This window comes from Sus scrofa, chromosome 15 (assembly GCF_000003025.6).
Source record: "Sus scrofa isolate TJ Tabasco breed Duroc chromosome 15, Sscrofa11.1, whole genome shotgun sequence".
Classification (NCBI taxonomy): Eukaryota; Metazoa; Chordata; class Mammalia; order Artiodactyla; family Suidae; genus Sus; species Sus scrofa.
Window position 1 is genome coordinate 117,224,245 of NC_010457.5, and position 288,358 is coordinate 117,512,602.

Here is a 288,358-nt window from a genome sequence, read left to right on the forward strand (position 1 = left end):
ATTTTTTTTTTTTTTTTTTTTACCAGGGATGAACCTACATTGACACATCATAATCACCCAGAGTCTATACTTTACCTTAGGGTTCACTTGTGGTTTTATACATTCTACACATTTGAACAAAAGTATAATGACATATATTCATCATTATCATACAGAGTATTTTCACTGCCCTAAAAATCCTCTGTTCTTTGTCTACCCATCTCTTGTCCTCCCTCACCCCTCTGGCAATCACTGATCTTTTTACTGTCTCCATAATTTTGCCTTTCCAGAATGTCATATAGTTGGAATCATACAGTATACAGCCTTTTTGATTGGCTTCTTTCACTTGTGCATTTAAGCTTCTTCTACGTCTTTTCTTAGCTTGCTAACTCATTTCTTTTTAGTGCTGAATAATATTCCATTGTTGGATGTACTATTTATCCATTTACCTGCAGAACAACATCCTGGTTGCTTACAAGTATTAGCAATTATAAATGAAGCTTCTATAAACACCTGTGTGAAGATTTTTGTGCGGACATAAGTTTTCAACTCTTCTGAATAAATACTGAGGAGCACAACTGATAGTGTCGTAAAATTATGCTTATTTGTGTCTATTAATTTGGTAAAGAAAAAAACTGGCAGTTTTCCATGCATAAATCTTCCTTCTATAAATAAGGGCAAATTTTCTTCTATTACATTCATTTTTACAGCTAGGTGATGATTTCTGAGCCACTTGACCAAGTTTTGTTTTTCTTTTAATTCTAAATATTTCAGATCTGCAGAAACTGATGAAAATTAGTCTAAAACATATTAAATAATGGGATCTTTTTTTTAAGAGAACTATTAACGTCATTGAGTAAAAACTATCCAGGTCAAATTCTTTTGGAGAACAAATTATTTACATTAAAGATACATTTAGAAATTGAAATAATTACCCCATTTAGCTTTTATCTTATGATGACCAAGGAAAAGAAAAAAAGAGGAAGAGGAGAAGGAGAAAGGGATGAAAAGAAGAAAGGAAAAGAATATCAAACATTTTTGAGGAAATCATCCTTTTCATCAAGGACAGATGGCATTGGTAAAGGGCAATGAGATCTTCCACCACGCTAATGACAGCGGTGATAATGGTGGTGATGAGGATAAAAGATAAAAATCTCACCTGTGATCAGAAAGCTAACATGTGAACCCAATTCATTTTGTCTTTTGTCTTTTTGTTGTTGTTGTTGTTGTTGTTGTTCTATTCTTGGCGCTCCCGGCATATGGAGGTTCCAGGCTAGGGTTGAATCGAGCTGTAGCCACGCTACGCAGAGCACAGAAGGGGATCCAAGCGCGTCTGCAACTACACACAGCTCACGCAACGCAGATCTTAACACTGACAAGGCAGGACCGAACCCGAACTCATGGTTCTAGTCGGATTCGTTAACCACTGCGCCACGACGGGAAATCCCAATTCATTTTGAGTTAAAAACTCAGACCATCTATTATGAGACTTAAACACAGTTATAAAAAAAACACCCAATCTAAAGGTCTTAATGGTTTTAGTTTCCTTGTTCTAGTCATTGTTTTTTATTTTCCAGCGTGTTCATGGTCATTCTTAGGATCAGGAGAGGACTTAGCATATTTATATCCTGGATGCAACCACTTCCAAATTGTTATATTTCTATTTTCTCTTTTGAAAATTTTAGTGCATGTTCTGTACTTTGAAGAGGTTAAAATACATTACATTGATTCAGGGAGAAAGTATCCTCTACATAGACTTTCCTTTCCAAGAAGCTGAAGCAAACTGTTTGTTCTTGAACAATGCCATTTGACCTCTCTGTTATACTAAAAATTTGTACATATAATAGACTGCAAGCTCTTCTTTCTGCAAAAGGAGCTTGGTTCGAAGTTCGATCTTGTTTCAAAGAAGGATTTGGTTTAGAACTGTTTAGAGAAGCTGGAGTCTGGATGGAGAGCTGTGGGTGTGGACTTGCTTGTGGGATAGGGTTGCCAGGCAGATCTTGGCTATGGAAGCAGGTATTTTAAGACCTGTTCTCTTTCCAGTTTTCCTGCTGCAGATGTATTTGATTATTGTTAAGTCACTTCAAGAATGTAAGCAAAAGCTGAGTGAACCCCTTACTTAGCTCTTAGACAGCCTGTGCAGTTTCTATAAGATCTCAGAAAACTCTCCTGAAGTCCTCATATTTAAACTACTTATCATTCCATCACCAAAGAATTACTTGTCATTAATAAAACCTGCCCTATAACTTCAACCCAAGTGATCCACCAATTTATTAAAACATCCCTTGGAAGGGAATTCTGTTTCCTTCTTTATCCATACAGTCTAGTGTTTATAGCCTTTTTCTAAGTAACAAGTTTTTATTTATCAACCTCAAGCCTTCTGCCTAGTCCCTATCAAAGGAAATGAACAATGATGTAATGAGCACAAGACCAGCTAATCATTAGCTAGTGGGAAATATGTAATAAAGTAATATATTCATTCAAAATTAGGATGCATTAGATTAATGGTTTTTGATAGAATTAGTGTTTAATTATATGCTATTTTAACCATATAATTTTAAAAAAGTTTAACTAGTTAATTTAATATTTTTTTTTTTTTTTTTTTTTTTTTTTGTCTTTTTGTATTTCTTTGGGCTCCCGGCATATGGAGTACCAGGCTAGGGTCAAATGGAGCTGTAGCACGCTACGCAGAGCACAGCAACGCGGATGAGCCGGTCTGTAACCTACCACAGTCACGCAACGCCGGATCATTAACCACTGAGCAAGGCAGGACGAACCCGAACCTCATGGTCCTAGTCAGATCGTTAACCACTGCGCCACGACGGGAACACCTGATTTATTTCTTATAGTCCTCTCAATAAATGATTGACTCTATAAGCAGTTTTGAGAATGTAAAGAAGCATTAGGATAGCTGAGCTCCATCCACTTTTATAAAACAGGGCTGTCCTGTGCAAACCAGGATGCATGTTCTCCCTGCTTCTAAAGCCTGTTCTTAAGCTAAAGAGAGTTTTTCTTCAGCTAAGCAGGAAACTTCCTGCCATGTATATTTAGATTTCATATTTGCAAGCAAATGAAACAATCAATTCCCCATTCCTGCAAACAGGGAAACCCTGACTACTCAAATTTTCAACATCAATAACTTCTCCAATGTACAACGTACATGCAACTAATATAAATTATACTACATCACTCCTCTACCACAACTGAGAAGTAGAGAACTTCTGTTCCACTCTCTTGGCCACTCTTTTCCACTATCTGAAAATGTCACTTACACATTTGTTTTTCCCACTTGTTTTCTGTCTCCCCAACCTCTGCCCATCCACTATGTGAGCTCCATAGATGCAAATATGTTTTCTTGTTTATTGCTGTATCTCCATTGCTCAGAACATAGTAAGTGTTCAACAACTATTTCTCCACTCAAAGCAACAATTACATAGTCAGGAAAAGTCTTAAAAATTAAGCTTGGCAGAGATTTATAAATATTTCATTTCACAATAAATTTCACTATTCCAGTACTCATTATATCTTTATTTCTTTGGGGTTGATTCTTGAAGCCTTCAAATGTCTGTGTAGTCAAAACATTTTGAACCTAAGTAAAAATTTGAGGAGGCTACACAGAATGACAGAATTGAAGTAACAAGGGCTTTTCTTCATATTTATAATTACAGTGTTATCATTATTTATTTAAAACCTACTTTTCAAACGCTGGAGGCAGAAATCCTACCCACGCAGGTTGGAAGGATTCTGAATCATCTTTAACGTATAACCCAGAGTACTCCAAATTTTCCTCCATGTAGAGAACAATGTTTATCAAAGGATGTTTTTTTTAAAACTTTTTTTTTGTTTGTTTGGCTTTTTAGGGCCCTCAAGCTACAGCTTCCAGCCTACACCACAGCCACAACAAGGACAGATCTGAGCTGTGATCCTTAGCCCACTGAGGTCACGTCCTCATGGCTACTAGTGGCTTCATTTCCACTGCACCACACGGGAACTCCAGTTTTTTTTAAACTTCTAACTTGAATGTTGCATATTTATTATTATTATTATTTTTTGTCTTTTTGCCATTTCTTGGGCCGCTCCCATGGCATATGGAGGTTCCCAGGCTAGGGGTCGAATCGGAGCTGTAGCCGCTGGCCTACGCCAGAGCCACAGCAACGCGGGATCTGAGCCGAGTCTGCAACCTACACCACAGCTCACAGCAACGCCGGATCGTTAACCCACTGAGAAAGGGCAGGGATCGAACCCACAAACTCATGGTTCCTAGTCGGATTCGTTAACCACTGCGCCACGACGGGAACTCCGCATACTTATTATTAAAGCTTAGTAGTAACCACATCAATTTTTTAGAACTTATATTGATGAAAGATGTTTTGTGGCTGGATATTTTATCAATGATGTTTGGAGTTGCTGGAACTAGGTGAAAATTAAAAAAAAAATGTCTTTTACCTGGTTCTATCATTATTTTTAAATTCTCTTGTACCCCAATTTCATCTTCGCTGAGGTGAATGACCCATCGTACTGCCACCCACAAAATCTCACAAGAAAGGAGTAGTAAATAGAGGAAAACAAAGAGACGAGGAGGAGTAAAATACACCCACATGACCTGGCCCATAGGCACCCTCTCCACTTTTATGGGAGATATTTGACAACTGTTTCAGTTTACCTCCAGCTCTGACTTTCTACACATGCTAAAGTAAGTCACTTTTTTTTTTAATTTAACGAAGAGGGATTCATTGGGATGTTGACGTAACTGAGCTCCGGGACCTCTCATCTCATTCAAAGTCCTTTTAGTCCCGTTTGCTCCCAGTGGCTTAACACAGGGCTACCCTACCTGCTGTTGAACGCAGTTTCCGTACCCGGTTTGTCAGACAGGCAGGGAGCCAAATGCTGAGATGCCAAATGTTTGCGGCTGAGACGGGCCTTATTCAGGAAGCAGATGAGTGAGAGGATGGGTGAACACATTTCAAATCCGCTTCTCCAAAGTTGAGGGGTCTGGGGATATTTATGGGATAAAGCGCCCTTTAGTGCTGCCACAACTAAGCGACGTGCTTCCTAGTGAGACGCTAGTCCAGAAAAGGTGGGGAGAACAGTGCTCTAAGGGCGGAGCACCTGCTCCTCTGACGTCAAAAGGTCACTAATTGGTCACTGGCGCATGCCCAGTGGGAGGGGCGGCGGACCTAACCGGTCTTAACCAGATGGAGTCAAATTAGACACAGCTGACTCCAAGCTCCTTAAAATCAACTGTTTGTGGGGGAGCTTGGAAGTCTTTCGTAGCAACCGTAGAAGCCAGCTTGAACAGGAGGCAGGTTCCAGGGGTAATGGGTTTAATTGATTACCCTCGGTTTCCCTCTGGCTCTTATTTTAGCTGTTTCTGATCTATAGGCCAGTTTATCTTGCTTTTAAATCCAGCCATGGTTTTGTTTTCTCTTTTGCATTTTATCTACCGTTATTCTATTTTTGCAGTAAAGGTGGGTCCAGCAGAGCTTGGACTTCCTGCCGACTCTGCTGTATTCCATTGGCTTGTACATACCCACACGCATTTGCAAGGTTATTTAAAACTCTGAAAAGTTGCGGAATGAAACGCCCTAAAATCGTCATGGCGCTTATCTCTGGCGGAATGAGGAAGCCTACCTTGGGAGCCGTGTCAAAAATCACTTTAATCTCTGTAATATTTTAAATTTTAAGGGAGACTATATATTAATTCAGTAATTTAAAATTTGCTTAAACATTAATGAAGTAAAACAATGAGAATGAGGAATGAGGAGAAGTATTTTATAAATATCTACTTCTTTATTCTTTTTAGTTTTAAACTTAGAAGCATGATTCTACTTCTATTAAATCTCCTTCCACCTATTTATGCGCTGCTACTTACTTTTTTTTTTTTAGCTTTTTAGGGCATATGGAGATTCCCAGGCTAGGGGTCAAGTTGGAGCTACAGCGGCCAGCCTGCACCACAGCCACAGCAACGCCATATCTGAGCCACGTCTGTGACCTGTACCATAGCTCATGGCAATGCCAAATCCTTAATCCACTGAGCAAGGCCAGGGATGGGACCCGCAAACTCATGGTTCCAAGTTGGATTCGTTTCCACTGTGCCCCAGTGGGAACTCCATATGTGCTGCTACTTTAATGCAGCTTTAAAAATATATATTACGTTGTTGTACTTCTTGCTTTTATTAAAAAAATACTTAATTTTTAAAAATTGAAAAATTATTCACAAGGAACAACTTGCTGAAATATTTTAATTAATTGGTTACTCAAGTGCTAAAGTCTACAGAGATAAAGGTATACACCTGTGTTGCCATTTTTCTAAAAGTAATGTTTACTATGAAAACTCATTTCTTTCTTAGCAGAGGTAAACTATCATATATAAGATGGGTAATCAACAAGGTCCTACTGTATACCATACAGAACTATATTCAGTATCTTGTGGTAAACCATAATGAAAAGAATATGATAAAGAATACATATATAAAACTGAGTCACTTAGCTGTAGAGCAGAAATTAGCACAACATTATAAATCAACTATGTCAGTAATTTTTTTGAAAAGGTGATAATAACACCTAAAAAAAGAAAACTAATTTCTCTGTATAGTTCTTACTCAATGATACATAATACCTTAATGCCTTAACTGTATTGTTAGGTAGGATTTAAATGATTCACATATGATGCTGAGACAAAGCTTCTTCTTTAAGAACAGCTCAACATGATTCATATTCTGTGCTGTATTTTAAGAAAACAAAGAATAGAGCAACGATTACAAAAGCAGATGGGACAAATACTTTAGAAGCTGTCTCTGTACCTATAAGTGTTGTAGAACCACCTGGCTAAAAAGCAAGAGAATATTCATCATGATAGTCTTTTTTTTTTTTTTTCTTTTCTTTCTTTTTTTTTTTTTTTTAGGGCCACGCCCAGGGCATATGGAAGTTCCCAGCGAGGGGTCGAATCAGAGCTGTAGCTGAGGCCTACACCACGAGCTAGGCCAGGGATTGAATGGGTGTCCTCATGGATACTAGTCAGGTTTGTTAACCACTGAGCCACAACGGGGACTCCTATCAGGATAGTCTTATATAGGAGAGGTTGTAAGGAAGAACCTTTTTTTGAAAAATGACCCCAAATAAGCTTATCTATGTCTTCCCCTTGTAGATGGCAGTTGGGTGCATTTCCATTTTTTAAAAAAATAGCTCCATTAGTTTTAAAATATAAGTTTAAAAGGAAAACAATGTTAGGGCCTAACTTGATTTTCACATCATTTGAAACCAATATTTTATGTCTCAAAAGGCTTTTCTTTCCAATTCTAATTTTAGTGGCATGATTATAATACATGTTTTCAAGGGGCATTAATACCTGGGATTGATATTATAGCAATGCAAATTGTAATCCTGTCTACAGAACCAAAGACTAGTATAAATTTAAAGACTCTGAGGGAGTTCCTGTCATGGCTCAGTGGTTAACAAATCTGACTAGGAACCATGAGGTTGCTGGTTTGATCCCTGGCCTTGCTCAGTGTGTTAAGGATCTGGCGTTGCTGTGAGCTGTGGTGTATCTCAGATGCGGCTCAGATGCCACGTTGTTGTGGCTGTGGTGTAGGCTGGCAGCTACAGCTCCGATTAGACCCCTAGCCTGGGAACTTCCATATGCCACAGGTGTGACCCTAGAAAAGACAAAAACAAAACAAAGTAAATAAAAAAATAAAAAGCCTCTGAGGAGTTATATATTGTTTTTGAAATTTTTCAAGAACATATCAATTATCCATAGAAGATGAAACCATGGATCTCAACCTTGGCTGCACACTAGAAACACTTGTCGACTTTTTAAGATTCCCAGCAGCTACACAATACCCTGAGCGATTGTATCAAATTTTCTAGGGAAAGGTGAAACTCTGAAATCAGTGTAATTTCCCCAGGTAATTTCTATGTGCAGTTAAAATTGAGAACACTGAGATTCAGTGTACCATAGTGGAAAAGGTATACCTAAAATCATTTTCTTCTCCTTATAAAGTATTATGAGTCGGACTTTAGTTAAGAGGAAAGTTGAAACAGGATTTTCAGGAATTATGTTAATTCCTTCATTTGTCCATTCATCCACTCATTTATTCAACAGGCACTTATTGTGTTCTGATATGTGCCAAATTGAGCTTAGTTTATAATCTTAAATTGGAATAATTATCTTTTTAAAGACAAGACTATTCTTCATCCTTTTTTGGGAGAATTTAACCTGAAGGGTTAAATTGAAGGAACAGTTTTGTAAAAATTGAAGTTCAGGCTAAGATGGAAATAATTTTGTCAACTAGAGACTTCTGTTGTGATGCTTTTCTCTTTGAAAAGATACTTAAAGGGGACTGGGCTTAATTAAAACCAGTTAAGAGGGTTCCTGGAATCAACAAAATGCAGAACGTTCATCATAAAACTGTTAAGTGAAAATAGTCATCGCGTTATCCGTAGAAAACTTTGCTTTTAGGATTTTTCTTTTAGAAGGCACAATACAAGAAAAAGAGTTTTTACATTTACATTCATTACTGATCTTGATAGCTGAAACCAAGCCATGGCACCAAGAAGATGTCAGTGAGAGCTGGCATTTATGTAGAACTTAACCACAGAGCCTTTTTCAGCACCTTTAACATCCATTCAATCCCCATAACAATTCTGTGCAGTAAGCACTAGCATTATTTTAAACAAGAAAACTGAGTTACAGAAAGGATAAGTAAAATGTCCAAGATCACCCAGATAGGGCAACTGGAAGTGAACTTCCAAACTGAGAGTTGAACCAAGGCAGCTGGTTCAAAGGCTAATCTCTAACCTCAAAGTATGCCGAGGATCAGTAGCAGTGGGCATCCCTGTGAACTCGTTAGAAATGCAGAGTCCTGGGCTCCATGCCAGACCTACTCATCGCCACCTGCATTTTAATAGGATGCCTGAGTGATTCATATGTGCACTTATGTTTAAGAAGCAATTTTCTAATTCTTTGTTTTATAGTGCCTCTCAGATCTGATGGGGTCAATTTTGTGAGCTGCTTATAAAAGTATGGACATAATTAACGTACATGTTGTTGGTAAACATTGGCCATAATGAGGAGCCCAGTCACAGAAGTAAGGTATATTAGATTATTCTCTAACACAATGGTTCTCCAAACTCCTCGAAGATAAGAATCACCTGGATGCTTGTTAATAATAAGAATTACTCCCTGGAGTTCCTGTCGTGGTGCAGTGGTTAATGAATCTGACTAGGAACCATGAGGTTGCAGGTTCGGTCCCTGCCCTTGCTCAGTGGGTTAACCATCTGGCGTTGCCGTGAGCTGTGGTGTAGGTTGCAGATGCGGCTCGGATCCTGCGTTGCTGTGGCTCTGGCGTAGGCCAGCGGCTACAGTTCCGATTCGACCCCTAGCCTGGGAACCTCCATATGCCGTGGGAGAGGCCCAAGAAATAGCAGAAAGACAAAAAAAAAAATAAATAAATAAAAAGAAAAGTAAAGAATTACTCCCTAATCACTGACCTACTAAATCATAATTTTGAGGAGAATGGCTTGGAAAACTGTATTTTTTTTTTTTTAAACAAAGGGCCTTTAGGTAATTTTCATTATGAGGGAAGTTTAGAAATACTGCTCTGAGTTAAGCTTTTCAATCAATAAGTGATGAAGACACAAAATTACTACATCTGAAAACCTGCATCTTGAATGAAAGTGCTATATTATCATGTCTAAAGAAATATAGGTCAGAAGGGAGTTGGTTAGCCAAAGAAGCATTGAAAAGAGCTTCTCAGAGATCAAGCTTTGATGACAGAATTCAGGACTCACTCAGCTCTGATAAGGAAAGTTTCCAGAATCAAGGACATGTCTTTTGAAGGTGTATCCTGCTATGGAGATTGGATGCTTCCGGCTGGAGAAGTCTGATGACATTATGCACTGGAATCATGTAATTAACTCAACTTGCCCGGAGTCTCTGCTCAGCAAGCAACTTTCCAATTAAAGCTTGACTTCCTGGAAAGAGAATATATTGGCTGGGGGTTAGAAAATTTCAGTTCAAGTTCTCATTGTAAATCAATAAACTGGTACTCAGGTTTTACCCATCAGTGTTCTGGACTTTAACGTGAGTCCAACATTGGGAGATATGCCCTTTTATGCCGTTAAGGTATGATTCTGAGCCTGCAGAGCTGAGGTGTGATGACAGGGAATGCCTGTCATTCCTTGTAGGAAAAATCTGCCTGGATAGACCTGCCATAGCCTTTTCCTTTGAAGCTTTTTCTCATTTGCCTTTCTGATTATGATGCCTTTCCTCTGTAGCTCAAGGCATTTATCTGCTCGAGTGTGAGCTGGCAAGACAGTAACTCTGGAGGACAGGGTAATCAGTTTGAATAGATTTGCAAAGTTTCCTTGACTTTCCTCCTTTCATCCCATTTAGTTGATTAACAGTCTAGCCTGGAAAAGTAGGAAGTGAATTCAAAATCACAAGAGTTTTCTTGTAAAGAAAAAAACAACTTCTGTCTTAAGTTTTTCTGTTTATTTGTAGAATGGTGATCAGATGTAGATAAAACTTGCTGGCTTTCTATCCTGGGGAATTAGTATAGAAGAGATGGAAGAGAGAGAGTATGTAAGTGGAGAAAAGAGTGAACATACTGCTAATTTTCTACTCTGAGTTCTGTCTGTGTTAAATATTTATTTATTTATTTATTTATTGTCTTTTTGCTATTTTTTGGGCCGCTTCCCGCGGCATATGGAGATTCCCAGGCTAGGGGTCAAATCGGAGCTGTAGCCACCAGCCTACGCCAGAGCCACAGCAATGCTGGATCCGAGCCGCGTCTGCAACCTACACCACAGCTCACAGCAATGCCAGATCGTTAACCCACTAGCAAGGGCAGGGACTGAACCCGCAACCTCATGGTTCCTAGTCGGATTCGTTAACCACTGCGCCACGACGGGAACTCCTGTGTTAAATATTTATTAAATGATCTTAAAGTGGAAGGTAAGACACTGTATATCACTTTGGAACATGCCACTTCAAAGTAAACTAGACTGCATGGGATGGCACCATAAAGGTGACCTTGGGTCTCAGTGTAGCCACTTTGAGTTGCGTGTGGCTTGTCTCTGACTTGAGAGCAGTGTTCCTAACACGGTATCCACCCTGGCAGGACCAGGTGACCTCTGAGCTAAGGGTGAACTGTGGTACCTGTGGGAGAAATGGAAGATGTCACAGGGTGAGGACGAGTCAGCCAGGAAGTACTACCATACTCTGATCAAACCAAGAAGACCAGGTCACAGGTCGGGTCAGCCTAGGCTTCCATCATTAATCCTAGCAAGGAAAACAGTGCCCAGGGAACAGGGACATTGCCCACCCCAGAGACTATCAGAGGCAGAAGGCATGACCCCTGGCAAACCTGACCCTTTCCTACACTCATTTGGAGACATAAGGTCCCTTTTCTGACATAAGGAGTAATTTCGCTCCAACTGCCACCTATTTCTCTGCATTCTTTCCCGTTACACTCTTAAAAAAGTTAACTATATATGTCATCTCCACTTCCTCTGCTATTTTTTTTTAATTGAACTTATTCCTGAGGCTTTTTCGCTATTATTACACAGAAATGTCTCTTGTCAAGGTCACTCATGAATATGTCAAATCCAACGGTCAGTTTTCAGTTCTTATTTTAATCTACCCAGAATCTGCTCAGACAAGGTCAGCCACGCCCTCCTTTTTAGAAACATTTTTTCTTCTTAGCTTGCATGTTACACTTTATTTTAGGATGTACTTTCTCTACATCAAAAATACTGCAATGCCCCAGGATGCTCTCTTTAGATGGTTTCTCTGCTTTAGACGCACTTATCTCCTTGAATAACCCCATTCAGACTTGTGGTTTGAATTTCCATCTCTATGCCAATGACTTTCACATGTATTTTTTCTAGTATGGACCTTTTCATCCAGATATATAGCTCTATCAATTCACTCAACATTTCCTCTGGATGTCTAATAAGCATCTTAAACTTAATGTGCCTTAAACCCAGCTCTTGCTTTTCCTTCTCAACCTTCCTTTGCCTGTCCAGTTTCCTCATTCTACAATAAATGACAACTCCATTTATCCAGTTTCTCAGGCCAAAGCCCTTGGACTCATTCTTGGCTCTTTTTCTTTCTTAGGCATTTCTCACTAATCTGGAAGCAAGTCCTGTCAGCTATGCCTTCAAAATAGATCCAGAATCTAACCATGTCAGACCATCTCTGTGGCTGCTACCTTTATTCTGCTGTGCTAATTTCCTAGGTTACTCTGACTTCTACTTTGCCTCCCCACAGTCTGTCCTCTACAGCTGCCAGAGTGGTCCTTCAGGCTTGCTAGATCCTGTGATTAAAAAAATGTCGTCAGGACTTGGTTTATTATGCCATTTGTCAGTGCCTCTTGTCTCTGCTTGACTTTATTAAATAGAGGAACTCTTTCTATGTTAAGAACAAGATGTCAGTTGGGACTCCTGGACTCTCTTCCATTCAGTTTAGCAATCCTAAGAAAAGGAAGTATCTGTCTCAAACATTCAAATATTAATTCAAGAATGATTTACTAATTTTACTGGAGTCATGCATCAATTCTAATGAAAGTGGTCATGAGAAATAAGGTATTCTGGCCATCCTGGGTCATGTACCCACACTAACTGCTGGAATGGAGTGGGGCCATAGTCATTGACAGCCTCACAGAGACAGCCTTGAAAAGGAACTAAAGCAGCAAAGGGAAAGAATTTAGATCAGACAAGAAAATATAGCTAGCTACTAGAATTTAATATATTGTGTTTTTTGCTTGAAGAGAGTTATTTAATCCCTTTGATCCTATTTTTCTATCTAGGGGCAATAATGCTTCACAAGGTTGCTATTAGATTCAAATGATTAAATATATATATTATATATATAATTGCTTTGTAAAAAATAAAATTATGTACAGTATTTTATAAATGTTCAATTATTATTAAATTGATATTAGTCCATCAGTGGCTGATAAGGTATGGATAGATACAGAGGATAACCTTTGGTGACTTATTACAATGGCATAGGTGTGGACAAAACTTAACCAAAGGATCAACACCTTAGAGGAAGAAAAGTTGTCTTGAAGACCAGGGTTAATAGAATTGTTAATTGTATGCTGAAGTGAGTAAAGATTAGAGGTACACATATTTTGAGGATTATTTGAGGGAAAAACATTATCAAACAAGGTTGCAATCAAGATGCTGGTCAGGGCTGGGATTCTTATCTGCATGCTCACCCCGGGAAGTGTTTCCAAACTCAGGTGATTGTTGGCAGCACTCAGTTTCTGGAAGGGTGTCACGATGAGGGGCTCAGTTTCTTGCTAGCTGTCAGCTGAAGGCCACCTTAGTTCCTTACGTCTTTTTCGCCAGAGGCAGCCTGAATTCCTTGCCAAGTGGGCTTCCCTAACATGACTTATCTGTTCAAAGCCATGAGAGAGAGAGAGAGAGAGAGAGAGAGAGGCTTGCAAGACGAATATTATAAACTTATGTAAGGTAAACTCCTTTGCCTTATTCTATTGTTAGAAACAGTTCCTGCCCACACTCAAGTTAAGGACATTGATCACTTAAGAACATGCAAATAGGAGGTGAGGATAATTAGGGGCCATCTGAGAGTGTCTGCTATATATGACAGCTTAGTTTCTCTCCTTATATTTGCAAAATAGTAAGTGAAAAAAAATTGCTAACTTTCTGTATTCAGTAGATGATATAGTTTATACTTATAAGTCATGTCACAGCTTCCCTACTCAGGGAGGTTCTTGAAATGTTAGACAGGACACACTTGTGAAGAAAGGTAATAAAGTCTCTCCTTAAATAAATATAAAATATTTAATAAGATAGTCCATACTTTTTCTTCTTTTTTTTTTTTTTTTTTGCTTTTTCGGGCTGCCCTTGAAGCATATGGAGGTCTCCAGGCTAGGGGGCGAATTGGAGCTTTAGCCACCAGCCTTTGCCACAGCCACAGCAATGCCAGATCCCAGCTGTGTCTGTGACCTACACCACAGTTCACAGCAACGCAGGATCCTTAACCCACTGAGGGAGGCCAGGCATTGAACCTGCGTCCTCATGGAGCTAGTCAGATTCGCTTCCACTGAGCCATGACAGGGACTCCAGGTAATCCATACTTTAATTTCATTATTAAGAAAGAGTTTGGGGAAGACCTCCACAACGGGAGAATACTTTTGAAGTTCTATTTGAGATGGGCATCAGAAAAGGTCTTAAAGTAGTTAGTATAAAAAGAACATTCCCTCACTTAGTTAATGTGTGTTACTGCATTTTATGAAAGAATCTGACAAAAAGTTGCAGGAATTTTCTGGAGTTTTATCTGAGGTTTTCCTTTGGTAAGACTTCCCATTTATTTCCTTCTTAAACTATAATGTGGACATCTTGCTTATAGTATTTTAGTCCAATAATATTTAGTTAATAAATAATAATAAGTATCTTCATGTAGTGACTGAATGTTTTAGATAAAGGAAAGATCTTCTCCGATAGTGCTGAATATTTCTTTTGTGCTGCTTATTGCAACTTTTGTCTTTGAGAAAGATTTTGGTTTGCAACTCTAAAGAGTTGCCAAGAGTGGTAGTTTCAGTGAGGGGCTTTCCGTTTTTCACTAGAGGTTTCTCAATGAAATCCAGGCAACAAGAATTGCAAATTCCTTTGAGGTGTTGAAAGACACATTTTGGACATAACTTATTTAGGGCATAGACCATTTCATAGCGCTGGCTTCATTATACTGGGAGTTTTGCTTCATTTGAATGGAATAATACAACATAAAAATGGAAATAGATATAAAATGAGAAAAGAAATCAAAGAAGTTAAATAACAAAATTACTGTACTAAAAACAACAATATCCCAGGAAGTATAAAGTCTTTTGAGTTAAAACAAGAATAACTAGTTAGTAAATCTTTGTAGGTCTACTTGACATGGTTGGGTTTCTTTGTGAGGAATTTCAGAGGGAATAGGATGGAAGACTAGAGTTCTTCCTGAGGTTTTCTTGGGGAAAAGCATAGTTAGGGTCAGAGTCTTCTTGTTCTTGCCAGAGGTCTCTACTGCAGTGGTCATGAAAGCAGTTAATTGGGTGCAAACAGAGACAGTGGTTTCCTTGTCTTGTTGACATAGCCATAAATACAGCTCATGCCTAAATTATTAGGGAACTTAAGTATCTAAGTCAAAAGGTTTTTTTTTTTTTTTTTTTTTTTTTTTTTTTCCTAGGGGGAATTCTATGTCATAAAATAGTCTCTGGAGTCAAATTTACTTTTTTGTTTATTATTATTAAGATAATTATTTTTTCCAAACTTCAGTGTCCTTGTCAATAAAAAGGGCCTTATAAATTGAAAGTATGTTGTGAGAATTAAATAAAAATCAAATAGATGTGGCAAACTTGACCTAGTCTTTCACACATAAGGAATTCTCAGTAAGTCATAGCTGCTGTTATTTTAGCTATAACTGTGCCTTTACCTTCGTTTTTCCACTTGTACAATGGGAGTGACTAAGCATAACTCTATATTGGTGAAGGTATTTTCTTTTAAATAGCATTTTTATTTTCGTATTTTTGAACAAATGCCATATCAGGCAATACTATTAATAACATAATGGTATGTTCAAAATGCTTGGCATTTTGATGAAATGTGCTTTATGTAGAAATAACATTTAAATGTAAAATGTTTGGTCATCTGCACGTTTTTCCCCCAGCAGTTATCATTAAATTGTAATAGCTTGTCTTCTAGAGCTAAAACAAATGTAATTGCAAAAAATTCAAAGCAAAAATTATGAAAATATTTCAAAATTGAAATAGACTTCTTTTGTCCCTCAAAGATTTGTTGAGCAACATGTTGGTACCGTGCCGGGTATGACAGATTCAGTGATGGAAGAATAACAGGTTCTCTACTCTTAGGAACTCAGAGCGTAATGGGAAGTGAAAGACAGTATGAGATGATTATAATGCAACAGGGAAACGCATCTGCAGAGGCCTGCACAGAATGTTTTTGTAATGAGGATAGAACAATGAACTCTGCCTGAGGCTCTCTGGGAAGATTTCTTTAAAGAAAATACACAAGGGAAGGGTGAAAAAGAAGGGGAGTTTCTAGATAAAAGCTAAACTGGAATAGGGAAGAGCTCTTTCAAGAGGACAGAGTAGTGTGAGCAAAGTGACATGGAGAGTGAGAAAAGATCTGTCAAAGTGGAAAATAGCAAGAAATTCATTGAAGTTGAGCAAAGACTACATGAGGAAGAGAGGCAGATGCGTTGGGGGCTGGATTATTAAATGCTCTGTGGATCAGTTAAGGAGTTTGCACTTTGTTCTACATATTACGGAAAATTAGTCTGGGTTTATAGGCAAGTGGGTGATAAGACTACCTCTGTAACAAATGATGCCAAAGGAGGTGTTCCCATCGTGGCTCAGCAGAAACGAATCTGATTGTTATCCATGAGGACGCAGGATTCCTGGCCTCTTAAGCTCAGTGGGTTAAGGATCCACTGCTAAGATGAAGCTGTGGTGCAGGTTGCAGACGCAACTGGGATCTGGTATTGAACAGCTCTGATTCAACCCCTAGCTGGAGAACCTCCCTATGCTTCAGATGCAGCCCTAAAAAGACAAAAACAAACAAACAAAAATCCAAAGGAAATAGTATCATTCCCTTTTAGCTTGATGTTATCATACTTAAAAACTTATGTTGCGAAGCTTACCTTAATGAAGCAAGCAGCCTCCCAGGGACCCGAGGGGGTAGGAGGTTCCAATCACCCCCACCTCACCCAGGAGGCCATTTGCAGTTGTCTAGGGAATTATCATCTCTGAGAAGAAAAATGGGATCCTTCAGGCGGAAAGCATATTTGGAGAAGGTAGTTATACATATAATTTTTCCATTTTTTCTTCTGATTTTGTGCCAAAAGCTTAATATTTTGAAAATCAGGTTTTACAGGTGAAGTGAATATTGCCATAATCTTCAGAGGTAATCCAGGTAACTCATATTTAAAAGCAGATTCTGTACAGTTTATCCAGACTAGAGGCAGTCTTCTGAGAACTGGAAATTCTCTATAAACATTTCTCTACTATGGAGAAACCCAATGGGATGTGGGTTCAAATAGTTTTTTAATGTATATTCCTTACTTATATGTAAACATGCACCATGACACTCTTATACAGTACATCTTTACAGACAAAAAGACAAAGAAGAAGTAAGTGTGCCGGAATGTACAAAAGCAAAGCATTAGAGTTCTGATTTCAAAGAAGGTATCAGAATCCTCCTCTTCTAGTGGATTCATTGTAATATCTGTATTATGGAATCAGCATTGGCTTTCCTTTTTCTTTTCCATAAATAAATCATCTAATGGGAAACTTCACTGCATTTCAGAGATTTAAATACAATAACAATGCTTGGTTTCCATATCAACCATGCTAGCTTCTCTTTTGTTTCTCATTATTTACTTATTTATCCATTTAACCAACAAATGTTTATTGACTGCCCCAAATATTTATTGTGTGTGCAGGTACTGATGGGAAAACCAGGAAGATCAAAGTAGATGTTCTGTCCTCACAGAGCTTCATGTCTAAAGAGGGCAAGGAACACTAAATAGACACTCAAGTAAAAGGGCAGTCACTGTCATCTAGGGGCCAGCTTGGACTTCCCTGCCTATTGAGAGGTAGATAAGATTGGCTAGAATGCCCCCGATCCACATCCTGGAGGATCAGAAGCTTTGCTCAGCACATACCTGGACCTCTCTGTCTCGTAGTCTCCTCTCCCGCCAGGCTTCTGCTCCATCATGAGGTAGTCATGGTTCTGCATCTCTTTCAAAGAAAACATTAATACAGCCCTTCCTCAGTTTTCCCCAGACACTCATTCACTTAAAGCTTTTGTAATGCCACTAACTTTAATCAAGATTTAGGAGGTAGGAGGAGTTCCTGTCGTGCCTCAGTGATTAACGAATCTGACTAATATCCATGAGTACGATCCCTGGCCTCGCCCAGTGGGTTAAGGATCAGGTATTGCTGTGAACTGTGGTGTAGGTTGTAGATGTGGCTTGGATCCCACATTGCTGTGGCTGTGGCATAGGCCAGCAGCTACAGCTCTGATTAGACCCCTAGCCTGGGAACCTCCATGTGCTGTGAGTGCAGCCCTAGAAAGCCAAAAAAAAAGACTTAGGGGTAGGAGGGCAGTCCCCAGCATGGCTGCACAGAAACTGAATGTGAAAAATGCACTTGGATATTCATGGTTTTATTTATTTTTTAATTTTTTTTATAGTTAAAAAATTCATAATACCAACATTGAAGAAAGTAAATAGGCGAGATTAATCTGAAATACTATCATTTCAATATGTAATCAATATAAAAATAATGAGATAGTTTACATTTTTTCATACCGTCTTTAAAATCCAGTGTGGGGGAGATATTCATGGTTTTAAAAGTCCTCTCAACCACCCAGATTGCTCACCGGACTTCCATCTCTTCAATACTCAGCCTTCTACCATCTCGCTGGTTCCTCCTTCACTGTGCTTTCCTTCCTACAATTGCTCAGAAGCAAGCCAGCAACCAATTACTACAATAACAAACAAAATGAACAATAAAATATCCTTTTATTATTTCATGGAGACTGACCTTTTTTTTTTGGTTGTTTGGACTCCAGAAGACACCCATCCTCTCAGAGCTTCTATACCAAAAAGCTTATTATATTCAACAAGGATGTTTTCTATCCTAAAAGAAATTCTGTTGTCATCTGTTAAGATATATATACTGTTAGTCTGAATATATTAAAAATTAGGATGCATGCCCTAACAGAAAAATAGGAAAGATAATATAGTTTAGGACAGGAGGATTGGATTTCAGTTGAGAAAGTAGGGAAGGAGAGCTTCTTTGAGGAAGAATCACATTTTGAAGAATGTTAGCTAGGCATAAATTGTGGGGGAAGAGCATTTCAAGCAGGGGGACATATGAAAATATGTGCAGAGGTTTGGAGATAGGAAGGAGTTTGGTGCTCTGGAAGAATCAAAAAGTGGCCAGCATGGCTACATCTTAAAAAGGAAAAGGAGACACAAAGGGATCGGAGTTCCCGTGGTGGCTCGGCGGAAATGAACCTGACCAGTATCCATGAGGATGCAGGTTCGATCCTTGGCCTCACTCAGTGGGTTAAGGATCTGGTGTTGCAGGGAGCTGTGGTGTAGGTTGAAGACATGGCTTGGGTCTGGCGTTGCTGTGGCTGTGGCTCAGGACAGCAGCTGCAGCTCAAACTTGACCCCTAGCCTGGGAACCTCCATGTACCCATGTGCGGGGAGCCGAGAAGATGCGGGGACTCAAAAAAAGGACCTTGCCTGACGGCAGAAAAACCTGAAGGCAGGTTCCTAACCAAGGAAGGGAGCTCACCTGAACGGTACAAGCCAAAAGCGGGCTTCTGGTCAGGATGAAAGCCTGCCTGTATGGTACAAGCCGAGGGCAGGCCTCAGGTTACACAGCTCTCATTCTGATGTTGATTGGGAAGAATTGGGGCTTTCCTGGGAAAACAATTTCCATGTTTGCACCAGAGAACATGGATTGTTTCTCAGGTGACCTAGTCTTTCCTGTTGTTTTATTTGTTATTCAGTTTTTCCTCAGTCTTTCTTGATTATTTACTTATTATTCTTATTTTCCATTCTTAATTTCCTGTGGTGATTTGTGATTTAACAAAATTACAACAATAATATAATAAGAATTTCATCCTGAAGGACTTTCCCCTATTTAAATCCAAATTAATTAAAACATAGTGTTCATCTACTAACTAGTTACACAGTAAACTTTAGAGTTAGGATTTTAATGAGGTTCACAGAAGTTAAACATATATTATTTATGACCAAAAGACACCTAGCTATGAGTTATAGAAGCTTTTAAGTGATAGCTAGTTAAGTTGGTTTATATTTTCTTACACTGTCTCCTTGCCATAACGCTTTAAAGATAAGCACCGGTCTAAAAACAAGATTTGTGAATGCCAATTCTTGTGTCTGTGACCTCTTCAACTTGTGAAGACTGGCTGGCCATGGGATGATTTGTACTGAGTCTCCTCCTTCCCACATGATGTATTGTACCTAATTGCCCTTAAATTGTACTCACTAAATTTAGTTAAGATAAAGATCTTAGAACGTGATGTTTAGCTGCTGTACCATGTAAAAGTTAACCAATGTACTTTTAACACTACGATGTAATCTGTAGTTAGAAACTGTCTATATAATCAACCACTTATGCCAATAAAATTTGAGCAGTCCAGCGCCCTGAAAGAAGGGACAAAGAGGCTGTCTCTGTTGCAAAAGCCAACTCGCATCCCTCTCCTTCAGGAAAAGTGTACATTCTCTGGCCACCGGAGCTGGCCTCCGGCACCCATGGGTGTGACAATGAAAAAAAAAAAAAAAAAAGAAGAAGAAAAGAAAGGGATGAAGGTGGAGACATAAGCAGGGGCCAGATCCCGTGGGACCACATGATTCCAATTTTAGGTTCCTGGCTCTTCTGTAACAAATGAAATGACTTCATGAATTATTTTTTTACTAAATTTTGATTTTATTGACGTTTAAAATGGAAACAGTTCTGTCAAAGCTGGCAAACTTACACACAAACGCACACACACATATTATATAAACCACCTTCCCTGAGGGCCATATAATTGGCATTATTACAAAGTCCATTTTATAGCCATATATATGATTCTAGGTCAGCTGGGTAATTAGATGAAAATTATCTTCATATTCATTTCCCCTCCACAGGAATGTTGCTTGCAGAGAGTCCTAGAATATGAGGCTTCTGCAAGAGCTTAAAAAAATGTTGTCTGCCAGCAGCACATGAATTCTCTCTGGTCTTTCAGGATTTGCATCTGCCCAGCTGACATGCCCATTTCCCCCCAAGAACAAGCAGCTTCTAGCTCTGCCCTGCGCCTTACTATGGCAAGGCACTGCAGTAGAACATCCAAGTTCTGTTTACCACCAGGGTAAACTGCCCTTCTGCAGCGTTCTGGGAGAAGGCATTCTGGGGCATCAGTATGTCCTCGTGTATTTACAGGTACTGAAAATGACACACACACACATTCTAGACATTGTGCCCACTCCTTACTGCTGATGTTAATTTGGCTTTTGGCACTTTACACATCACAATAGATTCATGTATTCATGATTATGTTCATTCCGTTATTTCTGAAAATAAATTATTTTCTTTGCTCTCCATATTCTTCCTACCCGTGACAACCTTCCTTTTCTTCTCCACTCTTACTTTTCATCTACTAATAACCATGCCTTTTAAGCTGCCTTTTTATTGAAAGTAATAAATTAAGACATTCAGGTAGTTTCACCTTTGCATAATAATCAACAACATATGCACTAGCATGCTCACAGTGTTGAGTAGACAGGAATTCATTTCAGTAGCAACAGGCTAGCCTTACAGAACTGTAACTTTACAATACAATAACTTTAAAATTAAGATACTTTAAGTAAGTTGTATCTTCTGTGGCTCTTCCTCAAAATGAAGCCATTGGCCATTTGCTGAGATTGAGTTTGCTGGAGGCACTAAGACTCTAGCCCGTCATCCTGTGAGTCAATGCTTATGGTGGAACTTTGGCTACTGGTATCGGCAGTTTCATAGCACTTTTGGTCTTTGGCAAAGTTGATGAAAACCTGATTTTTCAAGGGAAATAAAGCCATTAGTACTTGGTAAACCAAAGGAAAAAATAAGGTGAATTCCCACACACATACACACACACGTGCACACAATGCGAGAGCAAATAAGAAGACAACTAGATTTCACAGGGGCATGCCCAAACATACACACGCACTCTCACTAGCAGTCCTTCCTTCAGATATTGAAATTTAACTGGGGTCTGAAAATAATATCTATATCTACAACTATAACTACATTTACAATAAAAATATAAATCTAAAGTGATAATTGAATATATTCAGCCAAATATTTGCATATATATGATCTGCAACAATATCTTCCAAGTATAAACAAGCAGCCCAACCCAAGCCCTTATCAAATGTTCGTATGATGCTGCTGTTTGAGAAATTTCACTAGTTTTAAGAGTTAATGCGCGAAAATAAAATTTGTATAGAAAGCTCACATTAACATTACGTTCAGTCAACTGATTATTTAACAGGCAGTCCTTTATGACTTTGTTTAAAATCATTAATTCTATTAGTCATAGATTCATCCAGAAAGTATAGTCTATTTTGTGCCAGACCTGATGCTCGCTATTGGTTACAAGTCAAGGGATAAATCTTTTGTGTTGGCAAAGCTATAATTTTCTTAACTCCCCATAAAAAATTGTCTATAACATGCAGCATTATTCAGAGGCCTCTATAGCCTCACTTTCAGATCCATTCCAGTGACAAGTACAATCAAATGTTCTATATATCAGATTAGTTGAACTGTATAAAACTAAAACAGTGCAAAGATGACGAAGGATGCCCTATGAAGCCTCGAGTTATTGAATATAAATATAATTAAGACAGATGAATGAAACAAACGAATGCTGCATTTACCATTCTGGTTGCCTGAATCTAATAGAGCTAAGGCTTTGGCACCATATTCTCACTAGATATTCTCACCCTCCCCTAATCCAGGGAGCCAATCAATAGAAATGTTATTTAAGAAACCTACCAAGGAGAAAATAAGGAAAGTATTAACAGCTATTTGTTTTGTAGGTGAAAATAATTATTGCTTTACATGTTCATGTAACTGATGGGTACAGATGTCTTATAGAAGGAAAAAAACTTCTTTTCTCCATAAAAAATAGTTAATGCTTTTCACATTTTTTTTGAACATCTCAAAATGCACTTAAGAATAAATTAAGCTAAGTTTTTCAGGTACAAAATTGGATATTGCTTCAATTAAAAACAAATTGAATGCCATTAAAAAGCAATAATCAGGAGTTCCCGTTGTGGCTCAGTGGTTAATGAATCCGACTAGGAACCATGAGGTTGCGGGTTCGATCCCTGGGCTTGCTCAGTGGGTTAAGGATCCAGTGTTGCCATGAGCTGTGGTGTAGGTCGCAGACATGGCTCGGATCCTGTGTTGCTGTGGCTCTGGTGTAGGCCAGCGGCTACAGCTCCGATTCAACCCCTAGCCTGGGAACCTCCATATGCCGTGGGAGCGGCCCAAGCAATGGTAAAAAGACAGAAAAAAAAAAAAAAAAAGCAATAATCAGAAGGTATAACAATTCATGTGATGTTGTACATATGGATCATGGTATCCAACTTACCTCCTCCAGAGTAGTCTGACTCACTAAGAAATTTGTGATATTTAAAGCAGTCTTATTGGTTTCCAGCAAATCAAAAATGTTTGCTACTCCTCCTGCTGTGACCGGTACATGATACTCTAGCATGCTGAGGTGCTGATCCTGTGGGAACCAAAGGGAAAAATGTATTTATCAATGTTTGGTAATACAGGCTTGACTAGACATAACTTAACCAAGAGCTCAGAATATACTGAAATTCATTCCACTGAAAACGATACTACAGTGTAAATAAAGGGTATGTTTTGAAACTAACAGCATTCGAAGATGAGGTAAAAAGTTTCACGAATGTCACAGAGAAAACAAATTAAAAAGCTAATGAAAATTCCAAAACATTCTACATTCATGCACACTTATAAAGTCATTATAGCGTTGACTATAAAAAAATATTGTGGAATGGAATTGCAGATGTCAGAGGATGCTTAGCTGATATAAGCTTTTTCAGAGATCATTTTTAGAAATTCCATTGTTTTAAATGTTAGAATTGTTATAAAAGACTAAGGATTGGCTATTCAATTTATATTGGCCAAAGTTGCCAGATTTCAAAAGCATTGTCTAGGAGGCATTTCATTTAAATAATGCCACACTCTTTCTTAACTCAATCTAAAATTCTTTAAAAAATTCTTTTCAGGAGTTCCCGTCGTGGCGCAGTGGTTAACGAATCCGACTAGGAACCATGAGGTTGCGGGTTCGACCCCTGCCCTTGGTCTGTGGGTTAAGGATCCGGTGTTGCCGTGAGCTGTGGTATAGGTTGCAGATGTGGCTCGGATCCCGCGCTGTGGCTCTGGCGTAGGCCGGAGGCTACAATTCCGATTTGACCCCTAGCCTGGGAACCTCCATATGCCGCGGGAGTGGCCCTAGAAATGGCAAAAAGACAAAAAGACAAAAAAAAAAAAAAAAAAAATCTTTTCAATTTACTTAGTTCACAGTATTACCATAAACTTAGAAATCTATTCTTATTTCCTTGGAGTATCTTTAACACCTTGCTTTTCTGAAGCAGTTTCTCTTCATCACACCATACCTGCTTTCCTTTTACACTATCATTTGGTATAATCATCTTGTATAAGTTACCTGCACATCAAAGATGCTATAATGACAACTTTTTCAAGTGCACTTAAATATGTACTATGTGAGATTTATATGCATATATCTGTGTGTGTTCATCCTGTTGATATACATATCTGCAAGATGAAATTAATTGAGCAATGTTTCAGCTAGCAAGGGATTTAAGAACACAATTTCCAAGCAACTCTGCTCAAAACTTTGTGTGCTTATCTTTCAAATGAGGAAAGCAGAGGAGATAATCTCTTCTAGCTGTGACATTTTGGAACAACTCTGTAATTTTTTTATTCTAGGAAGAAATACCCTCGGTCATACGTATCTGTCATCCCTCAGTTCCGAAACATATATGACTAATAAACTAGTTAAGTATACAAATTGAAAACTAATACAATATGGTCATAAAGTCTTTGTGACGAAGAAATAAAGGTATGTAAAAGGACTGTGTTACTCTTAAGTACCTACAAAAATATATAGCTACTTTGAAGATTTTATTTTCATACTAACTATGCTTCAGAGTATCTTAAGCATCTTGAACTAATAAATATATTAAGACAAATAATAAAGCTATGGTCACCTTGAAATAAATAAACATCCACTAAGATATTAGATTATGACTGTCAAAACCAGTCAAGATAAAAAGGCAGGGCAGTCTCTTACTTTTAAGTATGTTTTTGGAAAGTGCAGCTGCATGAACCTTGTGAGGGCCTCCATGCTCACTTTGGTATTCTTCAAGTGAACTTTGACAGTAAATCCTCGTCCAAACCTAGAAAGAAGTGCAAAATATGACATGAGTTATGTTTTGCTGAAAGAGCTCCCTGGAATTCTAGATAATGAAACAAGACCCAAGCCGACCATTATAGTCCCTTTTCCTGTAGAAAGACTATCATTTTGCCATAAAAGTTCGGGACATGTTGCAAAGTGGAAACAGTACACTGCCATGACTTTTTCTTTATTTCTACCACTATACAAAATCAGATCTTTTGGACAAAAGCTGCTTTAGAAAAGAAAATATAAAATCTTGGCTTTCTTTGGAATCCATGAATTAGTAACTGATATCAATTTCTGGGGCTTAAATACTTTCTAATTTAAAACAAAGAAGATCTTGAGAGGCAAGTTATTGGAGATTTGGTGTCAACTGTAAAGATTCAAGTCACTGAGGTTTTTAAAAATAAACAATACATCAACAGGCTATTTATTAAAAAAAATTCAATCCTCAGTATGATAAATTAACTTTAAGATGAGTCAATGCTTGAGTCAAGCATGAGTCAAATGCTTCTCTATTCCAGTTTTACTACACATTGCAAGATAGGCTGCTGAGATAATCTTTGAAGGCGAGTATGGTACTGTGGGATTGACTATGCTACCCATGTATGAAAGAACGCATTTGTTCTTCACCTGCTCTTAATATGCTGCAATGATCCAATACATTGGAACCTTCCATTCACCATAATGGCCAACCTGGTACAGAGAGCTTCACATTCTTCCATGCTGAAAAGACAGAATCACATCAGCATTCTGAGCACAGAAAACTGGGTTTTAAGTTCACAAGCATAGGCTTAACTTTTTCATTATGGCACCTAAGAAATACTGTTTGAACTCCCTAAAATGTCTTTTCCCCCCTGGCCAGGAACAACAAAACAAGCCACAGCAAAGCGGATCGAGCCGCTCTGCACCTACACACAGCTCACAGCACGCCGATCGTTAACCACTGAGCAAGGCAGGACGAACCCGCAACCTCATGTTCTAGTCGATTCGTTAACCACTGCGCACGACGGAATCCAAAAAAATCTTTTAATGTAAATTAAATGTCTTCACATAGAGTTTACGACTGTTTCTTCTCAAATTTGAGGCCGTCTCTCTTATCTGGAAAGCCCATTTTATCAATCACAGTATTTCTTGTAAGTGCTTTGAAACTTTGACTCAAGAACTACATTTTGGCACATTTTGTTTCCAAAATAATATTAGGCTTATTAGGCTTTTTTCATTATGCCTTATACTCCATATTCGGTTGGCTTTTTTTTTTTTTTTTGTATTGTAACTAGTTAACCTGTAATTGATTACATAATTCTAATTTCTTGGACTATGATAACTGAAGGCAATCTTAGGTATCACCATGTCCACTTAATATGAAAGTTAATGGAAATTAAATAATTGGCTTCAGGACATACAGCGTGCTAGGGTAAGGCTAGAATATAGGATGTAAACAAGTCTCTTGATTCTAAACATATCTAGTCCTTTTAATACTATATGATAATTATACTGAAAGGATGAACCTTTCAAGGTCAACTTATTAAAAAGGCATAGATAAAATGCATTAGTAGTAGAATTCCTGCTGTGCTCCAACAGGATCAGCGGCGTCTCTGCAATGGGTTAAAGGATCCTTTGTTGCCATAATTGCAGCTTGGATCTGGTCCATGGCCCGCCTGGGGGAGGCCAAACAAAGAAAAAAAAGAAAGAAGATGCTTTGGTAGCTTTTTTACTTAATTGTTTGGAAGGGCCTACTTCATGGAGGAACTATTTCTTAAAGGACTAGTAGGATTAGAAATTGTAGGGTTTGTGAAAAGACCAACTCCAGGAGAAAGCACAGCTGAAGAAAGGGCAGGGTGATGCAAGGGGGCAGTGAGTGTCTGTAGAACTGGGAGTCGCTCAGACTGACTGATAAGAGAGGGTTTCGTAGTGAAAAATACGGGAAATTCAGATGAGGCCACATAATAAAAGGCCTTGCATCCTAAGCTGAGGGATGCTGAACTATATGTGATAGGTAATAGGGAGTCGTAGTTGAGTTAGGAGGGCCATAAGTAACCAGAAATTTGTTTTTTAAAAGATTGCTTAGGCCCTGTTCCACCAGAGGAGCAGGAGTCTCACCACGGTACCTTTCTGACTTGCTCCCATGACTATGAGAACAAAATAGTTCAATTGCGGACATTCATAATCGATGTACATTGCACAGGATTACCTTTCCCCGTCTATCATCCTAACATTGTGTCATCTGATTACAGTTCCCACACTCTATTTACCTGTGAGAAGTGAGTATGACTGAGCATTTATTTTGCACTTCTTCTGAAATGATCTTCCAGAGGTGCCGTTTTGACTTAGGATCCATCCCAGAGCTTGGCTCATCCTTAATAGAAGTTACAAGAAGAATTTATCAAATTAATTAAATTTTGATGGGGTTCTTTACATGAATCATTGCACCTCCCTTACTTAGAACAGAAATCACTTTTTGAGTTCCTGTGACTAACTTGTATTATACTTAATAGGCTTCTTTCTGCTGCTGTCAAAAAGCTCAAAATTAACCATTTAATATTGTCAATCTGTTTTAAAAAGTGTCTCACTGAAGTTGACACCCTGTTCCTTTATACTTTTTTCTTACATTTCTTTGGAAAAAATTCTGCTTCAATTACTGACAAAGCAAGAGTTTCTACATTTACTACTACGTTGTCACATGTGTATTTGAAGCTACATCAACAAGATTGCTATCTTGCTCCTGATGGCAAAATTGTGGCTGCGAGTGAATAACGTGTTATGTGAAGCACAGAGAATGCAAGCTGATGTTTTTGTTATTATGATTGAGGTGTATTTTTAGTTTTATGTTATTAATTGAAATTTAATACTCCTTGCAGAAATAAAAAAATTTGCAGAAATTGCCAAATAGAAAGATACAAATTATTAAACCAAATTTTATTATCTTACTTGATAATAATTAGAAATTTATAGAAAGATGCAAAGATAATACAGAGATGTCCTGTTTGCCTTTTGCCCAATTACCCCCAGTGATTACAACGTATGTAATTACATGTAGTACAGTATTAAAACCAAGAGTTTGAGATTGGGCCAATGGGTTATATAGTTGTCATTTTATCACACGTGGATTTGTATAAGATTCAGACAGCTGTATTATTACAAAGATCTCCCTTGTTCTGTGTTTTTTCAGTCACACCCAGTACCTTTCCCCAATGGTCCCTAATCCCTGGAAAGCACATATTTTTTTTTCCATTCCTGTAAAATTTTGTTTTGAGAGTGTTATAGTAATTGAACCATATACTATATGACCTTTGGAAATTGGCTTTTTTTTTTTTACTCAGCATAATGTCCTTGAGATCGATCTAAATTGTTGTATGTATCAATAGTTCATTCTTTTTTACTGCTTACTAGTATTATTTTTAAAACAATTTATTATGGTATAGTTGATTTACAATGTTGTATTAGCTTCAAGTTTATAGCAAAGTAAATCAGCTATACATATACATACAGCTATTCTTTTTTCCCATAAAAGTTATTACTATAACTACTTTTTTTACATCTGCAGCATATGGAAGTTCCCAGGCTAGGGGCTGAATCAGAGCTGCAGCTGAGGCCTACACCACAGCCACAGCAACACTGGATAAAGCTGCATCTGCAACCTACATTCAGTTTGCAGCATCACCAGATCCTTAATCCACTGAGCAAGGCCAGGGATTAAACCTGCATCCTCATGGAGCAAACATCAGATCCTTAACCTGCTAAGCCACAGTGGGAACTCCTAAATTATATTTTAAGGTATATGATGTTTTAAAAAATTGTTCAAGGAAAGTTTTGTATGGATATATGCCCAATAGTGGGATTGCTGGGTCATATGGTATAACGGAAAAAAAATAAAAATCATTATATATAAAAAAATTGTTCAGACATAAAATTAGAAATGTATCAATGGAAAACTTAAACAAGCAATGACAGATCCTGAGAGATAATTTAAGAAGAATTATGGGGTCAAGATTACGTAAAAATTAAAAATGTATATTTGAAATGGGAAATATGCACATAGGCTGCCAGAGTTCTGTTTTTATAGCAAGGGATTAAATTTAAAGAAAGAAATGAGTGTTAATTTGGGGAAACAATAAAGGTTATCCTGTCATTGTTCCTGTTTTGAAGACAATGGCGTGTATAGTAAATGCATATAAAAGAAAATACAATATCTTTCTCTTATAGCCTGATTTCACTTCATCTCATTAATACCCAATATTTGCATAGAGCTTTTAACATTTTAGAGTGCTTTACATTTATTATCTCACAGGGGTGCCTAAGAATTGTTTTCTTCAATTTAAGGGACACTTAAACAATAGAATTCCATTATGAGCATCGATTGGCAGAATATAGTGTATTATCAGCTTCCGGTATTATAGAAAGATGGGTTGTGCATTACTCTGTCTGGGCAATTCAAATGATTTGGTCCTCTGTGTTACTTAATCCCTGGAATAATGTGGTGATTTATATCTGGTGATTTTATTGCATATAGTTAAGCCTCTTTTGGACATTGTAAGTCCTTGAATGAAGAGGATCTTCCAAAATAAGGGCAAGCTTATTGCTCTGAAATAAACACTTCTCATAATGTTTGGCCTGGAGAGCAGAATGCTATGTCACGTCTAGTGTAATTTATATTTCCAGGTGATCAATTTAATTTTTTCAGCTCTTAATCAAAATGTAAATGTGGCATGTATTTCTTGCCTCCAAAAAATTCAGATAAAATAGAATGACATATTGTCAATTGCATCCCAGGCTAGGTAACTCCTATTTTTAAGCAACAAGGAAATAACCTTTTAGCACAACACACTGTCCTAACAATGCATATTTACTTTTTGGTAAAAGTTGGAGAATGTGTTAGTTTATCTGATCAACTACTAATAGAACTGATATCTTCAATCACTGCGAATCTAATTTCATAATTTTACTCACTCATTGGAATATCCTGAACTTGTTTCAGCTACTTCTTATTCCCATGTTTCCTCTGAAAGCAACTGAGCCACAGCCTCAGACTAAAACATTTTTAAGGGCATACTGTTGTGGCAACAACTTATTGCTGATATACATTCCCTTAATGAGACAGTGCGTGTAAAGCGCTTTGCAAAATAACCACCACATAGTGAGACCTCAATAAATGCTTATTGCATTAATGATAATGAAATGTTACACGTACAATTAGATGTGTGGTTCTAATTATGTAGCAGCCTTGTTCACAATGATTCTCTTACCAGCAACAGAATGGAAGGTTTCCCTATCAAGGCCAGTGCAGTGGACAATTTTCTTTTTGTGCCGTAACTGCACATAGAGGTAGCTCTGTCCTTGTAGGGCATCAGGTGAAGTCTCCCAAGGAGCTTATAAACAGTCTGTGGGTGGAAAATAAGTCTTAGGTTGATTTTCCTTTGCCAAAACTCTTAAAGCATTAAGTGGAAAAAAAAAAAAAAACCTACTTATGAAGAAATACATAAGCCCCAAAATTTAAATTTTAAATTCAACATAAATTTTAGTTTCATTTTCAAAGGCCACTTAACAATTAATAGTTCATTTAAAGAAATAAAAGCAATTCTGTGGTGGCTTGTTCTATGGGATTTTTTTTTCCCCAAGTACATGTGTGTGTATTTACAATTGTTCTTTCTGTTGCATTAACACAGGATTTCCTTGTAAAGCTTCAAAGAGCTTAAATAGAATTCATCCCTTCACAAGGCAGCTTTCTTATTGATTGTCGTCACCGTTTCATCTTTCTTACTATGGGTTGAGTTGTCAGAAAGGCTTTAGGTCTATTTAAAACTGACCCAGTATCAAAACTTTGGTGTATTAACTTAGGAATCTTGGGTTTTTGAGGCTATTTTTGAGGCTATTTTTGTAATTAAATAGCCTTGGAAAATAGTGGAATCCTAGGAGGACTTCAACAAGTCCCTGAGGGTTGCAAAAATAGAGAAAACTGGCCTGAGGGTTAGCCATTCCATTAAAAAGACAAATAATTGTAGTGAGGAACAAAAACCACATTAAAACATCAAATTGGAAGCTATTCTATTTTACTTAGGCAGTTTGTAGGTAATTCTACGTTTCAATACCTATCTGAACACTAAATTATGTACAGGCATCAACAACCAAGGCTAAACCCAGATCCTAAGGCAAATGCCATTCTTTATTTGATAGTTTTTAAAAGGTAACTGAATAAACATGGGTCAAGATGTCTCTAAAGCTGAGTTTATGGGTTTGCATATAACATACACAATCAAACTAATACTGTGTCCATTATCACTGTCAGGAGAAAAATGTCATAGTTTTCCAAATGTCAACTTGGTCTTGAGGGTGAGTGGGTGGGAAGGAGAAACAATAATGGTTTTTAAATGAACTTGTTTTTCACATTTGTACTTACTTCCTTAATATCTTTCTCTGGAATTCCATGTACCCTAGCATAGAAATACAGATGTTCTTCCACAGTTACCAGGTCGTCCAAGGCGTCTTCCTGAGGACAGTAGCCAATTAATGAGCTGTGAGAGTCAATGTGAGCCAGAGATCTGAATTGAGAGAATCAAAAACACAAATTAGTTTCAGAAGATGTTTCCCTCCTAGTCCTCAAATGTTGGGAGAGTAGCTCTATTTTGGTCATGGTGACTGGTGATTCTGGTAAAAAGTTAAAACAATCCCACCATCCTAGTCACTTAACAGTTTAAAAATTTTCACTCACTTGAACAGCTTTCTTTCCCTTAAGGATTTAATAATATAACCACAACATAACAATAGTTCATTTTAATTATTTTCTCACTTAATTAGGTTTGTTTGGTAATTTGAAGCATTTGTTTTTCATACCCAGCCTTATTTTTGATCAGAATTTTCCACTTGAAGGAATTATGTCTCCAGTAAGCATCTTGAAGATGGTGGTCTTTCCTGCTCCATTTACCCCAAGAAGGCCAAAGCACTGGTTTGAAGGAGGAAAAAAAAAAAAAAAAAAAGATGTAAATTTTTTGCTTCCATGAAAACAGCAATAATTTGAATTTGAATACAAATGCCAGTCTAGGAATTTGCTTCTGACAACTAATGTCTTTATGCTCTCTTTCAAAAAGGCCTGGAAACTAAGAGTTGAAAATAGCATGCTGGGGGATTAAGATGGTGGATTAGAAGGACTGGAGCTCACCTTCTCTTATAAAAGCAATGAAATCACAACCAACTGCTGAATAGCCTTCAACAAATAGACTGGAGCTATCAAAAAAAAAAAGATTTGATACTCCAGAAGACAAAGTGGAGGCCACATCGAGATGGTAGGGGGTGATTATGTGATTTAAGAGACTTTAAGTGACCCCACACCCAGGTGGGTGGTCATATAAAATAAACCCAAGGAGGAACACACTGGGATACATATTAATCAAACTAACCAAAATTAAAGACAAAGAAAAAATATTGAAAGCAGCTAGGGAAAAGAAACAAATAAAATACAAGAGAACCCTGATCAAGTTATCGGCTGATTTTTCAGCATAAATTCTGCAGGCCAGAAGGGAGTGGCCAGATATATTTAAAGCAATGAGAGGATAAAACCTCCAACCAAGATTATTCTACCCAGCAAGACTCTCATTCAGATTTGAAGAAAAAATTGAAAGATTTACAGACAAGGAAAAACTAAGAGAATTCAGGACTGTTGGAGACCACTGAACCGCTGAACTCTGAAGAAAGCAAACTTAGAGCAAAAGCATGATAAGCCAAGGAATGCTTGTGATGGCAAAAGCCAGATAAGCATGTCTGCCGACACAGAACTCTAAATTGCAAAGTCTCCTGTCAAAATAAGGGGCTTATACATTAACTATGTTATTCTTTAGGCAGCTGCACTATATCCTAGATGTATACACCTGTGACTTTTATTGCTAGTAGTCTCCCTAAATCTCACTAAGAGATAGCTTCAACACTCCCTATGCCTACTCTTGCTCACTAATCTAAATATGTCACTTTCCCTAATAAAAGTCTTATGGGCTAAAGCCTAGGGGCCTTTGTTCAGAGAAACAGAGTGCCTCCTGGTCCCCCACTTTTAAAATGCAAAAGAGTCTCTTGTGTTTTATATGCCACGCCATCCCTTTTCTAGGATCTTCCATTGATCTGCAGTGCAAGATAAAGCACAGGACACTAAGTCAGCTTTACAACAAATAATAAAGGAACTTCTCTAGGTGGAAAAGAAAAGGCCACATCTAGAAACAAAAACCTTACAAATGACAAAGCTCACCAGTAAAGGCATACATATAGCAAAGGAAGGAAATCATCAACACACAAATACGCTAACAAAATCAGAAATTGTGAGAAGAGGAGGATATGAATGCAGGATACTGGAGATGAATTTGCAATTAAGAGACCAAAAACTTAAAACGATCTTGTATATATATAGACTTGATATCAAAACTTCATGGGTATTGCAAGTCCTAGCCACAACAAACTGACAAACAAAAGAAATAAAAGGTATCCAAACTGGAAGAGAAGAGGTAAAACTGTCACTTTATGCAGGTGACATGATACTATATATAGAAAACTCCATAAAGGACTCCATACAAAAACTACTTGAATTGATCAACGAATTCAGCAAAGTAGCAGGACACAAGATTAACATCCAGAAATTGGTGGCATTTCTGTATACTAACATTGAAGTATTAGAAAAGGAATACAGGAGTTCCTGCCTTGGCACATTGGAACAACTCCAACTAGGAGCCATAAGGTTGCAGGTTCGATCCTTGGCCTTACTCAGTGGGTTAAGGATCCAGCATTGCCGTGAGCTGTGGTGTAGGTCCAGATGTGGCTTGGATCCTGCATTGCTGTGGCTGTGGTGTAGGCCAGCGGTATAGATCAGATTGGATCCCTAGCCTGGGAACCTCCATATGCTGTGAATTCGGCCCTAAAAAGCAAAAAAAAAAAAAAAAAAAAAAAAAAAAAAAAAAGAGAGAGAGAGAGAGAGAAAAGAAAAGAAAAGAAAAGAAAAAGAAAATACAAAAATCCAATGCCATTTAAAATTGTATCGCCCCAAAATTAAATACCTGGAATAAACCTGATCAAGGAGGTGAAAGATTTATATGCTGAGAACTATAAAACATTAATCAAGGAAATTAAAGAGTATTCAAAGAAATGGAAAGATATTCCATGCTCCTGGGTTGGAAGAATTAATATAAAAATGGTCATTCTACCCAAAGCAATCTACAGATTCAATGCAATCCCTATCAACTTACCCAGGACATTTTATACAGATCTAGAACAAACAATCCAAAAATTTATATGGGGCCATAAAAGGCCCAGAATTGCCAAAGCAATCCTGAGGAACAAAAACCATGCAGCAGGCATAACTCTCCCAGACTGTACTATTACAAAGCCACAGTAATCAAGACAGTGTGGTACTGGTACCAAAACAGACATACAGACAAATGGAACAGAATAGAGAACCCAGAAATAAACCCAGACACCTATGATCAATTAATCCTCAACAAAGGAGGCAAGAATATAAAATGGGAAAAAGACGGTCTCTTCAGCAAGTGGTGCTATGAAAACTGCCACATGTAAATCAATGAAACTGGAACACATCCTCACACCATGCACAAAAAATAAACTCAAATGGCTTAAAGACTTAAACATAAGACAAGACACCATCAAATGCCTAGAAGAGAACATAGACAAAACATTCTCTGATATCAACCTTACAAATGTTTTCTCAGGTCATTCTCCCAAGGCAACAGAAATAAAAGCAAAGATAAACTAATTGGACCTAACCAAATTGACAAGCTTTTTCACAGCAAAGGAAACCATTAAAAAAAAAAAAAAAAGACAACTTATAGAATGGGAGAAAACAGTTTCAAATGATGCAACTGACAAAGACTTAATCGCTAAAATATACAAACAACTTATACAACTCAACAGCAAAAAACCCAACAACCAATGGAAAAATGGGCAAAACACCTGAATAGACATTTCTCCAGAGAAGATATACAGATGGCCAACAAGCACATGAAAAAGTGCTTAATATCACTGATTACTAGAGAAATGCAAATGCAAATCAAAATCACTATGAGATACCACCTCACACCAGTCAGAATGGCCATCATTAATAAGTTCACAAATAACAAATGCTGCAGGGGGTGTGGAGAAAAGGAAACCCTTCTACACTGTTGGTGGGGATGTAAATTGGTACAACCACTGTTGTATGGAGGTACCTCAGAATACTAAACATAGAACTACCATATGACCCAGCAATCCAACTCTTGGGCATATATCTGGACAAAACTTTCCCTGAAATAGACACATGCACCTGTATGTTCATTGCAGCACTATTCACAACAGCCAAGACATGGAAAACACCTAAATGTCGATCAATAGATGAATGGATTAAGAAGTGGTATATATACAGAACAGAATACTACTCAGGCATAAAAAAGAACAAAGTAATGCCATTTTCCGCAATGTGGATGGAGCTAGAGACTGTAATACTAAGTGAAGTAAGTCAGAAAGAGAAAGACAAATACCATATGATTTCACTTATATCTGGAATCTAATATATGGCACAAATGAGCCTTTCCACAGAAAATAAACTAATGGACTTGGAGAACAGACTTTTGGTTGCCAAGGGGAGGGGGAGGGAGTAGGATGGACTGGGAATTTGGGGTTAATAGGTGCAAACTATTGCCTTTGGAATGGATAAGCAATGAGATCCTGCAGTATGGCACTGAGAACTATATCTAGTCACTTGTGATGGAGCATACTGGAGGATAATGTGAAAAAAAGAATGTATATATGTATGTGGGACTGGGTCACTTTGCTGTGCAGTAGAAAATTGACAGACCACTCTAAATCAGCTACAATGGAAAAAAAATAAAAATCATAAAAAAAAACACTTCATGCATGGTAACTGCAAACCAAAAATCTACACTAGATACATACACAAATAAGAAAAAGAAATCCAAACACAAAAAACTAAAGAGAAGAGAAGAACAAGAGAAGAAGAGAAGAAAAATGATGAACAAAAACAAATCCACAACAATAAAATGGCAATAAGAACATACGTATCAATAATTAACTCAAATGTAAATGGACTAAATGGCCCAACCAATAGACATACAATTGCCAAATGGATATAAAAACAAGACCCATATATGTGCTGTCTTATAGAGATGCACTTCAGTTCTAGGACATACAAATTGAGAGTGAGAGGATGAAAGAAAATATTCTATGCAAACAGAAATCAAAAGAAAGCTGGAGTAGCAATACTCATGTCAGACAAAATAGACTTTAAAATAAAGAATATTATAATAAACAAAGAAGGACATTACATAATAATCAAAGGATCAATCCAAGAAGATAGAACAATTGTAAATATATATGCACCCAGCAAAGGATCACCTCAATATATAGAGCAACTGCTAACAATATTAAAAGGAGAAATTGTCAATAACACAATAATAGCATGGGATTTAATACCCCACTTTCAACAATGGATAGATCCTCTAGACAGAAATTCAACAAGGAAACAAAGGCCTTAAATGATGCATAGACCAGATGGACTTAATATCTATTTATAGAATATTTCATCCAAAAGCATCCAAATACATATTCTTCTCAAGTGCACATGGAACATTCTCTAGGATAGATCACATTCTGGGCCACAATCAAGCTTCGGTAAATTAAATAAAACTGAAATCATATCAAACATCTTTTCTGACCACAACACTATACAACTGAAAGTCAACAACAAGAAAAAAAAAACTGTAAAAATAGAAACATAGACTAAACATCATTCTACTAAACAACCAATGGATAACTGAAGAAATCAAAGAGGAAATTAAGAAACACCTAGAAGCAAATGATAACAAAGACACAACAATCCAAAACCTATGGGATGCAGCAAAAGCAGTTTTAAGAGGGAAGTTTATAGCAATACAAGACTACCTCAGGAAACAAGAAAAATCCAAATAAACAACCTAACTACACCTAAAACAACTAGAGAAAGAAGAACAGACAAGACCTAAAATTAGCAAAAGGAAAGAAATCATAAAGATCAGAGCAGAAATAAATGAAATAGAAATGAAGAAAACCATAGAAAAGATCAAAGAACCTAACAGCTGGTTCTATGAAAAGATCAACAAAATTGATAAATCCTTAACCAGACTCAATCAGGAAAAAAGGAGAGGACTCAATTCAATAAAATTAGAAATGAAAAAGGAGAATTTACGATGGACATCGCAGAAATACACAGGATCAAAAGAGACTACTACAAGCAACTATATGCCAATAAAACAGACAACCTAGAAGAAATGGGAAAATTCTTATAAAAGTACAATCTTTCAAGACTAAACCAAGATGAAATTGGAATGATGAATGGACCGATCACAAGTACTGAAATGGAAACTGTGACAAAAAAAACTTCCTGGAGTTCCCATCGTGGCTCAGTGGAAACAAATGTGACTAGCATGAGGATGCAGGTTCGATCCTTGGCCTCACTCAGTGGGTTAAGGATCTGGTGTTGCTGTGAGCTGTGGTGTAAGTCACAGATGTGGCTTGGGTCTGGCATTGCTGTGACTATGGCATAGGCCAGCAGCTACAGCTCCAATTAGGATCCTATCCTAGGAACCTCCTATGCTGTGGGTGCAGTCCTAAAAAGACAACAAAACAAAACCTTCCAACAAACAAAAGCTCAGGACCAGATAGCTTCATGGGCGAATTCTATCAAACACTTAGAGAAGAGCTAACACCTACCCTCTGAAACTCTTCAAAAAATTGTAGAGCAAGGAACACTCCTAAACTCATTCTATGAGGCCATCATCACCCTGATACCAAAATCAGACAAAGATACCACAAAAAAAAAAAAAAAGGAAATTACAGGCCAATATCACTGATGAACATAGATGCAAAAATCCTCAACAAAATACTAGCAAACTGAATCCAGCAATACATTAAAAGGATTATACATCATGATCAAGTGGGATTGATCCCAGGGATGCAAGGGTCCTTCAATATCCACAAATCAATCAGTCAGTAATACACCACATTAACAAACTGAAGAATAAAAACCATATGATCCTCTCAATAGACATGGAAAAAGCCTTTGACAAAATCCAACACCCATTTCTGATAAAAACCTTCAGAAAGTGGGCATAGAGGGAACCTACATCAACATAATAAAGGCATACATGACAAACCCACAGTGAACATCATTCTCCATGGTGAAAAGCTGAAAGAATTCCTCTGAGATCAGGAACAAGACAAGGATGTCCACTCTTGCCACTACTATTCAATATAGTTTTGAAAGTCCTAGCCACAGCACTCAGAGAAGTAAAAGAATAAAAGTAATCCAAATTTGAAAGGAAGAAGCAAAACTATCACTATTTTCAGATGACATGATACTATACCTAGACAATCCTAAAGACTCAACCAGAAAACTGTTAGAGCTCATCCATGAATTTGGCAAAGTGCAGGATACAAAATTAATACACAGAAATTGACAGCATTTCTATACACTAACAATGAAAGAGCAGAAAGAGAAATTAGGGAAGCAATCCCATTTACCATCGCATCCAAAAGAATAAAATACCTAGGAGTAAACCTACCTAAAGAGACAAAAGACCTGTACTCTGAAAACTATAAGACACTGATGAAAGAAATCAAAGATGACACAAGTAGATGGAAAGACATACCATGATCTTGGACTGGAAGAGTTAGTATTATCAAAATGATATACTATCCAAGGCAATCTACAGATTCAATACAATCCCTATCAAATTACCAAGGACATTTTTCACAGAACTTGAACAAAATATTTTAAAGTTTGTTTGGAAGCACAAAAGACCAGAAGAGCCAAAACATCCTAAAAAAGAAAAACGGAGCTGGAGGAATCAGGCTCCCTGACTTCAGACTATACTACAAAGCAACAGTCATCAAAGCTGCATGGTACTGGCACAAAGACAGAAATATAGATCAGTGGAACAGGATATAAACCTATGCACCTACAGCCCACTAATCTGTGATGAAGGAGGCAGAATATACAATGGAGCAAAGACAGCCCCTTCAACAAGTGGTGCTGGGAAAACTGGATGGCCACATGGAAAAGAATGAAATTAGAATGCTTCCTAACACCATACACAAAAATGAACTCAAAATGGATTAAAGACCTAAATATAAGACCAGACACTATAAAACTCTTAAAGGAAAACATAGCCAAACACTCTCTGACAAAAACAACACAACATCTTCTCAGATCACCTCTTAGAGTAATGACAGTAAAAACAAAAATAAACAAATGGGACCTAATTAAACTTAAAAGTTTTTGCACAGCAAAGGAACCCTAAACAAAATGAAAAGACAACCCACAGAATGGGAGAAAATATTTGCAAATGAATCAACTGACAAAGGATTAATCTCCAAAATTTATAAACACCTTCTGCAGCTCCATACCAAAAAGACAAACAAGCCTATCAAAAAATGGGCAGAAGATCTAAACAGACAATTCTCCAAAGAAGACATATGGATGGCCAAAAACCACATGAAAGGATGTTCAACATCACTTATTATTAGAGAGATGCAAATCAAAACCATTCTGAGTTACCACCTTACACCAGCCAGAATGGTCATCATCAAAAAGTCTACAAACAATAAGTGCTGGAGAGGGTGTGGAGAAAAAGGAACCCAGTACAGTGTTGGTGGGATTGTAAATTGGTGACACCACCATGGAAAACAGGATGGAGATTCCTCAGAAAACTAAAAACAGAACTACCATTTGATCTATTAACCCCACTCCTGGGCATCTATCCAGAGAAAACCATGACTGCAAAGACACATGTACTCCAGTGTTCACTGCAGCACTATTTGCAATAGCCAAGACATGGAAACAACCTAAATGTCCATCGACAGAGGAGTGGATCCAGAAGATGTGGTACATATACACATGGAATATTACTCAGCCATTAAAAGGAATGAAATACCAGTATTTTTAGCAACATGGATGGACCTAGAAATTATCATGCTAAGTGAAGTCAGTCAGACAATGAGATACCAACATCAAATGCTTTCACTGACATGTGGAATCTGAAAAAGGACAGAATGAGCTTTACAGAAGAGATACTGACTCACAGACTTTAAAAAACTATGGTTCTTAAAGGAGACAGTTCAGCGGGTGGGGGGATGTGCTGGCTTGTGGGATAGAAATCCTATAAAATCGGATTGTGATGATCATTGTACAACTATAAATGTAATAAATTCTTTGAGTAATAAAAAATTAAAAAAAATAAAAATAAAAGGATTGTACCCCATGATCAAGTGGGATTTATCCCAGGGATGCAAGGATTCTTCAATATCCACAAATAAAATAGTGTGATACATCACATTAAGAAACTGAAGAATAAAAACCATGTGATCCTCTCAAGAGATGCAGAAAAAGATTTTGACGAAATCCAACACCCACTGCTGATAAAAACCCTTCAGAAAGTGGGCATAGATGGAACCTACCTCAACATAATAAAGGGCATATATGACAAACTCACAGCTAACATCATTCTCCATGGTGAAAAGCTGAAAGAATTCCCACTAAGATCAGGAACAAGACAAGGATGTCCACTCTTGCCACTACTTTTCAACATAGTTTTAGAAGTCTTAGCCATGGCAAGCAGAGAAGAAAAAGAAATAAAATTAATCCAAATTGGAAAGGAAGATGTAAAACTAACACTGTTTGCAGGTGACATGATGCTATACCTTGAAAATCCTAAAGATGCTATCACAAAACTGTTAGAGCTCATTAATGAATTTGGTAAAGTTGTATGACATAAGATTAATACCCAGAAACCTACTGCATCTCTATGTTACTAACAATGAAAGATCAGAAAGAGAAATTAGAGAAACAATCCCATTTGCCATTGCATCAAAAAGAATAAAATACTAGGGAGTTTCCTTTTGTGGCTAGCAGTAACAAACCTGACTAGTATCCATGAAGATAGCAGTTGAATCTCTGGCTCACTCAGTGGGTTAAGGATCCGGTTTTGCTGTGAGCTGTGGTGTAGGTCACAGTCATGGCTTGGATCCCATGTTGCTATGGTTGTGGTGTAAGCTGGCAGCTACAGCTCCAATTTGACCCCCTAGCCTGGGAATTCCATGTGCCATAGGTGCAGCCCTAAAAATACAAAAAAAAAAAAAAAAAAAAAAAGTGGGGGGGAGAATAAAATACCTAGCCTAGGAATAAATTCTACCTGAAGAAGACCTATACTCTGAAAACTATAAGACACTGATGAAATGAAATCAAAGAAGACACATACAGATGGAAGATATACCATACTCTTGGATTGGAACAATCAGTATTGTCAAAATGACTATACTAACAAGACAATCTCCAGAATCAATGCAATCCTTATCAAGTCACAATGGCATTTTTCACAGAACTATAACAAAATATTTTAAAGTCTGTTTGGAAGCATAAAAGACCCAGAAGAGCCAAAGCAATCCTGAGAAAGATAAATGGAGCTGGAGAATCAGGTTCCCTGACCCCCAGCTATACTACAAAGCTGCAGTCATCAAAACAGTCATCATGGTGCTGGCACAAAAATAGAAATATAGATCAGTGGAACAGGATAGAAAGCCCAGAATTAAACCCATGCACCTATGGCTAACTAATCTATGACAAAGGAGTCAAGAAAATACAGTGGCGAAAAGATAGTCTCTTCAACAAGTGGTGCTGGGAAAACTGGACCACTGCATATAAAAGAATGAAATTAGAATACTCTCTAACACCATACATAAAAATAAACTCAAAGTGGATTAAAGATCTAAATATAAGACCAGATACTATAATATTTTTAGAGGAAAACATAGGCCAAACACTCTCTGACATAAACCACAGTGATATCTTCTCAGACCCACCTCCTAGAGTAATGCCAATAAAAAGAGAAATAAATAAATGGAACCTAATTAAACTTAAAAGTTTTTCACATCAAAGGAAACCCTAAATGAAACAAAATGACATCCCACAGAATGGGAGAAAATATTTGCAAATGAAGTGACAGACAAGGGATTAATTTCCAAAATAGATAAACATCACCTGCAGCTCAACACCAAAAAAACAAAAAACTCCATCAAAAAGTGGGCAGAAGATCTAAACAGACAGTTCTCCAAAGAAGACATACAGGTGGCCAAAAAACACATGAGAAGATGTTCAACATCACTAATTATTAGAGGAATGCAAATCAAAACTACTATGCAGTACCACCTTACATCGACCAAAATGGCCACCATTAAAAAGTCTACAAACGATAAATTTTGGAGAGGGTGTGGAGGAAAGGGACCGTCTTACACTATTGGTGGGAGAATATAAACTGACACAACCACTATGGAAAACAGTTTGGAGATTCCCCAAAAAACTAAAACTAGAATTACCATAGTCTCCAGCATTCCCACTCCTGGGCATCTAGCCAGAGAAAACCATGACTTGAAGAGATACCTGTATGCCAATGTTCACTGCAGCACTATATACAATGGCCAAGACATGGAAGCAACCTAAATGTCCATTGACAGAGGAGTGGCTATAGAAGATGTGGTACATGTACACAATGGAATAGTACTCAGCCATAAAAAGGAATGAAATAATGGCATTTGCAGCAACATGGATGGACCTAGAAATTATGCTAAGTGAAGACAGTCAGACAGTGAAACATAAACATCATATGCTATCACTTGTATGTGTAGTCTAAAAAAAGGATGCAATGAACTTACTTGCAGAACAGAAACTGACTCAGACTTTGAAAAATTTATGGTTAGCCAAGGAGACATGTTGCGGGGGGATGGGCTGGGGGTTTCAGATGGAAATGTGAAATTAGGTTGTGATGATGGCTATACAACTATAAATATAATAAAGTTCATTGATCTTTTAAAAATTTTATAAAGAAAAGAAAAAAAGAAAAGAGCACCCTGCACAGACTTGTTGACTGCAAGTTCACCCAGGGAGGACAGTAACTTGGGAAGGGGCTCAGGACTTGGTGGATGGTGAGTCCTCCCTGCCAACAGGGAAGACTTCTAGGGTAACACATGAACGGATGTAAATTATACATATAGAGGCCATCAAAATATTCAGTGGTTCACTTTCATATTTCTAAGCAAGAATTAAGAAAAGATAAAGATTTTTATTTGTCATTTACCAGGTCATTATAAAGCATACTTAGAAACAAAACATAGTTCCTTACCTCCCCAGCAGGTATTCCAATGCTGATGTTGTTTACAGCTATAATCTTTTTGTGGATAAGTTGGTAGGTCTTTGTGAGACGGTGGAGTTGTACCAGATCAAATTCACTTGCACCATTCTCAACTCTTAATCTCTCAGCCTGCACATCCTCATCTTCATCTATTTTCTCAATTACAGGTGAGGAATTAAATTTTCTGAAGAAGAGTCTAAAAAATGGACCCAATGATTTTCTATCAATGATTCTGAAATGGTACCACTCAGTTTTGACCTATTTTAATGAGTTCTCACTTCACTAAAAGTGTGCTATCACATACTAGGTTTTTAAAAAAATTTTTTTATGCATTATGGTACCCAAATAACTTAAAAATTAGTATGAATGCTCCTTACAATATTCACTGATATAATTGAGAAGCAGTTTTTGCTTTCCATGCCTTAATAACTTATGGATCCACTATTTCAATTCAGAATCTTAATTTCTTAACAAGGAAATTAGTTTAGGTCTGAGAGTTAACTTCCTAACAGAAAACAGAATCAATGCTTATATAAGCCCATGGTCAATGATTGCCTTTAAAAAAAAATCCTATTTTTTCTTTTGTCATCAATAATATGAATATTATTCTATTGTCTTTTTACTGTGAATGTCTTACCTACAATCTGGCCAGTATATTACAGTTATCAGCCCTGAAAACTCACTGAATCTCAAACCTACTTCAGCATCTTGCCTAACAAATACCAAAGCAAACCAATTCAGATTTTCCTCCCAATGTCCCAGTTTTCTTTATAATGATATCCCCAGAGATTCCAATTACAATGCTTTCTTTGACTCTTCCCCACTCCAAAATCCACTCATGCAGTCAGTCTCCTGGCACTGGAAATTCCTTTTAACAGCTAGTCATCGATCATTTTCTGTCTGTTTCTATTACCATCACAGGCTTTCATTTTTTTTTCCTCACCTAGATTTATCCAGAAACCTCAAACTGCTCCAGTGTCTCTGACTCTTCCCTTCCAATCTCCACGATCTCCACAAAAATCACAGCTCTTAACATACCATTTGATTCTGTTGGTTTCTGTTTTAAAAACTACTTACTATTTGTTCATTGAATAAAATCCAAGTTATCACTCCTAACCAAGCAATCGGTAGACTCCAAATTTTCCAGTCTCACATTTTAGCTCCTACGCTTTCATTACATTTAAGCTATGCTCTAATCAAAGTGTATTACTCATTTCTCAAATATGCCCCAAGACTTTTCTATCTTTGCTCTTGTCTTCATTCATTATCATTAACTTGTCTTATTTTTCAATAGATGAAACATTCATTTCATGTATTCAAAGTAGAATGGTGGAGTTCCTTGGTGGTTTAGCCAGTTAAGGATCTGGCTTGTCATTGCTGTGACTGGATTTGCTGTGGTGCCATGAGTTTAATTTCTGGCCTGGGAACTTCTGCACAGCCAAAAAAAAGGTTCTGAAGAATATTTAGTGAAAAGTAGTTTCCTTCAACCACATATAGTTCTCTTTAGCAGAAGCACTCATAATTAGAAACAGTCTATGCATATGTATGCATAAATAATACATATTTCTTTTTTAAAACTCAAATGGTAATATACTTCATATATAGTTCTGAATCTTGAATTTCTCAATAAATATTAGAAGTAATCTCAAATGTTACATAGTGAAATGCATCATTCTTTCTAATGCCTGAATAGTGTTTCACTTATAAATTATGCATATAATTTATTTAACCAGTCCCTAAAGGGAGGACATTTAGATTGTTTTCATTCTTTTGTTATTAGAGATGGTTATTATGATAACTTTATACATACATAATTCTGCATATATGTGAGCATATCTGTTGGAAAAATTCCGAGAAATAGAATTAATAGGTCAATGGTATGTGTATTTCTTTCTATTTATGATTTTGTCCTGACTTTGCTTGACCCTTTTTTCCCAAATTCATTGCTAATATGCATACTCAATTCTCTTTCCCCGCTTCTACTTTCTATCCTTCCAAGCTCAGCTCAAAGATTACATCTTTTGTTTATATACATATTTTTTCTCCATCACTATATCTTGGTCTCTTTAAGACTAACAATAGTGTTCATTTAATTTTACGCTCTCACTTTACAACAATACTTGCAAACCCATAGTAAGGTTTGATAAGTACTTACTGAATGAAATAAATGGTGAATTATGCTACAATTTTTAAAAGTTTTTTGAGCAAAACATCTCCATATTCCTAATGGAAATGCTTAGATTGTTGACCCCTCTCTGAATACTTTGAATTGAGTTTTGTCAAGGATATCAAACACTGTTTTCATTGTATTTACCTGTATTTCTTTATTAGCCACTCGTTGATTAAAAGTCGCAAGAAAAAGAACATAGTTCCTTGAGAAACCAAAGCCACAAACATTGCACCTAGTTTATCCATTTCAAAGGTTTCACTAGGATATTCCACTCCATATGCTTTTAAGAAGTCTAGGACTGACTGCTGTTGAGAAAGTTCAATCAAACCGTAGCCAAAACAGAATTGTGGGAATATCAGGAAAATGCGCTTGAGGGTTTCAGAAATAAGTTCTAAAGTCTGAAATAAGAGGAATAAAAATAAAGCTCAGTGTTAGTCTTCCAATAATTGACAAAAATTTGAAACTAGGTGAGGGTAAATATTGAAACCTGAGAAGCTTATCTAGATTGGCAATTATTTTACATACATGCTGAATTTACATATAAACATTCACTATAACCAAACTGTGGAGATTTATTACTAAAATACCAGCAGAAGAGGATTATATATATTCTTTGAGATAGTTGAACATGTGCCAAACCCTGGGGGAAGACTCACTTCTGGACCTTCCATAGCTCCTAGGAATGTAGTAATAGCCAGGTGCTGGCATGGGATATCTATGGGTAGGTGCCTGAGTAAAGGAGGTATTTAGTATAGTAAAGTTTCAGAACCTAAAATAATTCCTACTTGAAAAGGGAATAAAATGATAAAATGGCATGAAAGGAGAGACAGTCTATCTCAATGAAGAGCAAACGGCTCATTTTCATGTTATTCACACTTGGGACCAACCACTGCCACCTTACGAGTTTTCTTCTTCTGGAGTGTGCTTGTCCACACCCAACTTCATTTCCTTTCTATTCTTTTCCATTCAATTGTCTGGCACTGTTAGAGCTTCCCTTCTCAGTAACCATAATTGTCAACTCTAAATTCAAAGTGATGCTTACAATGAAGTAGACGCCAAAGCATGACTGAAAGGGAATGAATTAGGTTTTTTCTCTGTGGATGTTCAATGAATCTTAACCCCTAGTCATATAACTAAGTCATTGTCTTTGTCCCTACCTATACCATAACAATTTGTTAATGAGTCAAAAATTTTCTCTGACTGATTGGCTGCATGATTTTTGTAGTGCCATACAATGTATCTGATTTCATCTCCATTCCCCTACTTAAGACCATCCATCACATGACAATAGTTTTCACACTGCATAAATACAATCATAAACATTAACCTAGGTGGAGCCTAAAATAATTGTACAAGACTGTAGTTCCCCTCTACTAAATTTAAGAGTCAAATGAAATTCCTCTATTTTATTCAGAGAATGCAAATTACAGAAAATCTTTCCACCTTGAACATACTGAAGCATTTGATCAATTTACTGAAGTTTAGCAGACTAAGAAAGGACCTTACCGGATCATTAGGCTTTTCCTTGGAAAGAAAGTACACCACCGACAGGGAAACAATGGAGTTGATGCCAAAAAAAAGGTTGATGCAGACGTAAGTGATGAAAGCCATTCCTGTTTCATGGAAGAGCCCAGCCAGCAAGTACATCCAGGAAAATGTGGCATACCTTTAGGATAATGATACTAAGACTTAAAATATGGCTTAATTATTCTTTACTACATAAGTAAATAACTTAGATGGCATTGTAAGGTGAACATAAACATTAGGGCTGAGTTGTCAAGCCTCGTATTTTCTGTCTTTTATCCTTTTTATTAACAGCAGCCAAAAAAAAAAAAAAATCCAAAGCACACCTTTTAAATAATAATAAAGGAAGGAATCCTGATAGTCTGACATCATTACAACTACAAATTAATTTTTCCTGGAGATGGTGTTACCCTACCCAAGCAAGACCTTTTTTTTTTTTTTTGTTCAGAGATATGAGTTTATTGATATATATCTTACAATTTAAAGTTGAGGGGGAAAAATGACACTATTGTAGGGAGCTAAGCAGACAGAAACTGGATATCCTGTTTTGAGCAAATACTCAAGAAACTTTTGGGGTAAGGAAGTAGAACTAGAGACAGATCCTTCATCAGCTACAATGGCTAACTAAATGGACACAACACATACACTCAGGGCAGAGAAAACTGCTATGCTAAGCATTGATTATATCAAACTATTACCTATATTATTAAGAAACAATATTATGTATATGTTCTTAGGCATCCATAAAAATATAAATGAAAATAAACATACATGAATATATTTACTTTTTAAGGCCATATATACTTATATATATTCACAATTTATTAATACATAAGTTCAAATCTGTATTTACATTTTCTGATTATTCTAAAGCTTCCATTTTTATCTAAATTAAATTACATATGTAAATGTATAAGTGTGACACTGGGCACCTAGTAAGTACTCATTAATGATAGGTATTACTACAAATAACAACATAATTTTCAAAAGTATTACACTGTACAGACTATAGACTACAAGTGTAATGTATTGTTAATCATTACTCATGACTAATGAAACCCCAAGACAATTGTAAATTAGCTAATGAGATTTAGGTCCTGTTTGTATCTAGGAGCACTTAATTCAGTTAATTCTTCTTTTGTTGCAGCTTACCCAAACAGCAGAAGTAGGAGAGATACAGCGCCTAGGTTGTTTTCACTGTAGAAGGCAGGTAACTTGAAAATTGCAATGACACCAATAGAAAATGCTACAGGCACCAAGTAGAAGGCCTATGGGAATATGTAAAACAATGTTTAACATGTAGCAAGTATTTTTTTTAAAAAATCAATAGCCCTTCTAGTTTAAAACTGTAAAAAACTGACCTAGAAACACTTGAAGAAATGAATTTTTATCTATGTTCCTGTTACTTGTAACAGTTAATTCTACATTGTTTTCACTCTAGAATTTGTTTCCTGCAATATTAGGTCAGGCTAGTCTCCATCTTTACAGAGATACTTGGAGTCCCTGGTGTTCCTGCCTCCAGGCTTTAAGACTTGGAATCATTTGGTGGCACAGTTTCAGTGAGAAAGTTAAGATAGCTAGGTGTCGGTATTAGATTCAGTCCTCAAAGTATTGATTTCATTTTGAATGCTGGAACTGTCTCATGGTTGATTTCTAAGGCTTGGTTATCAGTGTGAGCCACTCTGTGCAAAACGGCAGGGCAGCAGGTACCATACATTCTTAGAATCACGAGGATATGAACAAAGAATTCAGGGTTTCATTGGCAAGCAGAAATATTAAATGCTGAGAAGTATGCCCCAAGATGCACACAATGAAAGAGAGGGTAATTTAATTTGGGAGGAAATCTCCTAAATTTGGAATAAGCACCAGATATGCAATAACAAAATCTAAGTAATAAGTAGCCCTTCACAGAAGTATGTACTTTAAGCTTTCTTAACACATTAAAGCTCCTATTAAGTCTAGAGGAATCACTACCATTCTTTTAGATTTGAATTCTACAACAAATGCATTTCAGACCTCACTGGGCACATTAACCAAATGGATACGCAGTTAATTACTCTCCAGCTCTTCAAGCCAATGGTCTTTACTGCAACTCAGACAATTTCACCGTAATCACCAGGCAAAGACCTACCCATCCTGGGCTTTTGGCCAATACTGGTACATTTGGAGTCAAGAAAAACCATCTGAACTTTGGGCCAATTTTATGCAAATAAGAGAGCTATCAATGAAATTAATCCTTTATTTTCCCTACTAATCTTCTCTAATATGTCATTCAGCAGAGACTACTACTTTAAAATATTCACTACTGGTTGGTTAAATTTTTATAAGCTTGATTATTAGGTACCATTGGGTGGGCTATTCTCTGAAGCTTCTGTTTCTCCACAGCAGTGGTTCTCAAACTTCAGTGTACTTCAAATAATTTGGGGAGGGGTTGTTAAAAATGCATGTTCTCTAGGAGTTCTCTTGTGGTATGGTGGGTTAAGGATCCAGCCTTCAGTGGCCTAGGTCACTGCTGTGGAGCAGGTTTGATCTCTGGCCCAGGAACTTCCACATGTCCTGGGCAAGGCCAAAAAAATGCATATCCTCCAGGCTCCAGTCCCAAGATATAGATCTCACAGGTCTGGAGTGAGGACCAGCAATATGCATTCTAACAAATGTCCTGGAGAAGCTGATTCAAAAGGTCCTCAGATCACAGAGATAAGGACAGGCAGGTGGATTTCTCTTTCCTCCAACCACTGGATGAACATAAGCCTAATGCAATATATTTCTTTAAAATTTACTGTCTTTGTGGCAATAATCTGAACAAACTGGGGTAAATAAACCTCAAATATAAAACTGTCTTCTACCCAAACCAATCCTGTCCTTCCCCCAAAGACACAAGTTACTCACCATGTCATAAATGAAGTTTGTTACCCAGTAGCATGTGACACCAATGCCTGAAATGTGCTGCAGCTGCTTGGCTTTGGTCTGATGCTCCCGTACAATATAGGTGACAAAGCTGGCAGTGGTGACAGAGTAGCCCATCAGGATGGAGAGTGCCACTAAAATATCGATTAAGCTGCTCATTCTATAGTGAGCAATAGGGAGAGGAAAGCACACATAAGTTTTTGGAACGCTTTCCCTTTCAGAAAGATTCATGGCTAAAGCCATCAACAATACGGTACAAGAGTTAGCTGTGACACAAATAAGTCTTCCTGCAAGGCAGCCAGATAATATCTTCTGCATGACTTGGCTGTGACCCTGGGATAAATGTAGCTCTAGTGCATCTGAATTTACTAGGATATTTGATAGAAAAACCCCAGTCTCCAAGGGTTACAGGGTTATGCGAGAGGTATATCATTCTTGAGCATAGAGATTGTGCTTAAATGCTATGCAGGGAAGCTGAAATGATGAAGCACTTGACTTATAAAAGCAGCAGATCCTGTGAATCTATAGTCAACAAACTCTACTTGGCAACCTCACTCTACACACTGTCAGAAACTTCCTTTTATTCCAGTTAGTGACTTATATTACCAGCTCTTCTAGATTGACATTCATTCAGATACAACTGTGATTTCCAATTATAGCACTTTATACAGAGGCTTGGATATGCCAGAGAGATAGCAGTGACACCAGATATATCTGCTTACGTGGCTTGTTCTTGGTCTTGCACTCCTGGATAAGGATGGCTATACATGATGATACCTTAAAGAAAAGAGAGTTCTTTTCATTAGTAGGTATTCAGTTAATTATAAATACCAACTTTAGATGAATAATGTAATATTTTCTAAAGAATTTTAATTTGGGGATATTCTTTCAAAAGAAAATGATTCCCATCCACTCCCAGTCACATCAATGCCATACAATTGATGGCACTCACTCTTTCTTTCTCTCTCTTTCTCTCTCTCTCACACACACATACACCCACACACACGCCCCAGTTTTTTCCACATTGTTACAGAATTTTGAGGGAAGGGGCAAGAATTTACACTTCTTATGTGGTATGTTTCCCCTCTATTAAACTTAAGCAATTGTTTTCTACTTTCTCCTCTCCATGGTCATATGTATGTTTGTATCAGTGGAACTTTAGATATGTATGACATTTAAAGAAGCAACTCAAAGGGAGACCAATTATGTGAGGATCTCCTAAAGAGGAGACACTTTCCACCCTCATCTCTTTTCATCGTGCCATATTGGATATGGCAGGGAAATACTGTAGCCTGAGAAGAAACTAGCTGGCTCCAGAAAAGTAGCCACTTAATTCCAATATGGTTCTTAATTATTTGTATCTCCCAGCATTAGTTATACTTTCTGAATTAGAAGCAAGGTTCTTTCCTCCTTTTCCTGAGAGGAAAGTTGGTTAGCCAGAGTCAAAATGGGCTGTCAAGTTTCCCAAAGGACATGGTGTAGAGGCAAAACCTATACTGTCTGAGGAACTTTGGGAAAGAATGATAGGGGATAGGAGTGAGTATACCCCTTAAACATGTTTTCCTGTAGGGTTATAAGCTGAGCAAGAACTTTCTCACTTACTGATCATATAGCATTATGTTCATTACATTGTGATATGAAGGCTCTTTCACAACACCCAACTATTATAGATTATTCTAAAGTTCTATTATTTCCATTAACTTAAACTTATAATTTTTATTAGAGTATGACATATTTTAAGATTGAATTCTGCAACTGTTATATGTGGAAAAAATATATAGTTAAAATAAAACAAAGAAATGAACAGCAATAATAGTCAATTTGACCTATAATTTAATCACATCATTGGGGGAATGCAATTTTCTTATCTTTTATATAAATTAATGGACTCTCTTTTACTGAGATTCAATTTTCCTTGGGCCCTATTTAAACCTTGTTGCTAGATATAATATAGACAAGGGGAAAACACTTCTCCTATTTCTGATTTGTATTTCAGAATCAAGAAATACTATTTCATCAGAGGAATCTTTACATTTACAGTTGCTCCACCATGAACAATGCTGCTGAACCAATTCTCTTGTACATATCTTTAGCTGAAAGATCAAGTAACAGTATTAGGGTTTGGAATCTATATTACAATCTTCTCTGTGGGCTTGACAGCATCCAGCAAAATATCTTTCTTTTTTTTTTTTTTTTCTTCACCTGTTGCATGTGGAAGTTCCCAGGCCAGGGATGAACCCAGGCCACAGCAGTAACACAATGGATCCATAACCAGCTGAGCCACCAGGGAACTCTCAACATCACCAGCATAACATCTTGAGCACAGTGATTAGTCCATGAATGCTTACTGAATCTCTTAAAATCTTAAAATTTCAATTTTTTTCCTCTACATAAAATATATATTAAAAATAACACATTTTCTGTTGTCTGTCTCTATGCTTGTAAACCTAAAATGAGTAACTTCTCATTGACCATTGTTACTAAGGCAATAAGGATAAACACTAGGGTGGAGGAAACAATGTGTTACTATTTTTGGAAAAGAGCCTCATTGTGTAACATTTGTTAGCAAAAACAAGCAAATTTGTATTCTTTGGGAAGAAAGAACAGAATTTCCATGTTAAATTAACCGCTAGAGGGAACCACATGAATATAACAGATACTGGCATTGCAAAGGAAAACTAATTAATAGATTTTTATTAGCATGTTAAAATTCAAAGAGAATCAACTTTACAGCTAAAGCAAAATCTCAATTCACATAGAATCCAACAAAGACGCCTTAAAACAGCTAGTGTAGTAGGGGGGCAGGTGGTAGGAAAATAATTGAGCTGATTTTTAAAGACAACATTATCATGGTAGATCCTACAATGCATTAGAAAACAATAAAAGTATTTTCAGGTGACATGGATGTCTGCTTTGAAAGAAAAAAAACTCCTTCCAGAGAAGGTGGAAAGCTATCACTTTCATAACTCTGTATAAGAAAAGTTAATAAAAAACAGAAGGCATACTACTACTACTACTAATCGCTATATAACTCAAACTAAGCCTTATTTATTTATTTATTGGATGCCTTGTGGCATATGGAGTTTCCTGGCCAAGGAATGACTCCAAGACAGATTTTCGACTTATGCCACAGCTGTGGCAATGCTGGATCTTTAACACACTGTGCCAGGCTGCTGTGCCAGGATCAAACCCATGTCCTTGCCACTGCAGAGACACCACTGATCCTGTTGCACCAAAGCGGGACTCCTAAGCTTTATTTTATTTTATTTTATTTCATTTTACTTTATTTTATTTTATTTTTATTTTTTTAATTACTCAATGAATTTATTACATTTATAGTTGTACAATGATTATCACTAAGCTTTATTTTTAAATTTAAAACATTTCCTAAGGATGTCCCTTTTCAGCAGGAAGGAGTCAGAGTGGTTGTTGCCTCTACCCTCCACCCCCCTACCTCTCTTGCCCCATAGTTAGAGTCTCCAACTCTAGAGGGGGGGATTGAGGCAGAATAACAACTCAGATAGGCAGTGCAGGAGCATGGGCTTCAATGCATTCTTTGATGTGGCTACTGATTAATATTTCTGGCTAAGGGCTCTAGGGAGTAACATCCCCACAGGCCTTGTTTACTGTAGGGAGTGTACCTATGCCTAGATGGACATTAATCTCTTACCCACTGGTGACTCAGTCTATGGGAAGAAAAGGGCAAAGAAACCATGAGACTTATGGGACATTTCTGCCCTTATAAGACCCCTATTGGACAAGGACTGATATAAGTAACTGTGCAAGGCCAATGGGAGAAAACCATATCTTTCTGGGCCCCACGTTGGTAACCCCCATCATTAAGGGATAAAAACTCCTATAGGACAATGCGGGGGCATTCTTCTTCCCCCTCTCAGCCTGTCCTGGGAGCTATTTGTTTTCCTGTATAACACTTTTCTTGCTTGAAAAAACAAGCAAGCAAACAAACAAAAATTTCCTTTAGGGGTCAATATAAAGTTTATATTCCAGAATTATTAATTCTTTAGACTCTGCAACTTAAAACACAGTTGTAAGGGCCACAGAAAGCCTGATGTGGTCTAAACTGATCCAGATTGCTTTGGTTTTGGTAAGGAACACTAATAATAAATTAAATCTGAATACTGGTTTCAAAAGCCGACCCTTTAAAAGGGGCATTGTCTCTTTTTCTTACATACATACCTTTGCAACATTTCCCCCTAGTCATTTCTAAACTTCTTACATTTTTATTATCTGTCACAGCAGCAAGGGTCTTTTGCTCTGAATACGACATCCTACTAAAAGTCAAATGTTCAATAGTATTTCAAACCAGGTTATACTAGACCCACCTGGCTTTGGTCACTATTTAACTTAACTTACCACTTTTGACTACACCCTTTATTGATCTTCTAGGTCTAAGGACTACCTATCAATTTTGTTATTTTCTTACTGTTCCTGCTGCTAGGAAAATGCCAAAGCAGTTGGGAAAAATACTGCTTTCTCTGAAATGAAGACTCTGAAAGATTCTGTTCCCAGAATAAGTATTTGATTCTGCAGTTTACTTCTACAATCCCCAGAACACCCAGCACATGCTATTACATACAACAGTAGGGAGATGGAGGAAAGGTAGACGTCGGCGTTTTGAAAAACAATAGTCTATGTGTTAGCCCATATGTTAGGCTAGTAACTCAGAGTTGGCCAGCAAATATGTTCCTCCATTTTTCTCCATATTTATTATTTTTGAGGACCAGCGTGGGGAAATAATTTGAGCAAGGCTGAAGAAGATGAATAGTCTGATGAACAGTAATTGAATTAGAAAAAAATCAGTTTCTTTCAATTCCGAACCCTTTTAAAAACTATGTGGAAGCTTATTGGGAAATCCCACTAAAGTAGACCTGGATGAGTATAGAGAAGTATTAGGAAAATGAAGAGGCAGGAGCCAAACAGGCCTGGGTTCAAATCCCACTCTGATTCCCAGAAAAATAACAGTAGGGAACAATAATACTAGTCCTCAGAGGGTGCTGAGGATTAGCAATATTTTATACAAAGCTTGTGTCATCATGGTAAGTGCTCAATTAATGGTACCACTTCACTTCTGGTACGACTTTCTAGTTTAAAAGTTTTGTTTCCACATTTAGATCCGTGTACAATATTCACTGACATTATTATTTTATCTTCAGCCTGTATAGAAGTAAACAGTTATAAAATATGTTTTCTATGAGATATAACTACTAGATGTGAGAGCAGAAATAAGTGTGAAGTCAGCATTATTATCCTGGCTTGATAAACGAGGAAGCTAAATTAGCCTGAAGTTAAGGGGATTATCCAGAATATTCCATCTGGTTGTAGTTACTATTTCCAAACTCCTTTTAAAAATCTGTGATTTAAATACCATAAAATAGCTGCCACTGGGAGGAAATGAGATCTAGTTTGCATTTTTCTATGGAGAGTAGCAAAAGCTGCAATACAAGAAGCATCTGTGTAAGTAACTTTACCGTGTCGGGCAGCATCGTATTTTGACATGTTGACTCGCAGGAGGAAATTATTAAAGCTGTTGAGGTAAGCTGGAAGGGAGTGATAGCCTTCTGGATCATACCATACCTGTTAAATTCCAAAAGAAGGCAAGATCGGTATGGTATTCAAATAAATTAGGCAGTTTAGAATTTACATTTAAAATAAGTATACCAATTTCCCAGTAACTTATTTCATCTTGGAAATTATGAACCATCCCCTAGAGTGTTGACCAAAGATGTATAAGTTTCCAAATTAAAGATGGTCAGAGATTGGGGAAAATAGGGTTTTTTTCTGCATGATAGCATCAAGTTATTAGATATCCCAGAACTTCTCTACAGGTAAAGCTTGAAATAAACTGAAGAAATCATTATTATCTTCATCTCTGTGTCTAGTCTATAGCAATGCTGGAATAGAACTAAAGCATTCTGTCTCTCATTAATAATAATAATAATAATAATAATAATAATAATAATAATAATAATAATAATAAATGGTATATAGGCCTGGCTGTAGAAATAAATTAAATATACAAACATGACGCCTTTAGCAAAAAGACTGATAACCCTGAATCTCCCCACTAACTTTCTACTGCTAGTTATAACCCAGAAGCAGGTAAGTTCTTTACCTTCTATGTCAAAAGCAGAGGGGTTTAAAATATTGGTATAGCTCAACTCAAGAAACCCAGTTGATAATTCAAAATTATAAATCTGATTTAGAGAAAAATTATTTAATATTAGAACTCCTTCCCTTATGCAAAAATGGTTACTCTATGTGTGGAGAAAGGGAAGAAAGGAACAGAGTGGGGGCATTCAAACTCCAGCAGAAACTATTTACTTTCTATATGACCTTGTAAAAACTAGCTAACATAGACTCAATAATATCTCTCTTAGGTGTGCTGTAAGGATGAAATTAGGTAGTTGATGTACAAGATGACAGTGGTGCTAGGTTTATAACAGTCACTAAATGAATATTAGTTTCTTCACTTCCCCCAAGTTGTATATATCTCTTACTACCAAATGAGAAATACGTGAAGAATAATTTAAAATTTAAAGACTACTTGTGATCATATGAGTAATCATATGTGTGTCTGATTCTGTGACTCAAGCTTGTTTACAATTCAAAGTACATGTATAATCTAGGAGAAAAAAAAGTCAATGGGATTATTTACATCCATAAATTCTGTTAAGTTTCCATGTTCTTTTTTTTTAGGGCTGCACCCGCAGCATATGGAGGTTCCCAGGCTAGGGGTCCGATTGGAACCATAGCTGCTGGTCTACACCACAGCCACAGCAACAGCAACATCAGATCCGAGCCGCGTCTTCAACCTACACCACAGCTCACGGCAATGCCAGATCTTTATCTCACTGCATGAGGCCGGGAACTGAACCTGCAACCTCATGGTTCCTAGTCAGATTGTTTTCACTGCCCTATGATGGGAACTCCAAGTTTCCATGTTCTTTAAGAAGCAAAGCTAAACATATATGACCCATATACAAGGGAAAATGCATAAAACATTAATGTATAGTTTAATAAAAAATTGTAAAGGCAGTAAACCCATCACTCAGGGTGAGAAATAAAAGTAGCCAGTACATCTCATTTTTTTTTCTTTTTTTTTTTTTTTTGTCTTTTAAGGGCTGCACCTGTGGCATATGGAAGTTCCCAGACTAGGCATCAAATTGGAGCTATAGCTGTGGCCTATGCCACAGCTACAGCCACAGCAACGAGGGATCCAAGCTGCCTCTGTGACCTACATCACAGTTCATGGCAATGCTGGATCTTTTACCCACTGAGTGAGGCCAGAGATCAAACCTGCATCCTAATGGATACTAGTCAGATTCGTTTCCACTGCATTACAGTGGGAGCTCCCAGTACATATCATTTTTTAATTGCAATACTCTCTCACTTCTTCAAACAATATGGTTGAGTTTTGCCTACTCTCAAAGTTTATGGTACATGTAATTATAGTTATGTATTCCTTTTTGTCTTTTTCTTTGCTTCCTAATAATGTTTGGGAGAGTCAGCCTATTTGTTGAATGAAACTGAGCTCATTCATTTCCATGGCTGAAGGTTCTACTGAATGAGTACATAAGAGTTTACCTTTTTATTCTACTGTGTGTTAACATTTAGGATTGTGTTTTTGCCTAATTTGAGAAATATTATTGTGTACATTTTTGTATATGAAAATGGGTACTTGTCTGTACACTTTTCCCTAGGATAAATACACAGGATAGGAACCATTATATTATGGAATATGATTGTTCCAAAGAGCTTTTCAAATGATTGGTCAGTGTTTTGTTTTAACCTCATAAAAATGCTTGAATATTTCAAATTCACTTTCTCATGTGTACGATATCTCAAAAGAAAGATTATAATTTACCTTGGCAAGTGTTCTATTAGCAGGAACTGCTGTTATATCAAAACGCAGGTCTTTAGTCAAAGGTAGTCCAAAACTCCAACCTCCATATCTACACAGAAAAATTGATATTTGTTTTAATGGAGAAAATACTCATAAATAGGTCTAAAATGTTTAACAACTCATTTCTTTCCATTAGGAACATGTTTACAGAAAGAAATATTTCTGTCTGACAAATATAATTTTATTAATTTCTTTTATCATATTTTAGTCTAAAGTGTACATTATAGCTAGAAGTAAAAAAGTCTTTCTAAAAATTGCAAATATAGAGTAATTGTTCTGAAAATAAGTTAACACATAAACTAGACAACTTCACCAACTTAACTGGATCATGCACCACTTCAAAAATCTTAAGATTTTAGTGCTTAAATGTCTTTTTCTAAAAGTAATTTAATATTAAAGTGATATCTTTTTTTCAAATGGCTCTATTTCTTCTATTCTCCAATCTTTTTTTCTAATCTGTCCCCTAGTGCTCTACTTTTTTATTCCTGGATGTTTGAAGGGGAGTTGTATGTATATAACTACTTGTAAGATCTTGGACTTTTAAAGTAGAAAATGGATTATTGAAAAAAAATATATGTACTCTGCTGTACAATGGAAAAAATAAAAATTATTAAAAAAATCAAGGATAATCTTAGCCCCAATTTGGGAAAAAAAAAAAAAAGACAGTGTGGTACTGGCACCAAAACAGACATACAGACCAATGGATCAGAATATAAACCCAGACACCTATGATCAATTAATCCTCAACAAAGGAGGCAAGAATATAAAATGGGAAAAAGACGGTCTCTTCAGCAAGTGGTGCTATGAAAACTGCCACATGTAAATCAATGAAACTGGAACACATCCTCACACCATGCACAAAAAATAAACTCAAATGGCTTAAAGACTTAAACATAAGACAAGACACCATCAAATGCCTAGAAGAGAACATAGACAAAACATTCTCTGATATCAACCTTACAAATGTTTTCTCAGGTCATTCTCCCAAGGCAACAGAAATAAAAGCAAAGATAAACTAATTGGACCTGACCAAATTGACAAGCTTTTTCACAGCAAAGGAAACCATAAAAAAAAAAAAAGACAACTTATAGAATGGGAGAAAATAGTTTCAAAATGATACAACTGACAACGACCTAATCTCTAAAATATATAAACAACGTATACAACTCAACAGCAAAAAACCCAACAACCAATGGAAAAATGGGCAAAACACCTGAATAGACATTTCTCCAGAGAAGATATACAGATGGCCAACAAGCACAAGAAAAAGTGCTTAATATCACTGATTACTAGAGAAATGCAAATGCAAATCAAAACCACTATGAGATACCACCTCACACCAGTCAGAATGGCCATCATTAATAAGTTCACAAATAACAAATGCTGTAGGGGGTGTGGAGAAAAGGAAACCCTTCTACACTGTTGGCTGGAATGTAATTTGGTACAAGCATTGTGGAAAACAGTATGGAGGTACCTCAGAATACTAAACATAGAACTACCATATGACCCAGCAATCCAACTCTTGGGCATATATCTGGACAAAACTTTCCCTGAAATAGACACACGCACCCATATGTTCATTGCAGCACTATTCACAACAGCCAAGACATGGAAAACACCTAAATGTCGGTCAATAGATGAATGGATTAAGAAGTGGTATATATACACAATGGAATACTATGCAGACATAAAAAAGAATAAAATAATGTCATTTTCAGCGATGTAGATGGAAATAGAGACTCTCATACTAAGTGAAGTAAGTCAGAAAGAGAAAAAAATACCATATGATATCACTTATATCTTGAATCTAATATATGGCACAAATGAGCCTTTCCACAGAAAATAAACTAATGGACTTGGAGAACAGACTTTTGGTTGCCAAGGGGGAGGGGGAGGGAGTGGGATGGACTGGGAATTTGGGGTTAATAGATACAAACTATTGCCTTTGGAATGGATAAGCAATGAGATCCTGCTGTATAGTACTGGGAACTATATCTGGTCACTTATGATGGAGCATACTGGAGGATAATGTGAGAAAAAGAATGTATATATATATGTATGTGTGACTGAGTCACTTTGCTGTACAGTAGGAAATTGACAGAACACTATAAATTCACAGAATTAGCTATAGTGGAAAAAATTAAAATCACTAAAAAAAAAAAGAAAATACTTCCCCCAAAATCCAAGTAATAATTTTAAAGTTAGTTTACATATCCATCATTTACTGGGTTAAATAAGTAATAATAAATAATGTTCATAACAAATCTCATTTCATTGAAAATAGTTACAAGTATATTCACACGTGTTGACCAACTTTCCCCTCCCAGCTTTATTAAGACATAGTTGACAAAAAAAGTGAATATATTTAAAGCTTAGAAATGTCTTGATATATATATATATATATATAGTGAAATAATTTTCACAATCAATTTAACTAACATATCCATTATCACACATAGTTACATCTTGAGAATTCTTAAGGCCTACTCTCTTAGAAAATTTCAAGTAACAATACAGTATTTTTAAGAATACTCACATTGCTCTAATTAGGTCTCCAGAATGTACACCTTGCATTACTGAAACTTTGTAGCTTTTGAACAATATCTCCCCATTTTGCCTTTCCTCCAAACTCTGGCAACCACTATACTACTTTATCCATGAATTTGACTATTTTGGATTTCATTTACAAGTGAAATTATGCAATATTTGTCTATTATTCCCCTTAGCATAGTGTTCTCCAGGTCCATCCATGTTGCAAATGTAAGGCTGCCAAATTTATAGCAAATGTTTAGATGGCTTAACAACAAGCCTGTGGCCGTGCTGTACAATGAAACATTTTATTCACATGCAGATACCATGTTTTGTTTTGACACATTCATATTGCAGCTAAGGACAACTGTCACCAAAAGCCATGCCTTAAAACTTTCCATGTTGGCATAATCTAGTCAATAACTTCTCTTTTGCTTAGATTAACAATAAATTTTTGAAGTCTTAGACAATGCTTTTCAATGTGATCAAATCTTGAGTCATTACTTAAACTTTAATATGTAAGGCTGTTTAGATAAAACAGAATTTACTCAAATAGTCAAAAGAAACTTGCATTTATTGCCAAAAATTCAAAAGATATATACTATTAAAATTGTAACAGTAAGAAAGCAAGATAGTCTAAATTAAATGTTATTAACAGAGTATTTTTACCTTTTTTGCGTAAACTCATTAGCAGTTGATATAAGATAATTTTCCAAGCGGTGCCCGGTCAGGTTATAAATTACTTGGGAAGAATAAGTTCTTCTATGAGGTGGAGAATAGTTAAATTTAGGACATTCCTGAAAAATAAGGTTAAAAATTAAGTTCTTTCTGGACAATGCTATACAAATTAAATAGACAATGTTAAGGAGCTTCAGTCTCATGATTTGTCCTATTAGAGCAACTGGTAGAGTATGATAAGAGTATCCTTTGCCTCTAAGGAGGTTTGAGAAGGAAATCATCTTGCTGACGGCAAGAAATTAGAACAAATAGTTGTTATTTATATAGAGCACATACCTGTGTTTAGAACTCGCTTAAAGCCAAAAAGGAACACAAGTTAACTAATGTTCTACATTTCTTTCACTGTACTGACAAGCCTGATGTGTTTGGAGAATAACTTTAAACATTCAGATGACTCAAAATTGCCTCAATAATTCACAGGGAAGAAAAAAATGTTTGCTTCATATTGAAAAGATAATATTAACAGGCATAAGTTCTTAGGGACTGACTGCAGTGGAGAAAAGTTTGTGTTATATTAGTTTTAAGGTATAAAACCTAGGTGTCAGAGCTCAATTGTATACATATTTAAATTTAAAAATAATTTAATTCTACCTAAATCAATATATATATATAGATTGCTTATACATACATAAGTTGCAAAGACAGTATAGAGACTGCCTGTATGCCTGTCAACCAGTTTTTCCCATTGTTATCATCTTACATTACCATTGTACATGTGTCAAAATTAAGTACCTTGTTATACTACTATTAATCAATTTGAGCTTAGATTAAACCACTTATTTTTATGTTTGTAGCTTTCTGCACTTCCTGACTACTTACTTTTCATTAAAACTTCCCATGCTTCACGGTCATGCAGTTTAATTGGGGAAAGCTTCGTATGTTTCCAGTTTTTCCTTCCAGCTTTCATGGGGTCCCAGAGCCTGAGCCTGGCACCTCATGTGTGTATCAAGAGCATTAAGTTGCAAGTTGCTCTAAAATATAAAATTTCACCGTGCATCAAGTTGTATCAACTTGAAGATCACATTCTGGAATGTCACTGGTTTCATAAATAGAGATACCCTTATGTATGCAGTGCAACTTTTAGCTTTAATATTTTTATGGAATAATATTATATATACAGAAAAGCATATAGATTATAAGTATACTGCTTGATAAATATTGACAAACTGAATACACCCTTGTAACCGACAAATGGATCAGAAAACAGAACAATGCTAGTACCCCAACCCCTCTGGTCATGCTTCTTCCCAATAACTACCACTTCCAAAGTAATTGGCACAGAAGAGTTTTGCATGTTTTTGTATTTTATATAAATGTAATTGTATTGTATGTATGTACTTTCTCATATTTGGCTTTATTCACTCATCATTTGTTTGTGAGAATATGATGTGTGTAGTTGTAAACCATTCTCATTTTGCTGTATGTAGAATTTCATTGTGGAAATACACTGCATTTGATTTATCTCCTCTACTATTAGTGGGAATTTTGGTGGCTATTATAAATAGCATTGCTATGAATATTCTAGTGTTTGACTAAGTGAATTTTTTCATGTTTCTGATGGGATTATAACAGGAATGGAATTGCTAAATCCATTGGGTATGTATATGTTCAGCATTAGTAGATACTGTCAACACTCTTCAAGAGCTATTTACACAAATTTGGATTCTCATCAGCAGAATATAAAATTGAAAATAATTTAATCTACTGAGTTTTTTAAATTAATAAAATTTATCCAGATTCCAAGCCTAAATACTAAGTTAGTTGACTTTTACCGTGAGGTCAAGAAAATACATGAAGAATTTCAGAAATTAGCCAAGTTGGATGAGGAATTAGAAAACTCTGAGTACTGGGTAAGACTAATATTTATATATGCAAGGATTTCAGAAGATGCTTGCTGGATCCCAGCTTTCATTGTTAGTAACTGCCTTCCGTGAGACCACAAAAATAGGTTGCATTTACTGAAAACATCTTTATTCTAAAATACTATATGTACCAAGACAGTTTAGGATGTAATCCTATGGCACTTTGAAGAAAATATTTATTGCTAGATTCCTCCCTAAGAGGAAGTAAGCTGACAACATAGTGACCCTCAGATACTCACGACCTCTTCAACAATATTTAATTTCCCCAGGGAATTTGATTTTCTTAAAAGTTTATTGACTTGATAAGCCCAGCAAACTAAGGTATGTATCTGTAGAACTACAGACAGAGATGGCTGGACAATCTTTAATGTTTCTTTCAGGATACCGATGTTTCTTGCATCCTGGAGGTGTTGCTTATAAACATGGAGTTCTGTTCTGAACTTACACATTACTAACTTCCCAACTGACCACTACAGTAATAGTCTCGCTGTGTTTTCAAATATAGACAGTTATGGTAGTAGCATTCTGTTGTCTGAAACATAGAGCTTTCTGGTTACAACTGAACTGAGACCAAAAATTCATTTTCCATTGGTTTCTGCAAAGACCATCATAGAATTACTTACCTCAGAAGTTTGTCCTAAGATGGATTTGAAACAGTGACCTGAAGTTCAGTGTTTTTGAGATGCCTAGGGCCACATCACTGAGCTACTAGCTTCCATAAAACAAAATTATACTGACTCTTTGGTAACCTGGATAGATATTTCAAGTTTTGACCTTTATTCCTTTCTTTTTTCTCCTTCACTGAGAGGCAATTCCATCTTACCTGGATATTTTCTGAGCAGGAGCAAACACCAAAATTAGTGATAGGTTCTCCGCTGCTGTTCCATTTTCCTAGACTGTCTTTCTTTAAACACCTTCTGCAAGTAAAAATGATATTGAAATGAGGTGTGTGTGTGCATTCTCACGTTTATGTATGAGCACATACGTGAGTATTTGGTATTAAATTCAGGTGTATAGTCCTAGGTTCAAATTACTGACTTTTAAAAAATATATATATATGTATACATTTTTTGTCTTTTCTAGGGCCGCACCCACAGCATATGGAGGTTCTCAAGCTAGGGGTCGAATCGGAGCTGTAGCCGCTGGCCTACACCAGAGCCACAGCAACGTGGGATCCGAGCCACGCCTGTGACATACACCACAGCTCACGGCAACTCAGGATCCTTAATCCACTGAGTGAGGCCAAGGATCGAACCCGCAACCTCATGGTTCCTAGTCAGATTCGTTAACCACTGAGCCACGAGAACTCCCAAATTACTGACTTTTCATAACTTGAATATTCATTGCACTACCATTTCCAAGTGATCTGACATTTTATAGGAATTGAGAGAGAACAAGTAATGATTAAAGTGTTGAGACCAAAGCTCATTGAATTGTCTTAATGTGGCAGGATGGAACTTTTGGACCCTTTTATTTCCTTTGCTTTTTTCATTCTCTCCTTTAATGGAAAGTGGATACTTTACAAAAATAATTGTCAGGTTTCTATGTGTCACGTATTATCTTGCAAGTGTGAATAAGCCACACCATGCAGAACAAAAACATGGGGATTGGAGTCAGAAGATGGGGGTCTTGGACTTAGAAACACAACTTTCTAGATATCTTTGGGCAAGTGTCTCAGTCCATGTGATCCTCAGTTTCCTCATCTTAAAAATGGGATTAATAATGCTCAGGGTGGTTGTGACTGTTTAATGAAAATATGTAGAAAAAAAAAACTGTACAGGTTTTAAAGCACCTGTTTATTATTACAGTATAGCAAAGTGAGTGGAATGAACTAAAGAAGATCAAATCCGTTAAAGACAGATTTCAATCAGGTGCTGACCTCCCCCATCCAAATAACATTACTCACTTGTCCACACACCCACACATACATGCACACATTTGCATGCACATGCATACACATGCATACGCATACACATGCACACACACTGGAGTGTTGAATAAAAGAAATAAACAAGAACCACTTACGGATCACTAGTGTTCAAACATATGTTGTCCATGCCAGGGAAGCTCCACATTGCTGAGACCAGATTTTTTGTGCTTGGGTGATAATTCCTGTAATATTAAAAGATAGAAACAAATTCATGATTCCACCACTGGTCTTCCATATTAAATTCATGCTCATGAATAGTTTGAAGAGATGAAATATGCTGTATGTAGGACAGTTTTCTTAAAAATCTAAAGAAAGACTTAGGTCTCAGAAAAAAAGGATCATGCACAAAAATAAGCATATGTCTCTATTTGGCTGCCTTATTATTTTCTTAACTGTCAAATGCATTTAGTGATCATCTACTTTATTAATTAATTAATTAATTTATTTTTAAGGGCCATACTCGTGGCATATGGAAGTTCCCAGGCTAGAGGTTGAATCAGAGCTACAGCTGCCGGCCTGCACCACAGCCACAGCTATGTGGGACCCAAGCAGCGTCTGTGACCTCCACCATAGCTCATGGCAATACCCGATCTTTAACCCACTGAGCAAGGCCAGGGACAGAACCAGCAATCTAATGGATCCTAGTCAGGTGCATTATTGCTGAGCCATGGCAGGAACTTGAGCGATCACCTACTTTATATATAACATTATATTATACAGAATTCTGACACTGCTATTCAATATTCAATAAAAATTTATTTGCTATATATTACAACAAATTGGGGACTCATACCTAACCTGGCTTTCCTGATTAAAGCCTCATCATTAAAAATAAAGATCTACAATAACTTTATTTTAGACAAACACGAAAACTCATAAAAGTTATGTGTTGGTGAGAGAAGTGTCAAGGTGCAATAAATCAAACTGTCTGTTCTTTTGGCAGGATCAGGGACTGAGGCTCCTTTAGCATTTCATGGCATTCATTCAGGCACAACTCACCTCTGGAGGCATGCGGAAATGTTTTAGTTAAAGGAGAGAAACTTACGCATAGAAGGCTGTCTGTTCAGAGGTACCATAAAGAGATGGGGAGATCTGGATCTCTGGATAGTTGTTGCTGGAATTCCTCAGGGTGCCAAGGCCCATGGCAGTAGTTACAAAGACGATGGGGAGAATAACCTGAGCTATGAAACCTTTCCAGTTCCTGCGGGTATGGTGGAACCTCTTAATGAGTATAGCCATTATCTTCTTCAGTAACAGACCAAAACCATCCAGTCTCTCTCCTCTGGTCAGGATTTTGTCTGATTAAAAAAAGGAGAGATTTAATATGGTTCTGGGAAATCCTGATAAATTAAGTAATAAAGCAACTTCAAAAACTACGGATGAATGGCAAAATGTGGCATGTAGGAAAAGACTATATTTTAAAGATTCTGATTTGAGGTTCAGCTCTTCATTGATCAGCTTTGGGACTGAGCCTCTCCATCTCATATCATATAGCTTATGTAAAAGTGCCTTGAAAATTATAAATTACTATACACAAAATATCCCTCATCATATGCATAGTAATTTTACATGTCAAGTGAGCTATCTAGAATTTTATAAATGAATAGTGTCCCCAGTCTCTAGTCTCAATGCAGATTCATTATGTATTACTAGCTACTAACACTCAAGAAATAGTTTCCATCAAGAGATTGAATTCAGGAGTTTCCACTGTGGTTCAATGGGTTAAGAATCTGACTACAGGGCTCCGGTTGCTGTGAGGTGTGGGTTTGATCTCCAGTCAGGCACAGTGGGTTAAAGGATCTGGTGTTGCCACAGCTGTGGCACAGGTTGTAGCTGTGGCATGGATTCAATCCCTGGCCCAGGAACTTCCATATGCAGTGGGTGTGACCATTAAAAAATAAGAGAGATAAATTGAATTCAAATAAAATAAATAGGAACCAAAACATTAGTCTAGTCTAACTCATTCCTATTGTGACTAACTTAATGATTGTAAGTCTAACTGGCTCTCATTCTAATGTGAGGTCCAATGAAGTCACCCTAAATGTAGGAAAAGGAAAATGCTCTTTTCCAAAGTATAATTCTAGTTCAAATACTTACTCATTACATTTCTTTTAGAAATTTGGACTGGTTACATGTCTTAAAATTCCATTTTTATCACTTCAGTTACAAAAGAGAACTCACTGGAAAAAATGTCTACTCCTCCCCCCAACCCTCCCAATCCCAACCCGTTCCCCACCCCTGCCATGAAAATGCTCTTCAGATGCTGAGAAAAACCCCATGGCTTCTGAGTGTGGGCAGAAGCTGGGCAGGCCATAAACTGTTGCTTACTCTACAGTTCAAGTACAACTGAAAATTTTAGCAGTCCCCTCTAAGAATATTTTCAAATATAATATTCTCTCCAAAGGCCTGCCACCAAGCACTCCTTTACATGTGATAAGATGACAGTATTTGTCAACCCTGTGGATATTTTTACTTATTCATCACAAATTATGCAGCATAAAAATCATGATCTTCATTTAGCTGATAAGGAAAAATACAAAGCTGCTTAATTTAAAATGAATTCCAATTAAACAGAGTGAACAAGTTTAAATGCAAACTCATATCTCTGCAAAGGGGAATTGTATATAAGGAGCTGAATATGTTAAGTCAATTAGTATGCTTTTCGGTTTCTTGAGAAATTACATGTGGATGACTTACAGGTGTATCAAATGAAGCAAATGTGCTTTCTAAAAGATAATGTCAATGAGGGGAATATTCTGACTGAAGAATAGTTTCAAATTATGAGACACATGCAGAGGCAAATATGTAACATTTGCTTCCTGAAGCAGATGTCCACTGTCCACTCAAAGTCCTCAGTTTCACAGACTCGACAATTATTTTCCCAAAAGATGATACCTGAGGAACCTAGCAGAGGACAAATGAGGCTCCCAAGTTCCAGAATTACACAGTCATCAGAGATGATCTTTTCTGAGTTTTAGAGCCAGGCACATGTTTAACTAAAAGCTATGTCCCCAGAGATTTTTCCCAATTTAAGCAAACTGTTGAAATGACTAGTCCATAATTTATACGTGATTTTACTATAAGCTTCCTTAAGTAAAGAGTGTTTCCAAAGGCATAAAGTAACTGTCTGAAAGAGAATAGAGAGTATAAAAGCTCTTTTCAAAAGAGCCCAATTCCTCAAGGTCATGTCAAGAAACATGATTTTCCAAACATATTTTTGTGAAGAATTGGAGGGGAAAACCTGTAGTTACAGGTTCTTAACCATCATGTCCAACTTCATCAGTTCAGAGAATCTCCCCTAAAAGCATTTTCTCAGCATCTGAATCATTCAGAGATGGGAGAAGGTTAGACATGTTTTCTAGTAAAGTCCCATGAAGAGTGATGACTCTTCAAAAAAACAAAAAAAAAACCCTCTTTTTAAAATGACTGTTACCTCCACTTGACCATGTCTAATAGCAGTGAGTGAGCTACCTTTTATAAATTGATGAACACAACTCTGAAGTTGTGGTAACATCCTGAAAATGACTTGCGGTGGGTGGAAGGAAGACTCACCATCACCCTAATAAAGAAGTTCTTTCACGTTCTTCAAAATATTTTTGAAACATAGAATTCAAATTGGCTTAATAAATACTTTGTCTAGAAAAAAGAAAGCTTGCATTTCTTTAGTCTTTTTAAATCTAGAAAGAATTTAGAGTTGAAATTTTAAACAATCAAAATCTGTCCTATGATTTTTCACATTTATGTCATTTATTGGAATTAAGCAAAAAAATGTGCACGTTAGATTTATACCGTCTCTGTCTGTGAAATTGCTGCTGCTCAGAGATAAATCGTCAGGAGTGGAGATGCCGTTGGTACTGGAATTTCCAATTTTCTTTTGTGTTAAATGCTCAAGACTCATATCCCTTTTTTGTGACTCTTTTGTCAAGTTCAGAAAGACCTAGAAAAAGAAGCCAGAATACTCAATTAACATAAAACACGCATATATTTTCTAGTTTCTAAGTTCAGTTTTCTTTTCTTTCTTTTTTTTTTTGGTAAGGGCCGCACCTGCAGCATATGGAGATTCCCAGGCGAGGGGTCCAATTGGAGCTGTAGCTGCCGACCTTCGCCACAGTCACAGCACCGCTGGATTGGAGACATGTCTGCAAACTACATCACAGCTCACGGCAACGCGGGTTCCTCAACCCACTGAGCAAGGCCAGGGATCGAACCCGTGTCCTCATGGATGCTAGTCGGGTTCGTTAATCACTGAGCCACCACGGGAACACCTATGTTCAGTTTTGATTTCAAATTTTTATCCCATTTATTCAGACAAATAAGTATGACTTTAAGGGATATTTTTGAGAGTGACTTTACATGAACATATTTGTATGTAAAAGACACACGTAAGTGGAGCAATATGATTGTTCTCAGAAGTCAGTCTTACATAAGAATAATATTGAGATAATTTTCAGATTTTCTGATTTAGTGAAATGGGTCTTTTTAATTAACTTTTTTTATAATCAAAAGCATCTTTACTTTTGGTTCCCTTTACTTCTTGAAATGTTTGTTTTAAAATAATTTTTTTAAAAGAACTGTTCATATTTATTCTAGGGCAACAATACATTGCATCAACTTTAAGAGAAAAGGAAATGTCCAGGTGTACCTCTTCCACCGTGGTATCCGAAATGCCGTAGCACCCGATGTTGAGGTCACCCATGCCACTGTCCAGCGCTCTCAGGAGTGAAAGATAGGCCCCCGACACTTTGGTGCTAAATGGAGGAAGCACATAGACAAGCTCCCCCCCGATGTCCTCCTTGAGGTAGGCTTCAGGGAGGTGTGACTGGATCATTGCTGTCACGGCTGTCGTGTCGCATGCTGTACTTGCACTTAGATTTGGACTCTAGAGACAAAAATAAAAGTTAAACACTTCTTGTCTTTACACCACAGTGCCCAAGGGCCCCAGTTAGAAGGTAGTGAGTTCCTTTGGCCACTCCAGATGTAGGTCAGGTCACACCTCACTCTTCTTATGGCTCCTTATCCCACTTGGGGTCCCTATGGTTGCCTAAAAGTCACTATTCCACTGGCTCCCCTCTCCCGCAACCCTGTCACCTCTCCAATGCATTGCCTACCATCCTCCATCCCACCATCCCGTGCTCCACCCCAGCAGCAGCAGTCTCTGTTGCTAGATTGCTTCAAGCTCGGGTGCACCCTTCCTCAGGGCCTTTGCCCGCATGGCTTATTCTCTGTCTGGACAACTCTTGGCTCAACTGTCACCTGCTCAGAGACCCTTTCACTTACTACTCTACTTAAAATGGCACCACTCGGCATTCCCTATTCCCCTTTCTCTGTTTTATTTCTACCCATAGCATTTATCACTGTGGATATTCTAAATAATATAGCTAACAATTTTACCATCTGAACTCCCCACACTCCAGCAGAATATAAACTCCAAAGGGCAGGTATCTTAGTATCGTCAGTTCACTGCTGTATCCCCAGTGGCTAGGATAGCGTCTTGGGCACATATTAAGACATAATATGCACCTAATATATACATTTTGAACGAATCAATGAATATAACAACGAACTACTTTTTGTATTTTGGAAGCCACATCAGGATGATCAAATATAAAATAAATGATAGTAGTCAAAACCTTTCTAATAGCATATACATCTTGCACAGTATTGATATATACGCTATTTTAGGTGGTACAGGGAGGCTTAATAGCATTTTTGTTCTACAAAGAAGTGAAAGCATCACTGCCCCATCTGAATTAGTCTCCACAGTGTCACTCGAGGAGTACTGATCAGAAGATGAATACATGACTGCATATTCTCCTCACCTACTTTTAATATAGTGGAAAATCTAATGTACACTGAAATGCTAGGGAAACTAACAGGCTGATCTTCAATCAGTAATGTGATAGATCATTTTTATCTAGCACATTGGCTCTCCACGTGCAATCCCAAACCAGCAGCATCAGCATCACTTGGGATCTTGGTAGAAATGTGGAAAATTCTGGAGCCCCATACCAGATCTCCCAGCTTAGAGACTCTTGGGGAGGAGCCCGAAATTGTGATTTAACCAAGACTTTCAAGTGTTCTGATATTCAGGTAAATTTGAGAAACACAAATGTAACACATTAATAATGAATTTTAGCAATGAATAAAGTTGGATAGATTCTGGTTCTATTTCATATAAATATGAATTTATGACCCCATAATGAGGTATGTTTTCTCTCCCACGAACCTTTTTCTTGGTGAGTGTGAGGTGATACCCATCCCCAAATGCTTCCTTGAGGTAAAAAGGTGACCCGCAGCAGCGCAGCCCACCCTGCTCCAGGAAGGCAATGCGGTCACTTAGCACTTCAGCCTCGTCCAAGTGGTGCGTTGACAGAATGATTGTTCTGGCTTGAAAATACAGAGGAGAACAAACAAGAATGAAAAATGAAGAGACCATTCCCAAGATATATTGAGTTAGCACAAGTAAATCCTGTGATTTATGAGGAGAAGAGTCACATTTTATGAGCTAACTGAAAAACTGATCAGAAAGAACTTCCAAAATGATCAAAGAAAAATTCAGAAGGGGTGTTCTTTGATATTTGGGGTGTTTTTATTAGAAGTTGGCAGCAAATGCACATTTTTATGCTGTAAGGCTAAATGTCCATACTCTACAGTGCGGGCAACCCCTCCCAATCCCTTAGTCTATTTCTTGGTTTCACTTCCATTCTGTCTGTTGGTCTGTCTGTCTGTCTCTCCTCCCTCCCCCTTTCTTCACTATGAAAAAGCATTAATTTTAAAGACTTTCTGAATATTCCTCTCTGATTAATCCATTCCACTTTGATTGCTCTTTTGCTTCACATCCTGTTTGTTAGCACTTATTTAGTCTGTTTTCAGTTTATTTTCATTTGTGTATGTTTGGTATCTCTAATTAGGTTCTCAGCTCCTCTGGGTAGCTGAGAACCAAAGGAACTTCTATCAGACTTGCATGCTCTCAAAAAGGTCAGTTAAGTGCTCAGTTCACACTGGGCATTACACAGATATTAACTAATTGATCCAGAAATTTAGCTGGGAGAAGAGAAGACTTGGGAAAAGGAAGGACCCGTCTGAGATGTTTAATGGAGATTATAAACAGAAAAGGTTTCAGCTTGTTTGTGTGCATACCGGAGGGCCAAATTATAACTGCTGGTTGGAGAAGCTATAAGAAGGTACTCATACCAGTTTTGTTTTTGGATATAACATCCCATATACTTCGGCGAGAGCATGGGTCAACTCCTGTGGATGGTTCATCCAAAATCACCACCCTTGATCCTCCGATAAGAGCTATGGATATGGATAACTTCCTCTTCATTCCTCCTGACAATGTTCCAACTCTCTTATGACGATGACTGTATAGTCCAGTATCTTTTAAAGTCCTTAAAAATAATGTTGATTATTTTTTACAGATGAAGATTTAGTTATTGGAAAAATACAATAAACATCTTAAATGATAGGTATTCACTAAGCAATTATTATGTGCTCAGCAAGGTACAATAAACTAGGATTCATGATACAGTTTTCTGTTATTTATCACATAGTTGGAGGCACAAAATCGATACTCAGAAAACAACAAAATGAATATATGGCTCATTATTTTATTCATTCATTTGACAAATATTTACAGAGTGCCTGCCTGTTTTCTGCCAGACTGTTTTAGGTGCTGGAGAAAAAAGCATCAAGCAGATAATATTCCTATCCATAAGGAGATTATGTTCTAGTTTGTGTGTGTATCGAGAATAATGGAGGGGAAATTCAGTTGATAAACATATTCCCTAGTAAGTTTATAATATGGTGTTGGGAAAAAACAAATAATGCAGGTACATGAGATGAGCACCTAGGGGGTATGCTATTTTAGGCATCTGTTTACATATGGTAGTCCTCACAGAAAAGGCAATATTTGAGCAGACACCAGCATGGTGGAGGAGTAAGTCAAAGGGCGGTCTGGGGAAGGCTCCTGTAGGTAAAGAGAACATGGAATGCCCTGAGGCTGGAACAGGCCAGCAAAACCCAGTGTGCACCTGGGCAAGCGCGCCTAGAGCAGAGTATATAGAGGGAAAGTAGAAGGAAATAAAAGTGATATTGGGGGCAGATTGGAAAGTGCCGCGGAGGCCTTGATAAGGACATTCCTGAGTTTCACACTGAGTGTAGTGAGAAGCCATTAGAAGGTTTTGACAGAGGAGTAACATGGTCTCGTCGGTGGTTTAAAAAGGTCACCTTGGATACTCTTTGAAGAATAGATTGTATAGGGGAAGAGATTGTATAGGGGAATACAGAAGTTGGAAGTCCAGTTAAGACCAGTACAGTAGCCACCAAGATTAGAAACAAAGGACTGGGGGCAATATGGCAGCCAGAGATGAAGAGAGTTAAATAATTTAAGTATAATAATAGGTTGTGAGGATAATGCTCTTAAATGTATACAATACTAGAAAAACAAAAAAACAAAAAACAATTGTTTTGTGAGAAAATTTTTCCTGTTATTGTTACTATAGCCCAGCCTCTTTTTGAGGGGGGTTACCAATGCATGTTCTCATTCTCATCGTAACTGACCTTTTTACTTCCTCGTGCAGCTGCTTTCTAGTCCAGTGAGGAACTTTGATGGAGCCATACAAGAGAAGGTGCTCCTTGGTAGTGAGGTAGCTGAACAAGACATCATGCTGCATGCAGACCCCCATGCTCTTCCGTACAGTATGTAGGTCTGTTTTGATATCTTTTCCATAAACAAAGATGGTACCTGATGAAGCCCCAAACAGTCCTGTCAACATGGAACTGGAAACAAAGAAACAATAAATTAGGTGTGAACCAAAGCTTTGACATAGATTTCAGGATTAAATACATCTCAGTGGCTAGCAAAAAATGCTACAGTGTATCTTCCCAGGCCAGGTCAAGCTATGAAGTAAAATGGTATTAATTGGGAATACAAGTTAAAATTAATTTAGAGTGTTATAGAAACACTACATGATGATGATGGTGATAATGGTGATGGCGGTGGGATGGTGGTGGTAATAGTGATAGAAATGGTTGCGCTCTTTAACCGCAAGTGTAATTTCTCCTTGAGCAAATGCCGACACTTCCCTGGCATCAGTTAGTACCTGTAGGCCACTGAGTCTCAAATTTATATCTCAGCTAAGATCTTTTCACTCAGTTCCAAGCTTGCTCTATATATCCAACTAACAATGTCACTTCTCCATGGAATCTCTTACAGGATACTCAAACTCAACATGTTTAAATCTTAGCTCGTGGACTTTGCCCTCAAACCCATACCCTCACTGGTGTTATTCTTTCAGTGTGTGATACCTCTCCCTACTGTTGCATAAATTTTTTCATGTTCCTATCTTAGTCTCCTAACTCCATTATCTCTCCATTTTCCAGCCACCACCATAGGGTGAGCCACATCACCATTTGTCTACCAACTGATATAGGCTCCTAATTCTGTTTCCCACATGAACTCTGATTATCTTCAGACTCTTCACTCTACACTGCAACTAGGATATTCTCACTTACAAAACTCCTCATCAACTTTCAGATGGCTAGTAAACTGGGCCGTTTTTTAATATTCATCTTCTCCACTAAAACATAAGCTCCATGAGATTAGGGAAAGGACGTGTTTTCTCACACTTTCAGTACCAAACTAGTGCTTTACATGTAATAGACTTTAAATGGCTACTGTGAATTAAACAGTGAATCGATACAATGCAAAATTCTTCCCATAAGCACATTAAAATCAATAATACACTTCATTCTTTATATTCAGAAGACTAAAGTGAGGACTTTATCAGCAAAAAGTGTAGCCTCTTCAAAAGTCTTCTTGCTCCCTTTTCTTCATTGACCTCTGATTGACTGAGAGAAATCTTACCTTTTAAGCATTATGTTCTCACTAGAAAAACAACTCTGATTGAAATAGGTCATATAAATGAGAAGAGCTGCATGTTCACTCATTTCATAACCTTTTCTTGTTACAAAACTTCATTTTATTTACAAAAAAATAACTTGTATATGTTTTGGCAGTCACTGAGCTTACTCATGATGATAGTAAATAGCAGATCTGGCAATAGACACTCTTTCTCAAATAAGGGCTAGAGGACCAAAAGCATCTCAGAGCTAACTCCAAACTAAGCCTAGTGGAGCACTGGAGGTGAGTCACAGAAAAAAAATTCAAAAAAATGTTAATTTAAAAACATTTCAATCTTTTCTTCATAAGGATACAGGAAAATGCTAGTTAAACGAAGAGAGAGAAAGAATAGCCCATGTACTACTTATGGCTTCTTTGATCCATATCTGATATCTGGTGCTTCTTTTTCTTTTATTTAAATTTTTTTATTAAAGTATAGTTGATTTACAGTATTGTGCCAATTTATACTCTACAGCAAAGTGACCCAATGCTGGTGATCTTTTTCTTTCTTCTTGAATCAAGACAAGTGTTCCTTGCAACAAAGCAACTGGGGCTAAGTGTGTTTATATCAAGGTTTGTAGACCCAACCTGGTACACGGGCCAGGATATACACGCAAATAAATGAAACAGACTGAGTGTATGAGGCAGTGAAAATTGGTGGGGACCAGAGTCAAACCAGAAAGTAGATGTCTCCTCTGAGTATGGTCACTAATAAGCCCTAAATAATTGTCTCTACTTAAGCCTGTAGATCAAATGTTGCCAGAACATCCTGTTAACTAAGACCTGCTAGGAATATTTATTTTTTTAGATAATGCCCCTATATTTAAATACTGGCACTAAAATTAAAAATTTTAAGATGTACTAGTGGACCAATATTAGGTGGACAAAATAAGCTTATCTGGTGGGTCTGATCTGGCCTTTGAACTCACAGTTTGGGCCCTCTGATTTAGATCCATTCTACAGTATACAAGCTGGGCTCTCTTAATCCATCTGGGGGATATGATAACTTTACTTTTTATGAAAGAGGTGAAGAAATAGTAAGGGTTATGCTTCATGATAGTAAGTGTTGAAAAGTAGCATACATGGTGGTAGTTTTTCCGGCTCCATTGGGCCCCAGCAATGAAGTAATATGTCCTTCATAAAAGTTCAGATTGAGGTTATCAACAGCAATTTTTGAGCCATAGATCTTTGTGACTCCATGCAGGGCAACCCCAACTGTGAGATCTTTAGGTTCAGGCTCAATGTTGGAGGGGAACATGCATTCAGGACCTGGAGAGAAATCAAGGAAAGAATTATGAGCTCACAAGGAAGGAAAATGCATCTAGAGTTATATCTTTCCTTAATTAAAAATTGAAGACTATAAAAATACAAGCCTCAAAGTAAAAAGTAATTCCAGAAACAAATGAGCTATTATAGTCTTCGGTATCTCCTCACTTGCTTAAAAAATGAATGAGAGTACGGAACCACACTTGAAGGTTTATATTGTCCTTTCCTGTCAGAAAAAGTAGTCCCAGAATATAGTATCATAATAATGGATTCTCCTTTATTCAACAGATATCAAATATTCAAAAATGCAGTTTTAAGGCTTGGTCCTCCCATTAGACAGGATGATACCTACTTATGGAACAAATGTCTATAGGGTATGATTTTTACAGTGACAAGGCTCACTTAGATCTATGGTTTATAGAATCAAATTCATTAAGACTCCCTACATCTCCTTCAGGCATCACAAAAGGACCACTTTTAGGGGTCACTTCTACTGTCAGCCAGATCCTTAACCCACTTAACTGGGCCAGAGATTAACCTCTGCTGCCACAGAGACAATGCTGGATCCTTAAACCACTGCATCACAGCAGAAATTCCGGGTCATCTTAACTTTAGAAAGATGACACTGCTCACTCAATGTCAGTAAGACATGAGGCTGACATTTTTTGTTCAGTGTTGTTAATAGGTTATGCTAAATTATTCATACTTGCTACTTGTTACTCCTTATGACTAGTGACAGATGGCTGGAGTGAGGGGTGCAAACTGGGGCCAAGGAACAAAATTTTTCTCTGTGTGAATCTAACTGGACCACAAAGGGATCTGCAATCTTGGCCTAATTAGCACCATATGCTAACCAACTGAGCTAATGAGCCCAGAAAAAGCCACAATTTAATCTCCCTAAGAGTCCAAACACATATGTGTAGATATATTCATCCATGACTAAAAGGATGATCATTTTGCCATTTAGAAAAACATAATTAAAATCACTAGTCATGTAAATTTTATATCACTTCTCTCATAATAATGCATGTTGTTGACCTACTTGTCTTACTGGCAGATGGGTTGGTGTTCTGCATCATGATATTAGTAAACACGAGGCCACTGCTTTTCTCATGCTTCACTTCTGCACATCCTAGTCGCTCCTTCCAATAGGAAGGAAGGATTGGAAAATACCATGGAGCAGCCATACCATATGTACCTGTAACAAAAATGTATTAGGAAAAGTAATTATTAACCGATTGTTAACAGTTAGCATGAGGGGCTAAGTAACAGGGTACCTACTATATAGTGTTCAGGAAGTGCTTTCATTTTTTTTTTGGATATTATATAAAATTAAAAGGTGATTTCAGTTTCTAAGGTAAAGTAAAAAAAGATAGCCTTTTTTATTCTTTCTTTATAAAACAACTTCATTGGGTATAATTATATACTATAAAATGTACTCGTAAACATAGAGTTAGAAGATTTTTTCGCAAATATATAAAGTTGTATAACCATAACCATAATCCAAACATTTCAATAACTCCAAAAAGTTCTTTCCTGCCCTTTACAGATAATTCCTGCTCTCACCTCCAAGTCACAGGCAATCACTGATCTGCTTTCTGACTCTAGATATTTCTCTTTTAGAAAAATCATCTATAACTGGAGTAGAATAATAATGAATTTTATTCATTTACAGCATCAAAAAGTGCAAATATAAATAAGGCTTAATGGAAAAACTGAACATGATGGAGTTTTCACCACTTGAGACGTAGGAGGGAACTCCACTAGTCTTGTTCCATTAGAATTTGATAAATTCTCCTTACAGTTAGGAGACTTGATTTTTGCCTTATAATATCTTGTTCTCCTTTTTAGAAGACTGGACTCCAGGCTTCTCAATTTACTCCATCCTTTAAAGGAACATCAGAGAAAAAACTCAACATGCATTATCTCATCCTAAAAAAGTTTGGTTAGTTTTGGGATTTAACTATTTCCTTTTGGAGATGATAAACAGCAAATCAAATATTAGAAAATATAGATATTGGCAGATTTGTAATGATGACAACCATAAGAAGCATGTTATCTGTAGGAAGTGTATTCATACCTGGGAAGACATTCCTGACATACCAAGCAATAAGGAAATAAATGAAAGAGTCAGCTAGGATTAGACAGCACAGCCAGCCAAACGAGGTGGTATCATCCTGAACTGGGGAACTGTACATGTTTTCCCACTGAAGACCTAAGAAGAGAACATATACATTTAGTCTTCTGTGAGATGTACTGCAGGTGTGAAAGATAAATTCCGGTTGTAAAGAAAGTGAACCTACCAATGCCCTGCTCCTCATACCGTGCAATGTATTGACTTGCATAACTGAAAGCTGTTGGGGACAGCAGACTCTGTAAAGAAAATCAACCATAATGATAGTTCTTATTGATTTCATACATTTCACCTAAACAGATCTTAACGTACTTAACACTTTGGGCACTTACGTAAATTGACACTAATTCTCCAAGCATATTTAAAAATACAGAGGTCCCTTACCACACACTCTACAACTCTGAAAGAAGAGAAGAGGAAATAGTAGAAAACAAAAGCAGGAAAATTATAACTTGGAAAATATCTATCCAAAATCAAAAATATGTATCTAAACTTATTAAATGGTGCTCAGCAATTTATAAAATCAGTAATTATAGCGTAATGCAATGTTAAGACTAACATATAATGAAATGTTAGGGGGCAAAAGATGTTTTTCTTCATAGATTGACTTCAAGTAATAGAAGCTATTATACATGAAAATATACTAATATGACAATTGATTAAATACTTATATGCAACAAATTAGAATTTTAAACATTGTTTAAACCCAAGGTGGTCAATGTCAGGCTAAAGTTATTTATCATTTTCTTTTTTTTAATTTTAAAAATATTTACTGGCTAGCTATTCCATGTCACATATTGTCCTGGACATTGGCAAAGTGACAGCTTGTATAGGTTTGTCCAGTTTTGTCACCGAAGTCCTGTGTCCTGGGAATTCGACAGTCCCAGGAAAATTAGGGCAGTTGGTTACCTTAGGCTCTGGGGGTGAACTGTTGAACAAAACTTCCTCCCTTAGGGAGTTGACAGTTGAATAAACCAGAAAATAGAAACAAATACTCAGCAGTTCCATTCCTAGTTATATACCCCAATGATTTGAAGACAGGTCCTCTATCAAATACATGTCTGTATATGTCCATGGCAGTTCTATTCACAATAACTAAGGGGTAGAAACAGCCCAAATGCTCATCATCAGATGAACAGATACTCAAATTCTGGTCTAAGCATACAATGGAATATTATTCAGCCATGAAAGGAATAAAGTAACTGATACATGCTATAAACTGGATGAACTCAGAAAATAATCATGCTAAATAAAAGACAAAAAAAAATGTTCACATAGTGTGTGATGCCATTTTTAGGAAATATTCAGGGTACAGATGGCTACTTCTGAAGCGTGTGTAAGAATCCGAAAGCTGTGATTGTAGGTAGAATATACCCTGCTTCTAAGATGGTTCCTCAGCCACTCCGTTGCAGTGAGAAAGATCTGTCTCAGCCTCCCCCCACCCCCTATTTGGAAGTTGGTCTTTCCAAATATTTCTTAGGGAACATATTCCTAGAGGCTCTTGGGATAAAATGATAAAAATAATCAAGACGGCAGGTTCTCTGAGGAAGCCATTCAGCATCCAGTGACTTGGTGCTGGGGCAGGATGCCATGATAAGGACCAGAGCAACTTAGTTCTGGCCCTTACACAGCTTCCCTTGACAGAGTGGCTCCAGAATCAAAGAAGGTTTAAACACCCCCCGCTCCCGGGACAGTGATGGGCACAAGCTTCCATGTGGAGCTTGAATTCTGTATTTATCACTTTCTATTTCCACAAACAGCAAAGTTTTAATATGGCTCTCAGTCAATGAGGAGCTTTACCCCTGCTTCATGAATTTCAAAGTCACTAATCTTAATGCTTTCATTAAAATTTTTAAATTAATTTAGTTCTTTGTATTAAAAAAGCAGAAAGAAATTCAAAATTGATCACATACTCTCAGCACATCTTTATGCCATTATGTTATATTGTATGTCATAAAAACTATGAGAGTTATTCATATATGAGAATAATGTCCGTAATAGAGGCTTTAAGATATTTAAGGAATTGGGCAGAGATAAGTCAATTCTTGACGATCGTCAAAACATGACATATTACATTTTAACAGTTCTTTTTTCAGGAACTCTCTCCTAATAGCATCACATATTATGGTTTTAGAAACTGTGGGGAAAAGTTTTCTTTTCATAGTCTTACTATGAAGACTATGAAAAGGATGGTAGATAACAGTGTAGGAAGAACCAACTCTTGCATGTTCTGCCATACTATATTTTTAAATTTAGGTAAGTGTGCTTTCAGTTTCAGAGCCTAAACACACATAAAAGATCCATTCTTTTCACACCCTGTGACAGCTGACTCACCATGAATACTTTTATTACATAGTTCAACTCATCCTCAACTGTAACCAGAACAATAAATGGAAAAAAAGCGATGATGTAGATAAGGCTTCCGATCAGAGCTGCAATGTTGGTGCTATTGAAGAAGACACTGATAAGATAGCTCATGGCAATAACTGAGAAGCTGTAGTCCGAAAAATACAGGAACAAGATGAACCCGTTTGTTTTAGGAAGAATATTGCCAAACTTGAGTATAATGATGAGAATGATGATGGTAACCAGTAAGAATCCAACACTCTCTATGAGCCAGGCAAAAAAGTGGCTGCAGGAGTTCACACCCATCATCTTCATGTACTGTAAAAAGGAAAAAGTGTTAGTTGCTTCTTAAGCTAATATACTCTCAGATAACAATTATTTCTGTACCATTTCAAAATGTCCATGAGATGCTTCATATACATGAAACTAGGCATTTTAATGACTTACACAAGTCCAGTAATTGTCCCTGCTTGCATGTGAAATTAATATGACCATGTATTCCAGCCTATCTTAGACTGTATGTTCCCAGAGTGCACCAATATTACGAATGGTTTGGATATCGAGTTTTGTTTTTTTGACAATTTCATTTTATAACTGGTATCTAAGTGATGTCTCCAGATTAAACTAGTCTAAAATGGATCATCAAAATTTTTGCTATCCCCTGCAGAATTTTACAACATGAATTTGACATTTATGCAGGCATGAATATTTCAAGATGGTGAAAACCTATGGTTTATTTCAAATTCATTGTAGGGACTGAGATAATAAAACCCCATACTTTTTCTTTACTAAACATTAACAAACAATGAAATCAATATCCATATTTCTGAGAGAAAATAGAATAACCTGATTCCTAAGAATTAAAAACATGCAAACTCTGAAGGGAGACTTTATGCTTTTTGGCACAACTTCCCCATCTCACTGACAGTCTAGGTCAGGTCTGTCATCTTTGTTTTCCAAAAAGATGTCCATGCCATGACCTCATGTATCTCAGACAGTCTACACCTCCTTCTCAACTGATATCCCTGGAGGCTAAGGCAATCCACCAAGGTAGAAAAACAGACCAGAATAAAGTGTTTGTGTGTTAACGCAAAAGGATTCTGAAAGACCTGAAGTCCCCAGGACCATGGATGACCTGAATTTGTACCTGGTTTATTTTAACAGCTCTTGATTAATGTTGAGCTTATGAGTCTAATATTCCATTAAAAAAATGAAATGAAAGAAATGTTTCACTAACAGCTTTATAACTCAATGTTGTTTCGCAAAATTAAGGATTTTCAATGCTCTCCCTCTTTAAACCTAACTTGTCCAGGAAAAAAAAATGAGATGTGCCAAATCTTTTGCTCTATAAGCAAAATAGTGAATTTTACTTTCTGCCTTTGCAACCTATCACATTTTCATAACTTTGCTGCTCTGGTTGTTACCATGGAAACAGATATCTGACTGCCAATAGTCTGAGCTGTGGGCCTCAAGCTAATCACTGCTGAGGAAATCCTGTGACTTTTCCTCTTAACTTTGCCCTCTTCCTCACCCTCTTCTCTCCCTACTTCGTCTCTCCTCCCAGATCCTGCTACCCTTTGCAGTGAAGACAACCCGTGTTTCCACAGGAATACAAAAGTGAGTCAGCATGGAGCAAAGATTCACTACGGAAGGTTTTCTCCCATTGCTATGTATCTACCATTAAAAAGAAAATTACATTTTTGTGTGAAAAAGACCTCACAGATCTTATTTTGGCAATTCTTTCCCTGTACCCCACCCCATCTGAGAAATTACTGCGTCATGTAGGATGAATTTATTTCAGAGATACTCATTAGGTCAAACACAGTCAGGGTATATTAGCTCTTTTTATCTGCCTTCCCTGTTATTTGTATTTTGATGTTTTTACTGAGTTTAATGTCTATTTAAATACAATTAAATGGGGAGTTAAAGAGTCCATATAACTACCTAAAGCTGATATTTAACACCTTAGTGCACTGGCCTATACAAAAGATATTTTTTCCCCCAATAGCAATGTTTGTCAGTAGGAGGCAATGTTAACATATTTTACAAAGTGGATATAAAATATCCAGGACACTATTAAGGACATGAAATAAAGCTGACTTCATGTGTATAAAAGTGTTTCCCTCCTTAACAACTGATAGCTTCAGTATAAAACATTTACATATTTAGAAAATTCTCTGTTCATAGCCTTGTTAAAAGACAATTTAGCAAACCCAAAGATGAGGACTGAAGATGTTTATCATTGTAATTTTGAAATTTTCAAGACTCAAGATCAGATTTTTGTTCTTAAGGGTTGGTAAAAGTTGGTTATTGAGCATTTTTTTTTTTTTTTTTTAATTACAACAGATCATGGTAGGTGCTCCAAGAGTGTTTACTACTTAACATTCTATCATCAAACTTCAGTGTTAAACTTCAGGATTTTATCCCATAAGAGTGGCTGTTATTCATAAAGAGAAAAAGCAATGAGAGCATATAAGTCATCCATAAATTATGTAGTTTCACTGCCAACTTCATGATGATAACCAAGACCAAACTTGCTAATGGGAGGTGGCCCACAGAGACTGTCTGGCTATGCTTTATTGGATGTCATTAGCTCCTCCTCAGAGTGACAGATTCAGATGCCAGCTTTATAATCAAAGAATCACTTTTCTCAAGCCTCCCAAACCTGCTGGAACAATTTATCAATATCTGATAACCTGTAGTTAGGAAAGCCCCTCTGCACAGTGGTCAAAGTTTGCTCCAGTTCTTGGCAGAGAATAAGGAAAAGAAAGAGACTCTGTAAGATTTAGGATAAATGTGCTGCCACAGTCAAGAGAAGCTTATGCACAGGGATTGACATTAATGCTGTTAGGAAAAAAAATCATAAATATGCATATATCTACTTGATAGCAATGTCTTCATTCAATTCAATAAGAATGTCAAACATCAGTTAATAAGAAATAACATTTTCTACCACAATTTCTAAACATTAGATATTTATATGTTTTAGCAAGTATAAAGGATATTGTGACTATCACTTGAATATTTCTTTTTTTTTGTCTTTTTGCTATTTCTTGGGCCACTCCCGTGGCATACGGAGGTTCCCAAGCTAGAGGTCGAATCGGAGCTGTAGCCGCCAGCCTACGCCAGAGCCACAGCAACGTGGGCTCCAAGCCGCGTTTGTGACCTACACCACAGCTCATGGCAACGCCAGATCATTAACCCACTGAACAAGGGCAGGGACCGAACCCGCAACCTCATGGTTCCTAGTCGGATTCGTTAACCACTGCGCCACGACGGGAACTCCACTTGGAATATTTCAAATTCTCACTTGGTAGGATGCATGATGTATATCAAGAAGACATAAAAAATTGTCTAGAGTGGGAGTTCCCATTGTGGTGCAGCAGAAATGAATCTGAATAGGATCCATGAAGATGCAGGTTTGATTGCTGGCCTCGCTCAGTGGGTTAAGGATCTTGCATTGCCATGAGCTGCGGTTTAGGTCGCAGACTTGGCTCGAGATCTGGCTTTGCTGTGGCTGTGGTGTAGGCCAGCAGCTAAAGCTCCGATTCGACCCCTAGCCTGGGAACCTCCGTATGTTGCAGATACAGCCCTAAGAAAGCAAAAAAAGCAACACAAAACAAAAATTATCTAGAGTGAAGCACTGGAGGACTATAAACTCTTGCATAATTCTTGGCAACCTCTCTGCAGTCCACAGATATTTTAGGTTACTTGTCTGGACCAAGAGAGAACAACTCCAAAATTTTGTCTCCAACTGAATATAAGTACTGAAATTCCCATAAATGACTTACACTAGAGCAAATACATGAAACTAACCATAAAACCAAGAAAGTAATGTGAAAAATACTCTTCTGTGTGATATAAAATCAGCTTTTGTTTTAGCATTTTAATTTTGGAGGCTTTTTTTTTTAGGGCCATACCCACAGTATATATGGAGTTGCCAGGCTAGGGATCGAATAGGAGCTGCAGCTACTGGCCTATACCACAGCCACATCAATGCAGAATCAGAGCCACATCTGTGACCTACACCACAGCTCATGGCAATGCCAGATCCCCAACCCACTGAGTGCGGCCAGGGATCAAACTCACATCCTCATGGATACCAGCTGGGTTGGTTTCCACTGAGCCACAATGGGAACTCCAGTATTTTAATCTTAAAAAGTCAGGAATGCAGCACAAAACTCAACTGAAAGGCATTTTGAAATAGTTTTTTTTTTTTTAACTACAGGCTTAATTTCATCAATAAATTTACTGAGCATTAATATATTTGTGCTAAATTTCTTTAACAAGTTAAGGGTATTCACTAAAATCATACCATAACAAGGTCAGAGATGAATGGCTTCACTGAGTTAGCAACTGTCCTGGTTTTCCTGACTAGATGTGAGAACAATTACAAAAGAAAAAATTGTTTGTTTTTTTACTTTTTTAATTCAATTGGAACCAGAAGGAACTAGACAATGGGCAGATTTAGGTCTTAGTGAATATTAAAAAGACAGTATTAAAGCGTAATCTTGAGTCATGGATAGCCTAAGAGATTTTCCACTGTCACCTTCAAACGTCGTTAGGAATCTATGCTACTAAATAAAATGGTGAGAGGGAAGGTAGCTATGACAAGGAAAGGATTGGTTGGAAGTCAAGACACTTAGATTCTTCACCCAGATCTATCATTAACTAGTTCATACTTTTCAGCAAGTCGCTTCTCACTCTTTGGGCTCACCTTTCATTTTAAAAAAGAAGTTAGTTTAGAACTATAGGTAGTAGAAGGAGCCTAAACAGGGACATTAGAAATACTCTACTCATTCCATACCTGATACCATCAATACACCTCACAAATATACCATATTCTTTTAAATTTAGGACACTACTAATTTTAAGATATGTTATTTTACATGCCAGCAAGAAAGAAAAATCGCTGCCAAATAAATGATACACTATCAAATACATCTCAATTTCAGAGGCTTTAAAATGTGAAAAAAATCATTATCTTAGAATTGATAAAAAATGAGTAACTGAAAGCCTCTTCTGTTCTAGCAGTGTGAAAGTACATTCTGGAAATACAGTGCTGAATGAAGTCTAGATGATAAGACTCAGAGAATTTAAGGGTTTGGGCCCAAGTGAATATGAACTGCAAGACTCAAAGCCTGATTTTCTGATTCCAAGTCTGATGATTTTCCACTATATGAACTTGACCCCTAAGATAGGTGGTTAATTTGTTTGTTTGTTTGTTTTTTAGGGCTGCACCCACAGCAAATGGAAGTTCCCAGGCTAGGGGTCAAATCAGAGCTACAGCTGCCAGCCCACCTGCAGCCACAGCAACACGGGATCTGAGCCATGTCTGTGACCTACATCATAGCTCACAGCAGCGCCAACCCTTAACCCACTTATTGGGGCCAGGGACTGAACCTGCATCCTCATGGATACTAGTCAAGTTTGTTACCATGAAATCACAACAGGAACTCCTAGGTGGTTAAATTTTTTAAGTAGATGCCTGCAAGATGACGACACAGAGTTATCAAATAGAAACTGGTTTACCACTAAAAATGTCTTTCACATTTCTCCAAGGGAGACATACAGATGGCCATGAAAAGATGCTCGTCATTGCTAATTATCAGAGAAAAGCACATCAAAACTACAATGAGGTACAACCTCATGCTAGAGAGAATGGCCATCACTAAAAAGTCTACAAACAGGAGTTCCCATCGTGGCTCAGTGGAAATGAATCCAACTAGTATCCATGAGGATTTGGGTTCAGTCCCTGGCCTTACTCAGTGGGTTGGGCATCCAGCATTGCTGTGAGCTGTGCTGTAGGTCACAGAAGTGGCTCAGATCCTGCGTGACTATGGCTGTGATGTGGCCAGCAGCTGTAGCTCCAATTTGACCTCTAGCCTGGGAACTTCCATATGCTGCAGGTGTGGCCCTAAAAAGCAAAAAAAAAAGTCTACAAACAATAAATGTTGGAGAGAGTGTGGAGAAAAGGGATCCCTCTTGCACTGTTGGTGGGAATGTGGATTGGTATAGCTACTATGGAAAACAGTGTGGAGGTTCCTCAACAAACTGTAAGTTTTTTGCCATATGATCTAGCAATTCCACTCCTGGGCATATACCCAGACAAAACTGTAACTGGAAAAGATACATGCACCCCTATGTTCATAGCAACACTATTTACAACAGCCAAGACATGGAAACAATCTAAATGTCCATTGATATATGAATGGATAAAGCAAACGTGGTATATATACAAATGCAATATTACTCAGCCATAAGAAGGAATAAAATAACGCCATTAGCAGCAACATGGATGTACCTAGAGATTATCATACTAAGTGAAGTAAAGTAGAAAGAGAAAGACAAATAGCATATGATGTCACTTATATGAGGGATCTAAAATATGACACGAACCCATCTGTGATGCAGAAACAGACTTATAGACGTAGAGAACAGACATAAGGCTGCCAGGGGAGGAGCAGAGGAGGAAAGCATTGAGTTTGGGATAAGCAAAGGCAAACTAGTATATACAGGATGGTAAACAACAAGGTCCTACTGTTAACAATGAGATCCTGCTGTGTGGCACTGGGAACTATGTCTGGTCACTTATGACGGAACATGATAATGTGAGAAAATAGAATGTGTACATATATGTGTAACTGGGTCACCATGCTGTACAGTAGAAAAAAAATTGTATTGGGGGAATAACAATAAAAAAACATCCTGTGACAAACCATGATGGAAAAGAATTTGAAAAAGAATATATATATATACACACATATATATATATATAAATATAAACAACTAAATCACTTTGCTGAACAATAGAAAGTAACACAACCCTCTAAATCAGCTATACTTTAATAAAAATTTAAAAAATGTCTTTCATGTCTTCTACTGAGAAACCTCTTTATTGTGCTTTGATATTTTTTGGTGACATCAATAGATGCATTCAGAGAGTATTATTTTCAAATCAAATAATACAGTGTGTGTGAATTTATACATATGCATACATATGTATTATATATACATAATAGACATGTCGCACACACATATACAAATTACTTATATTTACTATTCATTTCTAATACTTTTAAGGTAGATATTTATTTTTATGTAGAAAAGAAAGTTTCTCTTTAATTTATAAAGATTCACTTCTGAGTACCAGGAACCTGAAAGAGAAATATAAGGTAGGAGCTTGCAACCAAGGTTATGGTCTGGGGCATGGATTCGGGTTTCTAGATTGGGATTAAGAAAACATTGTGCACAGAACAGAATACCACAGGGTATAAACCAGATGATCAGACTTTAACCAAATTATAACTGAAATATAAAAATGCAGCCGAGGATCATTGAGAATTCAAATACATAGCCGGAGCGAAGATACAAACAGAATTCAAATAGGAAAGGTAAGAAGTGTAGGTTTTAACTCTAGGACAACCCTGGAAGCCTGGTGTTGGGCTAACAAAAACATGAAGCAGTAATTTGTACCTTGTAAGGAGAAATAATCAATTGCCTAAAAGCACTGGCAAAGTAAGCTGAAAAGTACAAGTGGGCTAACAGGTTACTCTAACCTCATTATTTCAGATTGTCAGCCAGGCCTTGCAATAATTATTGTGCCCCAGTTTTGAAATGTTTCCGCTATCTTTTCACTTCTTGAATGAGTATAAAAATGGGTTCATTACAGGATGAACAGATAAAATAATTTCTACTCTAATACAATTTGAAAATCACACAGTGGTCCTTCATAAATTCTAAAGAGAAGTAAGATATTTTGTATTTGGGGATAATGATAAAGAGTGTGCTCAAGAAGAGATCACACTTTACATCCAGGTCTTATACTCCAACTTTGTATCATTAACTTAATCAGTAGCATAACATGAAATTCTTAGTCTATAAGTCACAAGTCAGTGGGAGATGATTGAAGGAGACAAGATATGCCAGAAAGAGGATTTGCTATGGTGATTTTATGGGCACGTCTGATTATAAATAGAACCTTCTAACGTTGCTAAACCACCACCACCACCACCACCACCACCACCACCAACAACAACAACAAAGAAAAGAAAAGAAAGAAAGAATGTGCTTCTTGAGAGCTGAAACAAGCCATATGTCTTGTCTATGTCCCAGTCCATATCTATATGTGTATCTGTATCTTCATTTAGACTCATTTAGTTACTATGCCAACAACTTTTTCTGCCTTGATAATTATTGTTAATGTTTAATTTCCTCTGTTAAATCCTAAGTCCTATAGGTAACTTCTTCGGCAAACATTACTCTTAGGATCATAAATTGTACTCAGATTTTGTTTTTCAGAAGCCCTTGTAAAATAACTTCTATGTATTTTTTTTTCCTTTTTTTTTTTTTTTTCTTTTTAATGGCTGCATTCGCAGCATATGGAAGTTCCCAGGCCAGGGACCGAATCTGAGCCACAGCTGTGGGACCTACACCATATCTGTGTCAACGGCAATGCAGGATCTTTTAACCCACTGTGCTGGGCCAGAGATCAAATCTTCACCTTTGTAGGGATCTGAGCCACTGTAGTCAGATTCTTAACTCACTGTGCCATAGCGGGAACTCCCTATGGAATTTTTTGAGAAAACAAAATATTGCCATACCAGCCACATTAATGATTCTTAAAGATACTTAAAATATTCTTAAATATTTTTCCACTGAATTCACAAGGTATGGATCAAGCTTTCTGAGTCTACAGAGGTGTGATTAAAATCATAGTAATTAACTGCATACAGATAGAACTTATTTATAATAAGAAGATATTTGCAACATACCTCATGAAGCCGAAGGTCTTTCTCATAAACAAGTTTTTTTACAAATGCAGCTATAAATACAACCCAGGCAACCATGAGCACGATTGGAAGAGAATAAGAGACACTGGTTAGGAAGCTGTAGGAAAAAACAAAAACAAAAACAAAAAAAACAAAAATCCAGTGACCAAAATGAATGCCACACTTGCAGATTGTAACATATAAAGAACACACTTCTTCTTATTTTGAAATTATACACCTGTTTTGAAATTGAGAATAATTATTAATATGACTTCTTTATGAAATATGAAGCTGACTTAACAGTAAGTGCATTATTTCCTTGCTGTAATGCTGCAAGAGTAAAACAACAGTTCTGGATTGTTAGATAAAATTGCCAAATTGTTTAAAGGGTGTTTGAGCATGTCCTGTTCAGGAAAATAATTATTATATGATATAACTGCAAAGCTCTAAACTCTCTGTCTAAACTAAATTCTTATCTAAAAGGCAGATTTAAAACTAGTAGATGATTGGTTTATCTCGCTAAAAGATATCTTCTCAAATTACTGTATTTATCTGCTCTTTGGAAGTTCATAGTTATTATTAAATCAAATTTCTCAAAATGAAATAAAATAAAACTCAAAATCATTTGATTTAAAATGAAGACAAAGAACATTTTGCTTTTTTTTTTTTTTTTTTTTAGGGCTGCACCCATGGCATGTGGAGGTTCCCAGGCTAGGGGTTGAATCAAAGCTGTAGCCGCCAGCCTACACCACAGCCACAGCAACACCAGATCCGAGCCGTGTCTGTGAACTACACCACAGCTCTTGGCAATGCTGGATCCTTGACCCACTGAGCGAGGCTAAGGATCGAACCCAAAACCTCATAGTTATTAGTCAGATTTGTTCCCACTGCGCCGCAACGGGAACTCCAAAAGAACATTTTGGATTCTTTTTTTTTTTTTTTGCTATTTCTTTGGGCTGCTCCCACGGCATATGGAGGTTCCCAGGCTAGGGGTCGAATCGGAGCTGTAACCACTGGCCTACGCCAGAGCCACAGCAACGCTGGATCCAAGCCACGTCTGCAACCTACACCACAGCTCACGGCAACGCCGGATCGTTTAACCCACTGAGCAAGGGCAGGGACTGAATCCGCAACCTCATGGTTCCTAGTCGGATTCGTTAACCACTGTGCCACGACGGGAACTCCTGGATTCTTGAAAACAATGCTCCAGGAGATGTTTTGTAAACAGTATAGAAATGCTTTTTCTGGCAATGTGCTAGAGAGACATTGAAATACTTCATTGGGCCCCAAATATATTCCTGAGTGGCTGGCCCACGACACCTGAGTCATCAGAATCACTTGAAGGGTTATTGAAACAGATTTCTGGGCCCCACCCATAAGCTTCTGATTAAGTATATCTGAGGTGGGGTGGGTAATTTGCATTTTAAACAATTTCCCAGGTGATGCTCATGCTACTGGTCCACAGACCATACCCTGAGAACTGTAATTCTGACATTAGCCACCCTCTATGGGCTAAGGCAAAGGAGTAGTTTTCAATGAGAAAAACTCTGTTTCACATAGATCTGTTTTACATAGAAGGTTCTACTGAAGCTTTCACTTGCAGAAATGTCCCAAAGCTATTTTCTTTTTAATGTATAAGGTCAAGGAATTACTTTCAAGTTCCCATGGAAAATGCAAGTATTAATGGACCATGACATCACTATCATTCATTTTCACTTTAGATATGAAGGATTTTTTGGGGTGGGGGAGGAGTGAGGGTTGGTGCCACATCCAATATTTTTGGTTCTTGGGAAACTGTCTGGCATGGGGAAAGCACTTAAAGAGTATTCGCTGAATGAATTTTATCTTGGTTCTTGTCCAGCCTTGGTGCTGTTTTTGGCTCTAGAATTAGGCAAAGAACTTCATTCATTAATAACAAATCCCTGCTAATGTTTCTTCCAAGGAACTGTATATCTTAGGATTGGTATAGTATGAAAGAGAAAATTCTGGTATTGTAATTGAAGGACCAGTGCAGTATCAACAATTCAACTTTGGGCAATTTACTTTACTTTACCTTTCTGGGATTTCCTTTTTTTAATCTGGAAAATGTGGCTGATAATATCTGCTGCTGCCCCCCCCTTTTATTTTTTTGCTTTTTAGGGCCACACCCATGGCACATGGCGCTTCCCAGGCTTAGGGTCCAATCTGAGCTACAACTGCTGGCTGGCCTACACCACAGCCATAGGAACATTAGATCCGAGCCACGTCTGTGACCTACACCACAGCTCAAGGCAATGCTGGATCCTTAACCAACTGAGTGAGTCCAGGGATCGAACCCACAACCTTATGGTTCCTACTCAGATTTGTTTCCACTGTGCCATGACGGGAACTCCCAATATCTGCTCCCTTTTTATCAGGTTGTTTGGTGGGACAAATGAAATAATATATGTGAAAGCACTCTATGCAACAAAGAGTTTATATGTGTACATAAGGCATTATGTTCTTACTCTGATGAAGAATGCAGAGCACGGTTACTTTACTCTTCAAAAAAACATGCAGGTGCCTACCATTCTAGACACTATTGAAACCACAGGTCTTTACTATTCACACAAGGTGTTGCGGTTCACACATGGTTTAGGCAGCAAGGTCCTGACTGACTTCCACAATAAGCCGCTAACCTTGACAACCTGCCAACAGAATTCTCTTCTGTCTCCCTGCATCACTGTGGCACAAAGGGCTACATAACGTCATCTCAGCTATAGCTCTTGAAGCAGCCAAAGGAAACAGAAGCATTGATAGAAACAGAAAAAAAAAAAAAAATCCAGACCCATCTGAATTGTATATAAACTGCAATACCTGAGCTGAATAACAAGTACAATGCATTTAAAGTAATAGCTAGCCTCAAGCTTTTGTGTAGGAGAATGGGCTTGAAAAACAATCCCCCAACCTTATTTTCTCACTGTGGTCAGAGTGAAGGAGATATCAGTGTTACCTGACTGGCAAACTTCTTGAACATTTAGATTCAATTGTCCAAAGCATGATCTTTACATTTGTTGTTTATTTAGCAAAAATATTTTAGAGAAATTCCTACCAAGTGGACTGAGAATACATAAGATAGTTTTAGATAGCACAAGATTTATCTTAGAAGGTTGATCAATAATGTGACTTATTAAATTATTTTCCTTAAAACTAATCTTGTACTCACAGATTTTTAGTGAAATCTGAGAGCTGCAAGTGGTTTTAAGATTGTTTTGTTTAACGCACTCATTCGACTAGAGAAAAGTGAAACCAGTTTAGAATGGGTTAACACCAAAATCATGCAGCAATGCACTCAGGTCTAGAGTCCAACTCTCCTAATTTTGGGGCAAAAGCCCTTGGAAGACTAAGGGCTATGACAAAGAAAACATGGATCATTTTGTAAGAACTTTACCATCATCTCAGTAACAAAGAGCAGCTCTTGTGAGCTGTGCCATATACTGTGGACTTTTTCTTAGAAACAAGCATTTGACAAAGGTTGGGTGAACATTATCTCTTTCAACGATACATGTGAATGAATGAAAGAAGTGAATTAAAAAAGTGGTCGAATATTTTCAAGGGCTGGAAGTGCAGGGACTTACTTGTCTTTCATGTAGCAGGGATAGGGAATCGCTTGGACCTGGACTGCTATTTCCTGGGAGTTCCTTCCAGTCTGCAATTCAATGATTGCTCTTTCAATACTATCCTGCAAGTAAACAAAAGCCCTGCCATAGATCTGGTTGTGTGACGGAGAATTGTGCGGCCCTGGAGCCCAAATCTTGGTTCTTATGCTTCTTGTGGTCTGTGAGGTCTTAAGACTCATGCGGATGGTATATTTCATAACAGGAGGAAGAGAGATAGTTCCAGAGTCATAGCTTCTGTGCCCGCTGCTATTAGAAGGAAGCTTAAAAATAACACCTAAAAATAAAATGGCAAAAACATCAGAAAGGTTATTTTATGGTTGACATTATTCATTGTTTGGAAGGTATATATAGGCGACAGTCAAACAGGCAAATGAGTTAGTAATGTGACCGTTAAGTTCAGAAAAGATGGCTAATTCAAAGTGACAACATCAGAGGTTCAAAACAGGAATTTGAGAATACAATCATAAACTAAGTGGCCAGATTAAATATATCACTCTTAAGCCACTTACTGAAATTAAATACACATACACACACACACCTTAAAATAAATAATCTGACTGATTAGGAGGATGGACTTAGCTTCACCCTGTGACTGTGTAATCCTTTTTGGTTTTAATTTTAACCACATAATTATACATATCGAAGGCTCCTCAAACAATATGGTTGGTTGACTACATGAAAGGTTCTCATTTATAAGGACATCAGAGGGGACAGTACCTTCTGCCTCACCCTGACTACTTTTCTGAGTTCTGGATGAAAGAAGTGAGCGAAGAATTTGGCCAATTTTAGTACAAAGAGAAGCTCAAATTCTAGTAGAATAACACTTACTTCCAAAGAGTTCATTGCGTTTGTAGAGTCTTTTAGCCTCTCTTTCCATCTCATCTATGCTTTCGGCTGCCTGCATACGGTCATATAATACACAGGAGGAAATATTTACTGTCAGGGAAGACAGTGTGTTAAGATGATCAATGAGGTCAATGCTGTTCTCTAATTTCAGCCTTAGAATATCTAAAGAAGGAAAATAAACAGAGAGAAAGCATATTATAATGTTGTATTATAATGTTTCTAGTAATAATGGGACAAAATACTGATTTTTTTGGTAAGTATTAAAACTTAAACTAGATTATAAATAATAGGAACTTGTAGAATTTACTCAAAAAATCCAGGATTCTTTTTCTGGGAAAATGTAGCCAGTTGTGCAAATGTTCATTAAGGAGAATGTTGAACTAGTAACAGACACAGTAAACTCAAGTACAAAGAATGATATAAGTTAATCCAAAAGTATATTCTGCTACAGTTTAATTAACCAATGACTAAAAGTGAATAATTAAAAAAATCTATCTGCATTAATTAGGAAGAAAACTATAGAGATGAAAGATTTGAATAAACAAAAATTTGCTTGTTTTGTTCAGGAAATGTGCATGTAGGAATTTAAGCAAGGAAATCCATGCAAAGTGTGTAGAAACACATAAACAACATCACTCAATAAGTTGTGGTATAGGCTCATTTCTCAGGAGACTATGACAATCTATGAGACATAGTTACAATTTTCTAATATTGTTTGATTTAAAACTTGATGTGAGTTATCTCTATTGATACCTATAGTAAGCTGAACAAAATGATCATGATTTTATTTCAGGTAATTACTCTGGAAGAAAAAGAATTTAATTGCTCTTCAACTTCATGATTCCTTATGAGGAAATCAACTGAGACAAAGGGTAAATATAAAATTGTAAGTTAATAAATCACTTGGCCGATTAAATATTCACTGATTTGATCATCGTGAATACTGAGAAGACAGTGAATATCATAAATCTTTCTTCACAGAACCCAAACTTCTCTCTACCACTGTCCGGTAGAAGACGAAACTTCTCACAGAGGGAAACTTCTGAAATGAACCTCTCATTAGAATTTAAAGTGAAATATTTTGCTGGATATACACGTTGGTGGGGGAGGGGTAAAGCTGTGGTTGAACAGTGGCCTCCAGTGGCCGCTGGAAATCAACGCAACTGTAAAGGATTCTTCAGAAGGGCTGGTAGACAGAATCAAAGAGCTCTGAAGTCAGTGCCTCCCAAATTCCAACTACACGACCTTTTTGATACTAAGTTAAATATACAGTTATACAAATAGCAAGTCTCACTGCTAGAGTCATTTTGACTTTATTTTAATTTTAAAACTCATCTACTATATCTACAGTTAAGAATGAAAAAAATTATATAAGACCTTTGTAGTTTATCCCCGATATTTTGATCAAATGCTTTCTTACCCAAATGATACTTTTAGAGAATAAATCACTAATATTTTTCTTTAGTCAAATTGGGTTAACGATCATAAAGTACAGACAATTATACACCATGTAAGTGTAGGCATAATTCCTCCGCACTGGTTTACAACCTAAATCACTTAAGTCCCAGTAGCGCTGGGAAGGAGGAGGGGCATTTGCTCAACTGCTGCCAAATTCTGATGCTCTCAATCTCTTCCTCATATCCATGGTTGCATAGCAACAGGGAGTCAGACACAGACTGAATTAAATATCTTGCATCTCTTAGGTTGAAGGTGGGGATGTGGCAGAGGGAATGCATAAGTTCAGACAGCCTTCTTTGATCCTCTTCAGCCTGTTCCTTTTAAATGATCATGAGAGGAGGAGTCGACCTTGAATACTGATTTAGGTTTTTTTTTTTTTTGAGTCTCTGTATTGTCTTTGTTTTGCTTTTGCTAACTCTATAACCTCTTCTGGTTACATTCTGAGGTAGTCAAAGTGATACAGAGGCCAGTGGAGATAAAATTATAAATGTAGCCAGGAATAAACCATTTTATCTTCTTATGTCTTTATAGACTTGCTTTTTTCATCAAGTTACCCCCCCCAAAAAAAAGGTGACCTCTTCTAGCCACCTACTTGTGATTGAAGGACAAGCTGCATTTATACAGAATATGTTGCATTTATAATTACTGAAACTAATTATGGACACTGGGTATCCAAATATTCATTACTATCTGTAACTGTACAATTAACTAGGAAGAAGGTGGATGGATATATCAGAATTTTACTTTCCTCAGAATAGCTAGAGAGAAACCAAATACAGAAAAAAAAAAAAAAAGAAGATCTTATATGGGACAATGTTTTTCACATTTCTGACATGACTAGTGAATAACAGTTTTGTCAATCTGGACTCACCAAGTTCATCTATCTGTTTCAATAGTTCAACAGCATCAAGTCCGACAGAGAATTTGATGAAAACTTGCACAAAGGGGTTCCTTAGAGTATTCTAACGAATAATAATAAGAAGTCAGTTTTAGTACAAGAAGAAAACATGTTTAATCATTTGTCTCTCTAATGACACCCACAGTGAAATGAGGTACCACTATTAGGCAGTAAACAATGCATCATCATGCAAAGGCTCCCACACACATCTTTGAGAAAGAAAGAGGGGTGTGGCTGGTAATCACTTGAAAGGCTGGGTTTTTGCTTCTCTAAAGACACAAACTGGTCACTGTGCTAAATTGGCCAATATGACCATAATTAACAATATTAGGAAATCATATTCAATTTAACAATCCTTTTTCTCTACAGCTATAATATCATTTATTTTTCACACAGGTTATGCACAATTTTGATGGTTCATAATTGAATTTTGTTCAATTGAAACAAAAATAACTTTTTTGTTACTCAATGGATGTATTACATTTATAGTTGTACAATGATCATCACAATCCAATTTTATAGGATTTCTATCCCACAATCCCAGTGCATCCCCCCACCCCTCAAACTGTCTCCTTTGGAAACCATAAGTTTTTCAAAGTCTGTGAATCAGTATCTGTTCTGCAAAGAAGTTCATTCTGTCCTTTTTTCAGATTCCACATGTCAGTGAAAGCATTTGATGTTGGTGTCTCATTGTCTGACTGACTTCACTTAGCATGATAATTTCTAGGTCCATCCATGTTGCTAAAAATGCAGGTATTTCGTTCCTTTTAATGGCTGAGTGGATCAAGAAGATATGGTAATATATACAATGGAATAATACTCAACCACTAAAAATAACTTTAAAAAACAGTGATGTCTAGGGAGTTCTCTTGTGGCACAGTGGGTTAAGGATCCATTGTTGTCTCTGCAGTGGCTTGGGTCACTCAGGTGGTGTGGGTTTGATCCCTGGCCTGGGAACTTCCACATGCTGCCAGTGCAGCAAAAAAAAAAAAAAAAAAAAAAAAAAAAGCAAACACCACAAAACGACAACAAAAACCAAACTGATGTCTATGTGGAATTTGACGTGACAAAACTGATTTATATTCTAATCCTACCACTTCCCAGCTGTGAGTCTTTCAGCAAGCACTCAGCCTTTTCCAGCTTCAGGTTACTTTCCTGCAAAGTAGTATCTAATCAGAATAGTTAAATGTAAATTATTAAGGTATTATTTTACACTGTACTAAGTGCAGCTATGTGAACATGGAAAAATAAACTAATGATTAAACTTCAAATTATTCTATATACATGAAAAGACTGATAAGAAAAAAAAAACAGATGCTTTAATATAAAGGATTATGTAGCTAACTTCCAAATTAGGAGACGAAAATTCTATCACTACAGTTGTTCTACTAGGTAATTCTTATTGAGATCTTACTATGTGCTGGGAACTGTCTAATTGAATTTACCTTGATTTTCTCACTGAGTTTTTAATAATACCTAGAGGTAAGTACTATTACTATCCCCAGTTAATAGATGACAAAGCTAGGGTCCAAAAAGCTATGTAAGTTCCCTAGCTGGTGGCTACAGCTTTGATTGGGCTACAGCATATGGAGGATCCCAGGCTACTGGGAACCTCCATATGCTGTAGGTGTGGCCCTAAGAAAATAAATAAATAAATAAAAATAAAAAATAAAGAAAGAATAGTTGAGTAGAACTTATTATTCTTTCCGTCTTATCAATATCTTGTTATGTTATCATGGAGATAAATGATTAAGAATATTATGTATTAACAGAGTATGTATAAAATAGATTTAATTGGCTAAATCTATAGCTGCTGAGGCATCTTAGAGTAGTTGGTAGCATGAAGACAGATGGCTATCACATAGCTACACACCATGATAACCCAAGGTCTTTAACGTCTAACTATTTACTAGGAATTAATTTGTGCATTGTGGAAAACCTGAATCAGAGCATTACTAATAAGCAAGGCACTGTGCGAACTGCAATTCAGAGGTGACGCATCAAACTCTACTTCCATTCTTCCATCTCTCGTTACAATCAATCCTGTCTATGATATACAATACTATTTTCGAATGCTTCCACACAGATGATCTTCACAAGTTTGCGCAGTGGTTATCATTTTAGAGATCCATAAACTGTAGCAAGTATTCTAAGTCACTTGTTTAAGAGCTCACAATGGCAGGGAGGCTGGGATTGTGGGGTTCCTGGAGTGGGGGTTCTGATCCTGGCTGAGAGGTGAGGAACCTGGCTCCTGGTGAGGTGAAATGATGAGTTATCCAAGGCACAAAGCTACTTAAGTGGCAGAGCTGGGATTAGCATTCAGGTTTCCTAACTCCCAAATTTCTGATCAGGATTGTTAAAATGAGTATGAAGAAGCAAACACCCAGTGACTTCCTCAAGAAAATCACTGGACAACCAGTAGTGGTAAAATTAAATTCTGGAATGGATTACTGACGGACCCTGGTTTTCCTGGATGGCTACATGAATGTTGCCTTGGAACAGATGGAGGAGTATGTAAACGGAGAACTGAAGAATAAGTATGGGGGTGCATTTATCCGAGGGAACAATGTGTTGTGCATAAGTACACAGAAGAGGAGCATGTGAAGACACTATGGGTACAATACTTTCCACATTCAGATATAATTTTTATTGTTTTTTGGTTCTTTTGTCATCTAATTTGTCCTATTTTGTAATAGTTGGTGGTTTTTCACTGACACATAAGATAAATGCATAAAATTGTAGATTTAATGTAAAGAGTTCTTTCAAATGTAAGCATCAGTCATTTTCTTTTACCTCTATGTCAGTGTGCACAAAGCAAAAGGAGTTTAAAAAAAAAAAAAAAGAGAAATGTATTTCTCCCTAAATGATTTGTAACTGAAGTTTCATGTAACACTATTGATTTGACTGTTTTACTTGCTGGACCAACTGAAATGACACACATGAGGATAATCAGAACATCGTAGAGATGGTTAAAAATGAAAGAAAGAATGAGAGTTCACAATGGCAAAGCCAGGTCATGTGCTGAAAGCTTTAAGTTTCAAATTCTGTACATGTTTTAGAAATAAATTTTCCTCAATAATTAAGAATAATAACTTCTTTTGTCTGGATAGAATGAAGATACTGTTTAGCATCTTTAGGTCATTACAGGATCCCTTTAAAAAAAAGATTATCCCTTTACGGAAATAGTCACAGAATTTCTTCTTAGCAAATTATTGTACTTTGGAACTATTATGCATAGATCATACCCCTTGTTAATTGACTGCTTTAGCCATCAAAACTTTCCTTAATGAAATAATATGTGTGGGATTTTTATCTGTTCACAGAAAAAGAGTTTTAGGGGAAAAAGATCAATTTTCCACTGAGGAAAATACATGTGTCAGTACTGTCCATGTAGCTTGTGTTATCTGAGATTCACTTAAAAAAAGCTCACTTAAAATGGACATGCTTAAAATTAGAACTGAATTTAACAGTAAACTGTAGGGCAGATGTGTGATGAAAATTTTATTTATAATAATTGTGTTAAATATATATTTTAGAACTTAATTTTATTATTTATAATAACCATGGACTAATTGTTAGTCAAAACAAAGACAGAGTAAAGTATCTCTTGGATATGACTTTTCTAATAAAGTTGTATGACACAAATTCTTTGTTCTATGTTTAACTTCTTGAGCATGATTACAAAGAAGGGCATTTTTATTGTTGTTGCAAAAATCTTCTAGGGCTCCATTAGTTTTCCAAGGGCCTTTCTGAATTCTTTGATGTGAAAGCCATACTCTCCTGAGGTTCCTAAGTTGTCACCATTCCTGACAATTTTCTCTTCTCAAATTGATAATGGATCTAACTCTGCTGCTTGATGTTTAGCTGCCAATAGCTCTCTTTGAGCCTGGAGCATTTCCCCACACTACTTGCATCATCTTCAGAAAATCCTGCATCTTTTATAAGAATTCCAGATTACACTTTTCAACTAGTGTTCATTGGATTTGAGCTGCATTGTCAAATCTTTAACCTGGAGTGTCAAATGTTTCAAGCAAAGATCTCCCTGAATTTAACATTACTTTTCAGAATATTAGTATTTTAGGAAGACTGGTTTGGTTAAAATAACGAGACATAATTTAGAAATATAATAAAATCAGCATATTTTAAGTAGTTTTTACCACATCTTATTTTTGGAAAATAGATTTACCTCACTAGCTCTGTCTCAGGATCAACTTGTCAGATGGTTTACCTCTGAATTACAGACAGAGAAATTGTGGTAGGAGAGGTGAGGATGGTTACAAACATGAGTGACAGATCTGTTATCCTGTCTCAGACCTGCTCTCTAGAGGTCTGATAAATTTTAATCTGATAAATATGGATTCTAAGTTACTATCTTCCCAGCCCCATTATGAAGGTGACTAAAATCTCAAAGAATTATAATTCATATGAAGGTGAATGACAGAACCGTCTCCTACCTGGAGCATTGGAATAGTCTGGTTTAACAGGTGGAAGGAGTTCATGAAAAGTGGTGACTTATCCATCCACTCTTGAGATTTTTCTCTTAATTCTGCCAGCTGCCTCAGAGTTACATTAGACTTAAACACAAAGAAACAGAAATCAGTCTGGTCCATTAGTATTTTTTCCTATATTTTTGAAAAGTTATCTTTAAGGTTATTTAGTTACATAACTCTAAGAAACAGTTCTAAAATGTGGAGTTAGTAAAACATTGTCAGAAATTTCCCACATGGACAAAAGTTTTTAAGTGGCAGTTTTCATAGGGTCAAGATCACTTATAAAAATTACAGAAAATTTAGGGTTTACTTCATGTCCACAGAGAATTTACAGCCAAAATGAAAGCATGTCTTCTGGAATTATCACAAGCTATCCAATAGCATATTTTGCTACTAGTTCAAGGATATAAGAAGAAAGATACTATTATGTGTTGCTGGTAGACAGGGATGTGTATAGCCTTTTCTGGAAAGCAATCTGACAAAAATCATAAAAATAGAATCCAATATCCTTCAATCCCTCCATCTTGAACATTCACTTCAGTGAAATAAAAATACCATGGTATAAAGCCCTTTGCACAAAAGTTATTTGTTGTCATACTGTTTACATGAGCAACATGGAAACACTGGGAACAAAATGAATGCCCAACAACTGGGATTGACTAAGCAAATTCTATGGTATGGAAAAAATTTGCAATCTTCAAAAAGAAGGAATAAATTATATCTGTTGAATTGGAAGAATTGCCACAAGGTGTTGTGTGACTAAAGAAATACGTAGGAAAGTATTATAATGAAACCTCGTTTTAATTATGCAAACAATGACCAAAGGATTCTGTATATGAACATGCATAGAATATAATAACATATAACTGATTAAAGGAATGTACGAAAATCATAGAAAGACACATGCTTGAATGCTAACATACATTAGTTTACAAGGAAGAGTAGGATTAAGCAGGAAGAAAAGAAGTGAGAGTCAAGCAAAAAGGAAAGAAAAAAAGATTGCACTTAGAAAATAAGCATGTAATGATTTCATTTACACAAAACTGTGTAGAAATGCATAGTCAATAAAGCAAATAAGCTATTAAAATATAAACACTAAAATGGAAAAAATTTCTAGAAATCAGTTATGACTTCATGTCCATTTTTATATAGACCTAAACAATAATTTATATTTACATAAACTATAGTTTTATGACTAAATAATGGTAAAGCAGAGATCTTTTCCCCACTTTTACTCCATCCTTTTAAAAGCATCCAGTTTATAATTCAAATCACTAAGCCAACTTTAAAAGTGAGAGAGAAATGTTATTATGCTTATATTAGGTGGATGATAAATACAGTTAGTATTAATAATGTTGTCTTTCTCAACATCTGTCTTCTATATAATTGGAAGATGTTAAATTGTACAATCAAATACAAAGCCAAGAATCTATAATTCAGCAAATGTTTTTGTTCAAACTAGTTATATAATGTCCCAGTATTATTTTCTCTAGTGCCACTATTTTTACATACTTTCAAAGTTAGATGCCAGTTGTAGAAATTTTTTCTGCTTTTGGAGATAAATTGAAAAATCTGAGGTTTTGCTTTAACTAACCTCACTCTCGAGTGTCAACATGGTTCATTTCTCTTGAAGGAGCTATCATCCAATGTACGCTGTTTACACATATACAGGCCTGAAGTTGAGAATTGTTAATTAAGAGTTTCAGAAAGTCAAAGGAAATAGTATGTAAGCTATAAAGAAATCTGAGCCAGCTAGAGTAAATTTGGAAGCTGACTATTTTAAAATCATCTCAATACTGAAGATAGAAAATGTGAGTTATAACAGTCAAACCTTTTCCATTATTGCCTTTGTGACGGGGGTATATGGTGCATACAGGATCTTTCCCAACAACATAGGTTTCAAGAAAGCCCAAATCACAAGTCCAGCAGGCATATTAATGATGTCTTTATAAAGAGAAAAGCAAAATGGTGCTGGAAAGAGAAAGTATAGTAAAATCATTTATTATATGCCTTTAAAATCTATTCATGGTAAATTAACAAAGGCTATTATTCTAGTACCCCAAAATACAAGTCTTATACTCCCTTTATTATTAATAAACACGAAACATCTGGTGTCAAAGTAAGAAAGCATAGTAAATATCTTCTTTGGGTATACAGGTCAAATCCAATAAGCAAGCTTATAGTAAGTGATGGCATTTAAACAAGAGGAGTTAGAAAGGTTGAAAACCACATTTCAGAATTTCTTCAAACAGATCTTTCTCACCAACACTAATTTAAAAAATATATACAAAAATTTGCTATTGTACCAGGTACATAAGAACTGTTCAATAAATGTTTATTGAATGAGTTAATAAACACATAAATGAGTCAATCCAATTGTTATGCTAAATATCCCTATATTATTTGTAATCCCTCAACTGATCATATTTTGCATCTCAAAGCTTATACATCAAACGCTACTGAATGTTTATAGTTCTGCTGTATTTATGAAGCTCTTCTATGTGTAATACAAATTTCTACTTCTTTTTCTAAAAGTTAAGACAAATATTGACCTGAGGAGATTTAAAGCTTGTTGTATTGTTTACTGGCAAGGTGTAGTTATGACTGACAAATTCCTAGTGCCGTGGTTAAGAGGCTAGGCTTTGCAGCCGACTGCCTGGGTTGAAATCGCAACTTTGATACTTTTATATTGGACAACCACAGCTAGGTTACTTAATCTATTTGTGTATCATTTCTCTTACTAAGATGTAGCTATAGTAGCATCTACTTCAGAGCTAGTGTGAAGAGTAAATGAGTTGATACACATAACATGCTTGATGTGTGGTAAGTATTATATGAGTGTTTTCTAGTTTTAATTTTGGGGAAAATTAATGCTTCATTTATTATAAAAGGCTAAGATTACAATTCAAAATTAAAAAAAAAAAACAACTGGATTAAAAAAATGGTCAGAAGACCTGAATAGACATTTTTCCAAAGAGGAAATTCAGATGGCCAATAGGCTCATGAAAAGATGCTCAACATTGCTGATCTTCAGGGAAATGCAAATCAAAACTACACTGAGATATTATCTCACACATTTGAGAATGGCTATCATCAAAAAGAATACAAGGAGTTCCTGTTGTGGCTCAGTGGGAACAGATCCAACTAGTATCCATGAGGATGTGGGTTCAATCGCTGGCCTCACTCAGTGGGTCCAGGATTTAGCATTGCCATGATCTGTGGTGTAGGTCACAGATGAGGCTCAGATCCTGTGTTGCTGTGCCTATGGCTGTGACAAGCAGCTGTAGCTCCAATTCGACCCTTAGCCTGGAACCTCCATATGCTGCAAGTTTCCCTAAAAAGCAAAAAAAAAAAAATAGAAAAGAAAAAGAAAAATATCGACAAGGATATGGAGAAAAGGCAACACTTGTACACTGTTGGTAGGAATGTGAATTGGTGTGGCCACTGTAGCAACAGTATATAGAGCTTTTCTCAAAAAACTGAAAATAAAACTCATGACCCAGCAATTCCACTCCTGGGTATATATCCAAAATAATCAAAGACACTAATTCAAAAAGATACATGCACTCCAATGTTCATAGCAAAATTATTTACAATAGCCAAGATATGAAAGCAAACTAAGTGTCCCTCAAGAGATGAATGGATAAAGAAGATGTGGTATACTAGACATGAAGTTGAATATGTAATTAAAAAAACTCCCATAAACAAAAGTTCAAGACTTCACAGGCAAATTCTATCAAACATACAAAGAGGAACTTATATCAATGTTTCTTAAACGCTTCCAACAGATTGAAGAAGAAACACTCCCAAAGACATTCTATGAAGCCACCATCACCCTAATACCAAAACTAGACAAAGATGCTACCAAAAAATAAAATTATAGGCCAATATCTTTGATGAATATAGAGGCAAAAATTCTCAACAAAATTTTAGCCAAATAAATCCAGCAATAAATGAAAAAGGTCATACACCATGACCATCCAAGTTCACAAGGATGGTTCAAATCAATCAAATGTAATACATTACATTAAAAAAAGAAAATTTGATAATCACATGATCATCTCAATAGATGCAGAAAGGGCATCTGACAAAATTCAACATCCATTCATTTTAAAAACTCTTATCAAAATGGTAAGGGCATAGAGGGAACATAACTCAACATAATAAAAGCCATTTAGGACAAATCCACAGCCAATATAATACTCAACAGAGAAAAGCTGAAAGCCTTCCCACTAAGATCAGGAACAAGATAAGGATGCCCACTTTCACTGATTTTCTTCAAACTATTACTGGGAGTCCTAGCCACGGCAATCAGCCAAAAAAGAAAAAAGAAAAAGAAATAAAAGGTATACAAATTGGAAGAGAAGGGGTAAAACTGTCACTATGTGCAGATGATGTGATACTATATATAGAAAACCCTAAGGACACCACACAAAAACTACTCTATCTGATCAATGAATACAGCAAAATAGTGGGAAATAAGATTAACATTCAGAAATCAGTTGCATTTATAAATACTAACAATGAAATATTAGAAAAGGAATATAAAAGGACAATATCTTTTAAAATCACATCCCCCAAAATTAAATACCTAGGAATAAACTTGACCAAGAAGGTAAAAAGACTTACCTGCTGAAAACTATAAAACATTAATAATGGAAATGAAAAAGGATTCAAAGAAATGGAAAGATATCCCATGCTCCTGGATTGGAAGAATTAATATTGTTAAAATGGCCGTACTACTCAAAGCAATCTAAAAATTTAATGTGATCCCTATCAAATAACCTATGATATTCTTCACAGAACTAGAACACATAATCCAAAAATTTATATGGAACCATAAAAGACCCAGAACTGCCAAAGCAATCCTCAGGAAAAGAATAACAAAGCAGGAGGCATAACTCTCCCAGACTTTAGACAACACTACAAAGTCACAGTAATCAAAATGGGGTGGTAGTGGTACAAAAACAGGCATACAGATCAATGGGACAGAATAGAGAGCCCAGAAATAAACCCAGACACCTATAGTCAATTAATCTTTGATACAGGCAGAAAGAATAAAAAATGGAAAAAAGACAGTCTCTCCAGCAAGTGGTGCTGGCAAAAGTGGACAGTGGCAATGTAAATGAATGAAACCAGAACATACCCTCACACCACACACAAAAATTAACTCAAAATGGCTTAAAGAATTAAACTTAAGACAAGACAGCATAAAACTCCCAGAAGAGAACATAGGCAAAACATTGTCTGACATAAATTTTTAAAATATTTTCTTAGGTCAGTTCCCCAAGATAACAGAAATAAAAACAAAAATAAACAAATAGGACCTAATCAAACTTATGAGATTTTGTACAGCAAAGGAAATCATAAAAAAAAAAAAAGGACAACCGAAGGAATGGGAAAAAATAGTTGGAAACAATGCAACTGACAAGGGCTTACTCTCCAAAACAGACATACAATTCAACAACAAAAAAACAAAAAACCCAGTTGAAAAAAGGGCAGAAGACCTAAATAGACATTTCTCCAAAGGAGACATACAGATGACCAGTAGGCACATGAAAAGATGCTCAATATCACTAATTATTAGAGAAATGCAATGAAAATCAAAACTACAATGAGGCACCACCTCATCCTGGTCAGAATGGCTATCATTAATAAGTCTACAAATAAGAAATGCTGGAGAAGATGTGGAGAAAAAGGAAGTTTCCTATAATGCTGGAAAGAATGTAAACTGGCACAACTACTCTGGAAAACAGTATAGAGGTTCCTAGGAAAACTAAATGTAGAACTACTATATGATCCAGAAATCCCACTCCTGGGCATATATCCAGACAAAACTATAATTCAAAAAGATACATGCCCCCCGCCATGTTTATTTCAGCACTATCCACAATAGCCGAGACATGGAAACAAATGTCCATTGACAGATGAATAGATTAACAACATGAGGAATACTACTAAGACTTAAAAAGGAAAAAAAAAATGCCACTTGCAGCATCAAGAGATTCTCATACTAAGTGAAGTAAATCAGACAGAGAAGGACAGATACCATATGATACCACTTATATGTGGAATCTAAAATATGGCATAAATGAACCTATCTACAAAATAGAAACAGACCCACAGACATGGAAAAGATACTTGTGGCTGCCAAGGGGGTGGGGGCAGAGGGTGGGATGGACTGGGTATTTGGAGTTAAAAGATGCAAACCATTACATTTAGAATGAATAGACAATAATGTCATACTGTGTAGCACAGGGAACTATATCCAGTCTCCTGGGATAGACCATGATGGAAAATAATACATAAAATTTGAGTAACTTTGCTTGCTATACAGCAGAAATTGGCACAACATTTAAATAAACTATACTTTAATAATAAAATAAGATGTGGTATACCATAAACTCATATACACAATGAACTCAGTCATAAAAAATAGTGAAATTTTGTCATTTGCAACAACATGGATGGACTTGGAAGGTATTCTGCTAAGTGAAGTAAGTCAAAGAGAAAGACAAGTACTATATATTGTCACTTATATGTGGAATCTAAAAAATACAACAAACTACGGAATATAACAACAACAAAAAGCAGTCTGATAGACATAGAGAGCCAGCAGTCACCAGTGGGGAAAGGGAAGGGGGGAAAGGATATCAGGGAGGGAGTAAGAGGTACCGACTATTATGAATAAAATAAGCTACAAGGGTGTATTTTACAACACAGGAAATACAGCCAGGTTTTTTTTTACAAGGCTAAGATATAGTAGACAATGTTGTTAGGAGGTGCCACTACCATGCTAATTTTGAAGTATACTCACTGGCATGTAAGGGAATTCCATATTTTGCAGCAATTTGCTCTTTACTTAATTTATGAGTCAAAAAATCCTTGGTGTGGTTGCCTTTCTGCCTCTGAGAAGAGGGCAGCAAAGCAACTAAATATTCAGTGGTAATTCCTTGTGAACACAGTGCTTGGGAAATGGTACTAAATGATCCCTGAGGTGTGTTTATCCGGTTGCTTCTGTACATTGCCTGTGAGAGAAAAATACATGATTTATTAACATTACATGCGCTATAAATGCTATCAAAAATAATACAGATGAAAACTCGATAATGCTTAGGGTATCCTTAAAATTCCACAGTTCCTTTAAAACATGCATCCCAAATGTACATGCAGCGTACTAAACTTCCAAAATAAGAGGCAAGAAGTTTTGTCAGGGTTTTCCAGTAAGTGGTTTTTGTCAATGCACTATATTTGTAGCTGAATGTATTATAACTAATCAAAATAAAAGTTAATATGACAAAAGGAATTTTCTAACATGAACGTTACTGGGTGACTTTTCTACCTGTGTTAATGTAAAACTTCTGGGCAGATGCATTTGTTTCAGGGATTTCATTCTGTCTAGCAGTGGTCGTGCACTGGAAGCCATTTGACTGAGAATCTCTTTCAGTCTTATGAAGAGTTCTATCATCTTTTCCACCGGCTTTTGATCTTCCTTAGGAAAAAACACCTAACAGGAACAGAATAAAAAGAAATGATTGATCCCTGGTCTGGGAACCTCTTCATGCTGCAGGCATGGCAAAAAAGAAAAGAAAAAGAAAAAAAAGAAAAGAAAAAAGAAAAAGAAAGATATGATTTATGTGGAGAAACTGGAACCCTCAAACACAGTTGATGAGAATATTAAAAGGTACAGCCACCTTGCAAGTTTAACATAAATTTACTCTATAACCCAACAATTCCATTCCTAGATATTTACCCAAGAGAAATAAAAACTTATGCTCACACAAAGATTTGTATCAGAATGTTCATAGCACCATTACTCACAATAGCCAACAAGTGGAAACAATCTAAATGAATGGATGAACAAAATATATATCCTTAAGCTGGAATACTATTTGGCAATAGAGAGAAATAAAATAGTGACACATGTTACAACATGTATGAAAATCAAAACATTATACTAAGTGAACAAAGGCAGACAAAAAGACCACATATTATATGATTAAATTTAAATAAAATATCTATAAAAGGCAAATGTATAGAGACAGAAAATAGATTAGAGGTTTCCTGTACCAGAGGTCAGAATGAGAAGTGACTGTAAATGGACACAACATTTCTTTTTGGGTGGATGGAAATATTTTAAAACACATTTTGGTAACTGTTGCATAATTCTATAATTTACTAAAAAAATGAAATCTTACACTTAAAATGAGTGAATTTTATGATATATAAATTATACCTCAATAAATTTGCCAAAATAAATGATTTTAAATGTCTGAAAGGAAAATGTCAATTATATAATTTTCACATGTACTATTATTCAAAAATCATGTAATGTGCTCCTTAAGATCAGAAAAGCTGTGTCAAAAAGCTCATGTGGGAGTTCCCGTCGTGGCTCAGCATTAACAAACCCAAATGGTATCCATGAAGACACAAGTTTGATCCCTGACTTCCCTCAGTGGGTTAAAGATCCGGTGTTGCCATGAGCTGTGGTGTAGATCACAGATGCGGCTTGGATCCTGTGTTGCTATGGCTGTGGTGTAGGCCAGCAGCTACAGCTCCGATTAGACCCCTAGCCTGGCAACTTTCACATGCCATGGGTGTAGCCCTAAAAATACAAAAAAAAAAAAAAAAAAAAAAAGAAGCAGTTCATGTGATTTCTCAGGCTTAATCATAATCCCATAATGCATTTCTGCTGCAGAAAGTAACATTGAAAATATTTTTAAAATTTAAATTTTATTCTCTTATTCACTCATTTATTTGACAAATATTAACTAGTTCCCAGCACTGGGTGAGGCGATTGGTATAAGGTAATAAGTGTAGTGGTGCACAAAATGGCATCATCCTTCCACTCAGGGGGCTTTGTTTTAGTAGGAGCAACAGATATGAAGCAAGTTAATAAGCAAAAGGCTGGGGAATGTGAGGCATTAGGAAGTTTCACTACGAAAGCAAAAGAAGTCTTTTCAAGATGGCACCCCAAAGTAGAGAAAGAACAAACCACAGAAAGAATAAAGAAAGGAAGGCAACAGGCAGAGGGGCAAAGATATCTGAGGTTCACGAAGAGGGAAAGCTCTTGGCATGTTCAGGAGGGTCAAAGGCCACCATTATGAGCACAAGATCAGGTGGAGAGATATCACAAAGACATAGCTGTCTCAATAGCACAGCTACTACTTGCAATCAGATCTTTCTAATTGGATTCAGTGTCTTAATTTTGCTTCCAGTTCTGCCCAAACTCTAGGCATGCCTACATCAGAAATAAACTGACTACATCATTATTTTTATTTACAATAATCAGGAATGGTCTTCAGCTTGTAAAATGTACATATTTAATTACTATATTCAACAAGAAATAATTGATTTGATACGTGCTCTGCAGAGACATTATTAAGGATTAAAATTTTAGATGAAAAATTAATAATTTCAATTTATATGCAGTTTAGGTTATAATTTACGTAAAAAAGAGTTATTTGTTTAGTAAATGGGTATTTGCTAAGTTCCTCTAAGGGCCAAGCACTGTTTTTGGCTTTTGAAATGTTTCAGTGAACAAGAGGTTCTTGTGGAGCCTATATCCAAATAGAGGTAGATATAAAATAAACAACAAACATGAATATTAAATAAAATATATAGTATGCTGGAAGTGCAACAGAAAACAGAGAAGGAAAGGAGGTTTGGGAGTGCTGTAGATGAGACTGGTTGCATTTTATTTTTTATTTTTTAACTTTTTTTTTCTTTTTAGAGCTGCACCTGTGGCATATGGAAATTCCAGGCTGGGCGTCAAATCAGAGCTGCAGCTGCCAGCTTACACTACAGCCACAGCAATGCAGGGTCCAAGCCATGTCTGTGACCTACACCACAGCTCATGATAATGCCAGATCCTTAACCCACTGTGAAAGGCCAGGGATAGAACCTGCATCCTCTTGGATACTAGTCAGGTTCTTAACCTGCTGGGCCATGACAGGAACTCCCTGGTTGCATTTTAAATAGGATTGTCAGGGTATCTTATTGAGAAGGTCAGTGTTGAGTAAGGATGCATAGTTCTGCAAATCACATGAAGAACACCTCCAGGAGTGGTCTCATGTAGCAGCCATAGACCCAAGGAGATGTCAGGTAGGAAATGGGATTTTAAAAACAGGGAGGTGTTGCAGGCTCTGGAGCCCCAACAGGATTTGGGGGTTTACTGGAATAAAATGAGGAGCCACAGGAAGGTGTTAAGCAGAAAAAAGTTACACAATATGCTTTAAGTTTTAAAAGGATCACTCTGCATAGGGTGTGGTGGGGTGGGTTTGGGGTGGTGAGGACAAATGTGGAGATAGCAGGCCAGTTAGGGCACCAGTACAGAATATAAGTGTGGGATAATGATGACCACAGATAGGATTAATTATGATTAGTCCTAAAATGACTGCATCTCCTTTGCTACAATGTTTCAGCAAGTCAGCTGTGTTGTTTCTGGTTTTTCTTAAAGGGTAAAACATTTTTTTTTTCAGTGTTTTCAATAATGTAAATAATTTTGACCTATAGACTTGGCAAATATAGGTGTTTGATTTTCCTATGTTTATATTTTTCTTTCAGTTTTTTATTCAATAAGCACTTATAAAGCATCTACTTATTGTAAGATGGAGTTATGTTGCCTTTATAACTCTAATAATGACTGTTTCATTCTACTGGATAAGAACTGTAGCCTCTATCTAAATTTGATAAAGGAACCACAAAAAAAGTAATTTTTTAAATATCAAAAAACCCTATTCTTTTACTTGAGGAAAAAAAAAACTTTGTTCTAATCTTTATTTTTATCCTATCAAATTAATGTTTAATCACTTTAAAAAAGTTTATTATAACATTTGTATTTCATACTTTAGTGTAGTGTATATTAAAATTAATTATTGGTCTTGGATATACAAATTGAGAGTTAATAAGGCAATAATATGGCCAATAAGCACATGAAAAAAAAATGCTCAACATCACTGACTATTAGAAAAATGCAAATCAAAACTACTATGAGGTACCACCTCACACCAGTCAGAATGGTAATCATTAATAATTCCACAAAAAACAAATGTGGAGAGGGTGTGGAGAAAAGGAAAACCTCCTGCAATGTTGGTGGGAATGTAAGCTGTACAACCACTATGGAGAACAGTATGGAGGTACCTTAGAAAAATATACATAGAAAAAAAAATAAATAAAATGCTGCAGAATGGAGGAAAAAAAAAAAGAAAAATATACATAGAATTACCATATGACCCAGCAATCCCACTCTTAGGCGTATATCTGGACAAAATTTCCCTTGAAAAAGACACATGCACCCCCATGTTCATTGCAGCACTATTCACAATAGCCAAGACATGGAAAAAAACCAACTGTCCATGACAGACAATTGGATTAAGAAGTGGTGTGTATATATACACAATGGAATACTACTCAGCCATAAAAAAGAATGGCATAATGCCATTTGCAGCAACATGGATGGAACTAGAGACTCTCATACTAAGTGAAGTAAGTCGAAAAGAGAAAGAAAAATAACCATATGATACACCTGTATCTGGATTCTAATAGATAGCACAAACGAACCTCTTGGCAGAAAAGAAAATCATGGACATGGAGAAAGACTTGTGGTTGCCAAGGGGGAGGGGGAGGGAGTGGGATGGGTTGGGAATTTGGGGTTAATAGATGCAGACTATTGCCTTTGGAATGGATAAGCAATGAGATCCTGCTGTGAGCATGATAATGTGAGAAAAAAGAATGTATACATGTATGTGTAACTGGGTCACCATGCTGTACAGCAGAAAATTGACAGAACACTGCAAAGCAGCTATAACGGAAAAAATAAAAATCATTATAAAGTTAAAAAAATAAGGCAATAATATTAATTTCCTCACCTATAAAATATGCAAATTTATCATATATGATCTTTAAAGTCCCATTTAGTTCTAAAATAAAGCTAAAATTACAAAAGTGGTATAAATGGATTTCATTCCTTATAGTATTAAGCATACACATGTAATAAAATATTTTATATTAAACTATAAATATAAAACTATTTCATCAACAGCAACTTGCCTTGTATGTGAAGTTGTAAATGTCTAAGTAGTGCAGAAGAGTGAGTCCGATGAGGTAAGACAGACGGGATCTCTCTGAAAGAGGCATGCTGCAGAATTCCTCCAATGCATCTTCCAGTTTGGGACTGGTCATATTACTGTCACAGGAATGCAACCAGAATACACGAGAAATAATCTGCAAGTTGGAGGAAGAAAAATATTTTAGCTGGGAATCCTTTGAGAGCCATCTGTCCATTTTGAGAATTTTTCTGCACTCTTAGACTTGGTTTAAAAATATGACAAATTATCCTCAAAAATCAAATAACTTTTTATTTAAAGCACTAATTACTATCAATAAAGTGCTAAAGAGCCACAATTCACTGGAAACTTAAGAAATAAGATGAGAAAAGAGACAGAAGGAATCCATAATGACTTCCAGATTTCTTGCTTGAACAACTGTAGAGTGATGGTACCAAGAAAGAAAATTGGTTTGGAGTAAGTCTGGGAAAAATTCCTGTTTAAGACTCTTGCTGCCTTTAAAATTTTATTTTTAAATTCAAATTTCATTTCACTTTTATAATCATTTAAGGTTACAATCTTGTACAATAAACTTTGGGATCCAGAGATGAAAAGTGAAGAAAAAAAGCCCAGAATCACACAATAATATGAATCAACCATCCTGGACAGTAACACTGGCATGAAAAGTGAGGTGTGACTATGGGAAGTGAGATGTCATCTCTATTGCCACCGAGTTGAAATAAAGAAAAATTTTATGAAATTCAAGACTATAGAAACTTTTCTTTCTTTCCTTTTGAAAGTAATAAGAATGTGTGTTCTCCATTTATCTGTTTTTATTCTTCAGAGGCCAAAAAATGCGATTGCTGAAATTAGATCTTAGGATCACATGAGTGAAAGGTGAAACCAAAGGGGAGAGGTGAAGTCATAAATTTACCTTGAAAAAGAGGAAGAAAAGTGAAGGCAGAGCACCTTTAATTTTTGTTTGGAAGAACCAATTAAAATGACACAACTAAACATAAATATTTTCCAAAGTGAACCTTAAAGGCTTTTAAGAAACTTTATCCAATATTGGAGAATAACTGGGTTGTGTTTAGATATGACATACTCTGTCACATAGTAAGTTTTGAATGGATGAGATCTTTAAGCTTTACAGTTCTTTTGGAAAATTTCTGTGACACTTCCAGACAATGAACTTGGGAAAGGGATAAGAGATAAAACGTTTCAAGTAGAAAACCCTATTATCAGCCTATGAGGAAATGACATTATTCATTTTCACAGCAAAAAATGTCTACTATACCTACAAACTTATCCAGAGTTCCCTTGACCGTGTATCTATTTTATGTACTCCATCTTGTCTTGGGGCTTTTAAAAAGTAAAAACAACTATTCATTTTTATTTTGGTTTCAGCAAATTATAAATGGCCTTCCTTTTCCCCCCTCGATTACTCAAAGTTGACTTTGGTATCATCATAACAGAATGTACAAAAGTACCGAAGGTAATGTGATTGTGATAGTGAATACAAAGAATTACACTTATTTAAGAAAACCATCTGTGGAAAAGAAAAGGAGAGGACAAAGGAGGCAAAAGAGGGAGAAGGAAAGGTGGAGGAAAAGGAACAGATGGTGATCATGTCCTTGCTTCAGGATTTTTCTTCTACTTTCACTTAAGAATTAGGCCTCTAATGTTATCATTTTCATGGCAAATTCACCAGATTTGCATGTAGCTTCTCAGTGTTTTACTGGTAAGTGCTCAACAAATATTAAGTGCTATTTAAATTTTTAAAAACGGGATGTAAGGACAAACGCATTCCACCCCACCTCAGCTCTGTTATCAGGGATGGGAATGGCCAGCAAGCTGTCGATACTCCTATTGGACATTCCTGTTGTTCTCCTCAGTTCTTCTTTCAGCTCTTCAACATTTTTAAACATTTCTATTAACTGACCTGCAAGAAAAAAATCAAAACTCACATGTTGGTTGCAACGTAATTCTTTTTAGTTGTACTAACATACGGAAACCTTCTAGATGGAAACATATATTCGACATATATACCTTGTGTCAGGAACAGATGTCTCCCAGTTTTGGCAAATTTTACGTCTTTAGGATCTATTTCTATCTGATTTAGACTTATTCCTATTATGATCTCATTAACCCAAGGTAACAGATTGCTCTGGATTATAAATTTTCCTTAGATGTCTAAAATGCAAGGTGGATTAGAGGAAAATACGGTTTCCTCACAGACTTTGATCACATAATGTGCTAAATATATCTCTCTCCATTTGATTTAAAACATCACACAGATTCAAAATGCTTTTTAACCTCGGATCATATAATATTGTCAGCTTAGGACAAGGTTTTCTAAATCCCCAACATAATGCCGCAGAGTATTTTTTCCTTACTTTTCCCAGCACCTTACAGTTTATAAAGGGTTTTCATAATCACTACCTCAATTTTTAAAATGAATGTGTTTAACTCCAAACTTTTTTAAGACAGTGATCATAATTATTTCATATCTGGGTCATTTAATGAATAACAAATATTATTTTGACTTTATTTTAGCAGATTGTGATCTCCATTTTGCAAGTGCCTTTCAGTTTCTTTGTGAAGTATCCCTCATGCAAATACACCTTCTTTATTTTTGGACTTAGTGCCCTTCCAATTTTGTGGCTGCCTGTTGTCCAAAATCCTGAATGCCTTTCTGTTCAGTGTTGTGGTATTATGCAAAGAAGAAATGTATTGCACGATACATTATGCTCAGAATACTAATAGAAGGCTCTGAATTGATATTTCTGTAGACAGTAGCACATCTTTATTTTTAAAATCAGATTACTCTCATGGAAGTAAATAAATTTTATCCTTGCTCTCGCAACGGACTACTAATGCACTTTAATATATCTGATAAATAAAAGGTGAATGGTCTAACTAGTTAAATTTTTGAAGATATCTGGCTGTGAAATCAAATTTTGCTGTTTCATTCTCTGCTGGCTTGCTGTGTGTTTATTTTAGACAAGTAACTATACTTGAAAGCTTAATGTATCTTATGTATAAGGGCAGATACAAAGTAGGTTTGCTTAGGAACTTCAAAAAAGCTTTCCCTAAACTGCAGCATGAGAAACACATGCATTCTAATAAGACAACATTTAAAATGTGGATGGGGAAACACCTGGTTTTTCAGAAGTGTCTGCACTGTTATTGACATGCAGCACGGCTTCTACGGTCGGCATTAACCTTGTGATGTTTTCCAAGTAATTCATTTGCAATGCCTGTTCTAGAAACCTGGAACAAAGCAGAAGAGAAGAAATTGAACTAGGCATATCAATTACCTATTTGAGAAGTGATATCACCAAGGAAGAATAAATGGAAAAACTTACCTATCCATACTTAAATTAACTTTGCTTGGATCCCCAGAAAGCAAATCCCTCAGTTTTTCAGATAGGACATTGTCGTGATACAGCAAGCTGGTCACTATTTCGGTGCCCAGCTCTGCTGCTTCAAGGAGCTGCACATGAAATGCACTCTCTTCACACAGGTTTCCAAAGTTCATGCTGGAGAGCTGGCACATTTTCTCTACTGAATTGAAAGTTGCGGGTTCACAAAGAAGTTTGGTCAAGTTTTGAAGTTGAGACAGCTTTCCAAAGAGGAAAGAGTAGGAAATAGATTAGTTATATTATTCTAAATATGTAGTAGTTGATAGTAAACAACCAAAGTTGATTTACTTCCTAAAAATATTTTGCTTCTGTGTTCAGTTGGCATTTCACAACAGTTTTACCACAAAGCTCTACTTTCTGTCATTTGAGTTTACTGTTCTCTTAAGAATTTTATAAAACTTCTGGACCTATTAGACTTCTTTCCCAATTGTATTCATATCTTGTAGATACATAGATTAAAAAGATGTAGTTCAGTTTTATCTCATTTAAATCACAAATACTTAAACTAATTTTCTATTGTAGTTTATATTTTAAATCATGGATAAGGGCAGATAGCAAAGCAGGTTTGGTTTGGAATTTCAAAAAAGCCTTCCTTCACATCCACTAAGATGGCTAATATCAAAACAAACACACAAACAAATGAACAAATAAATAAATAAAACCAGAAAATAACAAGTGTTTGTAAGGATATGGAGAAATCAGAACCCCTGTGCACTGTTGATAGGAACGTAAAATGATGCAGCCACTACAGCAAAGTGTATGGTTAGGGCTTCAAAAATTTTGAAATAAAATTATCCTATGACGCAACAACTATATTTCTAGGTATATACCTAAAAGGATTGAAAGCTGAGTTTTTAACAGATATTTGTAAACCCATATTCACAGCAGCATTACTCATAAAAGCCAAGAGGTAGAAGCAACCTAAGTGTTCATTGACAGATAAAGGGATAAACACAATGTGGTATGTTCATAAAATGGAATACTATTCAGCCTTAAAAAGTAAGGAAATTCTGGAGTTCCCATCGTGGCTCAATGGCAACGAATCTGACTAATATCCATGAGGACACAGTTCGATCCCTAGCCTTGCTCAATGGGTAAGGGATCCATGCTGCTGTGAGCTGTGGTGTAGGTTGCAGACAAGGCTCGGATCTGGCATTGTCATGGCTGTGATGTAGGCCAGTGGCTACAGCTCTGATGGGACCCCTGGCCTGGGAACCTCCATGTGCCATGGGTAAGGCCCTAAAAAGACAAAAACAACAACAAAAAATAAGGAAATTCGGAGGATATTACAACACAAATGCACCTTGAGGGCATTATGCTGAGTGATATAAGCCAGTCACAGAAAGACAAACACTATATGATTCCACTTACATGAGGTACCTAGTATAGCCAAATTAACAGCAGCAGAAAGTAGAATTGCAAGTGCCAGCGAATGTTGGGAGAGGAGAATGGGAAATATTTGTACAGCATTTAGTTTTGCAAGACTAAGAGTTCTGAAGATTGGCTGTATAATAATATGGGTATATTTAGCACAACTGAACTGCACAATTAAAAATGGTTCAGGTAGTAAATTTTACATTATGTGTATTTCACCACAAGTTCTAAAAAATAACAAAAAGGGACTTTTTAGGAAGTTTATGTGGTGGTTCAGTGGTAATGAGTCAGACTAGCTTCCATGAGGCTAGTGGGTTGCTCAGTGGGTTGGGGATCCAGTGTTGCCCTGAGCTGTGGTGTAGTTTGAAGAAGCAGCTTGGATCCTGTGTTGCTGTGGCTATGGTGTAGGCTGGGTGCTATAGCTCGAATTCAACCCCTAGCTTGGGAACATTCACATGCTGCAGGTGTGGCCCTAAAAAGAAAAAAAAAAAAAAAGACTTTTTAAACTGCAGCATGAGAACCACACATATTCTAAATATGGATGGGCATATAGCTAGCTGGTTTTCCCCAAAGTGTCTGCACTGTGTTGACATTATCTTCTACCCTCTTACCTACTGAGAGAAACTTTTGTTCTATCAACTGCTTAAAAGCACTTAGAACCCCACATTCAGAGGAAAAGGAGAAAAATGAAAATCAACTAATTTCCTACCCTGTCAAGCATCTTGAAGTTCACTATGTTCTGTGTGTCCTGAGGATATATCCTCAAATCATACTTCCTGGGGGAAAATTATGCCTCTGGGAAAGCTGGTTCTGTTGCGCTTGGAAGCTACTCTTAGAGATACTCCTTTTAAGAAGTCAAATAATTTGGAGTAACATCTAAAGAAGCAAATATATGTGTCATTCATTGCACCTCAGTTTCCAATCAGAAGTTGCATTTTGACAGAAATGAATTATTTTATGATATAGGAAAATGTTTAGGGGGAGGACGGGATTAAGATGGTGGAATAGAAGGACTGGAGCTCAATTTCTCTCCTAAAAACAACAAAATTCACAACTAAAGACTGAGCACACTTCACCAAAATGGACCGGAAACCTTAAAAAAGATATGCTAGTCCAGAAGAAAAAGAGGAGGCCACATCAAGAGGTAGGAGGAGCGATTTCGCGATATAAACAACCCCATACCTCCTGGGTGGGAAGCTCCACAGACTGAAAACTAATTGGTTCACAGAGACTCACCTACAGGAGTGATAGTTCTGAGCCCCACATCAAACTCTCACGTGTGGGGATCTGGCACAGGGAGAAAGAGCCCTCGGAGCATCTGGCAGTGAAGGCCAGCGGGGCTTGTGCGCAGGAGCTCCATAGGACTGGGGGAAACGGAGACCCCATTCTTAAAAGGTGCACACAGACTTTCACGTGCACTGGATCCCAGGGCAAAGCAAAGTCTCTAAGGGAATCTGGGTCAAACCTGACCGCAGTTCTTGGAGGACATCCTGGGAAAACAGGGGTGAACATGGCTTGTTGTGAGGGAAGGACATTGAAAGCAAAGCTCTCGGGAATATTCAGCAGCTGCCTTTCTCTGGAGGGGGCCATTTTGGGAAAATCTGGCCCCACCCATCAGCCCAGCTGCTGAGAAGCCCCAGGGCAAACAACAACCCAGGAGGGATCAAGCCCCACCCCTCAGTAAACAGGCCACCTAAAGACCCCTCAGGCACACAGCTGCCTCTAATCCCATCCAGAGACTAAGCCCCACCCACCAGAGGGAGTAAAATCGGCTCCACCTACCAGGGGGCAGGCATCAGCCCCTCCCATCAGGAAGCCTACACCAAGCCCCCATACTGACTTCAGCCACAGGGGGGCAGACATCAGAAGTAAGAGAGGCTACAATTCTTATCTGTAAGAAGGTCACCACACCAAAACCTATAAAAATGAAAAGATAGAGGACTATAACTCAGATGAGGGAGAAAGGAAAAACTCCAGAAAAACAGCTAAGCCATGAGGAGATTCTCAGCCTCCAGGAAAAAGATTTTAGACTGTTGATGCTGAAGAAGATGCAAGACATTGGAAATAAACTGGAGGCAAAGATGGATAACTTATAGGAAACACTGACCAAAGAGATACAAGATATAAAACTTAAACAAGAAGAGATGTAAAATACAAGAACTGAAATAAAAAACTCACTAGAAGCAGCTAACAGCAGAATACAGGAGGCAGAAGAACGAATAAGCGAGGTGGAGGACAGATTAGTGGAAATTATGGATGCAGAACAGAAAAGAGAAAAAATATTGAAAACAATCAAAGAGAGTCTCAGAGAACTCTGGGACAACGTGAAATGCACCAACATCCGTATTATAGGGGTGCCAGAAGGAGAAGAGAGAGAGAAGGAGACAGAAAGAATATTCCAAGAATAATAGCTGAAAACTTCCCTACATGGGGAAGGAATCACTCACTCAAATCCAGGAAGCACAACGAGTACCATATAAAATAAACCCAAGGAGGAACACACCGAGACACATACTAATCAAACTGACCAAAATTAAAGACAAAGAGAAAATCTTGAAAGCAGCTAGGGAAAAGAAACAAATAACATACAAGGGAACCCCGATAAGGTTATCAGCAGATTTTTCAGCAGAAACTCTGCAGGCCAGAAGGCAGTGGCATGATATACTCAACGTGATGAAAGGAAAAAACCTCCAACCAAGATTACTCTAACCAGCAAGGCTCTCATTCAGATTTGAAGGAGAAATCAAAACCTTCACAGATAAGCAAAAGCTGAGAGAATTCAGCAACACTAAACCAGCTTTACAACAAATACTAAAGGAACTTCTATAGGCAGAAAAGAACAAGAGAAGAAGGAAAGGAAAAAGAGCAGCAAAAAAAAAAAAATCCAAAGTAATTAATAAAATGGCAATAAGAACATACATATCAATAATTACCTTAAATGTGAATGGACTAAATGCCCCAACCAAAAGACACAGACTGGCTGAATGGATACAAAAACAAGACCCATATATATGCTGTCTTCAAGAGACCCACTTCACTTCTAGGGACACATACAAATTGAAAGTGAGAGGATGGAAGAAAATATTTCATGCAAACGGGGATCAAAACAAAGCTGGAGTAGCAATACTCATATCAGACAAAATAGACTTTAAAAGGAGGAATATTTTAAGGGACAAAGAAGGATCAATCCAAGAAGATGATATAACAATTTTAAATATCTACGCACCCAACACAGGTTCACCACCATATATAAGGCAACTGCTAACAACCTTAAAAGGACAAATCAACAATAACACAAACATAGTGGGGGACTTTAACACCCCACTTACAGCAATGGACAGATCAACCAGACAGAAAATCAATAAGGAAACACAGGCCCTGAATGAAGCATTAAACCAGATGGACTTAATAGATATTTATAGGACATTTCATCCAAAAGCAACAGAATACACATTCTTCTCAAGTGCACATGGAACATTCTCTAAGATTGATCATATCCTGGGCTACAAATCCAACCTTGGTAACTTTAAGAAACTTGAAATCATTTCAAGCATCTTTTCCGACCACAACGCTATACAACTGGAAATCAACAACAAGAAAAAAACTGCAAAAAACACAAACACGTGGAGACTAAACAACATACTACTAAACAACTAATGGATCACTGAAGAAATCAAAGAGGAAATTAAAAAATAACTAGCAGCAAATGACAATGAAGATACGACACTCCAAAACCCATGGGATGCAGCAAAACCGTTCTAAGAGGAAAGTTTATAGCAATACAAGCCCACCTGGGGAAATAAGAAAAAGCCCAAATAAACAAGCTAACTTTACATCTAAAGCAGCTCAAGAGAAAAGAACAGACAAGACCTAAAGTTAGTAGAAGGAAAGAAATCATAAATATCAGAGCATAAATCAATGAAATAGAAACAAGGAAAACCATAGAAAAGATCAATGAAACTAAAAGCTGGTTCTTTGAAAAGATCAACAAAATTGATAAACCCTTAGCCAGACTTATCAAGAAAAAAAGAGAGAGGACTCAAATCAATAAAATTAGAAATGAAAAAGGAGAAGTAACAACAGACATCACAGAAATACAAAGGATGATAAGAGACTACTATATGCAACTCTATGCCAATAAAATGGAAAACCTAGAAGAAATGGACAAATTTTTAGAAAAGTACAATCTTCCAAGACTAAACCAAGATGAAATAGAAAAGATGAATGGACCCATCACAAGAACTGAAATTGAAACTGTGATTAAAAAACCTCCAACAAACAAAAGTCCAGGACCAGATGGCTTCACAGACGAATTCTATCAAACATTTAGAGAAGAGCTAACACCTCTCCTTCTGAAACTATTTCAAAAAATTGCAGAAGAAGGGATACTCCCAAACTCATTCTATGAGGCCACCGTCACCCTGGTACCAAAACCAGACAAAGACTCCACAAAAAAAAGAAAACTACAGGCCAATTTCACAGATGAACATCTATGCAAAAATCCTCAACAAAATACTAGCAAACCGCATCCAACAATACATTAAAAGGATTGTACATCATGATCAAGTGGGATTTATCCCAGGGATGCAAGGGTTCTTCAATATCCACAAATCCATCAGTGTGATACACCACATTAACAAACTGAAGAATAAAAACCATATGATCCTCTCAATAGATGCGGAAAAAGCCTTTGACAAAATCCAACACCCATTTTTGATAAAAACCCTTCAGAAAGTGGGCATAATGGGAACCTACCTCAACATGATAAAGGCCATATATGACAAACCCACAGCAAACATCATTCTCAATGGTGAAAAGCTGAAAGAATTCCCAATGAGATCAGGAACAAGACAAGGATGTCCGTTCTCACCACTACTCTTCAACATAGTTTTGGAAGTCCTAGCCACAGCAATCAGAGAAGTAAAAGAAATAAAGGAATCCAAATTGGAAAGGAAGAAGTAAAACTATTGCAATTTGCAGATGACATGATACTATACCTAGAGAATCCTAAAGACTCTACTAGAAAACTGTTAGAGCTCATCCACGAATTTGGCAAAGTCACAGGATACAAAATCAACACACAGAAATCGACAGCGTTTCTATATACTAACAATGAAGAAGCAGAAAAGGAAATTAGGGAAGCAATCCTGTTTCCCATTGCATCCAAAAGAATAAAATACCTAGGAGTAAACCTACCTAAAGAGACAAAAGACCTATACTCTGAAAACTACAAGCCACTGATGAAAGAAATCAAAGATGACACAAATAGATGGAAAGATATACCATGCTCTTGGATTGGAAGAGTTAATATTATCAAAATGACTATACTACCCAAGGCAATTTACAGATTCAATGCAATCTCTATCAAATACCAAGGACATTTTTCACAGAACTTGAGCAAAATATTTTAAAGTTTGTTTGGAAGTACAGAAGACCCAGAATAGCCAAAGACATCCTGAAAAAGAAAAATGGAGCTGGAGGAATCAGGCTCCTGGACTTCAGACTATACTACAAAGCAATAGTCGTCAAAACTGCATGGTACTGGCACAAAGACAGACATATAGATCAGTGGAACAGGATAGAAAGCCCAGAATTAAACCCACACACCTACAGCCAACTAATCTATGACAAAGGAGGCAAGAATATTCAATGGAGAAAGGACAGCCCCTTCAATAAGTGGTGCTGGGAAAACTGGACAGCCACATGGAAAAGAATGAAATTAGAACACTCCCTAACACCATACACAAAAATACACTCCAAATGGATTAAAGACCTAGGTATAAGACCAGACACTATCAAACTCCTAGAGGAAAACATAGGCCAAACACTCTCCAACATAAACAACAGCAACGTCTTCAAAGATCCACCTATCAGAGTATTGACAATAAAAAGAAAAATAAACAAAGAGATCTACTCAAAACTTCAAAGTTTCTGCACAGCAAAGGAAACCCTTAACAACACAAAAAGACAACCCACAGAATGGAAGAATCGACTGACAAGGGATTAATCTCCAAAATTTATAAACAACTTCTGCAGCTCCATACCAAAAAAACAAACAACCCCATCCAAAAATGGGCAGAAGATCTAAACAGACAGTTCTCCAAAGAAGACATACAGATGGCCAAGAAACACATGAAAAGATGTTCAACGTCACTTATTATTACAGAGATGCAAATCAAAACCACTCTGAGGTACCACCTTACACCAGCCAGAATGGCCATCATCCACAAGTCTACAAACAATAAGTGCTGGAGAGGGTGTGGCGAAAAGGAACTCTAGTACACTGTTGGTGGGATTGTCAATTGGTGACACCACCATGGAAAACAGGATGGAGATTCCTCAGAAAACTAAAAACAGAATTACCATTTGATCCAGCAATCCCACTCCTGGGCATCTATCCAGAGAAAAGCACTACTCGCAAAGACACATGTACTCTGATGTTCATTGCAGCACTATTTACAATAGCCAAGACATGGAAACAACCTAAATGTCCATCGACAGAGGAGTGGATCCAGAAGATGTGGTACATATACACAATGGAATATTACTCAGCCATTAAAAGGAATGAAATTCCAGCATTTTTTTGCAACATGGATGGACCTAGAAATTATCCTGCTAAGTGAAGTCAGCCATACAATGAGACACCAACATCAAATGCTTTCACTGACATGTGAAATCTGAAAAAAGGACAGACTGAACTTCTTTGCAGAACAGATGCTGACTCACAGACATTGAAAAACTTATGGTCTCTGGAGGAGACAGTTTGGGGGGTGGGGGGATGTGCCTGGGCTGTGGGATGGAAATCCTGTGAAATTGGATTATTATGATCATTATACAACTACAGATGTGATAAATTCATTTGAGTAATAAAAAAAATGGAAAAAAAGAAAATGTTTAGGAATATTTCTTTGCATATATCAAATGGGAAAGGCATAATGATGTGTCTTGCATGAAAGATTTATAGTAACTACGTCTAGGCAGTAGAAATTAAACACCAATCATCTTAGTAAATATCATCGGTCTGTTTTCTACCATATTTTATATTCTAATTGACTTCCAGTTTTGAACCATCTAAAATGGTCTCATATGTATTAAAATTCTACTTTATAGTCTTACTGCTATGAGAAATTTTCCATTCTGTAATAGACCCAATCATATCTTTCTTCCTTTGATTTTCCAAATATTTGATGTGATTAAACTTCTAAATGGAGTCAAAACTCTCTGCCACATCCTCCAGTGACTTTTAATTTAGTAATTTCATAAATGTAAAGATAAATGCTGGTAGCCCAATAATTTTTTTAAATTGTGCTTTTAAAGGTATAGTAAATTTGAATAACTTTACTCAGTAGATGCTGAAATATATATTTTTTTAATTGTAAGTTTGATATACATGTACAGGAAATCAATACAAGTCCAGATAGTATAATCTTGGCTTGATACAATGAAAAATATAGAAGGAGAATTTGGAAATCTAGCCATGCTACTGAGGTAGAAATGGTCCTGTGAAATAAGAATTTGATTCAGGGTTAATAATGTGGACAGCACTGTGGGGCACTTCTGCCAAGGAGCAATAGGACTGTCATTTATCATTTGTCATTATTTAGTGCTTTAAATGCATTAAACTTAATGTAGAAACTTATTAGATAATTAATAATCAACAAACATTCAGAGAATTATAATTGTCTCTCTTCAAAAGTATGTATCAAGTTCAGATTATAGGTTTGTCAAAGCTTCATGCATCATAAGCTCATCCACCTAGTGAGTAAGGGCTCAGGCCTAAATGTGAACCATGACCCATAACTAACTCCACATCCAGCTGTGACTGAATTACCTAGTGCCCACGGTTCCCAGAGCATCTGAATCAGAATTGTAACACGTTGATGTAGACCTCAAAATATTGTATGTATAAATATGCTTAAACAGCAGCACTCCTGGGTTCTTAGCAGGTAAATGAAGGGAAAAGAGGCCTATTTAAAAATGTAAAGGCATTACAATATAAATAGTGTGCTATCTGTATATCTGCTTAATATGGAGAATACCTATTTTATGAATAGTTCCCCAATTGGGACGTTGTCCTTCCCACCAGTGACACTGGAAAGAAAAGAGAAGAAAACAGACAAAGAAGGGAGAAGAAAACACAAAAGCTCAAGAAGAGTAGGATGTTCAGGGCTAGAACAGAAAAAAAGTCAACAATGAATGACAGGCACTTGGCATTTTGGAGGGTCTAAACCTTCTTAGAAATATCATGAATAAAGTTTTAGAATGGGTGGGCCCTAACTGATTGCCACAATCAAGATACTAATTACCAAGGAGGACAAAGCAGGGAAGTAAGAGCACCCCTCTTTGTAAACCTAGGAGCTTGTCTTCATTCTTTCAATGGTATGTACTGAATACTTTCCATGAGTCAGACTCTATGCCAGGTACTGAGAGTATACAGTAAAGTGACAGATTTAGCTAGGTTCCTATGGAACTTGTAGTTTTGGAATGAATGGGTTTTGTTAAATGCTTGTTATAAATGCCAATAGATTTTCTACCCAAGGGACAGGATTGTAGTTTTTCCATTTCTGTGGCTTTCCAAACTTCTTTCATAATGTAAACCACAAGGGGAGCAGTAACCTAAACGTGGGTGCTGTTTTAAACTATCCTTAGCTCCATCTAGTATCATTAGTGTAAATGAGGATGTGTTTTTTTCCATTTCTCAGTGTATATCTTGTGCTGCCAAGTTACTTTGCAAATTGAGAACCACAATGAGTAACTGCCCAGGTAATGGGATTACATCACCAGCACTGATTTGAACACTGTCATTTGTTCACAGATTCATGAGTCAAGTCTTAAGCTCCTACTGTGTGTTACATGTGGGGCTTTAGAGATACAGAAGGCATAATTTCATCAGATTTTACCCTCTAGTGAGGGAAATAGACCCTATATGAGTTCCCACTCTGGCAAAGTGGGTTAAGGATTCGGTGTTGTCACAGCATGGTTCAGATTTGCTCCCTGACCCGGGAACTTCCATATGCCATGGATGCAGCACAAAAAAGAAAAAAAGAAGACCTTACACAGACAATAAGTGATAATGCTAAACTGTAAGTTCCAAAAGCCAGAAATCTCACTGCAATCGGAGACTCCTCTTCCTTATGTCTCACACCTCACTGGCTGCCACATTGTGTGAGCCCAACCTGCTACAGTGCTCTTGACATTCTCTTCCTTCTATATTCTCTGCCACTGACATAGTGCAGGGCCTCACTTTTTGCTTAAGTTACTGCAAAAATCCCTTAGTTGGCTTTCCTCCAATCTGTCCTCTGAAATTCTCCTAGAGAAATCTTTTCCTAAAATGCAGAATTCACCTTCTTCACATTCACAATTTCGGGATCCGATTCAAACTCCTTGATTAAGCGTAAAGAGGCCTTGGGGATCTGGGTCCCCTTTCCTGCCTTTCTCATAGGCACCTTCTGTTCCAGTTGGACACATGACCTCAGGTAATTTATATCTGTCCTTTAAGTTCACACCTCTGTCTTCTTACCAATGCAGGTCTCTTTGTCTGGAATGTAGGCCTGAAACCTAATTCTTCACAGCTTGCAAGACTCAGAATAAGGAGCCTTTCCTCCACGAAATTTCTTCTCTCCACCTTCATCCTCTGAAATTTGAGTTAAATATGCCACCTCCATACATAGAGTCCTGTCCATCCACATACTTCACACTTACCTCAGTGTGTTATAATCATTGGTTTGCTTTTCCATCTCCTCTACTGAATTGATTATAAGGATTTTGGGGTTTGAGTTTATATCTTTTAAGTAGATAGATTAGTGTTATGGGAGCACAGATGATGGATAGAATGAATGGAAAAACATTATCCATCCTGGCTTGGAAACAGGGAGAAAGGCGTACCTTAATATTACAGGAGTAACGTTTAAATTTGTCTTTGAGGGAAGAGTAGGACTTATCCAGATGAACGTATAACTTTCTTCTCATTTGCACAAACAAATTAAGATACTGCTAAATTAAGCACATTAGAAATTTTGATTTGTGTAGAAGACTAAGACTACGATGTAGGTAATCTAACTAGCATATTTATTTGTAATATACATGGACACATGTTTTGTATGTCTGCTTAATTAGACCATGTTGACTATTCAGCAAGTCATCCTACTTGCCCTGAATAAACCAGTTCTAATTTTACTTTATTTCCAGCTACATAAACCCAGTTAAACTGCTGTTCTTACTAGGAAAGCTGCTTTCAAAATTTAATAAGGTTATTTACGAAACAAGAGTGAGTTTCATGATAACTTGCATACCATATGCATGAGTTAAACAAAGAATAAGAAACAAACACCAACCAATTCAAACTTCAGAGTTAAAATTTTTTCTGTTGCTCACTTCCCTTTCTTCAATATCATACATTTTAACATGATTTATTAGTTTCTGCTTTTGATTACAACAATAAAAATAAACTGAGTCAACTTTCTGAGATTTTTGTACACTGTTAAGTCTAAAACATCAGTTTTGTGTGTGTGTGTGTGTGTCGCCACATCCACAGCATATGGAAATTCCCGGGCCAAGAATCAAACAAGCACCTCTGCAGAGACCCAAGCCACTGAAATCAGATTCTTAACCCACTGCACCACAGGAATTGCAACATCAGGAACTCTGAAATCGGCTTTTGAAGTCAACATTTTTTTTTTTCTTTTTAGGGCCACACATGTGGCACATAGAAGTTCCTAGGCTAGGGGCTGAATCAGACCTGCAGCCACCAGCCTATGCCACAGCCACAGCAACACAGGATCAGAGCCCCATCTGCAACCCACACACAGCTCAAAGCAATTCCAGGTACTTAACCCATTGAGCAAGGCCAGGGATCGAAACTGCATCCTCATGGTTACTAGTTGGGTTTGTTAGTGCTGAACCACAAAGGGAACTCCTGAAGTCAACTTTCATTTTTTTAAAACCAGAGACATCTCAAATAGGAATCATGTTTTGGATGTTTTTCAAGTTATGAAGCTTAATAAGACAACTATTATCAGTAGTTACTCCTTTATGTATTGCATTCTGAAATTAGGCTCTTATGGGTCATTTTAGACAGAGATATCCACTCATTTAAAAAAAATACAATAACATAACACCAGAACTCTTGTCACCCTTCTTCTGGCATTAATCTGGAGTCAAAATAGGACCAGCATTTATGAATATACAGATTGAAAACTTAAACTAAAAACATATTTTGTCAGAGAATTACAGGAAGTGTTGAGGTATATTATTATTTTTTTCTTTCATGGCTTACTTTTGATTTCAGGGCTTCAGGAACTGGAGGGAAGTAATCCTCATAGGAACCATTTTGAAAAAAAGATTTTTTAAATTGAATTGTGGACTGCAGGAGTCTTAAATTTTCTGTAAAGGAGGAGAAAAGAATTATGTAAACCGCAAGGTCATTCAGGACACCTATTTGAAAGACACTTTTATCCTAATTTATTACTAAGTTTTTTTTCTAAGATAATAGCCTACTTCAATCTAAATATGAGTGAAAATTTAATCTTTTCTTGAACCATGGAGACTATAGAGTTCATTATTTTTAAAATATTCATAGATATTCTACTTAGAGACAAAAATATTTCTAGCAAAGGTGCTGGACAGTTTGGCTCTTTGTGAACTGAATATGCTTTTACTTTGGATCTACTATTAAGTTGAAGTGTTTGAGAGAGAATAGGTTGTATAACCACTGTGATGCAAATATCCCCTTCCAACCTTTATTCACACCCAGTAAACAGAGAGCACACTTAAATATTTGTTGTGTTACTTGCCTGCCATTAAGTATCAAAAAACTCTTTAGGTGGAGGAAAAGTGAAGGTATATCTCCGATAAAATGTGAGAAAATAGATGTTTTATCTTTAAAAAAATGGGAAAAGAAATATTTGATTAAATGAAATCTTTATGGTTGCTTGTGTAGGCAGAAAATTGAAAATAAAGTGGGTAAAGATAGGAAGCAAAAACAGCCTGCTACAAAAATGCCTTTGTTTATGTAATTTACATCTGTTTTTGGAAGTCCATATTATCATTCTTTATTATTTTTTGACAACTAAGATTATTAAGGGCATGGAAAAGCTCATGGAGGGTTATATGAACTAATTCTGGGCACTTAGAAAGTTTATCCAGGTGGTAATTATCACACTGTCTGTTATATGGCCCTTACACATCAAAGTTTGTCCAGGTGGCCAGTTGGTACTAGCAGCAGCAACAGGAGTAACAATATTATAATATGATTAGAAATTCCCTATACATATCAAACCAGTGACACTGGTGCATATGGAAACTAAGATTTTTACCTTTTTTTTTTTTCTTTTTTAAACAAGTGTCTTGTAAGACTACTTTAGAAATCATGAGCATCATTTTGACTCTTAAGAAGAGTATTACCTTTTGATCCCCTGGCCAAATTATCAGTGACATTTCTCACACATGCCAAGTACGGAATATAAGGACTATCTGCTGATATGTTTAAGAGGGCATCTTCAAAGTTTTCCAGTATTAGGAGCCTACAGAACAGAAAGAATTATTAATTAAGTCATATAAAAACAAAGCAAAGACTTTTTTTTTTTTCTGTCTTTTTAGGGCCACACCTGCAGCATATAGAGGTTCCCAGCCTGGGGTCGAATAGGAGACATAGTTGTCAGCCTACGCCACAGCCACAGCAATGCTGGATCCTTAACCCACTGAGTGAGGCCAGGGATTGAACCTGAGTCCTCACAGATTCTAGTCAGTTTCGTTAATCCCTTAAGCATGATAGGAACTCTGCAAAGCCATTTTTTTGAGATCATGTGATTCCTTGGTTGTTTGGCCTTGGTTGAGTTAAACACTGAAACCCTGTGAAGTAAGCGATCCTTCCCCTTCCAGCCCAACTACACAACAGTAGCACTACTCTGGATTCTCTGAGTACTTGCCTCTTCCATTGCTGCCATTTTTATATTTAATTAAGGTCATTTCTAGGTACATTTATATGACAGAAAGATCACAGGCTTAGGGTTACCAGGTAAAATACAGGACTTCTGGTTAATTTTCAATTTCAGATAAATAATGAATAATTTTTCAGTGTAAGCACATCCCACGAGTCTTGCATATTTTTTCTTTTCCTTTCTTTCTTTGTTTTCCCCTCTAAATATGGCAACCACCTCTCTGGGCCTCCATTTCTTCTCTTGTCAAATAAGAGGTAGGTGGCTGGATGATCTGCTAGATCCCTTTCACTGATAACATTCTCTAAATAATTTAAATCCATTTCATTGTGAATCCAACTGAACAATATGTTATTTTCTTTTTCTTTAAAAAAATTCAGCTTATAGGAGAAAATAGTTTTAAAAGATGAAACTGACAAAGGCTTAATCTCTAAAAGATACAAACAATTTATACAACTCCACAGAAAAAAAAAGCCAACAACCCAATGGAAAAAAATGGGTAAAAGACCTGAAAAGACATTTCTCCAAAGAAGGTACACAAGCACATGAAAAAATGCTCAACATCACTGATTATTAGAGAAATGCAATTCAAAACTACCACGAGATACCACTTCACACCAGTCAGAATGGCCGTCATTGATAAGTCCACAAATAACAAATGTTGAAGGAGGTGTGGAGAAAAGGAAGCACTCCTGCACTGTTGGTGGGAATGTAAGCTGGTACAACCACTATGGAGAACAGTATGGAGGTACCTTAGAAAACTACACATAGAACTACCATATGATCCAGCAATCCCATTCTTGGGCATATATCTGGACAAAATTTTCCTTGAAAAAGACACATGCACCCACATGTTCATTGTAGCACTATTCACAATAGCCAAGAAACAAGCCAAATGTCCATCAATAGATGATTGGATTAGGAATATGTGGTATAGATACACAATGGAATACTACTCAGCCATAAAAAAGAACAAAATAATGCCATTTGCAGCAACATGGATAGAACTAGAGACTCTCATACTGAGGGAAGTATGTCGGAAAGAGAAAGACAAATACCATATGATATCACTTATATCTGGAATCTAATATATGGCACAAATGAAACTTTCCACAGAAAAGAAAATCATGGACATGGAGTACAGACTTGTGGTTGCCAAGGGGGAGGAGGAGGGAGTGGGATGGGTTGGGAATTTGGGGTTAATAGATCAGACTATTGCCTTGGAATGGATAAGCAATGAGATCCTGCTGTTTAGCTCTGGGAACTATGTCTAATCACTTATGATAGAGCATGATAATGTGAGAAAAAGAATGTATATATGTATGGGTAACTGGGTCACCATGCTGTACAGCAGAAAATTGACAGAACACTGTAAACTAGCTATAATGAAAAAAAATCATTATATAAAAAAATAAAAATTCAGAGTTCCCAATTTAACCACTTTCTGGTTCCCTTTCAAGTTGACTGGCATCTGAGACCATAGCCTAAGATTTCTGAAGCATATGAATGTAAGTACATGTGCATCATAGTGCATGTCCTGAAGCTGTGAGACTGTGTCCCTACTTATTTTGTGATTTCTTCCTGAGTGTCTACTATTGAATTTTATGTACAACAGAGATAGACTAAAAGCCAGTGGCTGATGTGGGAACCATCTATTTTGAATTGAACCTCACAACACTCAAATTAACTAGTTCTATTAGACATTCAACTTTGATTTTATTCATATACTAATGGAGGAGAACTATCCTGGCATAGTAAACATTTAGGACAATATTTTCATTAACATTAAAGAAGTCTTGGGCTGTTTAGATGTGGGTTAATGACATGGGATCCTTGAGGAAATTTAACAAGAAAAAAAAGCTATAGCAAGAAAAGTCTCTAATTTGACAGTCAGAGCACAGCTAATTGGTGTCAGATGGCCGACCCTCATTTAAATACAATCCATAGCCTCCATATTTTAAAAAAATTGCACCCATCTCCAAGACTTCTTGCTTTTGTTTGGTATTTCCTTGACCAGACACTCTCTCTTTAAGTATTGCTCTCTTTCTTTTGTGATCTCCTCCTCTTTGTCATAATCATTATAGCATTGAGCTATTTCCATCCTTTGCTATGCTCTATAGCAAAATATTGATCTAACCTTCCAGAAGAAATGACGCAATAGCATTTCATGGTGAATTTTCAAGTTTAGAAGAATGTTGGGATGGAAATGACCTTGAAATATAATCTAAGCCATTATCTTAGTTTCATAAAGAACATTTGATTGACAAGATTTTGGAAATAGGTTTTAATATACTCCAAAAATTAAGATTCCATATACATGCGCAATTGCTTTGGCATAAATATCCAAATATTCCTTTAAGCCATTTAATTTATGTATCTTTTATATAAAACTCACCTACTTCCCAAGAATGCTAACAACAAAAGATGAGCTTATGGATGTTTGCATGCGTGTGTGTGTGCACAGATACCCACACAACAATAAAAATGCTAACTTTAGTACAAAAGTAGTGAAGAGGGAGAAGAGCTATAAGAAAAAAATAATAATTTTGAGCAGGTTTCTTTAGAAAATTCTGGACCATAGGAGTTCCCGTCATGGCGCAGTGGTTAACAAATCCGACTAGGAACCATGAGGTTGCGGGTTCGGTCCCTGCCCTTGCTCAGTGGGTTAACGATCTGGCGTTGCCATGAGCTGTGGTGTAGGTTGCAGACGCGGGTCGGATCCCGCATTGCTGTGGCTCTGGCATAGGCCGGAGGCTACAGCTCCGATTCGAACCCTAGCCTGGGAACCTCCACATGCCGCGGAGCGGCCCAAGAAATGGCAAAAAGACAAAAAAAAAAAAAAAAAAAGAAAGAAAGAAAGAAAATTCTGGACCATAGGAGTTCCTGCCGTGGCTCAGCAGAAATGAATCTGACTAGTATCCATGAGGACGCAGGTTCGATCCCTGGCCTTTCTCAGTGGGTTAAGGATCCAGTGTTGCTGTAAGCTGTGGTGCGGGTCACAGATGAGGCTCGGATCTGGTGTTGCTGTGGCTGTGGCATAGGCCGGTGGCTATAGCTCTGATTTGACCCCCAGCCTGGGAACCTCCATACGCTGTGGGTATGGCACTAAAAAGACAAAAAAAAAAAAAAAAAAGAAAATTCTGGACCATAAACATTTTAATCTCATACCAAGTATTGACACTCTGTGATTATTTTAAAGTGGGAACAGAAAAGAAAGGAAGTCCAAAGGTAAGAAATTCCTTAATTTCATCAATCTCCACAAGAGCTATCTTAAAAGTATTGAATTCTTCCTAATAAACTGTCAGCTAGCTGTCAGCAACTGACTACATTTGCTGTGTAATTTTCAGGTCTGAAGCGCTAGCATTATCAAAGCTATGGATGCCCTAAGGCTCTGATAAAGATACTTGATTTCAGCAGTAAGCACACAGTTATCTCAATTCAGAAGTTTCTTTTAAAAATTATTTTGGTAGCTGTATAAGGAATGTGTTTAAAATACTTGACTATTTGGAACATGGCATCCTGGTTGGGGGAAAATTGCTCAGGGCTGCTAGACTGCTCTTGGGAGAAGCATCTGGTTCATCCACCTTAGAGAAGAAGAAACGTGGGAACAGAAAGAGGAAGTTTTTTTATGGAAGGATTTTATCTAGAATTACCCAGAGTTGAAGAACCTCTCATTAAATAATAGAAAGTTTATAAACAATTGCATAGATTTTACTTTAGAAAAATAAACAAATGGTTAAAATAAGTCCTAATACTTTTTTTAAAATTTGTACAAATTTTCATCAGTAAAAAAATATATCCTTTGGGACTAAGAATTTCAATAGCATAATTTATCAGGCCAAAACAACCTTTATATAATAGGACACCTACTCTCTATATATGCCTTAAACTATATGAATTTACTTTAATCAGCTCCTACAGGCAACTGCTTGTATTTCCTACCATAACTACTACAGTTACTTCAGGGCACTGTTTATAGTAATGGTCCTTAGAAGCCAAGATTGCTGCTGTCATTTCCACTGCCTATTCCTATTTACATGCCCCACTAAGAGTCCAAAATTGTTACCTATAAACAGTTTTGACTACCCAAATACTACTGAAGCAAGCAAATTTTGCATTACCTTGATTGAACAAATAATACACTTTGATTTAAAAAAAAAAAATAAATAGTAATGTGAAAAATTGCAGGCTTTCCATCTTTCATGACAAAAGACCTTGAAAGGGTTGGAAATTGGGCCTCCAGCAAGATTTTCCTCATAGACATAGGTAACCCATCCAGACAGGACACGCTAGATCTAGTTATGCAATCTCAGAACTAAAACACAGATCCTTGAATAATACCAAAAGTAAGTTTCAAATTTACTAAAATTCAACTGTGTCTTTTTCTTTAGTCAGTCAATAGTTCCTTTTTCTATTCTATGGCCTTACATATTGATAAAAGAACAATGTTTATGAATTGTTTTTATTGCTTATTCAGCCAAGTCACTACCAATTTAGAAACAAACCAACAAACCAACAAAGACTTACTGCGCAGCCAGGCTACTGGGGGATAGTGACTGTCCATCCTCCTCACTCCACATGTGTGTTGTATTATCAGAGTCACCTAAAGTAACAGTATTTATATAGGACAATATTTAACATGAAAAATTTATTTTTCTAAGCAAAAATCATCCAGGTCAAATTAATTATCCAAAGAATATTATAAAAGATATCTAAGCTCTTTTGGTTAGAAACATTTAAGATATTTATAGGAAATAGATTCCTATTAATTGAAATTATCCTAATGGTCAAGCACATGCATTTCTAACAAGTTATTTCTCTGTGCATCGAACCATTACATTATTTTTATTCTAAAAACAGTATGTATGGATGACTTGAATATTATAATGATATTGATCACTCCATGACTTGTTAATCAAATAAGGCCAATTTCAGTTTTATGGGTCACTGGATTTGTTGTTGTTGTTATTTTCCCTTGATTGTCTAGAATGTAGCCTCAGGAAACATCTGTCATCTCTAATCTATATTTTCTGTCTTTGGAAAAGCAATCATGATTTCAATTGACTCCATCTGGGAATGCAAATTGGCTAATGTTAACAAAGCCATTCTGAGTGGTCTTAAATAATATAAAGGTTTGGAGTGTGGAAGGCAATCACTAAGTTGGGTCTAATGGAAATCATATGTGAAGATCTTATTCAACACCAAGAATTGTCCCTAGAAATTAAATAGGTCCCCGATTCGGCTTGTCGCATAACATTGTAGCATTAAAGAGTAAGTGTGCAACAGCATTCACATGAAATATTGAAAATGAAATACTTTAAATGACAACTGCATGAATAAGAACATCAGAAATCCAATGTTTTTGTTCAGCTCCTTTAAAGAAATGATATCACTTACTTCAATCTTCCCTGTAGACACTACTAATTCTTTATAAATAATCCAGTAGTTTCATGCTGTCATTCTTTTTTTAACATGGGCATAATTGCTCTCAATAGGATATTTTATTGCCAGCTTTAATAGTTCTCCCATTGTCTCTAGTTAGTGTGTCTTAAATCCTACTAGGATGGTCCTAGCACAAAACTAGGCAACCATCTGTACTTTTCCGGTGCTGGTCATTTAGTGTATTTAAATTAGCATGTGTGTAAAAAAGACTCACAGAATTAAAGACCTCCTTGTCTACCTCTGTATCATCTGTGTCTGAGTAGTAATGTCTGAACTGTCCTTATTAGAAGGCAGAGTAGCTTTTTTCAGTTTTCCTAGCTGGCAGAGGAGAGTTCTGTGTTCTGCTCAAGGTGCAGCTGAGTAGTACTGCTTTAACAACAGCAGTGCATCAGTGATTGAAATGACCAAGAATGAAGATTCCCAGAATAAATAAACGAAGTGAATAATTTCAATACCTATCAGTTACTGGCATCCATACATAGAATAATCCAGGAGAGGACTCTGTTGAGATTTATGTTTTTGTGGTATAAAAGTATAGAAAACCATTTTCTAAGATCAAGTCTTGCTGACTCTGATGTCCTATGTGATGCTGAGCAAGTTCATTAGCATTTGTATACTATACGGTTATGGAGTTTCTCTTCCTCATCAGGCTATTAAAATGAATAACTAACAGAAATGAACTTTGTACATAGGCTTGACCTTGATGTCAAGTATGGACTTCTCCCTTGGTCTGCTTTCCCTTTTGGACTCTATAAAGTATCTGGGAAGAAATACTGTTTTTGTTTTTTTTAATTTGTAGAATTAGGAGTATATAAAAATGGTGTCCTTAGACATAGAAAGAAATGTATTGCACAAGTAAGCTCTTTTCACTAGGAAAGATGACTTTCTGTTTAAAGCTGTAATTTCATGTAACTTACTACTTTGCAAAAAAAGCAAACTTCAAGGAGGCACAAAGGTAATCTTTGCTCTCAAAACTCAGTGCTTATAAATGGAAATACTAAATTGTGAAGCAAGGATCCTCACTGGGGCAGAGAAGAGAATTAGATTCCTTAAGAAGGAAGCTGGGAGATAACCTTCTTCCCAAGTGTGTATTTTCATGGTGGCTGAGGAGGCTTCTAAAGAAACCTTGAGGTGTGTTCATAATTGAGGCTGAATCAGAAATAGACATGGGCTGGGGAGGTTTATAGAAATCAGAGCACAGAAAGGAATGGGAGATGACTGAGGAAAAATGTATCATGTAATAAGGCATCTGGCACAGTGAGTCAAACTCCATCAGTGGCTGAGATTTGGTGGTGGCAGGAACTTGTGTGGTTATCCTGGAAGTAAGTATGTATATGTCCCAGATGGAAAATATGAGTGAGGCCTCCAAACAAAGGGCTCAAAGGACCTGGCTTTGGGTATAAACACGTCAGGTTCTAATCTCAGTTCAGCCACTTGCTGGATGTATAACGAAGGCAAAGTGCCTAGCCACCCTTTGCCTCAGTCTTTATTTTTTTCTGCAAATGGCATAATAACCATATCTCATAAGGTAGTTTTTGTGGTGAAAGGGATTTAAGATAATAAAACCCTTATCATCAACACAAAAATACCATCTTTTAATTTCCTTTCTTTGAAAGAGAGGAGTGAGACCTTCAAGGCTATCTGAGCCCTGTCATGCATTAGAGAGGACCCAAGCACTCTACTAAGGGAGACCACTCCACTCCAGATTACCTGAGTGTAAGCCAAGGGAGGAAATGTGTTCACTGCATAAAAACCGCTAAATGCCATGAAGGTTAAGCACAGGTGGCTTGGGCTATATGGCAGTTATCTGTATGCGGGGCTACAGACCCCTATGCTTTTAAAGTAGGGTCACTGGTTCAGCCTTCAATGACAGGTTTGAGTTTCCAGAAGGATTCCCAGGAATACTTGGAAGGATTTATCAAAGGTTATGAAATTCCTGCTCAAGCAGGAAGGAACTTGGGGTAAATGACTTAAATACTGACATTAATGCTACTGCCTTGGTATCCTTACACTAATGAAGTCACAAATATAGGAAATAAAACAAAAAAAAATTAAGCACATCTAATTTTATAAATAAAAACACACGTCCTTGATGTATTTTCTTGTCATCTTGACCATCCAATGACGTGGTTTAATACTTGTCAAAATTGTTAGCATATTCATAGGCATGAGATATGGCCATTGCTAAATATTGTTCACCAAGAAAAGTGTTTGCTGCCTTAGTTAAGAAGTTATTTGGCTTCTAAGGCACTGAGGAGTGTTTTGCCTTTTGTAAAAATGTTTTGTAAAAGAAACGTAAAAGGACTTTATCCCTTTACACAATTACAGGGTGTGAGTCTAAAGATGAAAAGGAAAGAATGGCAAGGAGAAACTTGAAGTTCTCAAGTCTTTAAAATGAAAACAGAAAAATATAAAGAGGAAATAATTAGTGTTTGTTAGTGTGCTGTCTGTGTTTCTGGTCTGGACTTTGTTTCTTTTTTCTTTTTTTGTCTTTTCTAGGGCCACACCCACGGCATATGGAGGTTCCCAGGCTAGGGGTCTAATCTGAGCTACAGCTACCGGCCTACACCGCAGCCACAGTAACAGCAACACAGGATCTGAGACACGTCTGCAACCTACACCACAGCTCACGGCAATGCCGGATCCTTAACCCACTGAGTGAGGTCAGAGATCAAACCCGCAACCTCATGGTTCCTAGTCGAATTCATTAACCACTGACCCATGACGGGAACTCCAGCCTGGACTTTTTTTAAGAGAGTAAGCATTTTTATTTTTTTTAACCTGAATATGCATCAAGATATTGAATTTAACAACAATCAATCTTGTAAGCTAGTCATTAATTCTATAATTGTAGATTTAAAAAGTTCTAGACTAAAAGAAATTGGTATTCAAGAGTGTGTTAGATCCTCCTTTGAGAATTCTTCAAAATCTTTCCAAATCTGCTTTTCATATGAAAATTAGTAGTTTAAAACTTTGTAATAAACAGTCAGCTCGTGACCTGATGCTCTCAGGATACTTATCTATAATCCAAAGGTAAAGTCTATGTATTTAAAAACTGAAAAACTTAGTTGAGAAATGAGAATACTAAACTCATTCAGGAGAGGTAAATGCTAACCGAACATTTTACTTGGGAGGTAAGGATTTATTCCGTACAGCCCTAAATGTCTGTATGTGACTGTGTGTGTATGTCTGTGTATTCCCATGTGTGTGGCATATAATGCTGTTCTATACATGCGGAGGTGATCTTTTCTGATCCACTAGCAACATGCTATGGCTTGTCTTACTGGGAGTGACAATAGCTTTATACCAATCTATTCACTTTCTGATGTCCACTATGCATTTTCAAGATGGTTGGTTGAGGGGTATATTTTTTACTAAAGAAAGATTCGTCCTGATTTAAAAGCCAAAGTTTGCAAAGTAGGGCAAAAATACTGTAATTCAGTGTAGGCTTTTATTTCAAAAGTAGTGGTAGAAAGCTGTTTGTTGAGGCTTACCCCTTTACTCTGATATTTATTTTTTATACCAAGTATAAACATAGTTTTAGAAGCTGAAACATCATTTTCCCCTAAATAAAAATCCTAGAAAGTCACAGCCTCTTTGCCAGAGATTTCTCCTTGCTTCCATAAGTTGGTTAGATAAAGATGCAGATTTAGTTATAGCATATATTCCCACGTAAGAATAATATCATCCATAAATGATTATTTCAGTTGATTCTGTTTTTTACTTCTAATGAAATTGAACACAGAATTGCAACACAGAATTGACTACAGGAAAATGGAAATATAATACCTTGAGATGGGGAGTCCAGAGTATACAGCAGATGTTTAACAGATTTATGGAGAGTTCTGAAACCTTCGTTAGTTGTGACACGTGGATAAACCTTCTGCACGGCCAGCAGCGCGCTAACGAGTTGAAAAACAATTAAACCGGATTGCATTTCAAGGTTTGCAGACAGAAACAAAAGGTTATTCAAGGAGAAAATAGCTACAGTATAGAGAATTATTCTGATAACATAAAAGACAAGATGTTGCTTTTGTCATTTAATTACTTGTTTGTCTGTTCATGCACAAAATCCCAACAAAGTGTTCTTGAACCAGACAGGGCACTTCATGTTTCCAAGATTCTAAAGTAAAAAGGCCTTAAAGTAAGGAGTGAAGTTCATATCAGGTTTTTGTTGTTGTTGTTGTTAAGACCTAAAAATAAATGGTGAGAAACAGTAGCTTCCAATGAAAGACTTAACTCTTTTTTGTTGTTGTTGTTTTTAATTAAAGGAAAAAGTAAAAACAAAAAAAAGTATTTGGAAATTAAGTATTGGAAATTATTTTCATTGAAAATCAAGCCCAGATAAAGGAATCAGTTTCACGCTTATTAATTAAGCATTTGATAAATATTTATCTTTGGCTAAACAAATGGTAATATTTGGGGGGAAAAAAAGGAGCTTGTCCTAATTAAAGATTGCATTCTATCCTCTAAGTGGCCCATAGGCATGACTCCGGGGATAACTAAAAGTTAATATCCAGACCAACTGGTACTGTTTTCTTAGGATTTCATGTTACTAATAAGATAGGGCATCTATACTGGAGATGGACAATCAGCAATTTCACTTATGCTTGGGTTTATTCCATATTTCCCATATTGTCATTAGTTCATTTTAAAAAATGTTGGCATTATACAAGTATGTCTGAAATTCACAAATATTGTAAAGCAATGCTTTAATTTACATGAACAGTAGCTTAGAACAAAGGCTTTGTTAACAATTTGCCATTGTGACGTTAAATGTAGTACACATTAGCCAGTAGTTTTTCCATATCGTATCCTAGTTAACTGAAGGCTTACTCCAGCAATAGCATGTGCAAATACTTTCTACAATACTTTTGGAATTTTTAATAGTTATTTTTATTTTTATTTTTGCTTTTTAGGGCCTCATCCATAGCATATGGAAGTTCCCAGGCTAGGGGTCTAATTGGAGCTGCAGCTGCTGGCCTGCACCACAGCCATAGCAACACTAGATTCGAACTGCATCTGCAACCTACACCACAGATCACAGCAACGCTGGATTCTTAACCCACTGAGTGAGGCCGCAGATTGAACCCACAACCTCATGATTCCTAGTTGGATTCGTTTCTGCAGCAAAATGACAAGAACTCTGAATTTTTAATATTTAAATTAAGGATCATTTTAATTTTAGCTCCCTATTTATGAATGAAAACTGTATTTAGAGAGTTAACTTTTGAGTGTCCTCTAGTTTCTGGTATAACATTAGAATATACATATAGATATGTATGTCTATAAAAACATATACATATATATTTATAATTTTCTTTAGTTCTATAATAATTTCATAAGGTCAGTTTTATTTGTCTTGTTTTACAGACTGGAAAGCTAAAGTTCAAAAAGTTAAATAACTTACACAAAGTTATCCAAGTTAGTAGCAAATAGGGCTAGTCCTAATTTCAGTTTATGGTCTTTCCACTGTGTGTCTTGCCTCTGGCACTCTACCCCAACATGGCAGGAAGGAAGGAGGGAAGCCCATTTCTGCACAGAGCCCAAAGACATTGTTAGATGGTTATTCCAGCCATGTGTCTGGCCAGAGGGGTGTGGCTGCATTTTTTTTCAATCTCTGTTCTCTATACATAATGGTCAATACCTCAGGTATTTTTATGTTTCCCCCTAGAATCTCCTGGTTCTCAGACTTTGGGTTGCTTCTGAACTCTGGTGACTATGAAGGCCCATTAAATGGTCTGAGGTTGTAGGTCTCTGCCAGGCTTTCTCCCAACTTGGCCCTCTGCTTGACTCACTTGATTCATTGTCCAAAAGTAACACCTTCAAAGGCTGAACCCACCAACCGCTTTGTAACTGTCAGCATTATTGTTATAAATATCATTAATGAAATGCCAATAGACAATTCATTTTTTCTGATAAAGTATGACTTAAAAATGATACCTGACCCCCATCCTCTCTGAAGTCCTTTATTTATTTATTTATTTATTTTTGATTTTTTAGGGCTGCATCCACAGCATATGGATGTTCCCAGGCTAGGGGTCAAATCAGAGCTGATGCCACCAGCCTACACCACAGCAATAGCAACGCAGGATCCGAGCCGCGTCTGCGGCCTACACCACAGCTCACAGCAATGCGGGATCTTTAACCCACTGAGCAAGGCCAGGGATTGAACCCATGTCCTTATGGATGCTTGTTGGGCTTGTTAACCACTGAGCCACAATGGGAACTCCTGAAATCCTTTAAGACATTGATCAAAATGCTTTTATTTCACTTCACTGATTTTGTTTTTCTGTCCTCTTCATCATATACAAATGGAAGTTATTCAAAATAAGTCTCCTTGTAAATAAGGTAACTTAAAAAGGAGTTTTTGTGATTCATATCTCAGATCAGTTTCTTCCTCATAAATGGTGAATATCGTGTTTGTTTTTTTCATCTACCCTTTTATGTTTTTGAGACGGCTCATTTTTGCTAAATCTCTGTCATAATCTTAACATTATATAATCTAGTTTTGGTGACTGAGCTGTACAACAATTTACAACTTTACAAAATTGCTGGAGGAAATAACAGCAATAAGTTTTCATGAGGTTTATTTGTCTATATTACTTGTTCAACAAAGAGAAGATAAACCAATGATTTGGTGATAAAATATAGTCATTTGTGAAAAATTTACAGCTTTTAGTGACACTATCATTTTAGCAATAATAGTAAAGAAGATTTAACCTTAAATATTGGTTTATGTAAGGCTCTCCAACGTAAATATAATGCAAGCCACATATTTTGTTTTGTTTTGGTTTGGTTTTGCTTTTTAGGGCCGCACTTGCAGCATATGGAGGTTCCCAGGCTAGGGGTCGAATTGGAGCTGTAACTACCAGTCTACACCACAGCCACAGCAATTCAGGATCCAAGTCGAGTCTGTCTGTGACCTACACCATAGCTCACAGAAACACCAGATCCTTAACCCAGTGATCGAGGCCAGGAACCAAACCCACAACCTCATGGTTCCATGTTGGACTCGTTTCTGCTGTACTACGACGGGAACCCCAAGCCACGTGTTTAATTTTTAATTTTTTAGTAGTCACATTAAAAAGTTAAAAGAAACAGATGAAATTAATTTTAATAATATATTTTAATTGACTCAGTCTAGCCAAAATATTATTTCAACGTCAAATCAATATAAAATATATTATTATTTTGTCTTTTATTGTACTAAATCTTCAAATTTCAGCATACATTTTACACTTATGAAGTATCCCAATTCATATGCTAAATTTTCATTGAAAATACTTAATCTGTATTTGGATTTCATTAAATTACCAGTGAAAAGCAGATTCACATACACATGTTTTTTCAAACATATTAAAAATTTCTCTAATAACTGGATCAAGTATCAGTCTTTAAAATTTAAAGTAAAAAATCCAATTCCTTAGTAATACTAGCACACCGAGTACTCAAAATCACACTATACACCTTAAATTTACAAAATGTAACCTGTCAAATTTATTAAATGAAAAAAAAAAAAAAACCCCACAACTATTGCATTTGGAGTAGATAGGCAATGACATCCTGCTGTATAGCACAGGGAACTATATCTAGTCACTTGTGATGGAACGTGATGGAGGACAATGTGAGAAAAAGAATACACACACACCACACACACATATGTGTGACTGGGTCACTTTGCTGTACAGCAGAAACTGACAGAACACTGTAAATCAACTAAAATAGAAAATATAAAAATCTTTTTTTTTTTTTTTAGGGCCACACCTGTGGCATATGGAGGTTCCCAGGCTAGGGGTCTAATCAGAGCTACAGCTGCCGGCCTACGCCAGAGCCACAGCAACGCCAGATCCAAGCTGCGTCTGTGACCTACACCACAGCTCATGGGCCATGCCGGATCCTTAACCCACTAAGCAAGGCCAGGGATCAAACCCGAAACCTCATGGTTTCTAGTCGGATTTGTTTCTGCTGTGCCACGATGGGAACTCCAATAAAAATCTTAAAATAAAATAAAATAAAATTTGATTAGTACATTAAAAAAAAAACCCACAGGTGGCTAGAGGTTGTCATATTAGAAATAATAAGTATATAAATTGGCAATAAAAATTTAAGTGAATTAATTAGTTAAATAATAATGAATAAGCGAAAATCAATTACTTTAAAAAAAAAGAGTTGTTCAAGTGAGACAAAAAACCAAAGGTCATTTGTTTTATAATAATTTGAAGATATTTCTTTTAAAAGCTTCTGGTTTACAACATTCTAACCATTACCTGAGAATATACCCTACTGCATAATGCAGTACTTTTTTTCTTTTTAGGGCTGCATTGGAGGCACATGGAAGTTGGTGGGCTAGGAGTTGAATCTGAGCTGAAGCTTCAGGCCTATGCCACAGCTACAGCAACACTGGATGTGAGCCTCATTTGTGACCTACACCACAGCTTGTGTCAATGCCAGATCCTTAACCACTGAACGAGGCCAGGGATGGAATTCGCATCCTCGCAGACACTATGTCAGGTTATTAACCCAATGAGCCACAATAGGAACTCTCTTTCGTTTTTCTTTCTTTTTTTTAGTGATTTTTATTTTAAATTTTAAAAGAATTAAAATAACCACAGCAAAATGTTCTAATGTAATTTACTCTACCAAAATAATCTCTAAATTATTTCTAATTAAGTAATTTATTTCTGACCTCAGAGTAATTTTTTGGATCTTCTACCTTCCAGTGAGTATTATGTTGTGGGATTTTTGGTTTTTATTTGTTGTTTTATAACCAAATTTCACTGAGGTATAATTCACATACAATACGATATACTTAGGTTACAATTCAATGAGTTTTGACAAATATATACACTCGTGAAACCACCATGCTACTTAAGATATAAAATATTTTTATCACCTCAAAAATTTTGTCTTACGCTCCCAACAGTTGCCCCAGGATTCACTGATCTGATTTCTAACACTATACATTAATTTTGTCAATAATACAATATCTATACATCTAGTATGTATTCCTTTTGCAGGTGGGGGGAGGGTGTCTGCATTCTTTTGCCAGCATAATATCCATAAGATTTATCTATGTGTGGTATAATAATCTGTTTATTTTTCTATTAAGTAGAATTACAATGTATTGGTAAACTATAATTTTTTTTATCCATTCTGTTTATGGATATTTGTTTTTCCCTCAAATTTTAGGTATTATGAATAAATCTGCTGTAAACATTAGGATACAAGTCTTCATGTGGGTATATGTTTTCACTTTCCTGGGTAAATACCCAGGGGTAGAATGCTACATCATATGGATCTATTTTAACTTCATTAGAACCTGTCATATTATTTTCCAAAATGGTTATATAATTTTACACTCTAACTTGCAATGTATGGAAATTCTATTAGCTCTGTTTTTGCCAACAACTCAAGTCATCCATCTTTTAAAATTTTGCCCATTCTAATGAGTGTGTAGTGATATGACATTGTGGTCTGAATATTATCTTGACTCTTTTCATTGCTACATTATACATTTCAAACAATTCCCTTTCTCCTTGAACTGATCTACCTATTTGCTTTCTGAGACAGAATATACATAAGAGGAAGAGAGTCAAGTGTCAAAATTCTGGGGGAGTGAAAAAGAGCCAAAATGAGGATAAAGTCAAATTTCTTAATATCTTGCTTCTTTTATAATTTAGTTATGATATGTTTTTGTGGAAAGAATATAGGACTTGGATTCAGATTCCTTGAGTTCAGGTGCTAGCTTTGCCACTTACTAGTTGTAGAAACCTGGGGAAGTCATTTGACCTCTATGAAGGTGTGTTTCCTCTTCTATAAAATGGGGATATCTCTGGTTTCAATCTCAAAGCACTATTGTGAGAGTCAAATGAAATTAATGCAACAACATAAGGGCTTATTATAAAGTCTTTGAATAAATATAAGCTCTTAGAAGCTTTCCAGAGAAGGAGTTCCCGTCATGGCGCAGTGGTTAACGAATCCGACTAGGAACCATGAGGTTGCGGGTTCGGTCCCTGCCCTTGCTCAGTGGGTTAACGATCTGGCGTTGCTATGAGCTGTGGTGCAGGCCGGTGGCTACAGATCTCATTGGACCCCTGGCCTGGGAACCTCCATATGCCGCGGGAGCGGCCCAAGAAATAGCAAACAGACAAAAAAAAAAGAAGCTTTCCAGAGAAGATGACAAAACTCTCTTCTAGTGCTTCAGACATAAAAGATGGAATACATTGGTCTCTTAGTGACATATTAGAGAGGCACTCTGAGCTTTGGAGTTAAAAAACCCAGGCTCAAACCCTCCTACCTGCATAATCATTAAGTATTTATTTTTTATGACCCTCTGTTACCTCATGTATAACATAAATAACAGTTTTATTGTAAGTTTCAATGTGATATATATAAATGTTCCAGTAAAGTGTCTGGTACATAATAGGCATTAAATAATCGTTAGTTGTTGATGGAGTTTTTGTTGTTTTGTTTAATGCACATTGCCAACTAGCTACATAGGACAGGCAAACCTCAGTATGCGTCCATCAAACTCTAAAAGTTGGCTGTGCTCAGATCTCTTTTATAAGGAAAGGAGCCTTTGAAGGGGTATCCTCTGAAAAAATTTTCAAATCTTTGTATCGTATATATCAAATAAAGCCAACCTAATATGTAGGTTTAGAAACATCATCTATAGGCTGGCTGCACATGAGAGAGGCCACCCCCTTGAGGTATCTGCAAACCAATGAGATATTTTCTTCATGAGCAGAAGAGTGCACAGAGCTATTCTTATTCTATATGTACAGAGCTCTGATAGTCTCTGTGTGAGCTTGAGCCAAAGTCCTAATCTATTACTGGTCCTACTATACCATCTCCCTCAGAAGTTCTGGGATACCAACTGATAATATAGATATTATGCTTATGTTCCTCCTTATTTTCCCATATATATGTCAATAAACCTAATGATCACAGTGTGAGTTTCTCCTTTGTTTATCTAGTACCTTTATTTTCATTGCTAAAATCTGCAATAAGGTGCTGAAGGATTATTTGCTGTGTTTAAGTCACCTACCTACCAGTGATCCTCAAAGATACATTTAAAAAAAAAAAAAAGGACTTCTTTCTGAACAGTAACATAACCCTTAATTCTTATTTTTTCTTACCTATTTGCATTTCGAAGAACGTCAAATAGATTGCTTAGAGTTGTGTCATTCTGGAACACACTTGGGAAACTGGAGAGAAGCTGCCACACAGCTGTCTGCTCTTGCACTTTGGAGAAGAAGGACAACACTTTGACCGTTTCCTGAAACACTATCTTCTGGTTGTTAGGATCACTTGATAGCTTAGAAAATAAAATCACAAACAGTGGTAAGTGAGACTTCAATATCTGTAATCACATGGCTGTCTGTGAAAGCATTAAAAATCTAGATTTTCACATAAGTAATTCTTTCAGATTTTCATTCAGTTTGAAGTTACCTTTTTACGTGGAAAAACTATAAGCATTTCGAATGTTCTTACACACCACTGGATTTTTTCCTATAGTTCTGGAAATTTGTACATTTAACATTTGGTTAACAAAACTACATTTATACAAAATATTTTGGGGGGCCATGCCCAGGGCATGAGGAAGTTCCTGGGCCAGGGATCAAACCTGAGCCAAAGTAATGATAATGCTGAATTCTTAACCACTAGGCCACCAGGAGTTCCTATACAAAATATCTTAAACTGTTTTTGGAAATTGAAATTAATTTCTTAAAATTAGTTTTTGAGTAATGTTTTTGTTTTTCTCTATACCTGGTTTAGGACCTGCAGACATATCTTCTCTATGTCCATTAGGAGACCTTATATTATTTGTTATCTGCATGGAAAACCATTAAAATTTATATATGTGTGTATGAATATGTATATATACAAACATATGAAAATGTTTACTATTACATTTATACATACCTAACACCATAAAATATTTTCTAAATTTTGTTTCAATACAAGAAACTTTAGTTATAACCACATCTTGTACTATAAAAAAACAAATAAATGAAAACCATGACCTTTACTCTGGCTTTGGATCATAGGACTCCTCTAGTACCTTCAGAAGTAACGTATTTCCTTAATTGTATATTCACTTAAAACAATTTTCTTAATAAGCTCATTCATAGCAGTAAAGTCAGGTTTTTGTTCTGTCTTAATTCAAGTTCTTTTAAGCTGAAAATGTGATTTTGAACAATGTCTTCTTAACCACACACTTATACGATTGCTGGGTTTGTTGAGATAGACTTTTAAGTACTCTTTATTGGATTGGGATTATTACAACAGTGTCTCTAATCCAGTTCTTTGGAAAACTCCGATTACTGAAGAGTAATGTAAGCTTCTGCACTTACCTAAAATAAAATTCGGAGAATCTAGGGGAAAATGTTAGATAAGGACATGCTTCATTTATTCCTGGTTATAAAATTTTGAAAGAATTATGAATATTTCTGTGAACTTTCACTGTGTGTGGAGTTTCATTAAAAGAAGATTATCAGTGTCTTATTTTCACATTGTAGACTAGCATATAAAAATGGTTATTAGCAACTCCATATTATAAAGTTCTTGGTCTTAATGTATAATAGTTTGGAAAGAGGGATATATTATCTCAGAAAAAAGCAGCTTTTCAAATTAGGTTTGACATTAGAAGAAAAATTTAGAAGATTACTCATTATTCTAACTTCTGAGAGTTGCAAGGCTCTGATAGTTTAATTATTAACCTTACATTGCATCCTGAGTAATCTCACTTAAATATCTCAGAGAAAACAGTCAATCTTCATTCACCATAGAGCAAAGCCATATTCCATCTACCAAGTTGTGTCTACATTAACTATAATGCAATATTTTGGTTCAACACAGACATAATTTCAATCCTGCACATTTAAATGGAAATTAGACATTACTTAGAATTAGATATTGTATGTGAATCTCTGTGCAAGGAATTCATGCTGAAGGTGAGCCAGTTTTTCAGTCAGCGTCTCCCAGTCCATGTGGGCTATGGACTTGTTCTTTGATTAATTTTGAGTCACTTTGTGTACACAAGAATGGAAATAATACATTTCCCTCTATTGTTTAGGAGATCTTAACCATATTAAAATATTTACACTCACCTGAGAGAACTGGTTTGTCAGCTCTTGGAGAGAAGACTCTAAAAGGGTCATGTTGGACAGGCAAAATATGTTAAAAACATTTTTCCCTAGAGTGGTCCAAGAGAAGGCAGAATCAGCAATATATCTTGGGTAGCTCTCACACAGTTCTCTTCGTATATCTTCTGAAGCTGAATTTTGCTTTAAAAGCTAAAAATGTGTGTGAGAAGAGTGGGATGATAATGTTAGTAAATGTAGATTTTAAACGGTCCTAGTTTTCAAGGAAACTGACCTGTTTTCACAATTGCCATTTTAAGGTCCTGCATTATGGCAACTATTAAATTAATGCTAAAATACATTGGATTTAACCCATGAAAAGTCACTGAGAGAATGTAGGAATATGATAATTCTTGTCATCTACATGATTTGAAAGATTTACATACGATTTATTTAACTGAACTCATTTACTGTCTCTGACTAGACAACCTAAATGTACTAGATCTTGTCTGACAAAAATCTTCAGTCTTAAAAATCTTAGATTTTCCTGGCATTTAGCAGCAGAGACTCAAGTGTCCTAACAATTTATGACACTTCATGGGAAATTGGCCAGAATCTTTGGAAGATTTCCAAACAGGATGAGCTCCAGAGTCTAGTTCAAGACCAACAGTGTTTATTTAGAGAAGTAGAAAAACATGGATTATGTTTCATTTGCAAAGCAATTATTTCATTTAAAGATTTTTGCATATAAATAAAAAAGAAAAACACATATACGAAAATACATAGAAGCATATAATTACTAAAGACAATAATTGGAAAGCATTTTCATAATGGAATCTTTGTAAGTACCCCATATATTTCACAGTACATACCAGTCACAGATGCAGCACTATTTTCAGTTATAGTATTGATCACATTCACCATTATTAAGTTGTTTAGATATTTACAGAGCCAATTACATTTAGTTGTAACATTTAATGAATCCTTCCTAATAATTATTTCTATACCCTATGAGGTGAGGGCTAACTAATTTTATTCTCCCTTTAGGTTATATCACAAAATCTACATTCTGCCTTCCAGTGACTCAGCTTCTAAATGTAATGAAACAAGACAGGATCCACTTATTCTAGGATATACTATAAGTGCCAGATCCTCTAGTCATTCATCCATATCTCTTTCCTAACATTACACAAAAACTCACCCCAAAATGATTTCTCTACTTATTCTTGCAAGGGTTGCAGAATGCAATAAACAGAAAGAAAGAGGAATCAGAGAGACTGCTGACACAGGCATCAATATGTCATCCTAATTTTTACATCCCTTCCTGCTCCAACTACTCTGAAAATATGTATCTATACATAGAAAATTCATTTTTGACTTATCTCCACTGGATATATGACTCTGTGCTGCCTCAAAAAATTCTGAATTTTTATTCCATATGAGAAAGAGAACCTAGGAGTTTCAATACAATAAAGTTGTATTTTTGAGAACAGCATTGAGATTCTAGATGTTTAAGAATTTTACTGATACAATGCAAGCTATTTAATTCCAGGAATTAATACGGAAGAAACAGAATGGAATAAAATAACTTTTCTTAGTTTACATCCTGGACTGATTTAGGGAGGCTTTAGACTGGAGTGAAGTGGGCATGCTGTAGAACTTCCTCAGCGACACAGGTGCTTTAGCTACCTCAACTATTATATAAACTAGACCTCCAAAATCTAGACTGGACTGAATGGGAAAAGTCTTCTATTTCAGCCAGGACTGGCAGAATTGCATTGAAAGTTATGGTGCCTTTTCCTTACATACATTTTTGTATTGTTCTTTGTCTTGTTTACATAAACCAGTTCATCAAAGTGCCTCAGTTATGCAGAATGTCAATTCATGAGGAACTAATAGAAATATATTAAGCAGGAATATGAGTAAAGATCAGTTAATTTCCCATGTTGAAGATGGAAGAAATGTCTACTACATAAGACATGGATATATTATTAAAAATGCATGCATGCATGTGTGGTGTTTATGTGTATGTGCGTGTATTTGTGTATGATAGAGAGAGGGGGAAAGAGAGTGGGGGAGGAGAGGGGAGAGGGAGAGAGGAATATTCTCTCTATGGCAAAATGTTAAAAATGATCTCTTCTTTATTTCTGAAGAGCACATAAAGCAGAACTCAAATGCCCATGGGCCAGGCCAAATAACTTAAATGTATGAATCTGCTTAAAGACAATAAGGAAAAGTGGGGATTGCAGCTAATAGAAGAGTACCTCTTCTGCCTAATGGCACTCAAATTCAACTTCTTAAAACCCTTGTATTATGTGAGCACACACACACACACACACACACACACACACCACACACACACACACACATACATATAGCTCATAGGCTGCCAGCTTACACCTCTGATAGAAATGATGTTTATCATCTTGCAGTCTGGAAACTTAAAGTGGAAGACTAGTAAACAGATGGAAATCCATAAGTAAGCTCTTTAAACCACGCTAAGGAAAGGGATTTTATTACTTTGGGGAGATATTTTTATGGCTCTAATTTTTCCAAAAGCATTATTAGTATGGATGAAGCAGCAAGTTTGATGGGTATTATAGCTTCATTTGCTTTCATACAGCATTCTTCTTCCCTGCTTCAGAAAATTAAAAGACCACATATAATACCACCCTATTTTTTACTAAATGAAAATCTTAAGTTCAATTAAGGGACTTAACAGAAAGTAAATAAACATCCAAGACCTTAAGGAATTCAGAATTAAGCTTTTCATCAAAGAGCTCCTAAGAAGCTCCCTAAGATATTACTCCAAATAGGAAGGTTACCCCCAAACCTCTTCTTGTTTGGAAGACCCTTCTGTTAATTATCTAAGAGGCATTTGTTCAACTGCTTTTTATTATTAATCCAGTACAAAACTGAGTGAAATTACCTTTTCTAAACCAAGGATCCGGGCAAGCACTTGACTGCTGTTGAAAGTTTCTGCTCCAGTACTTTTTAAATCAGAACTTGGACTAGGAAATACTGTGGCTGTTATAAAGGAAAAAACAGATTAGCATACTAAACACACACACATACACACAAACATACACATGAGCAGGTTCTCATAAGAACTCATATACTCTACATGTGTATATGTACTCCACATCTTCCACAAAAGTTTCATACTGGAAAATGGAAAAGTCCATCAGTTTTTCCTTTCATATAAAATTGTGGTGGTTTGGTCTGCTCTTGAGTTTTTCCTAATCATTTTGGATGTCATTTGCTTTCATTCCAGTTTATATCATTAAATTTCATCACCAATATTATTGCCTAATAAACTGAATCATTTCTGTGCAGGCCTAGAGGATTTGAGGTGCCTCCACTAGCACCACAGATCCATCATATCCAACATCTGTTCAAAGGATCTGCCAATGCACATCTGGTGATAATGGCTTTTTTTTTTTTTAATTATCCAATTGGGAGGCTAAAATCTGCTTAGGATCATAAATCCTCTCCTCTACAAAGTGGTTTCTGAATGATATTTCAGATCAGATAAATGAGAGGAAGCAATTAGTTTGGACTACAGTATACTCTAATTAAGTAATTCCCAAAGTGGCCTCATCCAGTGCTGTTTATAATGTGGCAGAGTGTTCTGGGCTAGGAGCATTAGCTACAAGAGTATGTTCATATCTATGGCATGAGTGGGTGCTCATTAAGCCAGTGTGTTAACTTTTATAAATTTTGGATATAAATACTTTGTTGTCCCCACAACAAAGAATTTTAATATTCAAAGATACAGTGACCTAATGTCAGTGGGGACTAGGCTCTGTCCAAACGCTCATGGGGCTAAAGAATTTACCAACTGTCCTTTAGACCAAGACAGTACATTTGCGAGATGACTGGCTGGGATAAGAAACATAATCATTAGCTACGAAGCACAGCAAAGCTTACTGGACCACAATAGTATGATCTTATTTCTGCTGTGCTTTAATCTGCTCAGCCAAACACCCAGAGATGATTCACAACAGCACACTAACTTCTCGGAACCATTCACTACCCTATTCCTATTACAATAAGAAAGGACTTTTCTCCCTTTGGTGATCAACTTGTATTGGAGTGGTAATGTCATAAAGGCTTAAATAAATACCCCATGGCATTTTTTAAGGTACTCCTTTTTTCCCCCCAGGGCACCAATCATATTGCAACACAAAGGAATCTTTGTTTTATTCACTAATGTATTTCTAATACGTAGGACAGTGCCTACATGATAGCAGGTACCCCATAAATATTTGCTAATGAATATAAAACGGTCCTGCTCTTTTGGGAGTTTATTCTCAATCTGTGGCTTCTAATGAGTGTTTCTCAAGACTACCTGCAGCAGAAGCACTTGGCCATAAGGTTCAGGAAGCTCAGCCCACAGTTATTGTGCACGCTAATATCCAAGAGCCACTGGCCTAGCTGTGAGTGAAGTAAGTACACAGTCACAATGAATGACTCAGATACTAAGTGGGAAAATGGGAGGATGATGAGTACAGCTGAAAAAGTCCCATTGTGGCAGTTGTTCTAGTACTGGTAGGGCAGGATGACTGACAGGGAAGGCACTTAACCTTGTTGGGGCTCATGGTCCTAATCTATAAAATGTAAAGTTTGGACGAGTCTCTGAGATTCTATCCCATATTTTTTATTACCTGGCATTCTAACCATCCCAGCATCATCTAACTGCAGACAACTGAAGAGTTCCTAGTCAATCCTTGGAAAGTGCCTAATTTTCAATGTTATATTAGTACTATTCAGGCTGGAGAGTCTTTCAGGAAGAACTTAATTTCCAATTATTCTAAAAAACTTTGCATAATTGCACTACCGCACTCATGCAACCATAAGGAACATTTAGATCTCTTAGGGATATTCTAAGAATTCCATCTTGTTTGAAAAGTTAAAAGTATAACTTTTAAAGATTAGACCTTTACTGGTTGTTCCAGAAGGCCTGTTCTAAACTGGACAGAAGAGAATAGCTTACCCAGTGATGTGTGCCTTTTTTCTGGAACTTCAGTGCTCTCGAGTGATAAATTGCTGTCCTTCTCCAGGTTGGATGACTTTCTCAGAATTTCACTAGAGAAGAAAAAGCAAAAACTCTATAACTTCACCCACATTAATTTCAGTTAGTTACAGCAATGTATTATGCAGCAGATTCCAGGGCTCTCTGTGGACTTTCAAATTTATAATCTACTTTCCAGGATTTTAATGACAAAACTCAACCTAACCATATACCAATGAATATATAAGGGCTCCTACAAGGTAAATTTTTATTCAGAGAAAATGGCCTAGATAAGGTTTAAAATAGTTATTTTTACTTTACTCTTACAGAAAGAAAAAAAGGACATTAGAGCTAAATAGTGAAAATATTTAGGATGTGTTTTTTTCATTTAAAAAGATGGTGTGTCCCAAATAGAGAGAAGTCTAGGGATGCTTCAAGGAATGAAACAAAGGTCTGCTTATTTGTCAATGAAAGAAAAACAAGTTTTCTATGTTAGTTCTAGATGGCATTTTGAAGATTATCAAAGATGAATATATGTAAGAAAGATTCAGGGAAGAAGAAAACGAAAACAGATTTATTGAAAATCTAGTCTGTGCTAGGCATGTGGTTGGTGTCATTTTTGGTGGCACCAGGTGACACAGGAATAATGATGTAAGCAGGGTTTTAATTGTACCGAACATATCATGACTGCAATAGCCTCATGTGGTACCAGGAATCCCTGCCCATCACCATCACGCCAGCTTCTGGAAGAAAACACTATTGGATCATCCCACCATCCAGTAACCCTCTTTTAAAAATTCTCTTCTTATTTAAGTTATTATTATTATTAAAATGGAGATAATCATACTTTCTTGAAAACTTGATATACCTAAAGTAAGTGTTTAAAATACATGTATTTATTTCAAGAGTGAAATAAGTTCATATACCTGGATGTGAATAATGTGACCGTGGTTTGGTTGTTTGTAAAAAACCTACTTAAGGTACATAAGAATGGATATAAAAAGATAATGGAAAAGCAAGAAGTTCTGCTTGCTACTATGGTTCTATTTGACTTCCTTTTCAGAAACAAGATCTGAATCCTGGTTCTAGGGTACTTTACGATTTACAATTAGAGAAAAAAAATATCTTTTTTTTTTTCCAGTGTGACCTTTTAATAGAAATGATAAGAAGAGGTGATATTTGTTTTCGTTCCCTAGTGTTTTTCCAGTATTCTCTATAAAATGTGCTGGTTGCTCCAAAAGTTCTGCATTCATAATGTATATTTGAATTATTCATGACCATGACTATATTCCCCTAAATCTTACATTCCTTATGATGACTATTTGGATGGGAAAACTGTTCAGATAAAAATAAAAACTGACCTGAACCTTTTCCCTTCTCTCAAACAGAAGTTTTAGAAAGTTTGAGAAAGTCAGGTTCACTTTTCTTTTTCTCAACATTTTTTAGTTCAGCGTGAAATACTGTAAGGAACACTACTGAATATCAACACATTTTGGAAATAAAGGGGAAAACTGCCTTCATAAAAATTTTAAGGAATGGGGAAAACAAACAAACAAAAAACCAAAGGAGAATGACAAAGATTAAAATGAGCCAAAAGGAGCATGGGAAAACAGAGTCAATAATAAATGGGAGTGGGAGGCAGAGGAAAGAGGTTATAGGAAGCTAAGAAAGTATGAGCTTGGAGAAGCAAAAGCTGCATCTACTCTACACAGGACACCTTGCCCATTTTCCCACGTTCAGATAAGAGCCTTGAAACTATTCCTCAAGTTCATTTTCTTCTTTTTTTTTTTTTTTTTGTCTTTTCGCTATTTCTTGGGCCGCTCCCGCGGCATATGGAGGTTCCCAGGCTAGGGGTCGAATCGGAGCTGTAGCCACCGGCCTACGCCAGAGCCACAGCAACGCGGGATCCGAGCCGCATCTGCAACCTACACCACAGCTCACGGCAACGCCGGATCCTTAACCCACTGAGCAAGGGCAGGGATCGAACCCGCAACCTCATGGTTCCTAGTCGGATTCGTTAACCACTGCGCCACGACGGGAACTCCCTCAAGTTCATTTTCTTCCCACCAAGCTGTTGGCTCAACTGCTCTGAACTTGTCTGACAGGAAATAGCTCTTCCAGACAGGAACTATGGAGGCCTCCTTTCTAACAGAACCTGTCCTTGACCTGGCCAGGAAGTGCCCATGGTTACACAGTAGCTTACACATTCCACATTACAGGAGTGGGAAGGTGGTTCATCTCCTCTTAGGTGGTACTGATATGGCTTTTTGTCAGGGACACAGCGCAGGATATCATGTATACTTTGCCATTCCTCTTCCTGCAATTTTTCCCCAGCTTTGTTTTCCATTTACAGTGTGTAGCGTGATAGAATGTGTCCACTGCCACTGAACAATGTAACTATTGTCTGTAAACTCTTAAAAAGGAAATCACAAAATAAATGTACAACAGCAAGTGCTATGGGTAAAAAAGATGAGTTAAGGCTCTAAGTTGAAATACAGCTTACCTCCCTCAAGCAAAGGTAATTCTTTTGAGTTCCTATTAAATTACTAAAGGAGAGCAGGAAGGTGGCCAGTCTTACTGAGTTAAAGGTAATCCCTGAGCTTTCTAATTAGCATGACTACACTTATAGACAGCATTTTATGATTCTTAGAGCGATGGAAATATTACCTTTTCCATTATTTCACACAGTTTAAGCACCCTGTACATATTTGCTTTATATGACTTTCAAGTGTATTATGTTTATTTGTGTACCTATTCCTATCACTTTTCCATTTAGACTGTGACATCTTTGGAAGTAGGCACCATGATGATGATTCTTTTATTCCAAACACCTAGCATGGTACTGGACCATAAGATTGGATGGCTAATTAAGTTAAAAAGAGAGAGTACTGCCAGGGTGTAGAAGGAAAAAAACCTTGGAGTTAGTAGATATATTTTGAATCCTACATCTGCCTTTTCCTAAACGACTGTGGCCTCATCTGCAAATTAGGAATGATACACCTACCTTGCAAAGTTGTTGTGAATACTCTGTGAGATGTGCTTATCAAGTGCCTGTTTGGGTCCTGTCGTCATAGGCATTCACCAATATTAACAGTCAAAGTGCCCACAAAGAAGATGGTAGAGACACAGCCTCCATCATTGGTGTGGAGCTGAATCCCTGTACGTATGTATCTTTGCTCCCCACATAATCTTTCTAGAATACCATAAATTTCAAGATTGCTGGGCACCAAATGGATGCACCCATGTAGTTCATAATGTGGAAACTTGCAAACATTAGCTGGTAAGGTGCAAAGAGGCAAAGGATCTTACCCAGAATTTTGTAACACCTTCTCCATTTTGTGATTTAATTTCATCAGTTTACTCTTAAGAGGCATTTTCCATTTGAAGTAATGATCAGTTTTCTCCTTAGATTATAAAATTGTGGAGAAAAGTCTGTCTACAGAGCACTGTGTTGGCAGATGGTAGGATGTGTAGCACATGGTGAGTGCTGAATAATAGATAATAAAGAATATCACTTGGAAGAACTTACAGCTAAGGAAGCATCTTTTTAAAAATAGCCTGAAACTGCCTCCATTGTTGCCTACCTGGTTCTGCAAAGGTCCTTGGAAGAGGAAACACACAGAGGTGGCACCACAGACACAAACACTTAATCAATTTTACACTGTATCTACCATATTTATTGATAAACTCACTGACATTTCTTAAATTTCAACAATACGTAATATAATAGGCAAGTCAAATAAGAAAACCAGGGATTATAACATGATCATTGAAACAGCTAAGAAATGACATGCCTCAGGGATGGTGACAACCCATTGAAGGAGATCCTAAATTAGAATTATAACGTTGTATTTCTTATAGAGCAAGATCCTAGAGTCATAGTCTAATTCACGCCTCTTTTTTTTTTTTTTTTTCCTTTTCTTTTTCAGCCACCCCACAGCATATGGAGTTTCTGAGCCAAGGATCAGATCAGAGCCACAGTTGCGACCTATGCCACAGCTACAGCAATGCTGGACCCTTTAACCCCATGTGCTGGGCCAGGGATGGAACTTGCATGATGGTGCTGCAGAGATGCCACCGATCCCATTGACCCATTGCGCCACAGTGGGAACTCCTAATTCCCCATGCCTCTTGCCACCTTAAAATCTTTTTATTCATCCTTTCACTGAACTAGTGGTTTTAAGCTGGGGGCAATTTTGTGCCCCTCCCCTTCTCCCAGGAGACACATTTGTTTGTCATAATTGAAGGGGCAGTGATGCTACTAGAATCTAGTGGGTAGAGGTCATGGATGCTACTAAACACTCTACAATGCACAGCACAACAAGCAGCAATAATGCTAAGGTTGATAAAACCTGTACTAGACTGAGAAAAAGAAGTGAATTTACTCAGGGATGACTTATCCCTAATCCCACTCTCTAGGACCAACACATGAGATTTAAAAATCCTATCTGGGAACGCTGAATAGCTCTTCTTTAGCGCTTCTCTAGTATCAGAGAATCTCTCTCATACTATATCTCTCTGCAAAACTTAAATGGTTCCTGAATCTAGAATGCAGGCTCACCTGAGTCTGGAAAATTCATCTTCCGGGTGAGGCCAGAAAGCCTCAAATATTCAAGTGGCTCATGGCATCATTTAACTGCCTTTTACTGGGCCCAGCCACATGTACAGTACTTGGAGACGGCCTAGGGCCTTGCTTCTAAGATGTTGAAGAAGTAGATTCTGCCTCAGTGGCATTTATAGTGCTCTACTTTGAAAAGGAATTTACTAAGGGAAACATCTTGGATTCAAAATGTTAAATTTAAGAGACTAGGAGGGAAATTAGGCTCAGAGTAGCTTTACTTCTTCTCAGACATTTCTACCCACAGTCACATTTGGGAAATGTCACATTTATAGACATCATCATAATGGTAGGATTTATGCACTTATCCTGAATGTCTTTGTATTTCCTGTGAGTGGGAAAGGCTACCTGTGTGGGTGGCATCCATGTGTGCCCTGGTAAATTCTGCCTATAAAAGAAACTGCTTCCAGGAAAGACACATATGGCAAATCCTAAAAAGAAAATTCTGATATTCTTTTTTGTCTCTAAGGATTTGTTAAACTTCTTATATTTTTTCCCTTTTCCCCCAGAATTATAATTATATGGGTATGTAGTGACACCTGGAAAGAAGGTGTGAAATCTGTTCAGGCCCAATTCTGATTCCAGCTTCATGTGGCATTCGCTATTGACTTTTAAGTACAAATAAGGATGTTGCAATGTCATTGAGGCATCTTCAATGATTTGATAAGTTGTTTTTCCTGGCTACCCTCAAGCAGAAGACAATCATTGGAAATTTTTAATTTTTTTCATTATTTTATTGCATTTCATTCTGATGTTCCTTCCTTCAGAGGCATCTACACTTCAGATATAATCCCTGCATGCCCATGTTCAAAATACACCTTTCTCCTAGATGACTCACTTACCAACCAACAATCTGTATCAGTTAAAGTAAGATTTAGAAATACCTTAATATGTTGCTCTGCCCTCAGGTTTTTTAATATTCTTCAGAGGGACTCTGGAGATATGATAGATATAATAGATATCTGAGCTAATACGTTTCTAAAAGTTTTTAAAGGTACCTTGATGGGAAGATGAGGAAATGCCTTGGGGGTAGATATGTATGAGAAGCATGTAGAATATGGGGGGAAGGAGATAACATCATTGTATATTTCAGATGACTTGGTACATATTATGTTCTACCTGGACACAAGGCAGATTAATTTGGCAACACTGCAAGGGAATTTGTGATTTCTGCCATCACAGTCAATAGCAAAGCTATCTGCCTATTCCTCTAAACTGACTGTAAAAGGGCTGCCACTGATTTCTTTCTTTTATTAAGTTCTGAGATTCTTCTTCTATGGCCTCTCTCAAATACACCTTCTTCTAGTTTGGTAATCACCACCCTATCTGTCCTTAATGATTTCACCCTCTGGAGAACTTCCCTGACATCTCCCTACCCAAACCTCTCTCCACTCCAAAAATATATCCAACAGTCAGATCCATGTTCCTCAGGCAGAAACAATGTCTCAGGGTAACTATGTAACTACTTACGGTTTGTTGTCTGATGTTCTGGGCACAGTGAGAACTAGACAAATATTCATCAAATTTACCATGTCATAGAGTAATTTACCTGTTTAGGAGTCTCTCTCTCCCACCAGACTATAAGTTTGTGTAGGGATGTGCCTTAGTCATCTCTATATCCACAGTGGCTTGCATGGTCTTCAGTAAGTGGTACAGGTTCAATACATTCTTACTCAATGAATTAACAATTTCACCTGTGTGGCAGTTAAGACTTCCTTCCACTTTTTGATAAGTGAAATTTTAACCTTTATTTTTACAAGAATATTCATTAAAATGCTTACTAAATGGTTATAAATTACTCTGAAATTAAAACAGTGTGAAACTATACATCTTACCTCATCTTTATGGTCAAATGAGAATACATACATGTTCACTTACCTTAGATTCCCAATAATATCTTTTGGTCAGTTTCTAAACACATCCATATTTTTTAATATTAAACAAAAGCCTTGGCACTTTAAAAATTTTCCCTGAATAGAATATGATTAGCTATGCTTCAAATTCTGTAGGAGCCATTCAATAGGGACAGAGATACAAATTTGTAAACCATGGGTAATGGATGAGTGTCAACATGACAGAGTCAGGGAGTAAACTCATTGAGGCAATTCCCCCAAGGTAGCTGCAGGAATGCTGAATTTCTTCTCCAGATAATGACCCTGTGAGATCTGTGAGATGATCTTTTCCATTTGCCAGCTGTATGAGCAATGACACAGCCAGAGCCTCCCACTGTTGTGATGTATGCTGAGAGACAGTGCAGTGAGGAAGGCCCACAAGGATAAGTCCCTTGATGTTGGATCATGCCTCATGCAAAAGAGCAAAAAAAAAAAAACCCCATAAATGTAATAATTTCTTCCTTCAGACAGCTAGTTACAGTTGATGCTCAGTTTAGTGTTGAATTTTTTTAAAGCACCTCAGTTTAATGCTTAGAAAAGTATGAATTCAGTAACAGAAGGCTGGTGCCAGCGCAAAACACATTCAAAAACTTGGCCATTGGCCAGCAAGTAGTAACTGCAGTGTGATCTTGTCTTTCAGAAGAGCATTCTGTTAAAATAAACATGGTGGATCTCTTTTGATGAGGCCAAAGATGGCATTTTTTCCCCCTCATTTACAAAACAGAAAAGGAAGTCTGTTTTGTTAATGAGGCTATGCTAATGAGTCTTTCTTTACCAAAGGGAAGCAATTTAGTGGAATGGCTTACCTACTATGGAAGGGCTTATCTAGTAACCACACCCTAGTTTCCATGCAGGGTTATATAAAGCATTAAAGTTAATAGCATGGTGGGAAATATCATTACTGCAATTTTATTACTGTACATAATTTTCTAAATTAAGCCCCAATTACTTGGTAGTTTAGAGAAAATACTGAATGTATAGCAACATACAGCTTCAGCTCAATAAAATACCTGGAGATTAGAATAAAACTTAAAAAGAGAGACAAGGTCTGCTATGTAGAGAATAAACAACAGAGGGTAAAATAAACCTAGACTTTAATCCTTCTTCTAAAACCAACTCAATGGCTCATCTCAGAGAGCTCCATGAATTTGGTTTTCTGTTACATTATATAGAAACATACTTCTTTGGGGGAAGGCATATTTATAAACTTCCTAGATATTGGTAACTATCTCTCTCATTCTTACTTAGTTCTTCATGGAAAAAAAAAAAGATATGAAGAAGAGAGCCCTAAGTAGAACTATAATCCAATTTGTAAAAAATGGACATTAATTTTCCCATGTCTTCTCTAACAGTTCACAAAATGTCCATCTTACGTACAATTTCTTCATGATTTATCTGATTATATCAACTGAAAGCTCTCTCTCTACTTTATAAATATGGAGGATATCTTGCTTCAGAATCCCTCTGGCACTCTTCATTGCCCAGTCTCCTATTATCGTGGATTTAATATTTACCTTCCTCTGCTAGGATACAGGCATAGATCATGCCTAATTCACCACTCACAAAGGGACACATGAACTATCTGTGAACTGGTTAAATGAATAAAAATGCCATGCTTTCGCCTTATCTCTACACTGATTACAAACAAGGGGGCACAGGCTCTAGTTCGCTTTTGATCTCCTTGCAGAGATATACAACTAGCTGCTAGTTGAGGCATATGCCTAGAACATGTTAGTCTTGTAGACAATGCCATGCCATTTCCCTGTTTGTTTGTTTTAGAGCTGCACCTATGGAATATGGAAGTTCCCAGGCTAGGGGTCAAATCAGAGCTGCAGCTTCTGGCCTACACCACAGCCACAGCAACACCAGATCTGAGCCACATCTGTAACCTACACTACAGCTTGTGGCAATGCTCGATCTTTAACCCACTGAGCAAGGTCAGGGATCAAACCTGCATCCTCATGGATACTAGTTAGGTTCTTAACCTGCTAGGCCACAATGGGAACTCCCCATTTCCTTGTTTAAAATGTCCCAATGGCTTCTCATTATACCAAAAATAAAACACAAATCCCTTCCCTTTCCTTACCTGATCGATTCATGCTGTCTCCTGCGCCCTCCCGACCCCACATTCCCTACCTCTTTCAGCATCCCTCCCTATGTTCTAGCCATATTAGCTGACTCTCTGTTCCTCTAAATGATCAGGTTTGTCCCCACCTCAGGATTACTGGCTGTGTCTCTGCCTGAAACATTCTCTTCCAGATGTTCACATGCTGGTGCTAGTTTCTCCCTGTCCTTGATTGTCTCTACCCAGATGTCCCCTTCTAGCAGAGGCCCTTCTCTGGCCACCCTATTAAACTCTCACTTTTCAGTTCTTACCTCTTAACCTGCTCTATTTTCTCGCTATTACATTTATTATGATTAGTAATTACACTATGTATGTATCTGTTTGTTCTTTTCATACTTATTTTTCCATTTGAATGCTAGTAACAGAGGGGTAAAGAAATGATTTGGTTCACCTCTGTAATGCAGAATGGTGCCTGGCACTCAGAAATTTCTCAGCCACTATTTCTTGCATAAATTAATAAATGAATGAACATCAGAGTGCTTTAAGCATTAAGACTAAATACCTTACTGAAACTATGAAACCAATGGAATTAGCAACCCAACAATTATGTGTGTCCCAAGTAATTTCCCAGGACAATTCTCGACATGGTGATATGTTCAGTTAGTTACTCTTTTTAAGAAACTGTCATCCATATTATCTGACAATCAAAATCATGATGATAGGAGTTCCCGTCGTGGCTCAGTTGTCAACGAATCTGACTAGGAACCATGAGGTTGCAGGTTCGATCCCTGGCCTTGCTCAGTGGATTAGGGATCCGGCGTTGCCGTGAACTGTGGTGTAGGTTGCGGACACAGCTCAGATCTGGCATTGCTGTGGCTCTGGCATAGGCCGGTGGCTACAGCTCCGATTAGACCCCTAGCCTGGGAACCTCCATATGCTGTAGGTGTGGCCCTAGAAAAGACAAAAAAAAAAAAAAAAAAAAGACACATGCACACAAAAATCATGATGATAATATTCAAGGAGAAATGGTACTGCATGCCAATGAATTTAAATTAAAATTTTGGAACCAAATTACCTCTGATTATGGATAAATATAATCTTTTCTTAAGAGACACTTCAAAAAAAATTCTCTACCAGAATAATATTCAGATTACAATATGGTTCTCGATTCTACAGACAGTTGGGCTCTTGGGTGTCTCTTTAGGTTTAAAATCTCGGGATGTGAAACTGAGGTTTCAAATGATCTACAATTCCTATCTTTATTCTTTAGCTTTATCTCATACCATAAAACAGGACACACATTAGCCTCCTTTAAAGGTTGCTGTTCAATTAAGAATATTTTTGACTTCATTACTTTGATGTATAGACCTTAATTTCCTTATTTGCATTTCCTGGTTTCTGCTATTTGTAGAAGCAGCACACAGAGTAAGATAAATATGTCCAGGAGATAATACCCTTGACACTGCCCTACAGCTTATGCTTATGATCGAGTCTTAGGGTAATGTCATTGACAATTTGAGGTAGGAAAGAGAATCTCTGAGGGATGTTAAGGAGGACTGCCTTGGCTACCCAGTTTAAAAGGCAGTTTGAGTAATTTATCCAACTTACATGGTAATTCCAGTCTGTACTCACCTTGTTCATTAATATTTACTCCATCACATTTGTAGATACAGAAAATAAAGTTGTATATCTAATGTAGGATGGTTTCCTGGATATCTCATAAGGAAGAAAGAGCTGATTCCTCAAAACCACTGAACACACTTGGAAGTGCCCTTACCTGTCTTTAAATAGTGCATCATCAATTCCTTTTCTTCGAAGCAGATCTTGTGGCCCATAGGGTGTTTCTTTGCATTTAGAATCTGTGTCACAGAGTAGGGTTTGCAGGAACGGGAAGAAGCCGGTACTAGGAAGGTTTCGAGGTGCAAGATAACCTGAAAGTTTAAAAAAAATATATATCATTATATGTTCTCCTGGGAAGGGAAAGAAGTGCAGTAACTTTTGTAAAATTATCTTCTGGATTATGACTGTGTGGGTCCCCTGAGTATCAAAAAAACTTTAAAAACCTTGTTCTCCTGCAAGTTTCTCTTTCGGGGATTTATTCTAAGGAACTAGCTGCAAGAATGTTTACACGATGTATCCATGTAGTAAAATATGATGCATCCAATAAAAATGTTGTCCAATTATATTATTTATATTATATTGCTAATTTAAAAGAGTAGATCAGAAAATATATGACTAGAATAGTTTCAATCTTTTAAAAACATATAAATATATAAATACATGTGGTATACTAAAAAATCGGGAAGAATTTTTTCCCTGGGTGATATATTTCACATGACTTTACTTTCATCTGATTGCATATTAACTATTTTTCCCGCAATGTACATGTCTTCTTTTATAATTATTCCTTATAAATGTGGCTTATCTTCCAGATACAGAGAAATATTTTTGGTCTTCTCAAAATTTAGCGTAATAATTAAACTAATTATCCGATACACACAATATTTTCTTTTTATTTAAAAACCAATAAGAGTTCCTGTTGTGGCTCAGTGGTAAATGAATCCAACTAGGAACCATGAGGTTGTGGGTTCGATCCCTGGCCTCGCTCAATGGGTTAAGGATCTGGTGTTGCTGCTAGCTGTGGTGTAGGTCGCAGATGCGGCTCAGATCCTGCATTAATGTGGCTGTGGTGTAGGCCGACAGCTACAGCTTCAATTAGACCCCTAGTCTGGGAACCTCCATATGCCACAGGTGCGGACCTAGAAGAGACATACACACACAAAAAAGCATAAAAACCAATAATAATAATTGTGTGAATGAATATGCAGATTTTCCCCAATATTAAAATCATAAGAATTGTGACAGTTAAGGGTTTTGTAACCTTTAAAATTTGCTTTACAAAATATGACAATGGCATACACGTGTCAAGACAATAGGAAAAGTATGAATTACAAATCTTTTCGCAATTAGATTTGATACTAAAACATTAGCTTCCTTCCTTTGGGGAATACAGAGACAAGGAACTTTCTAAAAAGGCAGGTTTAGAAAACAAACTGAAGACTGAAAAGCAAAATGTTAACTTCCTTATGAGTCTGTTGAAAAGAGTGTTGGCACAGGTATGTTTTTATTATAAAAAGACAGAAAAGAGAAAAATAGTAAGAGTAAAATGGTTAAGTATGCATTATTAGAGAGAATAATAAATAGAAAATAGATCTAAGTAACTTTCAAATACAGATATACATTAAAAAAGAAAATTAGAAATAAAAAGAAAAGAGTAATAGGAAAGTTAGCTAGAAAAAAGTAAAGAGAAAAAAAAACCAGAGAGTCTGAAAAATGCTATATTGTTGACTCTGAAGACTGAAAAGAGCCAAAAGCCAAGGAAAGCAGGCGACCTCTAGAGGCCAAAAAAGGCAAAGAAAAAGACCCTTCTAGAGCCTCCAGAAAGAATGCAGCCTGCCAACATCTTAATTTTTAATTCATTAATACTAAATTTTAGACATATAAACTCCAGAACCGAAAAATAAGTTCATGTTGTTGTTAAGCCACAAAGTTTGGTGGTCATTTGTTACGATAGCCATTGGAAAAACTAACACATACAATTATACCAGTATGAATGAAAGTTCTGAAAATTCGAAAGAAATTGGAAAGATTTTAAATCCACCAGACTATTCACTACTACCTTCTAAGAAGCATTTTTTTCTGACATCAGAAAGACAAAAGCCTCTCCTAATATCCAATCCAAGTGAAAACTGCAGTGAACTTCAATGTTCTCACTTAACACAATTCCTTACATAAGCTGGAGAACAGTGAATTGCCTGTTATCAGTTCACATCACCCCTCTACTACAAAATTCTGCCACAGCGAACTGCATACAGCAAGACCCTTAAAATTCTGCAGTGGAATTTCACCATTAATGGTAAGTCACCCTGTTACATGGATCCCGCCTGGAGCCACTCACTCAAGGTATGGGTCTGCAAGTGAGCACGTTCCTATTCCATCTCAAACACGTACAGAAGGTTGTCTGAATAGAAGGCAGATAGAAGGGCAACAGAAACATAAGACCCCTCTGTTTTGTACCACTTGCCAAGGTGATGGTGTTGAAAACAACAGCAGAAGTCATATAACAACAGGAAGAAAGAAAAAGAAGGGAAAAGATGTCACAGGAAGAAGACCTGGGAAGAGGTGGTACATTATATCCAATTTACTTATTCTGACATTGATTACAAGTTGCAAATTATTAAAGAGGAATTTGAAAGAATTTAGGAATTTAAACCCATGACATTCTTTGATGTGATTAACTATAACTATGCTTATTTTATAGGAAAATTCACATAAGGGTTTTTTTTTTTTTTTTTTTGGCTGTACCTGTGGCATATGGAAATCCCCAGGTCAAGGATCAGACCAATTGACCTGAGCTATAGCAGTGACAATGCTGGATCCTTAACCTACTAAGCCACCAAAGGATTTCTTAAGAAATAAGATCCAGGATGTTCAAAGTACAGACAGACCACTCTTTGCAGTTTTTTTTTTTTAAATAACCGATATTTAACCTGTTACAACGGGTTCATGCAAATAAGGAACTGGTGTGCACAAGTTTAAGTTAATACAGTGTAATGCAGAATATGGACTGACTGAACTGTTTATTTTACTATCACCTTTTAGATTTTCGTTTTTTTAATTTTTGTCTTTTTAGGGTCATATCCGAGGCATATGGAGGTTCCCAGGCTAGGGGTCAAATCACAGCCACAGCAATGCCAGATCAGAACCTCATATGTAACTTATACCACAGCTCATGGCAATGCCAGATCCTTAACCCACTGAGCAAGGCCAGTGATCAAACCTGCGTCCTCATGAATGCTAGTCAGATTCGTTTCCACTGAGCCACAACAGGAACTCGTACCATCACCTTTAACTAAGAACCATCACTCATTAAAATAAGAGAGCCTGTTGCATATTGTGATGCATTTATATTAATAAAATGCTAAATGTCAATTTATCACAATGCACATTAGACTGTAAATAGAGATCAATTTATTTCTGTACAGGTAGCAAGACATGGTTTTAGGTAAAAAAATGTGTTTTAAAAAGAGAGAGATAGCCTTTTTCAGCAACAATTAACACTGATTTATTAAGCATCTACTGTATTCCATATACATTATTCATTCTTCTATGATATCCACAATACACTTCCTCATGCACATCAACTTTTCACAAAATCTGGAAACCCTCTAGAACTAATACATCAGAATGGAATAGAGCTAAACTGTATTGTAGCTTTCTCATGGAGAAAGATAAAATTTTCAATCTTCTGCCCATCTCAGTTATGTGTGCAAGGAAGTTAATACTCAGAGCAATGGTGAAATGAAGTCATTGCTTGTTTTAAAGAGCTGCTAATTCTAAATTGATCTCATTCTACTCTGAAGGTGTGTCTGGCATTTTCAGGTTACAAAATTATGTTTATCTTTATATCCCTGAATGCTGGGATGCAGGAAAAAGAGCAACAATTTCTTCTCTATCCTTCATAGAACCTCTGTACAGCAAGCATGGAGAATGAAAAGTTAAGGTTAATAATTGGTTGCCCATGTTCACGGCCAGAACACAGATTTAAGGATACAAGCAAAGGAAGACGATAAATGTGCAAACTATGCACCACATATAGGTTGAAAAAAAAAAAAAAGATTTGAGGGTCTTGGGATGGAGTGTTAAGCATGTTATGATTCCCAATGTCTCACATTCAGAACAACATTCCAAAAGTAAAGCTAGTGAAGAATTTGCAATTTCACAGGGAAATTGGATTTGGAAGACTCCAGCATAGTCTAAGAGTGAGTGGGGTGGGTGGTAAGCAAAATTTTAAATCACTTATGGCTTCGTCTCTCAGAGGCTCCATGCACTGGCAGTAAGGTCATATGAGCAGCCACTCATGGGTGGGAAGAGGTTAGTGTCATAAAATGGATACAGTCAACATTATTGACACAGTCCAATAACATTGACGAGTCCATGTTATTCCATGGAGTGGAATGAAACCAAACTATAAAATATTTTTAGGACTAAACCACCAGTTAGCTAAGCTTTCAGCTAAATCAAATTCAGTTTTCATTGTTTTGAAAATGAAACTGGCGATATAAAAAGATCCAGTTTAAGAAGTTTTAAAAAGATACTTTGTAAAGAATTATTACATCAACATATACATCTATATTTATCTAGAAGGGGGATCAAGTTTGATTTTCCTTTCCTTCTACACAAAAATGCTTATTCAGAAGAGTATTAGTGTGACATAACGTAAAGACCAAAGCAGAAGTTCTCAAAGTACAGTCCTTGGACCAATAGCATCAATATTACCTCGAAATGTATTAGAAATGAAAATTTGAGATCCTACCCTAAATCTACCTAATCAAAAACTTTGAGGATGTGGTCCAGCAATCTTTATTTTTTTATTTTTATTTATTTATTTTTTTGTCTTTTTGTCTTTTTAGGGCCCACACCATATGAAGGTTCCCAGGCTAGGGCTCTAATCAGAGCTATAGCTGCTGGCCTATGCCACAGCCACAGCAACGCCAGATCCGAGCCTCGTCTGCGACGTACACCACAGTTCACGGCAACGAGGGATACTTAACGCACTGAGCGAAGACAGGGATGAAACCCACAACCTCATGGTTCCTAGTCAGATTTGTTTCCACTGAGCCACAAGGGAATTCCAGCAATCTTTATTTTAACAAGCCTCTAGGTAATTCTGATGAATGCTGAAGTTTGAGAACAACTGGATTAGACTGCAAACTTTTCCGTAAGAGTTAGACAGTAAACATTTTAAGCTGTGGGCCATACTATTTCCATCGTAATTACTCCATTCTGCCATTGCAGCATGAAAGCAGCCATTGACAATATGGCTTGCTTGTATTCCAATAAAACTTAATTTACAAAAAAAGAAGAAAAAAAAAAAAAGGCAATGGACTGGATATGAATGTGGTCACAAGCTGTAGTTTACTGACCCCAGGAGAATAACCTCTCACACTTGTCCCTCTCCTACCTTGTTCATTTCTTGTTTTTTCTTTTCCTCTTCCTTTATCTCATCTAATCCCCTTTCCTCTATTTCTCAGTCTTTTGTTCTTTCCCTCTCACTCACCACCCTCTTGTTTCCATTTCTTCCTTTCTCTCCTCCTCTTGCTACTCTCCTTTCTCTCACCCACGCTTATATCTCCCGACTCATGGATATTGTCAAGAATGCACATTTTTCCCAATGTACTCCTTTACTCTTTTTTTCATTTTCACCACAACAGAAGGATTTCTGCCCACCTCTATAATAAACTTAGGAGCTTGCTGTTCATAGGCACTATCTATAGAAGTACTATTTTCTATTTACTGTAATATTAAAGAAAGAAATGTCACAGTCTTTTTGGTAATGAAGCTACTTCCACTTGACATCATTTCGCTCGCAGAGCATTCAGTAGGCTGCCTTGGTGACATTTGTAAATATTATAATAATGGTAGAATTGAAGAATTTCCACTGTGCTTCTTTGTATTTTTCTCAAAGCTAGGTCAGAACACAACCTAGGTGGTATTTTTGTGCTTCCAGGTGAAAGGAATTTGGTCTTTACCCCAGTGAAGAGATGAATGATAAATCTTGGGAAAAAATCCTGACTTTTAAAACTATGGACTTATTCATTTGAGGTATTATATTTTTTCTTAACCTTTTGGATATAGGGTCACATTAGTAGAAAATGTATCAGGTCTTCTGATCAGGCAAATGATAAGTCTCCTTGTGAAACACAGGGCAAGAATTTGTCCCCACAACAAGCACACAAAATGAATCAAGCATACCCAGAAATGTCACCCACAAAAAATCAGATAATCAGATAGGAATAAAGAAAACACAGGAAAGGAAATGAACCTCAGAAGTATACCTGTCATAATTTATTGAAGTAAGACTTTTTATTCTTCTAGTTTTTGAGCAAATTGCCTTCTCAATTACTTTTTAAAGATACAATTAAAATTATGAAGGACACAAACCTGACCTTTCAAATTATTAGGAACCATAGGACTGTTCTGTTCTCCTTCACATGCACTTTCCATTCAGAGAAACAGGCTGTTCCCTCAGGGAAAAAGGTCCTGTTCCTCTGCACATCACAGGTAAAATCAAACACACAAGCTCTTCCTGATTTCATTCATTCTGAATAAGGGCTTTTTAAAAACTTTTGTGGCCCAGAGAGACCTCAGCCTAGGGTTAAATACTGATATGACTATGAATCTTCAGACAGAGACTCTATCTCAATAAAACTGCACTTTTAAAAATAATAACATAATGATTGACACATTATAAGCAATTATTACATTAATAAATGAATCAAAGAATAGATGAAATCCTGAAGGTCACAATAAGACAGCATAATTTAGGATTTTAACATAATATATAGCTCTTATTTGAAAGACAAAGTTTCAAGTTTTATCCCAAATTATATAGTAAGCTTAATGGATAACATTGGATATAGTAAGTTCAATGGACAATATTGCATTATATCGATCTGCCTTATAAAAGTGGATAGATTGATATTGAGTAATGAAATCAATATTATTTATTGTTACAGGCTCCTTAGTTCTTGGTTTCTCTGAAAATCTAGCTAGTACACATTGACATCTATAATATCAACCACTGAATTAATTATCCACAAAGTGAATCCATCCATCATCTACTCAATAAATATTTATTGAACAGATACTGTAGGTCTGCACTAGGTTGCTAAGTAAGATTCATTCTTCTATTAAATTTTTTATTCAAGAAATGTAACTCTGGATTATTGTGTGTGTATATGTGTGTGAGAGAGAGAGGTTGGGCAAGAGAAAGAAAGAGCAAGTGAGCTCTTGGTTTCAAAACTCTTCATACTTTTATTAAATAAAATGCATTTAGAAGTCATGTTTTCCTCAGTTGTCAGAACTATTACGTATAAAAATAGAATATATTTGAAAATAAATAGTAAAGCACTGGTTTTAAAAAAACTTTATATTTTGAAAGAATTAAACAATCACCATTTCATGTGAGCCCCATGACAGTCCTACAGGATAGGAAGGGAAAGTGTATACCCATTTTGCAGATAACCTCAGAAAGATCGAATAATTTACTCAAGGTCACATAAAAAATAAAATGCCAGGGATGAATCTAGAACCAATATGATACATGGCAATAATGAATACAACATTTTGTTTGGCTAAGTTTCAGTATATCTTGGCGTGAACAGACTGAGAAATTGAAAAACAGGTCCCACTTCTGATTTTGCTGTTCATTCACTGAATCACCAGAAGTAAATTAACCACTCCATGTCTCTATTTCCCCATCTACCAAATTGAGGATAATGGGCCTTGACACCTCACAGGGCACAAGGGATATAATTAGATAAAGCTTGTGTACAGTACTAAGAACACTGAAGAGGAAATGCCACATGGAATCATAAGTTACCATTGCTCGTCAGACTACTGTTGCAACATTTATCTAATTTACATGCAGTGGCTGGGGCTTTGCTGCCCTACCTGATCTTCCATCTCTGTGTCTTGAACCAATGAATGGTTAGGAGAATTGCATGATGTGTTTCTCTTCCTAGTAATTCATAATGTGTACCTGTATCAACTGGTATAGTGCTTTAATTACTGTGTGCTCAGTGGGTGTGGTGCCACGACACATTCTTCCTAATTCTTGCCAGGCAAGTCTTGCTTCACAGAACAGGTACTTTTCCAAGTTGAAATCCATTGGCAAAATGAAGACTGTTTCTGGCAGTGGGGAGTGAGGCATGATGCCTAATCCTTAAAGTAGTGGGTAAGGAGGTCTTATACTCAAAACATTGGCCTCTGTATAAATTTAGTGGCTAGAGCCTCAGAGAATAAGGACAAAAGTTATTGAGATGGTATTCTACATGCTGGGATCCTTCCAACATCCCCCACATCCCTTGGAATTGCTTCCAACCACAGTCAACAGATTTTAAAAGGTGCAAAGGAGTTCCCTTCATGACTCAGTGGTTAACGAACCCAACTAGGGTCCATGAGGATGTGGGTTTGATCCCCGGCCTCTCTCAGTGGGTTAAGGATCCGGTGTTGCCATGAGCTGTGGTGTAGGTCGCAGACACAGCTTGGATCCTGCATTGCTGTGGCTATGGTGTAGGCCGGCAGCGACAGCTCCAATTCAACCCCTAGCCTGGGAACTTCCATATGCCTCAGGTGTGGCCCTAAAAAGAAAAAAAAAAAAGGTGCAAAAAGTGTCCCTGTGGAAATCATTTCGGGACTCTGACTATGACACTGCAGGTGTAAGAGGAAGTGGGGAAAGATTTCTGCCTGCTTTATATCTTTGGCTTATTACTGTCATTATTTTTTAAGATAAGAGGGTGAGGCAGTTTTTACTCAGGACATTGCTATCTCTTTGGATGTTATGATTCTAAAGTACACACTTGAATCCATGGCCCACCCAGAGGGGTCTGTAACCCACCTTACTAAGTTCCCAGTACAGAATGTGCTGTCCTCCTTTCTGAATATTAAGGAGACCCTGCTGTGTGATAGACTCCAAAGCTATGGCCTGATCTATTTAAATTGAAAACAAAATGGCTTGATTCAAGGCTAAGAGACATAACAGGAACACATACATGCTAGATAATAAACTCCCTCATGGACTGAATCTGGAGCAGTTCAAAAATAAGAATCTCCACTAATACTATTCAAAATATTTCCTCTTGGCAAAAATTGAGTTCTACAGCTCATCTTGAGTGAATGGGGTCTGTTCATCCATGTTATATGAGCCTAACAGTAACCAATATTTTGTTTTTCGGAAACTTGTCTTTTAGTAACAAAGATTCTCATTTGCATTTAAAAAATTTCCCTGCCATGGCATTCACAAACAGAATCTTGGCAGCTGTTTTATTTCCACCTAAATTAAAGTTAAAAGAAAAGTTAACCCTAGATCCTCATTCACTACAGGACATTCTTTCTAGAAAATGTAATCTCCTAATCCTCCCAGACATGCTGACCAGGAGAGTGACCTCTGGCCTCTGGGGCAAGGAGGCTGTGAAGCTGGTATACATTGGTATGACTGGGTGGATTGGCAATATCAAAAAGACCTGATACAGGTGGATTGAGAACCACTGCACTGAGCCCCATCAGTTGCAGCTCCTCTCCAAGACAAGTCCCCCGTTTCTGTGGATCCAGCAACATCAGTAAACATCTAGCAAAAAGAGGGGGGACTCTGGAAGAGTGATACTTCCTCCAGTGCCACCACATCTGTTCTGATTTGTGGAGGAAGTGCTATGCTAATTGTTAATCACACTGCATATCAAACAGGTATCTAGGTAGTTAACCTGGGAAAACAAACTGAGGAATTAATTTCTCTCCCATTACAGATGGTCTCCAATGTGATGTTGAGGTTTGGGGGAGTAGGGAGCGAAGGAGCATCAGGATTTCCATCAATCAGACTCTGGGGCCAAATGAGTTTAGGAAGCTAAACTCTATCTCCTATTCTGGGAAAGCCAGAATATATTTGCATATTAAAGATGAAGAAGTTTTTAAGTAAAAAGCCTGAATAACTTTGGTTAACTCCACATTTCCACATATGTGGTTATGTGACCACTGAATATTTTTCCTTTCTTTTTCTTCCTGTTTCTTAAGGTAGTACTAGATCACGTGCTGAGAATGAATATTCCATGGGGCACACTTTGGGAAATGGTGCCTTAACCCATTATCTCATGTATTCCCAACTGAAAAGGGACCTGGAACTGGAAAGTACCCCCTGCCCAAAAGCAGGAGCTTTTTTTTTTTTTTTAGGGCCATACCTGAGGCATATGGAAGTTCCCAGGCTAGGGGTCCAATCGGAGCTATAACTGCCGACCTATACCATAGCCACAGCAAAGCAGGATCCCAGCCGCATCTGCGACCTACACCACAGCTCACGGCAACACTGGATCCTTAGCCCAGTGAGTGAGGCCAGGGATTGAACTTGCATTCTCATGGATCCTAGTCAGGTTCCTTAACCACTGAGTCACTAATGGAACTCCTTGGAATTTTTTACATAAGAAAATGTCTTGGCTTTATGTCTCAACGTACTAAAACTTGTAAACAGTCTCTTCATTAAGTTGGCTTAGCTATAGTAATTCAATGACAATCCTTAGTGTTTATTTGCGGGAGTCTATCACAAACGCCCATTATTATTGTGGGAGTCCTTCAGCAAAACCTAAGCCACACCTTGGAGAAGGGAATTTTCCAGAGGATTTAGACAGGCTTATAAAAGTACACACTCTATAATGGGAAAAAAATGAGGTAATGAGGAAATCAGAATAACACAAAACATAGGTAAGAAAAAAACAGAGCCATCACAATAATAGGTGCCAAAGGTCTGTGTGTTATTTGAATCTGAATGGCCTAAGAAATTAAAGAAATGATCATTTATCCAGTTCTCAGTGTTCATAAAATAAAATAAAAGTAAATAAATGTATTGGAGAGGTAAAGTTTTTCCTTTATAGAGAGAAATACCACCTCTCAGGCCTCAAGAGCCACACTTCAGTGGGTCTTAGTGTCTTTGCCCCGCAGCACAGGAGCACCAATGAAAGTGACTAACCAACCCAATGACCTATCCTTAACAAGGAGTGAGGGTATTTGCCACTAAGAGGCAAAGACTGGGGAGAAACTGAGGTGCTGTGCTCCCTTTACCACACACTAAGTGGGTCACTTCCAAGTCACTTAGTAATGCGGTCACTTCCAATCATCATAGAATTGATATACAAAATACTGAGTAAGACAATAAAAATAGTGTAAAGTTGTGTGGTGTTAGTTAGAAAGACTTCCCATGCAAACCTTCTTCCCCAAATCTTTGCCTCTCTGATAACTAGGCTAAATTCTGAGTTGTTGCCAAGAGCTATATACTGGCAGACATTTAAGGAATGACTCTAGTGAGTAAAGTACAGAGCAGGAACAAGAGTTAAAAAGTATCCTTTTAATCCTAGCTTTGCAAATGATTTATTATGCACCCATGACCTCTACCATGAGTCATTTTCTCATTTACACAGGGAAAATATATCTGAATTACCCATCCATCACAACTATTACAAGTAGAAGAATTGCCTATAAAAGATTAGCCATGTTGAAGTATTAAGCACTTAATATAAGATGAAAAGTATGTTTAAAAATTAAAATGTGATCTCAGTAACCATTACGAGTTATGATATGGAGAAAAGACCTTTTTTTTCATTCAGAAATCTGATTCAGTTATGATCACAGAGAATTTTATGCATTACAGTATAAAAATAAAAGTCAGTGAAATACATTGCTAGGATCATTGTATAGAAAATAATAGGTCCCATAAAGGCAGAAGCTTAGTGACTTCGCTAATTCAACACATGGTTTACTCATTTGGGAAAAACAGGGTCTGGTTCCAGATATGATCACTTCTCAAAAGCTTGTGTAATATTTAGATATCTGGGTATTCATATTACGTCTATTTACAAATGATTTGTGTGACAACCTGCCAGTGGAAAATGTATGTCACAACCTTTTCTTTTAAGCAGCGTTGCTGACAGATAGCAGCCTCATCTCCTTGTCAGACTTGACTTTCTCCTAAGACAAAGATTCTCTTACCAAGACTTCTGCCAATCAGAAAGAGACAATTCAAGTGACCTGTGGCTTGCTTTGTAACTCACAAAATATTAATGGCCTTCCCCTTCCCTTTCTGTAGAGCCACTTCCATCCAAGACACTGTATCATTAGGGAAAAAAAAAAAAAAGTAAAGAAAAATTCCCTGTGGTATTTTCCTAAGTTGTAGAGTTAAAAATATCAACATACAATTAGTATTTCTAATTTTTTTCCAAGGAAAAAGGTTTTTTTTTTTTTTTCCCAAAAAAGATACCTCAGAAAAATACAATTGAAATCTTGAAATTCCATTTTATACCTATCAGATTGGCAAAAGTTTAGAGAGTCTGACAACACCAAATGTTGGAGAAGATGCGCAGCAGTGGGAACTCTAATCCCTTGGTGGGGAAAAAGTAAATTAGCAAAGCTATACTGTGGAGCATTTGGCCACATTCAGTGAAGTTTAAAATGTATGTATCTCTAGGTATATAACCTAGACCACATGTGCACAAATGCACAAAGAGACAAAGAAAAGAATATCCAGCGTTGCCGTGAACTGTGGTGTAGGTTGCAGACACAGCTGGATCCTGCGATGCTGTATGCTGTAGCTCCGGTGTAGGCCAGAGACTACAGCTCCGATTAGACCCCTGGCCTGGGAACCTCCATATGCTATGGGTGAGGCCCTAGAAAAGACAAAAAAAAAAAAAAAAAAAAAGAAAAAAAAAAGAAAAAAAGAAAAGAATACCCATCACAATACTATCAGAAATAAATTGAATAAAAGAACTGAGGTGCTCATCAAAAGACCATGGATAAACAGATGGAGATATATCTATGCATAGAGTATGCAGTCAAAATGAATTCACCAAAGTTGCATATATCAACGGAAATAAACATACCAAACACAATGCTGAGCACAACATAACGTGCAGCCTAAAAACCATGATGCTAAAGGATGCTACAGTTGGGTACTATTTATATAAAGTTTAAAAATATGTGGTCAAGGAGTTCCCGTCATGGCACAGTGGTTAACGAATCCGACTAGGAACCACGAGGTTGCAGGTTCGATCCCTGGCCTCGCTCAGTGGGTTAAGGATCCGGTGTTGCCGTGAGCTGTGGTGTAGGTTGCAGACTCGGCTCAGATCCCGCGTTGCTGTGGCTCTGGAGTAGGCCGGTGACAACAGCTCCGATTCGACCTCTAGCCTGGGAACCTCCATATGCCGTGAGAAGCGGCCCTCGAAAAGGCAAAAAGACAAAAAAAAAAAAAAAAAAAAAGTGGTCAAAAGGTACAAACTTTCAGTTATAAGATATAAATAAGAACTAAGGATGTAACATATAGCATGGTGATTAAAGTCAACAATATCATATTGTATACTTGAAAGTTGCTAAGTAAGTAGATCTTAAAGGTCTGGAGTTCCCATTGTGGCTCAGCGTTTCAGATGTGGCATTGCTGTGGCTGTGGTGCAGGCCAGTGGCTGCAGCTCTGATTCAGCCCCTACCCTGGGAACCTCCATTTGCCACATTGTGGCCCTAAAAAGACAAAAACAAAAAACAAAAGAAAATTTTTAAAGTCCTCATCACACACACAAAAAATTGTAACCATGTGAGGCAACAGATGTTAACAAAACTTCTTAAGGTGATTATTTTGCAATATATATATATATATATACATATATATATATACATATATACATATATATAGACTCATTATGTTGTACACCTGAAACTAATATATGTCAATTATATCTCAATAAAACTGGGAAAAACACTTACAGTTATGCCAGGAAACATAAAATAAAGGTTCAGGCAGCACTGTTCCTAACAGAAGAAAAGAACCACTTAATATACTAGCAAGGAAATTAGCAGAGACACGCTCCTGCAAAGAATCATAAAATTGTCCCTGATTCCTGACAACCTTCAATTCAGAACAAATCCATTTCCTAGGACCTTCCCCAATGATCATCCAAAGACCAAATCCTACAGTAAGTTCTTTCTAACACCCTCTCACTGAGACACACCACAGTTCCTCAGGGTGTGCACTCTCCCTAGCTCCAAGGAGTAATAAACTCAACTTTTCCAATAACAACAAAATTAAATGAAGTCCAGAAATCACAGAATTAAAAAAAGCAAACTAATATTATGGAATGTAGTCAGGTATAAAAATATGCAGTAAAAAAAATATAAAACAAGCATGGGAGTGTTACACACTGAATTAATAATGGTTTCCTTCAGGAAAGGTAGGAGGGAAGTAGGAAGGAAGGGAGAGAGACTGATCTAGGAGGTTTACCCAGGGGCCTCAAGCCTGCTTTAATGTTTGAGTTGTTTTAAACAACAACCAAAAATTCTGAAAAATATGAATGAAAATGTTAGGGTTTGATAAAGTTAAGTAGTGGAATGTGTCATTTTTATGCTTGCCAACATGTTTGAAATACTTAACAGTTTTTAATGATAACATCCTGGACTTACATTAGACTTTAACCAGGAGGTTTTAGTTATTGAAGTACCAAAGAAAACTTATTATAATGCAATATTACCTACATGCCAGTTTAAGAATAGCTTTATAGCAATGTTTTCTGCATTGATAGATTCCATCCACTTTTTGCAAAATGTTATGAGTAACTCATTGATCTACGGTTTTTTTTTTTTTTTTTCCCATTGTCCTCCTCCCCCTGTTTATTATGATACTAGCTGGAAATCTCTCTTCCTGAGAGGGATGGCTAATTCAGAACTCATTAAATGCATGACTCCAAACTGCTCATTATATATTACCTCCGTCTTCTCTCCATTGAGCATCATCTGCTATTGTGTTTACTCCATTACTGAGCTTAATTAAGTCCTTCTAGAGTCTCTAATAATCCTCCAAACTTGTTGTTGGCAAATACATACCATTTATTTGCATTGCTTCTGAATTATTGATAAATGTTTTAAAATTGCTTCTAGGTTTCTAAAAGTCATTTCACTCTTCAAACTTCCATGCTCTCTCTTTACATTTTTGCTTATCTCAATTGATTTTTGGAACTGGGATCTCACCTTTTATCTACTATTGAGCTGCATCCCAACTTATTTAAAGGACCCTACATTCTGAGCCTTGTGGGAAGATCACAACTGAGTGCCAACCACTGGCTCTCCCAACTGCAAATATTCAGTTGTTTCAAGGAATTTCAGCAGGTTAGGAAGACATAATTTATTAAAACTATACCAAGTAAGCTGTCTGGGCAGTCATTTCTTTTTCTTGCTAAAGGAAAATTTGCTCACACCTAATGTGAATTCCCAGGATCTCTCTCCTCACGTTTTAAAAACTGGTTAGCCATTAGCCAGCTGGCAGCTCTGTAAAGATATTCTTACAATTAATGGTCTATCGTACAACATTATTTGGTGGGTCAGTTTCATTTTGCAGTCTCTTCAGATTTTTAAAAGTGACAACAAAGTGAAGCAATGCCATTTCAACTCCCAGCCTCCTACAGCACTCACTGCCACTCAAGTCAGTGGTCTCCACTGTCAGGTAGCCAAGAATAATGCAAGACCACAAAGCATCATATTTAGCCTTGACTGTCTGAGAGAGAACTGACCTAAGAGGCTCCTCTGCCTTTACCATGAGGATGAAATCTTGAAATTCTTGTTAAGTTTTTAAACTGGGAAAAATTCTGTCTTCAAATCCCTTCCTAAGTTTAAAAGTCCTGGTTCATGCAGCCCCAGATGATAAGTTTCTTCTTTGCTGTCAGTTCTTGTGTAGATATTATGCCAATATGTGTTTCTACATCAGCAACACAACATCATTACTCATTCATTCCGTCAACTCACAAATGGCCTTCAAACACTTTGTGTGCACGTAATGTGGAAATGCTCTTGGGGGACAAGAGAACTCTGTCTCTACCCTGAGGAAGACTAATGAGAGATAGGAAAAAACACAGAGTTCATCATGTTAGCAAAACAAACCCTGGTCATCCCATCTTTATTTTTGGCCATTAATACCTGAGAATTATAACTGATTGACTCAATCCAGGCAATTACCCCTCTTTTTCTATTTTGGAAGAAGCCTTCAACAACTAGATTTCAACAATGAAATTAAATCCTTCCCACAAATCCACAAATTCAATAATTAAAATAAACTGGGATGTGAAACGGCCCATGAACTGGGTGAGCAGCATAGTGCATTTTGCTTCTCCCTTCTTGTCTGTTTTTATGCATATTTAGTGAACTCTACAGCAGCCCTTTTTGTGTCTGAGGCAAGCAGATGCTTTTGTTCTCTTAGCCTAATGATGTGGAGAAAAACAGAAGGATGTGAAAAGTCTTCAAGTGCTTTGTCTTCAGAGATAACAGATAATGAAAATTGCATTCCTCACACCATCCTCTCTTTCCAGTTCAATTTCCAGAAAAGGTGAAAGAAGCATAAAGCTGTGCTATAACACACAAGAAAATCCTCTGTAGACAGCAATGCGTTTCTCTCCATAAAAAGGTGACCAACTATATGAAACTGAAAGATTGGAACTTGGAAATCACAATACTTTCTGGCTCTAAGACAATAAAGTGTAAATGAAGGGGCCTTACTAAATATGCAATAATAAATCCTCATTGTCAGCCCTGGAGAATTTTGATAAATAATAGAAATAAAACATGAAAGATATCTGAAAGTTCAAAATTATCTCCAATTTTCAAATATAAAAATTGATGTGATTTCACTGACCTCTTACTATTCTTAAAGGAGCAGTTTGTTTCTTCCAAGTCAATGTTAGCTTTTCCTGATCATTGTCTCTCTTGTTTTGCATCATTCAAGCCAAAAAAATGACTTGAATGACTTTGCTTATTGCTGTTGGACACGTACCAATTTCCCCATAAGCACCGGATTCTCATTAATTACTCCCTTTGGTTACATTGCAAAGATCTTATTTTGTGTTACTTAATAAAACATCAGGAAAAAATTAACAGAAACTTTAAGCAAGTGCCTTCCAACATTTTTAAAAGTTGATAAAGTCAGGTACGTCAGTACAACATAGAAAGTTGGTAAGTAATAGAAGGTAGACATACCAATAAGATTAATACCAAAATACTGGTCCAGGCAAGATTCCCCAGTGGATAAACATATAAATGGATGACTACCATTTATTGTATTCCTAATAGGTATACTTTTCTGTGGCATATATTGTTTCTAATTCTTATGACAGCCTTGCTAGAAGACTTTCTTCCCTGTTACATGTGGTAATTTGGAGTATCTTGCATGTATCTGGAAGGCCTATTTTGCACCTTCAGTCCCCCATCATTTTTCCTGCTTGTTTATGGGAAAATGGGGTTGATTATTAGTAATTCCCAGTACAGTTCTTTAAAGTTCCTTTAAAAAATAAAGTGGAAATCCCTCCTTATGATGTAACTAAGTCAGAAATTTATAAGGATTTATCACAGTTAAGACATACACCTAAGTAAGCATCAAAATGCTTTAAAAAGATATAGTTATAAGTCTAAGAAACAACTTCCCTTGATTATTTAAGAGAGAGAAATTACTTACTTACACGATATAGATTAGAAAAGAAAGCCACTGCTAGAGGCAGCCCAATCAGTGGCCCTAAGTCATACCCATTCCTTCCCACATCCAGTGGGATGCTTCGTTGAGAAGTCAAGACTGTATCTTCAGTCCCATATTCAACTCAATGCTCCATTTTCCTGTTTGCTGCAATAACTGGGGTTTCATACAAACAGTATCAGAAGTACCTGGCAACTCTTCAAAGGAGTTGTAAATTAAGATTTTTAATCTCTTCTGGCCCAGTTCTGGGATATTCCTATTCCTATTAGTTAATTGATAAATGAGAATTAGTTGATTAAAGTTGAGAAATGTTTGCATCATCATTAACTTTTGTTTCCTACACTAATCTTGGTTATATGGTGTAAATTTCTACTCAGGAAAAAGAGGATATCAATTACCTTGTATAAATTTTATATTGTGCATATTTGTATTCAGAAGCTGCAGTTAAAACTTATCTTAACTGGCTTTCTTTATCTCCCTTCACTTCTTAAAAACACAAACAAAACTTGGGTGAGGGATTTAGATTTAGTTTCCCCATAAATAAAGGTGAATTATTTTGGCCATGCCTAGAGTATGTGGAAGTTCCTGGGCCAGGGATCAAACCCTTGCCATAGCAGCAATGGGAGCCAATGCTGTGACAACGCCAGATCTTTAACCCACTGCACCACAAGGAACTCCAATAAAGGTGAATTTTAAATATTGAGATGCTTTAACACACACTACTGCCTTTATACTTCGTCAGAGAGCTAGTGTTTAAAATTATACATTTAAGGAGTTCCCATTGTGGCTCAGCAGAAATGAATCTGATTAGCAACCATGAGGATGCAGGTTCGATCCTTGGCCTCGCTCAGTGAGTCAAGGATCTGACGTTGCTGTGAGCTGTGGTGAAGCTCACAGATAAGGCTTGGATCTGGCATTGTGGTGGCTGTGGCATAGGCTGGCAACTATATCTCTGATTTGACCCCTAGCCTGGGAACCTCCATATGCCATGGGTACAGCCGTAAAAAGTCAAAAAATAAAATAAAATAAAATAATACATTTAAGTGTATGCATATATATATATATTTCATTATATATTATATAGTGTTTTGAAAATATATCCATTTGTTTACATATACCTAACACACAATATATATATGTCTTTAGGAGAGCCCAAGAGAACGCAAGAGTAGATGTTGAGACAGAGAATAGAAAGGGTGCTTAGGAAGAAAAGATTCAGAATGGAGAGTTATTCCTCTATGAAATAAGTAGAGGATCTTGAAGTTTCTAACATAAAGCCAATATGAAAAAGGCCCTGGATAATTTTTTGTTACTAGACTATTGGATTGTCCTTATTAAGAGGGTCACACAAGTTGTGTATACCTCAGATAAAGGTAAGAGTCCCTCTTCGCAAGTCCACATGCAGATACATACTATGCCCAAATAATTTTAATGCCTTTGTTTTTGAGCAGCCTTCCCATCTTCAGGATAAAGTCCAAACTTTAGCACTGAGTAGACCCCCTACCAGCCCCCACCCTCTACTAACTTGAACAACAGGATGTGTCTCCCACCACAAAAACTAGTCATTTTGTTTATATTTCGCCATAAGACTTTAAATTGTGTCACGGAATTCACAGGAATATAGATCCAGGGAAGTTAATGTCCTTTGTCCAAACACTTGCCTTCTTTCTCCTCACTGCGTCCAGCCTAGCGGTCTTGAGGCTGAATAGAGGGGAAAGGGATCAACGACTCATGAAGAGTCAAGAAGAGGCTGGTGCATAACGCCAAGTTTGTATATGCTACACACAAGCCCCTTGCTAACCACCCAGTCCTTTTGTAGTTCTAGAATATATATAACCAGTTATATCTCCTGGAAGAATTGGTTCAAGGGGATGTCTTTTTCAATCACTATAACAATAACATATGTAACTATATGTAATTATAACAACGTGTTTTTATGCTCTTTAGCTTTAAAAGTACTTTCATAAATAAGATCATATTTGAGCCTCATTCATGTAGAAGCAGAAGGTAAGCATCATTTCCCCTTTTATGGATTGGGTAATGAAAACTCAGTGACATTTGTAAATAAACGAAATTGGAACTTTAAACTAAGTTGTGATTTCAAATCCCATACTCTCTCTTCCATATCATGTTTATTGTATGATCTGAAAACTGATGGAAGTATAGAAGTCCCCCTCCCACTCCACTTCTAATTAAATCTTCTTCCCAAACTTGGCAATGTGATAGGCATTTCCATACACTAATGGCTCTCTAGAGATGTGTGCTTTTAAGCCAGATTAATAGCTCATGTTACTGAGATGTCTGAGGTCATGTTACTGAGGTGTCTGAGACACTGGGTGTCTGGCTTATTCACAGGGATTACTGACTGTTAGTCATTAATATGTGGAGTCACCTAGCAGAGAACAGGTGTCTGTGGCACTGGATAGTTGGATAGTTTCTCTTGTTGATAGAGAAAGGAGGCTGGGAAATGTCTTAAGCATAAGGCTGACCCTGAGGAGGTCTAGATATAAAGGTTCAATACAAATGTGTCAGAGAGGGCTTGGATAACTCCTGGGAACCAAAGAGAAAGGCTGGGAGTGTCTCATTGTCTGGAAACACTAATTGCCTTTGGGTATCATATGAGATTGTATATCAAAACCCCTTTTCACTGTACAACTAGAAAGAATTTGAAAGAAGAAAGGAAAAAATTAACCACACTCAGTTGTCCTTTGGATAAGTGTGATAATGTCTTTCATTATCTCTCTAACATGTGCTAACTAGAAGTCCTATGTACTTTACCATAATGGGGGCACTCTCCTGGGGACAATGAAGCTGAAATCCACAGTTCACATGGGCAAACTGAGGCAAAGTAGCTCACATGACATCTCAAGTGTCTTATAACATGTATTAAATCCAGTGACTAAGTATACGGTTCCAGGCTTAGCTTTAACTGATTTCCCCCTTAAATCGTTATTTCAAAATATCTTTGGTGTGGCTTGGTCTTTGTGATTTTCATGTTTATCATTATAGGGTTTCTCTTTCTACCTTTATCTTTCTTATAAAGAACATTTTTTAGAGTTTCCACTGTGGGGCAGTGGGTTAAAAATCCAATTGCAGCAGCCTGGGTCACTACAGGGACATGGATTTGATCTTTGGCCTGGCATAGTGGGTTAAAGGATCCAGTGTTGCTACAGGTACAGTTCAGATTCTATCCTGGCCCAGGAACTCCTATACATCAAGGTAAAAAAAAAAAAAAAGAATGTTTTTGATCTGTATCCAAAATATCAATATGTAACTTACATGTAAATCACAACGTATGCTTATAGACAGCATTATTTCAGATACCATAAAGGGCAATGACCCTTTATTTATCAAATATAAATCTGAGTCACAACAATTTATTGTATTGTTATGCATATTAAACAAAACAATTGCATTTGTCTTGCTGTAATTCTTTAAAATTAAAGATGGAAAATTATGGAAGGAACAACAAATACTAAGGTCAAAGACAGTCTTCTACTGACCTGAAATGACTGTAAGATTAAAGCTTTTCAACTACCAATGCTGAATCAAAAATCCTTAAACCTCAAAGAGGGAGCTTGGCCAGAAGGTTTTTGTAACTATTATTCTAGCTGAATAAAGATCAACGTGCTTACTTGATCCCAGGAATCCACTAACAGTTACAACTCTGCAGGAAGGTCAATTCACCTTACTGGCAAGGATTTATGTGTACATTATGCCACACATAGATAAGATAGCTGGAGTAGGAGCTCAAAAAATATAGCCAAATGGATAAATAAATGAGTAACACAGGGTTTGGTGCCTGTATAAGAATCTAATGTTATAACATCCAAATTTCAATTATGATGAGCTCTCGGTACTTCAGATGCACTGCGCTTTCACTATTGTAAATATTAATTGAAACTAAGTGAACCAGATTCACTACTGTAAATACTAATTGAAATTAAGTGAACCAGATCAAGATTTCAAAACATATTTGGCAACATTTGTATAATGTTAGCCCAGGCCTGGACTCAGAGCTTGGCTCCAGCTTCACTGCTGCATGACGTTAGCCAATTGATTTCATGCCCTCTCTTCTTCACTAACAAAAAGAAACAATAATATCTACCTTGAATGATATTGTTTAGATCAAATGAGAGATTGTTTGTAAAAGATTAACCATAGTCCTGGGCACAATAAATGTTAATTCCTCATACATAATTTTTTATAAATATTTTTATAAGGGATTTACTTCAATAAGACCTGGCCTAAATTAATTTGTTTTTATATGTAGCAACTCTGTCTCCTTCATTCTAACACTGTATACACAAGGATAAGTTTCTCCCTTCTCTAACTGTAAACCTTTTAGTACTTTATACACTGTGCTGGGCACTAGAGTTACTGCCTCAGGAAGGGGAAAGGAGAGAGGAGGAGGACGGGCAGAAAAGGAGGAGAACTGGGAGAAATGTTCAACAAAGTATCAATCTACTTCCACAAGGAAATAAAGCACATAGGCACTTGAAGAATCAAAAAATCTATAATTGACAGACCCCAAATGTAACTGACAAGACCATTATATAATTTTTTTATTTGGGTTTTTTGTTTGTTTGTTTTTGTTTTTTTTTTTTTGCTATTTCTTGGGCCGCTCCCACGGCATATGGAGGTTCCCAGGCTAGGGGTCAAATCGGAGCTGCAGCCACCGGCCTACGCCACAGCCACAGCAACGCAGGATCCGAGCCGCATCTGCAACCTACACCACAGCTCACGGCAACACCAGATCGTTAACCCACTGAGCAAGGGCAGGGACCGAACCCACAACCTCATGGTTCCTAGTCGGATTCGTTAACCACTGCGCCACGACGGGAACTCCTATAATTTTAATAAAAAACATAAAAGGTAATAATGGTGGTGAATGAATCAGGATCCCAGAATTGAACACAGGACAAATGATGATGAAACAAGGAGGAAGTAAGGAATGGGAAATATTTAAACCATGAAAAGAGAATATTTGCTCAGCTAACGAATCCTAGCCAGAATATGTTGCTCTCCTCTTTAGAAGAGGGCTGGCAAAAACCACTGTGACTGGCCAAAGGATCCAAGAGTTAATTTTTATTGTATAGTCTATATTTTATTTAAAAATACATAAGGATACAGTAAGTAAAGTGTGCTCAAGAATTTTAATTTAGCAACTAACCCTTAACTTTTGAGGTTAATTTGGATCTAAAAGTCAGAGTTAATTTGTGAAGTTCCCAAATCAGGAATACATAGTCCTGGAATAGTTAAATGTAAATGAGAAACTTCAGGAGGACCTGAGCCAGGATGGCATTTTGCAAAGGCAGTTCTTCTCCTGCCCTTATTTCAGTCAGCACTGGCATGTGTTAGGTAGCACAAGGGGTGTTAGGAGTAAATTTTTAACAATGAAATGAATGCTGTTTAAGTTAACGTGGCTTGGCTAGAAATACTGCAGATGTACTTCCACCTTTACATGAACAGGGTGTAAGAATTAGCAGATCTATAGTCTAGCATTTCCATTCAGCCCTGTGCTCCAACACTGACTCGATTCTGGGGCTGATGACCACTGCTACTAAATATAGAGCTACACTTGCCTCCAGAACACCTCTCCAGCAAGGATCTTGTTGGAATGTCTGCAAGGACAAAGAGCTGGGACTTCACCGAGCTTCATGAACAGTTCCGTACATACTTGATAATAAGTATTTTTATGGATGGTAAACCACAAGACTTGTTTTCATTATAAATATACCAACTGCCAGCAAGGTTGTGGGGGAGGAAACCCACAGAGCTCATTTATCTCTAGTTACGAGACAATTATTAATGTTGCCTACCAAGAAGATCCTAATAATCATGAATGGCCAATTTGGCTTAGGATATTCTTAACAGATTGGAAAGCACAAAATAGCAAATATTTATTCAAATGGTTTACTGAAAACCCAGATTTTTAGCTTCCATTTAGGTCTCAAATTTATTCTTTGTGCTTGCTACTGGGCTGGGTATTTGGAGCAAATATAGATATGGGAAATAAAACTCTTATTCTACATGGGCACAGAAGCTTTGTGTGTGCTCATGTGAGTGCACATGTATGTTGCGTAAAGATAAAAGAAAAGAGACAAGCATGTATGTATCTGAACAATTACAACTGCCATAATGCTTGCTACAAGGATGAGGTCATGCACTGTATATGCTATTAAAGTAAGAAATTTGTCCTGCTGAATAGCATTGAGAACTATGTCTAGATACTCATGTTGCAACAGAAGAAAGAGTGGGGGAAAATCTGTAATTGCAATGTATACATGTAAGGATAACCTGACCCCCTTGCTGTACAATGGGAAAATAAAAAAAAAAAAAAAGAAATTTGTACTCCTAATACCATTTGTAGGCAGAGAAGGTAATGTGGACAGGAGTGGTTTAGTTAAAGAAGTGGTACCTGTGATGAGTTTTGAAGGACAAGTTGGAGCTAGCTGAGAGAATGACAGGTAAGGGAGAGAATAATATATGCAAAGGCATAAATGTAAGAAAGCCCTTGAGGAGTCTGAAGTACAATAAAACCCCATGATAATGCAATAACTTGAATTTAGATGTAAAGCAATTGGCTCACCAGGTCATTTCATTATCCCTGCAAAACAGGCTCTTGCATTTTACATGATTGAATGTTCTGGACCCCACTTATGATCTTATGGCAGCATTTCTTTCAGTTCACTGAAAGGGGCTAGAGTGAAGTATGTGACTGTGAGTGATGGGGAAAGGCTCATGGCCAGAGATGGCACAGAAGAGTTAGGTCAGGGCATGATCATAAAAGGATTCAGGTGTCATGTGATAGTCTGGACATTAACCTAAAAGTAATGTTGATTTAGAGGGATATTAAGCATGGAAGTGGCTTATATAGATTCATGTTTTAAAAAAACAATTAGTATCAGTATAAATAATAGAATGAAGGAGCTAGGTCAGGGGGATGGAAACCAGATAAAAAATTATTGTAGTTAGGGCAGAAGAACAGAATGAAGATCTAAACTAAGGCAGTGACAGTGGAAATGGAGACAGAAGAGTTTGAAGAGATATATGGAAGGAAGAATTGAAAGGTCTTGGTGACCAGAGGATATGAGCTGAGGGGAAAAATGACTACCATCTTAATACTTTGGATGATATGGTAGATGGCAGATCCATTTCCCACATTATTAATGGGCAGTTTGAGAGAAGAGGAAGGTAAGGGGTTTAGTAACAGATTTGTTGAAGACTTATAACAAACCTACATTTCTTAATTATCTTTCTTTAGGTAGTGCAATTGGGTTAGTCTAACATGATGAGAACCATTAGATTTCAATAGCTAGAACTGAGCTGGATTAGACTAATTTATCATGAGCTGACTGGGAGATTTGGGAATGAAACTGTCAGAGGCTTAGTCTGGGGTTATTTGTCATCAAACCAAACAAGAATTTTAATAAATGGGAGGAGGCAACATTTATTTCATTAAGGAAAAGGAAATGAGAATGAAGATAAGTGTTCGTGGGAAAAAAACCTGTTAACTCCTAGTTATGATCATGCATTTGTCATTAACAATGCTGATGATGTGACACAGTCGCTCTCAAGTGAGCAAACAGGTATTTGGTGTTTTGGGAGAAACTTCAATGATGCATTGATTTAGTCATTACATAAAGCATTCATGTATCCAGCCATCCAATAAATATTTATTGAACTTTTACTAAGAGCCATGCACACTGAAAGAGTTGGAAGAGTTCTGACATTTAAAAAGAAAAGGATCATGTATGTAAACCAAACAATCCAACCAAAAAATGGGCAGAAGAAGTAAGACATTTCTCCAAAGAAGACATACGATGGACAAAATACACTTGAAAAGATGCTCAACACCATTAATTATTACAGAAATGTAAATCAAAACTACAATGAGGTATAACCTCACACAAGTCAGAATGGCCATCATCAAAAAGTCTACAAACAATAAATGCTTGTGAGGGTGTGGAGAAAAGGTAACCCTCCTACTCTGGTGGGATTGTAAACTGGTGCAACCACTATGGAGAACGGTATGGAGACTCCTTAAAAAATTAAATATGGAACTACCATATGATCCAGTAATCTCATTTCTGGGCATCTATCCAGCGAAAACTGTAATTCAAAAAGATACCTGCACCCTGATATTCATTGAGGCACTGCTTTCAACAGCCAAGGCCTGGAAGCATTCTAAAGGTCCATCAACAAAGGAATTGATGTAGAAGATGTGATACATAAATACGATGTTTAGCCATTATAAAAAAAATAATGCCATTTGCAGCAACGTGGGTAGACCTAGAGATTATCATACTAAGTGAAGAAATAGAAAGACAAATATCATATGAAATTACTAATATGTGGACTCTAATAAAAATGATACAAAAGAACTTATTCAAAAAAAGAGAAATAGAGTCAAGATTTTGAAACCAAATTTATGATTACCAAAAGTGAATGGTGTGGGGAGGGATAAATTAGGAGGTTGGGATTAACATATACACGTTAACTACATAAAATAGTTAAGTACCAAGTACGTATTGTATAGCACAGGGAAATCTACTCAATATTGTGTAATAACCTATATGGGAAAATAATCTGAAAAGGAATATGAGTGTGTGTGTATCTGATTCATTTTTGTTATACATGTAACTGAATATGTATAACTGAATATACATAACTGATTCTTTCTGCTGTACACCTGAAACTAACACAACACTCTAACTATACTCCAATAAAAATTTTTTAAAAATAAAAATATATCTTTAAAATAAATAAATAAAAAGGCAAATAGGAAATAAAGATACTTTTAGACCCCCCCTCCCCAATAAAAAGGATCAAATCTTGGTCAGAACACTCAAAGAAGGCTTTGGTACTTCGACCTCCATTGTATAAATAAAGGAGTCCAGACATATGGTAGGAATAACAAAGTAAATTAATACCTACTCTGGTTTGACTGGATTGTTTTTAGATATGGTTCAAGTTGCTGTTGTTTCAAGGCTTATTTGTGTTCAAATAGGTTCCTTATAACCTATGTAATCATGTCTTGCTTACTGTTTCATGATATTCATGTTCCTTCCAAAAATGAGAAAAGAGCATAGCATGTCAAAAGGAAAAGAGTGACTGTTCCTACTTTAGAACTATTAGGAACCCCTATATTCTACAAAATCAACACAAATACTAGCAGGAATACGACAGCAAAACAGACTCCCTGTTACAAATTAGTGTTCAAGAGTTCCTTTGTGGCTCAGTGGGTTAAAAGTCTGGTGTTGCAACTGCAGTGGCTCAGGCCACTGCTATGGCGTGGATTCTGCCCCTGGCCAGGGAACTTCCACATGCTGCAGGTATGGCCAAACAACCCCCAAGACCAAAACCAAAAACAAAAACAAATAAACGAACAAACAAAAAACCCAAATTTGTGTGCAGGACAGAGAGCCTCTGAATATTTCTGCTCTCAGCAAACATTTTCTCATCTATTTACCTCTCCTGTGTGATTGCTGTATGGGGCCTCCTAGAGGGAGTAGAATTCTTTCAAATGTTGGTTCTATTAAAACGTACTTGGCTTCACAACTATAAACAGTTGATGTAGCATCTTTATTGCCTTCAGTTTTAAAGTGCAGACTCACAAAGAGAAACAAGTTCCATTAACAGTAGTTGTCACTAAAGATTACAGGACTAATTTAGCATTAAGAGGATTTTTATCCAGTGTGTTTCTCTTGGCATAATTTCACATATATTATCCAGTACATAAGTATAGAAACAAAAATACAATTTATATCCTTTTTCAAATCTTAGGATAATTTAGAATGGCAGAACAAAGATAAGAACAATTGATTTCTTTTTTTCTCAAACACAAGATTGGGAAACTTGGACAGCTGCATGCAAATCAATGAAACTAGAATACGCCCTCACACCATGCACCAAAATAAACTTAAAATGGCTAAAAGACTTAAATATAAGACAAGACACCATAAAACTCTTGGAAGAGAACACAGGCAAAACATTCTCTGACATCAACCTTAGAAATGTTTTCTCAGGTCAATCTCCCAACACAGCAGAAATAAGAACAAAAATAAACCAATGGGACCTAACCAAACTGACAAGCTTTTGTACAGCAAAGGAAACCAAAAAGAAAACAAAAAGATAACTTTCAGATTGGTGATTCTTAAAGCATGAACTGTAATAAATAAGTAGTGCCTTGTGGATAGTAAACAACCGACATTTTCATAGCTCTATCCTGCACCTTATTTTTTTTCTAATAGCAACATGATATCCATAACAAATATATCACAAAACCTGGGTTCAACTCTAAAGCTCTTCCATTTACTAGCTGTTTAAACAAGTCATCTAATCATAAAAATCTTTTATAGAGCACTTACTATATATTTATATAGACTACAGGCATCCTTCTCGGTGATATCAGAAACTATTTCACCACATGCTATTTTATTAGATACGTTACCTTAACTTCCCCCAAAATGCTATGAGATGGATACTTTGATTATCCATATTTTGCAGATGAAGAAAAGGCTCAGAGAAGTTAAGAGACTTCTCAAAGGCAAACTGGGATTTGAATTGAGCACCCTGAAAGAAGACCCATGGGTTTGATCATTAGGCTCTATTTGCCTCTCTGAGAGTTTGATTTTCTTATCTATAAACTGGAAATCAGTCATGAATCTCTCAGGATTTTCACAGGAATTAAAAGCAATATTACCTTAAAAGGATCATTGTTATAGTCATTGTTGTTCTATTCTCAGATTCCCAGATTAAAAGCCAGGAGAATGACTTTATTTCCAAGTATTCCTTTGTCCCCCAAATCCAATCTGTACCATATCCTATGGACTCTCTATCTTCCCAATATCTTTAAGACTTAGTCATTCTTCTCCATTTCTCTTTCTCCAATTGTGTTAGAGTGCTCATCACTTTTTATAATTTTGGTAACTGTGCAATTATTTTTCTTGCTCCAGCCCTCCTTACCCTGCTCTGGTCTTCTCACACTATCTGATTAATATGCAGCACTGGCGTTCTTTTTGTGGCTCAGCAGGTTAAGAAAATGACATAATCTCTGTGAGGATGGGGTTCAATCCCTGGCCTTGCTCAGTAGGCTATGGGATCCAGCATTGCTGTGAGCTATGGTATAGTTTGCAGATGTGGCTCAGATCTGGTATTGTGATGGCTGTGGCATAGGCCAGTAGCTACAGCTCCAATTCAACCCCTAGCCTGGGAACTTCCATATGCCACAGCTGCAGCAGTAAAAAAAAAAAAAAAAAAAAAATACACAAAGTATCATATTCCTATTACCGTGTGTCACTATTGTTTATCAGCTAAAGACATCTTGATATTGTCACCCTGGTATCTGAAACTCTGGGTCCCTTGATCTTATATTACACATTCAAACTCATTTCTCAGTAGAATCTAATGGAATTAGGAGGGGACATTTATTTATCTATTGAGTGTCTGTTATGTGTAAGGCACTGCTGTTATTTGGTGGAAAAGACAGGCTTAGTCATGGGCCTCACAAAAGGGAGACCAGGACCCAAACGTCAAATAAATGCATACATAGTAAATTACAATTATAAAGGAAGGGTGGTATGGAGGTGAAAAAACCTAGTATAGAGTTCAGGGAAGTTTTCCTGAGGTAAAATAAAACCATTCATCTTACACCCCCACCACCATGAACATAGTGCATTCTCTTCCTTCCCTTGAAAAACTTCCCATTTTCTCCATGCAAATCCAACTAGCCTATTAGTCTTCCTCAGGATGCAACTTCAGTCCTACTTACAATGTTAAGATTTGCTATTTTCTCTAGCCTCAGGGATTGTATTTTTAAATAAATCTTAACGCATCTGTGGTTCTTCATTCCTGCTATCAAAGCTGATAAAGCAATAGATTATGGGATTGAGGGTCAGGTATGGTACATCTTGTCCCCACAAGTTGATTATTGATGTTTTATCTAAAAAGTCTTGTGTTCTTCTCCTTTAGATTCCACATAGCACTATAATAAATGAGAGTTTGTGTAATCAATAGCTGAGTGTTCAGGGGTTGTGCAGAGTTAGCTGTCTAGAAATCTATGTGACAAAAGTAGGCATCAGAACCATGACTCTAATACTTTAATCTTCCTAATGTTTGAGATTAACCTAATCCCACTCTTGTTCATTTGTTTTAGGTTTTATTTGAGTTTAAGCTCGATACTCTTTGTATTAACATTGCAGAAAAACTCATTGCTTACTGTTCTGGAGGTTTGGCTACATTGCCTAATGTTAACATAAAATACATAATAATCCCCAAACCGAACCTGCGTATGAAATTTACTGGTCCCTATCATTTACCCACCAGATTATATATTTAATGCCAAATTCCCATATAAAACTAAAGATAAATCAACAAAATGAAGACCTTAAATTTCAGCCCTTGGCATGCTGCTAAAAGGGATGTAACCTATATAACAAAGTCCTGTGGGGTTTTTAAAGCAGGTTTTCAGAACTTTGCTTAGCATACAATCTTAAAAACAGTTTATGAAAGCTAACAGGATTCAGGGGAATTGGGTGAAGTTTTCAGTGCAGATTAGGTTCAATTTTGGTACAAAATTTTGCCAGAGTAAATAGTGTTAGAGCTGTGTAGAGAAGTATATAGAGTTTGGGTATGCCATTCTGTACTCAAATTCATTTATTTCCCTTTGTCTGTGGGTTAAATACCAAAGCATAATGCTATTCATATGAGAAGAATTCAAGCTGAACCACACTTATTTACTCCCCTTTAATCCACTCCCACTCATACGAAGACAGTATTCAAAACAATGGCACAATGATACAAATGCATTCTACATAGAATCCGGTGTACCTTGTCATTACATCAGAGACTCAAGTTACATCTAACTTCTTAAACACAGTGTCCTTTCAATAAATATGATAAAATGATAGCCTGCACAAGAAGCAAGTATTCTGGCCTGTATTCTCCAGTTTTCCATTGACTTCTCAGTAAATAGATTTCTTCATATCTCAAGTCTTCATGTATTGGTGCACCAAATTCGTTCATTTGTACAACAAAGTTTGTTGGGTGACTACTAAATACCAGACAAAATTCCAAAAAGTGGTTCTGCTAGCTATGCCAACAGCAAGGTATTTCTAATAGAAATGAGTGATTCTGTTTGACAGATAGCATATTAAATAGGGAATTTCGGTAGTAAAACCGAATTAAATCTTGGCTGCAACACATTACTAAGCGAGATCTGTCGCTAAAACCTCTGAAAATAAATATCTTCATCTACAAAATAGTAACAGTCCAAAAAACATATAATAACGCTTCCATGTGCATTGCACTAGTTGCAAGGAATGTGGTATGGTCTCAAGGACTGTGCCATGATGGGGCTGGATAGTTCAAGCGTGTTTAGTGCACACTATTACTGCACCGCTGGCTCTGTTAGTCTATGTGATGGTTTTAATATGTGCCCACAGAATCTTTGACTCTTTTTTCCTTCAAAAGGCAGAATCTAATTCCCTTGCCTTTGAATATGCGTCAGGCTTAGTGACTTGTTTCTAATGAACAGAACATGGTAGAACTGATGCTCTGAGGCTTCTGACTGTAGGTCATAAAGAGGATAGCTTCCACCTGACTGTCTCTTGGATTATTTGGTCTGGGGAAGCATCTGTCATGTCACAAGGACACTGAAAAACATATCGAAAGAAGCTGAGGCTCCTCACCAAAAGCTGGTACCAACTTGTTAGTCATTTAAGTAATCCATTTTGAAAACAGATTTTCCAGCCCTTGTCAAGATGTCATATGAAGGCAGCTCTAGCCAAAATCCTGACTGCAATCTCATGACGACTCTAAGTCAAAACTGCACAGTTAAGCCACTATCAAATTTATGACCAATAGGAACTGGAAGATAAAAATTTTTACTGTTGTTGCCACTATATTTTGTGAAGCAATTTGTTATGGAACCATAGATAACTAATATAGCCTGTGAGAGAAACATCTGGATGAAGACAAACAAAAATGGCAGAAAATCTTTCAAACTTCCCTTAGTTCACCTCCCATGCTGGAAAAAGAAAATTAAATAAACTCCTCACAATGCTGCTATTACTATAGGAGAGAATCAGACTACTAGGACTAGCATTAAAAACCCTACACGATCGAACCCCACCCAACTTGATCTCCTCTACTCTTCAGCACATTCTACTTTGGCCAAACCTGTCTATGTATTCTCAGAAAGTTTGACCTTTCTCACTATTGAAGAGTACCTATCTTCTTGTTGTGTATTCATCATATTCCTTTTTTTTTTTCCCTTCCAAGTCAAGTACTGGGGTAATTCTTCACTAATTCATATAAATCTCTTGCTTTTTTTTTTTTTTTTAAGGGCCACACCTGAGGCATATGGAAGTTCCCACACTAGAGGTTGAATCAAAGCATCAGCTGCCAGCCTATGCCACAGCCACAGCAACATGGGATCCGAGCCATGCCTGCAAACTACACCACAGCTCATGCAAACACTGGATCCTTAACCTCTGAGTGAGGCCAGGGATGGAATCTGCATCCCCATGGACACTAGTTAGGTTCGTTACCACTGAGCCATAATGGGAACTCTTCCTTTTTAAAACTTCCAGTAGTTTTGTTACCAATGCTGCTTATTTAATACTACTTATTTTTCTAAATATTCACACTATTATTACATGTCACTATTAAATAGTGAGTTCTTAATATGTACAAAGAACTGTGCCAAGAGCTACATTTAACACTTTTACTTTAGCTATATTTAACTTTTTTTTATGGATAAGCAATGAGATCCTGCTGTATAGTGCTGGGAACTCTATCTAGTCACTTGCGATGGAGCATGATGAAGAATAATGTGAGAAAAAGAATGTATATATGCATGTATGACTGGGTCACTTTGCTGTATAGTGGAAAATTAACAGAACACTGTAAATCAACTATAATGGAAAAAATAAAAAATCATTTAACATTTATTTTTTAATCTATTATGGCATGTAAAATGTTACATGTGTGTTTCTTTGCCCCACAATTAGATTGTAAGCAACTTAAGGACAGAACTGGGATCTATTTGTGACAGCCCTAGGTATGTCTTATAGAATATGAATCTCCAGAAGCATATTTGTAACACTGCCACAGAAGGCAGCAATTTGAAAACAATGAAGTGGCTTTTTGACATTTACTCATTCTCTTAATATTTATGAAACTGGCAGCACAGTGATACAACATTAGAGTGTGAAGCATCTGTTTTAAGTGGAACTGGGTTCCCAAAATTATGTAACTTAACCATGAACTCATCTTGGAGAAACACCTAGGCAGAAAAGTTTGGGAAATTATCAGTACTTCCTTCCTTAGTCACCAATCTGATCGTGATCTCTGAGAGGCATTCTCCTCAACTGTCCTGAAAATGTTGCCTTCAACATAAGACACGGAAAATTGTAAGCCTTTGGACATCCTCAGGATTACAGCAAAAGATTCAGTGCTAAAATGAGGCAGAGAATTCTGGCAATCATTTAAGTGCTGGAGGGTAACTCAAGTGAAAGCAAATTCTTCCCTGAAATTACTCAAAGAATTCAATTCATTCCCTGATTTGTTCTCATAGTAGGGAGCTAGTGAAAAATGCAGATGACTTAAAGTAAGAAAAAGTAATTAAAAAGAAAGAAGATAGATCTCAAACATTAGCTTGCATAAGAATCACCTGAGGAGTTCTTTTAACTGTCTGTTCCTCAACATTGTCCCACACTCACTACCCTTAACACCTCATCACCTCAACATCTCATCATCTCTATCACCTTCTCCACCACCATCACCAGGTGCCAATTCAGAAACCATGGAATCTACATCTTTCAACAGGTATATTTAGATGATTTTGATTAAGATAGAGTGGTTATCTATAAACCACTAAGATAAAGAAAAGATAAGAAGTAAAAACACTATTAATATTGTGATTCCTATATTATTTTCTCCTTAGTTAGCTGCAATTCTACTCCCCAGATTTGTCCTGAAGTGTATTAATCTCATTGGAATAGTATGAAATTAGAGGGTTATAGCTAGTGGTGCATGGAAAAACTCCAAATTATAAAGAGTAATTTTTCTTTAGAGAAATACGGATTTGAAAATCTGGAAAGAAAGTGAGGAATTGAAGAAGGAGGTGTTAAAAAAAAAAACAACACCTCTGGGGAAATCACTAGCTAAGATATAGAAGTTTATAGATGTTTTAGCCCTCTAGCATTTCCAGGGCAATCAAGAGATCATGAAAGTGAAAACTGAAGTGGAAGTCTTAAAACCAGAACTCTGTGCCCACGCCAATCACCAGCTCTTTCATTGTGCTGCAAGAGCTCTTTCTAAAATGTTATCTGATCCTGATGGTCACATTTTGCTTGTGTGCATATGTGCATGTGTGTGTGTTTTTGCTATGTGCATAGAAAAAAAAGTCTAAGAGAGTGTACACTAAAATATTAACAATGATTACCTTTTTTTTTTTTTTTTTTTTTGACCGCCTCATGGCATATGGAGTTCCTGGGCCAGAGATCAGATCCAAACTGCAGCTGCAGCAATGTCAGATCCTTAAACCACTGTGCCAGGCCAGGGGTTAAACCTGAGTCCCAGTGCTCCCAAGAGGCCACAGATTCCTTCCATTGTGCCACAGCAGGAACTCCTTAAAAATGGTTATATTTAAAACGCAAGATTATGTGGGACTTCTGCTTTTTGCAATATGAATACTTGTATAAAATTATTTAACTTTTAAATAATACATGTATTTAAATGCTCAGAAAAAAGATGTATTTTTTATTTTTGGCCATGCCTGCCACATGTGGAAGTCCAGGGCCAGGGATCTAACCCAAGTCACAGCAGTGTCAATGCTGAATCCTTAATCACTAGGCCACCAGCAAGCTCCCCAAGTTATAAATGTTTTAAAACAAAATTAATTTACTAAAAAGTTCCAGTGGCTTCTCATCCTCTTCAAAATAAAGTCGAACATTTTTGGTGTTGACCAAATAGCCTTATCTCCCAACATTCGCAATAAACGTTTTCCACACAAAGCAGACTCCAAATTCTTTGCACATCTAACTCTTTCATGTCATGTGTCCTCACTTGTGTTGATTGCTCTCTATTAGGAACGCAAAGACACTAGTTGTCTAGCTGAAAAACTCCTACTCATTCTTCAAGAGTCATACTAAGACATAAGACTTCCTTGTGAAACCTTCACTGATATCCTAGGCAGTGCTATATAAGCCACATTGGAGCTCAAAACAAAAGAAAAAGCAGCAATAGTGATCTTGATTTAATAAAAATTTTGGTATTTTGCATGTAGAACTTTAAAATTAATTTCGATATTTTAGAAATATTGTATAAAAATAAGATTGATCTTGATTACCAAATTTTTTCTTAACCTCTAGAAATCTGCATTGCATGTGCCTCCACACAGACCTATTCCTGATTCCAAGTAAAGTTGTCTGGACTCCATCTTCTCCACTTTATTCTGCTCTTGGGCCTACCTCCACTGTGAATTTACTGCATTGCATATTTAACTACTATGGTTCATTATATACTTTATACTTGATACTTATAGATATGATTGGTATAGATTTGAAGTATATAGGCTGGTATAGACTTGATTGCTCTCAGTCCTCATGACTTTCTTGACCAGCACAGACATAACAGATGCCATTTAAATATGCAACAATGGCAAGAATAAATGTAAAACTTCAATTAAGTCTCCTAAATTTTCTTAGTATTTCTCCTAAATACTCAGTGACTGATGTTATACTCTGTACATGTATATTATTACATAATAAATAACATAATATAAAAAAATATCTAACACTAATGTAGCTCTTATTATATGCCAGGCACTTTTCTATGTATTTAACAAGTATTAATTCATTTAATTCTCAGAACTCAGTGAGGTAGGCACTATTAATAGCCTCAAAAAATAATTATGGAAAATGAGGCTCCAAACATCCAAGAGATTTATCCAAGGCTTGTGTTTGAATCCAGGCAGTTTGGATGTATAGTTTGTGCTCTCAGCCCCTACACTGCTTCTCACAATAGTAATGATTTTACATATAAACATAAATATATAAGTATATAACTAAAACAAAGACTTTAATTTTTAATGTGAAAAGAGTATAGGTCACTCTACCCAGATAGCTGCTCCAGCCCCCAGGGGGTGATGCACTCCTGAGGAATAGCTGCCCAACACCGCCAACCCCCTGCAAGAACCCCACAGCCTAAAAACACCAGAGCAAGCTCTGCATGACCAAGTGAAATCTGCTACCATCATGGTGTGGACCTCCCAGTCCTGTCTGCCCTCAGGAAGCCCTCCTTTGCTTCAAAGAAACACTGTTAGCCCCATCAACACTCCAGAAAAGCCACACTGCCTCAAAAAAGATTGACCAACAACGCCAGCCCTCAGGAAATATTCCACAGCAGTGACAAGGCAAACACTGCCCGATAACGGAGAGTACAACTCCCTCAGGAGAAAGAAAACAACAAGCAAGATGAAGAAGCTGAGAAACCACCCCCAGTCAAACCAACAGGAGAACTCACCTAAAACAGTCAGCAATGAAACAGATCTCTGCAGTCAGACAGACCTGGAGTTCAAAAGAGAAATAGTGAAAATACTGAAGGAACTAAGAGAAGATATGAACAGTAATGCAGATACCCTCAGAAAGGAACTAGAAAATATAAGGAGGAGCCAAGAAAAACTAGAACATTCATTTGCAGAGATGCAAACTGAACTAGGGGCAGTAAAAACCAGAATGAATAATGCAGAAGAACGAATCAGTGATATGGAAGATAGAATAATGGAAATCACTCAATCCAGTCAACAGACAGAAAACCAAATCAAAAAACTGGAAAGCAATATAAGAGACCTATAGGATAATATAAAGCGGGCCAATCTACGCATAATAGGAATTCCAGAAGGAGTAGAAAAAGATAAGGGGATGGAAAATATATTTGAAGAAATTATCACTGGAAACTTCCCAAATCTAAAGGATACTGGGTTCAAGATACAAGAAGCACAGAGGGCCCCAAACAAACGGAACCCAAACAGACCCACACCAAGACACATCATAATAAAAATGGCAAAAGTTAGTGATAAAGAGAGGATCCTAAAGGCAGCAAGAGAAAAACAGAATGTTACCTACAAGGGAACCCCCATAAGAATATCAGCTGATTTCTCTACAGAAACACTACAGGCCAGGAGGGAATGGCAAGAGATATTTAGAGTGCTCAAAGGAAAAAATATGCAACCTAGAATACTCTATCCAGCAAGAATATCATTTAAAATAGAAGGGGAAATAAAAATTTTTCCCAACAAACAAAAACTTAAAGAATACAGCAACACAAAACCCAGGTTAAAGGAAATATTGAAAGGGCTTCTCTAAACCAAAAAGAAAGGAAGGAAAGGGAAGAAAAAAGAAAAGAAAAAAAAAAGAAGAAGAAGAAGAAGAAGAGGAAGAACTAGGACTGAGGAAACTGCAATCAGAGAGCAGTCACTCAAATAAGCCAGCATACAGATTTAATCATGAACATGCTTCAAACAAAATAAAAAGAAAAAAATAAAAAAGAGTCATCAAAACCATAAAATGTGGGCAAGGGATGTTCGAAGTAAATAACCCTTTTTATTTGTATGTTTCTCTTAATTTTAATATAGTAATGAAGTGCTTGAACTTACAGGACCATCAGGCTAAAACACACAATTATGGGAAGGGGTTAGCATACTTAAAAAACAGGGCAACCAAAAGCCAAAACCAAATATTGCATTTGCAAAAAATGAAAAAAAAAAGAAAGGAAGAATGGAGAACCATAGAATCAACTGGAACATGAGGTTCAAATGGCAATAAATAATCATCTATCAATTATCACCTTAAATGTCAATGGACTGAATGCCCCAATCAAAAGACACAGAGTGGCTGAGTGGATAAAAAGGAAAAAACCTTCAATATGCTGCCTACAAGAAACTCACCTTAGGACAAAAGATACATATAGATTGAAAGTGAAAGGGTGGGGAAAAATATTTCATGCCAATAGACAAGACAGAAAAGCAGGAGTCGCAACACTCGTATCAGACAAAATAGACTTTAAAACAAAAGACAAAGAAAGACAAAGAAGGACACTACTTAATGATTAAGGGATTCATCCAAGGAGAGGATGTTACTATCGTCAACATATATGCCCCAAATACAGGAGCACCCAGATACATACAACAAATATGAACAGACATAAAGGGAGATATTGATGAGAATACAATCATAGTAGGAGACCTAAATACCCCCCTCACATCAATGGACAGATCCTCTAGACAGAAAACCAATAAAGCAACAGAGATCCTAAAGGAAACAATAGAAAAGTTAGACTTCATTGATATCTTCAGGACACTACATCCAAAAAAAGCAGAATACACATTCTTCTCAAATGCTCATGGAACATTCTCAAGAAGCGACCACATATTGGGACACAAAGCTAACCTCAATAAATTTAGGAGCATAGAAATTATCTCAAGTATCTTCTCTGACCACAATGCCATGAAATTAGAAATCAACCATGGGAAAAGCAAAGAGAAAAAACCTACTCCATGGAGACTCAACAACATGCTACTAAAAAACCAATGGGTCAATGAGGAAATCAAGAAGGAAATTAAAAACTACCTTGAAACAAATGATAATGAAGACACAACCTCTCAAAATCAATGGGATGCTGCGAAAGCAGTGCTCAGAGGGAAATTTATAGCAATCCAGGCCTTTCTCAAAAAAGAAGAAAGATCCCAAATGGAAAACTTAACCCTCCACCTAAATGAATTAGAACAAGAAGAACACAAAAGGCCTAAAGTCAGCAGAAGGAAGGAAATCATAAAGATCAAAGAAGAAATCAATAAAATAGAGACTCAAAAAACAATAGATAAAATTAATAAAACCAAGAGCTGGTTCTTTGAAAAGGTGAACAAAATTGACAAACCCCTGGCCAGACTCACTAAAAAGAGGAGAGAAAGAACCCAAATAACCAAAATTAGAAATGAAAAAGGAGAAATCACAACGGATACAGCAGAAATACAAAAAACCATAAGAGAATACTATGAACAACTCTACGGCAACAAGTTTGACAATCTGGAAGAAATGGACAGTTTTCTAGAATCTTACCTGCCAAAACTGAATCAAGTAGAAACAGACCAACTGAACAGACCAATCACTAGAAATGAAATTGAAGAGGTCATAAAATCACTCCCTACAAATAAAAGTCCAGGACCAGATGGCTTCACAGGTGAATTCTATCAAACATATAAAGAGGAATTGGTGCCCATCCTCCTTAAACTCTTTCAAAAGGTTGAAGAAGAAGGAATACTCCCAAAGACATTCTATGAGGCCACCATCACCCTCATTCCAAAACCAGACAGAGATACCACCAAAAAAGAAAACTATCGCCCAATATCATTGAGGAATATAGATGCAAAAATTCTCAACAAAATCTTAGCCAACCGAATCCAACAACATACCAAAAAAATTATACACCATGACCAGGTTGGGTTCATCCCAGGTTCACAAGGATGGTTCAACATACACAAATCAATCAACATCATACACCACACTAACAAAAAAAAAGTCAAAAATCATATGATCATCTCAATAGACGCAGAAAAAGCATTTGACAAAGTTCAACATCCATTCATGATCAAGACCCTCGCCAAACTGGGTATAGAGGGAACATTCCTGAATATCATCAAAGCCATTTATGATAAACCCACAGCAAATATAATCCTCAATGGGGAAAAACTGAAAGCCTTCTCACTCAAATCTGGAACAAGACAGGGATGCCCACTCTCACCACTGCTCTTCAACAGAGTTTTGGAAGTCCTCGCCACAGCAATTAGACAAACAAAAGAAATAAAAGGCATCCATATAGGAAGAGAAGAGATCAAACTGTCACTGTATGCAGATGACATGATACTATACATAGAAAACCCTAAGGACTCAACCCCAAAACTCCTTGAACTGATTAATAAATTCAGCAAAGTAGCAGGATATAAGATTAACATTCAGAAGTCAGTTGCATTTCGGTATACCAGCAATGAAACATTAGAAAAGGAATACAAAAATACGATACCTTTTAAAATTGTACCTCACAAAATCAAATACCTCGGAATACACCTGACCAAGGAGGTAAAGGACCTATATGCCGAGAACTATAAAACTTTCATCAAAGAAATCAAAGAAGATGTAAAGAAATGGAAAGATATTCCATGTTCCTGGATTGGGAAAATCAATATTGTAAAAATGGTCATACTACCCAAAGCAATCTATAGATTCAATGCAATCCCTATCAAATTACCCATGACATTTTTCACAGAACTAGAACAAACAATCCAAACGTTTATATGGAACCACAAAAGACCCAGAATCGCCAAAGCAATCCTGAGAAACAAAAACCAAGCAGGGGGCATAACTCTTCCAGACTTCAAGAAATACTACAAAGCCACAGTCATCAAAACAGTGTGGTACTGGTACCAAAACAGACAGACAGACCAATGGAATAGAATAGAGAATCCGGAAATAAACCCTGACACCTATGGTCAATTAATCTTTGACAAGGGAGGCAAGAACATAAAATGGGAAAAAGAAAGACTATTCAGCAAGCATTGCTGGCAAACCTGGACAGCTGCATGCCAAGCAATGAAACTAGAACACACCCTCACACCATGCACAAAAATAAACTCCAAATGGCTGAAAGACTTAAATATACGACAGGACACCATCGAACTCTTAGAAGAAAACATAGGCAAAACACTCTCTGACATGAACATCATGAATATTTTCTCAGGTCAGTCTCCCAAAGCAATAGCGAAACTAGAGCAAAAATAAACCCATGGGACCTAATCAAACTGACAAGCTTTGCACAGCAAAGGAAACCAAAAAGAAAACAAAAAGACAACTTACAGAATGGGAGAAAATAGTTTCAAATGATGCAACTGACAAGGGCTTAATCTCTAGAATATATAAACAACTTATACAACCCAACAGCAAAAAAGCCAATCAATCAATGGAAAAATGGGCAAAAGACCTGAATAGACATTTCTCCAAGGAAGATATACAGATGGCCAACAAACACATGAAAAAATGCTCAACATCGCTGATTATAAGAGAAATGCAAATCAAAACTACCATGAGATACCACCTCACACCAGTCAGAATGGCCATCATGAATAAATCCACAAATAACAAGTGCTGGAGGGGCTGTGGAGAAAAGGGAACCCTCCTGCACTGCTGGTGGGAATGTCAACTGGTACAGCCACTATGGAGAACAGTTTGGAGATACCTTAGAAATCTATACATAGAACTTCCATATGACCCGCAATCCCACTCTTGGGCATCTATCCGGACAAAACTCTACTTAAAAGAGGCACATGCACCCGCATGTTCATTGCAGCACTATTCACAATAGCCAAGACATGGAAACAACCCAAGTGTCCATCGACAGATGATTGGATTCGGAAGAAGTGGTATATATACACAATGGAATACTACTCAGCCATAAAAAAGGATGACATAATGCCAATTACAGCAACATGGATGGAACTAGAGAATCTCATCCTGAGTGAAATGAGCCAGAAAGACAAAGGCAAATACCATATGATATCACTTATAACTGGAATCTAATATCCAGCACAAATGAACATCTCCTCAGAAAAGAAAATCATGGACTTGGAGAAGAGACTTATGGCTGCCTGATGGGAGGGGGAGGGAGTGGGAGGGATCAGGAGCTTGGGCTTATCAGACACAACTTAGAATAGATTTACAAGGAGATCCTGCTGAACAGCATTGAGAACTTTGTCTAGATACTCTTGTTGCAACAGAAGAAAGGGTGGGGAAAAAAATGTAATTGTAATGTATACATGTAAGGATAACCTGATCCCCTTGCTGTACAGTGGGAAAAAAAAAAAAAAAGAGTATAGGTCACTCTAATTGTAATCCACAATGAAATTCTAACTGACCTGAGACCAGCGAATATTGTATGCTGTGGCATTTCTTCCATGAGTGCTATTTCACTCTAAAAATACTGGTTCATTTATCTACGCAAAGGACATGATATGACCTTATCAAAGAGAATAAGAAAACTTGAATAGTGAGGGTAGCATAAAATGACTAAGGTTTGGTAGACCAAGTTTCCTGACTGATTCTTGGAAGAAGGTTTAATAAAACAGTCACTCATGAAAACATACAGTCAGCCAACCATGAAGCCAGACCCTCACCTGTGAGCCTGTGTCTGAGCTCTATGCTCTCTGACAAGTGAAAAGGAATTGGCTGAAATTACTTTTGTTAAACTCTGCTCTTAGCCTCAAGGGTATATTGGAAATATCAACTGATAGCGGTAAGCTCAGCAAGTGACATTACTATAGTTATGAGAATTTTATAAGTAATCATTTATTTGCTTGCTTTTTATCATATAAGCTTGGTGATTAGAGGTCCCCATTTGATAGTAACAGGAGCTCCTCTGCTCTTTATGAAAGGAAGAAAAGGAGAAAAGATTGGAAAAGTGAAGACACATGGCTCCCAGAGCCAATTTCAGTGAGACGGTCACCTCCGGGAAACTTGTAAGGTAAATCACCAAAAGTAGGGATGGTACAAAATAAGCAGAAAAAAAAAAAATTCTCCGCTGTGCAATCAACAGCTATTTTTATTCGTTATTTTTTCTACTCGTTAAAGTTGCACTGTACTTCAAGGTATGTCCGGTGTTCTCTGATGCAACTCTGTGTAGTAAGTCTAAGAGAGGATTAGTTGAGAAATCCTTTTGTCAACTTATCTGGCATTAGGGTGTGCCCATCCGCAGAGCATGAGAGAATGGCATAATTTCAAGTCAGAGCCTGGGGGAGGTAGGCAATCTCCTAGGGGAGGAGTTGTGGCCATGGCTAAGCTACACATGAGTATGGCGGGGCCATGTTCACATCCCCCTTCCTCCTGCTCCTTTCCTATAGTCTGTGCAGAATGGAAGAGGAAGCAAAGTCACAATCTGATCCCAATGTCTATGCATTTCATAGAATGTATATTCGTTGCCATCTAAAGGGTTGGTAAAGTTGCCCAAAAAGGTTAACTACTGATTTACTAATGGAAGAAACAAGTGGTGGGACTCTGGCTTTGAAATTCAAAAGCTGTTCCAACATTTTCTAGAATTTAAGCAAGAAGTGGCATGTAAATCTCCCCCACACAAAAATCTTTCACATACATTCATAAGAACACCTTAATTTGTTAGGGAAATTCCCAGGTGATCTACCTAGGAGGGAGTGAGGGAGATTTATATCCATTTTCTTTTCCCAATATTACCATTATAGACATTTTTTTGATAGCACAGTCAGATTTACCTGGAACGAAGTAGAAATCAAACCGCACACAGGCTAAGTTCTTGTCCTTACCCATCTCAAACTTACACTAAATTATTTTTTATTATCCATATCTAGGTGGATTTTTTAATTAAATAATTCATGTCAATTTTTCAAACTATCAAATAATGACCAATATATTGTACTCTTATTTCGTTCCCTATGTTAGGAATTATGTTATATCTGACAAGAGTGTGATGTTATGATGTGATTTGTGCTATTAAGGTACTGTAAGTCCAATGAGTGAGTCAGATTGAACCATAAGGCAATCAAAGACTACTATGATCTAACACATTTCTAAGAAAGAAATAAAGGAAAAATAATTGGAGTTTGAATGATCAGGGAAGGCAAAAGGGTACGCTGTAGACCTGGTTTGTCTTTTAACAGACAATGAGGAGGAGCTACGAGCACATGTGTCCAAGTGGGAAGGAGCATGGAATGTGTGGAAGACTTTCAGATGCTGTTGCTTCAGGCACAGGCATCATACTGCAGAACATAAAAAATAGAAAGTCGGATGAATCCTAATTATGAGGGTCTTAAAAGTGAGGTGAAGAGGAGCCAAAATCTGATAGACGCAAAGATAGACCCAAAGAGTATTTGAGGGGATTATCTGATGATGAAATGTGAGTTAGAGGCAGAGCTTCTAGAGATAAAAAAAAAAAAAACAAAAACCCACAAGCTGAAGAAATCCAAGCATAAAAGAATGATATCCTGAACCAGAGGGTAAGCAGAAGGATGGAAGAGAAGGGGTAACTCCAGGATGCATTTCACAAGATGGATTCTGATTTGCAAGGGCTAGTGGCTTGAGAAGGTGAAGGAAAGGGAGGAGTCAGGATGACTCAGGTATTTCTAATCTGAAAGATTGCCTAGTATTGCTGGCACACCTGAGAATGGAGAAATTGCATGGGGCAGAAGACAACGATGATGAGTTCTGAGCTTTCCAGAACAAAGGCTACATTAATTTTAGCCAATCAACATAGAGAAGGAAGTTATTTGCTATGGGTCCCTCAACTATTACTGTTAAATTATGAGTGTTCTGGAGAGCATTGTGTACTCTGGAATTCTGTCCTCACGCACTTGCCTTCACTTCCATAAAAACACACCACGCAAAAAGTCAGCAGCAAGAGCAGGGCCAGGAAAAAACCTCACCCCTCTGGCTTTCACGACCCTCACAGTGAGATGCCTCACAGGCTCTTTCAACATAAACTACACAACAGTTTTCTCTTAACAATTCAGGCACCATAGGTATAACAACACACACGAATCCTACAAGTTGCCAATTAATCAATAATTTCAATCTTCTCACATTTTTTTTCTCCTAGAGCTGCTGACAGATGGAAAAACCAGTTGAGTTCACTTTTACAACCATGTTCCATCTGTGATAGTACTAACAGGTGGTATGAGAAAGAAAATGGAGAGGTTGTAAACTCAAATGAGCCAGACCTTAGGCCTGCCATTGCTAGGATTTGTGACTTAGAAAAACTCACTGTATGGATTGTGGGGTGATTGGGAAACTGTGGTTAAAATCCAGGCTCTATGAATGTTGGTAAATTACTTAAGATTTCTAAGCCTCAGTTTTGTTATCTTTAAAATAGGACCAATCATATTTTATAGCTCAGAGATGATGTAAGTCAACTCAGGAAATATATGCAAAGTACCTGGCAGGGTTCCTATAAATGGTAAAGTTGTCAGTAGATGTTCACTCCTATTATTACTTTTATTGCATCCATGAAGTCACAAGGTATGTTTTGGAGGTCAAAAGACATGCTAGGAATGATAACCTTGCATTTACCAAAGCTACTGAGTCATATAGTTCAGTACAACCCTGTGATAACACAAATTGGGATATCATTCAGTTAGCAGTTTCCCTTGTCTTCCACCAGCCCGTTTTCAGATGTGTGATTGGCTGAATTTTTACCTTCTGAGGTGACAGGGCTATTGGAAAGTGCCAGCCTCGAGATAGTTGGGGTTTAATTCAGTGTATGATCATATTTGTACAGTATAATGTCCATTTTGATATTAGTGATATGTTAACCACTTAAAATACTGTTTTTCATTAACTTTATAAAAAAGTGACTTCTTAGTGTCAAGAAGCATCTCCTGGAGTCTACTTATCTCATCAAGGCAGGGTCTTACTGTTCTTGAAAAGCAGTCAGTTTTTCAGTGATGAGGAACTGCTTGCCCGTACTTTCACAGGTATGTATGTGTTAAAAGGAAACAAAAGTAACAGTCTGCCTGGCTTAGCCTAAGTGTGATTTGAGGGTCTGGCTTGCTTTTGTTGCTTTTGCTCCTAAGCATACTATTTTGGTTTTAAAATTTGCTTCTGGACAAGCCACTGCATGTAGAGATTATAAGAGGTTGGAACCATTTCAAACGTGGCTCCTCAGCCCATTTCTTCTCCACGTGAACAAGAAAGCATCCAGGCTTGCCTGCCAGCCTTTGGAAAGGTTTCTTTACCTGGGACTTACCATTTGCAGGGCAAGTAATGTACGCTGTTGGTGGCAACACAAAAGGGAATAAGTGAAGGCAGATGATGCCAAAAGAAAGTATTTTGCTCTGGACCAGCAGCTTCCCTCTGCACCAACAATCCTGTCTCTCCAGAGCCTATCAGTCACAAGGACCATTGGAGGGAATCATTGGAGGGAGTTGCTGATTTTACTTATTTTGAATGATGTACCAGTCCTACATACCTGCCTGGCTGAGCTGGGAGCAGAATGTGCCCAAGGGATGACAACTCCCATTCTCACCATGGCTGGGTTTCATCTGGGGTGTAGTCTGGAGTTTCATCTTCATTTTTCTATTGCCCAACTAGTACTGAGGAAGGCGCTGTAGCCTGAAAAGGCTTTTTACTCCATTAAGCAGGATCTGTTTTCTATGATACTAGAACTACAATGATTTATGCAGAATTTGTCAAACAGTGGCAGCATTTTACATTAAAAACTAATATTTAGGATAACTCTAATATGTATGTCAGAATCCACCTCTTTTTTAAAAGTTTATAATAGAGACAGAGAAGGAGTTTACATTCCTAAATTATTTTTTTTTAAACTTTTTTGTCTTTTTTTTTTTTTTTTTTTTCCCAAGGGCTGCATTCACAGCATAAGGAGGTTCCCAGGTGAGGGGTCGAATCAGAGCTGTAGCTGCCGGCTTACACCACAGCCATGGCAACTAGGGATCTGAGCCTCATCTTCCACCTATACCACAGCTCACGGCAATGCCAGATTCTTAACCACTGAGTGAGGCCAGAGATCAAACCCACACCCTCATGGATTGGATACTAGTCAGGTTTGTTACCACTGAGCCATGACGGGAACTCCTTATATTCCTAATTTCTAATTTTTAGTTTACTTCTGCGAAACCTACATAATTAGACATGAAAAATCAGTGCTGACTAAAGATGTAAGAAATGTGAGTCCACAAGCTTAAAAAAGACTCTGGAGCCAGACTCTCTGGGTTCAAATCAGGACAACACTACTTATTAACTGTGCAATCTTTGACAAATTACTTAATCCCTCTGTGCCTTATTCCTGACTATGAAATAACACAGCCATTACATAGTATGAGATCAAGAAATAAGATCATGATTATTAGTAGATCATTTTAATCTTTCGATATAATAGCTGTGAGAAACAAAAACAGCTATTTAAAAATAAGCAGAGTCTTAAAAACCTAAATCCAAATTATAATTTTGAAGTTATTCCCTCTCTACTACAAGAGAGAAAAAGAAGCAACTGCATCTATACTAGTTTTAGATTCTCTACATGACTCTACAAAATAGCACCTCCACTTATAAAATTACATTTCAGAAGTTTCCATCATTGCTCAGCAGAAATCAATCTGACTAGTATCCATGAGGATGCAGGTTTGATATATGGCCTCACTCAGTGGGTTAAGGATCTGGTGTTGCTGTGAGCTATGGTGTAGGCCAGCAGCTACAGCTCCAGTTTGACTCCTAGCCTGGGAACCTCCATAAGCCGTGGGTGTGGCCCTGAAAAGACAAAAAAAAAAAAAAAAAAAAAAAAAAATTTACATTTTATACTCTGCTGGTTACAGGATGAGTTGAAATCTTGGACATAATCTGAATTTGGCTCTAGGTATAGGAGGGTAAGATACAACACAAATCTCATGTGCAAAGAATAAGTAAACATAATTTTCAATACCTTTCTCTCTTATCCCACATGACTGAATTTTGGTAAATTAAAATCTCCTTGGGTCCCAGTGTTTTCATGTGTAAGTTAGAGGGTCCCTTTCAGCTCTAAAAACAAACTAGTAAACTATTTTTTAGACTGAGTCTTATAAGGTCTGAGAGACAAACAAAAATACTCTTAATATTTAAACTTTTCTATAATTTTGTTCCCTCTTACCCACAAAAATAAAGACAACTGCCTCAAAGGTGAATTATTCATTAAAGTATGATAATAGGTTCATAGTTCAAAAAAATGGCCATTTCTTTTTAGATAGTGTGTTATTACAGAGCCTTTTATTTATTTATTGCTTTTTTTTTTTTTTTTTTTTTTTTAGGGCCCCACCTGTGGCATATGAAGGTTTCCAGGCTAGGGGTCCAATGAGAACTATAGCTGCCGGGATACACCACAGTCACAGCAACACAGGATCCAAGCTGAGTCCGCAACCTACACCACAGCCCATGGCTACACCAGATCCTTAACCCCCGAGCCCCGAGGCCAGGGAATTGAACCCAAAACTTCATGGTTCCTAGTCAGATTCATTTCCGCTGCGCCACGATAGGAACTCCTTACAGAGCCTTTTAGATTAGATCTATGAGGCACTTGTCCCATGGTTTTTCCAAGTTTTTTTCATTGTAATTTATTGGGATTACAAGAATTCTCCATGATTTTCTCAAATCTCTAAATCCTACTGGCTAACACCAATTCATTTAAGATAACTCACATACCTTATATTTTAGAAAAGGATAAGAAAAGGAATTTTATATAACTGAAAAATCATTAAGAACAAGAAATTGGTGGAAATAAGTTGTTGAAAGGAGCTAATAAAATCCTTCTATCACTATGCTAGCAAATCAGTAATTACCACCTTCAACCAGGATAGTTCAAGGAGTATTTGTCCTTATGTGCTGAATGCATTATTTCTGAAGTTCACATTACTTAAGATATGCAAAAATACATTAATTCCGACAGTATACAATGGAATTAATCTCTTATAACTAATATACACATAATATGAAGAGAACAAAATTATGCTGCTTTTATAAACAGCCTGATAAAATATCATCAACTCTACATAATAATAACTTCTACAAAAGTCCTTTAGAAATGATAAGGTGCTATTCAAATGTAAGGGATTATTTATTTTAGCACCAAGAGGTTAAATGCCTCACACTAACTGAATTGATATTTTCTTTTGAATTATTATATTGTATACGATTTGAGTAGATTCCACCATGATTCCCATATTACTTCTTAAGACTGGGTGATTGAAAAGCACTGTGCTTATTTTTAAAAGCCACTAGCTCATTATTCTCTTTACAAATAATTCAGCATAGTATTCTTTTATATGGAGAATTACCATAATTTATATGAAATATAATTTGATTTTTCAGAAACCTGATTTATAAGAAGCTTCTTAGGAGATGGCCGCTTTGTGCCGTGAAACATCTGACCTGACTTTACTTCTCTACTAAGAAAATTGACTCCAATTTTTAAAAACAAAAGCAAAAATAACATTGGTCAAATGGTTGAGGTGAAAACGCTCATTCCGCTCAGTTTTGAAGACTTTTCTGAGTTTCTTCTGCATTTCTATCTTGGACCCAAAAGAAATCACGAACTGAATTGGGCCTTGTGCCCATTTTATAACTTATAATGACTAATTATAACTGAAACAGCATTAATTGAAAAACAATCTTCTCCTAAATTAAATGTATTGATACATTTGCACCATTCAAATACTAGCCTTGCAGAGAAATGAGATTTTTATAGTACTCTGTATTTCATTTGTTCAGTTGATCAAATTCCAGTCTAAGTCTTCTGCTATGATACAAAAAGACAATTTAGCTTGAGATGGCTGTTTGTGTGTGTTATACATACCATGGTGAGATTTATGAGTTAGATTTTATGGTCAAAGATTAAAATATATTCTAGCTCCCATATACTTTATTTTTTTCTAGATAAATATTACAGGCTCAATTTTTTACTAATTTGAAACACCGGGGGGAAACCATACTAAGTATTTATACAAATATTTCCAAATGGAAACACACTCCCAAAAATAAATTTTAAAATAAAACACTAACGTGGTAGCAAAATAAATTTTAACTGGAATCCAAAAGTTAAGGAAACAAACAAATCTCATTTACTTACAAGTTGGCTTTGGTCTTGGAGGAAATTTGGTCCGGGTAATAGCCAAAATTAGGAAAATAATAACTGGCCATAAAATCAACACGAGTGTCCAAAACTGCAAAGTAATGATATTAAAAAAATGTTAATTATATTGCTGAACCAAAAAACCTGAAAAGAAGTACACTATACTATAAAATTCCAACACAAGCTAGACACTTTCCTGAAAATATTATTAATAAGAAGGGAATGAGAAAGTTTTTTTAAATGTAAGAGACCTTGAAATAAGCATAAGAAGGATTTTTCCAGGTTAAAAACCTTAAAAATGAACCTTAAAATGAAGCCCCCTTGCCCATCACCTTTCATAATTGGCATAAGAGTGATCATCTTTAAATTCAAATATGATCAGGAACTTCCTAAATTGAAGATCTTTTAGAGCTTCCTAGATAGTTGCTGGATAAGGCTCATCATGCTAAACAGGGCATACAATCCCCAAGCATAACCAAGACATATCTTTCCAGTTCTAATGTGAGCACTCTATGCTCAGGCATAAAGATTAGTATATGACATTGTTGAACAAATGAATGAATAAATGAGTCAACACATGGGAATTCAAAGTTCTATGCAATCCTCCCCCTCAAATCACTATAAATAGTATCTTGTGTCTGCTTCATATCATAGAACTTATACTCTTATTATCAAATATTTTTTTGCCTACCTGATGAAATAAATTGGTCATTCTTTTATGGCAACATAAGTGTCTAATTCATCTGTGAATTTCCACTGGTACAAAATATACATTCAATAAATGTACAGTGGGAGTTCCCATCGTGGCACAGCGTTAATGAATCTGACTAGGAACCATGAGGTTGCAGGTTCGATCCCTGGCCTCGCTCAGTGCATTAAGGATCCAGCGTTGCCGTGAGCTGTGGTGTGGGTCACAGATGCGGCTTGGATCTGGCATTGCTGTGGCTCTGGCATAGGCTGGTGGCTACAGCTCTGATTAGACCCCTAGCCTGGGAACCTCCATATCCTGCAGGTGCGGCCCTAAAAAAAGGACAAAAAGACAAAAAAATAAAATAAAAAATAAATAAATAAAAATAAATAAATAAATAAATAAATAAATAAATGGAAATTTCCATTGCATGGAAATTTCTATTAGAGAATTTCACTGTAAGACACTTCAGGAGTGGCTTTCCTTCCCATGTAAACATAATTCAGCTCATAAGACAATAACAGCTTAATATTTTACAAACTAATAAAATTGGTTCCAGAAGCAGTGAAAACATGTTTTCACAAGAACACTAACTGTAATATGCAAGCAGTTGTTATGCTCAAAACAAACCACACAGAACAATCCTTACCTATACTTAAACTTGAACTATGTTTCTGTCTGGTTATGCAGTCAGACTTGTTCTCATTCCTCCGCCATTCTTCAGAGACAGTTTGTTTCTGCCAAATCTCAAACTACTGCCTGTGGCTCTTCAATTCTCTGAAACAATCTAGACCCATTCAACTATTGATCCTTAAGTAACTCCCAAATTCTCCATGAAAATCTTCATGTGTCTCTATCAGCACTGATACCCTTGCTGGCAGATCTGTCACCAAGTTCTTAGACTTGGGATTAAGGGCAAGTTTTAAAAAAACAGAAGTTGACCATGGATCTGAGGACCCCTAGGTACTCAGTTTAATCACAGCTTAAAAGCTCTCAGAGAGGCTCAACAGCCAAATCTATGCAGCACTTCTCAGTCACTAATGTGCATTCCAAATTTCCTAAGGATGGTATAAACATGGAGATTTGGATTCAGTAGATCTGAGGTTGGTAGAAGAACTATATTTTTTTCTAACAAGCTCCAGGTAGGTGATGCTGATGCTATTGTCCATGGACATCTGAATTTTCAAATCATATTAGCGTTGTTTCAGGTATTCAAAGTGCTGTTTATACCCATCATAGCATTAAAATACAGTAGTTATGCATTCGCCTTTATTTATTTGATGCTATAATAAATTTAATTACAATATCATAAACTTGCTTTTTAATACCTTAATAACTGAATTTAATATAATTGGTTTTATTGGCAATTCTATTTATTCACTGATTTAAAAACATTATTCTTAGGAAGGGCTTAGACCTCACCAGACATGCATAGCACAGAAGAGGCTAAGAAGCCTGGATCTAATCCAACTCCCCTTTTTTGTTCTCTAGGCTGCAGAAGGTTAGCTTAATTTATCCACAGTCACATACACAGTTATGAAGAAGAGCATGGAACAAGGATCTAAACATTAAGATACTAAAGCTAGCATTTGAAAAAAAAATTTTTTTTTTCCATTTTAGGGCCCCACCTGCAGCATATGGAAGTTCCTGGCCAGGGGTTGAATGAGAGCTTCATCTGAGGCCTATGCCACAACCATGGCAACACAGGATCCAAGACACATCTCCTAAGCCACCACTTGGGATGATGCCAGATCCTTAACCCAAACTGAGCAAGACCAGGTATTGAACCCACATCCTTATGAAAACATCAGGTCCTTAGCCCACTAAGCCACAACGGGAACTCCTAAGATACTTAAGCTAGCATGTATACACACACACACACACACATATATATAGAAGTTCCTGCTGTGGCACAGCGGATTAAGAATCCAACTACAGCATCTCAGGTTGCTGTGGATGTGCAGGTTTGATCCTTGCCTGGATGTAGTGGGTTAAAGGATCTGGCATCATTGCAGCTGCAATGTGGGTTGCAGCTGCAGTTCATATTTGCTCTCTGGTCCAGGAACTTCCATCTGTCTACAATGCAGCCATTATATATATACACATATATATATGTACACACACACACACACACACACACACACACACATGCACACTATGCACACATATATGTATGTATATTGTGTGTGTGTGTGTTCTTCATACTGCTCTGAGGAACAAATAAGAAAGTATTATAGAAATTCTATTGGAAAACCATGAGTGCTATAAAAATATGTGTTATTATTCTAGCCTAGTCTCTGATATATTCAAAAATTAGAGTGTATGCTTCAAAAATCCTAGATACAAGGTACTATTTTTATTCTGTCTCATTTGACATGCAGACTGTAAAGAATTAAGGTTAAAAATATTTAATGTCTGTGGATTTATTGGTTTTACCTTTGAAGTCATAGTTTTTGTTTTTGTTTTTTTAAATGTATTCCATTTGAGTAGGTTTAGTAGCCCCATAGCTACTTTTAGGAGCATCTATTCATTTTCCATAGCAACCTCATGGGAATTCAGTGAGCAAGTGAGATCAATTATACCAACACAAATGTACATTCACATTCAAAAAAGAAATGTATATCATGGGATATCTTTAAGTTATCTTTTGGTTGATCTCATTTGACAGTTTAATGAGGATGTTTTGGTAAATTTTGAAATTAATTTTAGACATGAGTTAAATATGAACAAAAATGCAATCTATATCACAGTAATTTAAGGCAATATAGACTCTGTTTTAGGTAAAAACCACAGCAAGCCCATAAACAATCTATTATCACAAGATTTCCCCTAGGATTTTAGGTCAAAGAGGTTTGGAGAACATTTTTGCATACAGCACTTTAGAAGGATAATAAATCCAAAGCCCTCCATACTATGATCTTGGGGATGTTAAGGTTGACAAGTTAATTACAAAAGCAAGAAATAAACAAAATTTAAATTTTCTTAGCAGCAGGATTGCTCTCAACACCATCCTAAATATTATCATAAACAACCTAGAAGTAAATGCAATGTCAAGGATCCAAATACTAAATCAATGAGCCATGACTTTTTTTTGTTGGTTTGAAAAGAAAGGCTAAAATACAGACATTGAGGCTACTTGAAAACTTTAGAAAAGTAGTTTTTGAGTTTCATGCTTTTGCTAATATTTTAATTATCTCACTTGCATTCCATCCCCCCTGCATTCTTGACAGCCAAGGCCATTTGCACACTAAGTAATATACAGTTCTTTCGTGAGCCATGGCATTTGTCTTTATTTTTCTAGGGTTTATCTTCTTTTTCTAAATTACTCAATGAATTTATTACATTTATAGTTGTACAATGATCATCACGATCCAATTTTATAGGATTTCTATCCCACAACCCCAGCACATCCCTCCACCCCCCAAACTGTCTCCTTTGGAAACTGTAAGTTTTTCAAAGTCTGTGAGTCAGTATCTGTTCTGCAAAGAAGTCCATTCTGTCTTTTTTCAGATTCCACATGTCAGTGAAAGCATTTGATTTTGGTGTCTCATTGTCTGACTCACTTCACTTAGCATGATAATTTCTAGGTCCATCCATGTTGCTAAAAATCTAGGGTTTATCTTCTATTGAGATGTCCCATTCTGCTCACTTTTCTTAATTTTCCCCTTTCTGAAAAATGTAGTGCCCAAGAGTCTGTAGGTGGAGTCCAGTAAGTTAAGTCCACACTAGGACTTGGGGCACTACAATGACACAGTGAGGAAGTAGGTCCCTAGCAAGCTGAAGAGGACACCCACAGTGCAGCAGCCCAACATGAGGTGTCAGAACCCAAGTGGAATAAGGAGGGTGTCAATGCAGGGCAATGAGCAGGCAACTGATTTCAAATAGGAAGATTTTTTGTTTGTTTTTATGGCCATACCCAAGGCATATAGGATCGAATCTGAGCTGCAGCCGTGAGCAACACCAGAGCCTTTAACCCACTGCACTGGGCCTGTCATTGAACCCATGCCTATGTAGCCATCTGAGCTGCTGCAGTCAGATTCTTTTTTTTTTTTTTTTGTCTTTTTAGGGATGCACCTGCAGCATATGGAAGTTCCCAGACTAGGGGTCAAATTGGAGCTACAACCACAGCAACATGAGATCAGAGCTGCATCTGCGTGCAGTCAGATTCTTAACACACTGTTCCACAGTGGGAACTCAGGAAGGTTTATTAGAAAGTTAGTACATGGGAGTTCCCGTTGTGGCGCAGCAGTAACAAATCCGACTAGGAACCATGAGGTTTCAGGTTTGATCCCTGGCCTCGCTCACTGGGTCGCAGATGTGGCTCGGATCTGGTGTTGCTGTGTCTGTGCTGTAGACCATCAGCTATAGCTCTGATTAGACCCCTGGCCTGGGAACCTCCGTATGCTGCCCATGCGGCCTTAAAAAAGACAAAAGACCAAAAAAAAAAAAAAAAAAAGAAAAAAGAAAGTTAGTACATCCCCATTAGAGGAGCTAGGTTTCTCACTATCCAACAGGGAAATTATAAACATGGGAAAGGAGGAAACTAGAAAGAACCCTGTAGTGTTGGGTTAGAAGTAAAGATATGGGTATGAACTGCTGATTCATGAAATATAGCTATAAATGTGTGAAAAACTGAGTTATTTATTTTCTTCCTTCTGGTTCCACAAGTTTTTTTTACCTCATTGTGCTCTTTCTCTGTCCCAACCCTGAAAATACCCATTTTCATGAAACACTATTTTCTTACAGTGGATAAGAGCTAAGTGTGCTTGTTGCTATTGGGCTGTCACTGTTTCCAAGCCTAGACAGAGCTATAAAATATATGTAGACTATATGTACACACAAAGATAGACAGAGGCAGAGAGAAATTTACATACATATATACAAAGAAATAGGTATGAAAGTTAAATCCATTGATAGAGGGTGCTAGATATACTACCCAAAGAATCTCAGAGACTGAAGGAAATGCATCAGTAAAACACAGATACAGCCAATGGCCAATTTTTGAGCATCAAATTTGATCCACTGGCCAAAATGAAACATTAAAAGACATTATGATAATAAAAGATTATATCTGAGTAAACTAGGAACAAATAGATAAATTGAAAGTTTAATGAGAAATGGTCTATGTACACAGTCTCAAAATATTTCTCCATAAAATGGGACAAAATTGACATCATGCACAATCTGATGTGATGCAATGTGAAGACCCAGCATCACTTCTCTGGCACCCCTTCCAGAGATGAATAGCTTGAGTCTCTACAAAACAGATAGTCTAAGAGTTCCTGCTGTGGTGCTGCAGGTTAAGGATCTGGCATTGCTGCAGGTGCTGTGGCTTGGATTCAATCCCTGGGCCAGGAACTTCCATATGCTGTGGGGTGCAGCCAAAAACAAAACAAACAACAAGAACAAAAAAAGCAGATACTCTACAAAACAACAAAATATGTCCAGGGTCATGAAAGTCAAGGAAAGACTATCAAACTGTTACAGTCCGAAGGAAACTAAAGACAAAAAATAGAGGCAGAACATGATTCTGAACTAGATCATTTTTCTATAAAGGACATGATTGGGCACACTGGTGAAGCTTGAATTGGGTCTACAGATTTGATGGCGATATTGGGTTATGTCAGCGGATGTCCTTGTTTGTGAAATATGCATGCTAAAGCATCTGAGGTAATGGGGCATCAATCTCAACTAGCTCTGGAATAAAATATATATATTTGTACTGTTCTTGCAACTTTTCTTTAGATTTGAAACCATCTTAAAATTAAAAATTTTTTAATTACTTTAAAAGTAATTCTGAAAAATCTTAGCAGAGCACATAATTTCAAATTTAGTCATTCACACTCCATTACTTTGTCACAACACTTTATTCTAATTATTGTTAGGTCACATTCCATTTGTGGCTACCATTTCTATTATGCTTTTATTTTCACTAAAAGTAAATAAGAAAGTAAAAGATAAGTGCACTTTAAATTAAAGTATCATTACATACTCAAATATTTGAGGAAATTACTACTCTGAATGCCTATAAATAAGATATTCACTCTCTAGTATTAATCATAAATGCCTATGCTTGGCCCACCTCACATAGTCACATTACCTGTCTTGACCTTACATACATTTGAGTTTTTACCCCTTGCATTAGAGTGGTTTGAAGTTGGTTGTTCTGAAATTAATAATACAGTACAACTTCCAGATTTCAATGAGGATTCTTTTGATTAACTTTGAAAATAAATAAAAGTAAAATGCTTAGGATAAAGATTCTCCATTTCCCTCCATTAAATCATAGTCTTGGAGAGTCTTAAGGAAACTTAGGGTTTAACATACATTACAGTAAAAATCATTTACATAATGCTTACACATTCATTAATACAATAAGAAATTGAGTACCCACTGTGTACCAGGTACTGAAGATAGAGCAATTGAAATTTTCAGTCTTTTGAGGAAAGAAAGCATGAAAAAATTATAACGAAATGCAATAGATAATGCTATGACACAGGAAGTCAAGAATGTGAAAGAAGATAAAGTGAGGGGAACTAAATCTAAAAACTAAAATGAAAAAAGGTCAGGCAGAAGACAGGATGTGCGTGTTGGATGGAGTGTGAGAAAGAAGTGGGAGTCTTTCAAGCAGGGGAAACATATGGGTGAAGACCCACAGATGGGAAAGAGGGTAGACTATTCCAGAAAAAGAAATAAGTCCAGAAGTACTGATATATCAACAGTCAGGAAAAACATCTCTGCAATACGGTTATGCAGCCTATACTTGAATGCTTCTAATGACTAGAAGTTCAATATTTCGTGAGACCTCTTCGCTATTGGACAACTCACATTGTCTGATTTTTTTTTGCTCATGTCAAGGTGATAACTTCTTTCTCATGACTAACAGTCATTTGTCTTAGTTTGGCCTCTGATTCCACAGGAGAATTCTACAAGCATTTGAATAGAGACAAAGTTTTCTCTCCTGGGCACCAATGCCAGTTCCTTCAGCAATTCCCTGTTAAATATGATTTCAAAATATCTTCTCCAGGATGAATTCTTGTAAAGAGGTCTTCTTACAATTAGTATCAAAATTCAATAAATTAATCCAAGTTGATAATAGCTAATATTTATTGACTGCTGAGAATATTTAAGATGCTATGTTAAACACTTAACATGAATTATTTAATATAATCACCTTATTTCATTTTGTAGATGGGAAATTAGAATCCTAGAAAAAGACTAAATAAATCTTCATTCTTTAAGCCATTAAATGGTAGAACCAATATTTGGACTCAGGGAGCCTGGCTTCAGCACCTGCACGGTTAACCATTAAGCTTTGTAGCCAAATCACTACAGAGTAAATTACTAGCTCTCTTTGACTGCAATACTATACTTTTATTAGTTCAGACTGTAAGAGCACTGAAAGTCATTTATAGGTTGAGTAGTAACCTAGAATCATAACTTTTATTACAAACTTGAAAAGAAAAATTGCTCAACTTTTATCCATAAAGTATACAGTCTTTTCCTTGTTCCTCTATTCCTTTCTTTTTTCATTGTCTCTTAAATCAAGAATGACTGTTACTTGGTGTTAACAAGGGGATTCCAAGATTCAGATTCAGACGTAAGTCTGATACTTTATATCTGGAACAAACCTTAATTTCACCCCCAAAACAAGGAAACAAAAGCAGCATAGAGTTCTTAGTTAGACTGAGCTTTCTGCTAGTTAATACTGCCACCCACATAAATAACCCATCCAAAAGCCAGAATCAAGACAATTTTCTGAAATCTGTATTTATTAGAGTATATTACATTTTGAAGATTGGTAAGTTTTCTATGATATTTATAAAAACTATACATTTTATTGAGCTTTGAGCTAATTTATTTCTCTATGCTTCTATTTCTAAAACATCTTTATCTCATTTACTTTTTGATTGGCTAAACTAATAAAATGTGGATGTCTTGCTATGTGCCATGCACCATAATGAACAAGAAGATCTAAATTTTTTGAACAATTAAAATGGATTAAGGGTGTAAATGGTACAGATCCAAAAGAGGTTAAAGGGCCTAGAACATTTGACCATGAAGTTGAGTGAATTGTGTAGGACCTAGTCCATTTTAATCTGATTTAGAATTAAATTTGAGATTGAGTTTAAATTGCTTTAATCAAAAAGTTATCTTAATGCATGAACCAAACTGTTACAAAATTTTCAGGCTAAGTCTTTTTCTTTAGCCACCATGAGGAAGAGTTATACAAGCAAGGTAAGGATTGGAGAGGAAGTATCAAATTTATTCAAATTTTAGAAGTTTATCAATTTGTGGGAATGGCTGTGATAGAAAAACTAGGTCTATCATAAACTGAGCTAAAGTGTGATTCACTAGCTAAATAGTTACAACGGAAAATAAACAGCTGAAGTTAATTTTCCTTCTTCAGGTCATAAGTCTGGAGTTAGATTCCACATCTATTGCAACTTGTAGTCTCCTCTTGATATTGGAACCTAATTAGAAACCATCTTCTTAATGAAAGAAGAAGATAGGAGAAAAAAGTATGTGTACATGTATGTGTAACTGGGTCCCCACAATGTACAGTGGAAAAAAAAGTTGTGTTGGGGGAAATATCAATTAAAAAATTTAAAAAATAATAAATTCTTATAGTACCTAGTCTATAAGCCTGCAGTCTCTTTATTGTTCTAGGACTCTGTTTCCTGTCATTAACTAATATCTCATTAGGTGAGCCTCCCTCTTGCTAACCATCTCCAGTGTAATGTATGTTCATATTTCCATTATTTTTTAGAGTTAAATTACAAGCCCAGCAGGGTAGCAACTGCATCTATTTGATTTTCTCTATTACCTAGCATTTCTGTTGGTATCTAATGTATTTTTCACACTCCTTTAGTAATCATTTTTTGCAATATAATTGAGAATTGACATTACCACTGATATTAAAAAACAGCAATATCTATGGCCTCCTTAGAAAATCTGATCTCTTTGTTGAATGGGTGGACATCCTGAGCAGGGATTAGAGAGTACTGGGAAAGGAAACTCAATTTAGGAGCAATAGAGAAGCAGCAGGAAGTAATGGAAAGAACAGATCCATTTTTTGGGAAAGTCTAACTTTTCACTTTTAAATTCACTATGTGACTTTGAACAAACCCCTTGAGCTCTTAGGGACCATATAAAATCAAGGCTGTTAGAGAATCCCAAATAGTCCAGAATTTTGACATTGGATTTTACAAAAAAGAGAAAAACATTAACTCTAAGAGCAACTTTGAGGAAAGTCATGTCAAAAATTAAAGATCCTGGAGTTCCCGTCGTGGCGCAGTGGTTGAGTCCGGCTGGGAGCCATGAAGTTGCGGGTTCGATCCCTGCCCTTGCTCAGTGGGTTGGGGACCCGGCGTTGCCGTGAGCTGTGGTGTAGGTTGCAGATGCGGCTCGGATCCCGCGTTGCTGTGGCTCTGGCGTAGGCTGGTGGCTACAGCTCTGGTTGGACCCCTGGCCTGGGAACCTCCATATGCCGCAGGAGCGGCCCAAGAAATAGCAAAAAGACAAAAAAAAATTAAAGATCCTTCCTTCCCTTTTTTGCAGCCAGGTCAACACATAGTTTATTCCATTGTATAGTTGTTTAAAATTTTTTCTCACTTTCTAGTACTTTTACAACAAATCTCCTCAATAATCCCCACTCCACTCTAATAATTTTACTGTATATTTTTTTGTATATCACTTGTTTCTCCATTAGTAGATTCCTAACTAATTTCTATAGACCATCCTTCCCACTGCCTTGCTTTGTGATGGACTCTCTCAAAAACAGAGTGGAAGAGGATATCACAGAGGTGATACAAGCATTTTTCTTTAACATTCATTAAGGACTATACATTTCCAGTGTCATACAACTTAATTTCTATTTTCCTTAGTATAAAAGTATGTTTTTAAAATGTCATATTCAGAACAATTACAAAGATAGAAATAAAAATGCTTTGTATTTTAAATAATTGCCTGATGGATGACAAAGTCCAGTTCCTATACAAAGACTACATCCTCTCAAATTTACATACCCGTTCTTCTCACATTCTATCTTCTAACTTGTCTATATTTTCTTTTCACATTAAAAAAATTATCTCCTTTTAGATTTTAAATCATAATTTTCCAACTTCTTGATTTGCTCATTCTTTCCTCTTAAGTAACACTGGCATATATATATTTATGTCCTTAAGTCTTCTTTTCTAGTACCAAGACATAGGATTGGCTCTAGGCAAAAGTATGAGGAAGTATACATTTCTTTGCCCTCCAGCACTCCGCTTAGAATTATGTTTCCTTTCCCTTTTGGCACCACTATTTTCTAAAGGTCTCTTGTGTCCCTCCCGTTGGTCACAATGGATTCAGGTGGGCCTTCCTGAATTTTTTTGGAAATTGGCCCTTTGTAGGCCTGCCCCAAATTCTGAACTTCTAATGATTTCACTCCCTGCCACCAAGACTTCTCTGTTCTAGGTCCCATTCTCTCCAGGTGCTCTTAAGATCTGAATAATGTGATGTCCCAAAATGAACTAATTGTTCATGTATTTTCTTTCCTTAGGCAAAAGTATAACTACTGGGGACTTTTTAGGGATTTTGGTTACATAGGAATAATATATCACACTGAAAACCTTTTAGCCTGTTTGACTTCCACTTCCTTTAAATATGTCATGTCCAGGAGAAATTGACTAAAATGGAGAAAAACTCCTTAAAGTAGAAAATTGATATGCCAGCTACTTTATAAATGAGGAAAAAGCTTAATAAAGTTTCTAAAGATGAAATTTCTCAATGAAAAATATATTAACCTGAGGGCTTTTTATTTTTAATTGTTAGGTAAAATAGAATTGTAAAGAAAATATACCATCTCAGCATTCAGCTTAGCAGCAACAACTGATATAAGTTTTCAATTCCTCTATTCTTTTAACTATTGAATTTTCATCACTTAAGAACTTTACTGTATATAAATATCTTCATCTCTCCCTCACTTCCTTCTTCTGGATTTCCTTTCACCACTACTTTGAATAAAACATGACACAGACATTGCCCCAAATCCCTCTCTAATTTATTTACCAAGTGTTTCACCATTTATAAAGCACTTTGAAATACAGCAGCACATTTGTTTCTTACGACCCTATGAGACAGACATGGTAAACCTCATGCCCATTTTACAAATGGGAAAACCAGTGCTCAGAGAAACTGTGATATGCTATTCAAGTCATGTAGCTGGTGAGGAACAGAATCAAGAAGGCAACTCTTGTCTTCTGACCACATCCACCTACCCAAGACTCTTCCCCTGCTGAATTCCACACAGAACCTACCACAGGAAAATTATAGAAAGTTTCACTTTTGTGTTATTTCCAATTTAAAAACAATGAAGTAAAAATATTAATGATTTGAAATTTTATGTCCAATACCCACACCCATGCAATCACATCATGCCTGTGATTTTTAAATCCTCCAACAAATTCGCAAAGACAAATCAACTTTTCCCTCTTAATATATACATTAGGACAGTTAGAAAGGTATCAGACACTGCAAGCAAACCTAGAGTGAGATAAGGTGTACAGATAAAACTTTGGTTTCTATGATGCATATTATTTACAAATATTTATGTTATTCATTTGAGGCTGGGAATAATCCCTCTAAAATGAAGTATACTGAGTATCTTCTTAGATTTCTACAGTTTTCAAATATTCTTCTGAATATGTGGCAGCTCATAGAAGCTAGTTCCTTTCTCAATCTCCTTGAGGATCTAATAGCTGGCTATGCAATTTAAAAAACAAACAAGAGTGTAAGAGTACACACACACACACAAAAGGTGTTGCTATAAGCAGAGTAGACAGACTATAGCAGTGAAGCAATTCAATAATACTCTTGAAGCATGACATATATATTGATCCTGGTTTGACATTTCTAGTAAATAATTTTTAGATATTTAAACTTTCTTAGAAGCTTTTCTATACTAACAGCCTTCAAATTATTTCATTTCTAAATTTTCTTCTCAAAAACTTTTCCATGGCTTTTGGTTTTCAGGGACATTTCTCCCCCATTTATTATTATACTGTTCATCTGAAACTTTACTTCGTCTCATTTTTACCTAGTTCACTAAGAAAATTTCTGAAAGCATCTTTACCCAAAACCTAGCATTCAACACTAGTTCTAATTCAACCAGTAACAAGGTGCATCCTTTTCTTTGCCCAGGGCATGTCCTGGTTTATTCTTTTAATTCACTGAAATCAAAAGGCAGCTTTTGAAGCATGTTTAGACTCGCCCCATTAGCTGTAAGACAGATGCAGGGATGGTTTCTAAATACCTTGCTCCTGCTTTAGAAAATGACTTAGCTCTTCTCTTTTTACCTGTAGTTAACACTATATTTTTAAGTTGCCTGGAGCATTTCCCCATGACCCCCTCCCTTGTTTTACTCACCGGCTGCCTCTTGACACCTAGCCAATTTTTCCAGACAAGGACCCGAAGCTGATGAAACTGGGAAGCCATCCTTCAAATGCCAGGAACAAGAGAATTCCTCTCTTTTCTTCCACCCCTCAAAAGAAGAATTGATTCCCTGTCCAACGTGCGGCGTGTCGGTAGGTCAGAAGCCTTTTCACGGCATAGCTGTCCTGGGGGCTGGGGTAAGAAACCCAGAGATCTCCTCTTCCTCCTGGATGTTTCTCTTGGGTTAATCCTTGACCAAGGAGCACTTCTCAATCAACTCTCCCTCTCAAACAAAATCCCAAACCAGAATCTTTTGGTGGCCTTTCCTTATTTTAAAATGACATCCAGTTGCTGCTTGTTGCATGAAGTTCAGACTCAGGAGAGAATGAATGTCATTCAGATAATGTCCCACTGGAAAAAAAAAAAAAAAAAAAAAAAAAAAGCTGAGCCTACACCTCCTACTCTCCGTAAAATTAACTGCCTATCCACACCTTCTAGAAGGTGTCACCTGCACTGGACACGTCATGAGGAATGAGGTGGGACCCTTGCCAGGCCAGTAGGACTTGTCCTACATTCTCGTGCCTTCTTTACTTCATAATGTCTGCTCTAGTAGAGGCAGAGCACAAGGAACATTTTCCAGACTCTTATAATAAAGTGTCATTAAGATGGGTTAAGTCAGTGAGGCCAGAGCTCAGCTGAAACACTGTGAACCTCAGCCCATCACTAGATAAACTAGAGAAAATCTCAAATTTAGCTTAAAGTGAAGTTGAATGCTTTGATTTGGGGAGAAGTGACTATGTTGGCTCCTATAACAATTTAATAGGTTAAGGAAAATGCAGAAAGTAAAAGGTGGGCTGTAAGTGACATAAATTACATACAATGGATTCCCTCACTTTGGGGCCAAGGATTTATGCATCTGTTCCAGGAGAGCCATGTTGTTTCAGGCTTTTATGGATAAAAGAGACATCAGCTGACCCAGGATATTTCTGAGTTTATGATATAACAGAGTTATACTGCACTCAAAAATCTCTAAATCAGCAGAAGAAATCTACTGTAGACTAAGGGAAAAGAAAAAGGCTCTGTGCTTGAATTATTCAAGGTACTTTATCATTAAGTAACTTTAGTTGTAATTTAAGGTTATATATGATCCAGAAGTCCAGCATAAAGCCTTTTAGGAATAACCTTGCTTAAGCACCTTAATGACAACTCATTCCCTCCGATATTCAATGCCTATACAATCTGGCTTTAGCGAATTTTCTAATCTCATCCTCCAACAGTCTGTTATAAACGCCTGACCACCTGCCAAGCTGATATATATTACAATATGCAAATGTAACCTCTGCTCTCTGATCTTGGCCTTGCTTATGCTAATTCTTTTACCTGGGATACATGTCTCCCTCTCAAAGCACTTACCTCTCAAAATTATCCTGAAATTGACATCTTCCATGAAAACTTTTTAGATATAATTTCTCTCGTCTTTGACTCTAGTTTAGTTTTTTGTTTGTATTTCTCTCAAGGAACTTGGGTTTTACCTTTCTGTGATTTTTTTTTCTTTTTCTTTTTTTGCTTTCCTGTGATTTTTATACATCTTATTTTTCCCACACTAGATTGTAAATTCTTTGAGAGCATGGACTATTTTATATCACAATATTTTACACATTATCAATGCTCAATAATCACTGTTGAATTTAATTGAAGAGACTATTTAAGCTAAGACCAGTGAAAGTCTACCTGGGTCACCACACCTTTCCATGATGCTCCAGACTCTGTGAAATGAGTTGAAGCAATGTTTGAGTTCTCCCTTCAAACCCAAAGCAAATGCTGATTCAGATTCCTGGTCCCCATGCCAACTCTGATGTATTGATGGCAGCCAGCCTGGAGCTGACTGGAGACATTCTGGCGCATGCCCATTACTGCAACTTTGGCTCTGTTGCTGCTCCCATGAGTCCCTCCAAAACCAATCCCGGGGAGACAGTCTTGAATATTTAGAATTAGGCCCTTTAATTTTTTTCCTAACAAGGTTAACAACAAAGGGTTCTTCAGACATCTGAGGGCCTTGGAGATAATACACTCCATCACCACTCCTGGGATGCAGTGTCCAACATATGCCTGACTTTCTTCAGCTTTGATGATGACTTGAGCTCCTGCTTCCCTGCCTTCTTTCTCTGCCATCTGTCACAGTCTACAACTTAGTGATGGTTTGGTTCACAAATAAACTTTACTCAGTTTTGAAACAAGGCAGGATTTAGGGATAGGACTCCACATATTGAAGGACATTACAGACAGTTTATTCAGTCAGGTTACTTCAGGTTAAAAAGCACTGACTCACCGTGCCACTGATGCAGGCGAAAGGTCAGCTCAAAAATGTCCCCAGCGGTTTCTCCCAGCAACTGCTTGTCACCTCTCGATTGTCATTGTGGAGCTGTTCTATTGTTTGTTTAAATATGATTCAACATTCTCCTCAGGGAGTTCTTGTTGTGGCAGAGTGGTAACAAATCTGACTAGTATCCATGAGGATGTGGGTTTGATCCCTGGCCTCGATCAGTGGGTTAAGGATCTGACATTGCTGTGAGCTGTGGTGTAGGTTACAGATGTGGCTCGGATCCCATGTGGCTGTTGCTGTGGTGTAGGCTGACAGCTACAGCTCTGATTTAACCCCTAGCCTGGGAACATCCATATGCAGCCCCAAAAAACAAGCAAACAAAAAGATTCTCTCTCAAGATGTCCTCTTGCCCAGATACCCTCATCTGCTACCTCTAAATTTCTGATGAAGATAAGGTATTTTATTATAACCCATGACTTCCCAGGAGATCTATTTCTTCAAAGTAATCTCAAAACTATACGTTCAGTATTTAATATATGTAAGATATTCCTTTATACTTGATGGCACACTATGCCATAGCTCCAAATGTCATAAACATTTCCTTGAGAACTGGGGTAATATTTCACAAAACATAACTTAAAGTAGTTTAAATTGGGACACAGAGACAATTAGACCTCCAAAACTTGTTCCACTTTAAATAATTTGTCTTGGCATCTATATTGACCGTTTCTGCTTCTAGTATTCTCTTTAAGGTTTTCAAATTTATTTTTATATCTGAATTTAAAAAATTAAAATTCAATTGCAGAAAACATATATCTTCCAAGATTAATGTTAAGTGCCTTAATTTTTTAAAATTCCATTGTGGAAAACATATAGCTTCCAAAATTAATGTTAAGTTACTTGCTTAACATTAATCTTGGAAGCTGTAATTTACATAAATAAGAAATCATAACCTAAGTCCAAAATGGAACTTCAAGTAATTATGAGACCAACAAAAAGGAAATGAGAGTGTGAATTCTTTAAAAAAACAAAACAAAACAGAATAATGTTTTTTTTTTTTTTCACAGAGGAAGATGTATGATTGTGCCCCACTCCTAATGGTAGATTGGAATGTTACCTTAGGATTTCCTTTTAAGGGATGAAAGAAAATTCTGGCAACCAGAAATATACTGTACCCAAAGACACACAGTTGATGAAAAAAAAAAAAAGTTTTAAGTAAAAACTAAACTGAGCAGCAAATAAACAGAGAACAATACAATCTAAGAAAGAACACATTTATCGCCAAGCTTTTTACAGATTTTATTCTTACAGTTGTATTGAGAAGTTAAACTGCTCTTTTTGGTAGGACTAGGGTCATCTGTCACAGGACTCAGTTATTCCAGTGCGTCTGCCTGAGGGCAACAGACCAGGTTGTCTTGAGGAATGACTTTCACGTCTCAGTCCACGATCTCTTCCTCTGGTCCTTTTCTCTATTTTTAGTGGTTCCACACCCTAGAGACTGACAAGTGCATCCCTTTATCAAGCAAGGAGTCATCACAACTACCAGAACTTAGGCATTTTTGTACTTTCACTGCACCAGCAGAAAAATGAAAAAGCTTTATTGTGGAATAGCTCTTGCAAAACTAGGTATTCCAAGGATTCTAGAATTCTGCTTTCTAGAGCTCTATTAATTACAAATTGTGCAGAACAGTTCAAAGAGCACAAATCTGACTGAGCCAGATTTGAACATGCACACCATCCTCTAGAGATTGGTCTCATCTAAAGTCATCTCCAGGTCAGTTTACCTATTAAACTTAGGATGAGAGCTCTGATAAAACTATACAACTGTGTCATTGATGGGCTCCAAAAACATTGGATGTGGCAATTCTTATCAGTCAGCTGGTCATGTAATACTCTCCAGGATCAGGGCAAGAGGGAATTGGTCCAACCACAGATAAGATATTTATGTGGCTAAAACACATTAATTTGTTTTAACTATGTTTATTAAAGATGTACATTACTAAAAGTAGTAATAATAATAATAAACACTAGATCACAAAGCCCCTGTCCATTTAACTAATCACTTTATAGTAGGAATCTAGCACAGGTCTCTTCCTGTTGTAGGTGGTCAACTAATGCTTATTAAATCATTGAGTAGCAAACATTTGTTAAGCAATTACTGAATCATCATAGAAGGCCTATCACATAGAAACTGGAATTATCCCCATTTTCAGAGAAAGAAAGTGACATTCATAGAAATGATGTAACTTGCCTGATTTCACTCAGTTAGAGGTGGGGATAGTCGGAACAGCAGAGGGAACTCAAATCCTAAGTCCATAATTTTCATCTCTATGTCATGCACTGCACTGCATGGGAAGAGCTGAAAAGAAAAGAAAAGAACTTTAGGGGTTTTCCTTGTTCTCTAGAGGCATATAAATCACTTGTACTAAAAAACTTAAATATTGCCAAAAATGAGTGCACAAGAATAACTGCACCAAAAATTCAAGAAAAGGAACATTGCTTTTAGGCTTCTCGGTAGAGTGTCAAAAAAATTCCCCAGCCTGGCCCTTGCCAGCCTCATTAGGTGTGTCTCTCCAGTCTCAACTATCCCTCCTGCCCTCATGCCTCGGAAGAGGACTATCTACTTTCAGGCTTTGGTCACACAGCTCCCTCTGCCTGAAATAAAATCATGCTCATTCTTAAATGACTGACTCAAATGCTACTTCCTTTCTGTAGTTCTTCCCAGCCCTTCCGCCCACCACACCCCTATTCCCAGCTGAATTAATCACCCTGTCATCTGTTTTACCATAGACCTCTGTTCATAAAGACAGTCAACTCTTTATTAGCCTTTGTCATAGTCAGTTGGTTGCCTTGTCTACAATCTGAGCCTTTTGGAGACAGGAACCATGCCTTATGGAACACTAAGGGTTGGAGGTTAATTCCATATCCTTGGAGGACTGTGAGAACTCTGCCCTGATTAGTACTAAGAGCTGGTTTAGAAGATAAAGTTTGGAGAGTAAGGGACCTTAATTCTAAAGAGCAGAAGATGCCATATTGAAGATTTAGGATGAACACTTAGACTTAGAATACTGAAGTTCCTGGCAACCCTTCTAAAGAGACAGAGTGTGATAAAATGGATGCTGTGGGAACATGAAAATGTTAGTAGGATGAGAGATTTAGGTTGAAACCTGAAACCTCTATTTTCAATAGGAAAAAATGTGGAAATGAGTTAACTATGAAGTAAAATAGATTAGGAATTTTAATGGGAACCACAGCCATAACTTTAATCCTTTATCTCCAAATTGGTTTTTGTTCATAGTCATCAGTGACAACTTACTTTTTCCCCACCATTAATTGGCCTTTACATTAAGATGCTATAGGAGACGGGATTAAGATGGTAGTATAGAAGGACTGGAGCTCACCTTCTCATAAAAACAGCAAAATTACAACCAAATGCTGAACAACCTTCAACCAAATGGACTGGGAACTTTCAAAAAGATAATCCTACTCCAGAAGACAAAGGGGAGGCCACATCAAGAAGGTAGGTGGGGTGATTACATGATATAAGCAACCCCATACCCACTGGGTGGGCAGCCCACAGACTAGAAAGTAACTATATCACAGAGACTGACTTACAGGAGTGAGAGTTCTGAGCCCCATATCACGTCCCACACCTGGGGATGACATTGGGAGAAAGGGCCCCCGGAGCATCTGGCATTGAAGGCCAGTGGGGCTTGTGTGCAGGAGCTCCACAGGACTGGGGGAAACAGATACCCCATTCTCGAAAGGCACACACAGGCTTTCATGTGCACTGGGTCCCAGGGCAAAGCAGAGGCTCCATGGGAATCTGGGTTGGACCTGACTGGAAGTTCTTGGAGGTCCTCCTGGGAAAACACAGGTGACTGTGGCTCATTATGGGGGAAGGACATTGGAGGCAAAGCTCTCAGGAAATATTCATCAGCATGTGTTCCTTAAGAGGTGGCCATTTTGGAAAATGGTCAACAGAGCTGAGAAGCCCCAGGCAAACAATAATCCAGATGGGATCACAGCCCCGCCCATCAATAAACAGGCTGCCTAAAGACCCCCCAGGCACACAGCCTCCTCTAATCTCACCTAGAAACAAAGCCTCACCCACCAGAGAGATAGGAATCAGCCTGACCTACCACTGGGCAGGCACCAGTCCCTCCCATCAGGAAGCCTACAGCAAGCCTCTGTACCAACTTCAGCCACAAGGGGGTCAGACATCAGAAGTAAGAGAGGCTACAACTCTATTGTCTGCAAAAAGGAGACCACACCAAAAACCTATAAAAATAAAAAGGCAGAGAACTATAACTCAGATAAGGGAGCAAGGAAAAAACCCAGAAAAACAACCAAGTGATCTGGAGATTATCAGCCTCCAGGAAAAAGACTTTAGACCGATGATACTGAAGATGATGCACGACGTTAGAAATAAACTGGAGTCAAACACATTTTACAGAAAACAACAAGCAAAGAAATACAAGATTTAAAGCTTAATAAAGCAGAGATGCAAAATACAATAACTGAAATAAAGAATTCATTGGAAGCAAACAGCAGCAGAATACAGGAGGCAGAAGAACAAATAAGCAAGGTGGAGGACAGACTAGTGGAAATCACTGATGTGGAACAGAAAAGAGAAAAAGATTGAAAATAAGTGAAGACGGTCTCTCAGAGAACTCTGGGACAATGGTAAATGCACCAACATTTGTATTAAAGAAGTGCCAGAAGGACAAGAGAGAGAGAAAGGGACAGAAAAGATATTCAAAGAGATAATAGCCAAAAACTTCCCTAATATGGGGAAGGAACCACTCACTCAAATCCAGGAAGCACAACAAATACCATTTAAAGTAAACCCAAGGAGAAACACCCCAAGACACATATTAATCAAACTGACCAAAATTAAAGACAAAGAGAAGATATCAAAAGCAACTAGGGGAAAGAAAAAAATAACATCCAAGGGAACCCCGATAAGGTTATCAGCAGATTTTTCAGCAGAAACTCTGCAGGCCAGAAGGGAGTGGTATGATATACTTAATGTGATGAAAGGAAAAGAACCTCCAACCAGGATTACTTTACCCAGCAAGGCTCTCATTCAGATTTGAAGGAGAAATCAAAAGCTTTACAGATAAGCAAAAGCTGAGAGAATTCAGCAACACTAAACCAACTTTACGACAGAACTTCTCTAAGCAGAAAAGAAAAGGCCTCAATTAGAAACAAAAATACCATAAATGACAAGGCTCACCAGTGAATGCATATATACAGTAAAGGTTGGAAATCATTCACACACAAATATGCTACCAAAGTCAGAAATTGTGAGAAGAGGAGGGTAAAAATGCAGGACACTGGAGATGCATTTATGATTAAGAGAACAAGAACTTAAAATAATCTCATTTATATATACTCCTATATAAAAACCTCAGGGTAACTGCAAACCAAAAATTCACAATAGATACACAAATAATAAAAAGTAATACAAACCCAACACTAAAGATAGTCATCAAACAACAAGAGAATAGAACAAGAGATGAAGCAAAGTAAAATGACCAACGAAACAAATCCAAAACAATAAAATGGCAATAAGAACATACATATATATCAATAATTACCTTAACTATAAATGTACTAAATGCCCCAACCAAAAGACACAGACTGGCTGAATGGACACAAAAACAAGATCCATATATATGCTATCTTCAAGAGACCCACTTCACTTCTAGGCTCACTTCACTTCTAGAGACCCACTTCACTTCCATGCAAACAGGAATCAAAAGAAAAATGGAGTAGCAATACTCGTATCATACAAAATAGACTTTAAAATAAAAAATATTATAAGAGACAAAGTAGGACATTACATAATGATCAAAGGATCAATCCAAGAAGCAGATATAACAATTGTAAATATATACGCACCCAACATAAGATCACCTCAATGTATCAGTCAACTACTAGCAACCTTAAAGGGAAAAATGGAGAATAACACAATAATAGCAGGAGAATTTAACACTCCACTTACAGAAATGGACAGATCATCTAGACAGAACATCAACAAGGAAACATAGGCCCTAAATGAAGCATTAGACCAGATGGACTTAATAGGTATTTACAGGACATTCCACCCAAACCAGCAGAATATATATTCTTCTCAAGTGCACACAGAATATTGTCTAGGACTAATCACAATTCTGGGCCATAAATCAAGCCTTTGCAAATTTAAGAAAACTGAAATCATATCAAGCATGTTTTCCAACCACAATGCTCTATGACTGGAAATCAACAAGAAAAAAAAACTGCAAAAAACACAAACCTGTAGAGACTAAACAACATGCTACTAAACCACCAATGGATCACTGAAGAAATCAAAAAGGTAATTCAAAAATACCTAGGACCGGAGTTCCCGTTGTGGCACAGTGGGTAACGAATCCGACTAGGAACCATGAGGTTGCAAGTTCGATCCCTGGCCTCACTCAGTGGGTTAAGGATCCGGCATTGCCCTGAGCTGTGGTGTAGGTCGCAGACGCGGCTTGGATCTTGTGTTGCTATGGCTGTGGTGTAGGCTGGTGGCTACACCTCCGATTAGACTCCTAGCCTGGGAACCTCCATATGCTGTGGGAAGCGGCCCTAGAAAAGGCAAAAAGACAAAAAGACAAAACAAAAGACAAACAAACAAAAAAAAACCTAGAACCAAATGACAACAAAGATACAACACTCCAAAACTAATGGGATGCAGCAAAAACTGTTCTAAGAGGGAAGTTTGGAGCAATACAAGCCTACTGCAGGAAATAAGAAAAAGCTCAAATAAACAACCTAACTTTACATCTAAAGCAGCTAGACAGAGAAGAACAGACAAGACCTAAAGTAGTAGAAGGAAAGAAATCATAAAGATCAGAGCAGAAATAAATGAAATAGAAATGAAGAAAACCATAGAAAAGATCAATGCAACTAAAAGCTGGTTCTGCGAAAAGATCAACAAAATTGATAAACCCTTAGCCAGATTTATCAAGAAACAAAGAGATAGGACTCAAATCAATAAAATTAGAAACGAAAAAGAAGTTACAATGAACATCACAGAAATACAAAGGGTCATAAGAGACCACTACATGCAACTATATGCCAATAAAACAAAAAACCAAGAAGAAATGGACAAATTCTAAGAAAAGTACAATCTTCCAAGACTAGATCATTTCTACTTTGAATTTCATTCCGTTGTGAATTGAACAAATCTTTCTGAAATTCAGTTTCTCTTTTGTGTAAAATTAAGACAATAGTTTAAGACTACTGCACAGAGTTACTTGTACAGATTAAACAAAGCATACAGGAAAATGCTGTCATTCTCCTATAGATGCATATTTTCTTTCTGAGGAAAACCCTACATGCAATTTTCACATTATCAAATATGTTGTAGAACCTATGTGTTTTTCTTCTATTCTTACTATCACGTTTTAAAATTTAGAAATGGACTTGTGTGTTGTGACATCATGATGTTTGCCATTTTTTTTCAAATGTGTTTATTTTCTGACTTTTTTATTGTGGTAAAAAAGGCATATAATAAAATTCACCGTCTTAACCAAAAAAAAAAAAAATGCTATGGGATGCTCATCACACACAGGATCTAATCTTTATAATAAACCTGTGAGGTCAATATTATAATCTGTGTTCTACAGATAAGGAAGCATAGATCAAGTAGCTTTCCCAGGTTACACAACTAATGAGTATAAGGACAGAGATTTGAACTCATGTGTCTGTGTCTGCAAAGCCTGTTTTCCAACAGGCCCTCATTAAACAAACATGGGTAAGAAAATATGGCAAGTGTACACATTTAATCCAGGTAGAAATTTGAAATAAGTTGGGAAATTGAAGCCAACTCATAGCAAAAATAACATCATCCTTCTTTTATGAGGAGGGTGGGGCTCCAACAGAGGCTTAAGATAATAAGGCACCAATTGCTAATACCTCATTACATAAGATCCACCTGTGATATAAGGTGGTGCCAGCTAATGCTATGAAACAGGCAGGAGTGAGGAAGGTATCAGATTCAGGATTTTCAGGTACTTTATCAGCCTGAGACACTCCAGTGATGATGTAGTTAGAAAAACTGTGTCAAGAAGCAAATGGTAAAAATCTGAACCACAAAACCAGGAAGTAAAACATATTTTAAGCAGGCTTAAATAAAACTCCCCGCAAGCTAAGTTATAAAGTAGTTTCTGTCTCCAAGATGATATAGTGGTACAGAATGCCCCATCACAAATAACATGGTCTATAAGGAGAGCAATTTTGATAAACTAATGATTATCTTACCTACCATTGAACCATGTGACTCTGGGAATTTCAGAGTGATTTACATTTTTGCAAAGAATCACCTACTCACCCAGGATGAGTAATAATTTATTTGGTTAAACTGGTAGAGTATGTTGAATTATTTTTTTAAATATGTTGCTATAATCTTATGGGGATAATAAATAAGAAATAATTTTGGTCCATTTTTAGTCCACCTATTAAAAAATTAAAGCAATATTTGATGTAAAAGATCAATCTGCCCTTTTTGCAGTCTAAGTTTTAAATCAATTCTCTATTTTAGAGGAAAAATCAAAATGAAAAATATTATTATTACCGTTTTCTTCTTATCAACTCTTTCCCTACAAAAAAACCTAACACAGTTTAAAACACAAGTTTGTGTTTTTATCTAGTATCACTTCTTCCTTTATTAAACAAACTTCTGCATGTTTTACTCTTTGGTGACTGGCCTATTCATGGAAAAAAATTTAAAAGAATATCACAGAAGAGGATATTACAATCATTGATATATATGCCCCTAATATAGAAGCACCCAGATATGTAAAACAAATACTAACAGACATAAAAGGAGAAATTTATGGGAATACAATAATAGTAGGAGACTTTAACAACCCACTCACATCAGTGGATAGATCCTCTAGACAGAAAATCAATAAGGCAGACAAGATCCTAAATGACACAATAGAAAAGTTAGACTTCATTGACATATTCAGGACACTACATTCAAAAAACTAAGGGAGTTCCCGTCGTGGCGCAGTGGTTAACGAATCTGACTAGGAACCATGAGGTTGCGGGTTCGGTCCCTGCCCTTGCTCAGTGGGTTAAGGATCCGGCGTTGCCGTGAGCTGTGGTGTAGGTTGAAGATGCAGCTCAGATCCCGTATTGCTGTGGCTCTGGCGTAGGCCAGTGGCTACAGCTCCGATTCGACCTCTAGCCTGGGAGCCTCCATATGCAGCAGAAACGGCCCAAAGAAATAGCAAAAAAAAAGACAAAACAAAACAAAACAAAAAAACAAACAAAAAAAAACCAGAATATACATTCTTCTCAAGTGCACATGGAACATTCTCAAGGATTGACCACATACTGGGGCACAAAACTAACCTCAACAAATTTAAGAGTACAGAATTTATTTCAAGCATCTTCCCTGACCACAATGGCATGAAACTAGAAATCAACCACAGGAAAAGAAGTAAGAAAAAACTGACTACATGGAGACTAAACAACATGCTACTAAAAACCAATGGGTCAATGAGAAAACCAAAAAGGAAATTAAAAAATACCCTGACAAAGTTCCCATTGTGGCTCAGAGGTAATGAACCCGACTAGTATCCATGAGGATGTGTGTTTGATTCCTGGCCTCACTGAGTGGGTTAAGGATCCAGTGTTGCAGTGTGCTGTGGTGTAGGTCACAGACGTGGCTCAGATCCCATGTTGCTGTGGCTGTGGTGTAGGCCAGCAGCAACAGCTCCAATTAGATCCCTAGAGAGGGAACTTCCATATGCCAAAAGTGCGGCCCTAAAAAAAAACCAAAATAAAACAAAAACAAAACACCTTGAGATGGAGTTCCTGTTGTGGCACAGCAGAAAAGAATCCAACTAGGAACCATGAGGTTGCAGGTTCGATCCCTGGCCTCACTTAATGGGTTAAGGATTCGGCATTGCGAATCCTTAACCCATTAAGGATTCCAAGGAATCCATTGTGAGCTGTGGTGTAAGTTGCAGACGAGGCTCAGATCTGGCCTTGCTGTGGCTCTGGCGTTGCTGTGGCTCTGGCATAGGCCGGCAGATACAGCTCCGATTAGACCTCTAGCCTGGGAACCTCCATATGCTGCAGGTGCGGCTCTAAAAAGACCAAAAAAAAAAAAAAAAAAAAAAAAAAAAAGAAAAAAAAAAAAAAAAAAATACCTTGAGACAAATGATAATGAAGACACAACCACTCAAAATCTATGAGAGGCCGCAAAAGCAGTGCCTAGAGGGAAGTTCCTAGCAATACAGTTCTACTTCAAAAAGAAAAGAAAAATCTCAAATCAACAACTTAACCCAGCACACAAATGAATTAGAAAAAGAAGAACAAACAAAACCTAAAGTCAGTAGAAGGAAGGAAATCATAAAGATAGAGAGAAAATCAATAAAATAGAGATTCAAAAAACAACAGAAAAAAATCAGTAAAACCAAGAGCTAGTTCTTCGAAAAGGTAAACAGTTGACAACCTCTGGCCAGACTCACCAAGAAGAGGAGAAAAAGAAAACAAATAAACAAAATAAGAAATGAAAAAGGAGAAATCTCAACAGATACTGAAAAAATACAAAAAACCATAAGAGAATACTATGAACAATTATATTCCAACAATTATGACAACCTAGAAGAAATGGACAACTTTCTAGAGACTTACAGACTGCCAAAACTGAATCAAGAAGAAATAGATCAACTGAACAGACCAATCACTAGAAATGAAATTGAATATGTAATAAAAACTCTCCTGACAAACAAAAGTCCACGACCAGATGGCTTCACAGGCAAATTCTACCAAACATATAGAGAAGAACTTATACTCACTCTTCTCAAACATTTCCAAAAGGCTGAAGGAGAAGGAACACTCCCAAAGACATTCTATAAAGCCACCATCACCCTAATACTAAAACCAGACAAAGATACTACCAAAAAAGAAAATTATAGGCCAATATATTTAATGAAGAGACACAAAAATTCTCAAAAAAATTTTAGCTAACCGAAACTAACAACATATAAAAAAGCATATACCCCCGACCAAATGGGATTTATCCCAGGTTCACAAGGATGGTTCAACTTATGCAAATCAATCAATGCCATACACCGCATTAACAAAAGAAAAATCAAAAACCACATCATCATCTCAATCGATGCAGAAAAAGCATTTGACAAAGTTCAACATCCATTCATGATCAAAACTCTGACCAAAGTGGATACAGAAGGAACGTAACACAATAAAAGCCATTTATGACAAACACACAGCCAATATAATACTCAATAAAGAAAAGCTGAAAGCCTTCCCACTAAAATCTGGAACAAGACAAGAATGCCCACTCTCACCACTTTTATTAAACCTACACCACAGCTCATGGAAGCACCCAATCCTTAACCCACTGAGCAGGCCAGGGATAGAACCTACATCCTCAGGGATACTAGTCAGTTCCATTACCACTGAGCCATAACAGGAACTCCACTGGCCAATATTTTAATTTAAATTAATAATAAGATATTTTTGTTGAAAAGTCTGATGATTCAAGCACTAATTGGCCAATCTACAAAGAATTAAGGTCTTTGTTTTCATGTGCCTTTATATGGCTCCTTTAATAGCAACTCCCTTTCATCAGATGCCACACAAGCAATACTTTGGAAGAAAGGAAAAGAAAAAATATCTAGAGAAATGCAAGAGGGTAGTTCATTGTCATGCATATTAGTATCTGATAGTTTGACTTTTTTTTTTTTTTTTTTTTTTGTCTTTTTGTCTTTTTGCCATTTCTTGGGCCGCTCCTGCGGCATATGGAGGTTCCCGGGCTAGAGGTCGAATCGGAGCTGTAGCTGCCAGCCTACGCCAGAGCCACAGCAACGCAGGATCCGAGCCGCGTCTGTGACCTACACCACAGCTCACGGCAACGCCGGAAACTTGACCCACTGAGCAAGGGCAGGGATCGAACCTGCAACCTCATGGTTCCTAGTCGGATTCGTTAACCACTGCGCCACGACGGGAACTCCATGATAGTTTGACTTTTGAACAAAAGAATATATTTTGTAAATAGGATGGAATAAATTCACAAGGCTATACTCAAAAATCCATTTCTATATGTGTGCATACAGACATAAATAGATGTTCATATTGGTTTTACAGGCATAGAGATAGAAACACAAAGTATATGCATAAGTATGTAAAAAAATTCACAAAATTTTAGCCATTATATGAGCATATATGGATTGTAAATGTGAGGAAAATGGTGTATAATAAAAATGAAACATCTGGTCCTCCAGGTATGCATTTTAATAAGTGCTTTAATGACAGCATGTGACAAATGAAGCATATGGCGTATCAGTAAAGTCTTGCTATAGTGAACTGGACTGATCATTTGAACCAAATTTTGTAGCATCTAGATTTACCCACAGTATGTTTCTAAACACACAAATTCAAAACTATTTGTCTTGTTTTTAGGGCTGCACTCACGGCATATGGAAGTTCCTAGGCTGGGGTTGAATTGGAGCTGTTGCTGCTGGCCTGCACCACAGCCACTGCAACTCGGGATCCAGGCCGCGTCTGCAACCTACACCACAGCTCAGGGCAAGGCCGGATTCTCAACCCACTGAGTGAGGCCAGGGATCAAACCGGCATCCTCATGCATACAAGTTGGGTTTGTTAACTGCTGAGCCACGATGGGACCTCCCCAAAATATTTTAAATTGAATATCTTTGCATTAATTAATTTTTTCAAGTTTATATACTAATCTTCCTGGGGTAAGCACTCACATGTAACACAAAATGAATATTTTGTCTTCTCAAACTGTAATTTTAGGTTGAGATATTATTCATTTTATGTCATTTTAGATTGAGATATATTCATTTAGTTCTTTCCTCTAGGAAGAAGATTAATGTATAAACTTAAGGAAGAAATTAAATGAATGCACAGTTTTTTAATTTAAAATAGTTTTGAATTTGTGTGTTTAGAAGCATACTTGGGTACACCTAGAAGCTACAAAAAAACATGGCACATGATTATATCTACAAAACAGAAACTGAGATCAAGGACATGGAGACCAGATTTGTGGTTGCCAGGGGGAGGTGGGGAGGGAGTGGGATGGACAGGGATTTTTGGAATTGGTAGATGCAAACTACAACATTAAGAACGGATGGGCAGAGGGATACTACCGTGCAATACAGGGAACTATGTGTAATTGGGTCACTTTGCTGTACAACAGAAATTAAAGAAACTGTAAATCAACTATACCTTTTTTTTTTTTTTTTTTTGCTTTTTAGGGCCATACTCACAGCATATGGAAGTTCCCAGGCTAGGAGGTTGAACTGGAGCTATAGCTGCAGGCCTACATACACCACAGCCACAGCAACCTGGGATGTGAGCAATGTCTCTGACCTATACCACAGCTCACAGCAATGCCAGATCCCTAAAGCCGCTGAACGGGGCCAGGGATTGAACCTGCATCCTCATGGATCCTAGTCCTGTTTATTACCCCTGATCCTTAATGGGAACTCCTCAGCTATACTTTAATTTTTTAAAAATTCCAGTAAAAAATAATAAAATAAAAAATAAAAAAAAAATGGCAATTTGAATGGCTGCAATGAAACTAAGCCTGCTCATTCTGCTACTATTCAGGCTTTCTCTCTGGACCATGGAACCATTTTGAAAGCTGGTTAAGATGTGAATAAAGGCCATCATAAAGAAGAAACTTGCTCAAAAGTCTTTGAAAGGCTTGCAAAAAATTTCCTACTATTAAGGGTCTTACGGAAAACAAAATCCCACTCTCACTTACAGTTTGACCCTCAAATCTTCAGTCTTCCTTCCATAATGAAAGTTCATTGCTTAGAGCAAACAAGCATTTTGTGTAGCACCGGGAGCCCTGAAATGGAGTTCTGTTGATGCTGTAGTTCTGCAGCCTCAGGAGGTCATTGGCAAGATGCCATTTTGATATAGCAACTTCATTTTCTAAACTAAGGGCCATGTGAGGAATGTCAGATCATTGAAAGATAAGGCACTGATTTACTGTAAAGGGAGAAAACATTACCAGAGCTTATTTTTAAAGAGATGTGTTCTAACAAGGAAACAGGGCATTTGGGGGAAAAGAGCAGAGGGAGTCTAGTGAGGAGAAGATATTGAGGCCACTCTTCCTCTTCCTGGCTAGGGTGATATCCAAAGCTCAAATGCCCCTTCTAGAAAGTGGAGTAATAGTTATATTTAGTCCACAGATTTGTTGAGGAATTCAATCAAAGGGTCAAACAAATGTAAACAACTAGATGCTGGCTAAGTCTCCTCTGCCCCTCAGTTCCTACATCTACATATGTGGCTTGAAATAATACCCTTTATAACCCGGACAGAAACTCAACCTATTGACGGTGTTGTAGGAAAATAAAAACAAAACTTCACACAAATTATTTGGTGAGTTTAATGCCCTGATTGGAGATTAGTGGGTCACAAATTATAGAGTGCATGACCTCTCAATCTTACCAATGCACCCTCTTCTCTCTTCCATCCTATCTCCTTGTTTTCTTTACTCCCTTTCTCCTCCTTCTGTTCCAGGACAATTAAATTCTTTTCCTTTTCTCGTGAGGAGCACTTTTGCTTCCTCCTCTAAAGCTTTGGTGCCTCCTGCCCACCAGACTCTAGAAGGATACATTTACACCCATGCTTATCAGTCACTAGAATAAGGGCTATTTTCTCTCCATAAGAAACTGATAGCATTCTGAAGAAGTAAAAATTTCACCAATTCCTTAGAGTTAATTACTATTATCACTGACTAAAATAATGCTTGATCACTTGGAACCTCCAAAACAATGACAATCAAGGAAAATAATGAGATTAATTCCACAGCAATTATTTCAAACTAGCAAAGCCATATTCAGTTATGTATCAGAACATATGAAATACTGTCATTTTCCATTTTTCCTATACCCATGGCAGTTTGAGTAGAATGTAGACCCCTCAGGGATCTGTGACATATTCTCAGGGACCCATGAATTCTTTCTGATTTTAATATTTTGAGCCTTTCATGTTTATGATACTCTGAAAAATTAAAGTAAGTCTATTCTGCTTCATCTGGATGACCGCCTTATGAAAAATTAACTGCCAAGTAATCATATATGATAGAAATTTTCAACCTTTCGGTGAACTGACAAACTTATCTAGATCCTCTGTTTTAATATGAAAATGACAATTGTTACACATATGCTATTATAACACAACTTAAGAGAATTACTAAATTCCTTTATAAGTTATAAAAATAATACCCTATGGCAGTTATATTTCATAACTGAATTTTTTATTATTTTTAATATATATTAAGGATTTGATTTGACAGTATCACATTACATGGTGAAGCAAAGAAAAAACTAACTGCAGTGAGTCAGTGAGAAAAGCTGGAAGTAGATTTAAATACTGAAATTATACTTTCATTATAATACTGAGCAAATATATACAAATATTTCTGAAAAACTGTAGTTCAGGAGTTCCTGTTGTGGCTGAGTGGGTTATGAACCCTGCTGGTATTCGTGAGGATGCAGGTTCCATCCTTGGCCTCACTCAGTGGGTTAAGGATCTGGCATTGCTGTGAGCTGTGGTGTAGGTCACAGATGCAGCTTGGATCCTGCAATTGTTGGGATAATGATTTTTAGCATTGTAAGAGGTTTAGGTTTTGGACATAGTCGGTGCCATATGTATTTGATACTATTGCTGCGGCTACAGTTTAGGCCAGCACAGGAACTTCCATATGCCATGCATGTGGCCCTAAAAAGAAAGAAAGAAAAATGCAGTTCAGCACAGAAGAAAACATTAGTAGGAAATGACTTATTTGTGACATTCTAAAAACTATGTAAGCATAAATCAATATCTCTTAATTATACTTTAAATGCAGAGGAGATTGTTCGTTGCAGGGTTTTGGTTAAATATAAAGTCTCAACTAGCAAACAAAGCTTTAAAATAATACCATCATGTATGATTTGTAAGAATATGCATTTCCTATGTTTAGAACATACTACTATATTGCCTCCATATAAATATCAAAAAATATCAGGTAAACATGCTTATAACCCCTTTGATCAAAGGTATAAAGGACAGTAAATTAGATCATAAGCAATATCGAGAAACTCTGGGGACAAACGTTTTGGGACCTGATATGGCCTGTAGATGTGTCACTTGGCTAGGCTGACATTCCAGTTATTCATTCAAACAGCCAATCTAGGTGTTTCTGTGAAGGTATTTTGTAGATATAATTAAAGACCATAGTTAACCTTAAGTCAGAGAGTATGATAGATAATCTGGGTGGGCCTGATTCAATGGTTGAAAGGCTTTAAGAAGGGAACTGAGGCTTCCCTGATAAAGAAGCGATTTAGCCTGTGGATGGCAGCTTCAGCCACAGAGGTCCAGCCTGTCCTTCCTGACATCCTACACTACAGCTATCAGATTTACCTTACCAACTGCCACAACTGCATAGTCAATTCCTTGCAATAAATCTCTTAACATAGATCTCCTGCTGGTTCTGCTTTTCTGGTGGAACCCGGAGTGATACAGGGCCCCAGTAATCCGATGACATGCAGATGTTCAGCAATCATAAAGAGTCAATATCAAATAAAAATTTAAATCCAAAAGAAGTTGGTAATTCAAACCAGACAAAGATACCACAAAAAAAAAAAAAAAAAAAAAAAAACTACAGGCCAATTTCACTGATGAACATAGATAAAAAAATACTCAACAAAATACAAGCAAACCAATTCCAACAATATATTAAAAGGATTGTACATCATGATCAAGTGGGATTTATCCCAGGGATGCAAGGATTCTTCAAATCCATCAGTGTGATACACCACATTAACAAACTGAAGAATAAAAACAATACGATACCCTCAATAGATGCAGAAAAAGCCTTTGACAAAATCCAACAGCCATTTCTGATAAAAACCCTTCAGAAAGTGGGCATAGAGGGAACCTACCTCAACATTATAAAGGCCATACATGACAAACCTACAGCTAACATCATTCTCAATGGTGAAAAGCTAAAGAATTCCTGCTGAGATCAGGAATAAGACAAGGGTCTGCTCTCCCCACTACTATTCAACATAGTTTTGGAAGTCCTAGCCACAACAATCTGAGAAGTAAAAGAAATAAAGGAATCCAAATTGAAAAGGAAGAAGTAAAACTATCGCTATTTGCAGATGACATGATACTATACCTAGACAATCCTAAGGACTCAACCAGAAAACTGTTAGAGCTCATCCATGAATTTGGCAAAGTCGCAGGATACAAAATTAATACACAGAAATCAACTGCATTTCTATATACTAACAATGAAAAAGCAGAAAGAGAAATCAGGGAAGCAATCCTGTTTACCATTGCATCCAAAAGAATAAAATACCTAGGAGTAAACCTACCTAAAGAGACAAAAGACCTGTACTCTGAAAACTATAAGATGCCAATGAAAGAAATCAAAGATGACACAAACAGATGGAAAGACATACTATGCTCTTGAGTTGGAAGAGTCAATATTATCAAAATGACTATACTACCCAAGGCAATCTACAGATTCAATGCAATCCCTATCAAATTGCCAAGGACACTTTTCACAGAACTTGAACGCAATATTTTAAAGTTTGTTTGGAAGCACAAAAGACCCAGAATAGCCAAAGACATCCTGAAAAAGAAAAATGGAGCTGGAGGCATCAGGCTCCCGGACTTCAGACTATACTACAAAGCAGCAATCATCAAAACCATATGGTACTGGCACAAAGACAAAAACATAGATCAACGGAACAGGACAGAAAGCCCAGAAATAAACCTACCCACCTACAGCCAACTAATCTATGACAAAGGAGGCAAGAATATAGAATGGAGAAAAGACAGCCCCTTCAATAAGTGGTGCTGGGAAAACTGGACAGCCACATGGAAAAGAATGAAATTAGAACACTCCCTAACACCATACACAAAAATAAACTTGAAATGGATTAAAGACCTAGATAGAAGACCAGATCCTATAAAACTCTTAGAGGAAAATATAGCCCAAACACTCTCTGACATAAACAACACAACATCTTCTCAGATCCTCCTCTTAGAGTAATGACAGTAAAAACAAAAATAAACAAATGGGACCTAATTAAACTTAAAAGTTTCTGCACAGCAAAGGAAACCTTAAACAAAACAGAAAGACAACCCACAGAATGGGAGAAAATCTTTGCAAATGAATCAACTGACAAGGGATTAATCTCCAAAATTTATAAACACCTCCTACAGCTCTATAGCAAAAAAAAAAAAAAAAACCAACCCCATCAAAAAATGGGCAGATCTAAACAGACAATTCTCCAAAGAAGACATACAGATGGCCAAAAAACACATGAAAAGATGTTCAACATCACTCATTATTAGAGCAATGCAAATCAAAACCACTATGAGGTACCACCTTACATCAGCCAGCATGGCCATCATCAAAAATCTACAAACAATAAGTGCTAGAGAGGGTGTGGAGAAAAAGGAACCCTCGTACACTGTTGGTGGAACTGTAAATTGGTGAAACCACCATGGAAAACAGTATGGGGATTCCTCAGAAAACTAAATATAGAACTACCATATGACCCAGCAATCCCACTCTTGGGCATCTACCCAGAGAAAACCATGACTCGAGAAGACACATGTACTCCAATGTTCATTGCAGCGCTATCTGCAATAGCCTAGACATGGAAACAACCTAAATGTCCATCAACAGAGGAGTGGATCCAGAAGATGTGGTACATATACACAATGGAATATTACTCAGGTATTAAAAGGAACAAAATTACAGCATTTTTAGCAACATGGATGGACCTAGAAATTATCCTGCTAAGTGAAGTCAGTCAGACAATGAGATACCAACGTCAAATACTATCACTTACATGTGGAATCTGAAAAAAGGACAGATTGAACTTCTTTGGAGGGCAGATACTGACTCACAGACTTTGAAAAACTTATGGTTTCCAAAGGAAACAGGTTGGACAGGGGGAGATACACTGGGGGTTGGGATGGAAATGCTATAAAATTGGGTTGCGATGATCATTGTACAACTATAAATGTAATAAATTCATTGAGTAATATAAATAAAATAAAATAAAATTGCAGTAAATAAAAAAAGTTGGTAACTAATTGAAAACTAACCTCTCAAATGTTTTCTTTTTTAAATTATTGATTTTTAGAAAGTTTCTGAAAGTTGTACTTATATCCAAATACTTGAAGGGGAAAAAAGAAAAAGAACTCACTTTCAATAATTTAAAAAATGGTATCTAGGAGTTCCCGATGTGGCTCAGGGATAACAAACCCAAGTGGTGTCCATGGGGTTGTGGGTTCAATCCCTGACCTCACTCAGTGGGATAAGGATCCAGTGTTGCTGTGAGCTGTGGTATAGGTTGCAGACCTGGCTTGAATCCATCATTGCTGTGGCTGTGGTGCAGACCAACAGCAGTGGCTCTAATTCACCCCCTAGCCTGGGAAATTCCATATGCTTCAGGTGTGGCCCTAAAAAGAAAAAAAAAATGGTATCTACTTATGAAGAAACATTATTGATCATGAAACTGGGAATGTTTCAAACAACTGAGGTAAACTACATTGGATGAATAAAAAAGAGACTGCAGTGTAGGGAAACTTCAACACTAGACAAATAGTCCTAACAAATGGCCATCAGTGGTAGGTACCAGCATGGTGTCCCAAACCATCAGAGAGAATTAGCTCAGGGGTTACAAGTCCAGAGAACAAACAAGACCTGCTGCTCTTGTCTAAGCCAATGAGGATCCAGAACAAATGTGACTTTTTGAGCCTCCCATTTTCCAAACCTCACCATTAACTTGGCTCCTGTAATTTAAGATCATAAAACCAACCCTCAATAAACTCTCTCATCATCTTGAAGAGGATAACAAGGAGTGAGAAGAAATACAAAAACAGGATTTGTCCCAAGTACACTGAGCCATTATAAAGAAGTTATGTAAACTGGGAAGGACTGTTAAACTGCATATTAACAAATTTTTAGAATTTTTCCCCTCCATGTTATCCAGTGGACTAATATAATATAAAGAAGATCTAATCTATTAAAGAAAATAAAGTAGCTGCAATTTAGTTACCTATTTAATAGGAACATGAGTACATTTTTAACCTCATCACAATATAAGTATTCTGGGCTCTTTTATTGAAATCGCTGGGATTGAGGTACTAATGGTGTCAAATGATTCCTTGAAACCTGCTCTCTGAATAGTGTTTAGGAATATATTTAAAGGGTTTTTTGTTTGTTTTAAAACAGTGAGAAGAGGGAGTATTTTATTTAAGGAGGAGTTAGAATAGAAAGATAATGGAATGGAATGTGTGACATCTGTTTCTTTTCAGATAATTTGGACTAAATTTAAATCACTGAGGTTATAGGGTTGAAAGCCAAAAGCTGATGGAAATATGCACAAAAGATTTTGTGAAACTCTGAGGACAAGCAGAATTTCTTTGCTGCCCAGCGATAAAATATAGCACAAAATTAAAAGAATGAGAGTGGTTTTCCTGTCAAACAAAGGTTAAGAGCCATTTATAATCAGGAATTAAGACCTTGAATCCCTTTCAGATATCAAATCTTCTGGCATAGAGCAAACTTGGAGGGAGAAAAAAGCAGAGGGGATCACAACCACTTCAGGTTGATCTCCTACGATAGCTATAGTCCTCAAGAGTTAGCACTAGTTCTTAAATAGGAAATGGAGCTTCATATGAGAATTCGCCAAGGCCTTTTGCAGTAAAACTGTCCTGAAGTGTGACTTTAGTCTCATTATTTGACCAAAATCTGCCCCATGATTTTAGCTACACTGAATACTTCAGTGAATGACATTTCGAATATCCCTAAACCTGTGATTAAATGCTTATGTCATTGTGTATGTTACCATTATACTTAACCAGAATTTCATAGTTAGTAATACTTTTCATTTGGATATATTATTATTATCTTAAATAATCTTGTTAAATGTTGGTAAAATGCTAAATATAATTTGGAATGAAAATTTATGTGGTGATTATACTGAAATTCTGTGTCGATTAACATGTAAATATATAAAAGTAAGAGTAAAATGTTGCTACAATGGCATTCTTTGAAAGCCATTAATTCAATGTAGAAAAAGAGTTAAGAACCTTGAAGTCTTACACCATCAAACTCCTAGAAGAGAACATAGGCAAAACATTCTCTGACATCAACCTTACAAATGTTTTCTCAGGTCAGTCTCCCAAGGCAACAGAAATCAAAGCAAAAATAAACCAATGGGACCTAATCAAGCTGACAAGCTTTTGCACAACAAAGGAAGCTATTTAAAAAAATGCAAAAAGACAACTTACAGAATGAGAGAAAATAGTTTCAAATGATGCAACCCACAAGGTCTTAAACTCTAAAATATACAAACAACTTATACAACTCAACACCAAAAAAGCCAACAACCCAATGGAAAAATGGGCAAAACACCTGAATAGACATTTCTACAAAGAAGATATATGGATGGCCAACAGGCACATGAAAAAATGTTCAATATCACTGATTTTTAGAGAAATGCAAATCAAAACTACTATGAGGTACCACCTCACACTAGTCAGAATGGCCATCGTTAACAAGTTAACAAATAGCAAATGCTGGAGAGGGTGTGGAGAAAAGGGAACCCTCCTACACTGCTGGTGGGAATGTAAATTGGTACAACCACTATGGAAAACAGTATGGAGGTACCTCAGAAAATTAAATGTGGAACTACCATATGACCCAGCAATCCCACTCTTGGGCATATACCTGGACAAAATTTTCCTTGAAAAAGACACATGCACCTCTATTTTTGTTCATTGCAGCACTATTAACAATAGCCAAGACATGGAAACAAACTAAATGTCCATCGATGAGATGAATGGATTAAAAAGATGTGGTATATATACACAATGGAATACTATGCAGCCATGTAAACGAACAAAATAATGTCATTTGCAGCAACATGGATGGACCTAAAGACTCTCATATTAAGTGAAGTAAGTCAGAAAGAGAAAGACAAAAACCATATGATATCACTTATATCTGGAATCTAATATATGGTACAAATGAACCTTTCCACAGAAAAGAAAATCATGGACATGGAGAACAGACTTGTGGTTGCCAAGAGGGAGGGAGTGGGATGGACTGGGAGTCTGGGGTTAATAGATGCAAACTATTGTCTTTGGAATGGATAAGCAATGAGGTCTTACTGTATTGCACCGGGAACTATATCTAGTCACTTATGACAGAGCATGATAATGTGAGAAAAAGGAATGTACATATGTATGTGTGACTGGTTCACCTTGCTGTGCAGTAGAAAACTGACAGAACACTGTAAACCAGCTATAATGGAAAGAAATAAAAACCATTAAAAATAAATGAAAAAAATTTTAAAAAGAAACTTGAAGTCTTCTAGTAAACTGGAAAATAGATTTGACAGTTAATAAGAATGTTAAGAGAGAATGCATAAACCTGTCCCTTTTACACAGACTGTTGTGGTAATAAGCCTCCAAGATGGCGTCCAGGGGGCCTCATGTCCTAGTAGTTAAGCCCTTGCATAGTACCTTCTCATAGTGAATACTCACTTTTGTGGGAAATCAATCGAGATGGTGGAGTAAGAGGACATGGAACACACTTCCTCCCATGAACACATCAAAAATAATCTATGTGGAATAGTTCTCACTGGAAACTGGCTCTTGTACAAACAAGGCTGCAGGAAAGATGCACACAAAATTGGGTAGGGAGGGGAGAGAAGCAATCAGGTTGGGAGTTATGCCCCTGGGAGGGGATTCAGAGAAAAAGGGAGAATATATGAGCAGAGATCAACAGCTGAAATAAAAAACACATTAGAAGGAATGAAGAGCAGACTAAATGATATGGAAGAATGTATAAGAGATCTGGAAGATGGAATAACGGAAACCACTCAATCAGAACAGCTAAAAGAAAAACAAATAAAAAAATGAAAACAATCTAAGACATCTCTGAGAGAACATTAAGCATATCAATATTTGCATTCAGAAGAAGAGACATAAAGGGATCAAAAATGTATTTGAGGAAATTATGGCTGAAAACATCCCAAATCTGAATAAAGAAATAGTTATCCAGGTACAGGAAGCATAGAGGGTCCCAAATAAGAAGCAGAATAGACCCACAATAAGACATATCATAACTAAAATGGCAACAGTTAAAGACAAAAAGAGAATTCTAAAGGCAGCAAAACAAAAAACAAAGAGTCATATATGAGGGAATCCCTAAAAGGCTATTAGTTTATTTCTCTGTAGAAACTTTGCAGACCAGAAGGGAGTGGCATGATATACTAAAAGTGCTAAAAGGAGAAAAATCTGCAAACTAGGACACTCTACCCAGCTATACTACAAAATTAAAGGATTCAAAACATCATGGTACTGACACAAAAACAGACCTGTAGATCAGTGGAACAGAAGAGGGAGCCCTGAAATAACCCACATGTCTATGGTCAATGAACCTATAACAAAAGAGTAAGAATATACAATGGAAAAAGAGTCTCTTCAATAAGCGGGGCTGGGAAAACTGGACAGCTACATGTAAAAGAATAGAACTGGAACATTTCCTCACACCACATACAAAAATAAATTCAAAATGTATAAAAGACCTAAACATAAGACCTGAAACCATAAAACTAGAAGGAGGCACAGGCAGAACACTCTTTGACATAAACTGTAGAATTATTATTTTTTTTGGATCTATCTCCTAAGGCAAAAGCAAACAAATAAGACATAATTGAACTTAAAAGTTTTTGTACAACAAAAGAAACAAAATGATCTTATATCCTTCTACTTTGCTGGATTTGGTGATCAGTTCAAGCAGTTTTTGGGTTGAGGCCTTAAGGTTTTCTTGATGTACAGTAGAAAATTGATAGAACACTGTAAACCAGCTTTAATGGAAAAAATAAAAACCATTATAAATGAGGAAAAAGAGGAGTTCCCGTCGTGGCACAGTGGTTAACAAATCCGACTAGGAACCATGAGGTTGCGGGTTCGGTCCCTGGCCTCACTCAGTGGGTTAACGATCCGGCGTTGCCGTGAGCTGTGGTGTAGGTTGCAGACACGGCTCGGATCCCGCATTGCTGTGGCTCTGGCGTAGGTCGGTGGCTACGGCTCCGAGTCGACCCCTAGCTTGGGAACCTCCATATGCCGCGGGAGCGGCCCAAGAAATAGCAAAATAAATAAATAAATAAATAAATAAATGAGGAAAAAGAAACAAAATGAAAAGACAACCTGCTGAACAGGAAAAAATATTTGCAAATGATATAACCAATAAGAGGTCAATATCCAAAGTATATAAACAGTTCATACAACTAAGTTTCAAAAAAACCCAAACAGCTTACTGAAAATTGGGCAGAAGACTTGAATACACATTTCCAAAGAAGATATAGAGAGGGCAAACAGGCCTATGAAAAGATGCTCAATTTGTCTAATTATTAGAGAAATGATAATCAAAATCATGATGAGGTAATACTATACACCATCAGAATGGCTAGCTCAAAAAGCCTATAAATACAAAATATTGGCAAAATGTTTCTCCTATCGGGAGAAAAGGGAACCTTGTACATCATTAATGGGAATGTAAATTGGTGCAGTCACTATAAAAAACAGAATGAAGGCCTCAAAAAACTAAAAGTAGAACTACCATACGATCCAGTGGTTCCACTCCTGGGTATATATTCATAGAATATGAAAACATTAACCTGAAAAGATACATGCATCCCAATGCTTACAGCAGCATTATTTACGGTAGCCAAGAAATGTAAGCAACAAAAGTGTCCACCAACAGACAAATGGATAAAGCTGTGGCATATAAATACAACAGAATATGCTCAGCCATAAAAAATAATGGAACTACTATTTGCAACCATATGCGTGGATCCAGAGGGCATTATGCTAAGTGAAATAAGTCATAAAGAGAAAACGAACGTCATATGATATCACTTATATGTGGAATCTAAAAAATAACAAAAATATATATATAACAAAACAGAAACAGACCCACAGATGTAGAGAACAAACTAGTGGTTACCAGTGGGGACAGAGAAGGTAAAGGGGCAAGACTGGGGCATGGGATTAAGAGATACAAGCTATTACATATAAAATAAATAAGCAAAAGGATCTATTTTAAGCACAGGAAAATACTGCCATTATTTTGTTATAATTTTAAATGGAGTAAAATCTATAAAAATATTTAATTGCTATGCTATACACCTAAAACTAATAGATTGTAAATAAACTATACTTAAATTTTAAAAAAGAGTGAAACAAAACAAACAAAAAAACCCTGCCTTCTGTAGATAATTATCACATAGTGTGTTTTCTAGCGATATTTCAAGACAGACATTGAGACTTCTACCTTGCTTTCTCTTTAATTACCTGTTTTGGGGAATCCAGCTATTACCTTGTAAGGATACTCAAGCAGCCTACAAAGAAGCACATTTAGGTAGGAAATAAGGCCTCTAACCAACAACCAAACCAGTCTGCTAGTCATTTGTGTGAGCCAACTTGGAAGCAGATCCTCCAGCCCCTGTCAAGGTTTTCAGGTGACTAGAGCCCCACTAACACATGGACTGCCATCTCAAGACAGGCTCTAACCAGACTGTCAAGATAGGACATTTTGGAGTTCCCGTTGTGGCTCAGAGGGTTAAGAACCCAGCATAGCGTCCGTGAGGATGTGGGTTTGATCCCTGGCTTCATGCAATGGGTTAAGTATCTGGCATTGCTGGGAGCTGCGGCTTAAGTCCTAGATGCAGCTTAGATCTGGTGTTGTCATGGCCATGGTTCCTATTGGACCCCTAGCCTGGGAACTTCTAGATGTCACAGTTGCAGCTGTAAAAAGAAAAAGAAAAAGAAAGATAAGACATTTCAAGTTTCTAATCCACAGAAAATGAGGAAAATAAATGTTTGTTTTAAAACACTAAGTGTTAGAGTAACCGCTGATGCAGCAATACATAATTATTACAAATAATATAATTTGATTTTTAGGGCCGCCCCTGTGGCATATGGAAGTTTCCAGGCTAGGGGTCCAATCGGCACTACAGCTGCTGGCGCACACTGCAGCAGTCACAGCAATGCGGGAACGGAGTTACGTCTGCTACCTACGCCACAGTTCACAGCAACACTGGATCCTCAACCCACTGAGCGAGGCCAGGGATCGAACCCATATCCTCATGGATTCTAGTCAGATTCATTTCCACTGCACCACGAAGGAACTCCAACAAATAATGTGCCTCTTAATCCCCAAGTTTTTTTGATTAAGTAATAGTACAAAACATAATAATAGAGATTAAATTATGACATAATTCTAATCTTTGTATAATTACTTAATACTAATATTTAAAACAGTAACTAAAATAACTTTTTTTTTTCCCACTGTACAGCAAGGGGGTCAGGTTATCCTTACATGTATACATTGCAATTACAGTTTTTCCCCCACCCTTTCTTCTGTTGCAACATGAGTATTTAGACATAGTTCTCAATGCTATTCAGCAGGATCTCCTTGTAAATCTATTCTAGGTTGTGTCTGATAAGCCCAAGCTCCCGATCCCTCCCACTCCCTCCCCCTCCCATCAGGCAACCACAAGTCTCTTCTCCAAGTCCATGATTTTCTTTTCTGAGGAGATGTTCATTTGTGCTGGATATTAGATTCCAGTTATAAGTGATATCATATGGTATTTGCCTTTGTCTTTCTGGCTCATTTCACTCAGGATTAGATTCTCTAGTTCCACCCATGTTGCTGTAATTGGCATTATGTCATCCTTTTTTATGGCTGAGTAGTATTCCATTGTGTATATATACCACTTCTTCCGAATCCAATCATCTGTTGATGGACACTTGGGTTGTTTCCATGTTCTGGCTATTGTGAGTAGTGCTGCAATGAACATGCGGGTGCACGTGTCTCTTTTAAGTAGAGCTTTGTCCGGATAGATGCCCAAGAGTGGGATTGCAGGGTCATATGGAAGTTCTATGTATAGATTTCTAAGGTATCTCCAAACTGTTCTCCATAGTGGCTGTACCAGTTGACATTCCCACCAGCAGTGCAGGAGGGTTCCCTTTTCTCCACAGCCCCTCCAGCACTTGTTATTTGTGGATTTATTAATGATGGCCATTCTGACTGGTGTGAGGTGGTATCTCATGGTAGTTTTGATTTGCATTTCTCTTATAATCAGCGATGTTGAGCATTTTTTCATGTGTTTGTTGGCCATCTGTATATCTTCCTTGGAGAAATGTCTATTCAGGTCTTTTGCCCATTTTTCCATTGATTGATTGGCTTTTTTGCTGTTGGGTTGTATAAGTTGTTTATATATTCTAGAGATTAAGCCCTTGTCAGTTGCATCATTTGAAACTATTTTCTCCCATTCTGTAAGTTGTCTTTTTGTTTTCTTTTTGGTTTCCTTTGCTGTGCAAAGCTTTTCAGTTTGATTAGGTCCCATGGGTTTATTTTTGCTCTAGTTTCGCTATTGCTTTGGGAGACTGACCTGAGAAAATATTCATGATGTTGATGTCAGAGAGTGTTTTGCCTATGTTTTCTTCTAAGAGTTCGATGGTGTCCCGTCGTATATTTAAGTCTTTCAGCCATTTGGAGTTTATTTTTGTGCATGGTGTGAGGGTGTGTTCTAGTTTCATTGCTTGGCATGCAGCTGTCCAGGTTTGCCAGCAATGCTTGCTGAATAGTCTTTCTTTTTCCCATTTTATGTTCTTGCCTCCCTTGTCAAAGATTAATTGACCATAGGTGTCAGGGTTTATTTCCGGATTCTCTATTCTATTCCATTGGTCTGTCTGTCTGTTTTGGTACCAGTACCACACTGTTTTGATGACTGTGGCTTTGTAGTATTTCTTGAAGTCTGGAAGAGTTATGCCCCCTGCTTGGTTTTTGTTTCTCAGGATTGCTTTGGCGATTCTGGGTCTTTTGTTGTTCCATATAAATGTTTGGATTGTTTGTTCTAGTTCTGTGAAAAATGTCATGGGTAATTTGATAGGGATTGCATTGAATCTATAGATTGCTTTGGGTAGTATGACCATTTTTACAATATTGATTTTCCCAATCCAGGAACATGGAATATCTTTCCATTTCTTTACATCTTCTTTGATTTCTTTGATGAAAGTTTTATAGTTCTCGGCATATAGGTCCTTTACCTCCTTGGTCAGGTGTATTCCGAGGTATTTGATTTTGTGAGGTACAATTTTAAAAGGTATCGTATTTTTGTATTCCTTTTCTAATGTTTCATTGCTGGTATACAGAAATGCAACTGACTTCTGAATGTTAATCTTATATCCTGCTACTTTGCTGAATTTATTAATCAGTTCAAGGAGTTTTTGGGTTGAGTCCTTAGGGTTTTCTAGGTATAGTATCATGTCATCTGCATACAGTGACAGTTTGATCTCTTCTCTTCCTATATGGATGCCTTTTATTTCTTTTGTTTGTCTAATTGCTGTGGCCAGGACTTCCAAAACTATGTTGAAGAGCAGTGGTGAGAGTGGGCATCCCTGTCTTGTTCCAGATTTGAGTGAGAAGGCTTTCAGTTTTTCCCCATTGAGGATTATATTTGCTGTGGGTTTATCATAAATGGCTTTGTTTATATTCAGGAATGTTCCCTCTATACCCAGTTTGGCGAGGGTCTTGATCATGAATGGATGTTGAACTTTGTCAAATGCTTTTTCTGCGTCTATTGAGATGATCATATGATTTTTGACTTTTTTTTTGTTAATGTGGTGTATGATGTTGATTGATTTGTGTATGTTGAACCATCCTTGTGAACCTGGGATGAACCCAACCTGGTCATGGTGTATAATTTTTTTGGTATGTTGTTGGATTCGGTTGGCTAAGATTTTGTTGAGAATTTTTGCATCTATATTCCTCAATGATATTGGGCGATAGTTTTCTTTTTTGGTGGTATCTCTGTCTGGTTTTGGAATGAGGGTGATGGTGGCCTCATAGAATGTCTTTGGGAGTATTCCTTCTTCTTCAACCTTTTGAAAGAGTTTAAGGAGGATGGGCACCAATTCCTCTTTATATGTTTGATAGAATTCACCTGTGAAGCCATCTGGTCCTGGACTTTTATTTGTAGGGAGTGCTATTATGACCTCTTCAACTTCATTTCTAGTGATTGGTCTGTTCAGTTGGTCTGTTTCTGCTTGATTCAGTTTTGGCAGGCTGTAAGATTCTAGAAAACTGTCCATTTCTTCCAGATTGTCAAACTTGTTGCCGTAGAGTTGTTCATAGTATTCTCTTATGGTTTTTTGTATTTCTGCTGTATCCGTTGTGATTTCTCCTTTTTCATTTCTAATTTTGGTTATTTGGGTTCTTTCTCTCCTCTTTTTAGTGAGTCTGGCCAGGGGTTTGTCAATTTTGTTCACCTTTTCAAAGAACCAGCTCTTGGTTTTATTAATTTTCTCTATTGTCTTTTGAGTCTCTATTTTATTGATTTCTTCTTTGATCTTTTCATTTCCTTCCTTCTGCTGACTTTAGGCCTTTTGTGTTCTTCTTTTTCTAATTCGTTTAGGTGGAGGGTTAAGTTGTCCATTTGGGATCTTTATTCTTTTTTGAGAAAGGCCTGGATTGCTATAAATTTCCCTCTGAGCACTGCTTTCGCAGCATCCCATAGATTTTGAGAGGTTGTGTCTTCATTATCATTTGTTTCAAGGTAGTTTTTAATTTCCTTCTTGATTTCCTCATTGACCCATTGCTTTTTTAGTAGCATGTTGTTTAGTGTCCATGGAGTAGGTTTTTTCTCTTTGCTTTTCCCATGGTTGATTTCTAATTTCATGGCATTGTGGTCAGAGAAGATGCTTGAGATAATTTCTATGCTCCTACATTTATCGAGATTCGCTTTGTGTCCCAATATGTGGTCACTTCTTGAGAATGTTCCATGAGCATTTGAGAAGAATGTGTATTCTGATTTTTTTGGATGCAGTGTCCTGAAGATATCAATTAAGTCTAACTTTTCTATTGTTTCCTTTAGGATCTCTGTTGCTTTATTGGTTTTCTGTCTAGAGGATCTGTCCATTGATGTGAGGGGGGTATTTAGGTCTCCTACTATGATTGTATTCTCATCAATATCTCCCTTTATGTCTGTTCATATTTGTTGTATGTATCTGGGTGCTCCTATGTTTGGGGCATATATGTTGATGATAGTAACATCCTCTCCTTGGATGGATCCCTTAATCATTAAATAGTGTCCTTCTTTGTCTTTCTTTGTCTTTTGTTTTAAAGTCTATTTCGTCTGATATGAGTGTTGCGACTCCTGCTTTTCTGTCTTGTCTATTGGCATGAAATATTTTTCCCCACCCTTTCACTTTCAATCTATATGTATCTTTTGTCCTAAGGTGAGTTTCTTGTAGGCAGCATATTGAAGGTTTTTTCCTTTTTATCCACTCAGCCACTCTGTGTCTTTTGATTGGGGCATTCAGTCCATTGACATTTAAGGTGATAATTGATAGATGATTATTTATTGCCATTTGAACCTCGTGTTCCAGTTGATTCTATGGTTCTCCATTCTTCCTTTCTTTTTTTTTTTTTTTTTTTTTTGGTTGGAATGTCTCCTATTGGTATCTGCTTGAGTGTATTTTTTTTTTCATTTTTTGCAAATGCAATATTTGGTTTTGGCTTGTGGTTGCCCTATTTTTTAAATATGCTCACCCCTTCCCATAATTGTGTGTTTTAGCCTGATGGTCCTGTAAGTTCAACACTTCATTACTATATTAAAATTAAGAAGAGAAACATACAAACAAAAAGGGTTATTTACTTCCTAACATCCCTTGCCCACATTTTATGGTTTTGATGACTCTTTTTTATTTTTTTCTTTTCAATTTTATTTTGTTTGAAGCATGTTCATGATTAAATCTGTATGCTGGCTTATTTGAGTGACTGCTCTCTGATTGCGGTTTCCTCAGTCCTAGTTCTTCCTCTTCTTTTTTTTTTTTTTTTTCTCTTCTTTTTTCTTCCCTTTCCTTCCTTTCTTTTTGGTTTAGAGAAGCCCTTTCAATATTTCCTTTAACCTGGGTTTTGTGTTGCTGTATTCTTTAAGTTTTTGTTTGTTGGGAAAAATTTTTATTTCCCCTTCTATTTTAAATGATATTCTTGCTGGATAGAGTATTCTAGGTTGCATATTTTTTCCTTTGAGCACTCTAAATATCTCTTGCCATTCCCTCCTGGCCTGTAGTGTTTCTGTAGAGAAATCAGCTGATATTCTTATGGGGGTTCCCTTGTAGGTAACATTCTGGTTTTCTCTTGCTGCCTTTAGGATCCTCTCTTTATCACTAACTTTTGCCATTTTTATTATGATGTGTCTTGGTGTGGGTCTGTTTGGGTTCCGTTTGTTTGGGGCCCTCTGTGCTTCTTGTATCTTGAACCCAGTATCCTTTAGATTTGGGAAGTTTCCAGTGATAATTTCTTCAAATATATTTTCCATCCCCTTATCTTTTTCTACTCCTTCTGGAATTCCTATTATGCGTAGATTGGCCCGCTTTATATTATCCTATAGGTCTCTTATATTGCTTTCCAGTTTTTTGATTTGGTTTTCTGTCTGTTGACTGGATTGAGTGATTTCCATTATTCTATCTTCCATATCACTGATTCGTTCTTCTGCATTATTCATTCTGGTTTTTACTGCCCCTAGTCCAGTTTGCATCTCTGCAAATGAATGTTCTAGTTTTTCTTGGCTCCTCCTTATATTTTCTAGTTCCTTTCTGAGGGTATCTGCATTACTGTTCATATCTTCTCTTAGTTCCTTCAGTATTTTCACTATTTCTCTTTTGAACTCCAGGTCTGTCTGACTGCAGAGATCTGTTTCATTGCTGACTGTTTTAGGTGAGTTCTCCTGTTGGTTTGACTGGGAGTGGTTTCTCAGCTTCTTCATCTTGCTTGTTGTTTTCTTTCTCCTGAGGGAGTTGTACTCTCCGTTATCGGGCAGTGTTTGCCTTGTCACTGCTGTGGAATATTTCCTGAGGGCTGGCGTTGTTGGTCAATCTTTTTTGAGGCAGTGTGGCTTTTCTGGAGTGTTGATGGGGCTAACAGTGTTTCTTTGAAGCAAAGGAGGGCTTCCTTAGGGCAGACAGGACTGGGAGGTCCACACCACGATGGTAGCAGATTTCACTTGGTCATGCAGAGCTTGGTCTGGTGTTTTTAGGCTGTGGGGTTCTTGCAGGGGGTTGGCGGTGTTGGGCAGCTGCTCTTCAGGGGTGCATCACCCCCTGGGGGCTGGAGCAGCTATCTGGGTCACTGAGAACCTAAGAGGCTCTTCCCTAGGGCAGCCCAACTCAGAAGGACAGCCTGAGAATATAGGCGGATCTTTTCACAGTCTGGCCGAGCTTGTTGCAGCTTTTCTGGGCTGCAGGGGCTCTTCCAGGGGGCTGGTGGTGCTGAGCAGTTATTTCACGGGAGTGGGGCACCCCCTGGGGGCTTGGGCGGGTAGCAGGGCCGTTGGAGACCCAAGAGGCTCCTCCCCAGGGCAGCCCAACTCAGAAAAACCGTGTGAGATCTTTTCCCAACTCAGCCAGGCTTGTTGCAGCTTTTCTGGGCTGCAGGGGGGTCCTGCCTGGAGCTGGCAGTCCTATGCAGCTGGTCCACTAGAGCATCCCCTGGGGGCTTGGGCGGGTAGCAGGGCTGTTGGAAACCCAAGAGGCTCCTCCCCAGGGCAACCCGACTCAGAAAAACCGTCCGAGAATTAGGCCGATCTATTCACAGCCTGGCTAAGCTTGTTCTAGCTTTTCTGGGCTGCAGGCCTTTTCTCGGGGGCTGGTGGTGTTTGGTGTTGCTCTGCGGAAGTGTAGCCCCTCCAAAGGGCAAGCAGGCCTGTGCAGGGACAGCCCCTGTGGTGGTAGGCTTCAGGCAATTGTTGAGGCCAGCCCTCCTGGATGGCAGGCAGCCCCAGGTCCGTGAGAGCGTAAGGCGTGGCGGGGGTGGGGGGAGGGGATGCACTGGGAAGCACAGTTTTCAGCTAGCTAGCGGGCCTGTAAGCTTGCTGTGGCGTGGGGGGTATTCTATGGGGACCCACCCCTTCTTCTCTCCCCTCCCCAGGCCAGGCGCAGACCAGGCTCTTCTCCCAGGTTCCCTCTGATGCGGCTTTCCACTTCCCCGCTCCTAGAGTATTGCTCCCTTCCTCTGCGACAGCTTTGTTTTCTAGTCTCCCAGGCAGTCTCCGCCCCGTCAAATGGTTTCTAGACCTCCCAATCAGTTTCCGCTCTGCCCCGCCCCCCAGCCCGGGGACTAATCCCTGGAGCCGAGGTCTCGGTGCCCAGCACCCCCCAGGCGTCCCCCAGCCCTTTCTCAGGGATTAACCTTCGGAGGCGAGGTCTCATTGCCCAGCCCCCACCCAGGCGTCCCCCGGCCCTTTCCCGGGGACTAACCTCTGGAGCCGAGGATTCGGTGCCCAGCCCCCACCCAGGCATCTCAATTTTTGGTGACTGTGCCCGTAGTTCAGATGGTCCGTTGGGTTCTTGATCGTTTTTCCGTACTCCGACTTACTGCTACACTCTTCTCTGCATCTGGAGATTCCTCCGGTTCGTTTGATCTTTCCCCCGGTAGGTGACTTTCCAGGGTGCGGGATCCCTTTCTCCTCCGAAGTTCCCTTTCAGGAGCCCCCGTCCCGCTCAGATTCACCTTCTCTCACTCTCCTCTTTTCTCCCATTCTGCCCAATAATGTCACGAACTTCTTGCCGTTATTGGAGTTTAGGTTCCTCTGCCAGCGATTGGTTGCTGTTCTGTGCGAGTCATTTATTCTGTAGATGTGCTTTTTTTGTTGTTTGTGGGAGAGGGCGAGCGTGTCCCCCTATTCCTCCACCATCTTGTCCTCTCTCCTAAAATAACTTTTAAGAATGACACTTCATTAGTCATTTAATTACATTTAGGCCTTAAGTATTTCAAGAAAAAGTCTTAGTTTTGAAATCTTCATATTCTGAGAGGAGGAATTATGGGCAAAACGTCAACTTTACTTCTTCAGTATTTCAGCAGAAGAAAAACATCCAAAAGTGTGTATAAAAACAACCATGCTAAATTGTGTTTGATATAATTGTAACAGAAACTATGAATAAACTAATGGTTACCATAGGTGAAACCACTGGGGGAAGAGAGGAACCGAGAGGGTGGGAATAACACATACACACTATGGCATAAAACAGATGATTAACAAGAACCTACAGTACAGCACAGGAAAATCTGCTCAATAGTTTGCAATAACCTATATGGGGAAAAGGATATATTTATATGTATAACTAATTAATTTTTCTGTACACCTGAAACTAATACAATATTGTACATCAACTATACACCAATAATTTTTTTACATATTAAAGAAACATGAGGTAACTCAAACACATTTTGTTCTTATTAATCATACTGCAAAGGCCTTTATTAAGCCTTTAAAAAATTTTTTCTTTAGTGAGAGTCTAAAAAGGTTAAAAATGCAAACAAAAAGCTATACACTGCCAAACATTTTCCATCATTGGAGATGAATTTTTGAGATTTGACAAGATATGAATCCTAGAAAACATGTTGCTGAACACTTTTTCCTGTATTATATCGGCATCATATACTAGTTATATTAACTGTATTAATACTATATGAATTAAACTTCTAGTGATATTATTGAATATGCTATGTATATTTGTATGTTCAGAAAAAAACAGAACAGATATATAACCATGGAACAGCATAATGCAGCAAAATTACTAGCCGTAAAGAGGAAGATAACAGCCCTACTCATTATTGTTCTACCCCAAAAATCCATATGACATACGAGAGATTGAAAAACTTCTTTGATATGTACATAATATAAGATTTCTTAGCAAAAGGAATGGTGTCGTTAGGTGTTAGGTATTACGTCAGCTTGAACAACAAAAAAAAAATCCTTAATATAATATTTTGCAGATAATAATACCCACATAACAGCCAATGACTGTTTGCAAAGAAAGTACTTTGAGGACCAGAACTTGCTAAAGAGGTAAGCGCCCTGGCTAGTGGCTCTTGAGAGTGCAAGTATTTTTCATGTGATACTTGCTCTGAAGATCCTCACATCATTCCTCTCCAGGGAAAATGCTAAAATTGGTTTGTATCCAAAAAAAGCTGACATACAGATGGGAACTACGAGAATATTATGTTATCTTTAAAGACAGTTCCATTGTGCCACCACATTTCTAAAAGCCAGCGTTTAAGGAACAAATGTGTTTCAAGTAGTTGAGATGGAGTAGAAGACAAGGGATGAAAGGTTCAGAGACCTAGACTTCCCTACTTAAGATATTTGTTCAATGGTGACCATTGTGCTCATTTCATATCGTCTGCTACTATTTTCATGGTTTGAAATACTTTTTAAGCTTACAGAAGAGTTTCAAAAATAGTCCAGGGTGTTCTCATATATACTTCACTCAGCTTTCCCAATGTTGCAAGGCCATAGTACACTTATCAAAACCAGAAAATTAACATTGGCCCAACAGTGTTAACCAAACGAGAGACTTTATTCAGATTTCCCCCATTTTCCTAGAAAGTCCTTTTTCTGTTCCAAGATCCAATCAATCCAGGCTCCCACAGTGCCTTAATTGTCATGCCTCTGTGATCATCTCTGATCTATTACAGTTCCTCAGTCTTTTTTTGTCTTTCATGACTTTGAGACATTTATAAAGGATTAGTTAGGTATTTTGTACAATATACCTCAGTTTTGGCTTGTCTCATGATTGTTTATGATTAGAGGGCCTGGGAAAAATGGCACAAAAGTGATGAAGCTGTCTCAGGGGATCCTATCAGAGGGTATATGATGCCAATGTATCTTATTCCTGATGATGCTAACCTTGAGTCCACGGTTCAGCGGGTGTCTGCCAGGTTTCTCTACTGCAAAGGTACTATTTTAGAAGAGATACTTTGAGACTACACAAATACTCTGTTCCTCCTTTAACTTTCACCCACTAATTTTAGCATCCATGGGTGAACACTCCCTGTAACAATTACTCTGTGGTGTTAAAATGGAGTTTTTATTTCTTACCTTTCTTCAGCACTTATTAAAATGGAAGTCTTCTGTAAAGAAGTGTCTCTTGTCTATCATTCATATATTTATTCAATTATTAATTTATATCAATATGGACCCATGGGCATTTGTTTTAATCTTTGATTTAACTTCTACTATATTTAACTAATTTTTGTTGATTTTATTCAGTCCATAGTTTAAAGATGTCTGGACCAAAAAGACCCAATGTTAGTGCTAAAGTCAAAATGCTTGAACTCAGTATAGGGCTTAATCATGTGACAGAATTATCTACCGAATTCTGTAGATTTCTGTCTTAACATGTTTCTGTGTGTGTGTTCTATACTAAACTTGCTTGTAATGCTTGATAAATGTCAAATAGATTAGTAATTACTTAGAATTGAACACTTATTGAGCCCTCTAGGTATAATTATAACTAAGTTGAATAAGACCCCTGCCTTATAAACATAATGGAGCTTACATATTAGCATGCTTTTATGAGTATGCATACTTAAAAAGCATGAAGTTTTCTCCAAAACACAGAGAGTAGAATATTGCATCATATGCCCAGATATTAATCTTTAGCCCTTGGATAAGGTAAGACTGCTAGGCATCTATACAATAAAGTTACTATTTGAGGAGCTACTGTCCATGTTACTATCCATGTTCCTCCTTCTACTTTTGTCTACTAATTTTACCCACCAAGTTCACTCTTTTAGACTGCCATTTAGCCAACTATAGGATCCAAAGTATTAAAAACAGTTTGACTAGAAATAGTAAAATTATAAATCCTGGAGTTCCCTTCGTGGCTCAGTGGTTAACGAACCCAACTGGTATCCGCAAGGATGAGGGTTCGATCCCTGGCCTCATTCAGTGGGTTGGGGATCCGGTGTTGCAATGGGCTGTGCTGTAGGATCCCAGGTTGCTGTGGCTGTGGCACAGGCTGGCAGCTGTAGCTCCAATTTGACCGCTACCCTGGGAACTTCCATATGCCACTATCGTGGCCCTAAAAAGAAAAAAAAAAAAATTAGAAATCTTTCCAGGAAAAAGGACTAGCCTAACATGGCATAGAGGTTTAGGTAAAAATACACATAATTTTGATAAAACCCAAGGCTTTTCGATATTACTCAATTGTTTTAGTTAAAAATAAACAAATAGCTTTTGACTAAATTATCCAAGTAATTAGAGTTAAATGACCCAGATGAAGCATTATATGTTTTGCCAGCATGTCAAAGAGGGTTTTCAATATCTATTATAATATCCTTTTGTGATATGAAGTATTTTCTTCTCTGATAATGCTCTATTGTGGTGAATAATCGAACTATTCAAGCTACTTTTTCTAATGCAATTTATAAGGAGCTAATGAAAAATGCTGAGTTCAAATTCTAGGCCAGAGTATGCCTGCATTGGGAGGGGAGAAAAATTAGGAACGTGCTCCCTCCAATATCCTCCAGGAATTATTCAGAATTTAATAAACATTTAAAGCTTCTTAGAAATTCTAGAAAATTGGGATCACAAATTAGGTCAAATAAGAGATGTTAATGAAAATCAACCTGTAAGGAAGAATGTTATTTCTACAATATAATTTAATTTTGAAAGCAATTTATATACTTTGTGTTATTACCTAAAGAAAAAAAAAAATGGAGAAAGCTTGAGCAGAATGCCAGAGTTTATGTACATGACTTTTCATGAGATTAACATGCATTGACCCTTTGAAAACCCCATCACTTTCACTACATCGGACACACAGCATCTATGAGTCTGTAAGGAATAGGGCTGAGAACTTAGCAAAACCCTTGTAAATTAATAAAACTATTGTGTATAAACTTGTCTTTAAAAGTTAAGAAGCAGCATATTTGGATTGGTGAAATTAAGTTGGAAAATGAACATGTGTACATAAAAAGTAAAAATTGAGGTCAGGGAGGTAGCTCACACTTAGAATAATTTCAGGGAACGGCCCAACAAGTCTAAAACATTATACATGACTTCTGTCCAACTTTATGTGCTCCAGGACATTTCTGGTGAATACAAAGACATCTGAACAACTTAGAGAACTGGAAGGTTAGGAGAAAAATCACCAATTAGCACAGCTACTAAATTTTTATCATGAACTGGGACAGCTTAGTACTTTCTTCATCTGAGTTCTTAAACTCCTGTCTATAAAATCAAAATTATGATACCAACTTGCTTCTCAATGTTGTTGTGAAGGTTATTCAGTAAGAGGCAGAGCATTTTAAAACACTGAAATGGGTTCCTCTGTAATAAAGTCAAATGTCAGTATCTGTTCCCCAGAGATATGGTGGATTTTTCTCTTCTGGGAGACTTTATGAAGTCATTTGTCCTGAAAGTCTGCAATATCCACTGGTCTGAAATGAGAATATTGGATTAAATTCCTTGACATCCTTTACAGCTTTATTCTCTCATAAATTAAATGCTGCTTTCATACAACAGTTCTCTATAAGGTCTGATCAGTGATATGTGCTCTATCATCTGTGCCAGCCTTTCCAAATCATTCTCGAGACTGCATCCACAATGATGTTTTCAAAGCACAGATGTGAAGATGTCACACATACTCCTTTCAAAGCCCTTTAACGCCTTTCCTTTGTGTTTAGGACAAAGATGAAACTCCTAAACGGTCCACAAAGCCTACTATGGTCAAAATCTACTATGGTCTGATGCTTATCTTCACACCACTCTCCCCAGTTCTCTCACTGGTCTTTCAGTGCCTCCTCACCATGCTCCCTCCCTTGCACACACTTCTTGTCCTCTCCTGGTGAGTACCTACTAATCCCCCCCTTTTTTGTCATTCCCTTAAAAATATCTAACATCCATAGCACTGCGATTATCTCCTTGATAGCACTTATCATTGTTGTAATTTACATTTTTGTGTGTGATTATTTGATCCTTGTCTCCCTCACTAGAGTGTAAACATATCAGAATCCTTGATGTGTGAGATCACATTGTATCCAGTGCCTACATAGTGCCTTACCCCAAAGAGGCTGTCAGTAAATTTTTGTTGAATGAATAATATTTACTTCAATCATTACTATTTTCCATTATAATTGAAAGCAGTCAAGTGAAGTCAAGTTAAGCTCCCTTTCTGCATGACCTCTGTACACATTACAAATAAGCAAAGCAATATAGTGGTAATGATGCTGATAGCTATGCAAGAGCTTTCTTTCAATAGATATTTAAAAAAAAAACTTTTTGAGTCTGGCATCTTTACTGAGAACACAAGTTGCACTTGATTTCAACAAGGAATAGAAATACAATGATCGGCAGTCATTGTGGAAACACGTTTGTTGGACTTGAAGCTTCCCCTCAAGGACAAAGGTCCAGCCTGCTAAAAGGTCTACCCTAGTTTTCCATCATTTTCTATTACTTGCTAGTGCTTCCCTCTACCCTCTTTAAGCCTCTTATGGGATAATGCTAATCATTTCAGCTTCCTATTACTAGTCTCTGGCACCTTCTTTCTTTAAGGGCAAGAGAAGACAGCTAAAATTCTTATCAAAAGTATCCTGGATGGTATATGCTTCCTGTTTTTATGAAAATAAAACCTGTCCTTAAATGTTAGCACATCTTTAAAAATATAAATCTACCAAAGAGAAAACAAACATCTGAGTGAGCCTACCTCTCAGTGGCAATATTTGAGCTACATGTATTAAAGGACTTCAGAGCAGCTCTCTGAAGTACAATAAAAACAAAAGCAGAAGTGTATTGGTCAAAGCCCCTGACACCTGAAAGAAAGGAAAGAGTCCTAGATTCTCTTTGAGTGCAGAAAGGATTTGTTCTACCCTTGAGCAAGGTGATTTCTTTGGGTCTCTGTCATTCTCTTTAATAACAGAGATGCTAGTTCTTGCATTCTCTGTTTCATCCTATGAGATTTTTTTCTAATTATTTATTTATATTTATTACAGCTTCATTGAGATATTACTAGCATAAAACATAGGTAAGTTTAAGGTGGTACACATATATATTGTGAAACGATTACCACAATAAGATTAGTAAATATTGTTACCGAACAAAAGCTCACTGCCCAGCATGCATAGAAGCCAATAATATGACACAGGCTTTGGAGGGGGGAAAAAAAAAAACTTTATTGTGAGGTCAACCAGCACGGAGACAGGAGGAAAGCTCTCAAAGCTATCTCCTTGACTCAGGGCCCTGGGCAAAATTTAAGGGATTAGGGGAATTTCAAACATGGAAGTTGATTAGCTAGTCTTGGAATCATTCCTATAAGCTACTCCTGCTGCTGGAAGCCAGATTTCCCTTAATGAAGGCCTTCTCACTTCATAAAGGGCTCTGGTGGCAACATCTCTGATCTCTGAGTTCTGTAGACTGAAGATTCTTCTTTCCGAGGTCATCCTAAAGACACGGATTCTGGTCTTGCGCATGTGCAATACTATATCTGTAAAATAACTAATTCGATTAACCAGCTTGTTGAAGGAGGCAGAACTAGTTTATGTGCTGTTTCAATTCCTTTTTTCTTCATATGTTCTTCAGTTTTGAGGGGGAAAGGGTGATGACTGCTCTAGCTGACAATAACCCTAAGATACATGGAAGAATTACTCCTAATTTTAACAGTTCTTCAAAAAAAAAGTCTTTATTCCTTTGAGAATCCACAAACATGTGTTTTGTTTTTTTTTTAAACATTTTTAGTGATTTAATTTGGTTTTATATAGGCCTGATCCAGACTCTTGGGTAGAAGGTCTACATTTTGAGATATCCACATCTTGTCTTCCTGGCCAAGTGGAATCTTGGCTGTCGTGTTTATTTTTGAAAAGTAATCTAAGGCTACGTAAGGGTTTACAAGTATAAAATCAGGGGCTGAGAAATTGGTAGTGGATGTGTGTTAGGATGGTGAGTCCTCCTACTTCCACTTGTCCATGGAGAATGTGCCCATTTGGGAATTGTCCATTCCACAAAGAGTTGATTTTTCCAAGTTTTGAGGAGGGCCCAACCCTCTGGGCTTTTGCAGTCCAAGGGAACATCTGTGGAAAATGTTAATTGACTAGAAGCGTATTTACGTATAGCAAATAAATTAACACCTAGAGACTGTACACATTTTATAGTATCTAATTCTTTTAGAATATGATCATTTTTTAAAAAGATCATAATAGTACTTAGTCTTAAGAAAGGGTCTTCCATTTAACAGTTCATAAAAGCTCAATTGGAGCTTGCTTCTAGGGGCTAGTCTTACCCTAAGCAGGGCCACTGATAAGACCTTATCCTGGGTTAGGTTGGTTTCTGTTTTAAGGTATGACTCACGTTTTCAGTCTTCTCCATAGACTAGAGTCTCCATGAAGCATGTAACATTCATTGTATTCCAAGGACCCCAGACACCCATGTGTTGCCTTGGTTATGAAAGCTCCTCTCTTGTCACTTTGAATTGAAAAAGACCATAGGAAAAGAAGGATAATTTATTTTAGCAAGGCTTTTGTTACGTTAGAAGCTTTCTCTGACTGGCATGGAAATGCTTCAACCCATCCTGTGAAAGTGTCCACAAATACCAGACAATATCTATAATTTCCAATGGCTCTTTGCATAACAGTAAAGCCTATTTGTCAACCATCTCCTGGTTCTATCCCTCTGGTTTGTACTCCTTTTCTTGTTGGGGTGGCCCAGTTTTATGATTGTTTCTGGCACAGATCAGGCAATTTTGTATTCTATTTTAGATGATTCTTTGCATTTATGGACCAAAAATAAACCTTTGTGGCCAGCAATCGGTTGCTTCCTTCCCATAATGGGCTCCTTGATGTAGATGAGTAATAATTCTTTCCATTAAATACTCAGATATATGCATTAGTCCCTGTTCATTACAAACCCAGCCTTCTTTAGTTGTTCAGTACTGCTCACTATCTAACTCTCAAGAGTCAGCATGAAATCCCCATTCGCTTGCTCTCTCTAGATCCATTTCCAAATAGTGAGGCTTAAGCAAGGATAGATCCACCTCAGAATGAGTTTTAAGGCCTTAGAGATCTGGGGGGTTTGCTCTGTCTGCCTGAACAGCCAAATTATTTACTTTAGCTATATAACTCAGTCTTTTGGTGGTCCAGGCTTCTTCTTCCAGTATTATAACAGAGTCTAATAAAGCCGTGCTCCCCTGTGAGTTTCATTTCTATTCCTGATGCTAGTAGACCTCTCTCTTTCCATATGGCCTCACGTGCATGCACAATAGAGAAGCCATACTCAGAATCAGTATAAATTGTTACCTTTCTCTTAGCTCCAAGCTTCAGGACCCTCATGAGGACTATGAGCTCTGCTTCTGGGGAGATATACCTGGATGGAGGGCTTCTGATTCTAGGACTTCATGACGAGTTACTATTGCATTCTCAGCCCTTTGAAGTCATTGATCCATGAAGCTACACCTGTCTGTAAACATTTCCATATTTGCTTTTTCCAAAGGCTGATTAGTCATGTTGGGTCTGCTAGAATAGACTTCTTCAATTACTTGTATGGTACAGATTCTTTTTATGGTATTCCACAGTCCAACTTAACGGCTTATTATCATTTCCTTTAAGAGCCTCATATAGGAGTTTGGCCATGAATCCAAAGTTAGGAATCCAAATACAACAAAACAAGACAGTCCTAAGAATTCTTGCAGTTGCCTTCTGGATACAGTCACCCTAGCTAATGCTTCCCTTTGATCCATCAATAGTTTGTTAGTTCTTTTGATAATTCAAATCCTAGATGTTTTACGGTTGGTTGAGAAATTTGCACTTGGATATTTTATAGCCTTGGTCTGACAGCAAGTCTAAAGTGAAGATTGTATTTTAGTCTGAAGCTTCCATAGTTTTACTAGCAATTGGTATATTGTCTACATATTGAATTAAGACTCCTCACTTACCTGGAGATCCCTTAGGCTCTTGGCTAAGGCTTCTTGGAGGCATTTGTAAATCCTTGTGAGAGAACCATCCAGCAATATTGTTGCTTTATACTAGTCAAACTAGCAAAAGTCTCCAGGTAAAGTTGTAGGCAAAGGATAAGGATCTGACACCACCAGATGTATATCCTCTATAATTTGGTTAATGGCTCTCAAATACCATACAAAGTGATAATCTCCAGTCCCAGGTTTTTGTCCTGGCAGGACTGGAGTGTTATATGAGGATTGACAAAGTAGGATTAACTGGCATTTAAGAAAAGTGGTTATCAGAGGCTTTGCAACTTCCCTTGCATGAATCTCTAAATGGTATTGCTTTAAATTTGGAGCCTTGACAACTGGATAGAGTTTTACTACGTTGGATCAGCCATCTTGATTCTTCTTGGCCTCCCATCAGCCCAAACATTCTCTTTTTTGTAGAATTTCTTCAGGTACTTCTCATTGAGGCTTGTTCCCCAATTGTAGTAGTCCAGCTTGGAGTACATAGGTTTCATCTGGAAGTTCTTTAACATCTACTTTTTTGGTGAGAAAATCATTTACTTTTGCTAATAGATCTTGCCCCAACAAGGGAATAGGATATTCAGGCATATATAGAAAGCTGTGCTTTTTAGACCAGAGGCAGAAAAGGGGGATTATAAATATATAAATGTAGCAAGTTGTAGAGTTTCTTTTTGGCTCAGACGGTTAAGGATCTGGTGTTGTCACTGCTGTGGCTCTGGTTATAGCTGTGGCATAGGTTCAGTCCCTGGCCTTTGAACTTCCACATGCCTCAGGTGGGGCCAAAAACAAACTAAATAAAAAATAAACCTGTTTAAGAAAAATAATGTTTTAAGTTGAGATCATTAAGCTCTGACTAAAGCAAGATAGGATTTTTCTGACAGTCTTCCCTCTGAATCATAATTTTACACTTTTTTTGTAAATTCTTATCTGCAAAATAACTTGGAAAAACCATCAAAGACAAATACTGTGAACCCACTACTTATACCTGCCTACTCTTGGTCTGAGCAAAGTTGATAACTGCAGTGCAAGGCAGAGCTGATGATAAGTCAGCCAAGAGTTCCCCTTCTGGAAGTTCATCCTCTGAAGAAAAACAAGCCCTTCATGAAGTCGGAGCTCTGAGGTTGACTGACTGGATTTCCTCCATTGTAGTGCTCAAAATAGTTTATTTCTTGGTCAGTAAAAACACAAAAGATCCTGGAACAACTGCCTTTAGCCTTTAGCAAAACTGTTCTTTTGCAGTGGAGAATTTTCCTGCTTTATACTCCTTCATTTCTCCTTTACCTCCTCACCCTAATCAGGGCTGGTTTCATAAAGAATACACACTTGTACCGATACCTCAAGCAATCATCTTAGGCATGGGTGAAAAACCTCGTCACTTCCATAAGGCAAGGTTTCTTAGTCAGGGAGCAATGTATTTTATCTCCAGAGTCAGAGGACCCTCATTAATATCAGGTTTAATAAAATTTTACTACAGTAATCCAAGATCCAACCTCAATTAGCCAATCCTAACAAATAAAACAGTCAGGTACACACACACACACACACACACACACACATACACACACAAAAAAAACCATGAACAAAGAAATCTAAAACTCTGGGACTCCAACCTAGAGTTCAGGGCTCTAACCTGAAACTCTGAGCACCTCATTGGCTATAACCTTTTATATTTTCTCCCTTAGGATGGGTCTCTAACCCATGACCCTAGCCGTGGGACTTGAACCCACCCCCCAAAAAAATCTCCCCAAGATGAGACTCTACACAATCCTGATGAAGTTATTAGACAGCTTAGGCACAGGTGCATTTTAAAAAGGTCATTCACACAAAAGACATCTGATCCAGGAGTTATTTCTTCTCTCAAAAGTGAAAGTAGCATCTAGGAGCCTAGAGCACCTCAGCAGGGAAGCAGGAAGCTGACAACCAGTCCTCTAGACAAATTCAGTCTAGATGGCCACTCATGGTTAGTAGGGAAGGCACACACTCCATTGGAAGCTACAATGCTTCAAGCAGGTTGTCCCAAAGCCTAAAGTCCCTTGGTTGTCACCAAAACTGTTATCAAGCAAAGGCTCGTTGCCCAATACATATGCGATGGCACTGTCTTTTGAGAAAAGAAAGAGCTTTATTTTGAGATTGACCAGCAAGGAGACAGGAGGCTTGGCTTGTTCAGTAACAATACCTCCACCTCCTCACATAACTGTCATTGTGTGATCTTAAATGTTCTCATCACCATAGAGAACATTTAACGTCAACTCTCTTAACTTTCGACTACAGTATTCTTAATTATAGTCACCATGTTGTACATTGAGTTCAAAGACATCCTAAAAGATCTACATTTTTTACTCCCCTCCCTCCATTTTGTGCTTTCTTCAGTCATATTCTACATATTCATATTCATCCCTTCATATATATCCCTTTTCTCTTGTTTTCATAATTTTTTATCCTTTATCTATGTGCTGGCTTAAGTGATTGATCCTCAATTCTTACTATATATTTGCCTTTCCTGATGGAATTTTCCCTTTTGTATAGATTCTTATTATTTTTCCACTTAGAGAAGGCTCTTTTACATTCTTTTAGGAAATGTTTAATATTGACGAACTGTTTTAGGTTTTGCTTGTCTGAGAAGTTCTTTATTTCTCCTTCAATTCTAAATAATAATCTTGCTAGAAGGAGTGTCCTAGGTTGCAGGTTTTTCCATTTTAGCACATTTAATATATAATGCCACTCTCTTCTGGCCTTCAAAGTTTCTGCAGAAAAATCAGCTGATAACCTTATGGGGATTCTCTTATATATGACTGTTTTTCTTTTGCTGCCTTTAGAATTCTCTCTTTAACCTTAAACTTTTGCCACCTTAATCATCATATGTTTTGTTGTGGGTCTGTTGGGTCATCTTGTTGGGACCCTCTGTGCTCTAATACCCGGATAACTGTTTCTTTCTTCAGGTTTAGGAAGTTTTCAGCCAAAATTTTCATCCCCCTTCTCTCTCTTCTCCTTCTGGCACATCTATAATGCAAATGTTGATATGATTAATGTTATCCCAGAGATCTCAGACTGTTTTCATCTTTTAAAATTTGTTTTTCAGAGTTCCCACCATGGCTCAGTGGAAACGAATCTGACTAGTATCTGTGAAGACAAGGTTTGATCCCTGGCCTCATTCAGTGGGTTAAGGATCAGGCATTGCTGTGGCTGTGGTGTAGGCCAGTGGCTGCAGCTCTGATTCGACCCATAGCCTGGGAAACTCCATATGCTGTGGGCGCAGCCATAAAAGATAAATAAAATAAAATAAAATAAAATTTGTATTTCTTTTTGCTGTTCTGATTGAGTGATTTCCCCTACTCTATTTTCCAGATCACTTATGCATTCTTCTGTATCATTAGTCTGCTCTTCATTCCTTATATTATTTTTTAAATTATAGTTGATTTATAATGTTCCTTTTCCACTGTGCAATAAAGTGAGCCAGCCACCTATACACACAATTTTTTCCCCCATTTTCCATCAGGTTCTTACCCAAGAGACTAGATACAGTTCCCTGTGCTGTAGAGCAAGGCCCCATCTCCCATCTGTTCCGAGTTTAACAGTCTGTATCTACCAACCCCAAATTCTCCATCAGCCCCCTTCCCCCCCTGCCCAGTGAACACAAGTCTGCCCTTCATGTCCATGATCAGTTTCTGTTTTGTAGACAGGTCATTTGTGCCATATGTTAGATTTCAGATACAAGTGATATCATATGGTATTTGTCCTCTTTCTGACTTCACTTAGTACGAGAATCTCTAGTTCCATCCATGTTGCTTCAAATGAAATTATTTTGTTCTTTTTTATGGCTAAATAGTAGTCCATTGTATATATGTACCATATTTTCTTAATCCATTCATCTGTTGATGAATATTTAGGTTGTTTTCATGTCTTGGCTATTGTGAATAGTGCTGCGATGAACATATGGGTGTATGTATCTTTTTTGATGAAAGTTTTTTCTGGATATATGCCCAGAGGTGGGATTGCTGGATCCTATCATAGTTCTATATTTAGTTTTCTGAAGTACTTCCATACTATTTTCAATAGTGGTTGTACCATTTACATTCCCACCAACAATGAAGGAGGGTTCCCTTTTCTCCGTATCCTCTCCAGCATTTGTTGTTTGTCAACTTGTTAATCATGGCCACTCTAAATGGTGTGAGGTGGTACCTCACTGTAGTTTTCATTTGCATTTCTCTAATATTTAGTGATGCCAAGCACTTTGCATGTGCCTACTGGTCATCTGTATGTATTCTTTGGAGAAATGACTATTTAGGTCTTCTGCCCATTGTTTCTACTGAGTTGTCTGTTTTTTTGTTGTTGTTGTTGAGTTGTATGAGTTTTTGTATATTTTGGAAATTAAACATCTGTCTGTTGAATCATTTGCAAAGATTTTCTCCCATTCTGTGGGTTGTCTTTTTATTTTTTTAATGGTTTCCTTTGCTGTGCAGAAGCTTTTGAGTTTAATTAGGTTCCATTGATTTATTATATTTGTCTTTATTGTAATTATTCTAGGAGGTGGATCACACTATATGTTGCTGTAATTTATGTCAAAGAGCAGTCTGCCTACATTTTACTCTAGGTGTTTTGTAGTATCTGGCCTTACATTTAGGTATCTAATCCATTTTGAGTTTATTTTTGTGTATGTTGTTAGAAAGTGATCTAGTTTCATTCTCTTACATGTGGCTGTCCAATTTTCCCAGCACCACTTATTGAAGAAACTATCTTTTCTCCATTGTATGTTCTTGCCTCCTCATAGATTAGTTGACCATAACTAATGTTAAGTGTTTGGTTTTATTTCTGGGCTTTCTATCCTGTTTCATTGATCTATATTTCTGGTTTTGTGCAAGTACCATACTGTTTTGATGACTGTAGCTTTGTAGTGTAGTATGAAGTCAAGGAGCCTGATTCCTCCAGTTCTGTTTTTTCTTTTCAAAATTGCTTTGGCCATTTGAGGTCTTTTGTGTTTCCATACAAATTTTAAAATATTTTGTTCTAGTTCTCTAAAGAACATCACTGGTAAAGAATGCCACTGGTAATTTGATAGGGATTCCATTAAATCTGTAGATTGCCTTAGGTAGTACTGTCATTTTGACTACACTGATTCTCCCAATCCAAGAGCATGGTATAGCTTTCCATTTACTTGTGTCATCTTTCATTTCTTTCATCAGCATCTTATAGTTTTCAGAGTATAGGTCTTTTATCTCTTTAGGTAGGTTTATTTCTAGGTATTTTATTTTATTTTATTTTATTGGATGTGATGGTAAATGGTATGGTTGCCTTAATTTCAACTTCTGATCTTTCATTGCTAGTATATAGAAATGCAATTTATTTCTGTGTATTGATTTTGTATCCTGCAACTTTACCAAATTCATTGATGAGCTCTAACAGTTTTCTGATAGCATCTTTAGGATTTTCTTAGTATCATGTCATCTGCCAACAGTGATAGTTTTATTTCTTTTCCAATTTAGATTATTTTTATTTCTTTTTCTTCTTTGATGGCCATGGCTAGGACTTCCAAAACTATGTTGAATAACATTGGTGAAAATGGAATCCTTGTCTTGTTCCTGATCTTAATGGAAATGCTTTCAGTTTTTCACCATTGAGAATGATATTAGCTGTGGGTTTGTCATAAATGGTTGTTATTATATTGAGGTAGTCCCCCTCTACATCCTCTCTCTGGAGAGTTTTTATAAGGCATGGGTGCTGGATTTTGTCAAAAGCCTTTTCTGCTTCTATTGGAATGATCATATGGTTTTTATTTTTCAGTTTGTTGATATGATGTACCACATTGATAGATTTGCAGATATTGAAAAATCCTTGTATCCCTGGGATAAATCATACTTGATCATGGTGTATAATCTTTTAAATATAAATTTGTATGTGGTTTGCTAATATTTTGTTGAGAATTTTTGCATCTATGTTCATCTGTGATACTGGTCTGTAATTTTCTTTTTTTGTAGTATCTTTGGTTTTAGTATCAGGGTGATGGTGGCTTCATAGAAGGAGCTGGGGAGTGTTCCTTCCTCTGCAATTTTTTGGAAGAGTTTCAGAAGAAGAGGTGCTAATGCTTCTCTGAATGTTTGATAAAATTCAGCTGTGAAGCCATCAGGTCCTGGACTTTTGTTTTTTGGAAGTTTTTAAATCACATTTTCAATTTCAGTGCTTGTGATTGGTCTATTCATATTTTCTATTTCTTGCTGGTTCAGTCATGGTAGGTTGCGTCTTTGTAAGACTCTGTCCATTTCTTCTAGGTTGTCCATATTATTGGCATAGTTGCTCACAGTAGTATTCATGATCCTTTGTACTTCTTCAGTGTCTGCTGTAATTTCTCCTATTCCATTTCAAATTGTATTGATTTGAACCATCTCCCTTTTTTCTTGATGAGTCTGGCTAGAGGTTTATCAATGTGTTTATCTTTTCAAAGAACAAACATTTGGTTTCATTGATCTTCTCTATTGTTTTATTTGTCTCTATGTTGTTAATATCAGCTCTAATCTTTATGATTTCTTTACTTTTACTAATTTTGGGCTTTATCTTTTCATCCTTCACTAGAAGTTTAAAGTGTAAGGTTAGGTTGTTTACTTGAGATAAGATTGTATTGCTATAAACTTTCCTTTCAGAACTGCTTTTGCTGTTTCCCATAGTTTTTGGATTGTTGAATTTTCATTGTCATTTGTCTCTAAGTATCTTTTAACTTCCTATTTGATTTCTTCAATGATCCATTGGTTGTTTAGTAGCATAGTGTTTTGCTTCCAGGAGTTTGTGTTTTTTGCTGGTTTATTTCTTGTAGCTGATTCCTAGTCTCATAGCATTGTGGTCAGAGAAAATGCCTGAAATAATTTCAATTTCTAAAAAAATTTACTGAGGCTTGATTTGTGGCCCAAGATGTGATCTATCCTAGAGAATGTTCCCTGTGCACTTGAGAAGAAAGTATATTCTGCTGCTTTGGGGTGAAAAGTTCTATAGATATCAGTTAAACCTGTTTGGTCTAGTGTATCTTTTAAGGCCTGTGTTTCCTTGTTGATTTTTGTTTTGTCTGGATGATCTCTCCATGGCTGTAAGTGGGATGTTAAAGTCCCCCACTATTATTGTGTTGCTGTCAATTTCTTCTTTTATGGCTGTTAGTAGTTGCCTTCTATATTGTGGTATTCCTATATTGTGTGCATATATATTTACAATTATTATATCTTCTTCTTGTATTGAGACTTTAATCATTATGTAATGTCCTTCTTTGTCTCTTGTGACCTTCTTTATTCTAAAATCTATTTTGTCTGATATGAGTATTGCTACTCCTGCTTTTCTATAATTTCCATTTGCATGTAATATTTTCTTCCATCCCTCACCTAAGTCTGTATGTGTGTTTAGATATGAAGTAGGTCTCTTGTAGGCAACATAAGTATGGGTCTTATTTTTGTATCTATTCAGCCAGGCTGTGCCTTTTAGTTGAAGCATTTAACCCATTTACATTCAATGCAATTAAGGGTAAGAATATACTTATTGTCATTTTCTTAATTTTTTTTTGATTGCTATTTTGGGTCTTTTTTCTTCCCTTCCTCTTTTTGTTGTCTTCTCTTGTGATTTTCTGACCATCTTTCATGTTGTGTTTGGTTTCCTTTTTCTTTTTTATGTGTATGGCCATTTGTTTTGATACAACCATCTATATGTATGCAGATGGTTGTTGTATGTTGTATTATTTCTGGTTGCTGCAATTTCTCTTAATTTCAAATGCATTTTAAGTATCCAGCATTTGCCCTCTCCTCTTCTCATGCTTTAGTGTGTTTTCTATTTCAGCTATTGAATTCTTCATTTTATTGTCTCTTTTTTATATTTTCTAGTTCCTTTTTAAATTCTCACTGTGTTCATCTATTCTTTGCCTTAATTAAGTTAGCATTATTACTAATGTCTTGAATTCTTTATCTGGTAAATTGGTTATTTGTTTCATTATTTTTAAATTGAGAGCAGTTCCTCCACCACCTTTTCATTTTGCTTAACTTTATCCGCCTCTATGAATTTAGGTGAAACAGTTATTTATTGTGGTCTTGAAGGGATGGTCTTATATGGAAGCATTCTTATAGAGACTGTGTGTGCCCATTGCCTTGGTGGGAGAGCTAGGTTTGATATGAATGTAAATCACATCTTTCCTCAGAATGTGCTGACTTTGGTAGGGAGTGGGGTTAGAAATTAAGAGGCTATAACTGGAGCCAGTATGAGGGAGAATTTCCCCTCTGGTCAGTGGCTGTCATGATGATTTGACGCCAAGTTTCTGGAGCAGAAACCCTGAGGGTTGGGTCCAAGTTGGTTGTTCTTTTTCCTTTAAGTGTGTGTTTTTCCTTCCCTTGCCTCAGTGTGGGTGAGTGCTGAAGCAAAGATGGTTCATGCAAGTTCTTGGCTCCTATCCAAATTGTCTTCAATATGCTGCCTGTGCAGATGCCAGCAATTGCTTCCCTCTCTCTGCTCAGAAGCAGCCTCAGGTGCAAGTCCCCTTTGTCCCTCATAGCCAGTGACTGCCCCCAGCCTCTGCTGCCCCTGCCCTGCTATAGAGCCACAATGAAGGGCAAATGGGGTCTATGAAATCTCAGTGCATATCAGGTCAACTTGTGTTAGAGTGGCTGCTATCTGAGTTCCGGGCTACTTCTGATGGTCTTGCTCATGGAAGTGTCAAGAATAGCCACTGCCATCCCACCCAGGTTCCATCCTGGGATCAGATCGCCTCTGCATTCCATGGGTAAGTTTCCCTCTGAGTCCTGGCAGCTTTAGATCCAGTATCATATAGAGATGGAGTAAGCAGTCCCAGAGCAATCACACAGCTCAGGCTGGAGTGCACACTAAGATGACCTTGAGAAACTTCTATCAACCCTTTCTGCTCCTCATAAGCAGAGTCCAGGCTCCCTGCAACCCTGCTCTTACTCTGTGCGGTCTTCCAACCAGCCAAGGGGGGCTCATCTACCCTGCGTAGGACACCAGGATTCAGGGAACCAATCTTTGGTTCTCACCCACTCACTCCTCAGGGTGGGTGTGCACCCATGTATTCTCCCAATTTCTCTGAGTCCTTGACCAGGGACACAGATCCCAACCCGATTTCTTACCTGTGGATCTTTTTTTTTTTAATTACTCAAATGAATTTATCACATCTGTAGTTGTATAATGATAATAACAATCTGATTTCACAGGATTTCCATCCCACAACCCAAGCACATCCCCCACACCCCCCCACCCCCCCAAACTGTCTCCTCCAGAGACCATAAGTTTTTCAATGTCTGTGAGTCAGCATCTGTTCTGCAAAGAAGTTCAGTCTGTCCTTTTTTCAGATTCCACCTGTGGATCTTTCTTACAGCTCTGGCTGTACAGAATTCTTTCTGTCAGTTTATAGTTAGTCTTCAGTGAGAACTGTTCCACATATAGATGTATTTTTGAAGTATTTGCTAGGGAAGGTGTGTTCCATGTCCTCCTACTCTGCCATCTAGGTCAAACTCCTCATCATGTGGGCATTAAATCCTCAGAACTTATTCATTTTATAGATGAAAGTCTGTGTGCTTTGATGAACAAGCCATTTTCCCCATCTCCAAGCCCCTGGCAGCAACCGTTCTACTATTTCTTTGAATCTAGGCTTTTTAGATTCCACATGTGAGAATATATAGTGTTTGTCTTACTCTAAATTATGTCACTTAGCATAATGCCCTCAATGTCCATCCTTATTATTGCATATGGCAGGATTACCTTCTTTTATGGCTGAATAATATTCTATTGTGTATGTGTGTATGTATACATATCACATTTTCTTTATCAATTCACCTGTTGACAGACATTTGGGTTGTTCCTACATTGTCATGGCTATTGAGATACTGCAATGAACTGGAGGTGCAGATATCTCTTGTAGATATTGATTTCATTTCCTTTGGATATACACCCAGAAATGGGATTGCTGGATCATACAGTAGTTCCAGTTTTAAATTTCTGAGGACCTTCCATACTGTTTTCCATAGTGGCTACACCAACATTGCCACCAAGAGTGCACAAGGCTTTCCTTTTCTCCCCAGCCTAATACTTTGTATCTCTTATCTTTTTGGTAATAGCCATTCTAACAGCTATGAGATGATGTCTCATTGTAGCCTTAATTTGCATGTCCTTGATGATTAGTGAAGTTGAGTATCTTTCCATGTATCTGTTGGCCATTCATATGTCTTCTTTGGAAAAATTTCTATTCAGTTCCTCTGCCCATTTTTTAAATGGATTAGTTTTTTGCCATTGAGTTGTATGAGCTTCTTATATATTTTGGACATTAACCTCTTATCAGATAAATTGTAAATATTTTCTTCCATTCTGTAGGTTACCTTTTTCTTTTGCTGATTGTTTCTTTTACTGTGCTGCAGGTTTTGTAGTTTGATGTAGTGCCATTTGTTTATTTTTGCTTTTCTTACTTATGCTTTTAATGCCATATCCAAAAAATTGCTACCAAGACAAAGTCAAGGAGATTTTTAGTCATGTTTTCTCCTAGCAGTTTTACTGTTTCTGGTCTTACATTTAAGTCTTTTATCCATTTCAAGTTAATTTTTGTGACTGTTGTAAAATATTAATCAAATTTCATCTTTTGCCTGTGGTTATCCAGTTTTCCCAGCACTTATTAAAGAGACTATTCTGTCCTCCACTCTTAGCTCCATTGACAAACATTAGTCAATATATTGTATACATATATGTTTATTTCTGGGCTCTTGATTCTATTCCATTGGTCTATGTCTATTTTCATGCCAGCACCATACTATTTCAATTACTACAACTTTGTAATAAAACTTGAAATTGGGAAGTCTCCAGCTTTGCTATTTTTCAAGATTCTTTTGGCTATTTGGGATCTTTTGTGGTTCATATGAATTTTATTTTTTTCCCTATTTCTTCAAAAAAATGTTCTTGGGATTTTGATAGAGATTGCATTGAATTGCTTTGGGTAGTATGGACATTTTAACAATATTAATTCTTCTGATCCATGAACATAGGACAAAATTTCCCCATTTATTTGTGTCTTCAATTTCTTTCATTAGTAACTTGTAATTTTCAGTGTACAAATCTTTCACCTCTTTGGTTGAATTTATTCCTAAGTGTTTTATTATTTTTGATACTACTGTTCATCAGTTATTCAACTTATCAGTTTTTCATGTGTTTCAACTAGAATGCATGCTACTTGAGCATAGAGTATTACTCAAAGTAGGGACCACTTTATCTACACTGTGGGCTCAAAAGCCATATGTGCTTAATTAACAAGCTGATTTTAAATCATTGATAACTACGAATATGATAAGAGTTTCTGCTCCAGGAACTATTTTAAGTACTTTATACATATGTTGACTACTTGATCTTCTGTCTTATATCTGGAGGCTCAGCAATGTATTCACTGTGATCAAAGAGCAGTCTTTCTCTGCTGGTGAAGGCCATCCATTCTCTTTCAGTTTTTAAAGGGATACACATGGAGTATCAAGCAAGCACTCAAATCAACCTGGCAAATAACAGTGTGACAAATATCCCAGCCAAACTGCCTACACATCCCCATAATCCAATATGAAGGCATCTGGCTCAATGCCACAAAGGATACTAGAATGAATAAGATCTGGCTCATTTTCCAAACAGCTCTTAACTTACAGAGCTGTTAAAGTCTGTTGCCAATCCCCTCCACTCCCTTTGCCAGCACCTTTCCACTGCTGGACTCTAAAAATGCATACAGCCAATTTTATATCATTTGGTACAAAATTGGAGGCTTTTTTTATGAAGAAACTGATCCACCCAAAGAAAAGACTTAAGAAATTATTTTGAGGAGTTCCTGTCGTGGCTCAGCAAAAATGAATCTGACTAGTATCTATGAGGACATGTGTTCGATCCCTCGCCCTGCTCAACGGGTTAAGTATCCAGCGTTGCCATGAGCTGTGGTGTAGTCACAGACACAGCTCAGATCTGGCATTGCTGTGGCTGTGGCATATGCCAGCAGCTGCATCTCTGATTCAACCCCTAGCCTGGGAAGTTCCGTATGCTGCAGGTACGGAGCTAAAAAGAAAACAAAATGTTAAAATGAGAATATTTTCCAGAACTGAAAGATAAACATTTCTAAATTTAAGAGATCCACTGACAAATACCACATGGAAGTACATGATATATAATTCATAAATGACAGGGATTCAGAATAGATCATAAAAATTAAAAAGAAAATTTTCAACTATGTATGATAGTGGACCTTAGCTAAATTTATCGTGGTGATCATTTCACAACATATACAAATCATTACGCTGTACACCTGAAGCTAATGTTATATGTCAATTATACCTCAGTAAAACTAAGAAAGAAATAAAAGTTCCTGCCATAAATCTTCTCTTAGGAAACTACTGAAGGATGTGTTTCCTCAAATAGAGGAGTGTATCAGCAAAGATAAAGATGTGCACTGCAGAAAACAGAGAGCCACAAATAGGAGAGAGGTAGACAGCCTACTAAGAAGGTAATGAAGGGACATCCTAGGAAGAGAGCTGTGCAGCCAACCTGAGAACAGCCAGTCCCAGTTAGAGCAGGACTGGGACTTCAGGAGGCCTATCTCTGAGAAGCTTATTAGGATTAATAAGCTTTTGCTATTTTTGCTATTAAATAACAAAATCCTACTAAGTTTTAAATTATTCAGAAGAGGTTGTGAAAACAGAAATAGAAAAGCAGTAACTGTTGAGGCAATTAAGGCCTGATCTCAGAATTTAGAAATAAGGATGTGTCATTAAGATAGAGCAGCACTGTAGGGAGAAAGGAAGGGGTACACACTAGCCAGAAGCTGGAAACCATCCATCCCAGCTCTTCACCACAGCAGTTTGATTTTCCTTTATACTGGGATAAAACCTAAGGTGTCTTCCAAGATTGCCCTGCAGTCAACAGAACTTCCAGCAGGAGATCTCAGAGTGTAGACCTTGCAGACATGGGTTAACAAACTTCAAAATGGCAACTGAAAGTGATGTAGATAGCAAATACTTTAAGGGGCCTCAGAGTTTGTTCAACAGAATAGAGTTTGTCATTTTCTGAGATTTGAACACTTTTTAACTAGGCCATACAGTGTGATCTTAAGGGGTAGTTCTTCCTCAGTGTTAACTCTAGAAAGAAGCAAAGGCTGTGCTAGAAAAGATGCACAATTATTATACTCATGAATAATGTCTCAGTTATGAATAATGTTTATGTAACCATTACAGTGATTTAGTTGTTTTAAACAAAAATTATGCTATGGTGTGTGTGTGTGTATAGCAGGGATATAAATTGCTTGGTGTGTGTAGGATAGAAAAATCCTCTTTTTCCATAGTATGAAATAAATAAAAAATGTCTAAAACTTTAAAAATCAAGAAATCAATACAAGAAATATGCAATTTAGAACTATGGAGATGAATACCAGAATACCAGAAGAAATAGCTTAAAGAGTGGAAAGTGGTAGCAGAAACTGGGAATTTCTCATTCTAAGCCAAGACCTACTTTTTATTTTTAAAATATGTCTAGTCATTACTTTAATAATGATTAAATTTAAATTTTAATGGGTATACAGAAGTCTGGAAAGAGGTTTACCCTTTCTGTCCAGCTCTCTCTGGGTAACATTCCTCACCATGCAAAATGTATAACCTTCAGCTTCTAGTCTCTGACTTTGCAGGCTCAAAATTTCATTTCACCTGCACATAAAAAAGCAGGTTCATCTCTGGAAGGAGTAAGACTCATTTAATCACACTCATGAGATGAGGTATAACAATTTAGTATGAGACTTCACTGCCAGCATGCCTATGCCTGCAAAAATTGTATATTCTTTTTCTACAGTAAAGCAACATAGACAGGTAAATGAAAATCATTGATTTACACTATAAAAATGACTGAGAAGTTTCAAAGCTCATGTGTGTACCACAAAATCTCCCTCTAGAGAGACCTACTTAGTTAGAAGGTTTGGAATTAAAACTAAACAAATTCAATGAACTGAATGTTTTGTTGTTGTTGTTGTTGTTTTGTCTTTTTGCTATTTCTTGGGCCGCTCCCGTGGCATATGGAGGTTCCCAGGCTAGGAGTCGAATCGGAGCTGTAGCCACCGGCCTACGCCAGAGCCACAGCAATGCGGGATCCGAGCCGTGTCTGCAACCCACACCACAGCTCACGGCAACGCTGGATCCTTAACCCACTGAGCAAGGCCAGGGACCGAACCCGCAACCTCATGGTTCCTAGTTGGATTTGTTAACCACTGCGCCACGACGGGAACTCCTGAACTGAATGCTTAATGACCTCATCCTAAACTGTTATAGCGATTCTTCAAGGAGGTAATACTACCCACTGCCTTGAATATTTAGAGTATTCTTTTATTCTAAGAATAAGAAACTGATGCTCTGATTATATAGTATGCCTAAAGTCACACAGCTAGCTGGGATTTCAATATGAGTTTGTCTGATTCATAATATTTCTGTTTTACCTCATTCCCTTCCCAAGATAAACAAAGAAATGGGTGATCCAAGGACAAACTCTTCTTACTAAAGCACTTTTCTCCCCTTTTTGCCATGTGCAGGCCTTTAACAAAAACCATCTTCTAAATACATAGGGTTAAAAATGAAAGAATACGAAGGGGATTAATATTGAATGAATGCCTACCATATAAGGCTCTGTACTAGCATTTTAAAATTTTTTATCTACCTATTTTTAAAAGTTTGCTTATTTAGTGCATTTATGAGACTTATTTTTACATACTGCTGTTTATCACATATAAGCAGCAGTTATTTTATATTATTAAAACAGACTTGGAAATTTGCATTGCCATATTTTGGAAATTTTGTTGGCATTTTTACTTCTATGAATGTAATTGCATAAAAACATGTCCAAAAGGTCTACTGCATCTCCAATGAGTAATGTCAGAGTCATTTCAGAAAATGAAAATGTAAGTAATAACACATCATATTCTGTTACCACCACTGCTCTAAAGCCAGATTTTAATGAGCCCAAGTCTATAATCTGCCTAAGCATTTATAGACCACAGAAGGGGAACTCTATAGCTTTAGGCTAGAAGCAGCAGCAGAAAATGTCTCTCACTTGTGTAAGAATGGTGCTGGGTATGGCTACTCTGTGGGCAGGCTCATCAACTGTGGCACTTCTGAGAGGCACTGCTCAGGGAAAGAAGAAGACTGGCCAAATTTGCCACTAGACATTAAGAAGTATGTAATATCTATTAGCTTTTCTCCATTTCATTGTGAAGAAATGGAAAAGTATACAGTAGTCAGCTGCTATGTTGTCAGCACAGAAAAGTACATTACAAACATAACATTTTTCTTGTGGAAATCCAACTACATAACTTAGGAAGGTGGATAAAAGGTGGCAGAAAATACAGAAAAATAAGATAGTGCCAGAAATCCCACCTGCCATTTCTCTCAATATGCTGAGTGTATGCCCAAGATGAGTAAAAGCAGGAGACATGAACCTGTTCTCTCAGTTTATCTCAGCTCCTCTGAACTTCTCATAGTGAGAACCAGACGCACTAAATGGAATTTGCTACTCAGACACTGAAGATAGTTTTCTTACAACATGGCCCCTAAACAGAAGCCAACTCTTTCATCTGGTGCTCAACGGAAGAAAAAGTAACATGTTCCAAAACTAGAGAAAAAAGTGGCTGAGCCAAGCTAGGCTGCAAGACGGTATGGTGGCCTCCAACTTGCATCATCCTACAGGAGCTTTGGTAGTAACTTTGACTAATCAATAATTTTTCTTTTCTTGCTGACTTGAGAATCTAACCTCGATCTATGATGTAACCTAGCTATATCGGGTTCTAAGCAGCCTCATGATAGAGCAATCCAAGAGTGCCAAGCTGGTCTAGTAACTGAGGAAATCAGTAAGATTTTGAGATGCTAGGAGGACAAAAGCCATGGTAAGGACATCGACTATTCTAATGTGCACCTAGAACACCAAAAATCTGAGGCTCACCCACATCAAAGACCAGGAGTTCCGTGCCATCAACAGATAGCAGGCAAGAAGATAATTCCAAGAAAGGATTCAGATATAATTCCTATTAAAAATAGGACTGGAGGGAGTTCTCATTGTGGTGCAGAGGAAATGAATCTGACTAGTATCCATGAGGATGCGGGTTCGATCCCTGGCCTCGCTCAAGTGGTTTGGGGATCTGGCATTGCTGTGAGCTGTGGTATAGGTCACAGATGCAGCTCAGATCCTGCATTGCTATGTGGCTGTGGTGTAGGCTGGCGGCTGTAACTCTGATTCAACACTAGCCTGGGAACTTCCATGTGCCACAGGTGCGACCCTAAAAAGCAGAGAAAAAAATAGGACTGGAATTCCCATTGTTGCTCAATGCATTAAGAACCCAACTAGTATTCATGAGGATGTGGGTTCAATCCCTCACCTCGCTGAGTGGGTTAAGAACCTGAGGTTGCTGTAAGCTGCAGTGTAGGTGGCAGAGGCTCCTCACATCTGGTGTTTCTGTGGCTGTGGGGTAAGCTGGCAGCTGCAGCTCTGATTTGACCCCTAGCCCAGGAATTTCTACATTAAGCAGGTGTGGCCCTAAAAAGAAAAAAAAAATAAGACTAAAAGTGTCATGTATCTGATGTTAAATGTGGCAGTCCTATATTTTAACTTGCACTATAAATAAATGTCTTTTTCTTATTATATTAAATATTCCCTAATTATGAGTATGTCATCTGAGTTATTTCTGAACACTTGGTAGTAGGCTATGGTGGAAAGAAAGCTGGTCTAAAACCACACATTAGCTTTCTACAGCTCAAGATGTATAGTTTATTATTCTTGGAAAGTGTCCTTGT

At 37.1% G+C, this 288,358-nt stretch overlaps 1 protein-coding gene and 1 pseudogene across 1 annotated transcript; one reads left to right on the forward strand and one right to left on the reverse strand.

Annotated features, from left to right (window-relative positions):
* On the reverse strand, nucleotides 20,460-226,765 carry ABCA12 (ATP binding cassette subfamily A member 12). The gene is given in 54 exon segments (XM_021074975.1): nucleotides 20,460-21,583; nucleotides 23,170-23,307; nucleotides 24,922-25,027; nucleotides 25,660-25,752; nucleotides 27,282-27,385; nucleotides 30,273-30,407; nucleotides 31,424-31,565; nucleotides 31,858-31,882; nucleotides 31,885-31,966; nucleotides 43,218-43,422; nucleotides 45,541-45,794; nucleotides 46,903-47,062; nucleotides 48,073-48,188; nucleotides 49,810-49,987; nucleotides 50,550-50,604; nucleotides 55,317-55,422; nucleotides 57,713-57,800; nucleotides 60,950-61,077; nucleotides 63,704-63,797; nucleotides 64,906-64,992; nucleotides 65,856-66,108; nucleotides 68,600-68,747; nucleotides 69,453-69,689; nucleotides 71,037-71,197; nucleotides 72,005-72,201; nucleotides 73,373-73,591; nucleotides 75,797-75,983; nucleotides 77,023-77,178; nucleotides 78,061-78,195; nucleotides 78,284-78,353; nucleotides 80,449-80,778; nucleotides 89,235-89,349; nucleotides 92,828-93,143; nucleotides 93,698-93,877; nucleotides 96,045-96,135; nucleotides 100,526-100,645; nucleotides 102,393-102,532; nucleotides 107,379-107,589; nucleotides 107,904-108,068; nucleotides 112,613-112,786; nucleotides 114,426-114,550; nucleotides 115,769-115,881; nucleotides 115,977-116,233; nucleotides 128,683-128,789; nucleotides 129,810-129,928; nucleotides 134,870-134,945; nucleotides 139,574-139,686; nucleotides 146,926-147,104; nucleotides 148,900-149,085; nucleotides 151,802-151,899; nucleotides 153,869-153,960; nucleotides 164,239-164,392; nucleotides 213,250-213,343; nucleotides 226,352-226,765. Coding segments are annotated over 54 exon segments (7,791 nt in total). The 5' UTR covers nucleotides 226,421-226,765; the 3' UTR covers nucleotides 20,460-21,475.
* On the forward strand, nucleotides 97,709-100,518 carry LOC110256962 (annotated as a pseudogene).